General features: G+C 41.3%; 5 protein-coding genes and 2 pseudogenes across 16 annotated transcripts; 3 read left to right on the plus strand and 4 right to left on the minus strand.

Annotated features, from left to right (window-relative positions):
* Window positions 1–33,915: 33,915 nt before the first annotated feature.
* ANKRD16 (ankyrin repeat domain 16) lies at window positions 33,916–46,004 on the minus strand. The gene is made up of 7 exons (XM_037510567.2): window positions 45,365–46,004; window positions 43,480–43,700; window positions 41,755–41,797; window positions 38,988–39,096; window positions 37,001–37,162; window positions 35,544–35,622; window positions 33,916–34,582 (listed from the first exon to the last, which is right to left on the minus strand). The coding sequence occupies exons 1-7, from the start codon at window positions 45,682–45,684 to the stop codon at window positions 34,413–34,415; spliced, it is 1,104 nt and encodes a 367-aa protein (XP_037366464.1). The 5' UTR covers window positions 45,685–46,004; the 3' UTR covers window positions 33,916–34,412.
* Window positions 45,410–90,047, plus strand: FBH1 (F-box DNA helicase 1). 10 transcript variants are annotated; one of them, XM_037510562.2, is made up of 21 exons: window positions 46,366–46,448; window positions 57,709–57,864; window positions 59,651–60,252; window positions 64,357–64,487; window positions 64,591–64,726; window positions 67,255–67,445; window positions 69,502–69,594; window positions 70,153–70,244; window positions 73,733–73,901; window positions 74,586–74,808; window positions 75,295–75,382; window positions 75,469–75,555; window positions 76,613–76,749; window positions 80,599–80,698; window positions 80,793–80,914; window positions 82,968–83,043; window positions 83,640–83,837; window positions 84,331–84,456; window positions 85,944–86,050; window positions 88,924–89,055; window positions 89,565–90,047. In XM_037510562.2, coding segments are annotated over exons 1-21 (3,138 nt in total). In that variant the 5' UTR covers window positions 46,366–46,447; the 3' UTR covers window positions 89,736–90,047. The 10 variants fall into 10 exon arrangements, with proteins under 10 accessions (XP_037366462.1, XP_037366459.1, XP_037366463.1 ...); XM_054695071.1 differs by lacking the exon at window positions 46,366–46,448 and adding an exon at window positions 46,527–46,543; XM_054695066.1 differs by lacking the exon at window positions 46,366–46,448 and adding an exon at window positions 46,722–47,294.
* Window positions 90,048–97,850: 7,803 nt separating this feature from the next.
* Window positions 97,851–145,834, minus strand: IL15RA (interleukin 15 receptor subunit alpha). The gene is made up of 8 exons (XM_054694675.1): window positions 145,324–145,834; window positions 109,540–109,734; window positions 107,723–107,815; window positions 106,033–106,227; window positions 105,443–105,475; window positions 105,114–105,209; window positions 101,600–101,672; window positions 97,851–98,573 (listed from the first exon to the last, which is right to left on the minus strand). Exons 1-8 carry the CDS (start codon window positions 145,832–145,834, stop codon window positions 98,414–98,416), a joined length of 1,356 nt encoding a protein of 451 aa, XP_054550650.1. The 3' UTR covers window positions 97,851–98,413.
* On the plus strand, window positions 127,842–144,832 carry LOC119244170 (UDP-N-acetylhexosamine pyrophosphorylase-like; annotated as a pseudogene).
* A 29,536-nt stretch (window positions 145,835–175,370) lies between the features above and the next one.
* Window positions 175,371–204,529, minus strand: IL2RA (interleukin 2 receptor subunit alpha). The gene is made up of 7 exons (XM_054694677.1): window positions 204,355–204,529; window positions 184,986–185,168; window positions 182,523–182,639; window positions 178,793–179,008; window positions 177,332–177,421; window positions 176,900–176,971; window positions 175,371–175,441 (listed from the first exon to the last, which is right to left on the minus strand). Exons 1-7 carry the CDS (start codon window positions 204,527–204,529, stop codon window positions 175,371–175,373), a joined length of 924 nt encoding a protein of 307 aa, XP_054550652.1.
* A 30,730-nt stretch (window positions 204,530–235,259) lies between these two features.
* LOC119245266 (superoxide dismutase [Mn], mitochondrial-like) lies at window positions 235,260–235,770 on the minus strand (annotated as a pseudogene).
* Window positions 235,771–247,687: 11,917 nt separating this feature from the next.
* Window positions 247,688–282,533, plus strand: RBM17 (RNA binding motif protein 17). 3 transcript variants are annotated; one of them, XM_037510569.2, is made up of 12 exons: window positions 247,688–247,820; window positions 259,521–259,661; window positions 266,040–266,156; window positions 267,821–267,987; window positions 268,833–268,930; window positions 271,888–271,944; window positions 273,146–273,287; window positions 275,069–275,250; window positions 276,795–276,868; window positions 278,604–278,702; window positions 280,337–280,409; window positions 280,540–282,532. In XM_037510569.2, the coding sequence occupies exons 2-12, from the start codon at window positions 259,539–259,541 to the stop codon at window positions 280,641–280,643; spliced, it is 1,236 nt and encodes a 411-aa protein (XP_037366466.1). In that variant the 5' UTR covers window positions 247,688–247,820; window positions 259,521–259,538; the 3' UTR covers window positions 280,644–282,532. The 3 variants fall into 3 exon arrangements, with proteins under 3 accessions (XP_037366466.1, XP_037366467.1, XP_037366465.1); XM_037510570.2 differs by lacking the exon at window positions 247,688–247,820 and adding an exon at window positions 252,435–252,496 and having other exon boundaries at window positions 275,069–275,220; window positions 280,540–282,533; XM_037510568.2 differs by lacking the exon at window positions 247,688–247,820 and adding an exon at window positions 252,435–252,496.
* Window positions 282,534–288,358: the final 5,825 nt, after the last annotated feature.

The raw sequence follows: 288,358 nt of genomic DNA on the forward strand, positions 1-288,358 counted from the left end.
AATTGGTAATTTTCTGTACTCATTTACTGTCTGCTACTACTCATTTACCAATCAGAATGTAAACCCCAAGAGGGCAGGATATTATCTATCTTTTTTTTTAAGATTGATTTATTTATGCATACAAGAGCTGGGGTGCAGGCCAGAGAAGCAGGGGGTGAGAGGACTCACAAGAGACAGAGTGGGGAACAGAACAGGCAGACTGACTGAAATTCACGGCTGAGGGGAGCAGTGGGCAAGACAGGAGAGGGCTGCTTCGCCATGTGGGTTACTCTCTGGCTAGCCAGGAATTGAACTTGTGCTGCAGAGGCACAAGGATTGCTTCATAGTACGGTGCCTATATTATCTATCTTGTGCACAATTATACCCTTAACAGAAGAGTGCTGCTTAACCTGGTAGATGATGAGTAAATAATGATGATAATAAGAGACCTAGAAATTGATCCCTAAGTCAACAAGGACTAAATGTGATGAAATAGGTACCAGTTCCTCCTGATGCTTTTGAGAAGCACAGCTTTTCTTACAGCATAAGATACTAAAATTACTATTTTAGAAGGTCTTAAAGGATAAAGATCTATAATATATAAATTCACTTAAAACGTGAACAGCTAATACTGAAAGAATAAGATGTCTAGAAAAAATTAATGAAACTCCAAAAATATATATTTGCTCATGGTACATTGTTTACCTACACCCTCCCTCCCACAAACTGTATCTGCTCCTAGTCTCCATCTCAGTAGTGACTGACTGCACTCTAGACACCAGAATTCTAGATACCATGCTTGATTCTGCTACTTTCCTTCCACCTCTATTCATGTTTTACTTATATGTAATTTCAAAAGGAAGAGCTATAGATCCCCACCTGTCAATGAAAAGAGTGTCAATAGATTTGTAGTCATCTTTAACCTGCCACCATACCCTGTTATGTTCTAGCCATTTCACCTCATAAAAATCCTTCCAGTCCCTTTTTTCCAACCTCAGTGCCATTACCCTAGCATGACACCATCAAATTTTCTCCTCCATGATTGCAAAGGCTTCCTAATTGGATGCCTGACCTTGAGTTTAGGTATCCAAAATCTGTTCTCTATGTTATAGCCCAAGTGGTAGTTGTAAAAATCTGAAGTGACTGATTTGACCATGTCTTTAAAATCTTTAATGGGTTTCCACTGTTCTTAGAACAAGTCCAAAATCCTAGTCACTTCCTATGACGAATTTGAATGATCTCTCAGTTACTTATTTAACCAGATCTCTCACCCCTCACCACATTTTCTGATTCATTGTTGTATTAGTCAGTGTCCATTCAGAAAAACACTCTAGGTATTTTAAATAGAGACAGTATAATATAGGGAATTGTTTTCAAAATCTGGAAGGGAGATAAAAATAATCAGGTTATCCAGGGTTAGAAAGTGCCTGAAACTCTAGACTGGAGTAAGAGGTCAAAGGGTTCCACCCAGCATACTGGTGCTGCTCATGCTGAGCCACCTCACCCCTCTGCACTAAGCTGCTGTGGCTGTGGCAACCAGAGCCCCACTTGCCAGTTGCTGCTGCTGCCACCATAGAAGATGCTATCAACAGCAGAGGGAGCATGGCTTCTCCCTCACTCCTGTCTTCTGTCTTAAATAATGCTCTCCATTGGCAGAACCTAGCGGAAGCCAGCTGGCAAAGGGATCTGGAGAGTGTGATTTGCTGACTCAGCCCCTGCAATATGGAGAAAAGCAAGAATGGACTAAGAGCCAACAGACATATGACTAGCACAGCAGCTGTAAACATTTTTGCATTCCATGAACTCACCATGCTCTTTCCCTTGTTTACATACTTTTTCCTTTGCCTAGAATGTTCTTCCACTCTTGTTCTCCTAGATCTTGCTTTCTCCTACTTGTTAGATTTCTCAGGGAAGATGTCACTTCTTCCAGGAATCTTTCCTTAATCCCTGAGCTGGAGTAAGCTCCATCATTCCAGGTTACCATAGTGCTATTTCTCTTATCGTAGCACTTGTCACCTGGGGAGCAGTTGGATATTAAAGTTCTGTAGGCTTACTAAATTGTGTTCCTCTCAAAAGGAGAATTCTACATTATTTATCCTTTTTTCTAACCACATAGACCATAATAGGCACTAAATAAATATTCACTGCAGGGGTTCATAACCTGGGGGATAATTATAATGACCGCTAACTGGTGTGTCAAACAGTTTGCATTTGTATGTAAAATATAGTGCACATGTACATTTTTTCAGAGAGAAGGTTCACCATCAAATTCCCAAAAAGGTCAATAACACCTAAATAATTAAGAAACCACGCATATGGATAAAGGAGTGAATTTAGAATATTCTTACAACTTAGACAAAGAAAAATATAACTTCCAGAAAGAAATTGAGTATCAAAGACCATTTCAGAGGCTTGCTTTAGATCATAACTTTTATTGAATTCCTGTATATAGAGAGATAAAATTGTACCAAAACTGACGACGTGCATGGAAATACAAACATAACATGCAAAAGAGAAACCACTAGCAAGTATAATTAGTAGGATCTCTATGGAATGCTTTGTGTACAGTGATTAGTTGTTGGTGGATTTGGGTGGATCTTGGGTATAGTGACAGAGCAGGTGAGCCAGGTGTCATGATTCCCCAAAGACTGACAAGCACGATGTAGGTATATTCTAGCTCCCTTTGCCCTTCAAAAAGCTTCAACTCACTCTATTGCCTAATTGTAAAGTTGTGGGAAAATAACATGGCTGTCATGAAAAAGTAATGATAATTGACTAATTTTATTTATTTCTTCCATTCTAGAAGACTAGAATGATCTCTAAACTGCCCAAATCTTCATGATTTTTACATCACTTTAAAGTCATTCACTTGAGCGTTTCTTGTGTTAAGTTACTTCTGTTTCAACAAACAGAAATATCAGTTTATCTTAAATATAGACAGAGAGTTTTTAGGAAGAATAAAAGTCTCTGGAAAGAACTAGAATTGGGAATTGGAAAATTATCTCTAAGTTCAACTTCTTTCTATATGACCTCTTTATTATTTTCTCTCTACCTAGTTGACTTTGTTCCTTTGACTGTGGCGGGTAGTGACAGCTGGCAGCCCCTCTCAAGGGAGTTATACAATATCTGTTCAGGTGCTACTACAGGAAGGTTTCTCAGCCTCACCCTTATTTTAGGCCAGAAAATTGTGGTGGGTGTGGTGGTCCTGTGCTTTCTAGGATGTTTAGCAGCAGCCCTGGCCTCTACCCACCAGATGCTAACAGCACCAGCTTCTCCCCCTTCCCAATCGTGATAATCAAAATGTCTCCAGACATTGCCAATCACCTTGAGTGAGAGCTACTACCCCAAGCAGTCTGTGTTTTCATAATTCAATATCAGATTTCCAGGACAGAGAATGTGTCCAACTTCACCCAGTTAACTGGAGCCATGGTACAGAGGCACGTGGCAAGATTATGGCTGCCAGGAGTCTACACTTGTGGGAGGGGTAGCCAGTTCCCAGAAAAGCGGGTTGAACAGATCTTCTAGTAGGTATCAATTGCACTTCCTTAACCCTAGAAGTGATGTCTTCTAGTCTGACTGTATATGGTATATTCTGTGTAGTGGTTCAAGGGAACTTTTTCTCAGAGATATATTTATCATATCTATATTCCTTAAATTTTTTAACCCAAAAATCTTCCTACAACACCACTTTGGAAACAAAAGCATCTGATATTTTTCTTTTTCTTTTTTTTTTAAGATTTATTTATTTATGCATACAAGAGCTGGGGTACAGGTCAGAGATGCGGGGGGTGAGAGGATACACCAGAGACAGAGTGGGGAACAGAACAGGCAGACTGACCGAGGTACACTGCTGAGGGCAGCAGTGGGCGAGACAGGAGAGGTCTGCCACACCATGTGGGTTGCTCCCTGGCTGGCTGGAGAATCGAACTTGTGCTGCAGAGGCTGCGGACAGCTTCAATAGATTGCACATCTTAAGCCCTTGTGCCACTAGGGAGGTCCCGCATCTGACATTTTTCATTTGTTTCTTCAGCAATTATTTATTGTATCGCCTCTGAGCTAGATTCTGGGCTAGGTTTTAGTAAACTAAGTAGATGTTTTGTCTACACAGAAGTTATGTTTTAATTCCAGATTGATTTGGTGGTTACAATACTATGGTCCTACTTTGGATTAAGCTTTTTATTTTTTTCCATTTTCAAAGTTTCTTTTACCTTTGAAATCTAATTATTATTTTTTATTGTTTTCAAGTTTTTAAATCAATTCTCTGCTGTGTACTACTGTGGGGTTATCTGCCTGTCAGAACGGAATGTTAGTCTTGGTATTCTTATCAGCATTTTGTGAACACATGCCCCTGTTTTACTGGAATAGTCACAGTTTTGAACACTGAATCTGAAATATTCACAGCCCGGGAGGGGGCGCCGAGGCAGGGGGGCGGGGGTGGAAATCCAAGGTTAGTCTTGATTCCCGCCAGAAATAAATAACAAAGTATTAGAATGGACATCTTTTCTCAGAAAACAGAAAGATAAGTTATGAATTAGCTGACAAGTAAGGATTCACTATCTAGTGAAGGTTATACAGAATGATTATTACTTTAAAAATAAGTGATGTTTACAGCTACCTATCTCCATCACTCCAAACAGTGTGCCTCTCTTCCAGGCCTGCATGTTCCATGTTAGTATCCCCCATGAATTCTGTGGAACCCAGAAATATCAAAACACTTTTCAAGGAAAGAGTTCCATGGTCTTAAAAGTTTGGGAAATGCTACCTATTATGTTCTCCTTTGGGAGAGTCACAAGAATGATATTAAAGGCTATGAGAAGTTTTCACTATCATATCTCTTTTGGAGAGAAATCTGGTAGTATTTAATATGAAATTGAACATGTCTGAATCATATATCCCAACTTTATTCCTGGGCATATATCAAATAGAAATTTTTTGTTGTATAAGAAGATTCGCTAAAGTTCAAATTTTAATATATGATAGCACAGAGTTGTACATAACCTCCATGGAGCAGTCAGAAACATCAAACTACAATGTAGCAAGGTGTATGGAGCTGAAAAACAATTGAGACAAGTGAGAAACAGAATGAGATTTTTAGTAAAAATACCATTACTATAAGATTTACATGAGGCTGTTATGCATTGTTCAAAGTATACTTATGTTTATTTTTTAAGATTTTATTTATTTATGCATACAAGAACTGGGGTACAGGCCAGAGGTGTGGGGAGTAAGAGGATTCACCAGAGACAGAGTGGGGAACAGAACAGGTAGATTATGAAATACACTGCTGAGGGGAGCAGTAGGCGAGTCAGGAGAGGTCAGCTGCACCATATGGGTAGCTCCCTGCGCAGGGATTGAACTCATGCTGCAGTGACTGTGGATAGCTTCATAGGTTGCTTCTTAACCCCTTGCGCCACTAGGGAGGCCCCCAAAGTATACTTATGTTTATTTTTTATTTTTTTCATTTTTTTAAAGATTTATTTATTTTTGCATACAAAAACTGGGATACAGGCCAGGTGGGGGATGAGAGGATTCACTAGAGACAGAGTGGGGAGCAGAACAAGCAGACTGACTGAAATACACTGAGGGAAGCAGTGGGCGAGACAGGAGAGGTCTGCTGTACCATGTGGGTTGCTCCCTAGCTGACCAGGGATTGAACTCATGCTGCAGAGTCTGCAGAGAGCTTCACAGTGCTATGCTTAACCCCTTGCGCCACCAGGGAGGTCCCTATTTTTTTTTAAAGATTTATTTATGCATACAAGAACTGGGGTACAGGGCAGAGGTGTGAAGGATGAGAGGATTCACCAGAGACAGAGTGGGGAACAAAACAGGCAGATCTACTGAAATACACTTCTGAGGTGAGCAGCGGGTGAGACAGAGGTCTGCTGCACCATATGGGTAGCTCCCTGGCCAGGGATCGAACTTGTGCTGCAGTGGCTATGGTGAGCTTCATAGGTTGCATCTTAATCCCTTGCGCCACCAGGGAGACCCTATACTTATGTTTAAATGCACAAGTGGAGGTTGATTTTAATGCATTCATTCAATGAGAGAGTGGATACATGTAAGGGGACAGGAGGGTGGGAAAACAACACTCTTTTAAAACATCAAACTTGAGATGACATTTTGCATATTGAACACATGTCTTTTACTTGATTCCCTCCCCAAAGTCTAATAAAATGGCATTAAAGGAGGGCCTCCCTGGTGGCGTAAGGGGTTAAGACGCAACCTATGAAGCTGTCCGCAGCCACTGCAGCACAAGTTTGATCCCTGACCAGCCAGGGAGCAACCCACATGGCGCAGCAGACCTCTCCTGACTCGCCCACTGCTCCCCTCAGCAGTGTATTTCAGTCATTCTGCCTGTTCTTTTCCCCACTCTGTCTCTGGTGAATCCTCTCACCCCCTGCACCTTTGGCCTGTACCCCAGCTCTTGTATGCATAAATAAATAAATCTTTAAAAAACATAAAATGGCATTAAAAGAATAAAAAAAGGATATAAACCCAAATTCAAAGACAATAGAAAATATCAGTCAAGGCAAGAAGGTGATAGAAAGCAGATGCAGATGATGAAAGACAGAAAGCAGATGATCAAATGTGACTTAACATTCCAGAGAAAATAAAAAAACTGTAGGGTCTACATGGAGGCAAGGCACCCAGAAGCAAACTCATTTAAGCTAGGGTATCCCAGGAAAGACCAGAAGTTAGGGGGAATCAGAACCTCTGAAGGGCAGGCTAGGATCTGGGGAGAAACAGGAGAGTCACTGTAGGTATTACAAGGAATGGTGAGTTCTTGGACCCCCTCTTACCATTACCCCTCCACACAACAAAAGACGTTGGTTGACTCTGGGCGGTTTTAACCAGGAAGGTCCTGGATTCTGGAAAATCAAGCACAGAGAAAACCACCCACATCCAAACAAACAGGATTCTGGTTTGGATGTTGATAGAGGTTTTAGGGGAGCAAAGGGGGATGGTGGAATGTGGGAAATCTCTACCTTCAGTTCCATTTTGCTGTGAACCTGAAATTGCTCTAAAAAATTCAATCTTTATTTTAAAAAATCAACCAAAAGTTTAACAATGCTTTTAAGATAAAAGCCCATTTGAAGATAAATGGCATTTTCACTTTAAAAAAGTAGAAGGAATCCAAAGGGTACTTGGCGGATGAAAAACTAGGTTGTAGGGAAAGTCAGGATCTTCTAAAGACGACCTCGTGCTACAATTAAAAAAAAAAAAAGATGTGCTGCGCTGCTAAGTGGTGGCCTCATCTGGCCTCTTCTCTCCTCCCGCCACCACACCTGCCTATGGGCATCATGGCAGCTGTGGCTCTGCAGCCACTTTCTGGTTCCTCTGGTTTTCTGTGGCCAGAGGGCAATACCTGGCTACTCAGGTGAACACCTGAAAACAACTGGAAAAGAAAGCAACTTCCAAACAGGAACTGGTGGAAGCTGTGTTGATTGCCAAAGCAGTGCTTTCAAGCCGCTCCTGTCATCTGTAAACTAGATGCAGTCATTTTATTCTTGCCATTTTTCACTTGCAGATGAGCGTATTTTGTTTCTTCACAAGACTTTTAGTCTCCCCACACAGTAAAGAAATGGCCTGGTTCCATTTCACCTCTCTACACTTCTCTGCAGTTTAGAGTCATTGGATTCTGGAATGAATGGAAACCATCTGAGAGACTCCCTTAGTGACCCTATCTTATGAATGAGGAAAACCTATGGTTAAGAAAGTTTGAATAGCTGTACCGTCTCTCAGACATTAAGGTAAATTTCTCTTGTGGTGGGTTCCTGTCTACATTGTATGTTTTATTAAATCTTGCTTCATGCTTTAAAGATTTTAATGCAGACCCACAGAGTTTCTTTAACTTCCTCTGACTCTAGATACAATTCCCACCTCAAAGTTGTCAGTGTGCTTCATCTGTGCTTGAGGGGTGACTCCCAAGCTAACAGACTCAGTCCAAATGACTGTGTGATTTGCTTGCTATCCTACAGGTCATGCAACAATAAAAGCAACCAAAATACAGTTTTAAAATGAGTCCTTGGGCCCATATGCTTCTTTTGACAGTATTTCCTTTATTGTTTTAGGTAACACTCTTTTGCGTTGGAGCAGTAACTGGCAAGAACAGATGGCAAAGGGTTTAGAAGATGACCAGTGGGCCATCTGGTTTGCCTGGGTAATTGAAACATATCCTCTGTTCTCCGTCTCCATCTGTCTCACACTTTCTCTTCTCCCTCTTCCCATTTTTTGAAAGGTTTATTTATTTATGCGTACAAGAACTGGGGTACAGACCTGAGGTGTTTGGGCGTGTGTGTGAAAGGATTCACCAGAGACAGAGTGGGGAATAGAACAGGCAGACTGACTGAAATACACTGCTGAGGGGAGCAGTGGGCGAGACAGGAGAGGTCTGCTACGCCACGTGGGTCACCTCCCTGGCCAGGGATCTAACTCATGCTGCAGTGGCTGTGGATAGCGTCATAGTGCTGCTTCTTAACCCCTTGCACCACCAGGGAGGCCCCTAACATTTGATTTTAAAATAACATACATAGTTTAAACAGTCAAGTAACATTTAAGAATAGAATGTCAAGATGCAAGCGTTCCTTCTATCCTAAGCTATAGTCCCCAATGTTCTATCTCTTAGGTGTCTTCCCAGAAATACTCCATGCCTAAATTCCTATGTGCATGTACCTGGCAATTTAAATGGCAGCATATTTAACATTATTCTTCTCTTTCCTTTTTCCACTTAATATATCTTTTTTTTTTTTTTAAATAAAGGCATGTTATTTATTTATTTGTTTGTTTGTTTGTTTTTGTTTATACATGCACTGGGTACAGTCAGAAGCGCGGGAGGGTGAGAGAATTCACCAGAGCCAGAGCAGGGAGCAGAGCAGGCAGAAGGACCGAAGCACACTGCTGAGGGGAGCAGCGGGTGGCAGGAGAGGTTTGCGCGCCATGTAGGACCCTCCTCCGGAGGCCGGGGAGCAGCCGGGGATCGAACCGGCGCCACAGAGGCCATGGGCAGCTTCGCAACCCAGCGCTCAACCAGTGTGCCACCGGGGAGGCCCTCCACTTAATATATCTTACAGATTATTTCATTTCTGCATATACAGATATGACTGTGACATAATATACTATGGTTCAGTCACACTTTTTTTTTTTTAGGGTATGATACAGAGACATTATTAAGGTAGAAAGTGGAACACAGTTTGGAAACACTTAATGTAAACACCCAAATAAAATAGTAAGCTGCATGTTTTTGCCAAAGTACTACATTCATGGCAGGACAAGATGTTTTCCCCACCAAGGATTATAGAGTAGGTTGACTGGTGCCTCCTGAAGTCCCATGACCTAACCCCTGAAACCTGTGAATATGACCTTATTTGTTTTTTTATTTTATTTTTTTAAGATATATCTATTTATGCATACAAGAACTGGGATACAGGCCAGCGGTGTGGGGGGATGAGAGGATTCACCAGAGACAGAGCAGGGAACAGAATGGGCAGATTGACTGCTGTGCCATATGGATATCTCCCTGGCTGGGGATTGAATTCATGCTGCAGTGGCTGCAGATAGCTTCATAGGTTGCATCTTAACCCCATGGCTACCACGGAGGCCCGAATATAACCTTATTTGTAAAAAGATGTAATTAAGGTTAGTTATAATTAAGGATCTCAAGATGAGATCACCCTGGATTAGGATTAGGATGGTCCCTAAATCTAATCAGAACGGCTATACATGAGAGAGAAAAGGACACATACACACAGAAAAAAAAGGCTATAGGAAGATGAATAGAGGGACTGAAGTGAGGAAGCCATAAGCCAAGGAACATGGAGCCAATAGCGCAAGTAATAGACAATCCTTCCAAGAAGCTACAGTGATGGCCAACCAGCCAGGAAAAGCTGTTCAAGGTCATTAGTGACAGGGAAATGCAACTTAAAACCATGAGGTAGCTATCTTATTAAAACAGAACAGCCAAAAACAAGTGTTAGGATGATATGGAGAAATTGCAACCCTATACATTGCTGATAGGAATGTAAAATGGTCCAGACCACCACAAAAACAGCTTGGTAGTTCCTCAGAAAGTTACAGTGGGTCTCCCTGGTGACACAGCGCTATCAAGCTATCGCCAGCCACTGCAGCATGAGTTCGATCCCTGGGCATGGAGCTGACTCACATGGTGCAGCAGACCTCTCCTGTCTCATCCACTGCTTCCCTCAGGAATGTATTTCAGTAGATCTGCTGTTTTGCTCACCACTCTCTATTGAATCCTTTCACGGCCCCCCCACCTCTAGCTTATACCCCAGTTCTTGTATGCAAATATAAATAAATCTTTTAAAAAAAGAAAGTTAAACAGAATTATTATAGATATATGACCCAGCAATTCCATTCCTAGGTATTACCCCAAAGAATTTGCAAGCAGGTACTCAAACCCACATCTGTACACCAGTATTCATGGTAGCATTATTCACAATATTGAAAGGGAAAAAACCCAAATGCTCATCCATAGGTGAATAGATGAACAATTTGGATACACATACACAAACACACACACACATTATATGTAGATATAGATATCTATATTTATATATATCATGTAAAGGAATGAAGTAATGTTTGCACCAAAACTATTTGGGGGCAAAGAAGTCATACACAGAAGGACACGTGGTTATATGATTTTCCATTTATGTGAGAGCTACTGATGGGTAAATCCACAGAAGCAAAGCAGATTGGTGGTTACCTGGGGCTGTGAGCAGGGAAAAATGAGTAACTGCTTTGGGGGTTTTATCTAGAGTGATGAACATATTTTGAGACTAAGTAGAGGTGGTGTTTACATAGCTTTGGCATGTATTAAATGTCTGAATTGTTGCTTTAAATGTTTAATTTCATGTTATATGAATTTCACCTCAAAAAAAAAAAAGAAAAGGGAATAAAAAAGCCTTTGAAGTTACACAAAAGTCACATAAAGCATGTGAAAATAGTTGCTAGAAGAGGAGAGGTGATTAAGTGCATCTTTGGAAAGTCTTTCTGGGTAAATCTGTTTTGTCTGAGTGATTGAGGTAAACCCAACTGCAAGAATCTGAAGTTCCTCTTTACTTTTCAATACAGCCTCCTCCCCAGGGAGGCCAGATTTCTCTCCATGGAGGTGGATCTTCATTTCAAGGTCAGACCTGGAGTCTGGGTTATATTTGCTGCAGTCATTCTTAGTGTGTTTGTTACTTTCATGTAGAGGCCTGGATAAAGGACTATTATCAAAGGACTGCGTGTTCCCTGCCCATCACTGCTGGCCTGCCTGGCCTCCCTGGAGGCAACAAGTTTACCAGGCAGGAACAAAGCGGCCACTGTGTGAGGATAAAGCAGTTAGAAAGTACATTTTTCTTCGGGGGTGAATTGCTGGCCCAGCAAGGCATGAAGATTTCTTTCTATTTCACAGAGCCCCTCATTTTGTGTGTGAGGGGTCATAGACAACAGTGTCACTCAGGTCTAGGCCGCATGCTGCAGAGTGGGGAACAACAGGTCCTTTGCGCTTTGAGTTGCATTGTGTCAAGTGTTCAGGCCACCTGCATTGGTAAAGCTTTCCTGGAAATCCCTGCAGGACTGATGGAGAGAAACAGACAGAACGTGATAGGATGTGGAGTCCCTGGAAGGAGTCTCTGATATTGTTAGCTTGATGGAATTTAAATGGGGTGCCAATTCATCTTCTGCCCTTAGAGCTCCTCTCTGCCTTTTATTTTTGGTGTTTCCTCCCTTGTAAGGCTTTCCATGCTGTTATCACCTCTAAGACAGTTCCCTGGAGACACACCAGACCACTCCTGGCTTCTCATCTTCACGTTACCATTTCACCTGTTGTGGCCCATTATTCTGTTCTCTCAAAGTCTTCTGACAGAAATTCAAAGTACTGTTTTGAGGTTCTTTTTTTTTTTTTTAAGATTTATTTATTTATTTATTTATTTATTTATTTATTTATTTATTTATTTATTTATACAAGCACTGGGTACAGTCAGAAGCACGGGAGGGTGAGAGAATTCACTAGAGACAGAGCCGGGAGCAGAGCAGGCAGAAGGACAGAAGCACACTGCTGAGGGGAGCAGCGGGAAGCAGGAGACGTCTTTGCACCATGTGGGACCCTCCTCGGGTGACCGGGGAGCAGCCGGGGATCAAACTGGCACTGCAGAGGCTGTGGGCAGCTTCGCAACCCAGCGCTCAACCGCTGCGCCACCGGGGAGGCCCTTGAGGTTCTATTTTGACCCGGCATTAGCTTGGTGTTTTTCCATATGCTGATTCAGTTCATTCATGTAATTACCACCCGAAGTAGGTATTACTAAGTCCATTGTACAGAGAAGGAAACAGAGAGCTTGGAATTTGGGACAAAATGAATGGAACTTGAGGCGCTTGTGCTAAGTGAAATAAGTTAGAAAGTGAAAGAGAAGTGCTGGATGGTTTTACTCATTTGTGGAATATCAACAATCGAAGGAAACAAAACAAACAAAACACAACAGAAATAACTGTCAGACTTTGTGAAAACTATCCGGAGACCAGAGCGGGCGAGGGTGTGGAGGAGGGTTTAGGGAAAGAAGATGGAGCACTGGAGCATTGGTGGAGGGTGAGTGAAGCTGTACTCCCAGAATTATAGTTATGTAAATGATGGACAAATCAATACAATTTGAGGAAAACAATTACAATCTCCCCAAATTATCTAGCTCTCATGATGGAAAGAGCAGCTGTTCTATCAAAATAGCTACTCCTTCCTCCCTCAGTAAAAATAAGATCACACCCCAGCTATTTTATCTGCATAGGTAATAATTTCCTCTCTCTTCTCCACCCCCCCCCCGCCCTGTTTATTAAAGAGGGGAGCTTTGCATATTGTGCAGCTATACTTGGCAGTCAGAAAGATAACTAACTGATTTCAGAGGGGATCGTTCAATTGGACTTAGTCTTTATTATGAGGTTTACCTTGAGAAGCTTTTAATGTTTTTGTTTTTTTTTAAAGAGGGCAAACTATGAGTTTTTGGCTGTTCTAGGAATCCCTCAATTTGGAAGCCTGGATGTTGACTCAGGGACTCCTACTGATCTTTTCTCATCCTGTATGTGGGTCAATCCAAGGGCACACTGCCTTAAGGGACCAGCCCTCCCTCTTTCTAATATTTGCTCTGAATGCACATGCTAAATCATAAACCATTTTTTTCAAAGGTAGTTTTAGAGCCTTACTATAGAACTAGATATTTAATTTATCATACAGCCTTGAACATATCCCCTTGCCAGTCTGCTCGGTGGATGATCTGTACTGTAATTTGCCATGGGGAAAGAGCTAGACTAGATAATGGTATTTTGTTACTCACTGAAAATCACTTGTCCAGGAGAAAAGGTTCAGGAATATTCAGTGGGTTAATCGTTGAGGGACATTGTTTCCCTAAGTGTACCACCTCACCTTTGGGTAAGGAAAAAAGGGGAAATGATTATTTCCAACGATCTGGAGAAATTTTTATTTACACTCCTGTCTCATTTTTAGACAGTGGCAGCTGGGCAAGGCCGCCACAATAAACCAGCCAAGGCTGTTACAATAGATCACACAGCTGGGAAACCTGATACATTCATGTCACAGTTGCTTCTCTCTCCCTGACCCCTCTTTTCCTCGTCACTTGGGAAAATATGGTGAAGATAAATTAGCTGAGCGGCGCAGACAGATGCTGACCGGAGAGGATTCACGGGCTCTGCTGTTGGGTCACTGGCGGTTCAGCGTCCTTAGCTGGTTCCTTTAACAAGGCAAACTGAAACCAAGTTGAAAACCAAAAAGCAAAGAAGGGGGAATTGTGGTTAAAGCCAGTTAATCGTCTGTTGTCACTAGCCATCACTTTCAGTTCAGATTGACAGCTAAACAGTAAAAGTGTTCAGTTATTATTGTGGGGGGTGTCATATGTGCTGGAAAACGCGAGTTCAACCTATGGAGGGGAAATTCAGCGCTGCCGAGAAGGTAATTGTAGTGCTGAAGCTGGTCAAGGCAGACACTGTGGTGGGAAACTGAAATTCTAGCCTAGACATAATTCTCACTGATGTTTTAAAAATATTTAAAAGAAAAAGAAGGGGCACTTTCCAACTATTTGGGAGAAGTACCAAGTGCAGCCTGACCCCTTCATGCGGAAATGTCTGGGTGACATTTGGTGATCATTCTACTCGTTTACTAAGAGGGCAGGGTGCCAGCTGCATTCTGAGACCCTTAGCTCCATGAGCTCAGTGGAGTTATTGAGCTTTGCTGAGCCTTCGCTGTTTTGGATGGTTTTTCAACTATAAAAATCTAAGATATGAAAAATGTTGATACTAGTCTTTTGTGTTGCTCTAGGGGAAAACCAACACCACATACAGTAACAGCTTCTCACTTTGTATTCTGACAATACTGCAAGGTGCTTATTGTGACCTTGTTACAAATGAAATAGTTGAGTAACTCAGTCCCAGGTCTTAGAGTGAAAGACAAGGCTGCAATTTAGAGTTCTCAGCTGCCAAAGTCCATCTTCTTTCCATTCATTCTACCCCCCTACTCTGGACTTTACCCATCAAGCTCTGGGGCACATGGCAGGTGACAGTTCCTGACCCTCCTTACGTCTGGTTTTGCTGCTGGAATGTGGCCAGGCTTGCTGCCGGCCATTTACAGGCCTGCCCACAGAAGGGCATGTGACTTTTCATTTGGTCTATCTTCCCAGTTTGAGACCCGAGATACTCACAGGAGGAACGTAGGTCCTTGAGCTCATTGCTTCACCAGAAAGCACCAAAGAGCCCCCCACTAAGAACAGCCCCCGTGGATGTTTTACAAATGAGGAATTAATCTTTACTCGGCTAAGCAACTGAGATTTTGAGATGTTTTATTTCATCAAGGATTGAGATGTTGGACTTCAAACTCATTTTTTTTCTGTGTTTAGCTAACAAATCAAAGAGCAAATGAATTTAGCCTTTTAACAAAAAGAGGCAAAGTTGCTATGTGAATTAGCATCTCCTGTAGCATTGCCAGGCCTAACAAATGGAAATATGAGATGCCTAGTAATATTTGAATTTCAGAAAAACAAAAAAGTACCCTTTTTAGTATAAGTGTGTTCTATGCAGTATTTGGGACATACTTATACTAAAGAGTTACTTATTGTTTATCCACAATTCAAACCTAACTGCGTCTTACCATCTCATTGTATCACATCCTCACTGTTGACTGTGCTCAGAAGGCTCTTTCCTACCACAAAGGAAAATCATTTCCATCCTTCAAGTCCCTGCCCAAATGCCACTTCCTCTGTGTTCTCCCCTACAGTCCTTCCTGTGTAGCTCCTGATGGCCCTTGTCGTGGTGTGCCTGCCAGAAGGGTATGTGGCAATTCTTGCTCTTTTCAGCTTCAGATACTCGAGGGTAGAGGCGGTCTCCTCGCCCCTACCATCATCCCTTCAAAAAATACTTACAGGGGCTTGTGCTAAGGCAAGCACAAAACAGATGTGGACATTGATATTGAAGATTTAAAAGTTTTATAGGAAAGGCAGGCAGTATTCAAACAATCGTGGATAATTATAAGAAGGAGTGTTATAAAGTGCTAGAATTGATCAAGGGAGACTTCTCTGGGGGCGTCACATTAAAGGACCAGAGGATGAATAAGAGTAAACCACACGACAACTCAAGAGGAGAAATTTCCAGGAAGATACTGAGATGGAAAACAATTTGGTCTGTTTGAGGAAGTGAGAGAAGGCGTATGACATGAGGGTGTGGCCTGGAAAGAAGCACTCCACTGGGGGAGGCAGGGTTGGGCTGGCCCAAGTGGACTTGCCAGCAGTCATACCACTTGGCTTTATCCCAGGTGAAGAATTGTGAGCTGGAGAGGGACATGACCATGCCCATCAAAGCTTTTTCAGGCTGTTATATGAGAATTACATGAATGAAGTGTGAAAGTGGAAGTAGTAAAACCAGTTGCCAGTCCACTGTGGTAACTCCCAGCAAGGGAAATGCGACTGAGTCTAAGTTTGAAAAGGGCCCACAAAATACTGCTAGTCCTACCTGTTCTGCCAGAACTTTACAACTTCCCATGAAGAGGCGGAGTCTATTTCCCTTCCCCTTGAAACTAGGTAAGATTTTTTTGGGACAGTCTTGACACTGCCTGGGGTCATTTAATTTAATTAATTCATTTTTTAAAGATTTATTTATGCATACACCAGGCCAGAGGTGTGGGGGTAGGGGCCGGTGAAGAGGATTCCCCAGAGACAGAGTGGTCATTTTAAAGAAAGGTAATGAAATGAAAGCCATCTCGGTTTCCTTTGGCCCAGCCTGCTCACTTGCCTCTCTAGATGCTCATCTACCCCAGACCCCAGCCTCTGTCATGGGAGGAGCTCACACTAGCCATTATGCGGAGAGCTCCAGAAAAAGCCCATGTGAAGAAAGAGGCCACTAAGAGCAGCTGGCATCACAGGGCAGAGAAAGCCATCCCTATGTGCCCATCTGAATTCTTTAGACTGAAATCTTTAGATTTTATCTGGGTAATGTGGGTGGGTGGTATTATTATCTGGGTAATCTGGGAACTTGTGTGGTGACAGTGGACGTGGGAGAAGTGCAGCTATTTAAGATGCTGTACATAAAAATGACAAGACATAGGGCCTCCTTGGTGGTACAAGGGGTTAAGCACAGCACTGTGAAGCTATCCGCTGCCTCTGCAGCATGAGTTCGATCCCTAGCCAGGGAACTACCCACATGGAGCAGCAGACCTCTCCTGCCTCGCCCGCTGCTCCCCTCCACAGTATATTTCAGTCAGTCTGCCTATTCTGTTCCCCACTCTGTCTCTGGTGAATGTTATCACCTCCCACACCTCTGGCCTGTACCCCGGTTCTTATATGCATAAACAAATCTTAAAAAAAAAGGTGACAAGACATAGTCATGGGAGGGACAGAAGACCCATTAGGACTTTCTTTCAGCCCTTCCCCTTGATGCCCAGCTGTCTACCATGATGACTTCCATTCATCATTGACAGAGACAAACTGGGGCTCTTTTATTAACAACAAGGATGCCTAAATTCACTGGGTGCTTCCCTGTGCCAACATTACACATGTTAATTCTTTTAATCCTCACAACAAGCACCGGAAGGACATGTCGTTATTACCTGTGCTCACCAGGAAGAGAGGGCATGGAGTTTAAATAACTGGCAGCAGGTCATGAGGCTGGGAAGTAGCATGGCCTTGCATACCCAGCTCCTTGTGGCTGCAGAGCCTGCTTCTCATCCCAGCACTGACCTTGCAGATCATCTCTAAGCTCCCTTCCAACTGCAAAGTCTATAAAGCTCTAGGGCTTTAAAATCTGAGGTTTAGAAGAAAGTGTGTATGGGGAGGGGAAATAGAGTTGTGGGGATAGGTGATTGTACGAACAGTCTACAAGGAAGAGACCCTCACTGCCTCCCAACTTTAATCATCTTCTAGGGATCACATGGCTAAGTTGTGGCCAGTGAGATATGAGTGAAAGGATAAACATAAATTCTTGAAAAAGGGGTGAGACCTCCCTTTCAACCTATCCCTTTCCACAAATTGGTAAACAATCCTGGACTCCATAGAAGAGGGTCCTGTTCATTGCAGCAAACCAGCAGGAGGAGCCTGGATCACCAACATCAAAATTAGGGGTGTCCCTAACTGACCTAACTCAAGCTAGGTTCCTTTTGCCCAGATCTCTAATAGAGAGGAATAAACTTGTGTGTATGCCACTGTTATTTTGGGTCTTAGCTGTGGAATTTATGTTCTAACACTGGCAACAAGGCAGGTATAAATACTGCTATGAAAGCTCTGAGAAGGAACAGTAATGAATGAAAATATTATTCCTCCCCACCCCCTCTGTGTGTATATGCCTGCCTGTCTATGTGGGTGTGTAAGTTTAAGGAGTTCAGCAAAGAGCAGCAAAATCATCCAGATGACCTACAGATAAGAGAAATAATTAACAGCTCTCTTTTTAAATCACTGAGTTTTGGGACAGTTTATTATGAGGTAGTAGCTACCTGATAGAGCTAAAAGTAGGAAAAAGAGATACAAAGGTCAAAAACAAGTCTAGAGGGTCTTCAGTCTGATTCATAATTTTAAAAAATGCAAATATTGGGCCTCCCTGGTGGTGCAAGGGGTTAAAACCAACACTATGAAGCTATCTGCAGCCTCTACAGTACGAGTTCTATCTCTGGCCAGCCAGGAGCTACCCACATGGTACAGAGACCTCTCCTGCCTTGCCCGCTGCATACCTCAGCAGTGTATTTCAGTCAGTCTGCCTGTTCTGTTCCCCACTCTGTCTCTGTTGAATCCTCTCACCCCCTGAACCTCTGGTCGGTACCCCAGTTCTTGTATGCATAAATAAATAAATCTTTAAAAAATGTAAATTTAAAACATTGAGATACTTGATTACATTAGTAGAAATCAAGAGTATGATAGCAGGCAGCTTTGGTGATGGTGTGGAGAAATCAAGCACCTTTAGACATGGTATATTCTGGAAGGTATCTTGGTGATACCAAATGTGGGGAGGTGTGTGGCACCCAAGATCTGTCTCCATCTCCTTTTATAGTTATTTCCTGGCAGAAGCAGGAAAATTATACACTACATTTCCTGGGGTTTCATAGTACTAGATTCTAGATGTGAGTTGGAGTCTGCTAATTGTTGGAGTTCACAGAGGAAACCATACTGCCATTGTTTTTCACACAGAGACTTCCTGATTGTTCCAGTTTCTCATCTGTGGCCAAGGCAGCAGGATTCCTGTCACTGAAAAGGCAGCAGCTGTTCCTGAAGCCAGTCTGCAGGGTGACTGGAAGGCATTCAGCCCAGCGCTGACAGTGAGCATCCCCAATAGCTCTCTATGCCAGTGGTTACCTGTGACAAGTCTTGTCTCCTCTGTGTCTGCTGGCCAGGATGTGTGCTGCTGTCTAGCTGATACAGCAAGTAACAGGGAACATGACCTAGCCTTTCATCCACTTCTAGGAATCAATCTTCCAGTTGTTCACAGGACACAAAGAGAGGTGTCCACTGCACCACACTTTACAATAATTTAAAAGAAACTTAAAAATATCTTTTATGGGGCCTCCCCGGTGGCGCAGCGGTTGAGCGCTGGGTTGCGAAGCTGCCCGCAGCCTCCGCGGCGCCGGTTCGATCCCCGGCTGCTCCCCGGCCACCGGAGGAGGGTCCCACATGGCGCGCAGACCTCTCCTGCCGCCCGCTGCTCCCCTCAGCAGTGTACTTCGGTCCTTCTGCCTGCTCTGCTCCCCGCTCTGGCTCTGGTGAATTCTCTCACCCTCCCGCGCTTCTGACTGTACCCAGTGCGTGTATAAACAAAACAAACAAATAAAATAAATAAATAAAAGCATGCCTCTATTTTAAAAAAAAAAAAAAATATCTTTTATGTCCACAAAAGGAACCAGTTTAGACAAATTATGGTACACATGAATGACAGAATGTTAAAGACCGTGATGTAGATCAATAAAAACTAAAGAGAGGGGGCCTCCCTGGTGGCGCAGCTGTTGAGCGCTGGGTTGTGAAGCTGCCCGCGGCCTCCGCGGTGCCGGTTCGATCCCCAGCTGCTCCCCGGCCACCAGAGGAGGGTCCCACATGGCGCGCAGACCTCTCCTGCCGCCCACTGCTCCCCTCAGCAGTGTACTTCGGTCCTTCTGCCTGCTCTGCTCCCCGCTCTGGCTCTGGTGAATTCTCTCACCCTCCCGTGCTTCTGACTGTACCCAGTGCATGCATAAACAAACAAACAAACAAATAAATAAATGAATGAAACATGCCTCTTAAAAAAAAAATAAAGAGAAACAATGTCCAAAGTGCATTGTTATATTAAAACGTTGCAGAAGAGTGTTATAGGATCCTATTTAGAATCAAAAAGGAGATGTATCTACATACTTATCCCTCCTTGGAAAGCCCTTCAGGTGGTTACTTTGGGAGAGTGAAGAGGCTATTAAAGGTTTATTTGCACTTTGAATTATGTTTCACCATGGAAAGAATCATTTCTTTTATAATAAAAACATTGAAAATTAAACACTTCATTTTATGGCACTATGCAAACACTGTATTTTTTATAAATTGAAGGTTTGTGGCAGTCCTGCATCAAGCAAGTCCACTAGGGCCACATTTCCAATAGCACACACTCATTTCATGTCTCTGTCACATGTAAGGTATGTATATGTCTTTCAATTATAATGCTATCACACACTTGATAGGCTACAGTCCAGTGTAAACATGACTTTTTTAAAAAAGATTTATTTATTTATGCATACAAGAACTGGGGTACAGGCCAAAGGTGTGGAGGGTGAGAGGATTCACCAGAGACAGAGTGGGGAGCAGAACAAGCATATTGACTGAAGTACACTGCTGAGGGGAGCAGCGGGTGAGACAAGAGAGGTCTGCTGCGCCATGTGGGTTGCTCCCAGGCCGGCTGGGGATCAAACTTGTGCTGCAGAGGATGCAGACCGCTTCACAGGTTGCATCTTAACCCTTTGTGCCACCAGGGAGGCCCTAAACATGACTTTTATATGCACTGGGAAACCAAAATATTTGTGTGATTCACTGAATTGCAAGTTACGCTCTATAGCAGCGGTCTGGAATTGAACCCCCAGTGGGCGTGAGATGCATGAGTGTTACATCACAGAGAAGATAATTTCAAATCCATAAATAATTCTTGTGGTACAATATGGCCCAGGGAGCCTGCACAGTCCTTCTTGGGGTTAGAAGATGAAAAATGATAATAAAACCTGCTGCCCTGCAGGGCTGCAGTTTGGAGAACTTGACTAACTCCTAGATAAATAATTCTAACACAAGGCAAGTCATGTGACCATTGCTAGACTGGAGAGCAGAAATAGGAGAGCAGAAATGACTTCTCACTGTGACTCTGGAAGAGGTTAGCTAGCTCTGTGGCATCCAAAGAACAGACTGTGCCCAGAGCTCATTTGCATTCACTGCCTCAAATAGACAATAGGATTTGTTGATGAACTGGATCCGAGATTTTAGAGGTTCATGTCGTTTTTTGTCACTATGTGCCTGAGACTGCTGGGTGGCTGCAAAGTCTTGAGCGAAGTTCCTAACAACTCTATGAGGTAATGTTTTTATTGTCCCATTTTATGGATGAAGAAATGGAAGCTCAGAGTTAAGGGTCTAGACTCTGGGGCTGTACTCCTGGAACTGGATCTATGACCTTGGGCTAGTGACTTAACATCTCTGAGTTATAGGCCTGAAAGAAGGGGTCCTCTCTGTTGGGAGGTGGGACCCTAAGGGCAGATATTGTTCTGATATTGGATAACAATAACTTAGGTTTGGGGGCATACACCCTGTACTAGTTGTGTGGAATAATCCTTTGCTTGACCCCTGTCTTGATGAAATCTAACGTTCACGATTTGAATGTTAGCAGCCGACCTCAAAGCAGACTCTGGACCAGCAAGCTTCATGTCAGCATCCTCTGGGGCTTTGTTAGAAATGCAGCCTCTCCCCTCACAAACTCCCCACATTTACTGACTTGGCAACTCCATGGGTCAATAGCCATCTTCTACAAGCTCCCCAGGTGAGCCCAAAAATCACTGCCTGGTTCATTCACTCCTGTTCTCCTACGTGTCTCATTTGTACTCTCACCTTTGGTGATACTACCCTGGCACTGAACACTGTGAACTTGAGATCTTGTGCCTCAACATCAGATCCATCCACCTGCCTACTGGACTCCCACTAGATAGTGAGTGGGCAGTGCACAGTCAACAAATACCTAAACCTAAACTCCCGACCTTCCTCCGCAGCCTGTTCCACACTCAGCCTTTCTGGCCCAGTAAATGACAGCTCTGCCTTGGGCCCAAAGTCTTGACTCTATACTCTCCATTCTTGTATCTAATTCTTCAATAAATCCTGTTGTCTATTTGTGAAGCAAACCCTAACCTTCTCATCCCTATGCCCCACCATCCTGGCCCACGCTGCAGCGTGCCTCACATAAATGACTGCATTGTCTTCTCATCACAGTCTTGCTTCACCCCAAAAATTCAGAACAATCCAATTAAAAAATAGGTCAGATTTAATCTTGCCTCTGCTCAAAACCCTCAAATGGCTTCCTCTTCTTACCCAGAGTAAAATGGCCCAAAACGGCTTGTACGACCTGGCTCCCCACCCTGTTCCTTGCTTACTCATTTCTGGCCACATTGGCTGCTTCCCTTCCCTAACATGCACGCACAGCCTCCTCGGCACTCCTGTCATCCTCCCCTGCCCTTCTCGGGCACAGTTCTTTGCTCAGAAGTCCCCACATCCCCACCCAGCTTTGATACTTCCTGCCCCTTTGCTGCTCTATTTTCTCACAGCATTTAGCACCATCTCATATCTTCTGTGTGTGACTAGTTTTTGGTTTATAGTCTGTCTCCCTCAACTGCATTGAGTCCAATTTTTATCTAGGGTGTTCCACGTTGACTGCTAGTAGGTGCTCACAAGTACTTGCTGAATGAACAAACGAGGATTATCTCATTTAATCCTTGTGGTAGGTTCCTTTGTGATAGTACTGGTACTTGTATTCTAGAGCTTCAAGATATTAAATCTTCCATGGTGAGGAAGTAAAAGCTCGGGAAGTCTGATTCTCATCTACTCTGGTAGACAAGCTTTACTGCCTCTCTGTGAAAATATCTGCAACAATGAAGTCCTGTACAGCGTTGACTGCCATTGCTCTATTTTCAATGTTGTTCCATAGGCCCCCAGCACCACTTACCATGAGCCTTTAAACATTGTGAAAGGAGATTTAGCTACCTGATAAGGTTGGGGAAGGCAGCATGCTGGTTGGAATGGCTGCACCCATACTTAGGGGGATGTGTTCAGACCAGAAGATGTTTGTGATGGGAAGCTGATAAACATAATTATTCCCTGGGTTTTTCTCAGGAATGTCTGGACCTGCCCTTATTAAGAAGTTGATTGCCTTTCTCAGTGATGGTGAAGGGAGTTAAGACTGGAAATGCCTTATGAAAAGACCTTGTCATGCAGGTTAAGCAAATCCTTTCTGACCACAGCTACTGGCCAGAGGCCAGACCTCAGCTCACATCTACCTCCTTTTTTAAAAATAAAAATCACATCACCCTTTGATTGGGTTTTGACCTTCTCCACATCCGTGCTGACTTGTGAAAGCAATGTTAAAGTCTAAAGATGATCAGATGTTAATACTATTGCTTCTTGTGGAGAATGTGACATGCATGTTCCACTAGTCCTCGCCCTGCAGACAATGATACTAAATGCGATACAAGCCTGGGCTCCATCTGGAGATTTTCTCCTCATCTTCATCCACCTTCTTTTCATTTTTGAATGTCTCTTCTGCATCTGGGAGCTGAGCCTGCTCAATGGCTTTGGGACCTATATCCCTCAACCTCTCACAGCATCTGCCCCATAAACGAGCCCTTGGCTCTCTGGCTTCATTTCCTCCCCACACCTGACCCATCTCCACCTCTGTGAACACTCTGTGGTCTCACTCTAACAATGAACAGATAGACAGAAGTCCACTTTCTGTCTGAAAACAAGTCTTTTTCTTTACTACTCAGCATATCCAAAAAAGCACAAGCCTCCTCAGATTTCCTCAGACTCCCAAACACTGGCTCAAGTCCTGGTATTAAATCCAAAAGCCTGATAACTTTTTTTTTAGTGCTCATGCCCCTTCCTTTGATTTTACTCAAATTTGAAAAAGTTTCACTGATACACCCTACCTACAATTTATCTTGGAAAAAAAACAAAACAAAACACCAACCACCCCCAAACATGACAACCTAAGCAAATAAATATGGATAATAATAAAATTGACGATTAGATAGCAATTTAAAAAATGTTCAGGGCCTCCCCTGGTGGCGCAGCGGTTGAGAGCTGGGCTGTGAAGCTGCCCGCAGCCTCTGCAGCGCCAGTTCGATCCCCGGCTGCCGGCGAGGCTCCCACATGGTGTGCAGACCTCTCCTGCTGCGCCCGCTGCTCCCCTCAGCAGTGTATTTCGTCGGTCTGCCTCTTCTGTTCCCCACTCTGGCTCTGGCAAATTCTCTCACCCTCCCGCACTTCTGACTGTACCCAGTGCTTGTATAAATAAATAAATAAATAAATCTTAAAAAAAAAAATGTTCACAAAGTTTTGAAGAGCATAGGATATGCTTATGGTATAGAGTCAGGAAAAATATATTGCATCCACAGCATCATCTCAATTATATACATTTAAAAATACAAAGAGGAAATAAAACTGGTTATTTCCGGGTGGTGGAAGGATAGGTTATTTTTGCTTCCTCCTTTACTGTTTTCTGATTTTATGAGTCTGAAATCATCCTGGGAGAATAAAGGCAATTTCTCTGGCCTGCCACCTGCTGGTGAGTTCTAGTGCCATCACAATTAAATTACTCCACTGCCTGCTCCTCCTTTTCTGAGTTCCCTTCATATAGCAATTTTTTGTTTGTTTGTTTGGAGCTTCATAATTTCTTTTTCACCTTGTAATCCCCTTTTCATTACTGTCTTGCAAATACTTTCTTTTATTTTTAAAGATTTTTATTTATTTATGCATGCAATAACTAGGGTACAGGGCAGAGATGTGGGGGGTGAGAGGATTCACCAGAGACAGAGTGGGGAGTAGAACAGGTGGATTGATCGAAATACACTGCTGAGGGGAGCAGCGGGTGAGACAGGAGAGGTCTGCTGCCCCATGTAGGTAGCTCCTTGGCTGGGGATTGAACTCATGCTGAGTGGCTGCGGATAGCTTCATAGGTTGTGTCTTAACCTCTTGCGCCACCAGAGAGGCCCCTAATGTTTTGTTTTTTATCTCTAGAGAACTTATCTTTAAACTGGGCTATGATCTTAGCAGTGGCAATTGCGTCTTTTATGAGCGAACTGGAACATTTGCTTTTCTCTTTTCTCATCCCCAAAAATGTGTAGGCAATATTTGTACTTCTCAGGACAATATCTTTGCATAATCTCAGTAGGGAATTTTATTTCTCCTTAAACTAGAAAATTAGGGAATTTTATTTCTCCTTAAACTAGAAAATTAAAAACCTGTTTTGTTACAAGGCTTTGATTGAGATTCTCCTGGGAGTAAAATTTGAGCTGAGCTGAGAAGAGCAAACCAAGAAGAAAGATTATGCAAATATAGATAAAATTATTTAAAATTAGATTTGGTTTACAATTTTACAGAATTGGGATGAGGATAGAGAAAAATGATGTCTCAGTCACTATTTATAAAAGTCTCTGGTCCTCTTCAGTGAGGGCTGTACCCTCAATGTCATCCTCTCGAGGAAGGGAAAAAGCCATCCCTATTACATTGAGGACTATGATATGTTTTACACCTTATTACAGCCACACCACCACCAAAGCCTTAACATCATGTCATGAACTGTGGCACCAGCAAGTGCCGGCCTTCCATGGTAAAAGCCCCCCCCCCACCACCACCAAGACCCCACTCACCAGAAGATGCCAAGTCCCTTTCTCCCACAGAAATGGAAGGTCATAACAGAGAGGGGGGATCATGATGCAGTTACAAATGAATGGTCTCTCAGATAAGCATGAACCAGTTTGTCTTTCCCATGTTTCTTGCAATTTCCCCCTTGTTTGACAGGTCTGTCTTCTTGCATTCCAAGAATGGCGGTAAACAGCAGAGGTTGTAAAAAAGCAAACTGGCGCTCACCCCTCCCACTCCCCTTTGCAGACCCTTGCCCATCTTCCCCACTCTTTCCATTTGCATAAAGACCCCTGCCCTCTGCCAAAGAGCAGGACGGTGGTCTTTCAGACGTGAGTCTGCTGCACAACCACTTTCCTTTTCCTCAAACTCTGTTTCCTTTTATTGGCTGAGGGAAACTGAGGTTGCCTTTTGGTATCATGGAGAAACCTAAAACCAAATGGAAAAGAATATAAAATTCTACACAAAGTGGAAACACACTATTTGAAAGAGAACCCTATCGTACACTGCAAAATAATTGAGTTAACTGTTCTTTACTTAAGCTGGTAGTCATAACTATATAATCAATGAATCCATCTTTAAACACGAAACATGTCACCTTGGCAGGCAGATCACTATTTTTATTAAGTAAGTAGCTATCATAAAGGTAAACGAAAGAATATATTGGAAACCACATTTGAAAATTTGGGCAGCGTGGATGAGAGACCTGCGGGCCAGATGAGACTACCACTGATGGAATGAGGCCCCAGGGGTCTGTGAACCCCCAGCGGCCTGCTTGGCTGCCATCTTGTGAGCTGCAACTTTGCCTTCCCGTCCCAGGTCAGAGCTGCCAGTTCCTCAGTCAGAACCCAAGCGGTCAGAGCCCAACCTTAGGGAGGTGCCTTTCGAATCCACTCTGAGCTCTGGCCAGGGAACCCCAGGTGTGGCTGGGAACACCCGCCAGGGGGCCAAGGACTGATGCAGGACTAGCCTCCATAGAAGTTGCTGGGGGGCTGAGGGGCCTCAGCACAGTGCCTTGCTGATAAGACGTGGCCACATCTCCATGACTGCTCCCGGGCATCCTGAAGCTGAGAAGCGCCTGGGGGCAGACTCTGTAGCCGCCCTTGATGGAGCAAGTTTTCTAGCTTCACCCCTCCCTTCTCTCTTCGTCCAAAGGGAAACCAAGCAAGTGAGATCCATACAAACTTAAAAAGCGGGCCTCCTTCGTGGCTCAAGGGCTAAAGACAGCGCTGTGAAGCTCTCCCAGCCACTGCAGCGCGATCCCCCGCCAGCCAGGGAGCTACCCACAAGGCACAGCCTGCCTCTCCTGCCTCCCTGCTGCTCCCCTCAGCTGTGTATTTCAGGCAGTCCACCTGTTCTGCTCCCCACTCTGTCTCTGGTGAGTCTTCTCACCCCTGTCCCCATCCCTGCATCTCTGGTCTGCAGTCCAGTTCTGGTATGCATAAAGAAATACATCTTTTTAAAAAAATCACACACACAAAAGGCAACCCCCAGAAAGGGATAAAGTGTTCGCACACCCCGTGTCTGACCAGGGCTTCATCTGCAGCACTGACACAGACACACACACAAGAGCAGTGAAGCCAATGACCCCGATACACGGCAGGCAAAGGAGCCCGGTGGGCACTTCTCAGAGAAGAGACCCCATGGCTGGAGACCTGGGCAGACACTTTGCCATCGTTACCATAGGAAGAATAAGAGGAATGGCAGGAGAGGAGCCTGAGTGCTGTGCGGGTCCGAGAGAGAACACTGCGTGACTCCTGAGATGCAGCAGCGGGCGGGCCCCAGGGACAGCAGCTGAGCAGGATCCACACACCTCCCAGTGCGAATGCAGGGCTTGGAAACAAGGACACCCAGCCCAGAAGCACAGGAGGGGGTGCCGGATCGTGGATGGAGGGACCTCTGCCCCGGGGCCCAGGGTGGGGGGTTCTGGCTCTTTTGGACCCTTTTCTGACTTGGGGCAGCTCTTGGGCTTTAGTGGCCCTGCTTTGGGACAACCCTATTGGGCTGGGCCTTTCCCCACAGGGGCCAGGGAACTCTGGGTGCTGGGTTTGGAAACCGTATTTGTCCCCTTTTCTTTGTTGCACACTAATTGTATTAAAGTTCCTTTCCACGGAAGGCCTCACGCGACAGTGGATGTCTTGTCTCAATGCGCTGGATGGCAGAACCCATTGAGAGCGGCCAGGTTTGGGGGTGCTTGGGTGTCCTCACCCTGCCCTCCAACACTTTGTTGGAAAGCAAATGAGAATGACAAAGACAAATATCCTCCATTGACTTAGCAGGTGAGGGGGGAAAAGTAAAATTCCTAGAAAAAAGAATGGACTCTAAGAAGCAAGCAAGGTTACTGAGCTCAGAGGAAAGGGGAGAGCAGAAAGGCCAAAGGGAAAAATGTCAGGGACTAACAGGTATTTGGAAGGAAAGTTCAGGAAAATAGATTGAGGTTACAGGGGTGCTATTGATACAGTTAACAGATTTGTCTTTCCCCCATTTCTTGCAATTTCCCCTTATTTGGCATTAACAAGATTAATAATTTGTCTTTCCCCATTTGTTGCAGCTTCCCTCTCCCCTTAATGAAAACAAACTGGTGATCACCCGTCTCGGTGAGGTGCTGACCCCTTCTCCCTTCCCTTAAGAAGAAAAATGAGGGCCTCCCTGGTGGCTCAAGGGGTTAAGCACCGCACTATGAAGCAATCTGCAGCCTCTGCAGCACGAGTTCGATCCCCGGGCTGCCAGGAGCGACCCACATGGTGCAGCAGACCTCTCCTGACTCACCTGCTGCTCCCCTCAGCAGTGTATTTCAGTCAATCTGCCTGTTCTGTTCCACACTCTGTCTCTGGTGAATCCTGTCTCACACACACACACACACACATCTTCCCCCTGCACGTCTGGCCTGTACCCAGCTCTTGTATGCATAAATAAATTTTTTTTAAAAAAGAGGGAAAATGAGGGCCTCCCCGGTGGCGCAGCGGTTGAGCGCCGGGCTGCGAAGCTGCCCGCAGCCTCTGCAGCGCCGGTTCGATCCCCAGCCGCTGGGTGAGGGTCCCACATGGCGCGCAGACCTCTCCTGCCGCCCGCTGCTCCCCTCAGCAGTGTATTTTGTCGGTCTGTCTGTTCTTCTCCCTACTCTGGCTCTGGTGAATTCTCTCACCCTCCCGCGCTTCTGACTGTACCCAGTGCTTGTATAAATAAATTAATAAATCTTTAAAAAAAAAAAAAAGGGAAAATGAGACACCCACCTGTCTCTGTGCTGACCCCTCCCCGACTCCTTCGCAGAACCCTGCCCAGATCTCCCCCTTGTATAAATACCCCTGCACTCTGCCGAAGAGCAGGGCTGTGGTCTTTCGGACATGAGTCTGCCGCCCTCCTCGTTTGTCGACAAATAAAACCGCTTTCCTTTTCCTCAAACTCAGTTTCCTTTTATTGGCTGAGGGAAACTGGGACTGGCTCTCAGTAACACTATTACAGAGTGACCTTGGGTGGGGGTTGGGGGGGTCTCTTGACGAGCAATTACTTGACAGTGAATGAAGTGACACAGGGGGCGCTTCAAGCAGAGCGAACCTCCGGTGCCAAAGTCCTACACGGAAAATGTGGTTATTGTCAGCGAAGTTAATAGGGCCTGTGTGTGTATGTGTGGGGTGGGGGGTGCGCAGAGAGTGGAATGAAAGCTGACATACAGCCCTGTTTTTGTCATGGTGATTTGATAACTGCCATAGGAATGGTGATTTGATTTTCCCCTGGGTTGGACACCACCTAGGAAGTCAGCCCTAAGTCTGGGGAAACAAACTGATCAGCAGCCATGAGGGAGATAAATAAATAGATAGATAGATAGATAGATAATTGCACAGACATGAAATCCAAAGGGTAAGAGTCTAGCAGAAAGGACCCTCACGGGGCCTCCCTGGGGGCGCAGGGGTTAAAGAAAGCGCAGTCAAGCTCTCGCCTGCCACTGCTGCAACAGATGGATCCCCCACCGGCCAGAAGCAGCGCATAAAGGGCGCAGCAGACCTCTCCAGTCCCACCCGCTGCTCCCCTCACCAGGGTGTTTCAGCAGATCCGCCTGTTCTGACCTCTGCTCTCACTGGTGCCTCCCCCCCCCCACCTCTGGTCTACATCCCAGTGCTTGCCCCCCGCCCCCAACACACACACACCACAGTGCAGGCAGGGGCACACACTAAACCCAGTTGCCAAAGAGAAAAGTCGATCAGACGGAAGAAGATGCTCTCACCCAGTGGGAGCAGGTGTTGACGGTTGAAATGGGCCGGGAGATTGGATTCCACATGGGAACCGAGATGATTTATTTTGGGGGGCGATGTGCTGGGCCCTGGAATATTTTGGTTAAGTGCAAAGTGGAGGGTTGCGATGAGAACACGCTGAGTCCTGCGTGTGAGGTTAACAACGGTGAGGAGGTGTAGTGGCAGGAAGGACCACCGTGCAGGTTTTCTAGGATCCCATGCAGACCGGGTAAAGGAGGAGTCAGAGTCCTCAGTGGCTTTTTGCAGGTCTTTTATTGGGATTTACCCGGTACACAGCAGACAGGGGTGCTGGGGGGCGGGGAGGCTGGCAGGCCTCCCAGCCCCCAGCAAATCCTCACTCTACCTGGGCTCTCCGGCCTTCTCTGCTTCTCTCTCGGCCTTTCCATCAGCACTGGCGAGCTCCGAATCGCGGTCCTCTCTTCCCTGACAATTCTTGCTGCCTTGGGGGGTCGTTGGGTGGTCTTCTCGGGGGTCGTTGGCTGGTCCTCTCGGGCATCTCCTTCACGCCAGGTCTCGTCCTGTAGCTCCTGGACCTTGTCCATCTCCTGTGTCGCCATGATGCCTCCAGTGTCATCACAGGCAAACACAGTCTGTTACAACTCCTTAGTCCCTCCAGGTCTTCGGATGGCTCCATACCCAATTGCATGGATCATCTTGCTGACTTACACCAATTGTAGGGTCAGGAATGGACATAGTGCAGGTTTTCTAATCTAGCAGACCAGGTAAAGGAGGAGTCAGAATCCTCAGTGGTTTTTTTTGCAGGTCTTTTATTGGGATTACCAGGTACATGGCAGGCAGGGGTGCTGGAGGGCCGGGAGGCTGGCAGGCCTCCCAGCCCCCAGCAAGTCTTCACTCTATCTGGGCTCTCTGGCGTTCTCTGCTTCTCTCTTGGCTTCTGCTACTTCTTTTTCAGTTTCTCTTTCAGCTTCTGCTGCTGCTGGCGTCCCCGTGACGCCGCCCTTAAAAGTCCAGTCTCTCAGCCCAGGTGTACCCACTCCAGGTGCCCCCCATCAGGCATGCATTCAGGACCACAGGGTTCCCTCATCTATCCTGATGGCGGGAAGGCAGAAAAGCCTGATACCTTTTACCTTACCCTACAGGAGGGTTCTGAGAGTGACAGGGGGAGCACCTGAGCACCTGAGACAGTCTCCCGCGCGTGTGCAGTCACTGGAGCGTCAGTTACTTTTCGAGGTGTCTCCCGAAACACAGACAAGACACTGCGATGCTTGGTGGAGCGAAGCCCGGAGCAGGTCCAGGGCGCGCACCGTGGTGGGGCTCAGGGCCTGGGCTGGGGTCTGAGGGTGAGGGGGGAGAGGCAGCCGCTCCGGCTCGCGCGCCAGGGGCTCTGGGGCCACCACCTGGGCCCTGGCCGCGGGGGCGCGGGGGCGGGGAGGGCGCACACCTGCGGAGCCGGGCCGGAGCACAGAAGGCGGCGTCTCGGCGGTTCCCGCGGGCCTGGGCCCCGCAGCGAGGGCGGACGCGACCCCCGGGAGCGCCGGAGAGAGCCCAGAGCGAGTCAAGTCCCCCTGCTCCGCGTTTTCACAACCATGATGGGTGTAGAGAGGCAAGACCCTGCCAGCCCCCCGCTCCTCAGCCCGGGATCCCCGGCCCCTCGGCCCCCCGCCCGCCCGCCGGCGCCCGCCCAGAGAGCCTGGGGAGTCGGGGTTCGCGGGGGCCGGGAGCCTCCCCCCCCCGGCCCGGGCCTCCCGCCCGCCCTGCCCCGGGCGCCCAGCTGCGGTGTCCCGGAGGACGCGAGAGGCCCTCGCCAGCCCCGGAGCCCCGGGACCTCCGCCCGCGAGCCCGCAGCCCTGCGGAGCCGCCCCTGCAGCCGCCGCCTCCCGCCCGGAGGCGGGACCCCGCGCGGCTCCTCGGCGGCCCCCGACCCCGCGCCGGGGGACGGCGCGCACCGCGGGGGCCGCCGAGGACTTGGCCCCGCGCAGGGCGGGACTGGGGTGAGCGTCCCTCGATGCTCTGCCCGGGGGGCGGGTGGACGACCCTGGAGGCGCCGCGGACCCCAGAAGGCGGACGCGGCCCGGGAGCTGCGGGAGGAGACCTGGCGGGGCGGGGGGAGCTGCCGGCGGGACCCCCAGGGCCCCGAGCCCGACGCCCCATCCGGGGCCCCCACGGACGGCGGGGACTCGGCCACGCCAGAGGCTGCGGGCTGGGGCGGGTGATGCCTTCTCCGTGGTGCCCGGGGGTGTGGGAACGAGGGGATCCTCTGCGCCCCCGGAGAGGAGAGTCGAGGCCTGGGGGCGCGGTTCTCCGCAGCAGGCGGGAGAATCTCAAAAAGCCGCTCAGACCAGCCAAAAGCGGGCGCCCAGGGCTGGCGCCCCGACCTTATGGGACGCAGCCCCGGACCCTCACAGCACCTGTGGGCGAGCCCCGTTGGCTTCAGAGCGAGGGTGAGGGAGAAGGAACCTCTGGGGGCAGGTGGGGACGAGGCCTGTGGGGGGCCCCACGGCGGAGAGGGGCCCGGAGCGCCCCCGCGGGGAGCGCGGTCTCCATGACCCGGCATAGGGCTGGCCTGAGCGCAGGGCGCCTGGCAGCGGCGGCATTGAGACCTGGTGCCAGGGGACCGCACTGAGTGCCCCTACGGCTGGGCTGTTTCCCCCCGGGAGAGCTGAGTGTCTCAGACCTCAGAGTGTGCACAGCTGGGATGGGGGGTGGCTGGTGCTGAGACCGCAGCCTGGAGAAGGCCCGCAAGCTGGACGCCCCTGTTGGGAAGATGGAGTCTGCCCTGACTGAGCAGTGGTTGCCCCTGGAGGGAGCAGGGCTGTGGGGGCCAGTCGAGAGCGATCCTGGGGAGTGGGGTTGCAAAGGAGCTGCCTGTGGGTTGCTCCCTGGCCAGCCGGGGATCGAACTTGTGCTGCAGTGGCTGCAGTAAGCTTCATAGGTTGTGTCTTAACCCCTTGAGCCACCTGGTAGGCCTGAGAAAGTGACGTTTAAGGCCTAAAGGAAGTAAGAAAAGTTACTATAATAAGGAAATGAGGGACTAATACTAATATCATTTTTGTCATTAGCATTATTATTACAGTAAATGTTAATATACTATTTTTTAAATGTTAATATACTATTAATATCATTGCTTTCTCTGGCTTTTAAATAGATGGGGCAGCAGTGTCTAGTACCCAGTTTTTATTATAGGGCAAATCACAACGAGAACTCCTGGGAAACTGAAGAGTGACCTGAGACACTATTGCTAGTTTATAAGGGCAGAAGCAAAGCTAAGATGTGAATGGATTGTGCATGGAGTCAGTGCAAACAAAAAAGCAGCACTGAGAGAAAAGGCCAGTCCCAGACTGATCTCTGTCCATGCTGCAAGTCTGGACAATCACATAACATAATCTTCAGACCCAAAGGGCGTCAACAAAAAGACATCTCTGAAACCACAGAAAAATGGCAACTGCCGCTTCAGTCAGGGAACATGTAGTGTGTAACATAGCAGCCACAAGACAGGACATTCTGTGCTCAAGCTGTGTTTCCACCAGAACATTTGTTTTGTTGTTAGGGGTAGGAATGAGCCAGAACCATCTGGGAATAATTAAGGAGACATGGAAATACTTGCTGGTTATCCAGTCTAGCACAAGGCTGAGAATAGGTGGGTGTCTAATAAATTCTTACTGGATTACACTGAATAGGGGGAATCAACACTTTTTCTTTTTTTTTTTTAAAGATTTATTTATTTATACAAGCACTGGGTACAGTCAGAAGTGCGGGAGGGTGAGAGAATCCACCAGAGTGAGAGCGGGGAGCAGAACAGGCAGACTGACGAAGTACACTGCTGATGGGAGCAGTGGGCATAGCATTAGAGGTCTGCACACCATGTGGGACCCTCACAGCTGGGGATCGAACTGGTGCTGCAGAGGCTGTGGGCAGCTTCAGAGCCTAGCACTCAACTGTTGTGCCACCGGGGAGGCCCAAGGGATCAACTCTTGATTGTGATTCATACACAATTTTTTTTTGACTTATTAACTTGGACTAATAATCATTCTTTGTAAGTCAGGGGAAATTATAAAAAAGAATAAAATGAAAAACAGGAAAAGAATCCAAATGCTTGAAGACTCATGATTGTCAATTTGTTTTAGTTGCTACAGTATTTTTTAAGTTACAATGTCAAGTGTTTCATTCCCTAATAGTCACAGGCTTCAGGTGGACTGATGGGCGAGGACAAAAAACAGCATGTGGGTTTAAGAAAAATAAAACAAAGCAAAACACCACATTCTTCAACTGAAGTAATAGCAAAGTTGAAAAAACATCTTTGGTACATTTTTAGGTGTATTTATTACCCAAAGGTAATTTCTAATTTCACTTTAATGGGAGAAAAAAGTGAAATGGAGGTATGGAAAGATTCTGATTGTGCTGTACATCTCTGAATGTGCCACACAGCTCAGAACTCAGTCTCCTAATTGTCTGGGAATTCTCAACTGAAGGGGAGAGGGCAGGGGCAAGAGAAGGGAAATGTGGCTACTGACAGATTTCACTGACTCGGTAATCACATGAGAAGCAAGATATAAATGACCATGCATCTTATTGTCTTTTTTTTTTTAAGATTTATTTATTTATACAAGCACTGGGTACAGTCAGAAGCACGGGAGGGTGAGAGAATTCACCAGAGTCAGAGCGGGAAACAAAACAGTCAGATGGACCGAAATACACTGCTGAGGGGAGCAGCGGGCTGCAGGAGAGGTCTGCGTGCCATGTGGGACCCTTGCCGTGGTTGGGGATCTAACGGGCACTGCAGAGGCTGCAGGCAGCTTAGCAGCCCAGAGCTCCACCGCTGCGCCACCAGAGGAAGCCCTCTTATTGTCTTCTTTTAGAAACACCCTTGTGTCTTTTCACAGTGGGCGAAGCACTGCAGAATGTCTGCTCTCTGGGTGAGTTGCTGGGCCCAGGTCCCTGTACTGTCTGGAGAGTCCTTCAGGCCGGTCCGCAGAAGAAACTCAACACAGGCCCTGTGCTGCCCTGTGCAGGCCAGATGCAGGGCTGGAAACAGAAGCCACAGGAACTAAGCGCATGACCTCCCAGAACAATAATGACCTGGTGAGTGGGTTGCTGCTTATAAAAAGACTGATTTTTTCAATTCTACAGATATCATATGTCCACAATTTATCCTATGACTCCGCCTATATGGGATCAAAACATTTTTCCTTTCTATGGAACTGGGGAGGAAATGTTTTAAAGATAACAAAACCGGTTGGAGAGGATTTAAGAGATTTGTCTAAAGCAACAAAATGAGCTGATGAGAAATAGGAGACTTTAAAGGTATAGAGAACTTTGAAAATTTCAAAGTTTTGTGAATTCTTTATTTAAGTGAAAATGTCACGATGAATAAAAATGACAGGACCAAAAAAAAAAAAAAAAAAACCTACTGCTAAATTTCCCATTCTAGTTAAAGATCAGTAATGAGGGTTTCTGATGTGTGGCAAGCCGGACTGCTCTGAGGTCCTTGTGAAGAAAGTCTGTGATTGTCCCCCCATGCCATTATCTGTGAGTCTTTCAAGCACCACTAATATTCACTAAACCCTTGCAAGAGGGCCATACACACAGTGTTACCAGAGGGTTTATCACAAAATTCAAATCTAAATAATTAACTCTGAAAATACCTTTCTCATCCCTAAACTTAAAAAATTATAGTGAATATAGTTTTTAAATACATTCCAAAGAGATAGGACCTATAAAGAATCTATGTGATAGCTGGTGTCATTGTAGATTAAGAAACATATGGTTTAAAATAATAAAAACAGCAATAATAGCAGCAGTAGTGAGCAGTAGGCATCATTGCTGCTGTGGTAACAGTATAATAGAGCTTTGCAAACAGAGATGTTATTTTAAGGAAAAGTTGCTGAATTACTAGAGAAATAATATTAAAACCAATGCTTTTAATATAAAAGTCCATGCATTATTTACATTCAGTTTACTAGGTAGATGCAAAATGAAGTCATACCTGATCTATTTTTTTCATCTTTAGAGCTGATGTCAGCACCCAAGGATAAGAGCGTCTGGATTGTGCTTATATGTCCTTCCTGAGAGTTCAAATAAACTTGTTATCACTGTGATGATGAGGATAAAAGCAGCCTTTAAACACAAACTCAAATGTATATTAGGTACTTTTTGTAAAATACTCAACTGCTAAAACTGAATTTTCACATCTAAAGGAGGACAGTATTTACATCACTTTTAAGTAAAGATGTTGGTGACATTTAGTTACTAGAATACAGATGATCAACTTTTTAGGCCAAACTATCAACCAATACAATTGGGTGTAAGTACAAGGAGTATAGTTTTGTGACTTATACAGAACACATAGTTCTCAAATCTCTAAAGCAAACATACTCAGCAAAAATCTTTAGGGCGAAATAAACTAGGAAGACTATAACCTCTCTTGGATGGGGTTCTTATCACAGCTAGCACTACTATTTATGAAGTAATTTATATTCTTCTTGTCTAGCCCATTAGCCTATAAGTATGTGGTGAGACAAAATGAAGATTGTAGGTTCCCTCTTCATATGGAGGGACCCACCAGCTTTTTTATCCCTGTGGTTACTGACAATCTTTTTTTTTTTTTTTTTTTTTAAAGATTTATTTATTTATTTATACAAGCACTGGGCACAGTCAGAAGCCCAGGAAGGTGAGAGAATTCACCAGAGCAAGGAACAGAACAGGCAGACTGACGAAACACACTGCTGAGGGGAGCAGCGGGCAGCAGGAGAGGTCTGCACACCTTGCGGGACCCTCGCCCCGTGGCTGGGGATCGAACCGGCGCTGCAGAGGCTGCAGGCAGCTTCGCAAGCAAGCGCTCAACCGCTATGCCACCGGGGAAGCCCACTGATGATCTTCTTAACCTACCCTCATCTATATGCCTGCTTTCTCATAGGGAGAATGTAGGCAGGAGAGCGGAGCTCAGGAAAAACTTTATTCCTGCAACTAGAAAAACAAGTAAAGGCAGATAGCATGTAAGACAGGACATGACCAGATATTATCCTTGTGAAAAGTTGTTTGTGTGTCTTAAATATTTTATACACTGAAGAGCCCAGTAAATGCATTCTTGCTACAGTTAAGGAAAACTTTCTGAAGTTCAGTATAAATATTGAAAGCTAGGAATTTCATGCAATTTTGCAAACAACACTATTCCTGGAAACAAAAAATGGTGCGAAGGAACACAAAGTTCAGGCATTAATAGGGAGTAGAGGTATTTTTTATAGTTTTTACAAAGGAAAAAGAAAAGTCAGGTTTCTATTTAAATGGACACAGGGCTACAGAATCATGAAAATTTCAAGAGTATATCATGGGCAGCTTCTTCTATAGATGGAGCTAAAGAAAACAGCCCTAAGGAGGAAATAAGCAGCAACAGAATAAGGCAAGCCCAGGGAAGCAGGGACACGGCTACAAAAAGAAACAGACCTTAGCTGCATAATGAAGCGCTGTGAAGTGGGTGGCTCTTGCTCTCACATCTATGTCAGTGCCAAGTTCAGAGACCAAGAATCGGATGGCTTCATCCTGCCCAGTGACTGCTGCCCTGTGTATAGCCTGGGCCCCCAGGGAATCTTCAGCAGAAACACAAACCTAACAGATTGGAGAAAGAACAAAATAAGCAGAAGAACCCTGGTCGATGGCTCTTTTTTGACATTCTGGCAAAATTCTGTTGTCTATGAACAGTTTTTTGGGCAGATGATACTGTTTTTGTCAGATCCTTCAAGGATTTTGGCAAAACAAAAAAAAAGGTTCATAGTCAACCATTTAGGCTAAAGTGTCAGAAGCATAGTCAGTAGGGAATTTGTTGTTATTATTAAACTATAAAGTAGCTTGGTAAATGTTAACTTTGCTAACTGCTTTATACATATGATTTAATTATTACAGTAACCTTTTGGTGAAATTTGTCACCATTTTATTTCGTTTATTTTTATTTATTTTCCCATGACCATGCCTTATGTCCCCTTTGATCCTTTCTTTTTTTTTTTCAAGATTTATTTTTATTTATTTCTACAAGCACTGGGTACAGCCAGAAGCACGGGAGGGTGAGAGAATTCACCAGAGCCAGAGCGGGGAGCAGAGCAGGCAGAAGGACCAAGGTACACTGCTGAGGGGAGCAGCAGGCGGCAGGAGAGGTCTGCACGCCATGTGGGACCCTCCTCTGGTGGCCAGGGAGCAGCTGGTGATCGAACCAGTGCTGCAGAGGCTGCGGGCAGCTTTGCAACCCAGTGCTTAACCGCTGCGCCACCGGGGAGGCCCCCCTTTGATCCTTTCTCCCTCCCCCTTCCCTTTCACCTTAAAACCTCACTTTGTTTATTAATGGCCACTAGTTTTATAAGTATTTTACCTTGGCAAATCACCCACTCTGTATTAATAATGTCCAATATTTGTCATTCCGACTTGCTCAAACTGCTACTTTGCTGTAAATGAAAATATTTTGTCTGTCTTTATTATTTTTTAAAGATTATTTATACAAGAACTGGGGTACAGTCAGAGGCATGGGAGGGTGAGAGAATTCACCAGAGACAGAGCAGGGAGCAAAACAGGCAGACGGACTGAAGACACCGCTGAGGGGAGGAGCGGGCGAGAAAGGAGAGGTCTGCTGCACCATGTGGATTTCTCCCTGGCCGGCCGGGAATCAAACCTGCACTGCAGAGGCTGCAGACAGCTTCATAGCGGCGCTCAACCTGCTGCGCCACCAGGGAGGCCCTTGTCTGTCTTTACTGCTGAACAGCATTCCATAGTGTAGAATACCACACCTTAATCTAAACTTCGATTGATGTGCATTTAGGCTGCTTCTATACTCTAACTATTGTAAACAGTGCTGCAACATTGTAGAACAGTTTTTTGAGTCCATAGTTTTACATTCTTTGGATAGATGCCCAGGAGTGGGATTGCTGGGTCATGGGTTATTTCCAGTTGTAATTTTTTTTTTCCATTTGTAATTTGTTAAGGTAATTCCAGATCACTTTCCAAAATAGTTGCATCAGTTGACATTTCCACCAACAGTGTAATAGTGTCTTGTTACTGATCTTAAAAGAGGGAGCTCTCAGTTTCTCACCATTAAGTATTCTGTTGGCTGTAGTTATAAAATATGACCTGCATTATATTAAGGTCCTTCTATTTTTCTCTTGTTCAGAGTTTTTATCATAAATGTTACTGAATATTTCTCTGCATCTATTGGCAGTATTATGATTTTTATCTTTTGCTGATTTTTAGCTTTCCTTTTGTAAAATGCATTATAGTGATTCAGTTTGTCTCCATTTTACAGATGGAAATACTGAGGTCAAAGGGTCCACAGGGGGGATGTGGCAGAGCTGGGTTTAAGCCCAGGATTTGAATAACTATTTTTCCTACTTTTTCTATGACTAAATTTTACAGGAAGACCCAAAGGAGTAGAACCAAACCATTTCTATACCTTTTGTGTTTCGAGGAGCAGCCTGGCTATCGTGATGTGACCACACTGAATTGCATCCATAAATGGTGTGAGACCACACTTGTCTCTGCAGTCTGGTTTGTAATGGCACCTAGATCCCAAACCCAAAATAACAGAACTTAGAAAGTCATTGCTTCAAACTCAATCAAGTGACTCGACCACCTACAGTAAATGACATGCCTTCCAAAATCCTATGAAAATCTGGAGTACTCTTACTTTCTCCCTCTCCACACCCCCACAGACTTCAAGAAGACCTCCAATGGTCAGGATGTTGCACCTGCTTGCCTCTTGCCAGCTTCTTCCTCCCTGTGTTTACTGCAGCCTACCATTTTCCTGGCCTTATCTTCTACCTGGGCTGAATTCTACAAGTCCTTCTGTTCTAACTTCTTTATTGTTCCACCTTTTGTCCCTGTCTTCCTTGTCCTACATCTTCATGTTTCTATCGTCATCATTTTTTCTTGTTTTAATCTTCTTGGCCCTACCTTCCAGGAATACTACCTTTTTCTGTTTCCACCTTGTTTTTGATCCTACATTTCCCCTGTCCTACCTTCTTCTGGTACTTCCTTTTTCCTCTCCCACTTCTAATCCTACCTCCTTCTGGTCCAGCACCCTACTTATCCTATACTCTTCCATTCTATCCTCTTCTGATCCTATATTCTTTCAGTTCTTCTACTGGTCTTAACATCTTGTGGGTCCTACCTTCTAAAAGCCCTACCTTATACACTCTACATTTTCCTACTCCAATCTTGTTTTTGGTTTTATTTTCTTTTTGGTCCTACCTCTTCCCATTTATACCTTTATCATCTTCTACATTCTTCTGTTCCTACTTTCTATGGGTTCTACCATCTTCCTAGTACTACTTTCTTCTCAGACCTATTCTCTAGAATCCTTCCACCCTGTACCTACCTTCTACCTGACCTACATTCTTCTGGTCCTACCTACTTTAGGTCCAATCCTCTACCTGTCTGACTTTCTTCCTCTCCTGTCTTTTACCATTCCTACCATATGCCAGTCCTGCTTAATACCTACCCTACCATCTTGGCCCTGCCTTCTACCAGTCCTATTGTCTTCTTGGTTCTACCTTACTCATTCTCCTATATTTATCAGCTCCTACTTTCTTTATGAGTTCTATTTTATGGTCCTATCTTCCTCAGCTCCCAACTCTTTCCTGGCCTACCTTCTTTTCCTCCAGTTGCCCAGCCCTTTGCTACCTTTGCACTTGCTGATCCCCTCTGCTTAGAACATTATTTCTTCATTCTTTACTTGGCAAACTCTAACTCATCCTTCAAATAAAATCTTCAATGTCATCTCAAGAGGTCTATCTTCTGTGCCTAATCTATAGTAACATCTTATTTTGTACTTTTCCTTGGTAGTATTAGTTTAATTTATAATTTTATATCTATTTGTACATTTGTCTATACTTGGCTTCCATACTAGACTATAGGTAGTTAAAGAAAAGTTTGTTTTGCTTATCACCTAGCACCTGATACATAGGAAATCCTCAAAAAATGTTTGTTGGGTGAATAATGAAAGTATATTTATAAATTTGAAGACAATCAAGAATGTTCTGATTTGTAGGAGGCAAGTCCTACTACATATAGACAATGCTTTCAGGCACTGCATTAAGCCTTCTTCTCTTCTTACTATACATTGTTTCCTCAGGTAATATCTTTTACTCTTATGGAATCAATCATCCTTTCCATGTTGATGAGGTACACATTTCTATCTTAATCCATACTTCTTTGAAATTTAGATCTGTGTCTTCACCTGCTTGACATCTTTGCTTGCATGTACCATTGGCATATGCAATCGACATGTCTAAAAGTGAAATTATTGTATTCTACACCCCCCCCCCAGCTTGTTCCTCCTTGAGTGTTCTCCATCTTAGTAAAAAAAACCAGCACCACTGCCAGCTACTTAAAAAACCCAAAAGTCAACCCAACCCCGCCTTCACCATCTCCCACAGATTTGTTGAGTCTACTCCTTAAGTAGCTCCAAATCTTTCTCTTCATCCCTACAATCAGCTTTAGTCCACCTACTATTACCTTTCCCAATTGGTTTTGCAGCACCTGCTGTTGCTACTCCTCCAAATTATTTTCTATTTTCCAACCACTTAAACAGTTTAAGAATATTCAGTGGCATCTTATATGCATAGAAAAAAACCTCTAAAATCATTCACATGGCTGGAGTTGTAAAATATGCCCAGCATTATAAACCTGCCCTTCCTGCCCAGTTTCATCTCACACCATTCTCCCTATACATACTGAATTTTTTCAGATTCTCCAATGTATTGTGCTTTTTCCACCTTCAGGTCACAGTTTAAATATCACTGGGGTTGAGTCCTTACTCCTAGGCCAAATGAGGTGCTTCTGTCAGACATTCCCACAGGGACTCTCCAATTCCTTGTAATGCTATTCTCACATTGTACAGTGTCTTTTCTGTTAGCATCCTGAGGGGGAAAACAACATTTGAGGTCTCTTTTCTGTTGTAGCCCTTGCACCTGGTATAGTCGCTAGTTTATATTCAGCACGGAATGAATATTTGTTGAATGAACATGTAAATGTATTTTTTTTCACATTGCTTAGCTATTTTTGTTTTGTAAGTCTTTGGGTTATCTGCTTATAGCCTTCGCTTATTTCTCTTTTGGTAGTCTAGTTTCTTTATGAACAATCTGAGCATTGTATGTAGCATCAATATTAACTTTATTATAATTAGCAAATATTTTCCTCAGTTTGCTGTTTTTTCTTACCTCTGAAGAAGCACCTTTACTGCCTCTAAACAGCCATGCATTGCTGGGAGAAGAGAGTTGAGAATGAGAGCTTTTTAGTGTCTATTTTGAATGTTTCTTTCCTCTCCCTGCCCCATCCTTTTAGCTTTGACTTGCAGGAAGAAGTAATTAAATTACATATCCCGCTATTATTCTGGAAATATAATAAAAATTTAGCTGGATAAATGGTAAAGAATGTTTTCATTTTTCAGGCACATAGCCAACATCTGATTATCTTGTCTTTATGAATATTGTCATTGCAAAATTTTTTTTTAAAGACTTATTTATTTTTATATAAGAGCTGGGGTACAGGCCAGAGGCGCCGGAGGGTGAGAAGATCCACCAGAGACAGAGCGGGGAGCAGAACAGGCAGACGACCAAAATACACTGCTGAGGGGAGCAGCAGGTGAGATAGGAGAGGTCTGCCGCACCTTGTGGGATCCTCACCGGCCAGAATTGAACCCACACCGCAGAGGCTGCGGATAGCTTCACAGCACGGTGCCCAATGCGCTGCGCCACTGGGGAGGCCCTCATTGCAAATTTTTAATCCTTACTTTCGGGCTGCAAATCCATAGTGTCAGATTTTGCCCAGAAAATGCAAAAACATTTTAATAGCATCCCATGACAAAATAATCAGGAATTTAATTCTCCTACTAAAAACAAACATAGATAATAATAAAAAAATTTCTTTCGACTCTCTGTTCTCCCTTAGTTTGTATGAATGACTGGGTGCTGATTGCTTCTCCAAAAGAGTAGGGGAGCTAGTCAAACATTTCATAAGCAGAGGAAAGTTCTACTTATAAAGATTTAAAAAGGATTCTTTGGTACCTAACTGCTCACTATAGCTAATAGTATTATCTTTTGCAGGTTTCCTGAACTGTACCATATCACTGGTATTAATTTTCAGAGAAAATAAAAATTCTGTATTATAATTCACTGCACTTACCTAGAAAGTTAAAGATTATTTTCTATATTTATTTTCTATAATTATTTTCTATATTTCTTGATCCAGAGCTCCTTAAGATCTATTTTTATCTAACACCATAGCAATTTTGCTTTTTACTAATATAAAATAATCTACAAATGGATAATTCAAAGAATATACTCCTACTGATGAGCACTATCTCCCAAATTTATATTTGACATTATCACTAGGTAAGATAAATTACAATCAAGCCCAGATATTTAATTATCAGCACTTATAAGGATGTATCACTTCTCCCTCCTGCCTTTAATCATCACTATCACCATCATCATAACAACAGTAACAATAAAGTAAACATAACCAAGAATGTGGCCAGTTGTTCTGTGCCACTGTGCCAAGCACCGTGTTAAGCAATTCACATATGTCTGCTCCTTACACCCTGTGTCACCCCCGTAATACGAATATCCTTATCATTATTTGGTGATAAGGGAAATTGCTCAGAGACAGTTCCTTGTCCCAGGTCAATGACTTGTTAGAAGACAGAGAGGGGATAAACATGAAAAGTGAACTAATACGAGAAACAAGAGTACTTCAAGTACCAAATTACATTAGTTGTAGAAACTAAATGTATGCCAAAGTACATCAAAGCTACTTGTTCCCTGCCCCTATTTTCCAAAACCCTCCATTTTGCCATGGATGACTCAGTCTAGGTGCTGTTTTGCATTAGCAGATGAAGCAGGCTGTACATCCTGCTTGTGTCCCTACAAAGCTGAAGGTCATACCTGCAGTATGAAGAGGTGTTCTTCCAATTCTGCTCTCTGTCTTCCAGGCAGCTGGGCAAGTTGTGAGCAAGTATTGAAGGACCAGAGGATCACCTTCTCGGCTGGCAATGTGGAAACTGTTCCAACCATCCTTGTTTCTCAGGAGTGGATTGGCACCATGGTCTACAAGGTCCTGGATCACCTCGAGATTCTTCTTGGCACAAGCCATCATCAGAGGCGTCCTAAGGCCAATCAAGACAAGCTGTCAGGTGGAAGAGTAGCTGAAACACTAGAAGTGTGCAGCTAGGTTTTTAGAAAAATGCAAATCTTTGGCAGAGATGGAAAACCTAGAGGTATTGGGAATCTGGAAAGCAGGAAAAGAGCTTTCACTGGCAACTTCTCTGCCTGCTGTGAGGACCCTGAGAGAAATAACAAGGGGGAAAATAATTGTAATGTAGAGCATGCCTGCAAAGGAGAATACTGAGGCCAAGCTACTTCTGAAATAGTTTATATTTAGCAGGGTAGTGAACTGGGACAGAGTTGATCAAAATCATAGAGACTCATGAATTTCTGCATAATCTCCAATCAGAAAATGGGTCTGAAAAGAGCACTTGACATAGCATAGCACCTGTTCATAAAGAGCCCCTGCTCATTGGTGAAGCAAATGAAATAGTGTGATCATAATAAATATTTGAACTTAGTTGTCTCCACAATTATCAGAGCATAAACTATATTCATACCAAGCTCTGATCTTCTCCAGGATCAGTGTAAGTCATTTCACTTCTACAAACTTCCAGTTTCTTGTTTGCAAAATGTGTGATTATAATAAATTTCTGAACTTAGTTGTCTCCACAATTATCAGAGCATAAACTATATTCATACCAAGCTCTGATCTTCTCCAGGATCAGTGTAAGTCATTTCACTTCTACAAACTTCCAGTTTCTTGTTTGCAAAATGAGGGAGCTGACATCCTGGAAAGCTGAAGCAAGTCTTGTTTGCCTTAGAATTTGGTGTGTGGCAATTGGCAGGAGTCTATTATATCTACATAGTCTCTAGGTTCTGTCTTCTAGATTGCCATGACATTAATCACCAACACTATAATTACATACATATATACACACATATATTTAATGTAGTAATGAATAGCAAATAAGAAACAGATAAATGAGAGTTGGAATCTTTTGGAAGGGTTTCACATGAGGGAATGAATCGAGCAGGGAAGATATTTCAGAAAGGCAGAGAAGTGGAAATGGACAAAAATAGCTATTGTGTCTATACCTCCCAAAACATTATCAAATGAACCTATCCTTTTAATGTTTCCCCAGCTCCCAAGCTATTTCCTTATCCACAAAACTGTTTTCAGGAGTATATGAAGTAATGTACCTTTTGAACTGTCTTAAAATCAATTTACCGCAGCACCAGTAAGTCAGTGCAGTGCTTAATCACAGCCAAAGTGCAACCCTCAAAATATAACCAGGCCTTCTCCCCAACTCCACGGGGAAAGATGCAGTTTATTTAACTCTTTATGGTTGTGTGCTGTGTTTACATCAGATCAGGAATCACTCACCGGTTGGAACCTGGTTATGTCATAAACCATAAAGAGTTCATACTACATATAGTAGACAATTTATTATTTGATTATGTTCCGTTTGGTTATATTTTATACTAGTCTCTGCTTTACAAAGGAAAGCAACTGCGTGGACCCAACTGTTACCTCCGCGGGGGTAAGAACAACGCAGACCATCTACTCTATCAGAAGACTGGTGCAGGAGCCTAATCAAATAGCCTAATCTTGAGAATCCGTTGAGAAAGGCTATGGTGTGGGAGCGGACGAAGTCCATGGTCATCTACCACTTTGCAGGGAAAGGGAGAGAGCTGCGGTTCTTTCTGAACTCCCCCCACCTACCAGTCGGCCTTCTTCAGGCAGTCGACCGTGGCTCCGCGGCCCAGCAAGTACCGCACGCAGTCCCGGTGGCCCATGGAGGCTGCCTCATGCAGAGGCCGCTTGTAGTCTCGATTGCTGGCCTCGATGTCCATGTCCCAGGCCTCAACCAGGTAGGCCAGGACGTCGCGCTGCCCGTGGCGGGCGGCCAGGTGCAGGAGGGTGTCCCCGGCCGGCCCACTCCCCGCCGGGCCTCGCGAGCTCTGCAGCTCCTCCCGCAGGGCGCACAGCCGGCCCTCCTGAACCAGCCTGCAGAGCCGCCGCGGGTCCCTGGGCGCGGTCATGCGCTCCTAGTCTTGTCCTCCTCGCCGTGGGGGGGGGGGTCTGAAGCTCGGGGACCTCGGTTTCCCGTGGGGGACCCTTCCCCGACTGCCCTGCCCGGCGCGCGCAGAGGTCGCCCTTGCTAACTGGGTAGGGCTGGACCCCAAGCGGACGCGACGCCTTGTGGGCAGCTGGGAACGTGCACCCCCGGGGCTCTGGCGTCCTGCCGCCTACACTGGCTTCATTTGGGGACCAGTGGGCAGTGGGGGTGCTGCCGCGGAACCCGCACCCCTTCTGGGAGCGCCCGGGGGGGAGGAGGCAGGCTCCCGAGCAGCCCGCCCCGCGGCTGGCCGCGCGCCCTCGGAGGCGGGTGGGGCCCGCGCGCCCCTCACCCACAGCCCCCCTCTCCCCGCCGCTGGCACCCCCGCCCCGCCGCGGGCCCCGGGAGCTCGGAGGAACTCTGGGAAAGTTTCCACTCGCCTTCCCGACCCCAGCGGAAACACGGGCGGGGCGGGGCTGGCCCGGCGGCCGCGCCCCCTCCGGGCGCGCGCTCCCATTGGCCGCCCGAACAGTCCGTCCTCGCGCCCCCGCCGCACACGTGCTCCGATTGGCCGCGGGGGCAGTCTGTCCAGTCCGGCGGCGGGCTCTTCCCTGGGCTGTGGCAGGGGCGGAGCCGGCGGAGGAAGTCCGGGGCCTGTTCTGGCTGTCGCTGCCCTGGGGACGCCGGGACGGGGAGGCCGGGCGCCCGGGGCCGGCGGCGGCTGGAGCGCTGGTCTGGAGCGCCATAGTGCGTGAGGCCGCGGACGTGGCAGGGAGCGCGGGCGGGGCCCTGCCTGTGGACACTTAGCCTTTTGGGGTTCCGAGTGGGGAGCCGGCCTCGGGGTCAGCGAGCGGGTCTGCGGGGGAGGTGGGGGGTCCGGCTCCCGGCTGAGCGCCAGTGTGGAGGGGGCGGCCTGCCTGCGGGGGCTCGGCGGGGCGTGCCCGGGGGAGGCCGAGGGGCACCCCCACGCTGCATCCTGCGCCCGGAGGAGAGGGGCGCTCGTGGTTTCTCGGTGATTGTAGGAGTCACGGGGGATGTGGTCTCGGCTGCCCGCAAGGCAGGATTTCCTTTTCTGCTCTAAATTTTGACCTTGGGCGAGTCATTTTATTGTGTCCCCTTTACGTCTTTTCCACTTGGCACCCTTCCTCCCCTATACCTGAATATTAAGAAAATTACTGGGATAGGGGGAGGCCTTGAGCTCGTGGAGGGTATTGAGAGCTGAGCAAACTGTATGGAGTGGTGGGAAAGATACTGGTAAGGTGTTGAATTCTTTACCTGATTGTATTAGGTGCTAGTCATTTAAACCTTGTGGTGTTTTCAGTTCCTTTAGAGAGAAAATGTGTGTTGCTACTACTTGCCAGGCCTATAAGCAATTATGCTTAGATTCCGTATTGTACTCTGGTTTACAGAACACTACATTAATGGTCTAATCTGCAAATAACCTTGTGAGGCATTCAAGGAATGGAAATTGAGGCCTAAAGAAGTTAGTGATTTTCCTACTGGAAGAAAGGACCATGCTACTTAGTGAATGTCTGCTAGTGCCCGCATTGTGGGCACATAAATTAAGGGAGACAAAATGAAAATAGTCTTCTGGTACGTGCCCATGAAAACAAGCCTATTTTACTGATGAGCAGATTGAATTTGTTTAACTTCCTGAAATATATAGTCATTGGGGACAGAACTAGATCCAATATAGGCTTTGCCAAAATGTTCTGTTTCAAAACCAGGAAGGTGTATATGTGCTTTAAACTGAATAAAGTTTTAGAACATGACAAGCATTATTCTGACTGCTGCTGGTGGAGTGAGTGCAAATGGAGGTTGAGACACCTGGTAGGTTCACACTTTTTGCAGCTAATGCTCCCGGCACCCTAATTACATATAACCCCACCTTTTCTTGACATATGTATCCAGTTTCCCTGATTTTTTTTTTTTAAGATTTATTTATGCAAGAACCAGGGTACAGGCCAGATACGCGGGAGGGTGAGAGGATTCATCAGAGACAGAGGGGGAAACAGAACAGGCAAACTTAACGAAATACACTGAGGGGAGCAGCGGGCAAGACAGGTCTGCTTCGCCATGTGGGATTCTCCCCAGCCGGCTGGGATCTAACCCGGGCTGCAGAGGCTGCGGATAGCTTCACAGCTCGGCACTCAACCGCCTGAACTACAAGTGAGGCCCCAGTTTCCCTGATTTTTAAGACAAAAGTGGGACACATGGATGCACAATAACAGAATATTTGAAATCCAGATGATTGTTTACTTCAGTGGTCCAAATGCAGTGCTACCTCTCCCGCCTTCTTTTTATTTTGGTCTGTGTCTCCCCTTTTCATCTATGTGAATCTCTCTACAGCTCCTATGAGTTTCTAGAGCAAAAGTCTGTCTAGAGGGGAGGGATATACACATTAAACTACGGGATGAAGCTGTTTCTGGGTCTTCCTGATTTTCCAGTTGGGCTGCCCATTTCTTTTGTGCAAACTTTGGAGTTGTGGTCTGGCCTTTATGATCTCTTTTCTCATGTAGTCACCATTGGCATTGTGATTTGTTACTTGACTGTTTCCTTTCTCTTGGATTGTATTTCCTGTCATGTGGCATTTAGCGATGGGCACTGAGGTCATGACCATTTGAGTGTGTGTGAATACCAAACATTGGTGTTAGACTTAGTTCTCTCATTTCAGGTGTGATCTCTTCAGCGTTTCTGTTTCTCATATCCCTCCATCTTTCCTAGGCTGATTTTATTTGAAGACTGAATTTGGATTCTGACTTTGCTCTTCTGGCTGTGAAATTTATCACCAAAGCATCTTAGATCTAATGTCTTCAGCTGTCACTTACATGTCTTCTGAGGACCATATTTCAAAGTTCTCCTGAAGCTTCACCTGACATTCCATAAATAACTTTAAAACAAACAAAACAACTATTTTCAAAACTGAAAATTCTCATCTTGCCTTCACTCCAGGAAAATGTGATTAGAACAAAAAATACTGTTTTTCCTTTACAAGGTAATGACATTATTAATTTCTAGCTAGAAATATCAGTTGTTTTTGCTGTTCTTTCTCTTCTAGTCTTTTCAAAAAGGACATTGGTCCTCACTTCCTCTTCTCCCTATTTTTGCTGCAGCAGCTCTCAGGTCTTTACCAATTCTTGTTTCAGTTAATAAAGTGCTTACTCTCTGTTTTGACAATTTCTGTGTCAACTGGTCCTCTACCCAAACTCTGGAGTTTCTGTTATAAAGTGTGCACACTGCTGATAAGGTAGATGATTCCTTGAATTCCCTGCATGATAAAATTCAGTTGACTTATCATAATAACCAAAGACCTTGCAGTCTGTGCCTCCTAATTTCTTTTCCTCAGGAACCTTGCTCTAATGAAACCCAACTTCCTTGTCACACCACTACTGTGTTCTTTCTCTGCATTTTGTACATACCTCTTTTGCCTTACTTGATCCTATTCATCTTTCAAGGCTGAACTCTTGATAAAGCCTTTTGCAGGCTTCCCTAGCTGTTCTCTGTTCTCAGCCATAGCACGTCAGGAACACATTTGTGTAGCTCTCATATTGCCTCTTATGTATGCTAATTTGTGTTTGTTGTGGTAGCTGCCTTATGGGCTGGCTAAGTCTTAGTCATTTTTGTATCCTTGCAGACTAAGATGGCATTTGACTCCAGAGATATTAACAGAGGAAGCTGTCAGTTTTAAAGAATTTGAGACATAGTAGGCACTTAAAAGTGGTTGTGGAATGGGTTAACATTAGAAAAAGTCTTTCAAACATAAAAATACATTCTGGTCTGCAAATAATGATCATTTTCTTTTCTTTCTTTTCACCATTCCCTTTTCCCTGTGAGAAACATGCTTAGAAAAAAGCGTTCTCCCACTTGTTTATTACAGTAAATGAGCGCTGTCTCCAGGGGAGGAATAGGTGTTTGCAAGGAGGTATGAGGCTCCCAGGAACATTGAGCCTGTAGCCTGGATCTTTTGGATTTTTAGAGAAACAGGATGTGGTGCTGGGAGGGACTTGGCTTTGTGAGCAGAGTGAGCTCTCTGGGAAGGAACTAGCACTGTGTTTCTTTCTTTCTGTTTGTTTCTTTTAGAGCTAGTGGGACAAAATATTTTTAAATTTTACTTTTTGATTGTACAGTATATTTCTTCTAGTTACATTTTCTAAGTTACTTGCCTGTTATTAAGTCTGATGATGATATTGCATCTTGATTTTTAAAAAGTGACACAAATGAAACCTGAAGTTTTTAGAAACGGTTTTAAATCTTTCTGGATATGGAAGGGAGAATGTAGAAAGAATGCTGGACTTGGGGACTCAGAAAACCTAAGTTTTGTTACCACAAGTTCTCTTGTGACTTTAAGCAAGTCTTCTTTGAGCCCCAGGTAAGCTGTGGAACAGAGGATAGTGAGATCAAATGAGAACATGGGAAAGAACTTAAAATAATATGACGCACTTAGGAACTTGCAGCTAATTTAGCATTTCAGAGCCAAAGAAGACAACTTCAACTTCTGTAGAGGGAAGCACTGTAGCCATGCATTTGTTCATTTATTCGGCAGTTATTTGTGGAGCATTGGGTGCTGGGGCTGAATGCCTCACTTTTTCTTCCCCACACTAGACCATAAAGCCTTCAGTTCAGGTGTAGAAGACATGTTCATATTTTTAAAGCACACTTTTTTTTTTAAAGATTGATTTATTTATACAAGCACTGGGTACAGTCAGAAGCGCGGGAGGGTGAGAGAATTCACCAGAGCCAGAGCGGGGAGCAGAACAGGCAGACTGATGAAATACAATGCTGAGGGGAGCAGCAGGCACAGCAGGAGAGGTCTGTCGCGCCGTGTGGGACCCACGCTGGCGGCCGGGGATCGAACTGGCGCTGTAGAGGCTGCGGGCAGCTTTGCAGCCCAGCACTCAACGGCTGCGCCACTGGGGAGGCCCCTTAACGCACAATTTTTAATAATATATAATGTAATAATTTGTACACAGGACATACTAAATAGTACTACAAATCATTGCTACAACTATCTCAGACATACTGTTGATTTTATTACTGCAAAGTGCTTCTGGACTTGAATGAATACTTTCTCCAATACTGGAGTTGGGGAATAACATTGTTAACTATGTTTAAATTGGAAGTCTCATTGATTCACTTTACCTTGTAGTTTGACCTGTGAAATACCTGAGTCCTTGTAATAAGGATTGCACTGCAGTATACCTCTCCTTTCTCTGTAGAAATAGAAGAGGGAAAGTGTCTACTTCTTAATCTTCACAGAGCCCCTCAGAGAAAAGTGGGAGACTTGTAGAGAACGAAGAAGATGAGGGTAAGATTTAGTTAGTAAAAGTGCCCTCTGTGGTTCTTAAATGCTGTCTCTCCAGTCAAGCTCCCTGTACTGGAGTGTTACTGTGATTTTTTAGGGGGGCAAAGAAGGTGTGTTTTTTTTTGTTTGTTTGTTTTACTGGACCTATTTTTTTTTTAAATAAATTTTATTTTTATATTCCCCATACGATTGCAACCCCCTTATTTTGACCCCAATCCCTCTCCTCCCCGCCATAGAGTGTCTCTGGTTCATAGTTGTTTGTTGATTTTGATTTTCACTTTCTTATAGTTATTCATTTTCCTGGTCCCTTATTTAAGTTTTCTAGATTCCTGCTATGAGTGAGACCATCCGATATTTTTCTTTTTCTTTCTGGCTTATTTCGCTGAGCATGATCCCTTCCAGCTCCATCCATGTTGCTGCAAATTGCATGAGTTTATCTTTTTTGAATGCTGAGTAATATTCCATGGTATATATGTACCACATCTTCTTGAGCCAGTCATCTATTTTTGGGCATTTGGGTTGTTTCCAAAGCTTAGCTACTGTAAACAGTGCTGCTATAAACATAGGGGTGCAGGTGCTCTTTGGAATTGATGTTTCTGTGTCCTTTGGGTAAATACCTAGGAGTGGAATTGCTAGATCATATGGAAGCTCTATGTTTAGTAGGTCCAGAAATCTCCACACAGCTCTCCATAGTGGTTGGACCAGTTTGCACTCCCACCAGCAGTGCAGGAGAGTTCCTTTTTCTCCACACCCTCGCCAACATTTGTTGTTGCTAGTTTTTTTAATATGTGCCATTCTCACTGGTGTAAGATGGTATCTCATGGTAGTTCTGATTTGCATTTCCCTGATTACAAGTGATGTTGAACATTTTTTCATATGCCTGTTGGCCATTTGTATTTCCTCTTCAGAGATGTTTCTTTTTAGCTCTTCTGCCCATTTTTGACAGGATGATTTTCTTTGAAAGAAGGTGTTTTTTTAATAATAATCTTTCTCTCCAGGAATTGTGGGCTTTTATTATATTCATTTTGTCCATTTAGGTTAACCTGTAAGTTTTGATAGCAGTTTCAAAAGATCCTGAATAATTAGGGTAAGCTTGGCTGTAGGAGCAAATAGAACCAAATGTGTAAGACCTCACAATTGAAGTTTATTTTCCTATCACTTAACAGTCTAAGTTATCCAGGTTGGAGTCTGTGTGTGTGTGTGTGAAAGTGAGAGAGGAGTGGCTCTTTTAAAGCAGTAACAAAAGGACCCAGACTGCCAGGGGCACATTCTTTTTTTTAAGATTTATTTATTTATTTATACAAGCACTGGGTACAGTCACAAGCACGGGATGGTGAGAGAATTCACCAGAGCCAGAGCGGAGAGTAGAACAGGCAGAGTGATGAAATACACTGCTGAGGGGAGCAGCGGGTGGCAGGAGAGGTCTACGTGCCATATGGGACCCTCGCCCAGTGGCCGGGGATCAAACCGGCGCTGCAGAGGCTGCGGGCAGCCTTGCAAACCAGCGTTCAACCACTGTGCCACCTGGGAAGCCCAGGGGCACATTCTTTTTTAGTGTACTTATAAGGATCCCCTGAGGAATCAGTTTTCTGTTATCTCTAAGGGGAAGAGAAATTGGGAAACAAGCATGCAAGATTTTAGGGCCAACCTGGAAGAGATAAACTCCTTTATTCACATTTCATTGATAGGAGCTCAGTCAAGACCAGTCTGCCTGCAAACTAAGACAGATAAATGTAGGTTAGCTGTGCACTGAGGAAGTTGAGGAACCACAGTTTTGTCACAAACATGTAAAAGCATTCTGTTGCACTTCCTATGACTTGTTTAATAAATTGTTTTGTAGTAAAGATTAAGAAAAGAAGCTGGGAAGATTAAAACAGAATAGAGGGATCATATCCAAACAATTCATATTTAACAAATATTTGAATTGCTATTATTTGCAAGGTATTGTGCCAGGCACTTTAAGGAATAGTAATAATAATAACAGCAATAATATTTCTTGTCTCTTTGGGCATTATAGTGATTCTTCGAGGAATAAATGTGGTTCAAGGAAGGCTGATAAGAGACTGTCCCCTTATCAGACGGCCTGACTAGTGCATGGGGTGTGCTAGTAGAGGGGTCTTAGTGGAACAGACATCAAGGTAAAGAGAGTCAGTGATAGGTAAAGGGCCAAAGTTCAGATAATCACCACTTTCAAGTTAGGCAGCAGAGACCAGGATCCTGAGGTGCCAATTTGCTGAATTCTCTTCAGGGACCACTGGATTCGAGAGTCAGGGAGATGGCATATCTAAGAAAGTTATTGCGGAAAAAGCATTGGACTGGACAAGATTCTGTTTAGAAAGATATCTTTCATACACCTCTGAGTTTTTTTTTTTTTCCCCCTCTCCTAACATCTGAGGGCTATGACATTTCTGTGAATCACTGTGATGGAGTCTCCGAGAGGGATGCAAGTACCCTCTTTTGTATAGAGGAAATGCAGTGTATCATCTTTAGGGTGTGTATAGTTTTGAAAGCCCACAAGTGGTTGTCACCTCTCTGCATCCCTTTACCTGTGCACATTCATCACTGAGCTCTTTCTACCTTTGCTTCTTGAAGAATCATGAGCAGCTTTGAACAATAAGTCCCCTTTAACTGTGTTGCAAAAGCAGTGTTACACTGCTAACTCTAAACAGTGTTGCTGCTTAGAGGAGGGAGGGAGGAACACCCCAAGATTTGAGTGACTCATGGAAGGAAGAGGTAGCTCAGCATCTTTATTTAGAGAAAGTTATATTTGAGCTGGTTTAAAAGTATATTCATAAGAATAGAAGGGTGGCTAGGACTTTACATTGGTCTTTTAAAGATAATTTTGAAAGACCATTAATGCCATTAAATAAAACGTAGATAAGTTTTAGGGACATTCAGGATAGTATCACGGGCATGGAATTCATCTATACTGTGGCATTCATCTGTACTGTGGCATTTGAAACATCACCATTCTGTGAATTCAGTGTGGCAGGTTATAACCCCCATTTTTATAAATAAGGGAATCAGAGCTTTTAGTGATTCACACATCTACCAAGTGGAGGAGGTCCGCACTTCCAAATCTGAATACACCATACAGCCTTTTAGTTAAATGACTCATTTAACTCCAGAGTTAGATGCCGGGCTCCTGGTTCCCAGCTCAGTGAATTGCAACACTTCATTTCTCAGTGACCTGAGAGGCAGATGACATACAATGTCATTTTTATGATCTCTAGCTGAAGTCAGAAAGTAATTTTTGATAAGGTAAATCCAATAATGTATTAGCTCTGCCTCCCAGGTAAGCAGTCATGATTCAGGTGACATATTATATATAGGCAACTATGCTAGTACCCAGAAGACAGAGGGTCCTGTCTAGGGGCCCCTCACCCAGCTGTTAACCTTAGCCCTGGAATATATCAGAACACTGGAGGCAGAACACTGTTAGCTCTTTCTTTTCTCCCTGCCTGTGTTAGAATTCCACAAAGTTTTATCTCAACAAGAATTTAAGATTCAGACATACTTTACAAAATAAATATGTAAGTCTACTCCTATCCATGTATACTTTTCCAAAACAATTCTTTTGGGTATTTTTGATGTTCTCTTGTCTGTCTGGTATAACTTGCAGGAAGTACTCCTGTGTGTTCTGCTCTTGCCAACTTCCACATGATGCTGTTCTGCATCAAATTCCTAGTGATCCAGGCTTGGGTTCTTGTACCCTCAGCCTTGACAGCCTTACCTTGCTCTCCTCAACCTCCTTTACCGTTTAAGTGTTTGTTGAACATGTTTTATGTGTCTGCCACCATGCTTCAGGCAGAGGGTACAGCATTGGAAAAGACAGGTTCCTTACCATCATGAAGCACACTGTGGCTCTTAGGTACATTATTAAAAAAAGACATCACTGAGTAGTTGATAGTCATTACCAATGCCTCTGTCTTCAATTATGGCATCATTGTTATATGGCTGGAGAAGGCTGGGTTAGTGATTATTTTTTGATATAGAAAACCCTCACATTCAATTTTTCCCCTTGCAAGTATAAGTAAGTCTAGAATAAGACTTAGTTTATTTTTTAACATAGAAAAATTTAAAAAATTAACAGAAAGCCTCATTCATTTATTTACCTGTCCAGGTGTAAGTTTGAAGTTTTTGTGTAGGGGCCTCCCTGGTGGCGCAAGGGGTTAAACACCGCACTATGAAGCAATCCACAGCCTCTGCTGCAAGGGTTCTATCCCTGGCCTGCCAGGGAGAAACCCACATGGCAAGGCAGGCCTCTCCTGTCTCACCTGCTGCTCCCCTCAGCAGTGTATTTCAGTCAGTCTGCCTATTCTGTTCCCCGCTCTGTCTCTGGTGAATCCTCTCACCCTCTGCATCTCTGGCCTGTGCCCCAGCTCTTGTATGCATAAATAAATATTTAAAAAAAATGTTTTCTGTGTAGAGGAATATGTTTAACAATGAAAGAATAAACTTTATGAGACCATTGCAATAAAGTGGGTGTTTTCTGTGTATAATAAGTAATTAGATGTTTTTGTTTTAAGGTATTTTCAGTGATATATAATTAGCTGTAATTGGACTGCCAGTCTGCTTTTTTTCGTTGCCATTAGATGATATCTTTGGAATTTGAAAGTTATTTCAATGTTTAATTAAAATGATAATATGTAAGCCTTGTTAAGTAGATTAAGCAGATGAGTGTATTTGTGTAGGGCTTGATTGTTTAACAAATGCTTTGGGCTGTATTTCTGATTTAGTAATTATAACACCTCTAAGACTTAGATTAGGCTGAGTGACCTGGGATCCAACAGCTCCAGGCTGGAGGGAGAAATACCACCACCACCTAGTTTCCCTTCTTAAAGTCTGTTGTCCACTTACTATACTGTACTGCTTTTATCCCACAGCACATTTTTAACTCCTGCTCCAAGGCAGATCAGTTTTGTTACTGTATCTTAACTCTAAATTTAGGTGGTTATAAGACCTCCAGCATTTTTTTTAAGATTTATTTATTTATGCATGTAATAACTGGGATCTAGAAGACAGGGTGGGGACCAGAACAGGATAGAGTGGGGAGCAGAACAGGTGAATTTACTGAAAAACAGTAGAATTGGGGAGCAGCAGGTGAGACAGGAGAGGTCTTATGATCCTGGCGGGGGATCATTGTCGAGGTGATAGCACTGAGATTTAATGCCTGGGCCACCAGGGAGGCCCAACCACTGGCATTTTTGAAAGGGGCTTGTAGAATTATTTTTGTGTGTAGAAATAATTGTTAAAAGTCAAAGTGTCCATGAAGTGTTAAAAACTTCTGTTAAACCTTGAGAGAGTAAATGGGAATTTGGAAGGATCAGTATTGAAGAAGCTAAGGACTGGTGTGGATAATGATAAATATAAACTCAGACTTAGAATGTTGGTTTTAGCCATTTTCATGCCTAAAGGAAAATATGAGTGAGATTGTGGCATTTAAGACCACCCTTGACCTTAGTGTTTTTAGGACCTGTGAAAATGTGGTACTGGCAGAAACTGGTCTTATTCTCTCAACCATTTCCTATAAAGGTTAACTTTAGTTCTATTTTATCTGTTCTTGTACTCTCCTGGGGTTTTTTTTTTTTTTTAATGTAACTATTCTATTTTGAAGTAAAACAACTATTCTATTTAATGCCATAGGAGGTAGCTAGACTTTACATGCAATAACAGGTACAGACACATGAAGAGTGTTGGTTTAAAATGAAAATTACCAAACAGAAAATGACTGATATAAACTAAGTATTTCATAATACTCTAGAGACAGAGTTCTAGGTACAATTGCTGCTATAATGTGTTGCTCAGGGACAATATGAGATTTCCTCTTCTGAAGATCCGTGAAGTAGATTTGAGTCACTTCACTCAAAGATTTTTTTTAAAGATTTATTTATTTATGCATACAAGAGCTGGGGTACAGGCGAGAGGTGTGGGGGGTGAGAGGATTCACCAGAGACAGAGTGGGGAACAGAACAGGCAGATGGACCGAAGTGCACTGCTGAGGGGAGCAGCGGGCGAGACAGGAGAGGTCCACTGCACCATGTGGGTTGCTCCCTGGCCAGCCAGGGATTGAACTCGTGTTGTAGTGCCTGTGGACAGCTTCATAGGTTGTGTCATAACCCCCTGTGCCACCAGGGAGGCCCCAATTCTCCCATCCTTTTAAGTCAGCACTCAGTACTAGATATTCTGGAAGCTTAGAGGAACACTGTATGGCCTCCTCATGTAATTGACAGTGACTATTATTAGCTACTGTGTTCTTCTTTAAGACTTGGAGAAGCTGGTTTATGTAGGGAATGATGAATGAGTTTATTTTTGAAAAGTTACAGCCAACTCTTAAATATTTATGGTAATTATGCAAACATAAATGGCCTGGCTGACATCAAGGGAAAGATACCAAATGTCAATTTATTCATTAGTGGCAACTTCTTTTGAATGAGCATTTCATAAGATTAGGGTTCCAGAAAGTATAAGCAAAAAAGTCGTTTTACGGTCTAATTTCAGGATTCCTTCTTAAATTCTAAGGAAGAAATGCAAAGTAACTGTGAAATGACTTAAAGTTGGTGGGGATATAGGATAGGGGGATGGGACTGGCTGGAATGGCCAGTCACTGTATTTTTGAAAACTGAGTATAATTTGCTGGCTAGCTTGTAGAATTGGTAACGACTAATGAGTTTCCCATTTCTTTTGCCTGTTGGTACAAAACAGTGAGACCGTTTAAGCGGAAGCATCTTACAGCCATCGACTGCCAACATTTAGCTCGGAGTCACTTGACTGTGACCCAGCCCTTCATTCAAAGATGGACAAACAGAGACCCAAATCACGGTCTCTATCCTAGATCCAGAACAAAAAGAGGGACTAGGGGTATGTTTTCCAAAAAAGTATCTTGTGTTTCAGAATCTATAATCTGTGTGACCTTTGAATATTTCCCCGTGTTTGTAAATATTGCCACTGTCATTTTGTAGTCCTGTTGTAAAAGTGTTAAACCCTTTTCCATTATTTGTGAGTTTCCTGTGAGAATTCCATTGCATATTATAGCAGTTGGTTAAAGTCCCAGAAAATGTACTTGAATGAATGCCATTAGCTTGCTTAATTATGACATGGTGGAAAACTCATGCTAATGTTACTACTATTCTAATCTAGAAGCATTCTGATTTTTTATCTCTTCAGTATTCCTCTTTGTTGAATCTGCCACTAAGTGATCTGTGTTATTAGTTTTCTCTAAAATGTCCCCTTGTCCACTGCTTTCATGATAGACTCTCCCCTTTGTCAACTCATCCCTGGACTACTGCTATAACCCTCCTGATCAGCTAGAACATCTCATCACATTAATATTCCTTCATGCCATTTTCTCTCATGGAACTGCTGGTCCCAAGAACATAAGTAAATTGTTTCCCTGTTACTATTATGGACCCAGATTCAAACTTGCCAGCACCTGCTATTAATTATTTATTACATACAAATGCTACTTTTATTAGTACCTATGAGTATAACCTGAATTGCCTTATTTCAGAATCCAGTTCAAATCTTATTATCTTTATATTGTAATATGTATTTATCACTATCTGGAACTACTATAACCAATTGAGGCCATGTTAAGGTCAATGGCTTTATGTTGTTTGATATTTTGTTTGTTGTGTGTGTGTGTGCAAGTCATCTTCTATGTGTTGTGAGTTCTTTACTGACAAGGACTTTGTGAGCATGAGGAGTCCTGGCACTGAGCATAAATACTGGAGTGATTGTGTTCCACAACTAGAAAATACCAGGATTTAACCAAGGCCTATTAACTTCAAAATTTTGTTCTATTATTATCCCAGACACAGTAATAATTTCCCCCCTACTTCAGAAAAAATAGTAAACTTCATAAATTTTGTTAAAGGTTAAACCTAGTTTTATTCAGCTCTCTTCAAAAATGAAGATTCTGGCTATAACCATTTAGGAAGGAACCATGTGTTTTGTTGTATATTGATAAGGGATTTGCTTCATTTACTTTTTTTATTGGTTAAATTTAGTGGTGATGTATAAATTTAGCCCATCATTTGGGCTCCTGTACGTGCCTGAAGAGATATTCCATTTGTCTCAGAATTTTAGGTGCTCAGTAAATGCCTACTGAAAAAATATATAGACTAGAGTAGACACCACTTTAGCCATATAAAGAGAATTCTGACTCTATTTGAAAAGAAATCATGTGTCACTTTTATATGAGGAAATGAAAATAAAAGGATTTAAACTCTGTCAGATGAGTAGAGTGGGTTTTGCTGAATCCTAACAACCAAAAGTGGCTTTATTCCGCTTAAGCAAATTTAGATTTTCTACTGTAAGAGCAAGCCAGAAGTGGTGAATGTTTTGTACATGGATGTGTGAATGTGAGCTACTGTTTACTTTCTGTCCCTTCAAGTTATTCGGTTTGTGTATAATGTGGTCATGAGACTAGAAGACCAATCTCTGTTTCTTTCCAAAAATGTGTCTGACTGTATGAAACTGCCAAACATTTTTTGGTTTAGCTGTTTACATGATCAGTTGACCCATAAATTTTTCCTGTCTCTTTCCTCTATTAATATAGATAATTGAAAGTTAGCTTTTCTCATGGGATCCATAGTGGCTCATTTCTGTTCATTTCTTGTGCATTCTGACTGTATTCTTTCCACAGGTCAAGGACATCAAAGACACATCACTGAATTCTTCCTAGCTGGCCAGCAGCGGTGCACCAATGACATGGCCAAAAGCAATTCTGTGGGCCAGGACAGCTCTCAGGACTCGGAAGGGGAAATGATCTTTGCTGCAGACAGCAATTGTGCCCTGCCTGAGGAGGATGATGGAGAGGCAAGACTGGGCTCTTCAGGGTCTGCTGTGCCTGCACGGAAGCGCTCTCGGGCCTTTGAGGATGAGCGGAATCAAGCAACAGGGACCAGTCAGTGGGATGGAGTTCCTAAGAAAATCCCTCGGCATCATTTGTCCCTCTCATGCTCGAGGCCTAGAGAAGCCAGACTTGAAGCAGATAACTCGCTGTTCTGGCTCCCTTCAGAGCCTGGAGAAATCAGCCAGGAAGTGGAGGACATTGGACCTGATCCCATACCTGACTCCTACTATGGGCTTCTTGGGACCTCCTCTTGCCAAGAAGCCCAGAGCCACATCTGTAGCCTGCCCAGTGAAGTTCTGAGGCACATCTTTGCCTTCCTTCCGGTGGAAGATCTCTACTGGAATCTGAGCTTGGTGTGCCACCTGTGGAAGGAGATAATCAGTGATCCACTGGTATGTGAAACGTTGTAGTTGTATGATTTCTTTTACTTAATGTTTACTTCTGATTATCATGTTTCTTCAGAAATGGCAGTTTCTATTTGTCTTCAGAATAATATCCAAACTTCCAGAGGCTTTTCAGGCCTTCCATGTTTGTCCCACTCTTTTATTCCAGCAAAATATTTTATTCCAGCAAAACATGTCAAAACTAATTTGACAATAAGTTAATTGATATCAATGAGACTTAAGTTCCTATGGCAAATCTCTGGTCACAAAAATATCACCAAACTTCTAAATAAAGATCCAAACACTTAAAATATTAAACAGTCATTTGTATTTATTTATTCATTTATTTTTCAACCCACTTATTCCATCCAGTTCAGCATCAAGGAGCCTCTCCTGGCAACTCAAGGGCAAGTCAGGACCCAAGGGCTAGTCAGGACACCCTCCTACTGCAGGGCTCATATCTCTCTCTCTCTCTTTTACTGGAACTATTTAAATCATGCCTATGAACCTCACTTGCATGTCATTGGGATGTGGGAGGAAACTAGAGTCCCCAGGAAGACCCACACAGACATGGGGAGAATACACAAACTCCACACAGTGATCCTGGCCAGTAATTTTTGTCTTTCAACAGTATTATAATGAAATAACGTTCTCCAAGGCCTTACTGTAGTCTTCAGCCTCTGTATATTGGCTTGATCCCCCTGCCTGTCATAGCTCTGTTGACTTCTGATCTCTTCTTCAAGGCTTCGGTCGTTTTTTTATTTATTTATATTTTCCATTTATTTATTTATTTGTTTGTTTATACAAGCACTGGGTACAGTCAGAAGCACGGGAGGGTGAGAGAATTCACCAGAGCCAGAGTAGAGAATAGAACAGGCAGACTGACGAAGTACACTGCTGAGGGGAGTAGTGGGCGGCAGGAGACGTCTGCACGCCATGTGGGACCCTCGTCCGGCAGCCGGGGATCGAACCGGCGCTGCAGAGGCTGCAGGCAGCCTCACAACCTGGCGCTCAACCGCTGCACCACCGGGAGGCCCTCAAGGCTTTGGTCTTACCCTAACTACTCTTTCCCATTTCATTCCATTGAAATCACTCATTTTCTTTTCTTTGTGCTACTATGGCAATTTTTCCTCTATACAGACTTACCACATTCTGTTTTATGGCTTTATCAAGGCTTCCTCCTGTAAATTATTAGTTCTTTGGTAGACAGCTGGGCAACCCATACTCTCGGAAAGACTTTGTGGTGCTACACTTATTCCTATTACTGCCCTGCCTGGTTCCCTGACCATTTCTTGTTTTTTAATTGTATTTCTTTACTTCCCAGGTTCAGATTCTTAGGTAAATCTGAAGGTTGGGAGAATGATTTGCTTAGTTTTTGTATTCCTCAGACTAGCCATTAGGAATAAACCAGATGACTCTCTTAAAATATATTGAAGTTTTGAAAGTTTAGAGGATGAAGTGCAAGATGAAAATATCAAGACTTACATTTTTCTTTTAAGCATTTCTTGGAGGAAATTTCACATCACTCTTTCTTCATTTGTTGCATGGGATCTTGTCTCCTGAATTCTGAGATAAAACTTTTTGGCTTTTAGAGGTGAACTTTGTTTTGTGTCTTGGTGTTTCTACCTGCCGAATTGAGATCTCTGATATGAACTGAATAGTCACAAATAGAAGTAAGTGAGGGTTATCTCCATTCTACTTGCGAATATTTTGGGAAAGATATCCAGTTTATGAAGCTGTTCTCCTGAAATGTTTGAATAATGCTATTTTTGACATGACCAAGTGACATGATGTCTTTATTTTCAGTTAACCTGTGATAGATCTCATTTTCTTTTAAATTTCTTGTAGTGTCTTTGACTGGCTGTGGTGGCAGGGTAATGGTGGCTTCATAGTAAGAGTTTGCAAGATTTTTCCTCTTTAATTTTCAGGCAGATATTAATTATTTTTGAAATGTTCAGTAAAATTCACCAGTGAAGCTGTCTAGTCCTGGGCTTTTCTTTGTTGGGAGGTTTTTGATAGTCTCTTTAGTCATTATTCACCTGTTCAGATTTTCTATTTCTTCATGACCAGTATTGGTAGGTTGTGTGTTTCTAGGAATTTATTCATTTCCTCTAAGTTACCCAATCCATTGGTGCACAGTTATTCACGATTCTTTCATAATGCTTATTATTTCTGCAACATCAGTTGTAATGTTCCTCTTTCATTTTTGATATCAGTTCTTTGAATCTTCTCTTTTTTGTCCTTCATCTACTTAAGGCTTGTCAATTTTGTTGATCTTCAAGAAATACAAACTCTCAGTTTCATTCTTATTTTGGTTTTTCTATTTTCTGTTTCGTTTCTCTGCTCTAGTCTTTCTCATAGTTTATTCTTCTTTTTCTAGTTCTTTTATATATCAAGTTAGGTTGTTACTTTGAGATCTTATTTTTTTCTGAAAAGATTTTATTTATGCAGGGGTGTAGTCTATTTTGGTAGCCACCTTCCTCGTGGCATCCAGACCTCATGCGACTCCTCTTTCTTCCTCTTGGTACAGATGTGTGTCTCCCCCTTGCCCATTCTCACTCTCTTTTTGACGAACTTGAGGGCCCACTTGTCTTTGGAGACTCTGAGCAACTCCATTGGACACTGCTCTTAGGGCATAAAGCCACATAACCTCCTGGATCATGTCCCAAAGGAACTTGGGGCGCTTGGCAAGGCACCTGCAGTGGCTTGTTCTTGGTCAGCTTGTGGCTCTTGTTGTTCCATGGCCATAAGTTGTGCAGAGCCATGGCTGCTGCTCAAAAGTGGCTGCTCTGGAAGGACTGATGGTGCTTGAAATTCTGAGGTATCCTTTTTTAATGCATGTGTTTAGATCTATAAACTTGTCTCAGCATTGCTTTCACATCTTCCCATGAGTTTTGTTATGTTGTGTTTTTATTTTTCTTTGTCTCAAGCCATTTTATATTTTCTTTGTGATTTCTTCTTTTGTCCATTGGTGATTTTAAGAGTGTGCTGTTTAATTTCCACATATTTGTAGGCTTTTCAGCTTTCTTTCTGTTTTTGACTTCTATTATTGATTGAAAAAACACTTCAATCAGTCTTTCAAATTTTTAAGACTTGTTTTGTGGCCTATTCTGTAATCTATCTCAGAGAATATTCCAGGTACACTCAAGAAAGGTATATTCTGTTGTTAGATGGTGGTGTTAAGTCCAATTGGTCTAGTGTTATTCAAGTCCTCTATTTCCTTATTGATTTTCAAGCTGGTTGAAAGGGGAGAGGGGAGTTATTGTCTGTTATGTTGCTGTTATGTTGCTGTCTGTTTCTCCCTTCAATTCTATCGGTGTTTTGATTTTTTTTAAAGATTTATTTATTTATGATTACAAGGACTGGGGTGTAGGCCAGAGGTGCAGGGGTGGTGAGGGGATTCAGCAGAGACAGAGTAGGGAACACAACCTGCAAATCTTCTGAAATATACTTCTGAGGGGAGCAGCGGGCGAGACAGGAGGGATCTGCTGTGCCCTGTGGGTCATCTCCCTAGCTGGGGATCAAACTCATGCCACAGTGGCTGGAGATAGTTTGATAGAGCTGAGACGTTAGCCTCTGCGCCACTGGGAGACCCAATTATATCAGTGTTTGCTTTCTAGATTTAGGAGCTCTGATGTTTGGTGCATATAAACTTAAAATTGATGGTTAAATCATCTTGACAGTTAAATCTTATTGACACTTTCATTATTACATGATCTCTGTCTTTTTTGGTAGTAATTTTAGACTTCAAGTCTGTTTTGTCTGATGTGAATATAGCCGTAGCTCTCATATTATTTAATCCTCATTGAAATTGTAAGCCATTAATATCCTGATATTACAAACAGGGAAATTGAAGTGCTAGCTTTGCCAAATCCAACTTGGGCATCTCTTTTTATCTTCTATAACAAGTTAGTGTTGGGACGACCAAGATCAAGACCTAGTTCTCCTGGTATCCAACCAAAATTTGTATGTTTCTACTTGATTTTCTCAGCTTTTTAATTGTGAGCTGTAATTGCTTTTTAATTGTTGAGAGATATCCTATGTGTTTGTGGCCTAATGTGCTTTCTAATAGCTATTGTCTGTATTTTATTTTGCATTTTTAAAACTGTGTAGTTCATACCTTGGAAAAAACTGTATCATCGATACCTGATGAATGAAGAGCAAGCTGTCAGCAAAGTGGATGGTATCCTGTTGAACTGTGGCATCGAGAAAGAGTCCGACTTGTGTGTGCTGAACCTCATCCGGTGAGATCCTTTTCTTCTGGGAGGAAGTGTTTCTGAAGTCTTTTTCCATTTTTTGCCATGTATGATCATCTTTTTCTTGGGCTCTTTTGTGAATGTCTTACAGATACACAGCCACCACTAAATGCTCCCCTAGTGTGGATCCTGGGAGGGCGTTATGGAGTCTGAGGGACCATCTCCTCCTTCCAGAGGCAAAGGCGTGCGTGCGGCAACACCTTCCAGACCTCTATGCTGCTGCTGCGGTACGGGAAGAGTCTGTGGAGGTTACTGGGAAGGTGACATCTTTTCTCATTGGAAGAAAGTATTTTGGTGACTTAGTTCAGCTGCAGGTTCCTTTAGATTTATTTTCAAAATCTCCCTTTAACCACTGCTTTCAAGCATATTTCCTGTCATTAATTCCATTAGAGAAATAAAAGGTTGCATTGTTATAGATTCCTATATTTGGAAGGAATTTGAAAAAGCATTTAGTCCGATTTCTCAGTCTTACGAGGAATTTTTTAAAATGATTAATAAATATTTTTCTGAAGTCTTTGATTAATAAATATTACGTTACAAGACTGCCCTCTGTCTTGTTGACAAATTGAATTATTTGGAAGGTGCGGAGAACTGAATGGTCTTGCTGCAGACATACAGTGAGTTAATAGAAACTAAAATAGTCCTAAATTTCTGGATTCAGTCTTGTGGTCCTTCATCTAGATCAGAGATGGTTAAATTTTATGTTGGAAATTACATGCAACCTCAGCCTGAATTCTGCAGCCAGCAGAGGGCTGGAAATCCAACTTGGGCATCTCTTTTTATCTTTAGTGAAATGATTACTGGTGATGGTGGGTGCCGAAGGCCAGCTCCGGCAAAATGGCATGTCAGGGGTTCCCGAAAGGATGAGACAGCGTCTGTGAAATGGAGAGGGGAGGGGAAAGGGAATGAGGCAGACACAGACAATCTATCTAGAGCAAGTATCTCCTGCTGAGGGTCTCGGCAGGTCTTTATTTATACATTAAGGCAAGCGGTGAGATTACATCATCATATGCAGAGAAGCAAAACAGAAACAATCAGTACATTCCTTTCCCATGGACATTTGGTGCCTGCGTGTTTTGACCTTTAAAGTTAATAGATAATAAAAACTTAAACTCATTATTTCAGCCTAAACAATTACCTAAGATAGCTGTAGTCCTCAGTACCTTCCTATCTGCCAAGGCTACAATATCAAAAGATTTCTCTATCTATATGGCCAGCAGCTAAAGATCAGCTGCTTCCTGGTTATCAGTTATTAGAACTTTTTCTACCCAGAAACTCCTAGCATAATCAACTTTATGAATCATTAAAAGGCTTCCCTAAGAAACTTCTATAAAAGGAAAATTGCGGCCAGCTCTGGGTTGCTTGTCAGTCATGCTCTTGTACAATTGTGTCCCATTGTCAAGTGGGCCAAATTGTTCAGCATTTAATTTTTAAGCAGGTAATTCTCTGTGCCATGGGCTTACAATATTCTTATACGTATAATTTATTGCCCAATGTATTTTCCGAGAAGTTTTTTCTTGTTATGACCAAGAACAAAAAACAAAGGGATGTTTATTCTTCAGCCCCGCGATGTGAGGCACAAGGAATCTTCAGCCCTACCGTGTGAGGCTCTTTGAAAGTCTTCGACCTAGGGCCTCCCCTGGTGGGGTAGTGGTTGAGCGCTGGGCTGAGAAGCTTCCCGCAGGCTCTGCAGCACTGGTTCGATCCCCGGCCACCAGTGAGGGTCCCACATGGCGCACAGACCTCTCCTGCCGCCCGTTGCTTCCCTCAGCAGTGTACTTCGTCATTCTGCCTGTTCTGCTCTCTGCTCTCATCCTCCCACGCTTCTGACTGTACCCAGTGCTTGTATAAATAAATAAATCAATAAATCTTAAAAAAATTAAAAATTTAAAAATTAAAAAAAAAAAAAAGAAAGTCTTTGGCCCCATGGTGTGAGGCCCTTTTCTTAGCTGCTTGCCAGCGTCTTATCTGGCTGGGGCAGCAAGGCCCCCTGCAGCAGGTGGGGTGAGTTTTATTTCATAGGGTGATTGTAGTGATAGAGTCATAGAAGAATTCCTTTCTTAGAATGCATTTTTTTAAAAACAGGCATTTGAAATAATGTTAAAAATGATAAAGCTATATGTCAGTTTTGACTATTTCTGTGTTAGTGAACATTTTCTTACTAAAATGGAGGCACATACTATATTCATAATAATGAATTTTCAATAATTCATGTAACATTCAACATTTAGTAATTGTTAAGCAATAAAATAAATAGTAAAGTAACATCTTAATGCCAGGGAATTGTCAGTCTTGATTTACTCCCTAAAGACTACTGTCTTCTCTTTTGTATTGCTGTCTTTGTGCCTTCCAGGTTATTACTTACTATTACCTGGTTAACAGTAAGCTTGTTTTGACACTCTGTGCCTGCGCGGACTCACCTGACCTGGAAAGGAGCTGTGGGAGATGAGAGCATCATCTCTGTGCAAAGTCCTGTATGTTAGATATTTTATGCAGTTAATGAGCACTAGGAACTCAACTCCAAAAGTGATGTGAAGAAAGAAATCCAGGGCAAAAGGCAAGGTTCCCTCCTATTAGTTCCCAAACATCATTTGGGAAGTTTGAATTCAGTTCATACAAATACAATCTGTATTGTACAATCTGTGTGTGGCACCTGGACCATGAATGTGATTTACTTCACTGATTGTCTGATAGGATTTTTATTAATGGTAACCAGCGTTATGGGTCTTGTCTCCTGGTCTGCCTCCTTCCACAGGGTGTCAATGTGTGGGCTCTGGTGGCAGCCATCGTCCTGCTGTCCAGCAGTGTGAATGACATCCAGCAGCTGCTCTTCTGCCTCAGGAGACCCAGCTCCACTGTGACTATGCCAGACATCACCGAGACCTTATACTGCATTGCTGTGCTTCTCTATGCCATGAGGGAGAAGGGAATTAACATCAGCAATCGGTAAAGCAGTGGGAGGAAGAGCAAGAGACTGTGATAGAGTAAAAAGTCCTAGACTTGCTGCCACTTACTGACCTTAACATTGGGCTAGTCACACACTCACATTGCTCCGCTCTTTCCTTTATGTGTAAAATGAAGGTATTGTGAGGCTGAAGCGCAGACATGCAGGTCAGAGTGCTTTGTGTATGTAAATTGCTATACAACTGAAGCCTGAGGTGAAGTTCCGTGTCCCCCCCACCCTCGTCCCCCACCTCCTGTCCCTCCCAATTCCCCCCCCCCCCCGTCCCCCAGAAGCCTTCTTTATTCATAGTGACTGTAGTCATCCAGGAATACCTTGGCATCTGGTCCCTCCATTTCTCTCTGTTTGAGGATAGGCTATAAGAATTGTAGTTAAGTGCTATCCACCTTGTGATCTTAGTGTGAAAAAGTTATGGTATGTGGATTACTCAGTCAGAATTCCCTTACTTGTCTCACTTACCAGAGTGATGACGTATTTGTAGTGTGAGAGTGGATATGTACATTCGGCACCACATGTCAGAAAGCTTTCCAGGCACTTGCCACTGTGAGAGAATTAGTATTCTTTCTCTTGTGGACTGTTTTAGTGAGGGAGATGAGTACTACTTAATATGTTTAAACTAGATCCTTTTTGTGAGTGATAAACATTGCAAAGAAAACAAACAGGGTGATGGTGAGGTAAGTGGGGAAACAACCTCAGATTGGATGAGAAAGGACTGTTCTGAGGAAGTAGCATCTTAGTTGAAACCTGAAAGTTGAGGAGGAGCTGGCCATTGTGAGATTTGGGGTGGCGGGGTGGGGGAGCCTTTCAGGAGAAATAATAGATCATCTGAGGGCCTAGAGACAGGAATTAATCAGTGTATACAAAGGATAGAAGAATCTAGTCTGATAAGGATGTCATGAATAAGAGGGAGCTTCGTATTTAAGATTATGACAAGTTAGCAGCAACCAAAGAGGGGAGAAGTTGTAGGCCATCGAAGACATTAGAGTGGAATCCAAATTACAAAGGGTCACTATCGGAAGGGCCCACCCCTGAGCTGGAGGCAGGCAGCATGAGGATGGAGTAGGTCCCGGAGAAGCAGAAGCCCCAGACTCCTTTCTCTGGAACTAGCGAACCCTAGGAGGAGCATGACTGGTGGCATCCTTGATGTGACCCACCCACCCTTGGTGAGGCTCATGGATGGAACATTCTTTCTCCATAAATGTCAGAGTACCTGCTATGTTTCTGAGTTTTATTTCCATCGGTTAAATGTGGTTCACATTGTATCCCATTCTGTCATTGAGATATGGGGCAGGGAGCTTCATAACATAATTGACACAAGTCAAATCAACAACTGATGAATAATGTCCTTGCAACTATGACCCACAAATTATCTGCATGTTTTGTTTACATGGACTTGGATGAGGAATGGGAGATAGGACATGTTTGGTTTTGTTGTGTTTTTAATTACTTCCTATTTTACCTAGGAGATGGTAAGATCAGAGATTGAAATGTGTTCTTAGAAGTACTTGCTGCATCAAAAAGCTTCATGTTTTCTGGTCCCTGGTAATCCTATTTTGTTATCTGTGTGACACCCTACCATTGGGACCTTGAAAGAGAATGTTCTTCCTGTTCTAGACCATTATCACTTTACCAAAAGGCAGGGAACAGAGCCATGGAGGTGCAGAAAGATGAGATGACATGAAGTTGATGTCCGACAAGAATCCTGTGGCAGGAAGCAGAATTTACATTTGTTTTCAACTGATTCCTAGCTATTTTTGTGATTATTTGTCTCTTATGGTCATATCTAATGTCTTATTCCCCAAAGAGCACTTCCTAGCCTCTCCCTTTGTCAGTACACACTAGTGCAAGATATCTTTTCCAGAATAGTGCTCTCCAGAGGATTGTGGTCAACTTTAGATAGATTTGTGTTCTTTTTTTCATAAAAGTGTGGTAGGTGTTTTCTTTTAGCAATGGTAATTGGTCTAAATACATCTGAGGGAAAAATAAGATAGAGATTGTGGCAATTTGAAAATCTCTAAATTTGCTTTTTTTTCTTATTAGGATTCACTACAACATTTTCTATTGCCTGTATCTTCAGGAGAATTCCTGTACTCAGGCCACAGAAGTTAAGGAGGAACCATCAGTTTGGCCAGGGTATGTAGGTAGATGTGTGTGTGTGTATGTAGGTGTACGCCATTTTTGACTCTCCTACTCAGTGAGGAGAGACATTTTAAGTTTTATTGAGGTATAGTTTACATTACATAAAATCGACCCATCAGTGTATTGATTTTTGTTTTGTTTCATTTTTTTTTTAGACATTGCATTTACATTTGTACTACCTGCACTTAGCTGTCAGGGGTTTTTCTTAATTTATTCATAAAACTACAAGTTGGCTTTCCTCAGGTATGGCTAACATTAAAAAAAGAAAATAGCATAAAATTCAGTTGATCGTGCACAAAATCTTTGTGCTTTCTAAATCTAAAGACATTACTTATTGATTAATGATATCTTTTCTTACCCAGTTTTAGAAATCACTTAAAATTATGTCACTTTCTCTCTTTAGTTTGTGAGTGCATTGGGAGCATGGACTGCAAATTTTGAGGTTTAAATTTTCCATTCATGCAATTGTCCTGCTTAGTTTTTAGATAGTTTAGCATCTGGTCTTTTCAGTTTTCTTCTGTTTTTCTAACATCTCTTTTGTAATGTTTATAGCAAGAAAACCATCCAGCTTACACATGAACAACAACTGATTCTGAGCCATAAGATGGAACCTCTTCAGGTGGTAAAAATTATGGCATTTGCAGGTAATGGAACTCCGTATTTTGTAATAGTCAGCTTTGCTCTTATCATAATACCCCTTTCTTGCAACTTATCAGAGTATCTTCACCTTTATTATTAAACTAATGTAACTAATCTGAAAAGGAATACTTGCCTTTTATGTCTCCACGGAATATGCACACTGGTGTTCTGTTGAGACAAATAGTCCATAGAGATCAGTCTGTGGGATGGCTGCCCTGGGATCTTATGGAGAAGCTGGTTATGTTTCAGTAGCTTCCTGACTTCTGTAGGGTGAAGACCCTTTGCCATTTAGTTCTAACCAACATTCCTGACTATTTTGTTTACTATTCTTCTGCCTCAATCAGCTAGTTATACTTACAGTCTCCTAAAGTACTTGGTTATTCTTTTGTCTTAACGTTTGCTTATACTGTATTCTCTACCTGAGTTCCATCTGGCTTTTTTCTTACCTAAACACCCTACTACAAACCACAATAAAATTGATTAAATGTCTCCATGGGCCCGCTATTGTGCTAATCTTTTTTTTTTTAAGCTTTAATGTTACAATAATATTTTATTATTATTATTTTTAATTTTATTTTTATGTTCCCCATACAATTGCAACCCCCTTATTTTGACCCCAATCCCTCCCCCCCCCCACCCCTCATAGAGTGTCTCTGGCTCATAGTTCTTTGTTGATTATGATTTTCACTTTCTTATAGTTATTCATTTTCCTGGTCCCTTATTTAAGTATTCTAGATTCCTGCTATGAGTGAGACCATCTGGTATTTTTCTTTTTCTTTCTGGCTTATTTCGCTGAGCATGATCCCTTCCAGCACCATCCGTGTTGCTGCAAATTGCATGTGTTTATCTTTTTTGAATGCTGAGTAATATTCCATGGTGTGTATGTACCACATCTTCTTGATCCAGTCATCTATTTTTGGGCATTTGGGTTGTTTCCAAAGCTTAGCTATTGTAAATAGTGCTGCTATTAACATAGGGGTGCAGGTGCTCTTTGGAATTGATGTTTCTGTGTCCTTTGGGTAAATACCTAGGAGTTGAATTGCTGGATCATATGGAAGCTCTATGTTTAGTAGGTCAAGAAATCTCCACACAGCTCTCCATAGTGGTTGGACCAGTTTGCACTCCCACCAACAGTGCAGGAGAGTTCCTTTTTCTCCACAACCTCACAAACATTTGTTGTTGCTAGTTTTTTTAATATGTGCCATTCTCACTGGTGTTAGATGGTATCTCATGGTAGTTTTGATTTGCATTTTCCTGATTACAAGTAATGTTGAACATTTTTTCATATGCCTGTTGGCCATTTGTATTTCCTCTTCAGAGAAGTTTCTTTTTAGCTCTTCTGGCCATTTTTTGACAGGATTATTTTCTTTGTTGTTGTTGAGTTTCATCAGCTCTTTGCAAATTTTTGTGATCAGTCCTTTATCATTAGTGTTGTATGCAAAAATGTTCTCCCAGTTGGTGGGGTTTCTCTTAGTTTTTGTTATTGTCTCTTTTGCTGTGCAGAAGCTCTTTAATTTGATGTAGTCCCAGCTGTTGATCTTTGCCTTCACTATCACTGCTTTGGGTGATGTGTCTGTAAAGATGTCTTTGATGTGCATATCCCGTAGTGTTTTGCCTATACTTCCTTCTATCTATTTTATGGTTTCAGGTCTTATGTCTAGTTCTTTAATCCATTTTGAGTTGGTTTTTGTGTATGGTGTGAGGTAGTAGTCAAGCTTCATTCTTTTGCATGTAGCGACCCAGTTTTCCCAGCACCATTTATTGAACAAACTTTCTTTGCTCCAGTGTATATTCTTTGCTACTTTGTCAAATATTAGTTGACCATAAATCTGTGGGTTTATTTCTGGATTTTCTATTCAATTCCATTGGTCTGTGTGTCTGTTCTTATTCCAATACCATGCAGTTTTGATGATTATGGCTTTGTAGTATAGTTTGAAGTCTGGGAGTGTGTGCCTCCATTCCCTTCTTTTTTTTTTCAGGAGAGCTTTGGCTATTCGGGGTTTTTGGTGATTCCATATGAATTTCATCAATAATTGTTCTATTTCTTTGAAGAATGACACTGAAATTTTTATTGGGATAGCATTGAATCTGTATATTGCTTTTGGTAGGATGGCCGTTTTAATAATGTTTATTCTTCCAATCCATGAGCAGGGGATGTCTTTCCATTTCTTTGTATGTTCTTCTATTTCTTTTAACAGTGTTTTATAGTTTTCTTTGTATAGGTCCTTTTCCTCTTTTGTTAGATTTATTCCCAAGTATTTGATTGTGCTAATCTTAATGATATTCTTTGAGATTGATAAGTTATCCCTCTTTCATAAAGACTTGAAGCTTAAACTTACTGACTTTCTTTGGATTAAATAAGCAAATAAGCTTGGAGGTTGAATTCAAAGCTGGGTATATTTCTCTCCTCAAACATACCTATTCTATCCTTATCCCTCACCTTCCCTCAGCCCAGTCTTGGAAGCCTCCTCCCTTCCTCCTGCCCTCTCTTTCTTTGCTATATTGACTCCCATCTTTCTCTCCCTTCCTGATAGAGGCTTAGCTGCAGCCTTTGCATTCTGTATGATATCTGAGCTCTTAATGTAACTAATCATTTGTAATAACTATTTGGTACCTAACTACATGAATAATCAATGCAAGAGTTTTATAAATACTTGCACATTATCTCATTAAACTTTAAAACAGCCCTGTTAGGTAGAGCTAATAGGAAGGTACTGTATTACCTTTTTCATAAGTTAGATTTTTTTTTTGTTTCCACATACCTATTCTTTAATACTATACCAACTTCTCTTTATGCGCTTTTTGTTCTAATTGTTTCCACTTTGTTGGTACTTTATTACTAGCTAGATTGTAATGTAAGAACCTTGCTTTATGTTCTTTATACTCCCAGAACTTAGTATCCAGCTAAACATACATTAGGTGCTTAACAAATACTTGTTAAATAACAGTTGATGCATTTGTAGAAATAACTCCTGAGCTAAAGCAAGCCCCATACTTGTTAAAAGAATGACAGTTAAATAATCAAACGAATGGTGAAGAGATATGACAGACAAAGGCCTGAATGCATCAGAGGAGTTCTTGAGACTCATTTGCATGTTCTTGCTCTGGAAGCATTTAGTGGTTTTGTAAGAGCTACCACTTACTAAGTTCCTCTGTTGGATACCTTGAAGATTGTCTTTATCCTACCAGATCCTGCAAGGTGAGTGTTACCCACGTATGACTAAAGCACAAATTGAAATTCAGTGAGGACAAGTGGATTGCCCTTTAAGACTGTACTACAACCTGCCAGAGCCAAGATCCTAACCCACCCACATTAGTCTGCCTTAGAATTGGCTGCTCTTTTTACTATGTCATTTTTATTGGTGTTGGAAAACCTGTGACTAGCTGGTGTCAAGCAAGAGGTGAGATGAGCTTGGGGAAGACCTGGCTAGGGTATTCTTCGGAACACTTCTCCTGGCCAGAGACTCACCACTCTTGCTCTTGGCTCCCTCAGGTACCGGGAAAACCTCTACCCTGGTCAAGTATGCTGAGAAATGGTCTGAGAGCAGGTTTCTGTATGTGACATTCAACAAGAGCATCGCAAAGCAGGCTGAGCGAGTCTTCCCCAGCAACGTCACCTGCAAGACCTTTCATTCTATGGCCTATGGACACGTCGGGCGGAAGTGAGCATTGCCTTGCCACCATTATTATGTCTAATTACTAGTTTTTACATTGTGGTCATCACATGTGAACTTACACCACAATGCTAAGAAAATTTAGTGCTTTTTCTTTTCTTTTATTTATTACTCTCCCAATATAGAGTTAGTGATTTGTACTTTTATAATGAATGACAAAATCTTACAGAAGGGGGCATTCGCATGTCTCTGGAATTGAGGCATAAAACGTCAGGATGAATTGTCTGAAGTTCAGGATATCACCAATCTGAGCAGTTTTATATTTTTCTTGGTTGGGAGGGGGAGAAGACAGCTGAGGTATGCTGGACCCAGGTCCATTTAGGCTTTTGAGTTAGCATTCCCTTGGTCAGACAACTTCAGGGAACTTCTGGTGCCCTGCTGTCCCCCTCCACCCCCATCCCCACCCTGGGGATCTCTGGTCCACACCTTGGAGTAGTAGTCTAATCTGCCATAAGCTCCTTCATCTTCTGGGTTATTACATGTGAATTCCTGAAAGCCTAAGGAAGCCAATTCAAATCTTATGTGGACCTTGTTCAACTTCTCTGATTTACTCCCCCCATCCCACGTAGAGTAACCTTGCGCTGTCATCAGAGAGAAGGGAGTTGGGTGGTGGGAAACACTATCGAGTTGCCAGTAAAGCCAGATACTCTTCCTTTGGAATATGCATTACAGGTACCAATCAAAGAAGAAATTGAATCTCTTCAAGTTAACACCCTTCATGGTCAATTCTGTCCTTGCTGAAGGGAAAGGTGGATTCATAAGGGCCAAGCTAGTGTGTAAGACTTTAGAAAACTTCTTTGCCTCTGCTGATGAAGAACTGACGATTGATCATGTGCCTATTTGGTGTAAAAACAGCCAAGGACAGAGGGTCATGGTTGAACCGAATGAAAAACTGGTGAGTGTCTAACATCTGTAGTATTAGGGCTCTGGGGATAAATAAGAGTCAGCCTGGTTCAGTGTTAGGTTTGTCTTTAATTTCTTCAGAGCTGCTCACAGGAGGTGGAGGAGGAGGGTGTAGGCCCAGCGTGATAGCTGTGTGTTTTCTGTGAAGAACACTCATGGACATCTCACTTGGTCCTCATGCTGGTCTTCCCGTTAAATAGATGAGGCACAGACACTGAATAACTCACTCAAGGTTTATTGCTTTCTGAATGATGTTCTATCACTGGGCTTGGTATGGCCCCCGCTTCTCACTCACCTTGGCACTTGACCCTATTGGGAGACTGTTGGGCCTCTGGAGGGAGGTTAGGAAGCAGTTGCTGCCTGTCTTGCTGTGATGATGCTTTTGCTCTGACCTCTGTGCGTGTAAACAAAAGTGTGATTTCAGAGTTCTGTCCCTTTCAGGGGCTCATATTGAGTTGCCATGTCACTTGCTTTCTAGAACGGTGTCCTTGAAGCAAGCCGACTTTGGGACAACATGCGGAAGCTGGGGGAGTGCAAAGAAGAGGCTTACCAGATGACTCATGATGGTATGAAGTCCCCAGATCTTGACATCTGTTAAATGTACCTGTTTTTTTAGCTACAAAATCTCACTCTTGCTGCTCCTTTCTTTTAGGCTATTTGAAACTCTGGCAGCTGAGCAAACCTTTGCTTGCCTCTTTTGATGCCATCTTTGTGGATGAGGCTCAGGACTGTACCCCAGGTGATAAACTATTCAGGACATCAGTAGTCTCAAATACATAGAAACAGCATCATGATTATGTAAGAGGACGCGTATGTGAAATAAGTTGATTGTTCTTATTTGTCATAACGAAGAGGAGCAAATGATGTTTATTATTAGACTTGGGATTTCAACAGTTGACCTTCCTCATCCCCTCACCCTTACTCACCCTGCTCCCAAAGCAGATTTATTTTCCTCTAAATGTTTTGCTTAGCTTATTCTTAAAATGTGGACTAATCATAGCAGATCAGATATTAGTGGCCTCGATTCAGGTTGAATCGGAAAAGGGTGTTAATTTAGAGTGAACAATTTGTGTTGAATCTTTTTCAAGTGGCTAGCAGAAAATACAATGACTTTCTAGGTCATTTTGGGGCCTTAAGGTGCAGTATTCAGAGAGAAGACAGTTGCTTTATTTTGTATTAGCTTTTGTGGTTTCTTATACTCAATAATTGACCAGGTCTAAAAATAATATTATTCATTCCTGGGATAGAAATTGTTTCTTTTTGTGCATTATAAAATTGTTTCTTTGGATTGAGTGTGTTCATCCTGCAGGAAAAGATGCATGTTGTCCAGAGTCCCCTAGCTTAGTGTCATGAAATTGTTTCACCCTCTTTTTTCTTTTTTTTTTTTAAATAATAAATTTTATTTTTATATTCCCCATACAATTGCAACCCCCCCATTCTGACCCCAATCCCTCCCCTCCTGCCCCCGAACCCCCAAAAAGTGTCTCTGGTTCATAGTTTTTTGTTGATTTTGATTTTCACTTTCTTATAGTTATTCATTTTCCTGGGCCCTTATTTAAGTTTTCTAGATTCCTGCTATGAGTGAGACCATCCGGTATTTTTCTTTCTGTTTTTGGCTTATTTCGCTGAGCATGATCCCTTCCAGCACCATCCATGTTGCTGCAAATTGCATGTGTTTATCTTTTTTGAATGCTGAGTAATATTCCATTCACCCTCTTTTTTCTTAAATAGGGTTCCTTTTTGCTCGTGGGTCGGTGTTTCTTCAGACTTCTTACATTCCCTCTTTTTGATTGCAGCCATCATGAATATAGTTCTGTCTCAGCCCTGTGGGAAGATCTTTGTAGGGGACCCACACCAGCAGATCTATACCTTTCGTGGTGCAGTCAATGCTCTATTTACAGTCCCTCACACTCACGTCTTCTATCTCACACAGGTAAGAGTTTGCTGCTTCTGAGCCCCCAGAAACATATAGGCAAATATTATCATTCCCCATTTTGTTTATTGTGTGCGACGTTTTGCATCAGGCTTATAGTAAGTAGCAAGTCCTTGCTTTTTAGCAATGATTCTCCTACTATGGCTCTCAAGGAATCTGCAGTCTTAATAGTAGGTTGCCTTTTTCACTATGTTGATATTTGCATGGATGATGCAAAGCATTGATGGGTAACTGCACCAAACAGTACTAGTGGTCTTTGTGCTTTTTACTGGAACACTCTTAGTTTAAAAAAAGCAGTTCATTTCAAAATGTCCTTGATGACACAGCAAAAATGATCAATTTTACTAATTGCTGACCCTTGGATATATCTCGTTAATGATCTGTGTGAGGAAGTAGGAAGTATACATTATGTACTTTTGCAACATATGGAAGTATGATGGTCATCTGACTAAGAGCACAAGAAAAAAAAAATGCTTTTTTCTTGTAGAACCATTTGTACTGGAAAGAACAGCTGTCGGACCAATTCTGGTTATTCAAATTCTTGGGTTAGGCATTTTTTCCAAAAGCTATGAATTCTAGTGTACAACGGGCAAATAGTTGCCAAAGATAAAAAACATTCTGGCTTTTAAGTGAAACCAAAATTTGTGACTGTCACTGTGAGCATGACAGCTCACAGTATTTTTGATTGTCCCAAAAGGTCATTAAACATTCCCCTCCTTTTCATTATGTATTTGTGTGAGGCTGAATTTTCTTCATATACTTCAACCAGAACAATGTATAAACAGATTGAATGCAGCAGAAATATGAGAATCTAACTGTTCTCTATTAAGCTGGGCATTAAAGAGATTTTTTTAAATGACAATAAAACAGCTACTTTTCTTGCTGAGGTTTTTTTTGTTTGTTTTGAAAAATGTATTTTTTATGTTATCATATAGTGAGCTTATTGTAATTTTTAAATGAAAGAGTTTCTTTCATGGGGTAAATATATATAGACACAACTGTATATAGATATAACAACTAGATAAAACTGTTATGAAACACTTCTAATTATAAGGTATGAGAGGCACCACTTTTTATCAGTTTAACCTGAACTCTGTTTTGTTTTGTTATAGTCACCTATTCTGTGACTTTGTTCCTTTAGGTTTCTGTTCTGTGCTACAGTGATTTAGGGTTACCTGAGCTCACAGTAAAGTTTTTTTTTTTTAAAAGATTTATTTATTTATGCATACAAGAGCTGGGGTACAGGCCAGAGATGCAGGGAGTGAGAGGATTCACCAGAGACAGTGGGAAACAGAACAGGCAGATTACACTGCTGAGGGGAGCAGCAGGCGAGTCAGAAGAGGTCTGCTGCACCATGTGGATTGCTCCCTGATCAGTCGGGGATCGAGCTCGTGCTGCAGAGGCTGTGCATTGCTTCATAGTGCAGTGCTTAACCCCTTGTGCCACCAGGGAGGCCCTCACAGTAAAGTTTTTTAAGTGGACATTACTTTTCAGTTTCACAGCTATAGAAAACTAAGATAGAACAGAAAGTTCCCATTTACCCTGCACTCACTTTCCTCTATTACGAACTTCTTATATTAGTGTGGTATTTTTGCACAGTTGATGAACTGGAATGATACATTACTATAAACTAAATTCCATGGTTTATTCAGATTTCCTTAGTTTATATGCAATGTCCTTTTTCTGTTTCAGGATCTTAATTAGTTGGCCACATTATATTTAGTTGTCATTGTCTTCTTGTGATCCTTGTGACAGTGACAGTTTTTCAGACTTTCTTGTTTTTGATGACTTTGAGAATACTGGCGAGGTGTTTTGTAGTATGTCCCTAAACTGGAATTCATCTGATGTTTTCTTCTAATTAGACAGATATAATGGGTTCTTGGGAGGAAGATCTCAGAAGTAAAGTATTATTTTCATCACATTGTATAGAGGACACATATTGTCAACATGATGATGATTTTTGCTGTTGCATTGATCACCTTGCCTCAGTGGTGCTGGATAGGCTTCTCCAAGTTACTCTCTCCCTTACCTTTTATATAGCATGCTTTGGTCGGAAATCATTATCCCAGCCCTCACACAAGGATAGTGTTGGAAAATTTACATAAATTATTTGGAATTCTTTGAAGGAGATTTGTTTTCTCTCATTTAATTAAATTAAATTATATCAGTATAGACATAGGGATATTTATTTTATAATTTGGGTTATGGTTCACTCAGAATGTTTGTTGATAGTATTGTTTTCCTTAGACTGTATTCTCTAAAGTATACCATTTTTTTTTTTTAAAGATTTATTTATTTATACAAGCACTGGGTACAGTCAGAAGCTTGGGAGGGTGAGAGAATTCACCAGAGCGGGGAGCAGAGCAGGCAGAAGGACCGAGGTACACTGCTGAGGGGAGCAGCGGGCGGCAGGAGAGGTCTGCGCACCATGTGGGACCCTCCTCCGGTGGCCGGGGAGCAGCCGGGGATCGAACCGGCGCTGCAGAGGCTGCGGGCAGCTTTGCAACCCAGCGCTCAACCACTGCGCCACCGGGGAGGCCTAAAGTATACCATTTTTTATTGTTATAAATGCATGAGTTTCAGGGAGAAAAGTCTCTTTATATCTCTGTTGTTCCAGAAAGTAGCTTGCTGAACCAGGTTTTGAGAGTAGAAAGTAATTTTGATAGGTGAGAAAGGGTGATAGAAAATAATATGTGCCCAGCCAAGGAGGGTAAGAAATACTGAATAATGCTTAGGAAATGATTATTATACTTGGGGCTGAATATATAGGGCAGTGTTTTTAATTATTTTAAGGGAATCTGAAAAGCAAGGGGAAAGACCCTCCTTCGTCTCCCTTAATCTTTTATATAATTTAAACTTCTTTGTTAGGTTTGATTTGAAAAGAAGGGCAAATTTGCTTAAAAGAAAAGTTTGTTTTTCTCAGAGAACAGTGGGAGGTAAGACTGTCCAAGCTGTGAGGGCTCTTGAACCTGAGCCCATCACTGTTTTCTCTGGTAAAGTAAGTAAATCCTTACTTTTCATCATTCACATGTTCTTAGAAGCTGACTTTAAGCAAAATGACTTTTAACAAGATGATTTTATTTGATGACCTGCTGTGTTATTCTTCTGTTTTTGTAGCAAGGACATGTCTTGATGAAAGTGTGGGAAAGATTCATCTAACAGAATTTATAGAGACTCATTTGTCAGTGGGAGGAGACTTGAGGGGAAGAGATCGAATAGGTGAGGTTTGGTTGTCTGAGCCGAGCAGGTAGCAACAATACGAAAAACAGCAGAAAGGATGCTGGAAGAATTGTCAAGATTTGGATTTGGGGGGAAGGGGCAAAGAAAAATAGGTGATTAATGTTTTAAGATAGAAAATGCTATTCTGAAAATGTAGAAATAAAGTCAGTAATTCTTTGAGCGTGAAGCTTCTGCTTAGGTACAAAGGATTTGCAGTGGGAATTTCCAAATGCCTTTTCCAGGTAGGATGAGCCGAGCATATTCAGTTGGATTTTGCAAGGCTGGACTTGACAATGATAAAAATGTGCTAACATGGGCCTTCCCTGGTGGCGCAGCGGTTGAGCACTGGGCTGCAAAGCTGCCTGCAGCCTCTGCAGTGCTGGTTCAATTCCCGGCCACCGGCGAGGGTCCCACATGGCACGCAGACCTCTCCTGCCACCCACTGCTCCCCTCAGCCGTGTACTTCCTCAGTCTGCCTGCTCTGCTCCCCACTCTGGCTCTGGTAAATTCTCTCACCCTCCTGTGCTTCTGACTGTACCCAGTGCTTGTATAAATTAAAAAAAAAAATTTAAAAAAATGTGCTAACATACTTCTTGGAGCAATTACTAACTCGTTTTTGTTTTCCAACAGAGTTTTAGATTTGGTGTAGAAATAGCGTATGTGGGAGCCACTATCTTGGATGTCTGCAAGAGAGTCAGGAAAAAGACTTTGGTTGGAGGAAACCATCAGAGTAAGGCTTTCGGTTACTCTTCTTTCGTTTGCTACAAAAACTAGTTTCCTCTTTTTTTTGGACTTGCCATAGAGTTTTTGTTCTCTTCCAAAAGGTGGCATTAGAGGCGATGTAAAGGGGCAGGTGGCTTTGTTGTCCCGGACCAATGCCAATGTGTTTGATGAGGCTGTACGGGTGACTGATGGAGAAGTACCTGCAAGGATCCATTTGATTGGGGTAAGAGTACATTTCTGTTGACTGCTTCATGCCCAGAAACATAGCAGACACACATAGTTGATAAAAATGTTCAATTTAACTAGGATTATTATACAAGTGGACATGTGGGTTTTTGACTCTTGACCAGGCAGCATCATGACGCAGACCTCACCCCTGCCATTGTGATTATACTAGCCATAGATTCCTATAAAATCAGACCCAATTATGACAGAGGAACTTTTTTTTCCCATTATAAAAGATATAAATGCCCTTCTCATCTTCGATTAAACAAATGAGGGTGCTGGCTACCTGCGAGCATTCTTGTGTATGTTGTTCATTAGTGTAAGAGCAAGTGAGATGACAGCATGGCTGGGAAGTGCTGGTGGGCTCAAATGGATAGAGTTTGAACACCTGGGTTCTAGCTCTGGTTCTGTCACTAGCTTTGTGTGGCTTGTGGCAAGTCACAACTTCTGTGTGCCTCATTCTCTCCATCTCTAAGATAAAACTAATGCCTTTCCTTTACCTGTTTCACGGGGAAGTTAGGATTGACATGTCTATGGGATTTTTAACTCTTCAAAGCAAAGTCATAGAACTAAAAGATATTTATTCATTTATGGAAAAAAAAACCCTTTCAAGAGCCTGCTATGTGTTCGCACCCAATATGAATCGTAGTAAAAGATGTTCTCTTTTTTTTCTTCATTTATAAAGCTTATATAATCAAGTTAGAGAAATTTTGGAAATTGAAAGGAAAAAAAAATCACCCATAATTTCCATGTTTCATATAATAAATCTCACTTTTGCTAATTTCTTATGTCTTTGTCCTGATAGATAGGTAGATTACATAATTGCAGTTATAGTGCACATAAAAATATCTGCTGTTTTCCATTGGACACATAGGCATGTTTTCTTTCATGTTGCTGCTTTAAGGACCTTACAATATTTTATCTAGTAGATGTAGCATAATTTAGTCATTTTCATTATTGTAAGAAAACAGTGCTTTTGGAATATCATCCGTGCTGGACTTGATATAAAGTAAGTTGCTCTCTTCCCCTCTCTTACATCTACTAATTGCCTGTAGCACACACCATTGTACTTGACCACATCTGGTTTCGAATTATAATGTATATTGTCTCATTTTGGTCTTTTTTTTTTTAAAGACTTATTTATTTATGTATACAAGAACTGGGGTACAGACCACAAGTGTTGGGGGTGAGAGGATTCACCAGAGACAGAGTGGGGAACAGAACAGACTGACTGAAATACACTGCTGAGGGGAGCAGCGGGCGAGACAGGAGAGGTCTGCTGCGCCATGTGGCTTGCTCCCTGGCCGGGGATTGAACCCATACTGCAGTGGCTGCGGATAGCTTCATAGGTTGCGTCCTAACCCCTTGCGCCACCAGGGAGGCCCTCATTTTGGTCTGTTTTACGTTAGTGTTTTATGTGACCCTTCCCCAATAGAAGATAAATTCTTTAAATGTGGAGCCCTTATTATCTTTCTTCTGTAAGGGCACCCACATCCATGCTCAGCACATGCTTCTAGGTAGAATTAGGCTGAATGGTGACAAAATCAGGCACTCTTCTCCAGAAATTAACCTTTAAACATAAAAAAGTCTGAACCTATAGAAAGCCTTTAGTTCTTTCTTCAAAAGAAACAATGGTAAGTTATTCATACTCCATACTTTATATTTAGGTGCCATTTATATTTTCCATTGCAATCATTTTATATTCCTGTTAGGTAGATGATTTAAATTGCCCTTTTTGAAAGAAAGTAGTGGGCAACTAGCTTTTGCCCCTTTAAAAAAAAAAACATAAGGAGAGTTTAAGTAGCAGCCCAAACTTGTTAATCCTGTTTTCAGGCTGTGGGAATAGCCTAGTGCTAGTGCTTGTGCTTGAAGAAGTTCTCCATAAATTGCCTTTATGCTTTGGGTGTAATATGATCTGTTTTAAAGATATCATCTCATCCCAAAATCCCATCTCTATGTTTGCTTTACTTTGTTTTGTAAAAATAACAACAAAAACAACACAAAATGAACAACAACAAAAAACCAAAAATCCCACCAAAAAACTTTTTCAGGGGATTAAATCATTTGGATTGGACAGAATCATTGATATTTGGATCCTTCTTCAGCCAGAGGAAGAACGGAAAAAACGTGAGTACCCTCCTGGCTGTGATGCAGTGGACAGAAGCACTCCCGTGACAAGGGATGGGAGAAGGAGGGGCTGGTTCTGAGTCAGTGTTCTTATTTTCTTCTGGAAATGGGTGAAGCTAGCTTTTGTGAAATGCCTGAGACCTGTTTTCAGAGGTACTGACAGTTCTTTCCAGATCCTTCTCTCAAGACGTCTAAATTTCTTTCTGATGTTAGTCCCTTAGGCTTGTCTTTCCCACCATCTGTCTGCTTTGGCAACTTTACACATGGAACCTTCTGCATGAGTCCCACATGGTCATTTCTGACACTTTGATCGCACATTTGTGTTATTGTGCTATTTCAAATCCCTGTGAAGTAGGTAAGGATCTCAAGGGTAGGGCTCTTTAACCTCAGTTTGGAGACGGAGAGGCTAAAGCACAGGCATTTCACTGACTTGCCCAGGAACACACAGCAGATTAGTGATGTAGTTGGGACTAGAACCCGGATCTCCCAGCTTGAAGACCATTTATTGATTACACTGTTGGTTAGGAATGTGGAGCTACTGCCACTGCCTGTCAATGTCATCTGTGTCATGTTAACCTGTGTGTGTATCCCCGTAGAAAACCTCTTCATTAAGGACAAGTTTATTAGAAGATGGGTGCACAAAGAAGGCTTTAGTGGCTTCAAGAGGTATGTGACTGCAGCCGAGGACAAGGAGCTTGAAGCAAAGATTGCCGTTGTTGAGAAGTATAATATCAGGATTCCAGAACTGGTGGAGAGGATAGAAAAGTGCCATATAGAAGACCGGGACTTTGCAGGTAAAGGAAACAGTTCACGTCCCCCAAGGGGAAAGGACGTGTCTTCTGATGCTTCCTTTCTGCCTGCATGACTGCCGTGTGTACCCAGGGGCAGCTCTGCTGCCTTCTTGGCCTTGCCTAAGAGAAGGGAGCAGACCTGCAGTGTTTCCTGAGGGCCCTTTCTTTCTGTTGCTTTTCAGCCACTGTCACTTTGGGCAGGCCATTCACCCCTCTTCTGAGCCTGGGTGTGTAAAATAGCAGGATTAACAAGTCACTGAGATATTCATTGTGATCCTGAGATATGCTAACTGCAACTAAGTTTTTACTTCCCCCTTTCTCTCTCACTCTCTCTCATCTAATTTAGGTTCTTCTTTGCTCCTTTTCCCACAAAGCTGCACATAGGCAAGAAAATTGTGGTTTGAATTTCAACAGTATAGGAAGAAATGTCTACTTCCCCCATTTTGTTTCCTTCCCTGTTACTCCCTCATCTAACTATGCTGTATTTTTATTCCAGAGTACATTTTGGGCACTGTGCACAAAGCCAAAGGCTTGGAGTTTGACACTGTGCATGTGCTGGATGATTTTGTTAAGGTGCCTTGTGCCAGACACAACCTCGCACAACTGCCCCACTTCAGAGTCGGTAAGGCTGCACTGAGGGCCTCTCTGAGAATTGATTGTGGGTTGCCTTTGGATTGCCTGGATGTTTGTTACACAGTATAGCACCTTTGGAAGGATCCTTCTAGAAGCAGAAAAACCTTCTACTTCTAAACTTCCTTCTAGTCCTAAACTTGTGACTCCTGTACTGTGGATTTTTACGAAAAACCAAACTTCACAAGGTCCACCTCTCTGCAGGTGGTTATGTTTAGAGTAGCCCAACTTAACCTTCATTAACTCTGCAGCTTTGGATTTTTGTCGTCAGACATTGGGTGCTCCAGCCTCATAAAAGCTTTAAAATGTGCTATTTTCTGCTCACAAGCTGTTTTTTTTTTTTTTTTTTCATTATTCTCCTTTTTATTAAAGAGGCCAGAAAATCATATGAGTGGACTAGTAAGCACTCTCATTTATTTGCATCTATATAAACTTATACTCAATGCTAGTTGTTAAACTAACATCAGTGCTATTGTTTTGGTTCATATTAGGATAAAATGGTTTGAAGTTTTCCTACAAACAGTTTTCCTAATAACTCTTTGTTAACCATGGGTTCAAAATTTGGATAGCATACATTGGAGAGCTTAAAATACAAGTACTGAAAATTCCTTATCTGATGAATATCTTCATAAGTGAGGGGAAGACATGGTATTGGAGTGGAGTGGGGAATGAAATGGTTGTAGAGCGAGAACAGTTGCTTTTTATTGGGGAGGAGGGGTGTATTTAATATACTGCTACTTTTTTTCCCCCTGCTGGTCATTACATGTACTTGTTTGGGATTAACATCTTTATTGAGATATAATTCACATTCCATACAATCCACCCATGTAAAATATACAATTTAATGGCTTTTAGTATATTCACAGATCAACTGCTTTTTATTGAGTTCTTTCCATCGTGCTGGGGTATTGTGAATGAGAGAAGAGAGGCGTAAGGTAGGCAGGAAAGACTTGTAAATGTGTTTTTCTTCTCTGGTTGTCCTGTCACAACATAAGACAATTCTAGAACATACTGTCAGACACACAGTACAGGAAATGGAGAAAAGATGGGCATTGGAGATGAGCAGGCTTGGGTTTGGCTCCTGGGCCCTTGACTAGATGGGGCCTGTTTTGTCTAAGTGAGTTAAGCTTCATAAGCTTCAGTTTCTCCATCAGCCACACAGGGTTGTGGTGAGAGCTGGGAGGATTACCATAAGCACATACCTAGCACCTCTCAGGAGTTGAAGAGCCAATGGCCAGATTCCTGGAATTTACCTGTAGCAGCATGAAATAAAACTCAGTATTTTGTGCCACTAGTCTGTTAGGTTTTTGTTCATTTTTGGATATGGTGTTTGTAGGAAAATTTTGTATATATAGCCAACAGGTCTTGAATGGTTTCTTGGGGTGAGTGGATGAGGGATGGTAAACATTTACATAAGAACATGTTATTTTATAAGTAGGCTTTGGAGTTGATCTGTATTTTTTTCTTTACTTTCTTTAGAGTCATTTTCTGAGGATGAATGGAATTTACTGTATGTTGCAGTAACTCGTGCCAAGAAGCGTCTTATTATGACTAAATCATTGGAGAACATTTTGACTTTGGCTGGGGTAAGAGGAACTGGAGTACAAGTTAATTTAATTATGGTCAGGTTTTATTAGGTTTGAATAAACAATCAACCTGCAGGCTTATGAAGACCTTTGACTCGGTGTCTGGTTTGAAGAGAAGACTTCTCTTTCGTGAGAGTCCATGGCCCATGGTACAGGAAGTGCTCTTACCAAAGAAAGAAAAATTGGTTCTTTTCTAATTGAATTTTAAAAGTTCTTTTTAAAATACCAACTGGATTCAGCAATATCTTCTCCCATGCTCAATCAGTTCTCAAAACTATTAGGTAAAAAACAGCAAAAATTGTTTTCTGTGTCTAAACTTCCCCTCCCTCCCACTCCCTAGTCTTTTATGAACTTGCAGCTGCTGTTACTAATAGACTTCCCTGAAAGAATATGTCCTTGCCAGGGGAGAATGAGCATGGAGCCATCTGGCCTCCTGTCATCTGGCTGAGATGCAATAAAGCATCAGCAGTCACTCAACACTTGGCACACTAGCCTTCTCCTCCACTCGCTTATTTCTATTTCTTTTCTGCCTTCCATGGGCTGTAGTATAAGCCACTTAGTCTTTTTCAAGGCTGTTGGGAACTTGAACAGAAATTTGAGCAAACAGTTACTACTTAGTGCATCTTTCCTTAAAGCAAAGATACTTAAGCCTGAAACTTGAAATTCAAAGTGTAAAAATTAATATACTCTTTCTTGGCTCTCGCCAAAATATATAAGATTTTGTAAAACAGGATGATTTAGTTGAAGTTCCAGATTGCATGTTTCTCAAGGAGGTAAGAATATTTGTAGCTGTAGAATCTAAGTGTTGCAACTACTAATGACTTGGAACTTAGGGGCAGGCAGATGTGTGGGGCAGGAATCATTTTTTTAGTAAATGGTGTATTGTCACAGAGTTGTTCAGTGGTAGGAAAACAGAACGCTAAAGCTCATAATTGATTATTTTGGGGGCTGCCTGCTATGTGCCAAGCATATCTCTAGGCAGTGAGGTTATAATTTTGGACAAAAATTCTCGACCTCATAGAATGGAGCCCATATTTTAGATGAAGAGACAGACAACAAACAAAAAAATAGGATTTTTCTTTACATTTTGAGGAAGATAATACCAGAGCTTAAGGAGGAGGAACTTTGCAGATAAAACCCTGTGTGACTGCGCAGATCTGTCTTGCCCTGGCTAATTGCCTTTCGTCTTCATCACGCTTTGTTCTCTTAGATCTCCCTTGTCATTTTTCTTCACACCTCTTTGGGACAGGTTTATTTGACTGTAAGAATATTTTTGGAGTTTGAAATCAGATGCATCTTCCCTGAAGTAATTTTGACTCACCTGAGTCTCACCTTCCTTGACAGTTTGACTAGAGTCATTTGAAACCACTAAAACCTTCTTTGTGCCTTTGTCCCCCTGTGCCTAGAGAGATGAGCAATTTTTGTCTCCTCTATGACCAAGAGTGCATCTGGCTGTCTCCTTTTTCTTTAATCCCCGTAAAAATGCAGCTAATCACCAGAAGCCTTTCTTGTCCCTGTGTTTATTTCTTTAAGTTTTGGAGAAATGAAGAGAATCATCACAGTAATTCTCATTTGCCCAAATGGAATCCCTCCTTATCGCAAAAATCCTATGAGTGGATAGGAAATGTATGCTTTTCTTTTTAAGAAAGGATTTCACATAGTTAATTGTCAGTACTCATTGGTTTGCCACTACTATTTCTGTTGTTTCTGTAGCAGATAGGCACATTTTATAAGAGAGAAAAAAAAAAAACAAAACAGACGTTATTACACATAGACTATAAAAAAAAGCACATAGGGCCTCCCCGGTGGCGCAGCGGTTGAGCACTGGGTTGCAAAGCTGCCCGCAGCCTCTGCAGAGCCAGTTCGATCCCCGGCTGCTTCCCGGCCACCAGAGGAGGGTCCCACATGGCACGCAGACCTCTCTTGCCGCCCTCTGCTCCCCTCAGCAGTGTACTTCGGTCCTTCTGCCTGCTCTGCTCCCCACTCTGGCTCTGGTGAATTCTCTCACCCTCCCGCGCTTCTGACTGTACCCAGTGCATGTATAAACAAAACAAACAAACAAACAAATAAAGAAAGAAAGAAAGAAAACATGCCTCTATAAAAATAAAATAAAATAAAATAAAAAAGCACATAGCCAGTTGTAATTCAGAAAATAAGACATCATAATTATTTTGTAAGCAGTTATTTGTGGTCCTTCTGGTATACCAGAACTGTGTAGACTCCCCCAGGGACATGGTCTCTGTGCTTGTGACATTTCTGGTCTGGGAGGTAACATTTGAATGGGTGCTCACTGCAGGTACTGGGCGCTTAGCATGTTCTGTTGTATTTCTTCCTCACAACAGCCATGTGATGTGTAGGTGCCGTGTGATCTGCCCTTAGAGCTGAAGAACTGAAGCTGAAAATGGTTAATTGTTTGCCACTACTATAGCCAGAGATTTGGAGGATAGAAATGTTGTGTAGTGCTGATGTGGGTAGATCTTTTAAGGTCCTCTGTGTCAGCTTATCTGGGTTGTAAAATGAATATACAAAGACTTTTTAATGATTCAGGGACAGGTAGCGTAAGATAAAATTCAGAAATATCCCAAATTATGATGAGAACCAATAGTTTCACATGTTTTGCCATTAAGCCTTTTTTTCTTTTAAAAAAGCACTTTCACTAAGAAGCCATTTGAACTGCTTTGAGTGTTCTTTCTTGGGGATACCTTATAGGCAGGGGAAAAAGGTAGAAACTCAAGGAAATGGACATTCAGTGCTTTTCTCTCCAGTATGTATACAACATTTAACTTGTGTTTATAGCTCCTTAACTACTGGAGTTTCCCGGCAAGGTGGCAGAAATATTGCTGTTATCCTCTTTCTCACTCTTTTCCTCTCAGGAGTACTTCTTGCAAGCAGAACTGACAAGTGATGTCTTAAAAACAGGAGTAGTCCGCTGCTGCGTGGGACAGTGCAACAACGCCATCCCCGTGGACACTGTGCTTACCATGAAGAAGCTGCCCATCACTTACGTACGTGGTCTTGGTGGCAGCATTCGCTTTCTGCAGAATTGAATCCATTTGTTTGCCTTTTATTGCACTTGCTTATTTTATTGCTTGTCTGGGCTGTGGGTGAGGGAGATAAAAGAGAAATTTGTGCAATCCTTACTAGGGGCTTTCTGTATGGAAGGCATGAGCAGTGTGGTGTATGAAAGACAGTGCAACCACAAGTCCAGAGTGTGGGCCATAATCTGGGAGACTGGGTTGTGGCTGGCACTCAGAGGAGAGCTCTTTACCCTGGAGGGTCCCATTATGTTCCTCTGGGCTTTTTTTCCCCTGCCTTGATAAATTTTGGCTTCTACTCAAAGAGAATTTGGTAGAGTTGAGTCTTCCCAAGATGGACCATACTGTGGGAAGTATTACTCAGGGGTTCACCCAGGTCTGAAAACATCAGAATCATAGCAGCAGATCAGTGCTTCTTGGTGGAAAATCCTTGTTCTTTGAGTGTTCCCCTTACTTCCTTTTCTTATCACTCACTGCAGAGCAACAGGAAGGAAAACAAGGGTGGCCACCTCTGCCACTCCTGTGCAGAGCAGCGCATCGGGCCTCTGGCCTTCTTGACAGCCTCCCCTGAGCAGGTGCGTGCCATGGAACGCACCGTTGAGAACATAGTGCTGCCCAGACATGAAGCCCTGCTCTTCCTGGTCTTTTGAAAGCCCAGCGGTGCATTCTCCACAGCACAGAATTCCTGGTGTGGACTCCAGTTACTTGAAGAAAGCCAGTGTGGGGCCGAGGGCTCATTCACCTGAGACTCTGAATTCACTCATGGAGCATTTTTTGAGGAAGATGCCAATGAGAGTTGGACCTGTCATTTCTGCGTTCCCTGTAGGTAGCCAGTTTCCACTGCCCCTCCTCCATGTGCATCAGGCTGGGGACCTGGGGGGGGTGTTCTTTTGATAAAAAAATTTTATGTATTTAAACTTTTATTATAAGATTTCAATTAAACAGGCACTGTAGCACTGGCAGACCACTGTGCAACACCTGGCTTCAGCACTCTTGTTTTTGAACTTTCTCCAACTTTCTTTTTGCTTACTTTATTCCATATCTCTGTCACTATTCACTTGATACACCAAGCAGAGTCTAACACTTAATGTCTAGGGCCATAACTGGTGTATCAAAAATGAGATTTTCCTGACAAAATGAGTCACACACATTTAAGATATAACCTGTGCCTTTGTCATTTTGGGATTCACAATGTAAACGGGGAGGCAACCTAATAAAAGGTCAAGTACAAAGTGACAATAGCTAGAGTTCACATATTTCCCACAGGTAGAACTGAGGATCAGAAAGAGTTGAGGGAGAAGTGGAGTTGAACAGCCACCAGGGCATGGAGAGGGAAGTTGGTAGAGATGGAAAGTTGGTACCTGGTTCAGTGCCTGGGGATGCTGGGTGGATGTTGTAATAAGGTATTCTTATAGAAACTACCGATGAAAAAGCTCATATCACTTTGATGTACATGGATCTGGTATTTTTACATTTTTGCTATACAGCACTTCAGGGATGCAGATGGCAGGTGGGGGAGTTGGCAAAAGCCTTGCCCAGAGAGTTCACCACATCTAGTCTCTGAGTCCAATCAAGCGGAGTTCAAGAGCAGACAGACCTCATAGCTTCATTTGTTGCAGACTCCCCTTAACCTCTCCTACATCAGGCTTCTAGTGGAGCTTAGCATGCAGGCTGGTGAGTAAAGCAAGGGCACTGTGGGATTGGGCCAGGGGTGCGTGGAAAGGGTGAGTGCCAAGCTAATGTTTGTCTATTGAGAAAAATTCAGAGAATTGACCCTACAGACGGAGTTGGATTATGTGATGAGAATGGGTTGGGGCTGTTTCATATACTTTGCCAGTATGCCGGGCAAACCTTATTTGATGCCCATGAATAACATAGAATAAAAGGGCAAGAGGAAGGAAGTTATTTGAATGTGGATTGGTCACAGTATTGTGTGTCCTTCAAATGAGGGATTTGGGGGCGGGATGGCAAAAGATGGCTCATTAGAATGTTTCTGGAAATCTAGTTTTCCATCCAGAGAGGAAGCTACTTCATTATTGGAAGACAAGTCACTAAATGAGTGAACAGTCACTAGGTACATTTTGTGTGGCATTTGCCTTATTAGAGAATATGCAGAATGGAAATGTTCTGATGTACAGAGATCACAGAAGCATGATTGTAGTTAGAGGTGAAGAGTGTTTGCAGAAAGTGCTCTGGGATAGGAGGGGCATCCATCAGAACACAGACTAAAGGTTATTCAAAGGGGCACTGCTGGAACTGTGTTTATACTCTAAGGAGGATATCAGGAAAGTTAAAAAGATTGTGTGTGGTAATAGCACTCTCAAAGCAAAATGTCAGTACTAGTATGCTTACTTTGAAAGCTAACTGAACCTGGGAACTAATATTAGAATTTCCTTTTTTAAGTGTTGTTTTTTTTTTATTTTAAAGATTTATTTATTGATGCATACAAGAACTGGGGTATAGGTCAGAGGTGTGGGGGGTGAGAGAATTCACCAGAGACAGAGTGGGGAGCAGAACAGGCAGATCGACCAAAATATACTGCTGAGGGGAGCAGTGGGCGAGTCAAGAGAGGTCTGCTGCACCATGTGGGTAGCTCCTTGGCCGGGTATTGAACTCGTGCTGCAGTGGCTGCAGATAGCTTCATAGGTTGCGTCTTAACCCCTTGCACCACCAGGGAGGACCTAAGTGTTAAGATTTTAAAAACAATATCTGGTGTGTTTCAAACAGAAAAACAATGTTTAAATATCCGGTAAAAATATAAATTTTTAAAATAAGTATTAAACATACCCTATTATTTTAACATAGGTGAGTAGATGAGACAAATAAAAGCATTACTAAAAAATATAAACTGAACTCTACATGAAAATGAAGTATCTATTCCTTTTAAAAGTGTAATCTCTAAGAGGCTTCCATGATTTCATTAGTTGTGAATATATTTTTGTATAAAATTTTCTGCTTTTCTTAACCATGATAGTGAGAAGAAAAACAATTATGAACTAATTACAACTATTTTTCTTTGATTCATAGTTTTTAAATACACCTTTTTGATAAGTTAGAGATCTTTTTGAATTCTAATAAGAATCAGTAATACATTTATAGGAAGCTCTAGTTATTTGTTTCAAAGAGAGCATTTCAAATTTGTCTCCATCTTCTTTCATTTTATCCTCTATAGAGAGATTTTGACAGTTACCCATATAAAAATAAATGTTATGTTATATTGCGTTTGTTTAAATGGTATTTGAAATAAAATAATATTCTTACAATAGGTGTGTTAAAACACCATAGTGTGTTGGAGACTATGCATTAGTTTGTCTTCTCACAAAATTATTCTCAAGATATATTTCAGATTTAAGATTTGTAAAAAAATAACGAGGTGATGATACTAGACCAACCTAAGATATTCATCTATAGATATTTTAAAATATCACCAAGGGCAGGGGCCATATTAAAAAAAGGCCATTGTCTTAGTATGCTGGGGCTGCTATGAGGGAACGCCACAGACTGGGTGGCTCATAACCAGCTTGGAGGCTGAGAGTCCAAGTGCAGGTATTTTTGGTGTTTGGTGAGAAGCCCATTTCCTGGGTCATAGGTGTTTGTCTTCTCTATGTTCTCACAAGGGCCTAGGTGTAAGGGGCCTCTATGGAGTTTTGTACAAGGGTACTAACTCCATGCATGAGGTTCCACTCTTATGACCTCATCACTCCCCAAAGGGGGTTGATACTCTTCCCTTGGAGGCTAGGATTGCAACATATAACTTTTATATACACAAACACACATGCACACACACCTGTGCACACACACATTCCCTAGGTATGAGACTCAGTTTCGACTCTAGGAAGTATAACCAACTTCAGTAAAAACACTGACAGTGATGCTGGAGGTCCCTAAGGAAATTGACCAGCCAACTTACTCAGTGTAGGGGGCCTACAATCTTCAAACCCCACACAAGTGCTTAAAAGTTTCAAATTTGTTAAGAGGAAGTAATCAAGGATTGCTGAATACCTGAAAAGAGCTTCTGAAATGAACACTGGGTATCAAAAGAAACAAAAGAATCAATTGTGAGGAAATAGTGTGTGGGGAGATGAAAACAGCTAAATATCTTAAATGTATTCAGAGAATAAGAGAAGATACTGCAGTTGTGAAAAAACCGGATCTAGTAAGTCCTCAATGACGTTAACAGGCTATTGGCAACTTTGACTTGAGCACAATGACATGTTGAAAGCAGATTCTGAAATACTTTTTTTTTTTTCTTTTTTTGCTTTGGTAATTTTTTTTTTTTAAATAATAAATTTTATTTTTATATTCCCCATACAATTGCAACCCCCCCATTCTGACCCCAATCCCTCCCCTCCCGCCCCTCACCCCCCAAAAAGTGTCTCTGGTTCATAGTTTTTTGTTGATTTTGATTTTCACTTTCTTATAGTTATTCATTTTCCTGGTCCCTTATTTAAGTTTTCTAGATTCCTGCTATGAGTGAGACCATCCGGTATTTTTCTTTTTGTTTTTGGCTTATTTCGCTGAGCATAGATCCTGAAATACTTTAACATAAACTGGCATTGTTTACTTTTCATCAACATTATAACAAAGGAACATTATTGTAACACCTACTGTATACAAATATTTGTAGATAAAAGTATTATAGAAATCAAAAAGCCCTAAAAAACTGTTGGAAGGATCCATTGAGAAAAATATGCAGAAAGTAGAGCCAAAACAAAGGTTGAAAAAGGAAATAATCAGAACCAATATAAGAATTGAACATCTACATAATAAAGAGTTTCAGGAGAAAACCGACTGGGAATTTTTTTTTTAATCATGAAAATTAACCATAATAGGGTATATGAGTTTCCAGATAGAAATGCTTAGCATATTTGTAATAGTGTACATTTTATGGACCATTTTTAAGAAACTTAAATTTTCAAGTATATTCAACAATTATATTATTTGCTTTAGCATTTTAAAGGCACTTAAACTACTTCTTGAAGGTTTTGCTACTAGGTGGCTATTTAAAAACCTCTTCCCTATCATTCTGTAACCTTGAAGTCATGAAGCTATTTGTGCCCTATGCTTGTATCTTCTCCACTTCTAATCACAGTATCAGGCTTACTATCAAATTCACCCAGCAATTCTTGTCACTCTAGTTCTTCAAATTCGCCCCACAGATCCTTATCAGCAAGCAAATCCTTGAATTTTTACATCTTTTGCAAAAATCTGCTTCAAAAATACCTGAATTTTTTGGTTCGGAGCAAAGTTTATGAGTGAGGTTTATGAAGCTTTGCTTTAAATTCAAAATCACTGTTAATTTCCTCTCATATCATCAATTTCACTTTGATGGAGGCTTCGAGTAGAAAATTTGGGATGGAGGCATCACAAAGCAGACACTAAAGATGGGGGGTGGAAATGATTAAACCAGCTGTAGAAATGAAAAGTCCTTAAGTGAGACCCAGAGAGAGGGATATGGGAATTGTCAGTCATTACAACGGACTCCTATAGGAAATACCAGTAGGTGCAAGCAGATAGCTCCTGTCTCGCCTGCTGCTCCCCTCAGCAGTATATTTCAGTGAATCTGCCTGTTCTGCTCCCCACTCTGTCTCTGGTGAAACCGCCCTCCTTTCTTCTCCCCCCTTCCCCAACCTCTGGCCTACATCCCAGGTCTTCTATGCAACCAATAAATAAATAAATCAGTAGGCTCAAACCAAAGGTGGGGATATGCTGAGGGACAGCACAGAGAATCACAGGTCCTGACAAATTAACCCAGTGACACTCTAGAAGTGATAAAACTACAGATAAAAATTTCACAAAGGAATGTACTCCTCCATAAAAAAGGAACACTCTGTAAGAACAACTCCACCCCGCTCTGCCTATGGTGAATCCTTTCACCCTCCCGCATCTCTGGCCTGTACCCCAGCTCTTGTATAAATAAAATAAATCTTAAAAAAAAAAAAAAGAACAACTCCAGCCCTGGCAAAATTCAGCTTTCCTCCCAAGACTGCCTGCCTGTGTCTATGCAGGCGTCTCTTGTGACAAACTCATCCCCTCAAATCCAGCTCTTTCTGCCCACTTGTAACTGTGCAAGTGTCTTCTTTCCTTTTTTTCCCCTAATAAACCTGCCCTTTTGGGATCTAACCTTCACCGACCAGTGTCTGTGCAAGCCTCTTCTGGCAAACTCACCATCGGCCACTTAAAGGGGCACTCTGCAGAAACTTCTCAGTGGTAACCCAAAGATCCCACTTATCTGAACCCTACCTCTCATCAGAACCCATCAACCTGCAGCATCACTCATCTTCTGCATATCTATGAATTCCAGTCTGGATTAGAAATTTTTCATCACTCTTTTTATGTCATGTATTGTTTTTCTTACATGTTCTTTACTGTGGTGGATTAAGCCCACAGCCTGCTTTGCTGAGCACTTTGTCAGCCATCTGTCCCCAAATAAACAATGACTTCATTGGTATGGACAAGTTTTCCTGGCATGAAGGCAAAGGGGCTATATGGTACCATGATAGTATAAGATAATTTATCAAAATACTGAGTCTTATTCAAGGACTTTGTAGTCATCTACCTTCTTCCAATGCTGGATTTTTTTCTCTCTGCCTTTAGCGAACACCTTTTCTGATCCTCCCTGGCCTGGCCTTTCATGGTGGGGTCGCTGGAGCGAATGACCTCTAAACAAGTGGTTATACCGAAGCAGTGTGGCCTGCAGCTCGCCCTCATGCTCTGTGCACCCTGCACAGAGGATGCAGTGCCTGCTCTCTCCACAGCCAGTCACAGCAGCAGCTACTCCCCTCCTCACCCACTGCATGCATCACACACCCACCTCTGGCCTGGAGCAGCAGATCTCCGTGAGAGCGGGAGGCTCACCTGTCAGTGCTCAGGCCCAGCCAGGACTGGGCTGGCAGCCATGCGGCCTTTGCGCCTCCCCTGCAGGCTCCACTCCATACTTAAACATTACTTAAACATTTCTACAGAAGGACTACATCATCTGATAAAAACTCACTTTACCCCTTTAGTCCTCTAACAAAAAAGTCCTTATTCTCCACTCCCACCCTCTGGTCTGTTCAGACCTCATCTCCACTTTACTTTGTTAACTTCCATCACTAGACCTAATTTTTATGAGATTTACTCAGCTTGATGCTTTACAGGCTTTCCCAGAGCTCATTTTTTCTGTCACTCTTCCAGAGACAATGGTGAATTTGAGCCACTCTCTGAACTAACCACACCTAATGGAAATCTTGCAGAAGTCTAGTTTCAGTAAACATCCGCCCAATTTTGGCTTGTGTTTTCTGTGAAATCAGAGTTTTAAAATAATAAGGATCACACTCATAAAACTCCTTAACCAAAAACAATCTGGATCCAATTAATAGCAAACTCTGAAAACTTAGGGGCAAGCAGCTGAAGAGACGGAAAAAGTTTCCTCAATCAGGTTCTGGGTAATCAGGTAATTTAAGCCAGAATACAGTAGCCCAGGTCCAGTGTTAACTGTGAGTTTTTCTACTTGTTGAAAAAGATACTTGCAGAAGTGAAAATGGTGTGGCTCTAAAATTCCCAACACCAGCAATTTTAAATCCCTGCCTGCCTTCAGTTTAGCGAAAACATCTGAATTGAGATATAAACGTCAGTAAGCAATGGCACTTGCTATGCCTATGCCCCACCTCCTAAATACCTGCCATGGCCACCCGGGTGCCCTTGGCTGGCTGGTGGGGCAGGTGGGTGTGATTTATAGTAGAGATTGCTGCCCCTGCCCCCCAACCCTGGCCTCATTCCTAGCATTAATTGAGTCCCTTTTCTTTGGGCAAGTAAACTCTAGGCTCAAGTTTTCTCATCTATAAAATGAAGAGGTGCATTAAGCTCCTGATTTTATAAGTGTCATAAACAGTAAAGAAAAGCAAAGCAATGCACGATAGTGTGCGGACAGCTGTGCCTGGGCCATAGCCTACCACTTGTTGCTTCTCACATGGAAATCCTATTAAGAATTCACCAAAACTAGGGCCTCCCTGGTGGCGCAGCGGTTGAGCGCTGGGTTGCGAAGCTGCCCGCAGCCTCTGCAGCGCCAGTTCCATCCCCGGCTGCTCCCCGGCCACCAGAGGAGGGTCCCACATGGCGCGCAGACCTCTCCTGCCGCCCGCTGCTCCCCTCAGCAGTGTACTTCGGTCCTTCTGCCTGCTCTGCTCCCCGCTCTGGCTCTGGTGAATTCTCTCACCCTCCCGCGCTTCTGACTGTACCCAGTGCTTGTATAAACAAACAAATAAATAAATAAATAAAACATGCCTCTATTAAAAAAAAAAAAAAAAAAAAGAATTCACCAAAACTCATCTGGTCCAGTTCTAGGCTGCACCTTCTTTCTTTTCTTTTTTTTGGGGGGTGGTATTTAAATACAAGTTTATTTTATACACACACACACACACACACACACATATATATATTTTACATCGTTCTTGTACAATGTATACTTTCTCCTCTCAGGTGTAGTCCCCATGGAATCCCCACCACCAATTCACCCATGCACCATCACCATAGTCCCTTGTGCTCTTCTCTCCCCTGTTTTGATCCTTCTCCCTCTTCTTCCCATTTGGAACTCTATAATCTGCTCTTTTTCTCTTTTTGTTTTTGTGATACATTTCTGCTTAGTGATTGTTATATTCTTAGCACTTTTTCGTATTGAAAATAGATGTTTTATTTCGTTTATACAAGGTACAATTTCAAAATACAAATAATATATAACATTTGGATATACTAGACAAAGAAGTATAAATATAGATGCATGTCTGTAAAATGTCACTCAGTTCTTTTTTTTTATTCTGAAAAACACTTCAATTAAGAGGATCCATTGGGCACTGATAATCTCTCTATTCCTTTTCTTTATTGGCTCTCAATGCATGCAGAGCACCTGAATGGAGAGTTTTTAGGAGCTGAAATGCTGGTGTCATGCTTGTAGACGCCTCTCAAGTCAGGAGAAAAGACTTGGAATTAACTAAGAGTCTCAGGTATATTTCTTTTCTTTGTAAACTGCAAGTCAGGATGAGGGAAGGAAGATAGTCGAGTAGAAAAGCTGTCCTGAATAAATGTCACAGTGAAATAAAAAACCTGGATAGGAGGTCTGGAGGCTTTCAGCAACTTCCAGGAGAGCTGAGACACTCCACTTTCTGCCTTAGACAGGGCAATGCAAGGCAGTGCGGCAACACAGACAGCTTCCATCCTATGCCTGGAGAACCTATCATCCAGGCAGTTCCTAGGCTGGGCACAGACAATAAAATGATACTGCACATTTCCTCATCCTGGAGGGCTTTACCCTGGAGTCCAACTCCTTGAGTCTTATCTGGGTCCTCTTCAGTTAGAGCAGTGTTGGCGCCCTTGCTGGCCTCTGGTTTTCCATGGAGTGACGTTCGTTGTAAGCGTAGCTTTCTGTGTCTTCCTCTCTGTAGTTGATTTCCCTCGTCATTGGTATATCTTCTGTGTTTTCCGTTTCAGCACTGGGTATCTGAAAAGTTTGCCTATAAAGCATGTAAGTCACAGGTTTTGAAAAGAGGCGATGGGCACCCTTAAGTCAAATGAACAGATAGTCCCCATGGAATTCTCCGAGGGAGAAAACCTAGATTGCCTCCATTCTTAGAGAATATTGAAATCTTTTTTTTTTTTTTACATCCCTCATTTGCCAAAGATTTACTGATGTTGTTGGAGCAAATTCCTGGACTTTGTCAATTCTCTGTTCAAAAACAATAGTTCAAATGGTAGGAATAAGAAAAGGACAGAATAATGAGGGGCCTGGCTAGATGTGATCAGCTTGATAAAAAATGGTATAATATTTATAAGCTTTTAAAATAGTACTTGGCATCTAGTGTTAAGCAAAGAAAGTACATGAATCAGTTCTTGAATAACTAGGAACAGGAGAGGCAGAACATCTTATTTCCACGTTGACCTGTGTGGTTGAATGATACATTTGGGTCAGCAATTATGTCCATGGATTATATAATCTCCCTCCTGAGGGGAAGCAGCTTTTTAGGACATTTGCAAATAAGCACTATGAACTCCTTGAAACTATATATCTGAGCCAAATTACCAAAATAATTCTCTAAAAGCCAACTTAATTGAATGAGAAACCTAGGAAACAATTTGCAAAAAAATCAGTTTATGGAAAGAATTGTCACCAAATGACCAAGTGGCCACATTTATCAGATTTACCAATTCTTCTTAATGATATATATGCATGAATATATTTTTTTAAAGATTTATTTATTTATGTATACAAGAACTGGGGTACAGGCCAGATGCACAGAGGGTGAGAGGATTCACCAGAGACAGAGCGGGGAACAGAATAGGCAGATTGATTGAAATACACTGCTGAAGGGAGCAGCAGGCAAGACAGGAGAGGTCTGCCACGCCATGTAGGACCCTTGCCAGCCTGCCAGGATTGAACTGGCGCTACAGAGGCTGCGGACAACTTCACAGCACTGTGCTCAACTGCCTGTGCCACCAGGGGAGGCCCTGTACATGAATATTTTTTTAGTGTAGTCAGCGAATATTGTTATTTTCCTCTTATAAGAATATTTATTGGCCATAAATAACACATTTATAAATTCTTTTTAAGAATATATCTTCAGCAAAAGCAAACTAATTTGAAGGGACATCTGCACTTTTGTGTTCATTGCAGCTGAGTTTATAATCGCCAAGTAAGTAATGGAAACAACCTAAGTGCCCAAGGACAGAGTAGTGGATTAGAAAGATGTGGTATATATACATAATGGAATACTACTCAGTTATTAAAAAACAATGTACTTTCGCAATTTGTGACAACATAAATGGAACTAGAGTGGAGAATGCTAAGTTAAATAGGTCAGAAGGTAAAAGACAAATATTGATGGTTTCATTTATATATGGAGTCTAGTGAATGAAGCAAAAGGTCGGACAAAACCAAACCAATTACAAGCCCTAGAAAACTGACTGGAATCAAGGTTATGGGGGAAGGGTAATACCATGGGGAGGGGCACAATGGATGAGAGGGTGTGGTTCTCTGCCTCTGAATCACATGCAGTGTTGTTAACCAACATTACCTCAAAAAATATTTTTTAATTTATTTTTTAAATAATTTAAAAAATTAAAAAACTTTTAAAATTATTCCTAAAAAAGAAAATGTATTCCTTTATAATATATTAAATAAATAGATTTAGTTGCTATAATCTGTTAAGAATATAACTCTAGGGCCTCCCTGGTGGCGCAGCAGGTTGAGCTCCGCACTGTGAAGCTGTCTGCAGCCTCTACAGCGTGGATTCGAGTGCCGGCCAGCCAGGGAGATACCCACATGGTGAGGCAGACCTCTTCTGCCACGCCCTCTGCTCCCCTCAGCAGTGTCTTTGGTCCGTCTGCCTGTTCTGCTCCCCGCTCTGTTTCTGGTGAATTCTCTCACCCTCCCATGCCTCTGACTGTATGTACCTCAGTTCTTGTATAAATAAATAAATCTTAAAAAAAAAATGTAACTCCAACATTTTTATGTGGAAATTGTTTTTATAATGACATTTTGAAAATCCTTTTAAAAGTCATTTTCTATTTTGCCAACATTGTAGCATCTTTTGGATTGCTTTGACAAATTTTTGAGTAGTTTATCAATCTTAGCTTGCTGCTTTCTATTACATTTATGATTTATGAGGTTTGTGACATTACTTATTGCTTGGGGTGGTATTGACAGTCCTTGAAGAATTTAAGTGAATTTTTAGATTGTTTTTTCATTTTGTCCTTAGAGTAGCATTTCATGGACTTCCTGTGGCAATATTAGGCTAAACAATATATTGTTATGCTATTCTTAACAGAATATTTTATAACTAGTAACCGAAAGTTTCGTTTCAACAAATCTAATAATCATGTATGTGTATTGCTGATAGATCCAGAGCAGTCTTATCACTGTGGAATGCTGAAATGCTGCTCATTAATGATAGAAGTATGAAATTAAGACCAGTAGGCCATTTGAGGTCTTATGAAAGAATGACAAAAATGCCTAAAGAAAATAAAAAGAAAGAAAAACTGAAATTTCAGCAAGTGTCAGAAACAAATCTTGTCCCAAATGCTGAAATGGAGAATTCCAACTATTATAAATACAAAAAATCAGGTCAAAGTGAATGAGTATATTATATTACCAGAAACTTTATCCATATTTAATGAGTACATTCAAGTAGAATATATTCATGACTATATCATAAGAACTGATGCAAATTGCGTTATCTACCAACTCTGTCATTTGGTGCATTCTTTCTGCATTGGATTTTGGTAAACTGACCCCGTCACCAGTTAGCTCTCACAGCTCCATTTCCCACTGGTGACCTGAAACTTGCTTGTGAAGGAAAGAGCTCTCTAGATCTGGCTCAGTGACATGTCTTTTGGCCAACAGAGAAAGGGGTGAGAGTGCGAGCTGGAGTCAGGAACAGGAAAGGTATGTTCCTTTGAGAGGGCGCCCACAGTCATAATGCATAATGCAATTCTCATAGGATTGGAGGAATCTTGCCCACTGTGACTCTCCTGTGCTACTTACCTTGGGTTTTTGTGACATGCCAGGAAAGATGCAACTGCACCACACAATATGATGACAGGTACGGAGATTGCCACTATGAAAGAACAGAACTCAGCTGTTGTCGTGCTGAAAGTCCTCACAGCAGATTCATTTCTAAGAATCTAAAAATCCTTTGCAATTTACATTCCTGAAGATCCAAATGCCTTCCCAACCAGTTCACTGTTACTAACATTTCTTGAGGTCTGTGCAATTCAATCAATTCTACATCTGAACAAGAAGTGCACTTCTTTCCTAATAGCACTGCCCCTTCACACTATTCCTGTTCTCCTCCTCCTAGACCTTGTACCTCTTGAGCAAAGTGACGCAGATGACAAGGGTGATGGGGCAAGGATGGAGTAAGTCAGGAGGGGAGAGGAGGGGCCTCAGAGACCAGAAGCTAGGGTGGAGGTATGAAGACGAGGAGGCCAGAAATATGACTGTTAATCCCAAGTTAAGAAAATAGGGCAGAATTCCTCCTTAGGTGTCCCCTGGTACAACATCCCCCTTCAACTTCACAGAATCCTGACTTAGAAACAACACCATGCAGTGCTTTCCCCTCCCCTTCCATTTTCATTATTGTTCTTTGTACCTTTTTATGGCAGAGGAAGAGTGGGAAGGAGAAAGAAGTAGTATTATAGGTGAGAGGAGAATAAGAGAGCTTAGGAAAAGGAAGAAACTTGTTTTGACTGAGTTGAAAAGAACTTCAGGGTGGAAGGCCAGTGGTGGTGACAGCCTTTGAAATTTATTAGACAATCTAGGAAGAGTGTGATGTTTCTGTAGAAGAGGACTTAGTCCCAGGGCAGGGTAAGTGAAACTGTTTTTGTTTTTTTAAAGAGGAAGTTTTATTTACTTTTTCTTCCCCAAAAGATTTATTTATTTATGCATACAAGAGCTGAGGTACAGAACAGAGATGTGGGGGTGAGAGGATTCACCAGAGACAGAGTGGGGAACAGAACAGGCAGACTGACTGAAACACACTGCTGAGGGGAGCAGCCGGGGAGACAGGGGAGATCTGCTTCACCACATGGGTTTCTCTCTGGCCGGCTGGGGATTTCACTCGCGCTGCAGAGGCTGCGTTTTGCTTCATAGTGCGGTGCTTAACCCCTTGAGCCACCAGTGAGGCCTCTTTATTTACTTTTAAGGTCACGCTAATTTGTTTTACTTTTTATTTGTTTGTTTAATTCCCCGCATAGAGCAACCATAAAACCAAATTCCTTTTTCCCCACCACCATCCATGTAATAAAAAAAAAAAACAAGCAGTAAAATTATAAAAGCAAGTAACTACCCAAGTAAATAAAAACAAGCATTGAAAAATGTTAGAAAAGAAGTAACGGTAAACATGGGAAATTAGTGAAAGATGATTTGAGTTTCCAGATTTAACATTAATCATTAGTATAACTAAGAAAAAGAAATAGTTTTTTTTTAGCAGAGATGTTAGATCCAATTGTAAGCTATTTCTACATATTGACTAATGAACTTGGTATGCATTTACTCTTCGTGGAGAGATTTATTGGAAAAGGCAAGTTAATAAATCTGTAGTTCCACTTTCACAATGCTCCTTCCTGTTTCTTTTAGTGTGAATAGAAACTGAGTCGAGAAGACCACTTCTGGAACAAAGCAATTTGAGTTCAGTGATTTAACCCTGATCCTTGGCTTCTTCACCAGTTACATCCTGGGGAAGTTTAGTAAAGAAGCTGAAATAGTGTCACTAAGCTTCCAGGTTCTGCACGCATTTCCTTCCTGGGAAGGTGCATGGATTGAAGAGAAAGAGATTTGGTGAGACAGAAGAGGAGAGAGGGAGGAGGAGAAGATGATGACTGCATGGGAAGTACCGTAGCTTCCCAGCTGGACTTCAGCCTCAGCGTGTGAGATCTAAGGCAGGGATGGTGACCCAGATAGCACAGACCTCTGTTAGATGTGGGCGATGAAAATGTCCTTTGTGAATATACAGGGACTCTCAGCACAACCCTGCAAACTAGGCAGTCGGGATGCAGTATTTCTGATATTGCTAGGACCAGAGTCCTTGGATCCCACGGAGGCAACTTTAAAGTAAGGTTGTGAACTCATTATTCCTGGTCAGGGGCTCTTCTCTATCACTTACTGGACTGAGTTCAGAGTAGGTTCTCGATACATTATTGAGATATTTTATAATCTAACATAGATAATAATAATTTAACACTAAATAGATTAAAGTGTCCTTTGCTTTTTAATGGGAATTTGCATTTCACTGTGGTGAATGGGAGTTCCTAGCACAGACTAGGAACTCAGTTTATACTGAATAAACAGATGAAAGATATAATGCAGAGGTAGCTCCTGTAAAGCCTGAGCAAACCGACTGGAGTGTATCTATTTCATGTCTGAAAGACTAGTAGTATAATGCATTTTGAAAAACAAACTTGTCACTACTATGTATTAAATGAATCGACAGTGTAATAAACACTGTGATTGGTGACATTCTAACCCTTTATTTTATAAAAGGATCTTTCAAAATAGCCTAGCAAGGATCAGAGATTAGATATTGGAATAAAGTTATTGGTAAAAAGGCCAGCTACATAAGCCCGTAGATATTAAAGACAATGAAATGACATATATCCAGACTATCCTAAAGATGTTAGAATCTTCATATTCACTTATTTATTTACTCACTCATTCAGTATTTATCAATTATCTACTGTTTATCATTTTCTGTTGAATTAAAATATCAACTTTTAAGAGTGTGATAATCACTTATATAGCTTATCTACGAAAATAAAATATCATATCACTAGTATCAATGGGCTGATTAAAACATTCGGTTAACAATCACCGAGCAGTTCCGGTGGCAGAGCATCGCTTATAGCTTCTCACAAAGCTGAGCTCAATACTAAAATAATTGTTTGAAAATCTATGTAGAAAAGAAGGTCTCAAATTTTATTTATTTATTTATTTTTTTAATTTTGCTTTTTTTTTAAGATTTTTTTTATTTATTTATACAAGCACTGGGTACAGTCAGAAGCGCGGGAGGGTGAGAGAATTCACCAGAGCCAGAGCGGGGAGCAGAGCAGGCAGAAGGACCGAAGCACACTTCTGAGGGGAGCAGCGGGCGGCAGGAGAGGTCTGCGCGCCATGTGGGACCCTTCTCCAGGGCCGGGGAGCAGCTGGGGATCGAACCGGCCCTGCAGAGGCTGCGGGCAGCTTCGCAACCCAGCGCTCAACCGCTGCGCCACCGGGGAGGCCCAAAAATTTTATCTGTAGATTTTTATCCTACAGATGTACTTGCTCATATGCAAAATGATAATTAATCCAATCAATCATTGTTTAATCCAATTAATCAGTCAAAGAATGTAAGCAATCACTTGCCCCAAATAAGGGGGTGGCCAACTAATTGAGGCAAGTCCATACAAAGGAAGATTTTTGTAGCTGTTAAAAAGATGAGGTGGTTTTGTGTACTGAAATGAAGGCTGTCTAAGATATACCATTATGTGAAACACGTTGCGGAGTGGTCAAAGTGGAATACCTATCCATCCTGATTCAGGCATCATCAGTGTGCTGTCTGCACGCCCACTTTCTCTGGAAGGTTGCACAGAAACCTGGTAGCAGCAGTCCTTCCTCCCTGCAAGGGGATTTTTCAGTCAGAGATGGAACTTACTTTTACTCTACCTCCTTTTGTGTCATGTCATATAAAGAGTTGCATAAATAGAGCAATCAAGATTTCTCAATCAAGATTTCAAGCATTGAAGCGGTGCTGTTAGTGATTATGCAGGGAGCATGCACACACCAGGACTGTTCAGCGCCGGGCTGAGGACCCCTGAACACAGACACCGTGGTGACAGAGGAAACACTTACCCGTGATGCTTGTGGCGCTGTGTGTGTGTGCACCTGCAGAGAAGAGATTGCAGCTCAGTTATGGCTATCATTTAAAGGAACTCATTTTTCATTAAGCAGGAGAAATTATGCACAGTTTGACTCTCATCTTACACTCTGAGAGATATATGACTGGCAGAACCAAACTTGCTTTAGCAAGAACAAGCAGAGTAATTCATTTAGATGCTGGGTCATGCATGAGGATCAGATGTGCCCTCACAGAAGATTCTAGTTAGCAAGAGCTCCTCCATCTCCTAGATTGTGCCTCTATGCTGCAGAAGGCACCTCTGTCTCCCATATTGGGAAGATAATAGAGATTCAGAATCTTGGCAGAGGCAGTTTAGTGCCATTAGTCTTGTCATATCTGGGAGATGGACTTCTTTTATGGCAGGATGGAACAGGGGGGACAGAGAGCAGAGCAAGGTGGCTGCAGCAGAAGGCAGCAGCAGAGAGTCTCCTGACTTGGACTGGATGTTGGGAGGAAATGCTGTTGGCCCGCTCCAGAGCCCACCCTCATCTCAGCAGCAGTACTCAGGGAGTTGCCTCCTAAATTGTGCAAAGCCAGTGCTAACCTGGCGTCTCGGGCAAAGTGGAGGTAGTGTGTTCCATACTCTTTGTTGTTGTCTGAGATGGGGCTTGGGAGTGCTTGTTACTGACTACTTCTGTGGTTCCTGCAGAAGGAGGTTTGGATGGCGTCAGCTTGGAGCCTGGTACGGTAGCTGGCTTTGTGGCCACTGTGGTGTCTGACTTGAAAGTGAAAGATGGCTCTGTAGAAAGTTCAAGACATGGAGAACATACATATTTAGAATAGTCTCTTTTCTCAGTTCCAGAAGAAAGTGGACTTAATACTTAGGAGTGTCTTGTGGTGTCTTTTGAGCCTGCCCTGGGCCAACCCTCCCCGCAGGAACAGAGCCCCGGGGCTCTTTAGGAAAATCACTTAAATGGGTAGCATCTTTACCCATCTGGAATAACCACAGGATTTTTGAGAACGCTAAAGGATTCATAGTTATTTATCATGGTGCACATAATTTAAAGACTCCAAAGAATTGAGTAGATCCAGGCTTTTTTTTTTTTTTTTTTTTTTTTTAATTAGAGGAGGCTTCTAAGAGCCATCAAACTTGATTTGCTGATAATTGGGGTTGACGGGAGGTGAATCTCATGGTTCTCGCAGATTTCTGTACATCTCTCCTAGAGGACTGATCGCCCTTCCTCCACTCTCTTCAAGGATGACTTGTTTCACTGAGTTCCACAGATATGTGTTTCTTATAAAACCTTCCACCTGCTAAAGGCTCAGATGATGGTATGACTTTTAAGCAATACATTACTTTTTAATTAAGTATGTGTACTTTTTAAAAAGACATCATGCTGTTGCACACTGACTAGACTACAGTATCATGTAAACGTAACTTTCAAAGGCACTGGGAAACCAGAACATTAGCGGACTTGCTTTGTGTGATATTGGCTTTATTGTGTTGGCTGGAACTGAACCCACAATATCTCTGAGGTGTGCCTATATAGTTTTATTTTATTTTTTTTTAATTTTTAAACAACATTTGCTTCCCCCCACCCCCTCAGGTTGAGTTCCCATAGAATTTCCTTCCCCAAGGCACCCATGTTGCTGTGAATGGCATGAGTTTATCTTTTTTGATTGCTGAATAATATTCTATTGCGTATATATACCACATTTTCTGGATCCAGTCATCTATTTTATGCCTATATTGTTTTTGAAGATGGAGACAGCATCTCTCGAGAGCAAGGGCATACTTGTTCGTCCCCATTAGAAAAGGCTCAGGTTCCTTGAGCTCAGGTTTCCTCTCCCAGGTCTGCATTGCCCCTGAGTGGCTGGGATGAGAGGCTGGTGCAGGTATGCTGCCTGCTCTAAGAAACTTCTTTGTCAGATCCAGGAGTGTTGTATTTTTGGTGGCGCCCCTGAAACTGTGGCTAACATGAGGTAGGAATAACCTCTGACCCTCTCCAGTTCTTGACAAGAATGTGCATCCATAACTAAGTTCAAACCAACATATAAAGAGTGAGTTTTAAATTGTTATTAATGATGCACATATGAAACCTGGATATCAAGCAACTTTGATTTAAGAAAAATTTAAGCTGACATAAATTTTTACTCTTGATTTTAATAATAAGTATGTTCTATTATATAAGTTTGCAGTGGAATCCCAGTAGAGGTCCATGAATCAGAGGGATTTGTGGGATCTGAGTGGTAGCAGGGAATGGGAATCCTTACAAAGTTTCCCACATTCCTACCTGTTCCAGAAGGGGAAGGGCTCTCTTGCTCTGGGGTCACCCTTGGTGGTGCTACGATGGTGGGTGACTTTTGATGACTCAAGGAGGGGTCTCCTAGAGAGAGGATAACCACATGGCATTTATGATTCTGAGATGGAGCCTGAGGTGGCTTCAGAACTGGATATAATTAAAAATAAATATCTAAATTGAAAGTGAATGTCTCTGGATTCTGAAATAAGTCAGATGCACAAGAAATAACACTATCTCCCAACCTGCAGTCACAATGCAAGTGCAAACATAGGCTGCACACTACTTTTCTAGCCTTTCAAAAGTCAGCACAAGATAAGTATCACATTTGTTTTTTATTGGAGTGATGTCAGTATCAACTCAGCCTTTTCATGCTAGCTTTTGCATGGGAAAATACATTATTGCTCAATAGAGTCAGCCTGTTTGGCAGAAGAAAGAGCATTCAAAGCATAAGAAGTAGGAAAAATAATGGAGGCAGTTGTTAGTGGTAAAAGGTGGGGAAACTTTGGGCAAAATGAAACCTAAAGATTCCTGTAATCTTTAGGTTCTAAAATGTTATGATTCCAGGTCTCTCTTCTCTCCCTCTTCAGAGCCTACAACTCTTCTTCATCACCAAGTCATTCATCCAAACTTTTAAGAAACAGTAACTTTTCCTACAGTGAAAAGCCCTGATTTTTTGCCGCTGGCTTAGAGGTTCTCATGTGTCCCTGGACCAGATAGGGTAAGAGTTCCAAGTTCTCACCACACCCAGCTCATCACTTCAATTGCGCTTGATGTCACAAGACACTATGTTCCCCAGCCCAGTAATTCCTCTGCAACAAGGAGAAGATTTTGTCTTTGCTTCTGATGTCTGTATCAGGTCAGGCAGGGGAAGGGAATGGGGCAGAGGGTTATGTAACCCCTAAAAATTCAATAAGAAAGCCCTGCTCTCCAAGTGCATTGTCTGTAGAATAGCCCTTGTTGTCCCCTGTCCTTCAGAGAGGAGTTGAGAATTCTCACAAATGTTATATGAGAAAGTATCTTGCTTGCAGCTGAGTGTGCACTAAGTGCTCAATCATGTTTATTCCATCAAAATTCTCTTGTCAAATCAGAATCAACCATGGATTAGTTTGTATTTTTCTAGAATAAAAGGCTTAGTATTTCTGGAATGGCACTAAGTTGCTTCTACCCCAAAGATGCTGGCATGGTTTTGCAGTTTTGTTTAGTTAAAAAAAAAAAAAAAGATTCTGGTGACCTTCCCTCTCACTTGCTCCTGAGCGCTGATGGCTCCTAGACATGGTTGACCAAGCTAAGGGATTCTCTGCTCCATGCTTCTCCCCAGATTCCTGGGTGGGTATCAATGGAGAAGAATGACAAAAATTTCCCTGCAGGCTATTCCCTAGGGAGAAATAAGGAAACTCTATTGGAAGCAGGCATGCTGTGAGCACCCACTCTGTCTGTCACCAAATCCTTGCTACTATAATCTTAAAGCATTGGTGCAAGAATAGTTACCACTTGCCAAGTTTCACTTCATCCTCCTACAACCCACAGTATTGACATCAGGTCCATTTTCTAAATAAGGAACTAAGCACTTCAAGATGTTAAGACGATTGCCCAAGGTCTCACAGATAGTAAGTAGCAGAACCAGGATTTGAGCCTAGAATTTGAACCCCCAAACTGTAAATTTCTATCTCCAGGAACTGTTGTTTAGAGGCCCATTGGTTTATTTAACCTCAAACCACAATCCAACTCTCTTGGTTCCTGAGATGGGCTTCCTCTACAGCCCTATACCCTCGAGAAGGATGGAGAGATAGTGTAGGAGAGTTACTTACTGATGCACTTGAGATTGGGAGTCGTCCAGTGGGCAGTGTTTATTGTTTTGTTAAACACACACTCAATCAGGTTGGATGTTCCAGCTTTTCGCTTGAAGCCAGAGTTACAAATATATCTCTCCCTGGAGTTCAGGCTATAACTCTTGACCCTGATGTCTGCATGTTCAATGGAAGTAGGAGTAGGGCATATGAGGTCTGCAAAAGGAGATAAGGAGAGAGGTAAATAAATTTCAACTTGTTAAGACCCATTTGCCAGGGTAGTGGTCCTTAAATTAATAGCCAGGGCCTGGCTTATTATAGGAGCCTCTTAGGATAAACCCCAGATTCCAAAGCACAGCAAAGAAGTCCCATAAGGGAAGCATCATCTAGAAGCTTTCTTGAGCTTTGCCTTTAAGTTTTGCCAAAATAGCTAGAGACTGGGAGTCATCAATGGAAAACACCTATACCACACCTCCCTTTCCAACCATTTCCAAACTCAACCTCTCTCAAAGGTATTTATCTCTCTCATGTCCCATCCTGGCCACATCTCTCTGCTCTCTTGCCTAAACATAGCAATAGCCCCGATTGGTTTCCCTGCCTACTCTCCCTGCAACCTTTCTCCCATTTCCAAAAGGCAGTTAGAATTGCATTTTTGAGGGGGCGGAGCAACATGGCGGCGAGGAGACGCTGCGAGTAAGATCTCCCATTAAAAAAAGTTAATAGGGAGGAAAAGCAGCAGGTCCCAGTGAGAACTGGGACACGGAAGATAAACGGGTGACGCCAGCGAACTGCCCGAAGAAGAAACTGGCCATAAAAGAGGACTAGAAGGGAGGGAAGCGCAGAACCCTGCTCCCCTCCCCCGCCCACAGAGGCTGCACTCTCCGACCGGCAGAGAGGAGGGAAACAAGGGAAACAACAAACCAAAACGACCCACAAGAACAAACGACCCAGCAAGCGGGACTGTGAGTGGAAAGGAACTATTGCAGCCACCACACCCCGTGAACGGGAGCTGAGGCGAACCCTGCAGGATCCGCCGCAGCGGTGAGCGAACGGCTCCGGGCGCCATTAGAGAAGAACAAAGACCCCAGGAGACCCGCACACAGCCCGGGCTGCCGGTAAGCTTGCGCGGAGAGCGGCAGAGCAGCGCGCTCGGCGCGCTTGAAAAGCAAGTGCAGACCGGGATCGCGGCTGCCCAGGTACCCGCGCCTGCGACCTAGGCTTGCGGGGAGACGACCTAGGCTTGCGGGGAGACGCGCGGAGGTCCTCACTGAGGTGAAGGTCCCTCCCTGAGTGAGCAGGAACCAGGCGCCCAGGCACGGGAGCTGTGCAAAAGGCGCCATTCCCGCGCCACTGATCTGGGCTACAGCCCGCGTCCTGGAACTGAGGGCTTTGAACTGAGACCCGGGGCACGAAAATTCGGGGCGTGGTTTCTCCACGACGGTGGGGCACAAGGCAGACACAGCACCCCAAAGCTGTTGAGGTGTACCCTACCATTCCCGCTCTGTTCTCTGTCCCACGGGGTGGGGGGAGGCGAAAAACAGCCCCCAAGGACAATAGGAGAGATCTCTGGCGCCACCTAGCGACCAGGGAAAAAAAAGTCACTAACACCCTATAAAACAGGATATTTCTTAAGACTGCTTGAAAAGGGCAGAAGGTTTCTGGAGGACCCAGTGGCCAGCCGGGAAGTTATTCCACGCCAGGCCCCTTCCGACCAGCAGTCTGAGCCCACAGAGGGAGCAGGCACCCACGTCCGGGGCAGACCGGGTGCGCAGAAGAGTGTGCCTGAAACCGGAGGCGCAGGGACTGCATCCCGCTTCGCCATTTGAGAACAGGGACATTTCTTAAGTAAAAACTGCCTAAAACCAGCAGAAAGCTCCCCCAGAAGACAGAGATGGCTCCTGGAAGAGCCAGAGGGGAGCGGAGAAGTTCACCCAAGATGTCAGTCAGTCCGAGCAACACAGTGTCCCAACGCATACGACAAATTAGAAAACAGACAGTAGGGAGTAGAAGAACCACACGCAACCTAAAAACTCCTCAGGAAAGAAGCACACCACAAAAAGAAAACCACTCCCCAGATTGCAACGACAGCAACTTGGAAGAACTTCTGAGCCTTCCAGAAAGAGAATTTAAAATTGCCATGATTAAAAAAGTGATAGATCAGAAGAAGGAAATTGAGTCCCTAAAGAGGGAAGTAAGAGAAATGCAGGAGATCAAAGAATTAATGGAGGAACTAAAGAACTCTGGGAAAAGCAATGAAAGCAGAATAGATGAAATGGAAGAACGAATAAGTAATCTTGAAGACACAGAAATAAAAAGAACCAAAACAGAAAAGGAAAGAGAAGTACGAAGGAAAAAGAATGAAGAAAGACTTCGGGAACTATCTGACTCCATGAGGAAAGGAAATATAAGAGTTATAGGAATTCCAGAAGGAGAGGAGAGAGATGTAGGAACAGAGAAAATATTCATGGATATAATTGAAGAGAACTTCCCAAATGAGAAGAAGGAGCTGAAAATTGATATACAAGAAGCAAGAAGAACACCAAACTTCCACGACGAAAGGAAAAACACAGCAAGACACATAATAGTAAAGCTCCCAAGAATCCAGGACAAGGAAAAAATAATGAAGCTGACAAGAGGGAAGAAACAGATAACATTCAAAGGAAAACCAATCAGGCTGACATCAGACTTCTCTGAAGAAACACTACGGGCAAGGAGAGAGTGGAGGGACATAGTCAACAGACTCCAAGAAAACAGATGCCAACCAAGAATACTCTATCCCGCAAAGCTCTCTTTCCTCCATGAAGAAAGAATATGGACCTTCCCAGACAAAGAGAAACTCCGGAATTTCATTGCGACTAAACCCCCACTCCAAAAAATACTACAAGGAATCCTAAAGCCAGAACCTCAGAGGGACGAATAACAACGAAAGAAGACCAAAAAAAAAAAAAAAAGTTATTAAAAGAATAAATAAATAAAATCAAAGGAAAGACAAACATAATGGCAAATACAGATACTAACATATCAATATTAACTCTAAATGTAAATGGACTAAACTCTTCAATAAAAAGACACAGAGTTGCAGCCTGGATTAAGAAACAAAACCCAACCTTTGCTGTCTCCAGGAAACACATTTAGCTACAAAAGATAAAAATAGGCTCAAAGTCAAAGGATGGAAAACAATCCTACAAGCAAATGGGCCAAAAAAGAAAGCAGGAACAGCTATACTTATATCAGATAAAACAGACTTCAAACTCAAAAAAATAAAAAGAGACCCCAATGGTCACTACATTATGATTAAGGGGACAATACTTCAAGAAGAAATAACACTCATTAACATATATTCACCAAACGAAAGAGCACCAAAATATATCAGACAACTGTTGTCCTCTCTGAAAACAGACATCAGAGAAACACATATGTAGTGGGAGACTTCAACACACCACTATCAACAATGGATAGATCAACAAGACAAAAAATAAGTAAAGAAACTAAAGCTCTAAATAAGGACCTAGAGCATTTGGGCTTAACAGACATCTATAGAACACTAAACCCCAAAAAAAACGGAGTACACATTTTTCTCAAGCGCACACGGATCATTCTCCAGGATCGATCACATACTGGGGCACAAGACAAACATCAACAGATACACCAAGATTGAAATCATACCAACCATCTTTTCTGACCACGAAGGCATCAAACTAGAAATAAATCATAAAAAGAAGGCAAGGAACTATCCTACCTCATGGAGATTAAAAGCCACACTACTGGAAGACCACTGGACTAACGAGGAGATCAAAGAAGAAATTAAAAAATTCTTTGAATTGAATGACAAGGAGGACACCAATATCCTAAATGTATGGGATGCAGCAAAAGCAGTAATAAGAGGAAAATATATAGCAATAGAAGCTCACATCAAAAAACAAGAAAGAACTCAAAGAAACAACCTAATCTCGAAGCTCAAAGATCTAGAAAAAGAACAACAAAAAAACCCCAGAACCAGTAGAAGAAAAGAAATAATAAAAACCAAAGCAGAAATAAATGAAATTGAAACTAAAAAAACAATCCAAAAGATCAATGAAACCAAGAGCTGGTTCTTTGAAAAAATAAATAAAATAGACAAACCCCTAGCCAGGCTCACAAAGGAAAAAAGGGAGAAAGCACAAATACACAGAATCATAAATGAAAGAGGAGAAATCACAATGGACACAGCAGAAATCAAAAGAATAATCAGTAACTACTATGAACATTTATATGGAAACAAGTTCAACAATCTAGAGGAGATGGACAAATTCCTACAACTCTACAATCACCCAAAGCTAGATAAAGAAGAAATAGAACACCTAAACAGACCAATTACAAGCAGCGAAATTGAAATGGTAATTAAAAACCTCCCCAAAAACAAAAGCCCAGGACCTGATGGATTTACAAATGAATTCTACCAAACATTCAGAGACGAATTAGTGCCTATCCTTCACAAACTCTTCCAAAAAATTGAGAAGGAAGGGACAATACCAAACACGTTCTATGAAGCCAATATTACACTAATACCAAAACCGAATAAGGACAACACAAAAAAGGAAAACTATAGGCCAATCTCCCTAATGAACACTGATGCAAAAATCCTCAATAAAATTTTAGCTATCAGAATCCAACAATGTATCCATAAGATAATTCACCACGACCAAGTTGGATTCATTCCAGGGGCACAAGGATGGTTTAACATCCGAAAATCAATCAACGTTATCCAACACATCAACAAAAGGAAATATAAAAACCATATGATAATATCAATAGATGCTGAGAAAGCTTTCAACAAAGTGCAACACCCATTCATGATAAAAGCCCTTGAAATTCTTGGGATACAAGGAACATACCTCAACATCATAAAGGCCATCTATGAGAAGCAACAGCCAGTATCATTCTCAATGGTGAAAAGCTGAAAGCAATTCCATTAAGATCTGGAACAAGACAAGGATGTCCACTCTCACCACTGCTTTTCAATATAATACTGGAAGTCCTAGCCAGAGCAATAAGACAAGAGAAGACATCCAAGGAATCCAAATAGGAAAAGAAGAAGTCAAACTATCACTATTTGCAGATGATATGATAATATATATAGAGAACCCCAAAATCTCCACAGAAAAACTAATTCAACTCATCAATCAATTCAGTAAAGTGGCAGGATACAAAATCAACACGCAAAAGTCAGTAGCCTTCCTATACACAAACAATAAATCTGAAGAAGAAGAAATCAAAAAAACCACCCCTTTTATTATCGAAACAAAAAAAATCAAATATTTGGGAATAAATCTAACAAAAGAGGTAAAGGACCTATACAAAGAAAACTATAAAACACTGTTAAAAGAAATAGAAGAAGACACAAAGAAATGGAAAGACATCCCCTGCTCATGGATTGGAAGAATAAACATTATTAAAATGGCCATCCTACCAAAAGCAATATACAGATTCAATGCTATTCCAATCAAAATCTCAATGGCATTCTTCAAAGAAATAGAACAATTATTGATGAAATTCATATGGAATCACCAAAACCCCGAATAGCCAAAGCTCTACTGAAAAAAAAAGAAGGAAATGGAGGCATCACACTCCCAGACTTCAAACTATACTACAAAGCCATAATCATCAAAACTGCATGGTATTGGAACAAGAACAGACATACAGACCAATGGAATCGAATAGAAAATCCAGAAATAAACCCACAGATTTATGGTCAGCTAATCTTTGACAAAGGAGCAAAGACTATGCATTGGAGCAAAGAAAGTTTGTTCAATAAATGGTGCTGGGAAAACTGGGTCGCTACATGCAAAAGAATGAAGCTTGACCACTACCTCACACCATACACAAAAATCAACTCAAAATGGATTAAAGAACTAGACATAAGACCTGAAACCATAAAATACATAGAAGGAAATATAGGCGAAACACTACGGGATTTGCACATCAAAGACATCTTTACAGACACATCACCCAAAGCAGTGATAGTGAAGAGAAAGATAAACAGCTGGGACTACATCAAATTAAAGAGCTTCTGCACAGCAAAAGAGACAATAACAAAAACAAAGAGAAACCCCACCAACTGGGAGAACATTTTTGCACCCAACACTAATGATAAAGGACTGATCACAAAAATCTGCAAAGAGCTGATGAGACTCAGCAACAACAAAGAAAATAATCCAGTCAAAAAATGGGCAGAAGAGCTAAAAAGAAACTTCTCTGAAGAGGAAATGCAAATGGCTAACAGACATATGAGAAAATGTTCAACATCACTTGTCATCAGGGAAATGCAAATCAAAACTACCATGAGATACCATCTCACACCAGTGAGAATGGCACATATTAAAAAAACTAGCAACAACAAATGTTGGCGAGGATGTGGAGAAAAAGGAACTCTTGTGCACTGTTGGTGGGAGTGCAAACTGGTCCAACCACTATGGAGAGCTGTGTGGAGATTTCTGGACCTACTAAACATAGAGCTTCCATATGATCCAGCAATTCCACTCCTAGGTATTTACCCAAAGGACACAGAAACATCAATTCCAAAGAGCACCTGCACTCCTATGTTTATAGCAGCACTGTTTACAATAGCTAAGCTTTGGAAACAACCCAAATGCCCAAAAATAGATGACTGGATCAAGAAGATGTGGTACATATATACCATGGAATATTACTCAGCATTCAAAAAAGATAAACACATGCAATTTGCAGCAACATGGATGGCACTGGAAGGGATCATGCTCAGTGAAATAAGCCAAAAAGAAAAAGAAAAATACCGGATGGTCTCACTCATAGCAGGAATCTAGAAAACTTAAATAAGGGACCAGGAAAATGAATATAAGAAAGTGAAAATCAAAATCAACAAAAAACTATGAACCAGAGACACTTTTTGGGGGGGGGGGGGGGAAAGGATTGGGGTCAGAATTGGGCATTTGCAATTGTATGGGGGAATATAAAAATAAAATTTAATATTTTTAAAAAAAAAAAAAAAACAAAAAAAAAACAAAACAAAAAAAAAAAAGAATTGCATTTTTGATGACTTCAATCTTTCCTGGCTGTCCACTGCTTTTATAATGAAAACCAAAATCCTTCGGAATTCTTCAAGACTCTGCCCAACCTGTTTCTGCCTTCCTCGCCACATACACTTCTCCCTGGTCACACTGGCCTTCAGTCCACCATGCCACTCGCCAGGGCTACCTACCCTCTCCCCAGCCCACTCTAAGCTGGCCATCTTCTGCCATCCTTCCTAGCAGCATCACTTTTTCAGAAAACCTTCTCTCACCTCTAGTCAACCAGGCCCCATAGTTCTGGGTTCTTTCCACACGCAGTTGTTTTCAGGCATCTATTTAAGACATTGAAATAATGTAATGAAGGGGCGTCCCTGGTGGCGCAAGGGGTTAAGACGCAACCTATGAAGCTCTCCGCAGCCACTGCAGCAAGAGTTCGATCCCCAGCCAGCCAGGGAGCAAACCACTTGGCGCAGCAGACCTCTCCTGTCTCGCCTGCTGCTCCCCTCAGCAGTGTACTTTGGTCAATCTGCCTGTTCTGTTCCCCGCTCTGTCTCTGGTGAATCCTCTCACCCCCCAAGCCTCTGGCCTGTACCCCAGCTCTTATATGCATAAAGAAATCTTTAAAAAGAAAAAAATAATGTAATGAAATGTTATGTCTTATCAGCTGCACTGTGGGCTCTGTGAGCAAAGGGCCACGTCTGTTTTGCCCAATACTGTATATCCCCTGAGCTCAGCCAAGTACCTGGATATAGGGTGCTTGAGTACTTATTCAAAGAATGATTAGGTGAAATCTCATCCTCAATAACAGGTTCAAGACTGACCTTCTCAGTAAGTGAGTTAATTTATTTCATTTCCATATATGTAAGCAGCTTATCTGTTTATTCTCACTTTTAGGGGAAGAAATTGGGGGTGAATTGCATTAGTGATAAGTGGACTCAGACTCCAAAACTTTAGCTAGAAATCTTGGCGATGGTGCCCTAGCTCTGTTCCGTGGAGAGGAGTTTCACAAGCCAATATCTAAGAGTAAAGGACTAAGAAGAAAAGGAGGGACTGAAATGTTGGCCATTTTCATTTTGAAGATACCATATTTGTGACTGACTTTCTGTTGATTATTTATAGTTAGTTGATACTTTTGGATCCTTTAAAAAATCCTTTCCCATGTAAAAGCATGTAAAAACAAATGGTAAAGAAAATTTTACATAAGTGAGTTGTAGGCGTGCTTCAGACTTTTTTCCTACATTACATAACAACAACAAAACTTGGAAGAAAGAAAAACTAACTTTTTTTTTTCACTAGGCAAAAATGAATGAAATTAGTATTATTTATATCATGTAGTAAATTAAAATACTAGGGATCCCAGGCATAGGGTCTTGATCAGTTAAAATATCCTCTTCGGCACCAATTTTGTAGATTGGGGCTCTGTAAAAAAGCATCAAAAGGGTAACTTTATTCCTAAAAGGTGAGAAGCTAGCCAGTATATTTACTGTGCTTCCTCCAGGCCAACATTGCTGGCTTCGTCCTGTTTAAGACAAGGTTTGGTCCAATGTCCTGTACCAGAAAGAGTCTATAGCAGCTAAAGTTAAAAAGTAAGATTTTACTTTAGACACTCAAAACAACTATTTTTATACTCTCCTAGTAATTCAATACACTACTAGATTCTCTCGCATGCAGAGGAGATGAGCACGAATTGGTTTCTGAGGCCAAATCTTGTCTGGGGCAGTAGAGCTAACTGACAGTGGACTGGGTAGGTGAGAGAGTCCCATAAAGGAAAATTCCTCTGCAGCTTTTTCTGTTCTGGAGTGTGTAAGAACTCCCCCCAAGAACCTCCCTCACTAAAATGTGTATGTGTGTACATGCTGAGTGGGTCACTGGCTGAGGTGCTTGCATGGGGAAGCAACCAAAAGTACCAGGTCAGCTCTAAAGTGTAAAAATAGGTGGCTGTCTACTGCTTCTACAGTTGGTTTTTGGGTTTTGTTTGGAAATAGGAATAAGTCTGCTGAGCAGCTGGGACATTAGCAGGTAAGAAGGCTGGGACTTGGGCAAGAAAACGGCCTCTTTTCTACCAGGGAGGGAGGCTGAGTGGGAGAATATAGTGGCAGGCAGACTCACAGAATGGAGTGGGAAGCTCCCTCTAATGCATCAGTGCTAAGGGTCAGCAAAGTATAGCCCATGGGCCAAATCAAATATGCCACCTATTTTATTTAATACATTTTTAATGGAAAACTTATTTATGAATTGCTCATAGCTGATTTCAAACTATAGTGACAGGGTTGAATCATTTCACCAGAAACTGGATGGCTACTAAAGCTTAAAATATTTACTCTCTGATCCTTCACAGGATAAGTTTGCCAACCTCTTCTCTGTGTAGCCTTTAAACAAACTTTTGCCCTTGTTATAAAGACCAGTTGCCTAGTGAGTAAGCACAGAATTGGTGCAGTTCTCAGGGTAATGATGCTGACAAAGGTAATACAGCATACATAAAATAAAAACACTGCATGGCAAGTCAAAAGGCAAATGATGAAATAAAAAAAATTGCATCTCATATCAGAGAGTGCTAATTTCTCTCACATGTTAAGAGCTCCTGGAAATCAATAAAAAGATCAACCCTATGGAAAACCAGGAAAAGGATATCGTACTAAAGTGGAAAGATCTCGAAAGCACACTGTTAGGTTAAGAAGAAAAGGAACAGGGCCTCCCCGGTGGCACAGTGCTTGAGCGCTGGGTTGCAAAGCTGCCCGCAGCCTCTGCAGCGCCAGTTCCATCCCCGGCTGCTCCCCGGCCACCAGAGGAGGGTCCCACATGGTGCGCAGACCTCTCCTGCCGCCCGCTGCTCCCCTCAGCAGTGTACTTCGGTCCTTCTGCCTACTCTGCTCCCCGCTCTGGCTCTGGTGAATTCTCTCGCCCTCCCGCGTTTCTGACTGTACCCAGTGCTTGTATAAATAAATAAAAATAAATCTTAAAAAAAAAAAAAAGAAGAAAAGAAACAGAACAGAGAAAAACTATCTTTTCTTATACACAGACTCTCTGAAAGGTTACACAAGAAACTATTAACACTAGGAATGAGGCAACTGAGAGATGACAGGAGAGACTATCAGTGGATGCCTTTAAACTTTTTGAGTTTTTAATGGTGCAGTGTTTTACATATTAAAAGTTTTGGAAAGTTTTTAGAATGCTGTTACTTAATCTGTGATGTACATAGGTGTTTTCTATTCTTTTTCACATATGATGTACATGCTGGGATGAAAATTAAAATATGTAACAACTAGTGGCAGTCAGGAATCTGGAATTTTCAAGAAGATTCTGGGCATCTGGGCAATCTGGAAGATTTCCCCCTACCCCCTTGGGGGACAAGTTGCGCCTTGCTGACTGAAAGAAAAAATACTTTTTAACTAATTTCTGTACCCAAAGTTGATAGAAAAGAGAAGAAATCTGGTTTACCACCTTCACCTTTTTGTCTCTCCTCTCTTGTTTTTGGATTACATCCTGTGTGCCTGAATCCCTTCCAAAACACTTTAATTGTCCTCAAGTTCCATTTGACTAGCTGATTTTAATTTCAGATGATGTTCTGCATCTCTTGATCTTTCCTCATTTGCCTTTGCTCAGTCTTTACTGCTTTCTGGTGTTGTCTTCAGATTTGGGAATTTTGTCAGAAAATTGTTCTACATGTTTTATGTCTTGAAACATCCTCCTCCAATTAAAATGGTGATTTTGAATTCATTGTTTGTGGCACACTTTGAAATCAAACATTTGTGATCTGTCACTCAAGGCATCTATAAAGGCAAGGCAACGATGACTGTCAGCAAGAGTGCTAAAGACTCAGCAGCAGAGAATGATGCTAATGTCGCCTCACGTGCTCACCCTTCTGTGCTTCTATGTGGGTGCGACCATTTATAGTGTACATAAATACCTATCCTTATCACATATCGAAATACAAAAGTTTATTGCACATCTAAGTGCACATCGAATTTATTATTCATATAAGAACTCAGAGTTCTTACAGGTTTCAATAAATATGCAATCTTCATTGAAAGCCTGCATATTTGCCATCTTTGGTTCTGGCTTGACTTCTTCCTCTGACCTTAGATTCGTGAGGTAGTGCCCTCCCTCAGCTCAGGGTACCTTCTGCCAAACTTTTATTGCAGATATACTTTTATTGCAGATATACTTAGCAACAACAAATTTTACACACTAGACAGGAAAGAGTTTACAGGAAATGTGATGTACACATGGTTGAAACCCCTGTTTTAAAGGAAACAAACTTGGCTAGATGTTGAATAAATACTGATTGCTTGTAGTTTCTGTAGGTTTTCCTCCCAGACCATCATCTCTGCTGTTAAACCTGAGGGCGAAGTCCTAAGCATTTGCAGTCATTGCTCCTTTTTTTTTTTCTTTTTTTGATAATCTTGCAGGTACCCATAGTATTCAATGAGAAAAACAAACTCAGCCCATGTTTCTCACCATTGGAGGGAGAAGTTACAACCATGCAAGGAGGAGGGGATGGCTAGAATGTCCCCTATGGTTGTGGAATAGAGTTGAATCTGGAGATATTAATATGTAATCATAGATATCATGTGTGTGCATGTGCATGCACATGGGTATATGCATGTGTGTGTGAGTGGATGCTCATGTGTGTGTATATACTGCCTATTTCCTCTGCAAAGCCTGGGAACAATGACATCTTAGCAGTGAGAATACTGGGTGCCCAGACCTTGGTCTTCATTAAAAGAAATCACAGTTCCTTGGAGAAAAGGCTGATTCCAAGGTTAGGATCATAAAGTATAAGCCTGGGATATCTTCTTGTGTCAGAAAGTAAGGAAATGCTCGAAGAATGACAGGGACATGACAAAAGTGGCCAGGTTGAACCAGACCTTGCTGGCCAAATCTGGGACAATTTGAGTATCAAAACAAAGATTGTTAACAGACTATGGAACAATGTAAACCAAAACCCCCTAAGTCTTTACTATTACAAATGAATGAATGAAAGAATGACTGAACAGAGAAGGAAAGTCCTTACATTATTTTTTTTTCTTATATTCAATTTTTTTTAAATTAATTTATTTATTTATACAAGCACTGGGTACAGTCAGAAGCGTGGGAGGGTGAGAGAATTCACCAGAGCCAGAATGGGGAGCAGAACAGGCAGAATGACGAAGAAGTACACTGCTGAGGGGAGCAGCGGGCGGCAGGAGATGTCTGTGCGCCATGTGGGACCCTCCTCCGGTGGCCGGGGAGCAGCCGGGGATCGAACCGACACTGCAGAGGCTGCAGGCGGCTTCGCAGCCCAGCGCTCAACTGCTGCGCCACCAGGGGAGACCCGGAAAGTCCTTACATTATAATGATAATTAATAAGAGATATAAAATACTGAACGCTCAGTAGGTGGGTTAAATTTTGATGAGAAACAAAATATTTATATAGTATGGAGAATTTGTACTGTGTCATTTTAGCCACTGTGGACACATGCTTCCCAAATCCCCTTTCTGCATGATGCTGTTAGCCTGTGACATGAGGCTATGATCTGGAAGGTAGTGAAGGAACAGCCCTATTTGTTACGCTGGGAGACAGTGTTGTTGTAGCTCATGCACTGCCACTTACTGTTGGCTCACTTGGGTGCCATGTTCCATGAGTCTTTGCTACAGCTTCTCACTCTTGGGCCAAGTGTGAAATCAGCTCAATAGTGAGGAACGCCAGCTTCCTCTGCAGGACCCACCGATCATGGAGATTGTAGTCTTTGTGGTGAAGATGAAGAACCAACATAAGTTCCAACTTAGCATCACAGGTTTTGGTAGATTTTTGCTTCCCCATCCCACGTACACCTTCCCATCCAGACTGCCCATCCCGTGGACTTGAGACTCCATCACCAGACAGGGAAAGAGCAACTCTTTAGGAAAGTGCAACGAGCTCCCACAGCTGCAGATGGTGGTTCTGCTCCTCTTATATTTCTAGGACCACGACCTTGATGGTTACATTCAACTAAAAATATTGTCCCACAATTTAGTTACTAGTTACAATAGGGAAAGTGAACAGGCACAGCAAACAAGTTAGCAAGCAACCCCGTTTGCTAACCTTTTATTGGCGAAAGCTGGCAAACACTACCTGAACCAAGCTGACATCTCCAATATAGGAAAAAATCAGCATTATATGCCTCCTGAGATGACTTACTGAGGAGCCACAGCATCCCATATGTGGTATCCTACCCCCCAAACCCACAAACTATATCTAATCATGAGAAATACCAGATGAACCTAAATTGAGGAACAGTCTAAAACTATTTGACCTATGTATAAGATCAAGAAAGAGGCAGAGGGAGTGTTCCTGATTGAAAGAGGCCAAAGAGATGACAGCTAAATGCAATATGTGGATCTGAATTAGATCCAGAATTCAGAAGGAAATAGCTAAAAAGGACATTATTGAGACAACTGAAAAATTTGAATCTGGATTGAGTATTAGGTAATAATTTTGTGTCAAAGTTAAACTTCCTATTTCTAATCATTGTACTGTTACTAGTATTTTTTTTTTTTTAGGAAAGCATGTAAGAGAATGCTGTTCTTAGGAAATATATTTTGAAATATTTAGGCATAAAAGGGAATAATATCTCAAACTTACTTTTAAATGCTTTAGAAGAAAATGCAGATGTCTAATAAATGCATATGGACAGGGAGAGAGAATGATAAAGCAAATGGGGTGGGGGAAAATGTAGACAGTTGGTGAACCTGGGTGAAGGGTATTCAGAAGGTCTTTGTACTATTCTTGCAAGTTTATTGTAGGTTTGAGATCACATATAAATATGGTAATCACATATAAGTAAAGTAAAAAATAAGCAAAGTATGTAACCAAATTAAAACCACTTGACGAATGGTGTTTGGGCTATTTTTAAAGAATTCTTCTTGAAGGAAACTCTTTTTTTTATTAATTAATTTTTTTCTTACATCATTGCAGTCTCCACAGTTCTCCCACCACCTTGTCACCCATGGGCCATCACCATATTTGTGTTCTTTCCTCACCTGTTTTGCCCCCCTCACCCCGTTTTTTGTGATGCCTCACCTCTATGGTCAGCTTGCTAATTTTCACTCCTTGACCTTTTGCTTGGTTTCTCTATATTCCAAATATGAACAAGATCACCCAATGTTTATCTTTTTCCTTCTGACTAATATTGGCTAGCATAATCCTGGAAGAAAACTCTTAAGAGCTCTTGGCAACTCAGGCCAAGATTATCTTTTAGTGAGAAAATTTTTCTTTAATTATTTCGTTTATTGTAGTTTTCATAGTACTGACTTTTTTTCTTTTCTCTTTGTCCCTTTTTTCATTTCTAGGGTCCAACAATAGTGTTTCTATTCTTTATACATTTGGTATTTTGGCAGTAGTTTTGGTTTGCTATGCCTGCTCATCATTGCTGTATTGAAACCTTTACTCTGCTCCTTACTGCTCTTTAGTCCCTTCATTTTCATTTTGTGTCCTCTGTGTCATTGGTTCTCAAATGTGAGAATATATCAGAACCACTTGGAGGAACTTGTTCAAACCCAGAGTGCTGGAGCTTCCTTAGCCCTCCTGTGTTAGGAGGTCTGGGGTAGGGGTTAAACATTTCCAATTTGACAAGTTCCAGGTCTGGGGGATGCTGCTGGTCCAGGAACCATATCTATGGTATTTACAGGTGCGGAAGAGTCTCTTGGCATCACAACAAGTTATTTATGGGATGCAATAAAATTTCCTTTTGGGTCTGGCAAGATGACAGTGGCTTGAAGACACTGAGCTTGGCTTCTCCGTATATTAACAACGAAATTATAGCAGAACAAAGTCAATAACATCTGAAAGTTAAATGGATGACTGTAGTATACATTGGAAGCAATAGTGTGGCAGAAAGGGGTAGGAAAATCTTTAACTGAAGTTGTCTATAGTAATATTGGGTCAGTACCACTCATGAGAGGGGGGACAGGTGCTGAATGCAACCCCCCTACAGCTGTTAACTCAGGGGTACATACCTACATCAGGGATTTTGGAGACCTAGCATTGCACTGGATCAGGGGATGCACAGAGTTGTGTCCGGGACAGAGTGCACTACTGGAGAACCACAGGAGCTGGGAGAAGGAGTGATAATTATTGGCTTGAACCTGAGGCTCCCAATATAGAAGAGCTGGAACCTCAACTGGTGGGGAGAACCAGGTGAAATCATCTGTCTCCTCATAGACAAGGTTATTGTCTGTAGATAAGGCTGTGGTATTTGAAATAATTGCCACCACCCCCAATCCAAGGCCAAAACCGAGTCCTAGACAACTGAATACTCTCACTAACCAGAGTTTAAACACCTGGATCTGAACAACAGGAGGTAGCACCCCAGGCAAAGTTTCTGTATTGGGAAAGCAAAGAGAACAACCCTGGTATGTAGCCCTGTCTCAACTAGAATCTTTGCCTAGCGCTGAATCTAGTGCTCCAATGTAGCCTGGAGGAAGCCTGGCCCAAGACTATATGGGAAACCTAGGCCAAAGAGTTTCTGGGAGGTGGGGATTACTGTAGATCCCCACCATGTAATGCTGGTGTCCATAGCAGCGCAGAAAGCTTGAATCCCTGAGCATATTAGCAGCGATCCTTCCCGGCCCTACTGCTATGGTACTTCCTGCCTAGTACCCTTTGCCAGGACCAGTTCTTCAGCCCTGAACAAATGCAAAGGCAGCAATTGGAAAGTTTATTACAACCTATTAAAAACTGAAAAAGAAGAGACAGAAAAACATCACAAATGCTGGAGAAAAATACCCCAGAGATGTCTCAATCCTGCAGAATTAAGGATCATGCCTGAAGAATTGTTCAGAGAGAGTAACAGTTATAACAATGCCTGCTGAATTAAAAAGCAAACAAACAACAAGCCACTGAATGAAGTAAAACAAGAATAGAAAACAGACAGAGGAGGGCCTCCCCAGTGGCGCAGCGGTTGAGTGCTGGGTTGCGAAGCTGCCCGCAGCCTCTGCAGCGCTGGTTCGATTCCCGGCTGCTCCCCGGCCACCAGAGGAGGGACCCACATGGCGCACAGACCTCTCCTGTCGCCCGCTGCTCCCCTCAGCAGTGTACCTCGGTCCTTCTGCCTGCTCTGCTCCCCGCTCTGGCTCTGGTGAATTCTCTCACCCTCCCGCGCTTCTGACTGTACCCAGTGCATGTATAAACAAAAAATGAACAAACAAATAAATAAATAAAATAAAAACAAAACATGCCTCTATATAAAAAAAAAATTTAAAAAAAAAAAAAAAAAAGAAAACAGACAGAGGAAATATGAGATTGTTATAATTAGAACTAATGGACTTAAAACTTACTATGGAGGTAGAGGAGAGTAACAATGTGGTCCATCAGAACAAATTTGAGACTAGACCTAACAATGGGATCATACAAATATATGATCATATACTAACCTCAGCAGAAACTTCAAAAATCAATAGCAATAACACATAAGATAATGGAAGTGGAATGCAAACTAAAAAAAAAAAAAATTAAAAAATAACAAAATGACAATGAGAACTTTGTCTCAGTAATCCCCTCATTTATAAGTGGACTAAATTTGCCAGTCAAAATGAATAGAGTGGGTGAATGTACTTCAAAATAAATAAAGTCCAACCTTCTGCTGTCTACAGGAAACCTATCTTACCAAAAAAGACAAGCACAGACTTAAAGACTGAAAGACGATCTTACAAACAAATGGTAATTTAAAAAAGGGAAAAGTTGGTACTTTGAGAAGATAACAAAATAATAAACCTCTAGCTAGGCTAACAGAAAACACTAATAAATAGAAGCAGAATGAAAGAGGAAAAAAGACCACATATGGCATACATATACAAAGGCTAATCAGAGATTACTATGAACAATGATAGCAATGAATCAGATAACCTTGAAAAAATAGACAAATTTCTAGATGAATGTAGACTAAACCAAGAAGAAATAGATGAGCTGAATAAACCAACCACAAGCATGAAAATTGAAAAAGGCAAACAATCTTCCCCCAAACAATAGTCCAGGGTCAGATGGCTTTACAAACAAATTCTATCAAACATAGAAGAGAGAATATATGCCCATTGTGTTCAAACTGTTTCTAAAAATTCAAGAAGAGGGAACATTCCCTAATATATTTTACAATGCAAAACATTCCCTTCATACCAAAATCAAATACAGCATAAGAAAAAGAAAATTATAGACCAATATCCCTAATGAACATTGATGCAAAAATCTTCAAAATACTAGCAAATTGAACTCAATAACATATCCCAATAATCAGATGGAATTTATCACAGGGATACAAGGATGTTTGAACAAATCAACCAATGTAATACATATCAACAAAAGTAACAATAAAAATTCTATGATAATAACAATTATGGAGAGAAAGCATTTGCTAAGATTCAGAACCTAATAATGATTAAAAACCCTCTAAATAAGGAGGAAATAGATTACAAAGAAATTACAAACCTACAGTCAATATACTACTTAATGGTGAAAAATTGGAAGCTTTCCCTTTAAGATTATGAACAAGACAAGATACTTACTGCCACCACTTCTGTTTAATTTATTATTGGATATTTTGTGTAGCATAATAGACAACAACAGGAAACACAGGCAAACCACGTCAGAAAAGAAGTGAAATGATCATTATTCACAGACAATATATTATATGTAGAAACCCTAAAGACTCCATCAAAAAGCTATTAGAAATACTAAATTAATATAGCAAATTGGCAGTTTAAAAATCAACATACAAAAGTCTGTTGTATTTTTATATATAAACAACAAATGAGAAGAAAAAGAAATTAAGAAAAGAATTCTCTTCACAATCAATTCAAAAAGAATCAAATACCTTGGAATTAGCCTAATCATAGAGGTGAAGGACCTCTGCAGGGAGAACTGTAAGATGATACTAGACTACTTAGATAGTGAAATGAGATGGAAAGACATCCCAGGTTCATGGATGGGAGATCAATAAAATCAAAATGACTATCCTACCAAAAGTGATATATAAATTTAATGCAATCCCTATCAAAATACCAAAAATATTCCTGAAGGAAATTGAACAAAAACATTGAAATATATATAGAGTCATAAAGTGCCTCATGTAGCAAAAGCAATCCTGAGAAAAATGGGAAGAAATAGCGGCATCATGTTACCTGACTTTATAGTAAAAGCAGTAGTAATAAAAACAATACGGCACTGGCACAAAAATATATACATGGATCTATGGAACAAAATCAAAACCCAGAAATAAATCCATGTACATATCAATATTTAATTTATGATAAAGCAGCCATGACCATACATATATGTCCTGAGGCATGGAGCAGGAGAGGCTAAACCCAGATGAGGAAATGAGTGTATGTTGAGAAGCAAGAAAAGATGGAAGACCAAGGTATTAGTAACAAGAAAGCACTTTCTGGGTCCAGGGACCTGCTGACCTAATGCACCCATCTCTCCAATTCTCGAGCAGGCACAGAAGTGGGATCCAGAAAAGGAAGAGGGATGCATAGCTCTCTTCTCTTTCCCTCCTCTTGTAATAACAGGGACGTAAGAAATTTCTACTCCCAGGCTGTCTGGTAACATTTGGAATGAGCACCATCTGAGTCTCCCCGTGCCCCATGCAGGAGCAGCCTGGACTGTATTCAAGCACATGTGGGCAAGGGTGAGAGAGCAGGACGCCTCTTGGCTTCTAGCTTGTTTGTCAATGTCCTTTGCCCTCTTTCTGCAACCAGAAGCTCTTCAAATAATTAACTTTAACAAAGAAGAGGCTCAGTGGTGCTCCACATGGGCACAAATTTATATCATTTGGGGGCAATTAAAAAAAAGTCAGTTCATCTAGGTAGAGCTCAGATATAGTTGTTTTTTTTTTTTTTTAAGTATGCCAGGTGTTATCAGATAAAAAGAAATAAAATTTCTCTTGAGGTTATTAGTATCCACCTTGTACCTTTCTCAGATGGTGGTCAACGATGTGCTCTTCCGAATTTCTGTTCTAATACTTTTTAATCTGACCTCATTCCTTATTCTTCCATTTCAATCTCAAAGACCTCTCTATTTTAGTGTGTATGTGATAGAGAGAAAGAGAGACAGATTGGGGTGGGTAGATGAGGGGGGGCTTGGTAGTACATGGGTTTAGCTCCATGTTACCAGATTTTAAAGTCTGCATCCATGGTTCTTTCTGTATATTAACTGGGAAAATTGAGGCAGAGAGGTGGGATGGAGTGGGCTGGAAGGACCATAAAAATCAACTCTTGAAACATTTTGGAACCGAGACTAACTGGTTAAATTGCTTTCAGACAGCACAAAAGGAAAAACAAACAAACAAACTTATCTAACTTTCTCTTTGGGGTTTACTTTTCAGGTATGGCTGAGGTAGGCGGCTTATCGACAATCTTGAGCACCAAGTTGGACTGGAAACTGAGAACTCAGAAAGAAAGGGTGGGGATGTCCTGCCTCTGAGCTGCCCCCACCCTTTCTGCAGAAATAGAGGTTCCAGATAGTAGTCACTTAGCTTGTTTTTCTTGGCTCCTCCTCGCAGCTAGGGAAGCTGTGGAAATGATTAGCTGTACCAAATGCTGGTCTACTAGATCCTTTTCATCAGAACCAAAGTAACAAAAGTGTTTTAGAGGTTTTTAGTCACAGACCTCCAGACACCCTGATCACCCAGACAGTGAAAATTTGCAAGGTTGCAATCCTGAGAACTGGAGTCTGAGTGCCCAGAGATAACTCCCAGGGAAAGAAATACCATGCAACTCAGCAGAAGTGCATTCCTCAAGGCTTTTAAAATATCCTTCGCCCTCACTCTAAGTGTGAGGTGGTTCATTAGGACGGAGGTAGGCCATCTCTCAGAATGCCAGTATCTGAATAAACCTTTGCTTTCCTGACCCAGCCCTGTCTTTCATGTTTGGCGGGCAAGCAACAAGTAGCCAAACCTGGATCTGGCTTCAAAATGATACCAGACTAGAATGGATAGTCCCATAAAAATACTAGACTCTGCTCTATGATAAAATGTTCCCTTCTTCTAAGGGAACCTCAATCAACCTTAGACCTTTGTACTGCTCAGGTGATAATTATGTCATCAGGATAATCTCCATCCAGCCAGAGGTTAATGACTCCAAATAGCAGGAGAGACATGGGATTCCTATGGGAAAAGGCTAGGCAAAGCTGATTTAGTTGGTTATAGTATATCTGGTTTTTTCATCATTGTTGCTGTTGTTCTTTTTTTTTTTTTTCACCTACCCTTTCTTTCTTTACATCAAGTTTGCTCCTTGAAGTTGACAACATTGTTTCTTGAACATGCAGGAACTTGAGATCTCAGAGTCAAGCTCTTGGCCTGTAGAAGACTGGTGGACCCTACCATGGGTTACTATGGAACCCCAGAAGGGAGAGAGACCTGATTTACCCTAAACATCACAAACAGTTACTCTAAGAGCTGCCTGTCCATTTCTTTGAGATTGCTTTGTTCAAAACTGTTTTTCTCATTTTGTGACTGGCTTATTTCACTTAGCATAATGTCCTTATTATATATCCATATTGAAGCATATTTAAAATTCTCCTTTTTAAAATATGAATAATATTCCATTATATGTATAAACCACATTTCAATTATTCATTCGTCTGTTGATGGACACTTGAATAATTTCCACATTTTAGCTGTTGTAAATAAAGTTGCTGTGAACATATGTGTACAGATATCTCTTTCTACTCTTTTCAATTATTTGATGAACTTCCATACTGTTTTCCATGTGACTGTTCACTTTACATTCCCACAAACAGAGCACATCGGTTAATTTTCTACATCTTCAATAACACTTTGTTTGACATCATCCTAAAGGATGTGAGGTATATCTGATTGAAGTTTTGCTTTGCATTTCCCTAATGATTAGTGGTATTGAGAATCTTTTCAAGTGTTTATTAACTATTTTTATATATCTTCTTTGGAGAAATATCTATTCAAGTCCATTACTCATTTTTGAATATGATTGTTTTTTGTTGTTAAGTTTTAGGAGTTCTCAATATATTGTGGTTACTAATAATTCCTTGTCAGATATGTGATTTTCAAATATTTTTTCACATTTGGTGGGTTGATTTTTACTGTGTTGACAGAGCCTTTTGTGGGCAAAGTTTTAAAATTTTCATGAAGCCCAATTTGTGTATTTTTTCTTTTGTTACCTGTGCCTTTTGCATCATATGCAAGAAATCACTGCCAAATCCAATGTCATGAAACTTTTGTCCAATGTTTTCTTCTAAAATATTAGTGTTTCAGGTTTTACACTTAGGTCTTTGATTCATTTTTTGAATTAATTTATGTATATGGTGTTAGGTAAGGTTCCAACCTCATTCTTTTGCAGGTGGCCGTCCAGTTTTACCAGCACTCTGTAGAAAAGACTGTCCTTTCCCATTTGAATGGTCTTGGTATGCTTATAAAAAATCATTTGGGGCCCTCCCTGGTGGCGCAGTGGTTTGAGCGCTAGGTTGCGAAGCTGCCTGCAGCCTCTGCCTGCAGCCTCTGCAGCGCCGGTTTGATCCCCGGTCACCAGCGAGGGTACCACATGGCGCGCAGACCTCTCCTGATGCCCGCTGCTCCCCTCAGCAGTGTACTTCATCAGTCTGCCTGTTCTGCTCCCCGCTCTGGCTCTGGTGAATTCTCTCACCCTCCTGCACTTCTGACTGTACCCAGTGCTTGTATAAATAAATAAATATATCTTTAAAAAAATCATTTGGTCATATATGTAATGGTTTATTTCTGAATTTTCTATTTTAGTCCATTGATCTATATGTGTTTTAAATTTTTTAAACATCTTGTTTATTTTTTCACAATATAGGATTTATCCCCTCAGTTGTGGTCAACATAGTTTTCCTACCACTGAAGCACACATAATCCTCCACCATAGTCCACTGTGCCCTACTCCCTCTATATGTCTGTTTTCAGCCATTATCTTCCTGTTTTGAGTACTGTTGCTTTTCAGTATGTTTTGAAATCAGGAAGAACAAGTCCTCTACTTTTTCTTTTTAAATGTGGGGTAGAGGCCAGAGTCACGGGGGGGCGAAAAGACTCACCAGAGAGAGCGGGTAACAGAACAGGCAAATGTCCCGAAATACACTGCTGAGGGGAGCAGCAGACAAGACAGGATTGGTCTGCTGCATCTTGTGGGTTGCTTCCCAGGCAGCCGGGGTCAAACTTGCACCACAAAGGCCACAGACAGCCTCACAATGCTGAGCTCAACCCCCTGCGCCACCAGGGAGGCCCTCCTCTGCTTTTCTTATTTTCAAGATTAGTTAAGCTATTTGGGGCCACTTGAGCATCTATATGAATTTTAGGGTGGGTTTTTCTATGTCTGAAAAACATATCATTGGGATTTTGATAAAGATTCCATTGAGTCTGTTGTTCACATTGATAGTGTCAGCATTTTTAACAGTATTAACTTTTCCATGAACATAAAGTGTGTATTTATTTATGTCTTTAATATTTTCAGTGATATCTTTTAGTTTGCATTGTATAAGACTTTAACCTCGTTGGTTTAATTCTTTTCAGTGCTATTGAAAATTGAATTGTTTTTGTATTTTTCTTTGTCTGATTGTTCATTGTTAGTATAAAAAAACGCAACTGATTTTTGTGTGTTGAGTTTGTATCCTGCTGCTTCTTCAAATTCATGTATTAGTTCTAACAAGTTTTTTTGTTTTATCATTTTTTTTTTGGGGGGGGTTATGGAATCTTGAGTGTTTTCTATACATAAGAGCTTACAGTCCGCAACCAGAGGTAATTTTACTTCTTTCCCTCCAATTCCGATGCCTTTTCTTACTTTCCTTGTTCAAACTTTGAATGTGTTGAATAGTGCTAAAGCCAAGTATGTTTACCTTGTTCCTGACTTTAGAAGAAAAGCTTTCAGTCTTTTACAGTATCATTTTAACTGTAGGTTTCCATATATGGCCATTATATTGAAGTAGTTTCCTTCTATCTATCCCCAGTATTTTAATTTTTTTTTTATCATGAAAGGTTGTTGGATTTTTGCCAAATGGATTTTCTTGCACCAAATGAGATGATCTTGTTTTTCCCCCTTCATTCTATTAATGTGGTATGTAACATTGAACACTTTGTATATATTGAACCATCCTTATACTCCAGGAGTAAATCCTACTTGGTCATTGTGTATAATGCTTTTAAAATACTCCCAAATTCAGTTTGCTAGTTTTTCTTAAGGATTTTTGCATTATTGTTCATAAGGAACATTGGACTGTTGTTTTCTGGTGTCTGACTTTGGTATCAGGGAAATCTGGCCTCATAAAATTAGTTAGAAAATATTTTATCCTTTAATCTTTATCTTTTGGTAAAACTTAAGAAGATTTGTAATAGGTATTCTTTAAATGTTCAGTAGACTTCATGAACTAAGCCATTGGGTCCAGGGTTTTTCTTTATCAAGAGATTTTTGATTACTGATTTAATTTTTTAATTACTAATTATAGGTCTATCAGATGTTGTGTTTCTTCATGATTTACTCTTGGTGTTTCTATGAATTTGATCATTTTATCTAGGTTATCCAATTTATTGATGTGCATCTGTTCATAGTACTCTCTTAAAATCCTTTTTATTTTTGTAGAATTGGTAGTAATAGCCCCACTTCATTACTAATTTTAGTAACTTGAGACTCCTTTTTTTTGTAGTTCATATTGCTAAAGTTTGTCAATTTGTTGATCTTTTCAAAGAACCAACTTTTGTTTTAATTGATTTTTTTCCTATTCTCCATTTTGTTTATCCCTGCTATTATTTCCTTTATTCTGCTAGTTTTAGAATGTGTTTGTTCTTTTTTCTCTTTCCTTTAGGTATAAAGTTACATTATTAATTTGAGATTTATTTTTTTATATAAGCATTTATAGCTATAAATTTTCCTCTTGGCACTACTTCACTGTGACCCATGCATTATTTGGTATTATGTGTTTGTTTTGTGACTTTTATGGTCTTGCAGTATTTTGTAATTTCACTGTGTGCCTTCTTCTTTGATCCATTGGTATTTAAAAGTGTGTTACTACTTATCACAGAGAACGGTGGCCCCCTTGTCCCTGCTCCCTGCCAGACAAGCCTTACCCGCCTTGTGCCAGATAAGGGCATATTATTTGGAGCAGGTGCAGTATACTGATGAGTTGTCAGACTGAGGGAGCTCAGCAGAGGCCTTGTCCTTTGAGGGAGGTTTACTGATACAACAATGACACCTCAGCTTTCACAAAACTTGGCTACCAGAGCATTATGAATGTTAATGGCTTCAAATTCAGGTTATCCAGTGCTGGGAAAGTATCCCTGCTACAATTCTGGAATGAGCTAGTGAAAGAGGTAGAATTTTATTCAGAGCTCTAGGTCATGACCTTTTTGGAGCTGAACTTTTTTTTTTTTTTTGAAAGGCCATTAAAGGATATAACCAATCCTCTCAGCAAAAGAAAGTGGATTCATGAAAGGAACTTGTTCCTCAAGCAGTTCCTCAGGCCTGGGAAAATGAAGGCATTTTCTAGATTTATTTATTTATTTATTTTCTAGATCTATCTATCTATCTATCTATCTATCTATCTATCTATCTATTTATTTATTTATTTATTTATACAAGCACTGGGTACAGTCAGAAGCACGGGAGGGTGAGAGAATTCACCAGAGCCAGAGCAGGGAACAGAACAGGCAGAGTGATGAAATACACTGCTGAGGGGAGCAGTGGGCACAGCAGGAGAGGTCTGCCGCACCATGTGGGACCCTTGCCGGTGACCGGGGATCGAACCGGCGCTGCAGATGCTGCGGGCAGCTTCGCAGCCCAGCGCTCAACCACTGCGCCACCAGGGGAGGCCCATTTTCTAGATTTCTTAGAGCAATGTGGGCAGGTCTAGTTGGTGGGCAGTGGACAAGACTTGGTATAGCATATCCCAAGGGAATATCTGCCATGGGTTTTCCATCCCACAGAACACTTTTTCACATCCAGGCAGAGGGTACACTGAAGTTATAACAGTTAACTGAAAGATATGACAACAAATGCATCATGCCTTGGTATATAAAGATCAGTAACAGAACAATGCAACCTACAAAGGAATACTTCACAAGGTACAAAAGGAGAATGGAATGTTTTTTTAAACCAGGAATGCTGCAGGCATATGAGCTTTGATGGGAAAATTATTTTGGAAGAGAAGAACAAGGTTTCTATGGTTCCAATTCGGAACACTGACTTTATTGGGTCCTTACAGCCCACAATATTGTGGAAGATATAGAGCAGAGAGTTGCTGGAGCATTCATCTCTATACTCATGGTTTGCTGGGTTTTGTATTCAGAAAGGATCCAAATGTGGAGAAAGGTAGTAGAGAAAACAAATCCTATAGAACAATTGAAGTGGTTTGTTGAGTGGACAGAGTATACCAGGCGATAGAATATAGTGTTATTTTCCCATAAACTATTCAGAAATGAAGCTCAGATAGATGACTGTTGTTCAATGTCAGGCACATTGCCAACCACTTCTTCACTGTAACATTTCTGAAAGATCTTGTCAATGTTTATAAACCTCAATTGCAGCACCATGTGGTTCAAAAGGAGATTCCATATGTGGATTCCAAGGACTAGTTAATTAAGCCAGACAAAACAAATGGAATAAATATGGAAAATCTATTAAAAAGCCAATTGCAACTTAATTTTGACCTCCCATATGGTCTATCCTGGACATGTCCCTTGAAATTGAGAAAAAATGTGTATATTGTTAGGCCTCCCCTGGTGGCGCAGCAGTTGAGCGCTGAGTTGCGAGGCTGCCTGCAGCCTCTGCAGTGCCAGTTTGATACTTGGCCATTGGCAAGGGTCCCACAAAAAAAAAAAAAAGTGTATGTTGTTATAGTTGGTAGAATGTTCTATATATGTTTGCAAGATTTATTTGGTCTATTGTGTTGTTTCTGTCCACTAATTCCTTGCTTATCTCTTGTGTTTAGCCAATTTTGTGTCATAAAATGTTTAAATTCTATTCTCATATTCATTTGTGTATATTCTGTAGCTATTTTCTTTGTAATTATTGTGGAGATTACATTTAACATCCTAAAGTTATAGCACTCTGATATGAATTTTTACCAGCTTAACCTCAATAATTAACAAAAACTCTGCTTCACACAACGCTGTCACTGCTGATGTCACACAATTACATCTTTTATACATGTGTGCTCTGAAACATAAAATAATAGTTCCTTTAAATGCATTAGTCTCTTAAATGATGTAGAAAACAACACCTGGAATTACAAACCCAAATTACAATAATACCACCTTTTATTTATTTTTTTTAATTTTTATTTTTTAATTTAAATTTTATTTTTATATTCCCCATACAATTACAACCCCCTTATTTTGACTCCAAACTCTCCTTTCCCCACCCCCCACCCCCCATAGAGTGTCTCTGGCTCATAGTTGTTTGTTGATTTTGATATTTTATTTTGTACAGTTATTCTTTTTCCTGGTTCCTTATTTAAGTTTCTAGATTCCTGCTATGAGTGAGACCATCCAGTATTTTTCTTTTTCTTTCTGGCTTATTTCGCTGAGCATGATGCCTTCCAGCACCATCCATGTTGCTGCAAATTGCATGTGTTTGTCTTTTTTGAATGCTGAGTAATATTCCATGGTGTATATGTACCACATCTTCTTGATCCAGTCATCTATTTTTGGGCTTTTGGGTTGTTTCCAAAGCTTAGCTATTGTAAATAGTGCTGCTATAAACATAGGGGTGCAGGTGCTCTTTGGAATTGATGTTTCTGTGTCCTTTGGTAAATTAATACCACCTTTTAGACCAGTAAGTTTTTCTTTAAGTATACTAAATCTTAAATCATGCAGAAAACAAAAAGTGCAGTTATAAACCATTGTTACAATAATACTAGCTTTTTTTTTTAAGTTTTTTTTTTTTAAGATTTATTTATTTATTTATACAAGCACTGGGTACAGTCAGAAGTGCAGGAGGGTGAGAGAATTCACCAGAGCCAGAGCGGTAAGCAGAGCAGGCAAAAGGACCGAAGTACACTGCTGAAGGGAGCGGCGGGCGGCAGGAGAGGTCTGCGCGCCATGTGGGACCCTCCTCTGGTGGCCGGGGAGCAGCCGGGGATCGAACTGGGGCTGCAGAGGCTGAGGGCAGCTTCGCAACCCAGAGCTCAACTACTGCACCACCGGGGAGGCCCACAATAATACTAGCTTTTATAATTGTCCATGTTTTTATCTGTATCAAGATCCTTCTCCGTGTAGCTTCAAGTTATGGCCTAGTGCTTCTCTGTTTCACCTTATAGAACTCCCTTGAGCATTTCTAGCATATTAGGTCCTATGGTAATGAATTCCAATGGCTTTTGTTTATTGGGAATGTCTTAGTATCTTCTTGACTGTTGAAAAGAGTTTGATGAACATAGGATTCTTGGCTGGCCTTTCCTTTAGTCTTTTGGATATATTGGCCACTGCCTTCTGGCTCCCAAAGAAATCCATTGATAATCATATTGGGGATCCCTTGTGTAGGATACTATGTTTCTCTCATGGTACTTTCAAGATTCTCTCTTTTTCTCTTGAAGTTTGAGTACAATGTGTCTTCATGTGGGTTTCTTAAGTTCATCTTGGAGTTCACTGAGCTTCTTGAATATTTATATTCATGTCTTTTCTCAAATTTGGCAAGTTTAAGTCATTATTTCTTCAAATATTCTTTCTGCTCCTTTATCTCCTATGTTTTCTGAGATTCCCACAATGCATACGTTAGTCCTCTTGTTGGTATCTGACAGGTTCTTAGGTTTTGTTAATTTTTTTCTCAGTCTTTTTTCTTTTTATCTCTGAGACTTGATAATTTCTGTGGTCCTACCTTCAAGTTTTCTAGTTCTTTCTTCTGCTGATAAAATCTGCCTTTGAATCTCTGTAGTGAAATTTTCACTTGAGTTATTGTACTTTTCAACACCAGAATTTCTTTTCAGTTTCTAGCTGTTTATTGATATTTCCATTTTGCTCATACATTGTTTTTTTTATGTTCTCCATATTCTCTTTTAGTTCTTTGAGCATCTTTAAGATTACTGTTTTAAGGTCTTTGCTTTTATACCTGCCAGCATTTCTTTTTCACAGACAATTTCTGTTGATTTACTTTTTTTCTTTTGAATGGGTTGTACTTTTTTTTTTCTTTCTATGACTTGTAATTTTTTTTTTGTTGAAAACTAGATATTTAATGTAGTACCTCTAAAAAATCAAGTTTACTTTATACCTCAGACTTTAATGTTTGTAATATCTTTTTATTGTTGTAGACTGTCTTTGTGCCTAATGTATAAACTTCAAGTCTTCTCAGGTGTTTCCTGAATGTTCCATGGGCTTGTGTGATCTCTTTCCAATATTTCCTATACATTCAGTTGTTTTTGAATGTCTGAGTCTTTAATGTCTGGCTCCCAAGAGGCAGAGGGGAAGGAAAAATGAATAGGGGAAAAGGATGCCAGTACTTTTAATCCCCTGGACTCAGACTTCAGCCAGTCTGAGAAAGACTTGCAACAACAGGGAGGGTGCAGAAATGCCCACCTCTTTGGTGGCACCTTTGTGCAACAATCACAGTTCAGGTCCATGATATTTGAAGGGTCCTTTTGCTTACTCTCGCTCCTACAAGCTGTGAGTTGCAGAAACATGTGCGCAGCTGGCTGCCACATGGCTGGGTTGGGATTGTGGCTATTGTTCTGAGGACTGAAATTGACTGCCATGAACTCTAATTTACTGTCCAAGTCTTCCCTTGGAAGTTGCAAGTCTTCAATAGATTCCAGAGTTCCAAAATAGTTATGTCTGGCAAATTATGGCAATTCTTGTCCAATTATAGAAACAGATATCTGTTACTTTCAACTCCACCATTTTCCTGGTCTCCTCTCCATTCACCCTTCTTGGTGAATGAACACTCTTATTATAATATAATGTCCTTCTTTATCCCTGGTAATATTTTTTGTATAGATGTTTGCTTCTTTTATTTTGTATTAATACATTTACTTCATAGTTGTTCTGATGATTGTTTGCATGATATATTTTTGCCCATCCTTTTTGTAGTTCCAAATTTCTGTTTATGATTATATTTCTGTTGCCTAAAGAACTTCCTTTAAGGTTTCTTGTTGCACCTTTTGTTTGTAGACAAAGTTTTTGTTTTTCTTTCATTTTTGAAAAATACCCTAACTGGTTATATAATTCTGTTCTGGCAGGTTTTCCTCTACCTTTTGTTTTACTTTTGCACATTAAAGATGTCATTCCATTTGCTTATGACTTTTTTTTATTTTACCTTCTATTTTTTAAAATTTTATTTTATTTTTTAAGATTTATTTATTCATTTACAGAAGAACTGGGGTACAGGCCAGATGCTCAGGAGAGTGAGAGGATTCACCAGAGACAGAGCAGGGAACAGAACAGGCAGACTGACGGAAACACACTGCTGAGGGGAGCAGAGGGCGAGACAAGAGAGGTCTGCTCACCATGTGGGACCCTTGCTGGCTGGCCGGGATTGAACCGGCAGGGATTGAACTGAGAGGCTGCGGACAGCTTCACAGCGCCGCCATCAACCACCTGCACCACCAGGGGAGGCCCTGACTTGGATACCTTCTAAGGAGAATTCTGTAATTCTTTGTTGCTGTGTGTAATATATCTTATTTCTCTTTATCAAGCTTTTCTCTTTATTTTTGCTCTTCAGCAGTTTGGATATGATGTATTTAGGCATTTTTTTGAGGGAAGGAGGAGGAATTCATATTGAGTTTTGTTCTCTGAGCTTCCTGGATCTGTGATTTAATGTCTTTTATAAATTTGGGGGGAATGTCTTAACTATTACTCTTCAAATATTTCTTCTTCTTCATTCTCTCTTGCTTCTGGAATTCTAATTATACACGTTAGATTATTTTCTATTGCTTCTACATATATTATAAACCCCACAACACATTGTTACTATTTTTGCTTAATGTATTTGCTTACATATTTTATGAGCTATGGATTTTAATAAATCTTTGTTCAATATTATTAATCATTCCTGGTTTTGTTGCAGGATGGTTTTCCAGAATATTTGTCATTTTGCTGAAATAAGATATCTACTAGTGGCCTTTCCATTTAAAAATAAATTCATAAATTATATATATATGTATGTACATATGTGTGTGTGTCTATGCACAGGCTATTATTATACTACAGTCAATCAATCAGCCCCCTACTGGCCCACTGCTTACTTTACAAAGTTGAAATGCTAGCCAAGTGAACATATTTCCTTTTGGCACTTAGTGTAGTACACACTGTACATTCATCAATTCTAGTCTTCTCTCTTAGACTTATTAACTGAGCCTCCCAACCTATCTTGCGTGATAAGTGCTTAAATATTGATTTTTGAAGTCTTCAAGAAGTTGAGAGTGGCTTTACGTTAAAGAGCTAACAATAGGGAAAGTGAAATCCATACTCACAGAATTCAAGAGGAAGTTTGTTGTTTCCTTTCTCTCTACTGACATTGCCTTGGTTTAGGATTTCATCATCGCTAATTGCAAAACCCTCCAGCTTAGCTACTTGCCTCCAGACCCTGTTGACTACAGTTTATTTTTCATACTCTTTATAAGAGTAACCCTTCCACTATGTATCCTGTCTCAAAACCTTCAAAGTGCAGAAGAAAATCCAATTTTTCTAAGTAGAAAACAGTCAAATAACATCAACTACATGTGATAAGTAACAATAGTGTGACTCCAGGAATATATATAGGGAATCTTACTTTTATTCACATAGTAGTTACAAATAATTTGATAAAATTAACTTTGTAAAAGCCCCAAACAACTTAGCTGCAATGGTGATTTGATCAAAAAAGAATATTCCCTTTAGCATTTTGCCATTTTTTTAGACATTGAGGGGTTTCTTTCTGCTTTATATAGCCAGTATTCATATAGTTATTCCAACTCTGTACTGTTTAGAGCATCAAAAATTTTGAAATAACCTAAATGTACAGCCATTGAGAGGTCATTAAAACTTACACACAGGTCAAACATTAGGGAGTTGTTTAAATAAACACTTAATATAATTAAAAATGTAATTATAATATGTATGCTTAGTAGCACAAATGCTACATGCAGTGACTACACAGACTTTATTTTGAGCAACTGCAAAATTTATAGCCAGGAGAACAATGCAAAACTAGGACATCAGCTATAATTAATTAAAAATCAATTATAAACAAACACCGCAAATTCTAAACCTTTATTGTCAATTATTTTGTAGCTTTATTTTGCTTTACTTATTATAAAAACAATTCAAATTATGACAAAATAAAAAAATGTAGCCAATAATACACACACACACACACACACACACTCACTCCATCATTTCTCTCTGATGAATGACAACTATTTTTAGATCTTTTAATAAAAATTGAATCGTATGATGCTTACTATTTGAAAGCAACTCCATTTTACTCATGAAGTTCTCTCCTCTGTTGAAATTTAGGTTGATTTCAACCAATCTTATATTTTCTACATTTAAATTTTTATCACATGTTTTTGCTCTCAGTAGCAGCACAAAACAATAATATGGAATAAAATTGATTTGAAATAAAAAATGAAAGATTTGGGAAAAATTCACTAGAGTTCTGAAAAATTGTTTAAAAATATCTAGAGACATGTAAGTTGTAAAACCCCCAGTGCCCTAATACTCTATATATTCAAATCAAATCAGAACTGGTGAGCAGGGGATATTTATCTTCAAAGAGATCACTGTCTTCTCCAGTTGCTTTTGGCAAATCACCTGCGGCCACCAATAAGCCTTTTGAATAAGTGCAGACTTATAGCAACTTGCTTTGTCTAGTAGCAATATAAACCATCAGGGAAAAATCTGAGACTATATTATTTATCCAGCTAGTGATAAAGAATGGGCTTTTCTCTATAATTTCTGACCAAGATTATACTCCAGAGTAATAAATGTAATAACTTGGATCCAAACCCTTCTGAACCCACTCAAAAACATTGGGCAGCCCCTATTTTACTGACCTTTTGTCTATCTTTACACCAATACCAGATGGCCCTGATTACTATAACTTTATAATTTGTTTCAAAATCAGAAGTGTTGTTTCCCTGACTCAGTTCTTTTTCAGATTTCTTTTGGCTATACTAGGTCTTTGGTATTTCAATGTAAATTTTGGAATTAGTTTGTCAATTTCTGGGGACATGGACATCTTAATGAGATTGATTATCGAATCCATGAACATGGCACATCTATCCACTTGTTTAGATCTTTAATTTCTCTTAGCAATGGTTTGTGGTTTTCAGTGTATAGGTAGCTCTAATTTTTTGGTCAGATTTATCCCTGTTTCCTATTTTTTGATCTTATTGCAAATGATATTTATTTTAAAATTTCCATTTTTTTTTTTTTTGCATAGAAGAACTGGGGTATAGGCCAGATGTGTGGGGGATGAGAGGACTCACCAGAGACAGAGTGGGGAGCAGAACAGGCAGACTGACTGAAATACACTGCTGAGGGGAGCAGCGGGTGAGACAGGAGAGGTCTGCTGCACCATGTGGGTTAGCTCCCTGGCCCAGGGATCAAACTGAGGCTGCAGCTGTGATAGCGCTGAGACTTAACCCCTAGGCCAACCAGGGAGGCCCCAAAATTTCAATTTCTAATTGCTAATTACAGAAATAGAAATGATTTCTGTATATTGATTTTTTGATATATAACACATGTTTGGGCAGCTAATGTTCATGAAAGATCTGAGCAATTCAGCAGAGATAACCTTTGCAACCAAAAGTGCTGGAGCAACTGGATGTCCATTCAAAAAAAACCCTGGAACCAAACCAATGCAAAAACTTTAATCCATACTTCACCTCTTTTAAAAAAACTAACTCAAGGGCCTCCCCGGTGGCGCAGCGGTTGAACTCTGGGCTGCGAAGCTGCCCCAGCCTCTGAAGCGCGGGTTGGATCCTGCCGCACCCACTGCTCCCCTCAGCAGAGTACTTCGGTCCTTCTGCCTGTTCTGCTCCCCGTTCTGGCTCTGGTGAATTCTCTCACCCTTACGCACTTCTGACTGTACCCAGCGCTTGTATAAATAAATAAATAAATAAATAAATAAATCTTTTTAAAGAAAATAAATAGGGCCTCCCCTGGTGGCGCAGCGGTTGAGTGCTGGGCTGCAAAGCTGCCCACAGCCTCTACAGTGCCATTTCAATCCCCGGCCGCTGGTTGAGGGTCCCACATGGCACGCAGACCTCTCCTGCCACCCGCTGCTCCCCTCAGCAGCATATTTCGTCACTCTGCCTGCTCTGCTCTTCCCTCTGACTCTGGTGAATCCTCTCACCCTCCCACACCTCTGACTGTATCCAGTTGTTGTAGAAATAAATAAATAAATAAATCTTTTAAAAAAGAAAAAGAAAAAGAAATGTCAATACAAGTTATAATGCAGATGGATGATATCTCAAAATAATTACTATGAGTAAAAGAAGCCAGGCAAGAAAGAGTATATACTGTATGACCCCATCTATATAAAATTTTAGAAAATGCAACAAATCAATAGTGACAGAAAGCACATAGTGTTTGCCAGGGCAGCGGGTGCAGAGCAAGCTAGGAGGTAAGGAGTATGCGGAGCATGAGGAAACTTTCTAAATGATAATTACTTTCTACATCGTGGTGGTAGTTTCACAAGTGAATTTACATTTACCTCTAAACTTACCAAATTGTGTGTATACTGCTAATATCTGTCCACGATAACTCAATAAAGCTGCCTTTATTTTTTTAATTTATATATATTTTACATCACTGTTCGTTTTTAAACAATGTTTGCTTCCCCCCCTGCCCCCTAAGTGTAGTCTCCATAGAATTTCCTTCACCGATTCATCCTTGCAACATGGATGGAGCTAGAAGGAATTATGCTCAGTGATATAAGTCAGAAGGAAAAAGAAAAATATCACATGGTTTCACTTATAGGAGGAATATAGGGGAACCAAATAAGACATGGGGGGGCAATAATAACAATACAAAAAACAACAAAACCAAACCAAACAGGCAATTAAAAACTAAAGCTGCCTTTAAAAAACTAAAAAACATCAGGAGCTACAGGATGGCAGCAATATCTCTATAAGAACAAGTGTGATTGATAAGTTGAAGATCTTGCCTGCCATGCTGTGCTCCCTGTCTGCACTTTGAAGCAAACAGCTCATCCTTGCTGGGTTCTCACTAAAGCTGGGCTTCACTTTCACATTCTAAGACAGAGTTGTCCTGGTACACAGGCTTTCTCTGGAATAGCCTCTGAGTCAAGCCTGAGGCTGGCTAGCCAGTTAGGAGGAACTGACCAGGTTACCAACATAAGTCAGCTTTTCAGATGTGGGGGGGGCTTGGGGGGGAAATCCAAACATTATAGTCTCTTGAAAATAAAACTTCATGAGAGCCCACAGAACTATGAGGTTCAACTGCAGCTGTGCCTGGGATGGCTTTCATCAAGTACTGGGTAGACTGGCCTGACTGGATGTAAGTTACTGGGTGACTTGCCTTTCACACACACACACACAAACGCACATACACACAGAGTACTGGGTAGACTGGCATGACTGGATGTAAGTTACTGGGTCACTTGCCTTACATACACACACACACACACACACACACACACACACACACACATATCCTGGGGTTACTGACTTCTGAAAAGTCAATGACTCTTCTGAAGTCAGGTGGTCCTCAGTGTGCCCTTGATTCCAAAATTACACGCGAGTTTTGTAAATATGTGCATTTATTAATTTTTTAAAGATTTATTTATTTATTTATTTATTTATTTATTTATTTATTCAAGCACTGGGTACAGTCAGAAGTGCGGGAGGGTGAGAGAATTCACCAGAGCCAGAGCGGGGAGCAGAGCAGGCAGAAGGACCAAAGTACACTGCTGAGGGGAGCAGCGGGCGCCAGGAGACGTCTGCGCGCCATGTGGGACCCTCCTCCGGTGGCCGGGGAGCAGCCGGGGATCGAACAGGTGCTGCAGAGGCTGCGGGCAGCTTTGCAACCCAGCGCTCAACCGCTGCGCCACCGGGGTGACCCGCATTTATGCATTTTTATGGGAGAGGCTTTGGAGCGTTTATCAAGGAGCTTCAAGATCAACCTCACTTAAAAAAAAAAAAAATTATGAAGCGCCAACAGGGATAAAGTTAGACCCAACTATCTTTCTTCTCCCTCCTCTTCTCTCTCCAGGGCCAAAACTCACTCATTTTCTTCTCCCTGCTAGATAACATCTGTGAGCTCTACCTTCCTAAATCCACCAAAGCCGTCATCAGCTTCATTTCTGCTCCTTTGCCCAAGAGCGCGCACCACGCCCGCGCCCTGGCAAGGCTTTCTGCAGCTTAAGAATTTGGAGTGGGTTCCAGGTTCCCAAGGTGTGCAACCTGCCCGGCCCTACCACTTACCCAACCCAGACTCAGGTCGAGCCACTCGCGCGGCTTTCCTGGGGGGCTCTGGAGACTGCACTCACGCATTTTTCCAAACTGTTGTAAAACTCTAGTGGAATTACAAACTGGCTACGCGGCTCCCTCCACTACCCAGTGGAGACATGCCCGGGTGGGTGCGAGCGCGGGGACCAGCGCAGCCTCTCCCCACGGCTCCCTCCACGTGTCCCTGCGCGCGGGCGCAACGCCCCCTCCCTTCCTCCAGTGCTGCGCACACCCCTGCTTTCCCGGCGCACACCCCTGCTTTCCCGGCGCACACCCCGGCTTTCCCGGCGCACACCCCGGCTTTCCCGGCGCACTCCCCGCGACCGTAGGTGCGGCGCTCGGTGCAGTCTGCCGCGGCCGCCCCAGCCCCTCTCCGCCTCCCCACCCGGGACACACGCCTCTCCCTACCCGGAGTCACCGGCGGCCCGAGCAGCAACAGCAGCAGCGCAAGGAGGGCGCTGACCCCGCAGCCTTGGAGCCGCCGCCGGGCCATGGCTGAACTTTCAGCCGCGTCCCAGCGGGCCACCTCGGGTGTTGGCACCGGTCGGGATGCCCAGCCACCCCGCGCGTGCGGATGCCCGACGGTCCGGGAGAGGTGGCGGGTGCAGCTCCCGGTGCTCGCCGCCCCGCGAGTCGCATTTGCTTTCGCTTTTGCTTTAGCCCCCGGAGGGCTGGGGAGAGGTGAGAAGCAGTGACAGATCCATGACTCAGCAGCCCCAACCCCTCCTCTAGAAAAAGCCCCGGCGGCCGCGCGGACCCCCCGCACGCCGCCCGGGTCCCCTGAGCATCGCTGCGCCCGCGGAGCCTGGATCCGGCTTTTCAACTGCGGAGGCCCAGGGTCCTGCCTCTTTTCTTCTCTACTCGCCCCTGGTGATCCCAGAAATTCTTTCGATCTAATGTCATCCGAAAGCAAAGTCATCCGAAACAAATTCTTTCCAGCAAACGCTGTTGGTCGGCATTCATACCTGGCTTCTGCTGCGCTTGGGCACGTCCCCTTGTCTCATTCAGTCGCTCTGACTTCAACTTTTTCGAGTTTCCCTGCGCTCCTGGGCCATGAGCTGGCGACCGAGTGACCCTGCTCTCGCTCCGCCTTTCGGACCCGGTGGCCAAGGGTGATCGTGCAGGTGTCGCCGTGGCGCGGCTGGCCAGGTCATTTGCCCCGTGTGCCCTGGTCTGGCAGCGGGGGCTTTGCTCAGGCCGTCTGCTCACTCTCCTCCCGGCTTCGCGCACCGCCACTTGGCCTCCTCCCTGCTGCATCTGCTTCCCCAATAACATTTCAAATGATTGAGGGGCTCCGGGAGGGAGCAGACATGGGGAGGGGATCTGACGGTTTTCGTCTCTGTGCTTAGTTCTACCAGTCTGCCAGCCTGCCCTTTTGCGGTGTTGTTTCGTTTGTGTGTTTGCTTTTGTTTTTGCTTCTTTCCTGGGAATGCAAGTTCCCTGACCGTAGTGAAATCCCAGGTCTGTAATGAAACAGCTCTAGACACACTCGCGGAAAATCCCAGTTCTGGGAGTGAAATTGGGAAATAGGAGACATCTCTGGTCTTCCAGCTGGTCCCCTAGCGGTAGCGTCGTAAATAAGTGTAGTGGAATGTAATCTTGATACTAGCCTTAGACACTATTCACATTTTGCCAGTTTTCATTGCATTCATAGTTGCAAGTGTGTGCATTTAGCTTTGTGCAAGCTTGTCACATATGTAGACATCTGTGACCCCCCACCACTGGCAAGACAGGGAGAGCTCCCCTACAAGGATGTCTCTCTCTCTCTCTTTCTCTCTCTCTCTCTTTAAAGATTTATTTATTTTTACAAGAACCGGGGTACAGGCCAGATATGCGGGAGGGTGAGAGGATTCACCAGAGACAGAGTGGGGAACAGAACAGGAAGACTGACTGAAATACACTGCTGAGGGGAGCAGCGGGCGAAACAGGAGAGGTTTGCTGCACGGTGTGGGACCCTCGCCGGCTGGCCGGGATGAACCGGTGCTGCAGAGGCTGTGGACAGCTTCGCAGTGTGGTGCTCAACCGCCTGCTCACCAGGGTGACCCACTCCTGCTTCTCTCTTATAGCCATATTTACCTTTCCTCCTACCCTTGTACCCTGCCCTCCCCCATCTCCTTTCACCAAGGATTTTATTAGATAGTCCACCAACCTTTTCTTCATCTTTAAAATTTTGTCTTTGACAAATATTATATAAATGGAATCATGCACTATGTAAGCTGTAGAGATTGACTTTTTTCCAACGGTATAATTCCCTTGAGATACACTCTAGTTGTTGTTCTTTGTTATGAATAGTATTGATGGTTTCATTTTTTTTAAAAAAAAAAAGATTTCTTTATTTATTTAAACAAGCACTGGGTACAGTCAGAAGCACGGGAGGGTGAGAGAATTCACCAGAGCCAGAGCGGGGAGCAGAGCAGGCAGAAGGACCGAAGTACACTGCTGAGGGGAGCAGCGGGCGGCAGGAGAGGTCTGCGCGCCACGTGGGACCCTCACCCCGTGGTCGGGGATCGAATCGGCGCTGCAGAGGCTGCGAGCAGCTTCACAACCCAGCTCTCAACCGCTGCGCCACCAGGAGAGGCCCAGTTTCTTTTTTTTTTAATGTATGAATCCCTCTCATCCACATACGAAAACACTACGCTTTTATATGTGAATTATTTTCCTAGAGCCCTCTTAACAAAGTATCAAAAACAAGGTGGCTTAACAGGAGTTGATCCTCTCACAATTCTGGAGAGGATCAATGTATAAAGACAGGGCCTTGGGCCTCCCCAGTGGCGCAGCGGTTGAGCGCTGGGTTGCGAAGCTGCCCGCAGCCTCTGCAGCACAGGTTCGATCCCTGGCTGCTCCCTGGGCCTCCAGAGGAGGGTCCCACATGGCACGCAGACCTCTCCTGCCGCCTGCTGCTCCCCTCAGCAGTGTACTTCGGTCCTTCTGCCTGTTCTGGCTCTGGTGAATTCTCTCACCCTCCCGCGCTTCTGACTGTACCCAGTGCTTGTATAAATAAATAAAAATAAATCTTTAAAAACAAAAAATAAAGACTTGGCGGAGGGATGTTTACAGGCTTTAAAATAAATAAATAAATAAATAAATAAATAAATAAATAAATAAATAAATAAATAAATAAAGACAGGGTCTTGTTTTCTGGAAAGACTCCAATGGAGGATCTTTCCTTATCTCTTCTAGTTTCTAGTTCAAGGTTGCCAGCAATCGTTGGTATTCTGGGGCTTGTAGATGCATTACTATCAATATGTAGCCATCTATTGTGTGTCTCCATGATACCTTCTTTCTGTATGTGTTGCTGTGTTCAAATTTTTCTTTTTTAATAAGGACACGATTCATGTTGGATTAGGGTCCACCCTAATGACCTCGTTTTAACTTGGTGTCCTCTGTAAAGACCTTATTACCAAATAAGATCACATTTTGAGGTATTGAGGAATTAGGATTTCAATATATGATTTTGGGGGTGCACTTTCTCCCATAACAATATATCTTTATTTCTGAGGACAAAGTCCAAGATCCATTTTCTCAAGTCAAAGGAAATGATTTGGCTTTAGGAAGACTGGATTCCTGAGGTATGGTGTCCACACTCCAGGGGTGATTCATTGGGGGACTCCAAGTCGGAGGACCTATATTAGGGTGGGGACTTTGGTCAGCAACATCCCCCAGAGCAAGCTGGAGTTAAAAACAAGGCTGTGGGGTCAGGAAAGACAACATGTAGTAGCAGAATCTTCAGCCATCAGCTGTCATTTGGAGGGGGTAGACAGTGGATCCTTGACCTGAGGACAGGAAGATGTCACACTTGGCCACCAAGGAGAGAGCTGTGACTCGGGGTTAATGAGTTTTCTTTCTTGCTTTACAATCTTCACTTTCAAAAATTGAGAAATAATTCATATAACATGAATTTCACCATGAAAAATATGTAATTCAGTGTTTTAAAAAGTATCTTCACAATATTGTATAATTATCACCCTTATCAAATTCCAAAATATTTTCTTCACCCCCAAAAGAAACCCAGTACCTGTTAAGAGTGACTCCTAATTTTCCTTCTCCTAGCCTCTAATTACCGCTGATCTATTTTGTTTCTGTGGATTTACCTATTCTGAATATTTCACACAAAGTAAATCATGCAATATGCATGTATATAGTTTCTTTCACTCAGCATAATTTTCCAAGGTTCATCCACAGTGGAACATAGATCCATACTTCAGTCCTTTTTATTAGCAAATAGATATTCTACCTTTTGTTTATTCACTCAGCGGTTCATGGATGTTTGCGTTGTTGTTACTTTCTGGTTATCATGAACAATCCTCTATGAACATTCATGCACAAGCTTTTGTGTGAACATATGTTTTCCGTTTTCTTGGGTATATACCTAGGGGTGGAATTGTTGAGTCATATGGTAATTCTAACATTCTTGAAGGACAAAAAGAAAACTCAGGAAGCCATTTAGGGCCAAGTGCACTGGGGACTGACTCATATCTAATGTTCACCAAAAGATGTGCACTTGGCTTTGGGAGATATTAACTTAGGAACTAAGGCGACATAAGTCTGTAGATACGCTATCCATCAACACAAGGGAATTTAATTGAGGTAAACTTAAAGAAATCAGTTAACTTAAGAAACAAAGGCAGTGAAAATGAGGTGGAGGGAATGAAAGAAAATTGTTTCACTCACAAAAGGAGTTTTACTTAAGAGCAGGAGAAAAAAACTGATGCCATTGCTTCTCAATATTCAAATAATTAAGCAATCATATTTTTTCATTTTCATAAATCCTATCATATCTGGCTCCAAACTTCCACTTGCTAAGATCAACAAAAATCTGATATCATTTTCTCTGAATGCAAATAGCCTCTCTTCCCTTCCCTTGGGTTTTACCAGGACCCATAAAAATAGTGTGGGGCCTATGACCTATATTTTCTTGGTTATTCCTGATGGTTAATGTTCTCTGGTCTCAACAAACCCAACTGATTTCCTTTAAGTAGTCCGCTGCTTTTCTCTTCAAAACACTCAGTTATCCTAGGTATACAGGATATAGCCTATATCCGAGGTTATACAGGTAACATATGCAGATTATCTCAATGAGCATATGTCTTTCTCTGGCTATTTGGGGTGTATTCCTCTCTCTAGCTAGGTCACCTTCTTGCAATCACTAAATAAGTAAGCAATCTGTAAATTATATCCATGGAGCAAATTCTAGGACACAAAAGCTTACCTGCTGTTGGGGAAAGTCATCCTTTACTTTTTTCCCCTTTGATGAGTCTTGGTAGCAAAAATCTCCAAGACAACAGTTCATATCTTGATAACTTGCTCAATAATATTAATTCTGAACTTCATAACTCCCCACATCTGTAGTTGAAAACTTAAGCTTTGAATTTTGAATTTTGAATATTTAAACATGTCAAAGTAGATTAAGTCTAAAACTATTTAACATTTCATTGTTTTCCAACTCAGAGTTATTTTGGAATGTTCTTTTGAATTAAGGTTGAAACCACATCCCCTCCAGTTCTTCATATATGGATGGGGATAATAGGACTTACACCATAGGGTTGTTGTGAGTTTAAGTAAATTTATAAAAGCATTTTGAACAGTGCCTGACATACAATAAATGCTCAGTCAGTATTAGAAATATAATACACAGTATGTAATATGTTATCCTGTGTAACCTACCTATGATGATGGTAAAGTTGTTAGTAAATAATGTTAAGTACAACTGAGAGACTCTCCAGAGAAATATTATCTATGATACAAGATCAGAGTCATATGTCAAGGTAGGATGCCAGAGCACCAAGAAGATGGATGGATGAACAGATGGTGAAGATAGAAACTCTGCTCTGGCTGGAAGTTCCCACAGCTAGAACCAGTGTTCCCACTTTCGCTGTCACTTCTACAGTAAGACTACACTTGACTAAGATGATAAACACATTAAAGCAAACTGACCCAAAGAAGAAATGGCTTCATGTATGGCTCCCTATTACATCATGAGCGCCCCTACTGATCCTCACCTCCCCTGGGACTCTGATTTGGCTTGTCACCTTTGGGATTTTTCCTTCATTTTCACAAAATATATCTGCTCTTTCTCTTCCATCACCAACCATCTCTACCTTCCCTGTTTTACCTCCTGGTAAGAAGAAAGAAAACTTAAAAACCTCCTGCTTTCACCATTTTTTGTTGTTGTTTGTTTATCATTAAATAACTCCGGATAGGGGCCTCCCTGGTGGAGCTGCGGTTTGAGTGCAGCGCTGTGAAGGGGTCTGTAGCTTTTGCAGTGCCGCTTGGACCCCCGCAGGCTGCAAAGCAACCCACATGGCGGGGCAGACCTCTCCTGCCTCGCCTGCTGCTCCCCTCAGCAGTGTTTCTGTCAGTCTGCCTGTTCTGCTCCCTGCTCTCTCTTGTGAATTCTCTCACCCTCCCCGTACCTCTGACCTGTGCAGCGGTTCTTGTATAAATAAATAAATATTAAAAAAAAACACAAAAAAACACCTCCGGATAAAACTGAAGAAGAAAGTGACAAATACTTAGAGTTTTAAAAATACACATCCAAGATTTGTCCAGCTATCACAAACCCAACTGTCTGGGTCAGACAAAAGGGGTGATGGAAATGAGATCCAAGGAAGTGGGCTGAAAGCACAGGGGACTCATGTGGAGCAATGTGTGTCCAGGGCCACCAGGTTTTTAATTTTTTTAAAAGATTTATCTATTTATACATACAAGAACTGGGGTACAGGCCAGAAGTGTGGGGGGTGAGAGGATTCACCAGAGACAAAGTAGGGAGCAGAACAGCTGGATTGACTGACATACACTATTGAGGGGAACAGCAGGCGAGACAGGAGAGGTCTGCTGCGCCATATGGGTTAGCTCCCCGGCCAGGGATCGAACTCATGTTGCAGTGGCTGTGGATAACCTCGCAGTGCTGCGTCTCGAACCTTTGCGCCACCAGGGAGGCCCCTAGATTTTTAATTTTTGAAGAAACTTTGAAAATATAGATCCTTACATGAAACCTCCCAGTTTATAAATAATGATTATTATTTTATGAAAAAAGATCAAAATACCACGCAAAACAAACAAAACCAATCTATGGGCTTTGCAACATCTAATATATAGCATTAGAGTATTTTTATTTCTCAATTATATTAGAAATCAGAAGTATTAAATGCAATGAAATGAGTTTGTAACCAAGTTAAATGGTTAAATTGGTTTCAAACCCAAAGAGCACAAAAGAGAAAGAAACATTTTAACCTTTTCTTTGAGACTTGCCTCTAGGCTCTGGGCTCTAAACTGTAGGCCTCCAGGCTAATGGGTTCCTGGGTCCTAGGGTTAGAGTCGAGAAAGGTATTACCAGAGTCCATGAACACTCATTTGCTACTACTGCTGTGCTCTATTAGAGCCAATACTGCTGCTCAGATGTGGGCAGCTACTGATGCTGGAGGAGCCTGGAATTCTACACTCCTGAATCTATTGCCAGGAGCAAGCTGACTTGTGCATTCTTCCTACTTATCCTCTGTGCAAGTGCCTCCCATTGGGCAAAACCTAACTAGACTCAGCTGGCATGGGAGATTAAGAAATGTAGCTTTCAGGCTCCTAATCTGAGTAGTTCAGGAGGATGCGTGGAAGGACCACTATGCTGTTTAGTTCCAAGTCAACACCCTGCACCTAATGTTACCCTCATTGTTGTGTAACCTTCCACCTTTTGTCCTGTTAATCATTCTAAAACTTTTGCACCTGACTCCTTGTCTTAAATCCCTTTTTTCAAAAAAGATTTATTTATTTATTTATACAGTCAGAAGCGCGGGAGGGTGAGAGAATTCACCAGAGCCAGAGCAGGGAGCAGAACAGGCAGAAGGACTGAAGTACACTGCTGAGGGGAGCAGCGGGGGCAGGAGAGGTCTGCGCGCCATGTGGGACCTCGCCAGGGGGCAACCGGGGATCCAACCGGTGCTGAAAAGGCTGCGGGCAGCTTCTCAATCCAGCGCTCAACCGCTGCGCCACTGGGGAGACCCTGAAATCCCTTTTTGTTTGATTTCCTGTCTTAAAACACTTTTTGTTTGACGCAAGTAGGAAGCTTTCTATTCTCCTGGCTGGGTGCAGGCTGAAACAATCCACAGTGCATTTTTACCAAACTAGGCTTCGTCATGTGTTGTGGTAGTGTAACAGGGTGGTCCCCAGGAAAGGGGGAGGTTCCCTGCCCCACCCAAGGGAGGGTGGAGCTGAGCAGGAAGAGAAGAGGATGCAGAGGGGACTGAGGACGGAAGCAGGATGGAGCCAGGAGACCTGGAGGAGGTGCATGGAGCCTAGAGACACATGAAGAAACTGCGCTTGTCTTTTGTTCGTGGACTGGGTGACACAGATGTGGGTGAGACCCGTGGGGAGGTGACAATGGCAGCTTTTATCTTGATGTTGATTTTGCTCTTTTCCTTCTGGGCTTGTCTGGTTGTTTCTGACCCTTTGCTGTGGGTCCCCACTGGAAGATGCTTTAGACTTGTGGCAGGCTTTGGGGCCTTGCTCTGGGCCATTCCCATATGGATGGACTTTTACCCACGAGGGGACGGGTAACTTTGGGTGCTTCATTTAGAAACTAGACTCTTTGCCTTTCCTGTATTGTTTCCTAGTTTTATTAAAGTTCCTTCCCATTAAAGTCTCATGTTTTGTGTTGATGCAGCGGATGGCAGAACCCATTTAGAGTAGGCAGGTTTGCGGGGTTTGGGCTGCCCCTCTCTTTGTCCTATAACAGTAGGACTAGCTCCATAAATATTTAATGCCTGATTTGGGGCGTAGATACCTGATACAAATCCCTTGCTCCCTTATGATGTGTTGGAGTTTGTGATGTCTTTTTTCATCTGTATATCTCTTTGTGGTTATCATAGTATATTAGAGAAGCTTTACATACACTGATCCTCAAAAAGGTAGGAGTCAGGAGAGCTCCTTTGGAAATTGACTTATTGCATATCAGATGTTCTGCAAGCTCAAGGGATTGCAAGGATTGGAAGGATAGCATTCCCCTGTTAATTGGAGGTCTGATTATGTTTTTTCCTAGGGCTGGAGTTGCTTCCTAGCTTCCAATTTTCTTAACAAAAGAGCAAATACTCAAACCAGAGAAAAGAAACTGTTCTAAAGCAACCAGCAAGATTCATCTAGACAGAGAAGAGATTGGGACTCGTGCTTAAATAAATTTATATTCCACCTTCCCAGACACACTGCTAAATATGGGGGGAATGAATTTTGAGTCTCAAACACTTGTTTCCTTCCAGATAAACTTCTGATTCATAACCACAAACTTCTGTTCTGGAAAGATTTCCACAATCTGAGTCGAAATGTTATAAGCATGGAGTTTAGTTTGCTGTGCAATGAACTAACATTAAGACTAAAATATGTCCTTGCCACTTCAGTAACCAAATAAAACTATCATTCAATCATTAACCTAAAGACTGAACTTAGACAAGTTAATTAAGAATGGTGGGTCAAAAGTCCTATTTGATAAAAATTACATATATATATTAAAGATTTATTTATTTATGCATACAAGAACTGAGGTACAGGCCAGAGGTGCAGGGGCGTGAGAGGATTCACCAGAGACAGAGTGAGGAACAGCACAGGCGGATTGACTGAAATACACTGCTGAGGGGAGCAGCGGGTAAGGCAGAAGAGGTCTGCTGCACCATGAGGGTTAGATCCCTAGCCAGGGATTGAACTCATGGATAACCTATAGCGCTGTGACTTAACCCCTTGTGTCACCAGGGAGGCCCTTGATAAGAATTATACTTAGAAAATAATATTCTTTTCTTTTTTTGTCTCTTTGAGGCCACAATCTTTGTTTTTTTTTTTGAACTGGGTCATCTACCTTTTCAGCGGGAACTAAGAAGATGGGGGTTTAGGATTGTTATAGAAGATATGTAAGGTACGCAGCAATGTAGATGGAGCTAGAAGGAATTATGCTCAGTGAAATAAGCCAGAAGAAAAAAGAAAAATATCGGATGGTTTCACTTATAATAGGAAAATAGGGGAACCAAATAGGACATCAGTGTAAAAAAATAATAATTACAGGGCCTCCCCTGGTGGTGCAGCGGTTGAGCGCTGGGTTGCAAAGCTGCCCACAACGCCAGTTCGATCCCCGGCCACCAGTGAGGGTCCCACATGGCGCCCAGACCTCTCCTGCCGCTTCCACTGCTCCCCTCAGCAGTGTATTTAGTCAGTCTGCCTGTTCTGTTTCCCGCTCTGGCTCTGGTGAATTCTCTCACCCTCCTGTGCTTCTGACTGTATCCAGTGCTTGTATAAATAAATAAATAATTCTTTAAAAAAATTTCAAAAAATAATAATTACAGTACAAACCACAACAAAGCAAAAACAGACAATTGTAAACCAGAGACATACTGCAGGGGAGGAGGAGGGATTGGGATCAGAGGGAGGGAGTGAGGAGCACAGGGGACTGTGGTGATGGTACATGGGTGCCTTGGGGAAGGAAATTCTATGGGACTCAATCTGAGAGGGTGGGGGGAAGCAAATATTGTCTAAAAATGTAAAAAAAAGGATAAATGTTAAAATTAAAAAAAAAATTTGTTTTACCTAAAAAAAAAAGAAGATATGCAAGGTAGCACTAAATTAACAAAGATCATTGATTTGTTTTTCCCCAAAATTATGTTTATTGGGGTAAAATAGAGTTCTATCTTTGAATCTGTTCTGGGGGTTGTAAGTTCAAATGTGTACAAATGTACACTTTTAAACCCTGCTCACCACCATTACCGCAACAACTCTCTAATATGTTCCACTGGGTCCCATCCCTCCTCTACTTCCAATCCCCTCCCCCTGCCCCAGGTTGCTTCAGTTTTGCAATCAAATATTATTGGTTTGATTTTGACTGACACTTTGTTTTGTTTCTCTATATTCCACATGTAAATGAAACCATATGGTGTTTGTTTTTCTCTTTCTGAATTATTTCACTTCGCATTATTCTCTCTGATTCCTTCCAGGTTGCAAATGGCTGGAGTTCATCCTTTTTTATAACTGAGTAGTATTTCATGTTATAGATAGAGAAAGAGAGAGCGAGATCACATTTTTCTGAGCCACTCCTCTGTCCTTGGGCACTTAGTCTTTTTCCATAACTTATTTATTGTAAAAAGGGCTGCAGTGAATATACAAGTACATATATCCCTTTGAAATAGTGTTTTTGTATTCTTCAGATAGATACCTCAGAGTGGAATTGCTGGGTCATATAGTAGATCCATTTTTAATATTTTGAGGAATTTCTATACTGTTTCTATATGGGCTTGATCAGTTTACATTCCCATCAATAGTATATGAGGGTTCCTTTTTCTCCACATCCTTGCCAACACTTATTGTTTCTGGTCTTTTTGATGTGGGCCATTCTCACAGATGTGAGATTGTATCTCACTGTGGTTTTGATTTGCATTTCCCTGCTGATGAGTGATGATGAGCATTTTTTCATGTGCCTAATGGCCATCTATATGTCTTCTTTGGAGAAGTGACTATTTAGTGCTTGCACTTTTTGATTAGGTTTTTTTCCTTTTGTTGAGTTGCATAGGCTCTTTACATATTTTGAATATCAACCCTTTGTCAAATGTGTTATGGGCAAATATTTTCTCCCATTCAGTAGGCTATCTTTTTGTTTCACTAATAGTGTCTTTTGCTGTGCAGAAGCTTTTTAGTTTGATGTAATCCCAGTTGTTTATATTTGCTTTTGCTTCTCTTGCCATTGGATATGAGTCCACAAATATGTTTCTGTAGCCAATATCATAGAGTGGTTTACCTATTTTTTCTTCAATGTATTTTATAGCTTTAGGCCTTGTATCTATGTCTTTAATCCATTTTGAGTTAAATTTTGCATAAGGCATGAGATGGTGATCTAGTTTCATTCATTTGTGTGTGGCTATCTAGTTTTCCCAACACCATTTGTTGAGGAGTCTCTCCTTTTTCCAGTGTATACTCTTTTTTTTTTTTTTATAGAGGCATGTTTTATTTATTTATTTATTTATTTGCTTGTTTGTTTGTTTTGTTTATACATGCACTGGGTACAGTCAGAAGTGCGGGAGGGTGAGAGAATTCACCAGAGCCAGAGCAGGGAGCAGAGCAGGCAGAAGGACCGAAGTACACTGCTGGGGGGAGCAGCGGGCGGCAGGAGAGGTCTGCGCGCCATGTGGGACCCTCCTCCGGTGGCCGGGGATCGAACCGGCGCCGCAGAGGCTGCGGGCAGCTTTGCAACCCAGCGCTCAACCGCTGCGCCACTGGGGAGGCCCTCCAGTGTATACTCTTTATTCCTTTATGACAGATTAATGCATGCATGTGTGGGTTTATTTCTGGGCTTTCAATTCTATTCCATCTGTCTGTGAGAATGTTTTTGTTCTAGTACCATAGTATTTTAATCACTATAGCTTTGTAGTATAGCTTGAAGTCTGAGAGTGTGAGTCAAAGGTCTTTGATTCTAAAAAATACATTTTGCCCCATATTTTTTAACTTTTTAAAATCAAATGCATTTATAGCCTATAGTATATCATAGTGTTAGTGGTACTGCTTTTCTCTCTCTCTCTCTGACTCCCTCTCTTCCCTTCCTTCCTCCCTTCCTTCTTTTAGGGGTACATAAAATAATGGTGAATCTTATGATTGATAAAGTCTTAGATATAATGAAATACAGTGATAGCATCTGATAGTCAAAATAGGAGTACCATTAGTAATTGAGATATACCTCACATAATGAATTTTGACATATGCAGACACCCATACCTCTATCAAGTCATAGGACAGTACCATCACCTCAGAACGGTCCGTAGTGTGCCTTCCCAGTCAGTCCCCACATTATCCACTGTCTCTGGCACCCATTGTTTTGATTTCCTTTATCATAGGTTAGTTTTCCCATTCTACAATCATACCTGTATAGAATCATACCATACATGGTCTTTTGTGTCTGGCTTCTTTTGCTCAACATAATGTTTTTTGAGATTTATCTTGTTATGTACTTAGTGTTTTTTTCCCTTTCATTGTGTTGTAATATTCCATTGTTGTGATATACAATTTGTTCATCTTTCTTCTGTTTGATGGACATTTGAGTTGTTTCCAGTTTTAATTTTTTCTGTTGACTTGTGGGTGGTGCCTGATTGTTACAGATTAAATATAGAAGCTATGATTTCTGTGTACCTCCCAAGTAGTGTATCAGTCAGAATCAGCCAAGTGGGCCTGCAGGGACAAAAAACTCCCAAATATTAGTGACATATAACATCATGAATTTGTTTCGTATTCAAACTACAGTTCATTGCAGTTTGGCTAAGATTCTGCTGCATGCCAACTTCACACCAGGCTGACTGAGAAGCTTCTATTTGGAAATTATTATGGCGAGGCTAAGTGCAGAGGTGAGGTGACACGCAATGCTTGTCACATTTATGGGACAAAACAAGTCACACAACAAGGCCTGGGTTTGGGAGGGTGGTTGATTGAATTATATGGAGAGACAACGAGTGTTTGTGAACAATTTTACCCATTCAAGGTATAATGCGACTCACTGTTATGGGGAGAACCTGAAGGGAAAAGGGATGACCCACTCACATGTGTAAGAATACAAGACCTCAAAGCAGATATACACAGAGAAAAAAGAAAAAAATGATTTAAAATGATTGTTTACATAGGGCATGAGGAAAGGGAGAGGTAAGAGAGAGTAGGAGAAGCCAATTTATTGGTTGGCACAGAGCTGGATGCTGTCTGACCTACTTGCAAATGGTGTCAACTGAGCAGAGACCAGGGTGCAATCAGCAGCTCGATAAAAGAGAGTGACCTGCCTGTAATCTGTGTTTTTAAAGTCCCTATGGTTGCTCTGCTGGGCCTGGAGTTCCCAACAGTTCCCATTCAGGAAGTAAGCGGTTGGAGTCCAGAAAGCTCCACCTTTTACTGTGAGTTAGTTCTGAGCATCACTCACTGGCTTGGGGGGTTTTCTTCTGACGTCATTGTATTTGCAGCTTACTTATCTCAAGTATCAACTGGTAGGATTCCTTTGAACTGCAGCAAATTGTTTGCCAATTTAAAATGACTAAGTGTGCACCATCACCTCATGTGCAGGTGCACTGGTGAAGGAAACTCTATGGGGACTACACCTGAGGGGGTGGGGGGTGTACATATTGTTTAAAAATGAACAATGATGTAAAAAATTAAAAAAACTAATATAAAAAAATAAAATAAAATGACCAACTGTGAGCCATCTCTGGGTAGGAAACTATTGGAGAAGAGGAAAGTTAAAGGCCATGATACCCAGATGGATAATTTGGAGAGCAAAGGTACCTTTTGATTCTTCCAAGTAGAGTGAGCAGTCACGCTTACACGACAAGGGTGGCAGAGCCATATTTTAGAGTCTTAGCAATCAATTTCTGATTCTACAGCACTGATTCTACAGGTGCCTTCAATTAAATCTAACCCATTGCATGTTTTTCCTTTTTCCACTTCAGTTTTTTCTCAGGTCAATTATTAATTCAGTCAGAGTTTAGTTTAAAATTCTACCTCAGGATTCCATTGCCTTCTTTCTTCCTCCCATAGGATTGTCAGGGCTCAGGTAGCTGAGACTCAGAAAGGAGGGGGTGATATGGTTAAAATTGGCCACACAGTTGGAGGAGGAATTCTCTTTTCCATTTTGAACCCAAATGTCTCTAGGTGCTGAGGATTTCCTGGTGCAGGCCCTAACAGGTGGCACCTGTGGCTTTGTGGGTGATATTCTGTTCCTGGCATGGAGATGCACTGAACTTTTTGGTTTCATTTACCTGTGGATCCATAGAAGACATCAAGGCTCATTCCATGTTGATCCCCTGAAAAGTGTGCTCATCAGTTACCCTCTCATCCCCATAAGGGGACCGGGCACAACTGGATCTAGATAAGCTATTTTTGGCCCAGGGTAGACTACAAGGCCTGTCTCTCTCTTGCTTTTACCACTTTGAATGGTCCAGGATTTGTATTGCGGGCCGCTGCTCTCAAAACAGCTCAGCTCCCCTAGGATTTTCTCCCTTTTAACAGCATTATTGAACCATCTTTGACACATTAAAATAATATTTGTTAAGGCATACAGATTGTTATTTTCATTCATGTTTACAAAAAAGGTTACCACAAACGGCTAATTAAAATCTCCATCGCTCTGCCTAGTGGCTACTAGGCTCTCTCAGTTACCTTCGCGGGTACCAGGTGTCAGAACCTGCCTCACCACACAGATTGTAGAGCAGGGCCTGGCAGAGACGGTGTGCAGAGGCTTCACAATCTCGATTCTTCTGTTCCTGTTCTTGTCCTAGAGGCAGGCAGCCAGGGTGGGAGAAGAGAAGAAACCAGTTCTCCTGGTTGTATCTTCCGCCTTCCCTCCCAACCCTCCGTACCCAAAGGAGTGTTCTTTGAACCCGGAAGATTAGCATCTGGTGATTTTGTTTTCCTAAGTTCAAGCATAGGTGGTTGCAGGGGTGCTAATCATACAATTCAGTGTCTTAACTTATAACTCTGCCAAAACATGAACTTTATATATCATCCAGTCTCACCAGTTATGGAAACTTCTGTGTGCAGGATTCCCCTAGGGAGTGGTGCTATAAATCTGTAAAATAAATACATCCAGAGGGCCTACCAAGTGGTGTTCCAACGTTGTCATCTTGATAGATGTGGACAGGAAATCTCACCCACTGGAATTCCCCTCTGAAATTCTGATTTCTCTACATATGTGATAATCCTACAGGGCAGGACAGGAATCTATTTGCAGTTTGGCAGGGATGGGGAGTGGGAAGAGATGGGGGAGTAGGGGAAAATTGAGGAGGGGAACAAGGAGGAGGAAGAGGACATCCTGGTGTCTGTTTGAGATTGTCCTGTTCATCTGGCCCTTTGGCATGTATCAGAACCTGAAGGAAAGAAAGTTATAGGTATAAACAGAGGATGAAGGTTGCATAATGGAGTCATGAGATTCTGGAGCACAAGTAACTTGCTTTAGTGCAAAGGCAGTCCTATCAGCTGGATCCTGGGGACTCCCAAAGGCATATGGATGTATATGTGTGTGTGTGAGTAAGAGTTTTTGAATGTGAGTGTATGAAAATATATGAGTGTGTGAATGAGTGTGAATATGTGGGTGTGAGTGCATGAATATGGGTGTGAGAGTGTGAAGGTGTAAATGTGTGTTATCTGTGAGTGTTTGGATGTGTGTATGTGAATATATGTGAATGTGTGACTGAGTTTATGAATGTGTGTGACTGTATGACTATGAGTGAGTGTGAGAATGCGTGTGTATGACCACATGAATGAGCATATGAATGTGTGTGAATATAATATGTATGTATGAGTGTGTGTGTGTGTGTGTGTGTGTGTCGGGCTAAAGTTCTACCCTCGTAAAGGGAGTAAAAATCAAGGAATTATAGGTACTTACCAATAGTATGGCCACATCTAAAACTACTGGCTGGGTAGGCCAGGAGATATTTCAGTGAGAACAGTCCAAAACATTGAACTCAGCCAGGAATTTCAAACACAGGAGATTTTTCTAAGGAAAAGTTTTATTGGGGGTTCATTTGTCATACAAAAACTTCATATAGTTGAGGTGTACAATTTGATAGGTTTTGACATATGTTACATATGTTACATATCTATAAAGCCACCCTCAAGACAACATCCCTTTGTAATCTGTACTCCTGCCCCTCCAATCTGCTTTCTATCGCTGAAGCTTAGTTTGTATTTTCTAGTAATTTATATGAAATAAGTGGAATCAAATGAATATAGTGTTTTGAAAAAATGTAATAAAATATATGGCATAATGTTTCACATTCAAGCCATTTTTATGTATAGACCAGTAGCATTAAGTACACTCATAGCACTGTGTAACCATCACCACTATCCATCTTCATAATTCTTTTTGTTTTCCAAAATGTAACTCTGTACCCATAAATCAATAACTGCATTTCAACTTTCTGTCCCTATGATTGTGGCTACTTTAGGTACTTTATATACGTGGATTCATACAGTTTTTGTCATTTTGTGACTCATTTCACTTAGTATAATGTCCTTAAATTTCCTCCAAGTTGTGACATATTGCAATATTTCCATCCATTTTAAGACTGAATAATATCCCATTGTATGGATAGACTACATCTTGCTTATTTGCTTGTTGGTAAACATTTGGGTTGCTTCAACATTTTACCTATTGTGAATAATGCTGCTATGAACATGGATGTACAAATATCTCTTCAAGACTCTGCTTTCAGTTCATTGGGATATAAATTCAGAAGAGGGGTTGCTGAATCATGTGATAATCTATTTTTAATTTTCTGAAACACCATACTACTTTCCATTATGGCTGCATTATTTCACCGGCATTCCCACCAATGTTCAGTGCACAGGGGTTCCTGTTTCTTCACATTTTTGTCAGCACTTATAATTATCTGTTTTTTTTTTAAAGATTTATTTTATTTTTCTGCATATAAAAACTGGGGTACAGGCCAGAGGTGCCAGGGATGAGAGGATTCACCAGAAACAGAGTAGGGGACACAACAGGCAGATTGACTGAAATACACTGCTGAGGGGAGCAGCGGGCGAGACAGGAGAGGTCTGCTGCATTATGTGGGTTGCTCCCTGGCCTGGGATCGAACTCATGCTGCAATGGCTGCAGTTAGCTTCATAGGTTGCGTCTTAACCCCTTGCACCACCAGGGAGGCCCTCTGTTTTTCTTTTTGATAGTAACCATTCTAATGGGTGTGAGGAGGTATCTCATTACAGTATTGATTTGCATTTCCCTAAACATTAGTGACATTGAGACTCCTCATGTGCTACAATTTAATTTTTAAAATCTTTTTCCCTCTATATTTTATATTGTGTTTTTTTTTTTCAGTTTGCCCAGAGCCCACTTTATTTTTTAAAGTATTTTTCCATCTCTATCTTCTATTGCTATGTTCACTAATCTTTTCTTCTGCAAGGTCTAATCTGTCACTAATCCCATTGAACCTATTTTTAATCTGAGATATTTCAGATTTATGTGTAAAAGTTAAATTTAGGTCTTTTAAAAATATCTTCCATTAACATGTATAATTTTTCCTTTAGTTTCTTTTTTTTTTATCTATGCTTCTTTATTTACATTGAATCTTCCCATTGCCAAAACATCACCATTTGCATAAAGTAGTGGTTGCAGGTGGGCGGCCTTGAGGAGTGCTTTCTTCTGATGAGTTTGGAAACTTTTGAGCCTGTTGTCATTTTAGAGTCTGTGGGTTTGGAGTGTGGGGTCCTTGGGTTCACTCTGGGAAAGGTTTCAGCAGAGCTCCTGTTTCAGTGACACGCAGTGTGTTTCCCAGGTGAGTTTCTCCACAAGACAGAGACGGTAGTTATATTTAAAGAACAGGTCTATTAGGGAAAGGTACAGAAGAATGAAGGACACTTGCATAGACACAAGCAGGCAGGAAGAGTTGCCCCAATGGGACAGGTTTGTTAAGAGAGGCCTGCATGGTTGCAGGCGGGCGGCCTTGAGGAGAGCTGCCCTGCTGAGGAAGGTCAGTCAGGAAAAGCCCCGGCATGGTACAGGTCACGGGCAGAAGGCTGCTGCCCTGCAGAGAAGAGGGTTGGTGAAAAGAAGCACCTGCATAGGCACAGGTGGGCAGAGGGAGTGCTGCTCCTTTAGTTTCTTAATGAATGAACAAAGTTATCATTCCTGTTTTGATGTCCGCCTGCCTGCTCATTCTAACATCTCTGAAAGTTCTGCTTTGGTTATGATTGATTGTTCTCGTGCTCATTCTGAATCATATTTCCCTGCTTGTTTGCATAGCTAGTAATTCTTGCTGGTTGCTACAGAGTTTTGCACTCCTGTCAGCCTTCTTGAGTTTTGTCCTGGGATGTAGACATACACGATGACTAGATGCCCCTTGTGTTTTTACTCTCAGACTTGACCACACTGAGTTTCCAGCAATTCATTAGTTCAGGTTTTTCTGCTTGAGCACTGGCCCCAGTAACAATGTTAGCTCCCAGGTTCTGCTCTGGGAAGTTGTGATTCTTTTTATGTACTTGTTTGTCTTATCAGTGTTGGGGCAGATGTTATCTGCACCAATTCTCTGATGGATCTGTGTTTTCAGGTTGTTGTTGTTATTATTATTATTATTACTATTATTAGGAGGGGAGTGATGGCTTCCAAATATCTATATGCTAGACTGGAACCTGGAATTCATAATGATTGATTTTGAAGCTAACACATTCATATCTTAAAGCCTAGTTATTTGAAAATTATAAGTTGAAAACAAAATTGATGGCATAAAAATTTGTCACCCCAAAATAATGACTTTTTGACAAAAGAATAGTTTATTGGGAAAGGCTCTGAAGGATGACTAGAGGTTACTTTTGAAAAATATATTTATATGTAAACCTCTCTCTCAAAGTGCCTTTCCTAGGAAGACCTGATTTCCTTATCTCTTTTTAATAGAGAAGGCAAACTTAAAATACGCATGCCTTTTGTTGCTGTGCTACCCTTGGTAAACTCCCTAATGAACTTTCCCTTTCATTCCCCACCTCCTTTGTCTTAGCTAAGCTATTTAAGATGGTATTTGAAGCCACATGGGCTAGCTACTCAGTCATGCTGAGACTTTCCCATGTGTACAGGAGGTATGCATGCTGTTATTAAGCTTCTTTATTTGACATTTTATCTTACCAATCCACCTGGTGTTTGTTTCATAATTGTAGGGGCAGCATGGGCCACTGAGTAGGTTATCTAAGATCTGGCAGACCCGGGTAAAGGAGGAGTCTTGGAGCCCTCGGTGGCTTTCTCAGGCTTTTATTGAGCTTTACATGTATGTGGCAAATAGATACATGGCAGGTAGAGGTGCCTGGGGGCCAGGAGGCCTCTGGGCCCCCTGCAAGTCTTCACTCTGGGCTTCTCTGGCCTCTTTTCTCCCCCTTTCTCTCCTGCCTCCCTCCTACTTCTGCTTCTCTGGTGACTACCTCAATGCCCATCCCATGGCCCACAGAAGTAAATAAGACAGCTTACAACAATGTAACAACTGCAGGTGCCCCATCAGGCAGGGCAATCCTAATGATGGGAGGGCAGAAAAGCCTGAAAACCATTACCCTACCATAATTTACCAGGCTAGAAGAACCCAGAGGAGTTCAGGATGATTTTCTTTGCACCATGACAATGCAAAGATGTATTGCAAATGTAATTGTAACTGTCAGGAAATCCACACCAAATTAATTCGCCCTATGAAAGTATTTTGGAAGACATCAAACACAACACCTGTATGAAAAATACTAACAGTAATTTATAATTTAGCTGAGAAAATGCCACCAATTAAAAACCAAAACCAGGGCCTCCCTGGTGGCGCAAGGGGTTAAGACACAAGTTATGCAGCTATTCGGAGCCACTGCAGCACTAGTTCGATCCCCTGCCAGGGAGCTACCCACATGGCACAGCAGACCTCTCTTGCCTCACCTGCTACTACCCTCAGCAGTGTATTCCAGTCAATCCGTCTGTTCTGTTCCCCACGCTGTCTCTGGTGAATCCTCTCACCCCCCACACGTCTGTCCTGTACCCCAGTTCTTGTATGTATAAATAAATAAATCTTTAAAAAAACAAAAAATAAAAATAAAACCAATTCTGTATATTTCTAATAATTCATCAATAACATTCTTCCTTGAAGTAAAGAAAATTTCATGTTCTCAGTTGATACTGAATCAATCTTCAGTAAAGTTTTGTAATTTATGCTAATTTTAATTTTTGAAAACAAAATTTTAGAGTCTCATAATAACTCACTTAATAGAATACTAAGTGACCATAAAACTTCAGGAATACTCTGCCCCTCCACTGTTAGCCAAGGAGCCTTTGAGAATCATGAATGAAACTGTTAAGTTTCGGTGAGTGAGGTCTTTAGTTCTCTGAAAAAGATTTTAGCAGTTTCCCCCAGACACATTATACGTTTATTTATTTTTTTTTAAGATTTATTTATTTATACAAGACCTGGGGTACAATCAGAGGCACAGGAGGGTGAGAGAATTCACCAGAGACAAAGCGGGGAGCAGAATAGGCAGATGGACTGAAGACACTGCGAGGGGAGTAGCAGGCGAGGCAGGAGAGGTCTGCCGCACCATGTGGGTTTCTCCCTGGCTGGCCAGGAATCGAACCCGCACTGCAGAGGCTGTGGACAGCTTCACAGCGCTGCTCTCAACCACCGTGCCACCAGGGAGGCCCCACATTGCACGTTTATTAAGGAAAATGTTTGCATAGACACAAATGGGCAAAGGCTGCATTTTAAAGGCTTCTTAGGAAAAAGAGACACCTGCATAGATACAGGGCAGGTAGGCTGTCTTCAAATATGATCTGCATTTTGCGAGAGCAAGAGGTACCCTTATATCATGTTCTTTGGAGGGATTCATGCGTTTGTGGAATTTTATCTCTCTGGGGCCAGATTGGATTGGCTTTCTGAAACAGATAATCCTTTCTGGTCCCACCTTCGATTCCAGGAAATTTCCAAAGCTGTGATACCGGAATTTTCAGGCCTAGTCTCTCAGCCAGTCTCTCCCAGGCTGCAGGGGCAGTGCTGAGTCCCAGCCACTAGACCCCCACGGGTTGGTGTCTCACGAAGCCGCAGCAGGAACTTCGCAGACGCACAGGCAAGCAAGTGAGAAGAGGCAGGTTTGTTTAGAGAAAGAAAAAGTTTTTTGAGGAGAAAAAGAGCAGAAATAAAGTGGGACACCCAGGCCAGGAAACCAGGCCTGGGAGGGGCAAGGAAGCCCAAGTGGAGTCGTGTCTCAGGGAATATAGACCTTCTTTCCCTCATTATTCTAAAGCTCCACCAGCCTCTTTGTGATTGGTTAGTTCTCAGCTGTCTCACTTAATCTGCTACTGAGTGGGGGATCTTCACATTCCTTATCTAACAGCTTTCTCTTTCTCCATTTGTTGCATCTTCATCTTTATGGCCCAGTCCTCCGGATGGGCATCCCTGCATTGAAGTTAAACAGCTGCCCTTCTAAGTTGTCCATAAATTAAACCACTCTCCATTTCCCCAAACTCTCCCTCCCTTTATCACCTGAAGGAAACCAAGGCCAGCGTTAACAATGTTGTCCTTGGTCCTGGGATGTTTGTTTTTCCAGGTGGAATTAGTTACACTCCTCTTGCTGCCCTTATCTCTGAAGGCTTCCTCAGTTCTCCGAGGTCCCCTCCTGCAGTGTCCCTAAAATTGCCTAATTCCTAGCTTGCCCTGTGTCTCAAGGGGACGGGTAACTTTGGGTGCTTGATTTAGAAACTAGATTCTTTGCCTTTCCTGTATTGTTTACTAGTTGTATTAAAGTTCCTTCCCATTAAAGTCTCATATTTTGTGTTGATGCGGCGGATGGCAGAACCCATTTAGAATAGGCAGGTTTGCGGGGTTTGGGCTGCCCCTCTCCCTGCCCTGTATCACAGAATTCTGCCTGTTCTGCTCTGTCTCTGGTGAATTCTCTCACCCTCCCATGCCTCTTGTCTGTACCCCAGTGCTTGTATAAATAAATCTTAAAAAAAAAAAATCTTAGTAGGCATGAAGTGGTGTCTTGTGGTTTTGCTTTGCATTTCTGAAGTGGCCCACACTGCTTGTTGGCCATGTGATAGCGTTGCAGAAATAAATTCTTCCCCAGGCAGGGGAAGAACAAACGGTACTTCAGGAATGGTGAGTCAGGAGCAGCTTTATTACTCATGCATGAGGTCCCAGACCTAGGTAGTCCAGTAAGGTCTAAGCACCAGTCTAGGGACGAAGGGTTTCATTTATACATAACCATCTTACATTGATAACACCGGTCAGTAAGCACAAAAATTTGTGACAAAAGACAGGTATTCAAGGATGCCCTGGGAGATCAATCTACCTGGCGGCTGTCTGGACTTGTTAAAATGTAACCTCCTTTAGGCATTCTCATCTAGATAGGCTTTAGAGAGGCAAATTTACTTTGCATTATTTACTGCACCAGACCTGTGACTCTTTTAACTGGAAGCAGGAAAGATTTCGTTTGATTAAGCGGTTCCCTTTCAGTAGGACTTATACAAATTATTAAAAAGGACTGAGGGGCCTCCCTGGTGGCGCAAGGGGTTAAACACCGTACTATGCAGCCTTTGCAGCACGAGTTAGATCTATTGGCCAGGGAGCAACCCACAAGGCACAGCAGACCTCTCCTGACTTGCCCACTGCTCCCCTCAGCAGCTTACCTTCCTCAGTCTGCCTGTTCTGTTCCCTACTCTGTCTCTGGTGAATCCTCTCACTCCCCTCCATCTCTGGCCTGTACCCCAGCTCTTGTATGCATAAATAAATCTTTAAAAAAAAAAAGTACTGAGGATCCAAAGAGATTTTTCTAAATGTAGTTACACCAACAAATACTTATCACATTTAGAAACTAAACCAAAAAAATTTAAAAGTGATTTATTAATTCTTTTATAGACAATAGTAATAAACACATTGTATAATAACATCAGAGCAATGACATCATAACATATCATGTAGCTTCTACAAAACTCCACCTATTCGTGTGAGAAAATGTGAGTGAAAAAAGTAAATAATATCTTTATTATTATGGAGAAAATGTGTTCTCACAGATCTTCCTCTCCCAAGTGAGTAATGATAATTCGAATTTTCTCAGGTAAGATACATTAAAAAAAAAATCTGGCTTGAGAGTCCTCTCAACTTCTGGTGACTCAGAGTACGTCTACTTCAGGGCAGGGTATGGGGACTATGGAAATGGATTATATTTCGTGAGTCACAGAGAGGACTGAAAAATTATCTTTAACCTAGATATGGCTGGTGCTGACACTTGCCCACTTTTTTTTTCTTGCTCATCATAACTTTATTGAAAAATTGACCCAGGAGATCACTGTTGTCTATCTTACAAAATTAAACACAATTAAACACAGTTACTTTATCTTGGTAGATTAACTAGAATCACTGAACTGATAAGACTGTGATGTGATACAAACTGGGGACATTGTGTAGGTCATTAGTGTTGCTTTCTTCTAAATGAACTCCCTTCTGTGAGTCTGGCCTTACCTTCTAGAGCTGCAGGACATTGTTGAACAACCCACAAAGAGAATCATCACTGAGCATGGCTGGAAACCGTGGTCAACTTTAGCAGCTGGACATGTTATGTCCATAAAATCAGAATATAGTCTTTGAACTAGTTGATTCCTTTGATGCATTTTGTCTTCCTCTTCCAAGATTGGATGTAGCAAAGATCCAGCCAGAGGCACGTTGTTCCATTCACTGGGTGACGCACAAGTCAGCTGCATGTGAGTAGGTGCTAGATGACAAATTCCCTGCACATTTTTTCTTATAACACTTGTAGGGTCAGGAAAGGACAGAGTGCAGGTTTTCTAATCCAGCAGACCAGGTAAAGGAGTCAAAATCCTCAGTGGCTTTTTTGCATGTCTTTTATTAGGATTACCAGGTACTGGCAGGCAGGGGTGTTAGGGGGCTGGGAGGCTGGCAGGCCTCCCAGCCCCCAGCAAGTCTTCACTCTATCTGGGCTCTCCGGTGTTCTCTGCTTCTCTCTCGTCTTCTGCTACTTCTTTCTTGGCTTCTTTTTCGGCTTCTGCTGCTGCTGGTGTCCTTAAAAATCTAGTCTCTCAGCCCAGGTGTACCCACTTCAGGTGCCGGCCATCAAGCATGCATTCAGGATCACAGGGTTCCCTCATCTATCCTGATGGGGGGAGGGCAAAAAAGCCTGATACCTTTTACCTTACCCTACAGTCCACCCCCTCAGGGTTTTCTGCCATACAATCTACATATATACAATTTTCTTGGCAAACATAAACAATGCAGCCATGGTCCACAAAAGCAAATACATCACAATATAACAAAATACAACAGAACACAAATAAGTCCAGGCAGTGCATCAACCTAGTGGCAAAAGACAATTATTGGTACCAACAGATGATCCACCACTTCTGCTGCCAAAGGCACTGCTCATACGAGGGAGGGGAAATCACTCAGACATCTCTGTCACATGCCAGGAGCCATCTGGCTTCCTGAACTTCTCAGGCTATAGTCTCGGCTACAAGCCACACACCGCACTCACTCTGGGATTGGCGATTCTATTCTTTTGGGGGTAATCACCAACCCTCAGGGTTTCTGTCTGCAGTCGCTCCAACACTCGGCCTTCATAGCCACCCATGCGACTCGCAGACCCCTGCACTCAGGCCAACCCACTGCACAAGCACATGGGTCGGGGATCCAAACTCTACATGCGGCTTGGGCTCCACCCCAAGCCACGTTCCCCACCTGTCCCCCAAGGACGGGTTCCTCAGCTCCTCACCCTCACTTGACAACGAGCAGGGCATCACCCACAGGTGATTTTACGAGACTCACAGGTCTTCAGCATACTCAGGCTGCTTAACAGCCGCTCAGGGCTTCTCAACTTAGCATCAGCATCAGCTTTTGCCTTCTCAGTTGGCTTTTCTCCTCCACCTGGCTGCTGGGCATGCACAGGCTGCTTTTGGCCATCCAGGCCCACTGGCCACCCCCAGATTCCCAAAAAAACATAACCTGCCAAGGTCCTCCACCTTCTGGCCAGACTGTCAGTCCAAGTTCATCAGTCCAAGTCCATTAGGCCTTTCCATCAGCACTGGCGAGCTCCGAATCGCGGTCCTCTCTTCCCTGACAATTCTTGCTGCCTTGGGGGGTCGTTGGGTGGTCTTCTCGGGGGTCGTTGGCTGGTCCTCTCGGGCATCTCCTTCACGCCAGGTCTCGTCCTGTAGCTCCTGGACCTTGTCCATCTCCTGTGTCGCCATGATGCCTCCAGTGTCATCACAGGCAAACACAGTCTGTTACAACTCCTTAGTCCCTCCAGGTCTTCGGATGGCTCCGTACCCAATTGTATGGATCATCTTGCCGACTTACACCAATTGTAGGGTCAGGAATGGACACAGTGCAGGTTTTCTAATCTAGCAGACCAGGTAAAGGAGGAGTCAGAATCCTCAGTGGTTTTTTTTGCAGGTCTTTTATTGGGATTACCAGGTACATGGCAGGCAGGGGTGCTGGAGGGCCGGGAGGCTGGCAGGCCTCCCAGCCCCCAGCAAGTCTTCACTCTATCTGGGCTCTCTGGCGTTCTCTGCTTCTCTCTTGGCTTCTGCTACTTCTTTTTCAGTTTCTCTTTCAGCTTCTGCTGCTGCTGGCGTCCCCGTGACGCCGCCCTTAAAAGTCCAGTCTCTCAGCCCAGGTGTACCCACTTCAGGTGCCCGCCATCAGGCATGCATTCAGGACCACAGGGTTCCCTCATCTATCCTGATGGCGGGAAGGCAGAAAAGCCTGATACCTTTTACCTTACCCTACAACACTTTCCAAAATGAAAACTCACAGCTGACTTAAATTTTTCATTAATCTTCTTAATCAAATGATTTTATTAAACTGGGGCAATGGTGTCTATTTAATTGAGAATTGAAATCTAATGTAAGACTAAACAAGAAGGTTCACTGAAATCTCACTATCTGAAGCTGACTTTTCCAGGAGGATTTGAGGGGTAGTGGGCACAGAGAGGTAAAATCCAGTGGTTCTGAATGTGTGGTCCTGGGACTAGCATCGTCAGCATCCCCTGGAACTTGTTGGAAATGTAAATTCTTCGTCCTCAACCTGGGCGGGTAGATTCAGGAATCTAGAGGCGGCCCCAGCCAGCTGTGCTTTAACAAGGCCTCCAGATGATTTTGATTTGCTGTATTTGGCTAACCAGTTTGAGGGCCATAGTTACATTCTGTAAGCATGATCTCCCTGGCCCCTCCTCACTACCTTCCTTCTTCTCTTCCATAAATATTGAATGTAAATTGCTCGCTTATCAGTGTTTGTTTGTATCACGTCTATTTAGAAATGTACACATTTCCAATGTACAAAATCTATGTCTGCCAAATGCAGAGTATCATTTATAGAAAACCCTCTTGAAGTCTATGAGTAATGGCTAGGTAAAGCTTTTTGATGGAACCTAGTTCTTTTCCCAACATCAATTCCAGTAAAATCCTTCCAGATATTGAAGTTCTACAATTCCAAGGGATGGTTGCCCTGTTTTGGTGCTACCCCAGGGGAAAATGCTAAAAAGTGGGGTGGAGCAACTGATACAAGATATAAGTGACTGCAGAAGGGGGCGTGGATTCATTCAGCATTTCAGGTTTCAGAATGAGGGGTCAGCACATTTTGGCCCCCACGCCCATCTTTCAGAAGGCTGTTGTGGGCCCCTGAATGGGAAGGCTTCCAGCAGCCAACCTCAGAGAGGAAAATCTTGGAGGCTTTACAAGTAGTCGAGTGACTAAAACTGCTTTGCTGTTGTTGCTTGGTGGAGAAGGCGAAGTCTCGAAGCCAAGCATCTCACTGAGATGCATGAATTGTGGGTGGCCATTTGTCTGGTTATTCAACTGCTGTAGCTGCTATTTTCAGTATTGCTTGTCTGGTGCTGTGCTGGGGCATCTCCTGTTGTATCTTCTGTTGTCTTCACGAGTTGGAACCTGGTTTGTAGTCTGGTTGCTGCATGTCCTAAGTGGCAGGAAAACACCATCTTGGAAACGTGGCCTATGTTCGGCAGAAGAGCTCTGCATCCTTGGTGGTGGGAAGACACCATTTCACTTGCTTTTGTTTAGGACTGAAAAACACTGGACACAGCTTTGGGTGAGGTAAACAACCACTTTTGGCCTCAGTAACTCTTTGTTTTCCCCTGGTTTGTTAAATAAATCCCTTTGTTGTTGTTCTCTGAGCCTGAGTAGTCTTGCAATTGTGCACATGGGTAAAGAACTCAGACAGTGACTGGTAAACAGTGACTGGTAAACAGTGTCCTTGGCCAGTTTTAGTGCCCCTTGCTGCCCTGTATCAATACTACAGAGTTGGCTTCATGACAGGGATGCAGTCACCTGATGATCTGTGATGACCTCAGAGCTTTCTAAAACCCAACGACTCACAGGAAAGGCTCTTGGATAAGTGTTTAACTTCTTTGATTTTTCTTGTTCTCCATGACTGCTGTGGGCTGTTCTTAGCTTCTTTACCACCATAGGTTTTCTAGATTGTTCTTCTCATTTTCCTCCTGTAGTGATATAATAAGTCATAGTCATAGGTGTCATATTGCACCTAGAAAAATGTGGTCCCCAGCCTAAACCAGCGTAGGTAGAGCATTCAACATTAGTTCCCCTTGGTCTACTAATTTTAAATCTACCTTCCTACAAGCTGAAATCTGACCCCTCCATTCCTTCTGAAGCCAGGACTCACTGCTCTATTGTTCTCACAATGCGATGTCCAAAGAAAGTAGTATAGTAAAATCATTAGAAAGTGATTAATTTTATGTATTATTAGCTTTGTTTTTAATATAACTTATTTAAATTTAAATTGATATACTTAATCATGACTATACTTAAAAACAGTTTATAAAATTCCTGAAAAAATATTGGCTCTCAGGAGTACTGGCTCTTAAGCATTACTCCAAAAAGCAAAAACAAAACAAATGTAGAGTTTAGTTTGACCACAAGAGGGCGACCATCAGATGTAATTCATTTCTAGGAAGGATTTGGAACTGATTGAGGCGTCATTTCATGAGATTTATGTTTGTGTCTCTGGGAAGTTTGGGAGATTTCATACAGTTTCAGAAATATTTTTTTTGTTTCACAAAATAAAGCCTAAATCATAACCCCTCCCAAACTGTTTTGTCCCTTTGGATCTGAAGGCTTTTATTCTTTAAGCTACTAAATGAAGAGTCCTTAATAAATATTAAACCTTGTCAGCAAGGGAAGGAGACAGTCCAACCAGTATTGAGTTTCTATAATGTATTGGGCAGTTTACATACTTCATCTCATTTAACCCCAAAGTAACACCTTAGGGTTAATTAACACTGTAGGTGAATTTATAGACCACCAGGTACATGAGTAAGTCTTAATAACCACAGAGGTGGATCATTTGCATTGCAATAATTTGTACCTTTTAGTCCACATGAGGAAAACCAGATATATATATATATATATATATATATATATATATATGGAGGGCCTGATGACCAATATCAGGTGGTCATTGTTCAGTGGGATGATGTCTCTCTGGCTGGATTATGTCTGATCTAAGAGCTTTGATTTGGGGGAATTAGAGCTGTGTCTTCTTAGGGTCTTACTGGGGAGTTTATATCAGGCTGGCCAAGGTGAATCATGGTGGGGGTAAGGGATGCCCTGGAGAGCCCAGACAGACAGAGGAGATCTCTATAGTGCACTGTCTAAAGGGAGGGAGAAATTGATTGACTGACTGACTGTGTTTGTGTGTTGTGAAGTGGCTTTATTCTCTTGATTCTTTTTTTTTAAAGATTTATTTATTTATGCATATAAGAGCTGGGGTACAGGCCAGAGAAGCAGGGGGTTGAGAGGATTCACCAGAGACAGAGTGGGAAACAGAACAGGCAGACTGACTGAAATACACTCCTGAGGGGGAGCAGCGGGCGAGACAGGAGAGGTCTGCCTCGCCATGTGGGTTGCTCCCTGGCTGGCCGGGGATCGAACTCTTGCTGCAGAGGCTGTGGACAGCTTCATAGTGAGTTGCTTAACCCCTTGAGCCACCAGGGAGGCCCTTCTCTTAATTCTTTTTTTTTTTTTTTAAAGATTTATTTATTTATTTGTTTTTTAAAGATTTATTTATTTATTTATACAAGCACTGGGTACAGTCAGAAGCATGGGAGGGCAAGAGAATTCACCAGAGCCAGAGTGGGGAGCAGAGCAGGCAGAAGGACCAAAGTACACTGCTGAGGGGAGCAGCGGGCGGCAGGAGAGGTCTGCACGCCATGTGGGGCCCTCCTCTGGTGGCCGGGGAGCAGCGGGGGATCGAGCTGGCTGTGCATAGGCTGCAGGCAACTTCACAACCCAGCGCTCAACTGCTGAGCCACAGGGGAGGCCCCCTTCTCTTAATTCTTAATACTGTTGGTCTCATGCAGTAGTTCTCAATGATTGGTCCCTAAATAGGCAACATCAGTATCACCTGGGAATTTGTTAGAAATGTAAATTCTCAGACCTCACCCCAGATCTGCCCAGAGTTGGAGCTGGAAGTCTGTGTTCTAACAAGCCCACAGAGGGGATTCTGAATCTCACATTAATTTGAGAACCATGGACCCAGTGCTGAGTTGTCAAAATTGGAGATGTGTTAGATGAATTTGAAGAGCTTTAAAAAAAGTATTAATGTCCCAGACACAAAAGGTCATGTATTGTACATTCAATTTAAATGAAATGTCCAGAACAGACAAATTAAGAGTGACTGAAGGTGGAATCATGGTTGTCAGGGACTAGGGAAAATGAGTAACTGGGAAGATGGTGGTAAAGTATGTCAGATCAGTATTGAGCCTGGCATACAGTAGGTGCTCAACCAATGTTGGTTTCCTTTGATCTCCCAATCCCTGTGGTTTTAATCTTGTTGATCAACTCTTTGGGGATACATGGATTGGCAGATTCTCCACCTCTTCTCCTCTAACTGCCTGTGACTAGTAGGTGAGGGGGTTGGGGCTGGGCCACTAGTTTGGGCAAGTGCTTCCTTGATGATACTATGGACTCACCATCTCCACTGCCATGTGAGCCCACTCAGAAAGAGGATGCTGACGAGCAGGAGGATGCAGCCGGCCACTGTCAACAGAGAAGAGATTCAGCAAAGGTACCCTAGCTAGACTCCAAGCAGGTTGAGAAAGTCCCCCCAGAGTAAGGGTTTCCTGAGGGGACATTGCAGTCTCTGCATTCCATTGTCAGAATGCTGGTCCATCCCCACCCAGGATTTCTTAGGAGGCTCAAGGAACTAGGACAAGGGCCTGGCAAGTGTTACAGAAATGACATGGTGCCTTTCCTTAAGACTAGATTCTCTCTGCTGAAACCAACTGACAGGCATGCTCTTCAGAAAGGTTCCAAGGCCAGACCTCAGTTAAGGAGGCCATGAATGAGGCCTGTGATAAGTAAAAGAAATGCTTAAATATAAAGACAAATGAGAAACCCATTAGCATATTTTAAAAGTGTTCTTATTTCCCAACTGCTGCTTTTGTTTGGTACTGAAATCTATCTATCTATCTATCATCTATCATCTGTTATCTATTATAAATGTACCTATCATCTATGTACCTATTATCTATCATTTTCTTGTCTATCATCTATATATGCATGTGTCTATTCTTTATCTACTTCATGTATCGATTTAGATGTCGCCTCAAAATCTGTGTTTTTCTTTCTTTTTCCCTCAGTTTTATTGTTTAAAGTGTTGCTTTGATATACTTGTATATTGTAAAACAGTTACCACCAGAGTGTTAACTAGCATCTTCATCACATCACATAATTGCCATTTCCTTTTTGAGGTGGGAAAATGTAAGATCTACTGCTTAGAAATTTCCAAATACATAAACATCACTGTTACCTATAGGCACCAGGCTGTGCTTTGCCTTTCAGAAGAACCCATTCATCTTATAACTGGAACTTTGGGCCCTTTGATCGTATCACCCCATTTCCTAGGCCCCTGACCCCACCACTGGCCCTCGTCAACAGCACTCTCTGTTTCTAAAAGCAGAGGTTTATGGAGTGCTTTTCTTTCCCTGGCTCTTCCATCTCCCTCCCCCTCACACACTGGCATGGATGATTTGTCATTTAGGATCCATCAGGAGGAGCTGTTGTTCTTGGTTTGCGATTTCACTGCAGTGTACTTTAACTGGTTAGTATATTTTGAGTTATGTTTACTGTCTGGATTAATCTTTTATTCTCACGAGCATTATATGGTCTGAGGGGTCATTGAAAATTACCCAGCTGATTAATTAATTTCTTTATAGTTAAGACTAGCTAATATAAAACTGGGGCCAACTTTTACTTATATTATATCCCCTATTAATATTACTCTGTATATATGTCATAATATATAAAATTATTATAAAATACAAATATATTTATATATTTCAATTTCCTACAGCTGCATTAAAAGTCATGCTAAACAAAAAAATAAATAAAAAAAATAAAATTATCCAGCTGTTCCCCATGGTCTGTTCTTTTTTTTTTTTGTATGGTTTGTCCATCAAAGAGCACCCTGTTAGCTGATACTCAGCTGAGACCCACCTGCTAGCTGATACTCAGTCGTATAGATGAAGGTCTCCATGGTTGTAGCCACTTCTGTGTGTTTTTGAAAATCTGTACAAAAGAGGAAGCAGAAGATGTTCAGCGTATGCTAATTATCAACCACACAAAGTGGAGAGGGTTAGCACTTCTTCAGTGTTGGAAGGGATGATGGAGCCTGATGGAAGCATGTGAAAGACCAGGGCTGGCCTGGGCAAATATCTCATTCTTTTTGTCTTATACTATCCTTAGTCTTCTTCCCCCTCTTTCTACCACAAGCTTTAGTGATTGGGAGATAGATCTGGGATTATCTTTAACACCAACTGGGTGACCTTAACCCATCTGCTAGAGGGCTGCTCCTCTCAAACTGTCTTTCTTTTCTTGCATTATGATTTAATGGCCAAGATTTTATATTTCTAGAAACTCTAGCCATACCTGTCATGCTTGTAGTATGTGTTGTTGATAAGGGACAGGCAATTTCAATCTTAGGAGGATCATCAGTGCTGACTTGAGGCTCTTTGTCACCTGGAGGAGAGAAGTGATATTTGTGGAACTCAAAGTTGGGGGGGGGGTCGCACAGGCACCCCCACCTGCCCACCTCAGCTGGCCCTGGACAATAGCTGAGGCATGAATCTTGGTTCTCATCCTTATCTGTGGACACCATGTCATGTGACTCTATATTCAGGTCTCTGGAAAGCGGAACAGGCTGAGAGGGTATTCAAATCCTGACCCTGGCTTTCCACGGAATTCTGAGCAACTCTGTGGTTTCCATGTGTGCCTTTGAAAGTGGGTCATGATGAACTATGAAATGAAGTAGACATGCACAGAAAGATGGCTTTTCCCTGTGACAGGTTCTCCTTTCCTCCTGTCTTATTAACCTCTTATGAAGCTTGCCCTGACCATCAGGGATCATGGGGCGGGGGGGAGGGGGCCTTTGGGAAAGAAACAGCAATCCCAAAGAAGACGTGGGAAATGGGAAATGGTGATCAAAGAAACCAAAAACAATTATAGTTAAATGTAAGTGGTTTTTGATTGTGGAAATAGTAATAAGATTTTGGCATGAAAATAGCAGAAGACCTTAATATAGGTGGGCTGTATGTATGTGTGAATGAGTGTGGTCTGTGCATACATGAATGCTTCAGTAAAACCCTTTCCTGCACATTTGCACTTTTTAATCAAATCTCAAGTGGCATATTAGAAAAGGGCAGGGGGCCCCCCTAGTAGTGCAGATGGTTGGGCACAGAGCTATGAAGTTGTTCACAGCCTCTGCAGTGTGGGTTCGATCCCAGCCAGCTGGGGAGATACCCACATGGTGCAGCAGGCCTCTCCTGTCTCACCCACTGCTCCCCTCAGCAGTGTATTTCAGTCAGTCTGCCTGTTCTGCTCCCCACTCTGTCTCTGGTGAATCCTCTCACCCTCCCGCACATCTGGCCTGTACCCTGGTTCTTGTATGCATAAATAAATCTTTTTAAAAAAGAAAAAGAAATGGGCAGGGGGCAGGCTAACAGTGTAGCATTGTACCAATAATGGATTTTCAAATGTAAATTACAAATGTGTGGATGGCAGACTGGACCTCCGCCTTGAAACAAGAGGAAGTCTTGGTATCTTAGAGGGAAAAATGAAATTCCAGGATCAGCTAGAAAAGGGGCAGCATTTTCTCCAGTGAGATAGCATTTGAGCTATTTTGGAACACTGGAAAGATCTTTCCTCCTTGTCTTCCGCTGTTTATCCCCATGCAGGGTAGTTTATCTAGTCTATTTTCTGGAATGAGAAAAAACAGAGATCCAAAGAGATTAAGTGGCTTGCTCAAGGTCGCATGGCTGGTGGGTTAGGAATTCCACCCTGGTCAGCTTAGTGGGCAAGCAGGGTTATGGATACAAGAAGGCACCAACCTACCTGAAATCACACCGTTCGTCTTTTCCCTTGTGCAGGTGAGCTTGGGCTGTGTCCACATTGTGCTCCCACAGGCCTCTAAGCAGACACTCGTGGCATGACCTCTCTGTAAGGCCCTGAATCCCTGGACACAATGGTAGTCAACTCTCTGCCCCACCACAAAATGGTAAGTTCTTTGGGAGGGTTCGTGTTCCCATGCTGGAGGCTCCCCACAGTAACCTGGGGGAGGGAAGCAGAATGCTGAAGGCAAGTTCCTACTCTTTCACTCACTTGCTCATTTGTTCATTCTTTCTTTCTTTCACTTAACCAATATGTATTGCGAATGTCTACATGTCAGGAATTTTGCTAGGTAGTTTGTGGGAAGATATAAAGACTCAGTCACTCTTACAAGGAGGGATAGTCAATTAGGTGAGAGACATAATGTGGTGAGGAGTCTAGTTGAAGAACAGAGGCTTGCTATGAGAATGTAGAGGAAATGGATAATTGATTCTGATGCTGAAGCATTTTTGAGAAATGGACAGGAGTGGAAGGGCTGTCTTGGCTGAAGGGTAAGGGCAGGTTCAAGACCGTTTGGGCCCATGAAAGATGAAGACCACTCTGGCATCTCCACCAGATAAGGGAGGAAGAATATCCTTGAGTTGCAGCTGATAGGCCTCTTGGGACCATGGCAGAAAAACTGGGGACAAAACCAGAGCTGGGAGGTGGAGAGGAAACAGAGAATCTTGGATAAATGAAGGCTGATCTCTGATCCAACCATGCCTGAAGCTTGACTCATGTGAACCCTTTCAAGTCTCTGCAAATTCTTCAAACTCATAACTTGCTACGTACTCAGTGAAAACCCAAGCCTAACTCATCTTTAACCCCAGAGATCATGTCCTGATCTGATTTAATCTCAGAATTCTCCCATCTGGACATAGAGAACCACTGTCCCCCTAACTCCAGATGTGTGGAGCTGCACATGTACCCTGCCCTTCCAGTTTTCTACAACCCTGAGCAGCCAGTCTAAACTCTACGCGTGCCCTACCTCATTTATCTATCCCAGCAGGAGTCTGAGAAGGCCCATCCCCACTCATCTGCACCAGTTAGCACCTTGCAAATCATGACTGAACTTCTGTTTTAGTCTCAGAAAAAAACTTTCTTTTATAGCAAATGAGATTTACAACTGTCCGAGCCTGTTTCCTTTCAAGTGAAAACATCCAGATTAAGACAATCTGTGAAATCTCTTTTAGCCAGAACCAGCTGGTTATCTCTTGAATAAGGACAGCAAACACTGACCTCTTGAGAGACCTTTCAGTAATTGTGGAGGGTAATGTGAGAGAATTAGAGAATAACAAGCAAATATTTTGAAAAACCATTTCAGTAAACAGCTAAAGTGGTAAAGAGATAAAAACACATTCCAGAAGGCCAAAAGACAGTGAGATGCAGTTTAAAATTATAATGAGATACTGTCTGTAGGGTAAATGGACGTTATAATGTTTTTTCTGCCCTCCCACCATGAGCATCTATGAATGACACCTGTGGTCTCGTGCGCATGTCTGATGGCAGGCACCTGGAGTATGGCGTGGGCATACATAAGTGGGCACACCTGAGCTGAGAGACTGAGCATATAAGGACAGGTTGGCAGAGGACCGTGAGACAGAGTAGCCCAGAAAGAGTGAAGATTCCTAGCGCTCAGGCCTCCCTGCCTCCCCTGCACCTGGTTGCCTCACACTACAAATGGTGTAGAAAGATCATTAAAAGCCTGAAAAAGTTACTGAGGGTTCCAGGACTCTCCTTTACCTGTCTGCCCCGATCCACAGGGAATCTGTACCATGCTTTGCTGGCACTACACTGTCTCATACCGGTGAGACTAGCACATATTAAAAAGAACCTCAGCAACAAGTTTTGGAGAGGATGCAGAGGAAAAGGAGAAAATGGAATCCTATTACACTGTTGGGAGTATAAACTGGTGCAATGATTATGGAAAGCATTATAGGTTTACCTTAAAAAACTAAAAATGGAAATACCAAATGACCCAGAAATCCCACCCTTGGACATATATCCACAGAACATGAAACATCAACAGAAAAACCTCATGTATTTCATTATTTCGTAGCAGCATAATTTACAATAGCTAGGACATGGAAGAAACCTAAATGTCCAGCAGGGATGACTAAATCAAGAAGATATGGTATATATACACCAAGGAGTAGTAAATAGTCATAAGAAAGGATGAAATGCAGCATTTCCAACTAGATGGAGAATTGAGGGAATTACACGCAGCAAAGTAAGCCAGTGTGATAAAAACTAATACTGGACACGTACACAGCAGACAATTTGATAACATAAAACATTTTCAAAAATGAACATCCTGAGGGCCCTGAGGATAAGATGGAGGGGAAGGGAAAAGAACAAGGGAACACAAGGGATGGTGTGATCTTTAGAAATCTAAGGGTACTCTTAGAACTTTAATTAATTAATTAATTATTTTTAAAAGGGGGAAAGCTTTCAGGCAGAAAAAGAGTTCATGCAAACTCTACGAGAACTGAGGAGGAGAATTGGAAGAACTGTCAAAGATTAGGCTATCTGTGGACTTTGGGAAAACCTTGAAATTTTACAAAATACATAAAGTGGAGAGATTGTTAGTAGAACAGTTAGCAGGTGGAAAGAAAAGCAAGAAGGAGCAGACTGCACAAGTGAAAAAGGAGAGATTAAAAACAAGTGTCAGAAATGTTCCTGAGAGCAAAGTCAGAATGATAAAAACTAATACTGGACACTTGCACAGCAGTCAATGTGACAACATAAAATACTTTCAAAAGCCAGCAGACATTAATAAACATTCTGAGGGCTGTGAGGTTAGAGGGAGGAAGCTGCAAATGATCCCAAAATTGAGTAAAAGAAGTAAATCAGCAGAAAGGTTCCTAGTCTCCTTTAGGAAACCTGAAATCTTATTCCAGTCTTGTTACATATCTGTGTCTCAATTCCTTCAGTCAATTGAAGTCCTGTTCCCTGGCTCAGGGTTGTGAGGGTTCAAAAGAGATTTTATATAAGATAATGTTCTTGCAAAGGTTCTAAATTGATCACATGACTATAGGGACTTGCAAAGTCAGCTGGTTTCCCCAGGCTGAGATTTTTCTAAAGGACTCTATTTCTTTCTGACATCATAACTTGACTTCAACATTAGTCATTTTTGACAGTTGTGGCATCAGCTGGGTAGTAGCCGCAGCGCTCACTTATCCACAGCCCATTACCCGGGAGGTGCAGTTTCCACGCTCACCAATTACCAATGCATGATCTATGCCTCTGTCCTGTAAGAAACATCTTGAAATAAATGCTTTGCTTGCAGTTCATTGGTTAGTACTTAAGGGGAAAACATAACATTTGCGGGGGGTGGGGGGCAGGGACTGGTGTCTACTCATGTTTGCATCATCTGTCAGTCCTGTATAGTTATTGCCAACACATGGGTTTTGAATTGACTTGAATTGAATTGAGTTGAGTTGAATTGAATTCTTTTTGGCCAGTTCATCAAACAGGAAGTGACCCAGAGGCCGGGTTGGCTGCTTTAAGTAAGAATGGCTTATTTCAAGCCGAGTCAACAGCCTGCAAATGCTCTGCAATTGTTTCTATCCACATAATGTTCTCAGAGGAGAGGATGATGGGACAGAAATTCCTCCTTTGGCAACACTGTCTTTCACCTGCAAGTGAAGGGCTGGCTTCTGTGACCAGGTAAGCATCATTCAGATTCACCTCTTACCTGGGCGATTTACTTGATCTGTGAGCTGTATTTGACTTGGCATTTCTGTGGTTTTTCTTTCCTTCTGTTCTTCAGGGTTAGGTACAAATTGTTTTTCTGTGTTCTCGTTCTCAGGGGCTAGAGTGCATAGGAAAAATAAAGCAAATAACTTCACAGATGCTTAAAATAAAGCAAATAATTTTCACAAATGCTTAAAATAGAAAAATTCTCCACGCATACATCCCCTCAAAGAGGATCTTTCTAGTGCCTGTGACATGCCAGGCAACATCAGGGTCCTGGGTATAAGATGAGCTGCACACAAGCCTCGGGATGCTTAGAGGGGCCTGCTCTGGCCTGGTCCAGCACTGGCCTCTCAGTGTTCATGTGCACAGTGACAACAGCCCACAACGTCTCTGAAAGAACTGAGAGATTTTTTTCTTTGGTGGAATTTTTTTGTGTATGTGTGTCTTCACTCTGTTCCAGCATCAACCCTGTCAACATGGTACACAGGGTATGTGTGTTGGCAATGGGGATGATTGAGTTCAGCAACTCACGGACTCTTGTTTCTGTAGAGTAGTTCATTTAAAGTTAGAGGCAGTTTTAAAGCAGTGATAAGAAAATCCTCCCCCATAGCACTCCTGCTGTGAAGAGTTGGGGTAAAGAGTTGAGTGTGGATATAGCAATGAGTGGGGACAGAATTTTGGCATAGAGTCAGCGAAGCGATCTACTGGGCAAAAAGACAATGCAATGCTTCAGCAGAGCAGTGATCCCCAGACTGTGCCATACGTACAATGGACAAAAGACAGATGTAAGGTAGGTAAAAGTATCAGGTTTTTTTGCCCTCCCGCCATTAGGATAGATGACGGAACCCTGCGGTCCTGAATGCATGCCTGATGGCGGGCACCTGGAGTAGGGTGTGGGCATATGTAGATGGGATTCACCTGGGCTAAGACTGGGCTTTTAAGGGCGGTGTTATGGGGATGCCAGCAGAAGAAGAAACATAGAAGCAGAGAATCACGACAGTTTGCGAAAGAACCCTGGAGAGCCCAGATAGAATGAAGATAGAATGGAGGTCCCCAGATAGAATGGGGGGCCTACCAGCCTCCCAGCACCCCTGCCTGCTGAGTGCCTGGTAAATCCCAATTAAAGCTTGCAAAAGCCACTGAGGGCTCCAAGACTCACTCTCTTCCTCCTTTACCCGGTCTGCTGGATCAGAAAACCTGCTTAGTGCCCATTCCTGCTTTTACAATAGATGACCCACCAGTCAGCCAACTCCTAATAACAGAGTGGATGAGAGACCTGGTTAAGAAAGGGGCTCATGTGAGCCCCATTTCTTGTTATTAAAGAAGAAAGTTCAGTGGCAAAATCATGGCATCAGATCAGCCTATGTTTAGAGAGTTCTTGAGAGCCATTCCTTCTAAATTCCATTCCAGGGAGGTGATCCACCTCCAGTATCCAAGCCTGTGCTCTGCCATCTGCCTGTCCTCACCAGCAGGCATGAGGCTTGGGACCTGATTCTGCTGGGGATTCCAGTCCTGTCTGGCAATGAGGGTCTCCTGGCCCTCCAGCTACATTTTGAAGTCAAGAAATTCAAACTGAACAATTCCCTCTGTCTCCCTGCTTCTCTCCTGCTGGCTTGGAACCTCAGCACACTCCAGTGTGGCATGCCTGTGGGTTTATTATTCTCTTCACACCCACAGCCCAGAAGGGATTTGGAATTTGAAATAAAAGCCAACAACCTTTATCCTGTCAAGGGAAGAAGTGCCTCTCCAACTGCCTCCATTTTTCTGTTCAGAACTTTTTCCTCAGCGTTGCAGAGATCACCTCTGAAGAGGAGGGGGGTTAAAGGGCAATGGTAATGGGGTGTTCTTAGGAATCCACACTGGCGTATTACTAGAAATGGAAGTAGGATAAGTATATTTCTTTAACCAGGATATGAATATTCTGAAGTGTTATCTTTGGAAACCAAAGACTAAAGTGTTCATTCACCCTTACAGGGGAATGATGTTGCCCACTAGAATTATTATTCTTTTTTATATTTTTATGTAGATAGACTCATTCTACATATTCTTTCTTTATTTTTAAAATTGTGATAAATTATACATATTGTAGAATTTACCATGTTGACCATTTTTAAAAGCACAGTTCAGTGGCATTCAGTATATTTTGATTATGGTGAACAAGAATTATGTTTTAATTATTTAGTAATTATTAGTGTCATGTCTGTGTTCCCCTTCCAACACCAAGCATATACTCCTTGAGAGTCAGGCATCCTCTGTGCCTAGACTACTTCTTGGAAATAGGAGACATTCATCAAATATTTTTTAGTAAATGAATATTCCAGGAACCACTAAAATTCAGTATCATATAGGTGGAACTGGCCAATTTTTGTCTGTAGGGCTGAGTGAACAAAAGCAGCAGCTCTGTTTCTCTTTTTTCGGCAGTTCTTCCTGCCCCCTGGTAGTTATAAAAGCAAGTACTTACAAATGCTTTCACATTGACATTTCTTGTCCCAGGAAGTTTGGCTAAAGTTTCCCACACAGGTTATCATGCCCGTCTTTCTACGGAAGCCGACCTTGCATTCACAGTTTAATGAGGTGCCGATCTTGTATGCAGAGACTTTCAATATGGCATTTCTGAGTGTAGGTGGGTCATCATTACATATTTCTGCAAAGAAAAAGAAGCATATTAGGAGTCCAGGAGGTTCTGGTCAAGCACATGTTCAACTATGTGATGATTTAATCATGCACGCCTTAGCTTTATTTATAGAATATCTATCTCTATAGATATATGTCTCCCACTTATTCCTAGGATGAAACTAAGGCTGCTACCATTATTATTTAGAAAACTTTATATCAGAGACAGTTCAAAATATAACTTCAAATTCCTCTCCAAACATAGGGTATTTCAAACTAATGAACAGAAATGTTGAAGTTTTATTCTGAATTTGCCTTATGCCAAGTAAGTATAGAAAGAACAGGAAGGACCAAAGAATATGAGGAAAGGAGTGGAAGAAAGCCATGTAAATTTAATTAGGGGAAGGGAATTTATTTGTGAGAAATATTTTTCAGGAACTAAGGATTGTTAGATTTTTCAACAATGAATGATTCTGTACCATTATTATTTTTTAATAATTAATTTTTTATTTTTTACATCATTGCTCATTTTTAAGCAATGTTTGCTTCCCCCCACCCCCTCAGGTGTAGTCCCCGTAGAATTTCCTTCACCAATGCACCTGTGCACCATCACCTCAGCCCCCTGTGCTCCTCCCTCCCTTCTTCCCTCCCTCCCTCTGTTCCCTCTCCCTCCCTCTGATCCCTCTCCCTCCTTCTCCCCTGCAGGATGTCTCTGATTTATAATTGTCTGTTTTTTCTTTGTTGTGTTTTGTACTGTTATTATTTTTTTACACTGATGTCTTCTTTGGTTCCCCTGCATTCCTGCTACAAGTGAAGCCATCCGATATTTTTCTTTTTCCTTCTGACTTATTTCACTGAGCATAATTCCTTCTAGCTCCATCCACGTTGCTGTGAATGGCATGAGTTTATCTTTTTGATTGCCAAATAATATTCCATTATATATATATATATATATATATATATATATATATATATATATATACCACATCTTCCTGATCCAGTCATCTATTTTGGGGCATTTGGGTTGTTTCCAGGTTTTGCCTGGAAATAGTGCTGCAGTAAATATAGGGTCTGTACCATTACTTTGAAAATGTAATATGGGGCCTCCCCAGTGGCGCAGCGGTTGAGCACTGGGTTGCGAAGCTGCCCGCAGCCTCTGCTGCGCTGGTTCAATCCCCGGCTGCTCCCCGGCCACTGGAGCAGGGTCCCACATGGCGCGCAGACCTCTCCTGCCGCCCGCTGCTCCCCTCAGCAGTGTGCTTCGGTCCTTCTGCCTGCTCTGCTCCCCGCTCTGGCTCTGGTGAATTCTCTCACCCTCCTGCGCTTCTGACTGTACCCAGTGCTTGTATAAACAAACAAACAAATAAATAAAAAACTTTAAAAAAAAAAAAAAATTAAAAAAAAAATGTAATATGGACCCACAAGCTAGATAAAGAAAATGTATAAGAAAGTCCACAAGAACAGGACAAGCACTAATCATAAAGGTAAATGAAAGAAATTCTGTTATCTAAAAACATTAAGAAAATGACTATCGATTCTCAATATGCCCTCGAAAGATTTTGCCACATCTTTATACATCAAAAGAAAGCAAATTAGAAACCACCATAAAATAGTCAATAGAATGAGTAAAATAGATAAAAATGAAAAACATCAAATGTTGAAGAGGACAACAATGTTGTGACTAGCTGGTGAGAATGTAAAATTGTAGTTACTTTGGAAATGTTTTTTGAAATAAATATATTCCTACCCTATGATGGCCATTTTGTTCTCAGGTATTCATCTAAGAGGAATGAAAGTATACTATAAAAAAAGTAGTGCACAAAATATTTAAAGTAACTTATTAATAATAGCCAACTCAAATATCTATCATTATAAGAAGAGACAAAAAGCTTATGATCAACTAATACAGTAGAATACTAATCAAAAATAAAAAGAATGAAAGACTGATAAATATAACATAGATACATCTCAAAAAAAGTGATGTTAAACAAAAGAAGATAGGTATAGAATCGTACATACGATTTGACTATGTTTATATGAAGCTCGGAAAAGACAAAGCTAGTACACGGGAAAAAGTCAGAGTACTTGCTTGTGGTGGCTGGGAGTGACTAACAGGAGAGAGTGGGGTGATAGAAATATTGATTATATGGTGGTACATATTTGCCAAAACTCATCAAATTGTACATTTAAGATATGTGCATTTTACTATAGATAGTTTTCTCTAAAAAATTTAATAAGAAACACTTAGCAAATCTTGTAATTATTATTCATGAGCATAGACAATCAAGGATTGGCCTCACTTGCATTTGGAATCTGATAGCCACAAACCAAGAAGATTTCTAAACACACAAATTTGAAAAAAAGCAAATTTGTCTTTGAGGTGATTTTGTGTCTTTTTTTTTTTTTTTTAACATCTACCACCTTTGCTTCTTCAAACTAGGAGATTGATTGCCCCATCACCCTAGTAATAAGTGATTTAGTAGCACACAGAATAATACTGATAGGGACAAGGATTTTATGGATGATTTTCAATAATGAGAAACTTTCAGAATTCACTGATAAAATAGTTTTCATCAAAGAGAACTTTGCAGTGACTCACAAATCAGATCACAGAATACTTAACCTTATTTTCTTTACTTTTTCATACTTTACAATATTCTCACAAACCCAAACTTTAAATTGGCAATGGGCTTGCTCTACCATTTTGTGAAACCACAACTGGCCACTACACTCAGGTGTGAATAGATAATATGAAGCAATCGATGTTTGGAGGTCCTTTATTAATGCAACAAGTAGGAAATTTGACTTAACTTACTCTCATTAGTTAAGTGTGGATATTATACGGGTAATGACGAACCTATGTCACAGAAGTTTGATTTCTGACCTGATATTTTTATCATAATTCATTAAAATCTCTCTCTGTTGAATTAATTTCTTGATATATAACTAAACTTAAAAAGCTCTTTAATCGGGCCTCCCCTGGTGGCGCCGCGGTTGGGCGCTGGGCCGTGAAGCTGCCCGCAGCCCCTGCAGCGCCCGGTTCGATCCCCGGGCACCGGCCAGGGTCCCACATGGCGCGACAGACCTCTCCTGCCCCCCGCTGCTCCCCTCAGCAGTGTACCTCGTCGTTCTGCCTGTTCTGCTCCCCGCTCTGGTGAATTCTCTCACCCTCCCACGCTTCTGACTGTACCCAATGCTTGTATAAATAAATTAATTAATTAAAAAAACCCCTGTATTTAAAAAAAAAAGCTCTTTGATCATGTGATGATATGCCTTTCAAAATAAGGTCATAGTAATGTCCAGAGTCATAATAAATCAGCCTGGGGAGTGGTGGCAATCACGTGGGGACAAGGGAAAGTTCCAGAACTTCTTACTCACATGGAGTTGGCTTTAAAGAAAATACCTCCCTGGAATTTAAAGACACTGAAATTTCTCTGAGCTGTAGCTAAAAACCAGTAAAGAGCTTGTAAAGCAGTAATCCCTTCCCTGGAATGCTTTGTCCAGGGTGTCCCAGATATCATCTGAAGAAAGCAGAAGACAGGTAAGTGTGTGGGAGAGGCAGCCCCGGATGTTTGTTTCACTTTAATGTGATGGTATTAAATCTTTTTTTAAAATCTTTTCTCAGCCTGGTGTCGTAGAAGAAATATCAGCACACACAAAAAATTAGTCTCTCCTGATATCTTGCAGAGAATTACATTTCTATGACTCAGCAAAATGTCTTTAAATTCTCATTCCCTGTATTTTCACTGAACATTTTCCCCCCACACCACATGGCAGCTGCCCTTATTCACTAGCTTTATTATTTTTTCATCAAATTACACTGATTTATTTTTAAAGATTAATTTATTGTGTGTGTGTATATATATATATATATATATATATATAAGAACTGGGGTGTAGGCCAGAGGTGTGGGGGGAGGCTGAGAGGATTTACCAGAGCCAGAGCGGGGAGCAGAACAGGCAGAAGGACCGAAGTACACTGCTGAGGGGAGCAGCGGGCGGCAGGAGAGGTCTGCATGCCATGTGGGACCCTCAGCCACCCCTCACCCGGTGGCCGGGGATCGAACCGGCGCTGCAGAGGCTGCAGGCAGCTTGGCAACCCAGCGCTCAACCGCTGCGCCACCGGGGAGGCCCCCAAATTGCATTGATTTTTAAGTAACTCATCCATTTTCTGCTGAATATATAGTTAAACTTCGGGTATTTAGTTTAGCAACCTAATCCCATTGGCAAGACGATACACATTCAAATAAATCCTGGTGGACTTGTACCGAGTGTAATTGCTTCATCACAGCTTATTTTCCCCATGTGTTGTTCTATTACCAATTTCAACTCTCCTTTAAATAATGTAAACATCATATTGAAATCATCATACTGATGATTACTTTTATAATATAATTTGTATAGTGTAGACTTCCCAGCATGTGTTTAATAGAAGCAAGAAAACAAGATCTTCTACCATTCTTTTCAAATAATGTTGGTAAATACTGTTTACATTTCTTTATCTTGGAAATTTATACTGTATATTGGCATGTTACTGAAGTCTCCAGCTAAAACTAAAAATAAAAAAATTAAATTGCTCAGCACTCTCTTGGCCACGTTTTTTCCCCAATCTACCATTCCAAGGACACCCCATGTCTTTCCTCACCACACATTAGTTGCCCTGGCACACATGTAATAAATGCTGCTTTAGAGTCATAGATCTAATAGGAGGTTGAAGTCAGAAAACATTTTTTTTTAATTTTTAAAGAGATTTTTTAAAGATTTATCTATTTTTATTTTATTTTTTAATATTTTATATAATTCTTACATCATTTTTCATTTTTGCACAATGTATGTAGTTTCATTTTGGTTATATTCCCCATAACAATTGCACCCCCCCTTATTTTGACCCTAGTCTTTCCTCTCCCCTTCCCTCCCTCCACCCCCATTGTGTGTCTCTGGTTTATAGTTGTTTGTTGATTTTGATTTTTACTTTGTATTCATTAGTCTTTTTCCTGGTCCCTTATTTAGGTTTTCTAAATTCCTGCTATGAATGAGACCATCTGGTATTTTTCTTTTTCTTTTCTGACTTGTTTCGCTGAGCATGATCCCTTCTAGTTCCATCCATGTTGCTGCAAACTGCATGTGTTTATCTTTTTTGAATGCTGAGTAATATTCCATGGTGTGTATGTACCACATCTTCTTGATCCAGTCATCTATTTTTGGGCATTTGGGTTGTTTCCATAGTTTAGCTATTGTAAATAGTGCTGCTATAAACGTAGGGGTGCAGGTGCCCTTTTGATTTAATGTTTCTGTGTCCTTTGGGTAAATACCTAGGAGTGGAATTGCTGGATCATACAGAAGCTCTATGTTTAGTAGGTCAAGAAATCTCCACACAGCTTTCCACAGTGGTTGGACCAGTTTGCACTCCCACCAGCAGTGCAGGAGAGTTCCTTTTTCTCCACATCCTCGCCAACATTTGTTGTTGCTAGTTTTTTTAATATGTGCCATTCTCACTGGTGTAAGATGGTATCTCATGGTAGTTTTGATTTGCATTTCCCTGATTACAAGTTATTCACTAGCTTTATTCACACACACCCTAAAAAAAAAAAAAAAACTTTGAAAATTCTTTCTCAAAATTCAGCTAATAGGCCTTTCTGTACCTTTACTCTTGCATTTCTCTTTCCAGATCTAGTTCTTGCTTATAGTAGTGGTGTTGACTTTTTATTTATTTATTTATTTTTATTTTTATAGAGGCATGTTTTTTTATTTATTTATTTGTTTGTTTGTTTGTTTATATAAGCACTGGGTACAGTCAGAAGCGCGGGAGGCTGAGAGAATTCACCAGAGCCAGAGCAGGGAGCAGAGCAGGCAGAAGGACCGAAGTACACTGCTGAGGGTTGCAGCGGGCGGCAGGAGAGGTCTGCGCGCCTTGTGGGACCCTCCTCCGGTGGCCGGGGAGCAGCCGGGAACGAACCAGCGCTGCAGAGGCCGCTGGCAGCTTCGCAACCCAGCGCTCAACCGCTGCGCCACCGGGGAGGCCCGGTGTTGACTTTTTAAAGGAAATTGTTCTATGCTCTCAGCTCCACCCATTCCCTCAGTCACACCACAAGAGGCTTGACTACTCAGGAAGCAGCAAAGAATTTTTGTTAGAAGGTAGGAAGGGAAATCTTGCTCTCCCTGTAATTTTTCAATATAAGCACTATTCTGGATTTAGATGTCCTTTTCTCTTCTGAGAATATTTAAAGCATCTGCTGCCAATGCAGTGCAGGAAAAAAACCTTTAGATTACTAACTCTGTGTTGGGAGAGGAGGGTAAATGCTCAGAGCTTGGAAAGAAAATCTTCCAGGAGGAGAGTCCTACCACAGGCTCCCAAGGACCTGCTGAGCTCCTGCTGTAGGAAGAGAGACAGCCAGCATTTATTGCTCACCCTGAAAATCCCAAAGGCTTTGCCATATACTCAGAGAGTTAAATGCACATTTCTGACATTGAAAATGTTGTGCATCTGATTTGGGATTTTTGCTATGAACAGAGAATTGAAAGACACAGACAGAATACAGCACATTCCACCCCGTCACTGTCCCTGAAATACTATCTGGGGCACATTCCACCCCGTCACTGTCCCTGAAATACTATTTGGGGCAAATCTTCCCTTGGGATATAGGTAGATTTGTTGCCTCTAGGGATTCTACCAACTAGAGTGTGATACCCCCATGGGCTCTTGGCTTATTCGGATGACTCCAGTGAGGTAACTGAGAGCTGCCCTCCTCTGACAGACCCATGTCACCTAACAGTTCTGGGGAGATTGGTGCATGAGGAATGTAGAACACTCTTTTCACTGTTGTTTTATTTTCCCTCCAACAGATTGCTTAACTCTCAACTCTTTGATCTTACCATGCCCACGCTATGTAGGAAAAGATTAGGTATTTGTCATCCTCATGTCAAGAATGATGAGACTGACTCAGTCAAGGACACACAGCAACAGACTTAGGGATTCAACCCAGCTTTTCTGTCTCCTGGGCCTCTGCTCTCCTTTTAAGTAACAGAGCATACATCAAACACCTGCCACTAGTTCCAAAAGGACAAATGTGCAGCTTCTGCCTTTTGGGGTTCAAATAAAAGATGAGAAACTGGTGAAACTGGGTGTTCTTTTCTCCTCCTATAAGTGACTCATGCAGTAAGAAGAGTAAGTGATGCAAAGTGGGGGTTCTTAATTAGAGTTGGAATCCTGACAATCCTTATTTCATTTGATCATCTGCCCTCAATTCTACTTCCCCTTTATTTTTTACTCGTTTGTTTATAGAAAGGAACTAGAACTAAAAAGAGTTGTGTCCTGAGTAATTTTGTGTCCCTTGAGTTAACCAGAACCCTTGGATGGCAGCAGGTCATCAGAGCTGGGAGAATTGTCATCTGAGTCTGTTTCTCCACCACCAGTAGCACTAGGCTTAGGTGGTTCACATCAACGGCTCTCAAATTTTTTAAAAAATATTTTTATTTTTTACATCATTGTTCATTTTTAAACAATATTTGCTTCTCCCCCACCCCCTCAGGTGTAGTCCCCATAGAGTTTCCTTCCCCAAGGCACCCGTGCACCATCACCTCAGTCCCCTGTGCTCCTCCCTCCCTCCCTCTGATCCCTCTCCCTCCTCCTCCCCTGCAGGATGGCTCTGCTTTATAATTGTCTGGTTTTGCTTTGTTGTGTTTTATACTGTTATTATTTTTTTACACTGATGTCTTCTATGGTTCCCCTACATTCCTGCTGTAAGTGAAACCATCCGATATTTTTCTTTTTCCTTCTGACTTATTTCACTGAGCATAATTCCTTCTAGCTCCATCCACGTTGCTGCGAATGGCCATGCCTCTCAAATTTTAATGTAAATACAACTTACGTGGGGGGTTTGTTAACGTGTACATTAGATTCTGCAGAGTCAGCATAGAGACAATTGTTAACAAGATCCCAGGTGCTACTGGTGCCGCGGCCGTACTTAAGTAGCAGTGGTTGCTGCATCTGCCCTCTCTTCCACCCCCTTCCTAGACCTGCCGCTCCGGACAGAACAGGGGCCCTTGCCAGTTAAAGCTGAAACTACTTGCTTTCTTCCCTGTGCTTTACTTAATATCTAAGAGAAAATGTCCTTGGCTGCAGAAAAGGTGGGTGGTAAAAAAGTTATGGGCTTGGTCTCCCCCACCCGCCAGCCTCTGATATTCAAAACAAGAGAGAATCATCTGGCTCTTGTGGCCTGGGTGAACAACATGAAAGATGAAGAAAAGAAAGGGGCTTCCAAAGGATGTGGACAGAGCCGGAGATAAGGTGCTTTGTTCCGTAGTGGAACCAGGTCAAGTTAACCACAGCCCATTTAGCAGTGAGAAGAAGACCTCATCTTTGTCCTCTTCACCATCCTATAATAGAGATTGGACTATAACAGACATACTAGCTCACTAGGCACAGAAACTGAGACTTGCTGAGCTTTACACAAGGGACACAGGGGTAGATCCAAATCTTGGGGCACCTGTTAAAGAAATGATCTGGTTTTGGGCCTAAAGCTGTTCATCTTCCATGTCAGATCCAAGAAGAAACATGAAGCTAAGCCCAATATCAAAGACAGTACCCAACTTTCTTGGGAAACCGAAACAGCAGTTTGGCCATATAGAAAGTCAGTGTTTTTGGTGCAAATAAAATACCATGGAACATGTTGATTATTGCTGTTAATTGGATCCTAGGATCTGAGAGCTGGGAGAGACCCCAAATATTGTTCAGGTCAGTCACCACATTTTGTAGATAAGGAAACTAAGTCTGTGGTCATTCCCTGAGCTGTGGTAAACCTGGGAATAGAGCCAAAAACCCTCGTTCCCTGTTCAGTGCTTTCCTGTCACATAGAATTAGAATTTCGAGGAAGAGTGTGAGGTATAGCTATGTCTAAACTATCTGGGTCACTATGAGGTGGTTGTAAAATGTTGTGGTTTAAGTCAGATTGTTATCTCTAAAACAGTCAGAGCACTCAGGCCCTCCATTTGAGGCTATTTGTATGATAGTAACTATGATACCTGAGCCCTGCCTGTGAATATCAATGCTCGCCACCATCGTGAAGGGGAGATGCTGTCATCGTGGCTTTACATGGCAGGAGGCTGAGGTACATCACTCAGCTCGATGTGGTGGGACAGAAATCACAAGAAAGCCTACTATTGCTGACTTTTAAATAACCTCACTTTTACTCTCAGGAAATTATTTCAAATAAACTTTAATGTGTCAAGAAGAAGCAAGGCTAAAGAGGGCAAAGTATAGAGAAAATGTTTACATTGACCACAAAAATTCACACGGTGATAAAATTGGTTTCTCTGCAGAAATGAGGTTTAAAATGTGGAACAGGGCCTCCCTAGTGGCGCAAGGGGTTGAGCACTGCACTTGAAGCTGTCCACAGCCTCTGCAGCACAAGTTCGATCCCCGCCAGCCAGGGAGCTACCCACATGGCATAGCAGACCCTGGCAGCCCGCTGCCTCTGCAGCGCTGGTTCATTCCCCGGCCGCGGGTGAGTGTCCCACAAAAAAAATAAAATAAAATAAAATAAAAATAAATAAATCTTTAAAAACATAAAATGTGAACAACCACAAATTGCAGGGTCAAGGACCAAGGTGAAGGGATGCTAATGTGGGATGAAGAAGTTGGTCCTGGAGCCCCTCTGAGCCACCCATTAACCTTTTAATTGCTCATCTGTAGGGTGTTGGAGGTTACGACAGTAGAAGGGGTCATGAGAGAGTAGCTAGTTACTGGAATATTTCAGTTTTTTAACAACTCATATGGCTAGTGTAGTGTTTCTCAAGCCTTTCAATTTCAGAATTACTTTATACTCTTAAAAATTATCGATGACCCCCCCCACCCTGCCAAGCCTCTTATTTTTCTGTTTTCAGTCATTGCTTATAATATCGGAAATTGAAAAGTGAGAAAGTTTGAAAATATGTACTTAGCAATTCATTTAAACACAATAAACCATTGCACTGCCAACCCAAATAATTTTTATGAAAAATAAATTTTCCAAAATAAAAAAATTCAGTGAGAAAAGTGGCATTGTTTAACATTTTTGCAAACTTTAAAAATGCCCGGTAAGTAGGTGGCTTCTCACATTTGTCTCTGCATCAAGCTACTGAAAATGTTTCAACTGAAGTACATGAAGAAAATCCAGCCTTTTACTGTTAGAGAAGGAAAAAGAATTTTAATTACTTTTTCAGGATTATGAGTGCTTTTTTCAAAAATTGCACTACTTTTTATTGAGGTAATGTTAGTTTACAAATGCCAAAAGATCATATTTGTTAATGTCCTCTCTTATCTCACCAAGAAAAAAAATTAAGTTTTGGGAAATGATTAAGTTCACAGTGGCAATACAAGTTTTCCAAAATTCTAATTTTTGCTTTAAAGCTCCACTTTCTTTATATTTATCATTATCAAAGCTAAAATTTATCACAATAAATAGAGTCATTTTCCCTGAAGTGACAGACTCATTGTTCAATTTCAAGAAATGTCTGAAAACTTTGAGAAACTCTTTACTAGGGTATACCAGATGACTATTAGTACTGATCCCTGGCTTCCAGAATGTTTCATCCTTCTGTATTTTTTTTTGTAAATGGCATAAGACTAGAAGTAGTTCTAAGATTATGGCTATTATTTGTTGTTGTTGTGTTCTATTATATGTCTGGTTCAGTTGACTTATTTAAAATCTATGTGTATGACATATAAACACAACTCTGACCCTTTCAAGGGGATCTATGCTCCCTGACAAGGTAACAAACCCAACCTGGAGTATTACAGAATGTCTGTTTAGTGATCTGAGAAACCAGCATAGATATGATAGAAGGTGGTTGGGTCCTTCTCTCTCTCTCCCTCCCCTTCTCTCCTCCTTTTTTTTCTCTTTTTCTCTCTGTCTCTCTGTCTTTGTCTCTCTCTCCCCCTAATCCCTGTTCTTCTACTTTTTTCTGTATAGGAGATATGAGGCTGTCAACATTGAGAGACTGGGGATGGGATGGATGGATGGTAGGTCACACTTTGAGGGTCAGAGTTTTGAATTGCATCCTTATCTCTCCCTTACATTTCCTTCCCTAACACAGCTGTAAAGCAGAAAATCAGCAACCATCCCAGCACCAGAAGGAACTTATGAGTTTACCCCGGGGCAATTCATAGCATATTTGGGTAGAATGAGGGACAGCAACAGAGATTGGGATTGGCTGACCCCTGGGAAATCTGTCCTCCTGCTACTCTCCTCTTTGCCACCAATGCTCAGTGACTACCAGGAGAGAGATAGCTCTTGAAGAAGAGAATACTTTTCTCTTCAGAGACAGTTGCCTGCAGGTGAAAGTGATGTTGGGACAATGGGGAAGGGGAAGACACAGATGATAACAGTAGACCTCTCTGGCCTGAATACTTCCTGCCTCCTCCCAACCCCAGACTCAACAGCTGGACACATCTGGGGTCCAGTCTTTGCCAGGTGTCTTAGGACATTTGGGTTGATATTCCAAGAAGAATGATCTCAAAGGGGAGGAAACCAAGCAAGGAATATCACCATTAGGATAGAAAGAACAGCAAACTAAAAAGCCTACACCCTGCAAAAGCAGAATCACAAGAAAAAAAAATAAGAATGTTCAATAGTGTTTAATATAGAAAACATGAGTCAGGTACAAGAAAACCTAGAGATTGGTTAAAATAACTAAAATATAAAGTATTCAACAAATGAGTTGGACATGGATATAGCAGAAAGTCAGCAGACCAGATGGAGAAACTTTCAAAAAGCATCAAGGATGGGTAACAATAAATTGAGTTTTATGGAGAGTAGATTTAGATGTTTCAGGTTCTTTGGATTTGTTGACTTATCCTTCTTTGTCAATTTTGTTTTATGTATTTTAAAGTCATGTTGTTAAATGCATGTAAGTGTAGAATTTTTATATCTTCCTGGTAGATTGAACATTTATCAATATCAACTGACCGTTGTATTTCTACTATTTTTTTTAAATTGCAGTGTTTGCTCCCTTTACATTTATTATAACTACTAAAGCAGTTGGACTGATCCCAACCATTATATTTTGTTCCAACACTGTATTTCAAAAAGAAAGACAATGAGCTCGGAAGAAGGGTAATGCATTCCAAAAAATGGTGAGTGAGGTGAAAGCAAACTTGTGACAGAATCTAAACTGATATTCACACTATAAAATAATCAAAATGTTTATTCTGTGGGGTTAAAAGACATCAAGGTATAACTGAAATCCTGGAATTCAGGAATGGGTGTTAAGTTAAAGCATTTTCAGGTGATTTATTATTTGAGAGGAGAGTTATGATTTTGATTAAATTTTGTTAAACCTGGGTTCAAGTTAGAAATTTGAAAATGACAGAGTAAAATGACTACCTTACAATCTAGTACAGAAAAAAGAATGAAATTGAATTTAAAAACTTATTTTAAATCAAAGCAAAGTAGAAAATGCATAAAAGGGGGAGCAAAAATAAAGAAAATAAGAGTGGGAATGAATCCAAATATGTCAGCAATGAGAATCTATGTAAATGCAATGAAAGAAAAAAGAACATTAAAATAAGGTCATATGATGTGTGTAAGACATGCTTAAAACATAAGGGCTCTGAAAGTTTGAAATGAAAAGAATGGGTAATTATACTCCAAAATAATGTTGTATGCATTAATATCAGGATTTAAGGCAAAAAAGATGAATAGAAATCCAAAAGTCAGTACAAACTGAAGGGTTCAATTAACCAGGAAAATATAAAAATTCTTCACTTGTATTTACCAATTATGTAACTTCAAAATATACAAACGAATGTTGGCAGAACAAGGATAAACTTACAAGTTTACCATCAGAGTGGGAGGATTTAATAAAGCTTTCCTTTGTGAGTGAATAAGCAGACAAAAAACATCACTAGAATATATAAAATTAATAAACTTAAGTAAGAAATTTGACAGTGTGGGCAACTGTAGACAACTACTCCAACAGCAGAATTCACTTTTTTTCCAAATACACACGAGACCTTTGTATGGTAGTAGAAGAATTGAAGGCAGCCTTGGACATAAAAAAGGGCATCTATGGGAAAATTGAAAGATGAGATGAAGAATAAAAAGAAGGACAATAACAAAGAGAGGCATGTTGTATAGACCATGAGCAGATCTAACACTTGATCCAAATGTAAAATGTGAAATGAATGTATGCACAAATAATTAAAATGAAAACCAAAAGGAAGGTTTAATATAAGAACCACAGGTCTTCAGAGCATAGTAAGAGCAGCTCAAAAAAACAAGAATTTCTTTCCGTTCTAACATGGAAGGATTATTTTCGCTAGTGATTTGCTCTGGTTCTAAGAAAGACAATGCAAGTCTTACTTTTTCCTGGGAGAAACGATAAACAGAAATCATGATAGAAAAATGTCAACAAGCAACTATAAACCAGAGAGGGGGGGGAGGGAAGGAGGGGCGGGGAGAGGAAGAACTAGAGTCAAAATAAGGTGTGTGGGGGGGGTGCAATTGTATGGGGAATATAACCAAAATGAAAATGCATACATTGTGCAAATATGAAAAATGATGTAAGAATTATATAAAATAAAATATTAAAAAAAAGAAGAAAAACAGGGAAAGAAGACTTTTTTTTCCTTCTGAAAAGTGAATTGCTTCTAGTTGTATACAAATGAAATGCAAATTACTTTGAAACAGAGGAAAAAGGAGATACCATCTAGGTATCACCTAGGTGATGACACTGCAAGGCATTATTAATATGACTTGACTGTTAACACCTGACAGTGGGCTAGCCAGTGAAATAGACTGAAGATAGCCCCTGCTGGTGTCAGATTCTTACTAGGTTCCCGGAAAGAGAGTGAACGACAAAGATGGGGCCCTGTCTCATGGAATTTATACTTTAGACAAGAAAGTCAGTATTAAATAAATATTTACAAATAAGCAAATAGTCACAAAGATGCAAAATGCTACCAAAATGTACCATAAGCTACTACTTGAGTGTATTTATAATTTGACTTTTTGTCCCTTTTGCTTTGACATAAGCATTCTGACATAAGCATTTGATGACATTCTGACATAAGATGGATTGTGATAGTTAATTTGGTCCCTTATGGATTATTCATCCCAAGATTATTTTCTAACTATTTATGACCTGAGAGGCTAGCTTAAAAAAAAAACAAAAAACCCTACACACACAAAGTTGTAGTCCCTGTATAATTCAGTGAAGGAGATAGGACTTGTATGATCTTAATGTGAAGCAGAAAATGATACAGGTAGGAAAAGAACAAATTCAGTGTGATGGGAGTCCCAGAAGGAAGCAATTACTTGTGTTTGGTAAGTAGCATGGTGGAAAGAATGTCAGGGAAAAGAACGTCTCTTTACTTGAGCAAAATCTGGAAGGATGAGAGGCCTTTTCCCAGGCACCGAATATTAGAGGGGTAAAAGTGCACAGCATGGGGTGGGCAGGAGGCAAGGAGGCACGTTGGGGAAATATTGTACCTGTATGAGGAACCGAGAGCAAACCCATCCTGTTGAGGTCAGCATTGAGTGTCAGCACTCAGTATATTTAGAAGAGAAACTAGAAGGTCAGTAGCTAGGAAGGCATTGGGGAGGATTCAGGTGAACTTCACTTATCACACCCTAAGTTGCCCTTTGAAGGTTTATGGCTGCCAGATGCTGTGCTCAGACCCGTTCATTCTTCAGGAAGGATGTTTGTCGGCAGCCATGTTTAAATGGCTAGCTGGGGGCAGCAGTGGGGCAGACGGAGGGGGGCGGCGAGTTCTCCTCAAACTTTTGTGTCCCCAAGAGAAACAAGGTGGAATTTATTAGTATGCAAATTCTGATGCAGCAGGTCTGGAGAGTTTGCATTTCTCCCAGGGGTTGCTGATGTTTGAAATCATACTTTATGGGCAATGAGGACTACCATTTGCAGATGGGAGCAAAGGAAGAGGAGAGCTGGAGAAGACACTGAGGAGTCCAGCGGGGCAAGGAGAATTGCTGAGGCCTTCCATAGATGTAGATGATGGTAAGGTAAGAAATGTGAAAATCTTGCAGAGAAAACTTTGTCCTCATTTTTAAAAAAAAAAAAAAAGATATATTTATTTATGCATATAAGAACTGCAGCGTAAACCAGAGGTGCGGGGCGGGGGGCAGTGTGGTGAGAGGATTCACCAGAGAGAGTGGGGAGCAGAACAGGCAGATCTACTGAAGTACACTGCTGAGGGGAATTTGTCAGTTTAATTGTCAATATATTTAATTTAATTTGTCAATATAATTCTCCTGCGAGGCAGGAGAGGTCTGCTGTGCCATGTGGGTTGCTCCCTGGTTGGGGATAGAATTCATGCTGCAGTGGCTGGCCATAGCTTGATAGAGCTGTCTTTAACCCCTGTGCCACCAGGGAGGCCCCAAACTTTGTCCTCATTTTAAAATGTTGGGCGGTTAGCATGTTCACGTATGTTCAAGAGCCTGTTGGTTGACCTGGGTGTGCCACCTAAATGTTGAATGTCAGGGGCCTGAGTGATCTTGTTCCACTGTTTCACCTCACCTCCAGTGCCCTGTCTGTAAAATGAAAAAGGAAGAATTCCTCCAAGATCCCTGGCCAAATTTCACAATGCCTTAAGCCCATCTCTTCCCTTGAGGAAATCCCAGTGGCAGGCTAGAATGAGGACACAAAACCACTGTCTTTGATACTGGGATGGAATTTCCTATTATGAAAGTTTAAGGATCTTTAGATTTAGATTTACCAGCTTGAATTTGGTCATACTATCTCTGTAATATTGTCTTTTGGTGCACTAGTTTTTAAAAGGCTTACCCAAGATTCTGCATAATATTCCTTTGAAAGGAATTACAATCTCATTCAGAGATGAGGAAATGTAGGTTGAATCTAACTAGTTCTGATGCAGACCTGCTGCATCAGAATTTGCACACTAATAAATTCCATCTTGTTTCTCATGTGCACACAAATGCACAGCTAAGAGTTCAGAGCCAGTGCTCCAAAACAAAAGATCAGGCACTAACTCCATAGATCTGCTGCCACTCAACCCTTAGTAATACTGAGATTTTGATGGGAGAAGTATTTGCTTGATTGCCCATTCTTGCTTACTTCAACTTCCTCCCTTATTTCTGAACTTCCTCAACTTTCCTTTTTAATACCTCAAAATTTTCCCACCTTTATAATTTCCTCTTTTTTTTTTTGTCTTTTATCATAAACTGTATTCTTGATCTCTCTAAGGCTGACCCCACTGTGCCTTAGATCACTTCCTCCTCAGATCACTTAGATCACTGCCTCTGGCACTGTGCTGCTGTCCCTTCTCCAGAACGCTCCTTAGGTATAAGCACGCCAGGTACTTTTAGTTCCCCCCAACAACTTATCTTTTTTCCACAGAATTCAGTGACCTCCCTACCCACTCACTCTGTCACTGTTCAGCTTGTCTCTGCTTCTATTAGAACTATTTTTTTCAGAGGAGCCAAGAAACTCCTAATTGCCAAGACTAGTGACACTCACTGTCCTCTGTTTAGCACCTGGTTCCTTTAACTCTTTCTTCTTGAAATTTCACTTTTGAAAACAGTAAAAAAAAATTCCACTTTTGGAGTAGTAAGAACTCATGACTGATTTCTGATTCCCCATCTCTTTGACTTTCTTTCTCCAATAATCATTTTACTTTCACCTTAAATCCTCTAGTCCAAGGTTCCCCTATTATCAATATCTTATATTCATAGGGTATATTTCTCACAACTAAAGAACCAATAAATTGATATGTTACTACTAACTAAAGTTTATACTTCATTCAGATTTCCTCTTTTCACCCTTAATGTCCCTTTCCTGTCCAGAAACCCATCCAGGGCTCCAAATTACACTTAGTTATTATTTCTCTTTAGTATCCTCTTGACCCTGACACTTTCTCAGACTTCCCTTGTTTCTTGATGGCCTTGACAGTTTTGAGGAGTACTGGTCAAGTGTTTTGTGGGATGTCCCTTTATTGAAATCTGTCGGATGTTTTCCTCATGATTAGAATGGGATTACAAGGACAACTTTTTAAAAAGATTTTATTCATGCATACAAGAACTGGGGTACAGGCCAGATGTGCAGGAGGGTGAGAGGATTCACCAGACAGAGTGGGGAACAGAACAGGCAGATGGACTGAAATACACTGCTGAGGGGAGTAACAGGCGAGAGAGGAGAGGTCTGGCATGCCATGTGGGTACCTCCCCAGCTGGCAGGGATCGAATCCACGCTGCAGAGGCTGCAGACAGCTTCACCTCCTGTGCCACCAGGGAGGCCCACAAGGACAATTTTTTAGCATCATCTATTTCTTTTTTTTTTTTTTTTTTAAAGATTTGTTTATTTATTTATACAAGCACTGGGTACAGTCAGAAGCGCGGGAGGGTGAGAGAATTCACCAGAGCCAGAACGGGGAGCAGAGCAGGCAGAAGGACAGAAGTACACTGCTGAGGGGAGCAGCGGGCGGCAGGAGAGGTCTGCGCGCCATGTGGGACCCTCCTCAGGTGGCCGGGGAGCAGCCGGGGATGGAACCGGCACCGCAGAGGCTGACGGGCAGCTTCGCAACCCAGCGCTCAACCGCTGCGCCACCAGGGAGGCCCACAAGGACAATTTTTAATAAGATTTTCAAAGTAGTACTTGGCCAAAAAAAAAAAAAAAAGGTTAAGAAGGGTTCAACATAGGAGTTCCCTAATGATCTGATCTAGGCTCGTGGCATTTTCTTCAGTCTTTCAGGGGTCTAATCACTTCATTTGTTAGGTCTCTGCAGATGGCTTTCAAATGATAAAAGAATCTAAAACTTATTCAGTTCTTACCATTATCTAAAATCTGTTCTGAGTCTTTTGCATATATTAACTAATTTAATTCTAACACCAATACAATGAAGTAAATGCCATAATTATTACTGGGATTTTATGAATGAGACTTTGAGGCTCAGACACGTTTAATAAGTTGGCTGAGGTCACCTACCAAGATTGCAGGGGTTAAAAAAAAAAAAAAAAGATTGCAGATCACAGGGGTAGAAAACTCACAGAAATGAAGCTGCAATTCTCACACAGGCTTCTTAATAGTGATTCTGTTGCCTCTTCCAGATCTACATTACTCCGCCTAGGTTCTAGCCTAGACATAACAGTGAACCCTTCTACCCACCTGGCTATCCTCTGAGTACTAAAATTTTGTTTCTAGGTAAAGGATACTTACTATTTCTTCTTTTATTTACCACTGTAATGGAAGTTTGAGCCAACGTAATCAGAGAAGAAAATATAGAGGCTTAAGAATTCAAACTAAAGTAAATGAAACCTCTATTCTATGACAGTGTTCCTATCTAGTAAATGCAAGAGAATCAATGATGAAATTAATAAAATAAAGAAATAATTTTAAAAGAGAGCAATCCACAGTGAATCCACATTACAAGATAATGCCAGCTAAGGAATGAAGAAAGCAGATCTCAAGGGATTGAGGTACAGAAAGACGGAACTCAAGGGAATTAGGTTTAATGAAAAATTCAGTTTTAAAGCCTATGTATTATTTGATTCTATTTATATAGCATGCTTAAAATTATAGAGATTGAGAAAAACTTAGTGGTTGCAGAGGATTTCGGAGGAAGGAGGTAGGTGGATGTGGCTACAAGCAGGTAACAGGAAGGATCGTCGTCATGGGAAATGCTGTGTATGTCAGCTGTGGTGGTGCTCACGTGAACCTCACATGTGATAAAGTTGCACAGAACTAAATGTACATGCAGTAATGAGTTCTTGTAAAATTGGTGAAATATGAATCTCAATGGATAGCATCAATGTCAACTTCCTAGATCTGATGCTAGTCTATAGTGATGGGAGAAAACAAATGAAGGAAATATTGCATATCACTATATTGTTAGTTACAACTGCATGTGAATCTACAGTTATCTCAAAATAAAAAGTTAAAAGTTAACAAATATATAAACAAACCTCTGTGCTTTTTCCTGTTCTTGTTTCTCTTAATGACCTTTACAATCCCATCATCCGAGTCACCCAAGCTTAAACTTCAGCATCCTTTTCATTTTTTTTTAGACGAACTAATTTATTTGACACATTAAATTAAGCAAAGAAAAATATATGTAACTGCATAAAAAGAATCACATTCTCATACTACTTGAACATACTAGCAGTGGTCAAAATAATGAATTGTGGAATGGATCCCAGGATTTAATGCAAAAATACCCTGTACAGAAAAATTTCATGCTTCTAACTTCACTGAGTCCAGTACTGAACGTGCTTCTTTATATTCCTCAGCCTCTTCCAAGTCTTTTTCATTCTCTAGTATCTGCAGAAGATCGGTATATGCAGCTTCCAACCTGCGCTGGCAATCTGGGATCATCATTCGGGACTCTTGCAGGATCTCTGCCTGCTTTTTAATGGCATAATTTTCACCATCTTCAGCTTTCATTTTTTAATCTTTTCTTCTTGTTGTTTTGCTTCTTTTTCATACATCACTTTTTCTTTTACCAATCGCTTCACCACACCGGTTTTGATCTTTTTTTTTTAAATAATTTTATTTTTATATTCCCCATACAATTGCAACCCCCTTATTTTGACCCCAATCCCTCCCCTCCCGCCCCCTACCCCCCATAGAGTGTCTCTGGTTCATAGTTTTTTGTTGATTTTGATTTTCACTTTCTTATAGTTATTCATTTTCCTGGTCCCTTATTTAAGTTTTCTAGATTCCTGCTATGAGTGAGACCATCCGGTATTTTTCTTTTTCTTTCTGACTTATTTCGCGGAGCATGATCCTTCCAGCGCCATCCATGTTGCTGCAAATTGCATGTGTTTATCTTTTTTGTTTATAGCAGCACTATTTACAATAGCTAAGTTTTGGAAACAGCCCAAATGCCCAAAAATAGATGACTGGATCAAGAAGATGTGGTACATATACACCATGGAATATTACTCAGCATTCACCACCCGGTTTTGATCTTGATCTGCCTCACACGGGGATCCGCCATGGTCTCTTGAGCTCTGCGGGATGGAGCGGCGGAGAACTGAGGAACCCGGGAGCGAGGCGCCCCGGTGGAGGAGGTTTTGTTCGCATAGCTGCCGCACCCCACGCATCTTCAGCATCCTTTTTAAATTCCACCTAGTCTTTGCCCTTTTGTGAGATCACATCCCCAGAGTCTTTATTTCTGCCCACGCATTACGCTTGCATACTTCTTCTCTCATTTCTACTATTTTCACGACTCTACAACAGCCCTCCCAACTGCTCACCTGCCAAAGCAGTGGCACCTATCGTTTCTGTCTACCTCTCATTTTTCCACCCTTCCAATATATCCTTAACATACTGTCAAATGGAGCATCCAAACGCACAGAATGGATTGCAGTAGTAGCACAGTAAACGGTCTGGAAGGCTCATGCGTTCTGCATGGCATGTGTGATTCACCTCGGTTGTGCTGCCAAGGCCTCTCTCTTTATCTTTTGATCTAGGAAATGAGTTTGTCTAAAATGGAAAAGGTTTTTGTTGGGAGGCTTGACTGACTGCATTATGCTGCTTTACTTTGAGGATCAAATTTACTAATTAACTAGCAGATGGGGGCCTTCCTGGTGGCGCAAGGGGTTAAGACGCAACCTATGAAGCTGTCTGCAGCCATTGCAGCACGAGTTGATCCCCAGTCAGGGAGGTGACCCACATGGCACAGCAGACCTCTCCTGATTTGCCTGCTGCTCCCCTCAGCAGTGTATTTCAGTACAGCTGCCTCTTCTGCTCCCCACTCTGTCTCTGGTGAACCCTCTCACCCCTCAGACCTCTGGCCTGTACCCCAGTTCTTATATACATAAATAAATAAATCTTTTTAAAAATTTAGAATATTGTGCTGATATGTGAATTTCAGGGGTATGAGTGACAAAAATGTATCAGTGAAAATAATGTAAGTGAAAGAATCTTGAAATCCATAAGACTCCACAAATCCTGATTGTTGCTATTATTACCCTCTGAACAGTGTTTTTAGAGACAAATAATAAAGTTACTTTGTTTTAGTTTTTGCTTAGCAAAGTATTTTTTAATATTACAAAATGCAATATAAGTAAGATATAAATTCAGTTCTAAATATTACTGTAATGTAGATGAAAATAATAATAGTTTATAGGCATAAGATATGTGCCAGGTACATGCTTATATTATGCCCAATTATCATAAAATTCCACTGTATTACATCCATACATTTTTCAGATGCTAAAATTTTGGAATAGTCCATTTGAATTTCACACATAGTAAGACAAGATTTAAATTTAAATTTTTTTTTAAATTTTTTTTATTTATTTGTTTGTTTTGTTTATACAAGCACTGGGTACAGTCAGAAGCGCGGGAGGGTGAGAGAATTCACCAGAGCCAGAGCGGGGAACAGAGCAGGCAGAAGGACCGAAGCACACTGCTGAGGGGAGCAGCGGGCGGCAGGAGAGGTCTGCGCGCCATGTGGGACCCTCCTCCAGTGGCCGGGGAGCAGCCGGGGATCGAACCGGCGCCGCAGAGGCCGCGGGCAGCTTCGCAACCCAGCGCTCAACCGCTGCGCCACCGGGGAGGCCCTAAATTTAAATTTAAGGCAAGATTTAAAGAGAAATTTAAATTCATGTCTCTCTAACATGATCTTTTACAGAAAATCAAGAGCTAATAAACATCCAGTTTATGTTACTATTGGTTTTAAATAATAAGCTACTTGGTTCTAGTTTTCTCACTTGTTTATACTATTAGAAAAAAAAGGAATCTTTAAAATTACGTGACTTGGGAATAGCACTGTTTAATTGGTTTTATTTAACATCTCCAAAAATCTTCGTTAAAGTTACCTTGTGAGTTGGAAATAAGTTGTTTTAAAATGTTAGTTACTTAAAACTCGATTATGTCAGAACAAGGAAATGGAGCTTCTTCTGAATTCATCTTCTAAGAATTATTTATGAAAATTCTATATTAGTTTCCGTCCCCTCACCTATATTCACATGAATAGTTTATAATGGATTTCAAATCTAGTAAAATATGGTCAATTTCCAAATCACTGCCAACTAGATCATCAAAGTTTAGTTTCAGTACTTCCAGGTGTTTGTGATTGTTGTTTGCTGTCCAAATTGCCAATTATTTATTTTAACTATTTCATCAACATGGTCAGCTGTAGGCACTGAATAAATGCTTTGGCTTATTGGCACTGAATTGTTAATGTCCATTCATTCACTGCTTCAAACACATATCCATTTTGTTCTGTCAGCAAACACAAATGCCGAGGGACATGTGGCAGAAGCAAAGTTTGGTGATAGAGAGGTGGAATGATGGTGTTAGGGCAAATTCATGTTACCAAAGATTCCCTGGGGGACAAGATACTTTGAGAAAGCCCACTGCAGTGCTGTTGGGAATGTTTTGCTGTAATTATTATCAGTGGCCTGTGGATTATATGTAATTATTATCAGTGGCCTGTGGACCTATAGTCTCTGAGGCTTGGTTGGGGCAGGAAAGCCAAACAGTCAGTTTCCACAACCCCAGAAAGAATGAGTGACATATGAGGTAAGACACTTTTGGAGAATAAATTGTGTCTTAACGTGTATTACCAAGAAAAAGAAGGGAGGGAAGTACAGGGTTGGGAATTCAATCATTTTCTTTTTACCTTGGATGGGGAAAAGAAGGCAGGGGGCCAAAAAATTCTTCCCAGAAGCAGTCTCTAAATTGAAACTGTCAAGTTTGGGAATCTCAAATGCTTCTGCAAATGAAATGGAGAGGGTGCTGTGAAAAACTGGTTATGCTCTACTCGTGGGAGTCTTCATCAGTTAATAACAAATTTCTGTACATAAAAAGTTAACCACAGATTTACCACAGAATGTCAACCTGATGAAAATTAATGGGTTATCAGATAAGAAAAACAAGGGAAGTAGAAATAGACCTTGTTCTCTCTCTGAACTCTCAAGCAGTTTTCCCTCAAATCTTTGAAACCTATTTCTTGGGACAGAATAATATCTTTAGTAGAAATATGCTACATTAGTGAATTCCACCCACAATCTGCTATAAGGAGAGTCTTTTGTGAAATTAGAACATATAGCAGAGGAGATTTTCAACTAGATAGCAATGGAATTTAACTACTATCTTAAGGAATACCAGATGGGTCTGTCTGATGCCAGATAGAAACTTAAGGTCAGAAGGGAAATAAAAAAAGAAGAGACAAGGAAAAAAATTCATTGGAACAATGGAGATTGAGGGAGCAAAGTATTTCTCTTCAGAACTATCACCCAGTCGTGGTGTCAGACAAGGGGCAGCCATGTTGACATGGGCCTAAAATGTGTCAGGCAGAGCAAATCCACGTGTACAGCACCTGCGTGCCGGGTCCATCGTTTCTAGCAGCCACACCCTCCTGGCATCTCCGCACCCCTCTCCCAGGAGTGCTTGTTCCCTCACTCTGAGGTACTCTTCCTTCCTGCTCCCAAGAATTCTCACTCAATTTTATTTTATTTTTTATTTATTTATAGATTTATTTATTTATGCATACAAGAGCTGGGATGTACGGGTCAGAGGTGTGGGGGGTGAGAGGATTCACCAAAGACAGAGTGAGGAGCACAACAGGCAGATCTACTGAAATACACTGCTGAGGGGAGCAGGGGGTGAGTCAGGAGAGGTCTGCTGCACCATGGGGTCAGCAGGCTGGGGATTGAACTCATGTTGCAGTGGCTGTGGATAGCTTCATAGTGCTGGGTCTTAACTCCTTGCGCCACCAGGGAGGCCCCTCACTCAATTTTAAATAAGATGCTAGTTGTATACTGTTTGCAGGAATGTTTGTATCTCCCCCCAAGTTCTTAAGCCCAGCCCTTATGCCCAATGTGATGATGTTGGAAGGTGGAGGCTTTAGGGTTAGATGAGATCATAGGGGTGAAGCCTCATGAATGGGGTTCATGACCTTATGAGAGAGAAGTTACTTTCTGTGTCTATGCTCCTTCATCTGCAACCCTGAAGCGGGTCCTCACCAGAACCTGACCATGCTGAACTGCTGATATCAGACTTCCAGTCCCCAGAATGGTGAGAAATAAAACTCTGTTGTCAAGGAAACACCAGACTATGGCTTCCGTTAGAGCAGCCTGAATGCACTAAGCCAGACATGCTATGCATTTTTGGCAGGGAGCAAACCCTTTCTTGAAAAGTGACAATCCAAACATAGAGATGTAGGCATAAAACCAGCTGAAGGAGAACACTGATTTAGGCTCCATGTTCCTGATCTGCTTGTCTGCTGTGACTTTCTTACTGGGATCTGTGTAGTGCAACAGCAACCTTAAAGTATCCCCCAAATCCATGTCTTGACAGGTGCTACCCTCCAGACAGATGAAGGATAGGCATTTCAGTTTGGGTGGGTTGATGGGGTGAGTAATACAGGGTAGGGAGGTGGTTATATTAATCAGTTAAGTGATACCAAAAGCTCTCGCCTGAACTCTAGGGACAGGTTCTGCTTAAAGGCTTTCACTGCATTTAGTTAAGCGACTCAGGGTTCGCAGCTCTTCTCAGTCAGCATTGAAGGAAATACAATCTTTCTCCTCTCCTCCCCTTACCCCCAATGTTTTTGAAGTAAGGGCTCCACACTATCCAGCCTCACAAAAATTTATTTATTTATTTATTTATTTATTTATTTATTTATTTATTTATATAAGAACTGGGGTGTAGGCCAGAGGTGCAGGTGGTGGGGGTGAGAGGATTCACCAGAGACAGAGTGGGGAGCAGAACAGGCAGATCTATTGAAATACACTGCTGAGGGTGGCAGCGGGTCAGACAGGAGAGGTGTGCTGCACCATGTGGGTTAACTGCCTAGCTGGTGATGGAACTCATGTGCAGTGGCTGGTGATAGCTTGATAGTGCTAAAACTTAACCCCTTGCACCACCAGGGAGGCCCTCACATAAATTTTTGTTAACACACAAAATCATAGTCTCTGATCATTTCAGTAAGTGTTGTTGTCAATGGTCACCTCAAAGTAGGTATTGACCACAGGGAAGATCCTACAATGTGCATTAATATTGAACTTCCAGAATTTACATCCAAGGTACTGAATTTTCCAAGGACATGAGAGCTTAAGATCTGTTGCCATGATTCACTAGGAATTGCTTTGTACTAAAAAGCGACAATGGAACTCAAGGATGTGGTAATTATAGCGTGAACTAGATCTACTTCCTTCTTTGGCTTGAACCAACACTTTCAGTCTTGTGTACAAACCCACAGGATGCAGGTAGGGAACTTGCTGTCCACCAGGTGGGAGGTTATATGGTTTAGTCAGCATGGTGTTGAAGAGATGTTTTCCCCTCTGCCATTGGGCAAGTGTTTATTAAACCATAGAATGTCAGGACTGACGGGCTTAGAGGTCCTCTCCATCAATCTGCTGACATATAATTTTAAATAAGAATGATTTAATAATTACTTATTAGATAAGTAATCCTGGCATCTCTATTTTATAGATGACAGAAGTGTGGCTCCAAAAGGGCTGGCAACCTTCCCAGAGTCATTGCTAATAGGTGGTGAAGCCAGGACTTGGATCTGGCAGCCTAATGATGAGCCTGAGCAAACCAGGGGGGAATGGCCCAGTTGGTGTGTTCTCACCTGTGTGCTTATGACTCCAGGTCATGACCCAAAATAAGACACAGTGTGAAACAACAATAACAGGATTTATTTACACACAGAGTGAGAAACAGGAGGGGTGGGGGAATTTACAGGCAGGCACATGGCCAGACGCCGCCTGACATTGTAAGAGGAGCAATGAGGAGCAACCATGCCAGTGGGTGAAGCTCATAGCCAACTTGATGGTAGAAGGTGAACCTGTCGAAGACCTGAGATATTTGTTTCAGAAAAAGATGAAAACTTAATTTTTTTTTTCTCTTTCAGCTTCTGTTGCAGATAAACTCAGAATTAACTTCCTGGTGGAAACCCTGAGATAATGAATAAGTCTTCCTTGGTAATTTCGCTAACAATGTTTTTTTCCTCCTTCCATAATCTAAGGTATATAGGGTGGCATTGAAAACACATGGCATCTGCTGTCATCACTCCCCAGCTTTGGGAATTTGATTTTGACTTCATGGAACAAACTTAGTGATGAATTTAGCTTTTAATTTTTACAGCAATTTGTGCAGATTTTTAAAATATGGGTCCGTGTTTGATTTTTCCTTTTTGTCTCTTTGCAGACTGGTTTTGGAGGGTACATGTGTGATTCAGGTGAATAGCCTGACTACAATGTGAATAGAGCTGCCTGTCCATCAGGCGGTGATTTAAAAATATCTAGCCTTAGAAATCTAAGGTTTGTCTTTTTTTTTTTATAAAGATTTATTTATTTATGCATACAAGAGCTGGGGTACAGGCCAGAGATGCAGGGGGTGAGAGAATTCACCAGAGACAGAGTGGGAAACAGAACAGGCAGACTGACTGAAACACACTGCTGAGGGGAGCAGCAGGCGAGACAGGAGAGGTCTGCCTCACCATGTGGGTTTCTCCCTGGCTGGCTGGGGATCAAACTTGCACTACAGAGGTTGCAGATTGCTTCATAGTGCAGTGCTTAACCCCTTGCCCCACCAGGGAGGCCCCCAGGTTTGTCTTCTTTTTTTTTTTTTTTTTTTTTTTTTTTTAATTTGTTTATTTATACATGCACTGGGTACAGTCAGAAGCGCGGGAGGGTGAGAGAATTCACCAGAGCTGGAGCGGGGAGCAGAGCAGGCAGAAGGACCGAAGTACACTGCTGAGGGGAGCAGCGGGCGGCAGGAGACGTCTGCGCGCCATGTGGGACCCTCCTCCGGTGGCCGGGGAGCAGCCGGGGATTGAACCGGCGTTGCAGAGGCTGCGGGCAGCTTTGCAACCCAGCGCTCAACCGCTGCGCTACCGGGGAGGCCCAGGTTTGTCTTCTTAAGGAAGCAGGGAGAAAGTGATTTGTCTTTGCAGAGATGAGAAAAACTGCAGTTACACAAGATATTCCTTGTAGGTTAAATGAAATAAATAAATAAAAACAAAAAAAGGGATTGTCTCTGTGTCCATATGTTATATGTCTCTATGTCTTTCCCTTTGTGTCTAATTGTTCTGGCCTCTGGAGAATACAGAAATACAGATGGTTCTTTTAAAAATTATGAGCATAAATATTGGAAGCAGAGGAACTGTAAGAGGAACAGTGAGGAGCAATCTCCAAGCCAGTGGATGGAGCTCATAGCCACCTTGATGGCAGAAGGTGGAGCTTACCAGACTCCACCCCCTGAGCAGGGGTTGACGGAAAACAGGGGTGTGGGTGAGATTTTTGGGCAGTTAAACTCCTGGGGCTTTTAAGCAGTTAAGCTGCTGGGACTTTTGGCAGTTAGACCACTGGTGAGGCGGAGTGTCTGTGGAGAAGTCACCAGGTTGCCACATGTGGCTTTCACTTGGACTTGGGTCTCTGCTAAGTGGATGCTGTCCAGGGTATAGGACAGATGGCATCTGGCCACATGCCTGCCTGCAAATTCTTTTTTTCTCTCGTCTCTGTTTTTCTCACTTCCTGTGTAAATAAATCCTGTTATTTTTGTTTCATTGTGTGGGCCATTTTTGGGATCATGTCCTGCAGTCATAAGTGCATGGGTAAGTACCTACTAACTGGGTCATCCCCCTTAGTTTGCTCGGCTTCATTGGGGGTAGATGCTTACCACAACCACAAGCCATCTTCCCTCCCTGTGTGCCTTGCTGGCATCCTGTTCTGGTAGCCACTGTAAGCCTCTGACCGCCCACTGCCCTTATCCCGAGTCTCCCGTGGTGTGGGAGGCTTTCTTGGGCATTTCAATGGGGGTGATAAGAGAAATTAGGGAGTGAAGTTGCTAATGTTAAGATATTATAAACAATGGAATGTCCAGATATGGACACTTGTTTGGATGCATGGGAAGAGTGAAAGGAAAAGAATGAGGATTTTGCCCAGGTTTTCCAAGTAGCTGGCTGGATGGTTCGTCCAGTCATTGAAACAAGAAATAGAGGAGAAAGCACAGGCACCATGGGGACAATTATGGATATTTCAAATTTGAGGAATCTGTGAGATTTCTAAGTGGAAGGGTCTATTGGGCCTTTGGCTATGTGAGTTAGAAACCTGCCAAGACCCATTTATTGAGCACCTACTGTATCCTGATTACTTTAGGTAATTTGTCTTATGTAGATTTATAGCCACCTTGTGGAGTATTTTATTCCTATTTTAAATTGATAGCAACTGAGCCCCATGCAGGGCCTACCATCAACCCTCGCCTAGGTTATCAGTCCCTTTGGGGTCTGACCCTCCCACCCTCCTACCCAATGTTCATATTGCAGCCAGTGCTGACTCTCATGACATTATGTTCTTCCCTTACTAAAGACCCATCTGTATTCTGTTCCCCTCAAGATACAGAACCTGGTGTGTGGCAAGGTTCTACGACAACGCTTATGCCCACCCTGAAATCTCCCTCTCACAGCACGACTGAACTCTCACCCTGGTGGGATCTGTACAGCTGTTGCAACTCACTTGTCTTTTTCTTCAGACTCACTCATGCTGTCTCACATCCTTTTGACTCCTGTTTGTCCTGCAGGCCTACCTTATCATTTCTCCCTAGGAAATCTTCTGGAACTTTCTCTTTGTTGTTTTGTGGCATTCCTCTGCAATCCCAGACAGTATTTTTACACACTGGCTCCATTAGATTCATATCACCTTGCAGAGCAGAGCACTCAATGTTTGCTTGAAAGGAGAGTCACACAAGTCCAAGCTAGGATCTGAATCCAAATCTGTAGACTCCCTAATTCCTCAGGTCTTTTTGCTCTCCCAAGATTCTTCCACTTGGAGAGACTTCCAAGTAGGCAGGTGATACATAGAAGATTCTTCCAGTAAAGCTGGAGGAAGTTGCCTTTGCAAGATAGGAAACGTGAAGGCTGGGGTGCATGGAGCTGGGGGTGTCCTACATGCAGAGGACATGTGGACTGTCCAGGTTAAAAAGAATTTTGGATGCCAGGTGAGAAAAGGGTGATATGTTTCATGAGGCAATGGGAAAAGACTTGAGCTCTTTGATGAGAGAAAAGGCATCATGAAACTTGCTTCCAGGGGAGATTAACTTGGGGATGGATCAAAGGATGACAAAATGAAAGGTTGTGGTTTGCCTGAAAAGCCCATGGGAATCAACGATACCTGCCACAGCTTGCTCCCCCATATAAGAATGGAGCTGATAGAACCCTCTGTCACTTACTTGGGCACATGAATTACTGCAGTCTGCTCATCTGTAAAATGGAATGGGGATGCTTGTGAGGATTCCATGAGCTAATAGTGTAGACAGCTCGGTGCCTGCTGGACCCATGAAACGTTTCCACAGCTGCAATTACTGTCCAGTGAGGAGGGCAAGATGCTGAGGTGGCAGGGCCGTTGTCACCCCCTGCTCCTCTGGCCCACTGTCAACTCGGGTCAGGGGAGAAAAACTCAAGAAACTCTGGGAGAGGGAAAGTGAAACTAATGGCATACTGAGTGAAAAGCAGTGAAAGCCAAAAGTGAAATAAATGACAAATGATTGAACACTGAGAACTGAAATACTAACCCTTTGTGGTCTCTCTGTTCTCCTGGGTGTTAGCAGGATGTCTGAGGAAACTGCCCTTTTATTTTAAGAAGGGTTTTATTTTGGTAGTTGTTTGTTTTGCTTTCCACTTAAAATAAGGACTTTTCTCTTCATAAAGAGACTTTTATTCTAATTTAGGCTCTGAACAGAGGTGTCACCACAGGGGCCGGAAGCAGATACCACAGGGTGATGCACTGGGTTTGGCGACTGCCCGGTTTCAGCAGAGGGGAAGCCACCGCAGCGTGGCCACAGCCGGGAGAGCTGTCAGGTGTGCAGCTTCGTGTAAAGTCATTACCCCCAAAACTCCCGGGAAAATCTCAGAGCTCCAAAACAGGAAGGAGCTGACGTCAGCTTATGTTTGGGGGACTTCAGATACAACCCTTAGAAATGATGCCTTTGACCTTTACTTGGTATCACAATAAACTCATCTTTCTATGGGGAGATGGGCCAAATTGCTGCACAGGGCACTTTTCATGAAAGTGTATATGCGTAATATAGATATTTTTTAAGAAACAGTGTTGCCAAAAAAAAAAGAAAAAAAAAAGAAACAGTGTTGCTTTCCTTTTAGGTACATAATATAATGAAAACTGGACTAAGTTCCTTCCCTAGAGAGGTCCTGAACGCTTGAGACTGAGGCATGCCCCCTCCCCCACCCACGCATGCTTGGGCGAGCACACAGTAGGGATGTGGCCATTGGTCAGCACTGTCTGTAAATGGTGCTTCTCAGGGGGCTGTGTGAGCAACCAAACAGCTTTGATACTGAAATGTTCCCATTTTCTCTATGAAGGAATTTCTTCAGTAAAAGAATTCAGAAAAGAAAAGAGCTTCTGTACACCTACTGTCTATATTATTCTAATTTAAAATCAGTGGTGTTTGGCTTTAATAATTTTAGTAATTAAGTAATTAATAAAGATAAAACAATGCTCTCTAGCGCAAACGTTCATGTAAATATAACACAGACACTGACTGAAGATGAGCAGGCTCTTGCAGTAAGAAGGAACACCTAGCCGTGTGTACCATCCTGTCTTTCTTTAGATTTCCATCTTAGTATTTGTCTTGTTTGTCATTACTTGTGCGAACTATTTTTCTCTTGCTGGTTGGTCAGCTCTCAGAAGCCACAGGCTGGGTTGCAGTCCTGCCTAACCATGTATGTGACATAGTAGTTGCTCAATTAACATTTGCTGAATGAATGAATAAACACAGGCATGAATGAATCTGTGAGTGTCCTGCCACAAGCAAGATGGTCCCCTACTGCCCCATCGCTCCCCTCTGCTACTAGCTACACCTATACTCTGTGCGCTTCACCTTAACAGAAACATCTTCATCCCAAAAAACTTCATACCATCACGCCTTAGAGGCACACACCCATCCCTGGCTTTGTTTTTTGTTGCTGAGAGTTCAGAGAATAGTGAGGCTTCTGAAGGAGTATCTATTTTGGTTCCAAATAGAAACGAGTGGGTGATTCTGTGGGCAGATGGCAATTCCTGAACATGGTGGGGTTGACTCATACCCTGGGGTGCTCAGAATTTCCTCTGTTTTGTGGGCGGCTGGGGCAGACGCAGCCGACCAAAGTGTTATCCTTGAATCAGAGGAAAGATACACCAAGAAAGAAAGGTACACCAAGCTGCTCTTGGGGGAAGGAGGGAGTGGTGAGGGAGTGCTGGGGGTTGGGGGCAGGGAACAGTAGGATTCAGAGAAATTGTCTCCAAGGACTGAAGGGGCCCTATGAGATATGTCCCTCAAGTAAATGAAGGGGCTACCACGGGGCATTGGGGTTTGCCTTCTGGAGGCAAAGGCACATTCACTGAAACACAGCACGGCTACTGCGGCCACACTTCATAGCATGCTTACTTCAGTGCAAATATAAACTTTGTGATTAACCTGGCAGCAGTTTAGAAGAACAGTAAAGAAGGCAAGTCAGGAATGAGACTTCTTAAACCTTAGCTCCTTCCTGCTGATTTTATCTTGGGCAACTGATTTCACCCCTGGGATCCTCCCTTTGCAGGGTGTAAAATGGATATTTTATTAAGCCTCATTTTAGGTTCTGAGGATTAACCAAGTAACACTATGTTTTCACAAAACACCTGAAAGGTAGCGTGTCAGTCACGAATATTAGCCCTTCTTATTGTCATTGGTCTTTAGAATGCTTCTTGGAACAAGGCTGAAAGCTGATGAACCTGAGTGGAAAAAATGGGTATTGGTATCAGTGTTCACACACGGGCCTGCCTTAACCAGCTGTCTGTTTTCCAGTTTCTGGCTTCACCTATAACTCGTCTTTTTTACTATAGGAGATCAGAGCCTACTGGAGACTAGTTTCACTCTAGGGTAAAAGAAATAATCACCTCCTTAGAACTTCCTTTTCATTCTGCAGAACAAATACTCTGCGGAAGCATACTGCGTTTTATCTTTTGGGAAAAAGTATTCAACTGCTATTAGTGTCCTAATAGACACTCCCTCTTTCACTGCTTTTGGCATGAGGAGGATAGAGAACCTCAGAAAAAAAACGGAAGCACCCAGAAAGCACACCTGCTTTCACACCTTCAAGTGTGGGGCAGATCTGCTGGACGCTCAGAGCTGTGCTCATACCGTCACCCAACCTCCATTTCCTCCTGGCCTGGTGACCTTCTGGTCTCTTCCCATCCGTGCCACCCACACTTTGGTGTCAGAGTTTTTCTGCTGCATGAAATCCTCTTGTGGGCAGGAAGCTGGCCATGGTTCAGCGCTGCGGGCATAGCTGCTGAACAAAAGTCCCACGAAGTGAGCGGGAAGGGGCATAGATGAGGCTATTGGAAGGAAAGCCCAGGACTCCAGTCGGGTGGTATGTTGTCAGCTGGGGCTAAGTCAGAGACAAAATTTGGATGTAGACGTTGGACTTCTTTATTACCTAGAGGTGTCAAGTGGGACTGGTGATGGTAATCCAGCAATCCATCATTTGAAGGAAGTTTACCAGACACCAGTGACATTTGTAGACACCAGAGGATTGAAGTGAGATAACGAGCACTGAGATATTTATTGTCTGAGTGGAAGTATTAGTTTGTATCAAAAAACCACAGCTATTTAAGCTTTATTTCACTCAGCACCCATGCAAAAATACTTATATATTTCATGTATATCGTAATGATGTATGTTGTTATCACATATATATAGCATACATGTGATATCATATATAATGTATAGCATATCATATCTATTTATAATATAAATAATATTTATAATATATTTATATATGATATGAAATACATATGAAATATGGATCACTAATTCATTGGCCTGGTAAGCTCCTCAGCTTTCAGTTACTCGTGGAGAATGACCCATATATCATTATTAGCAAAATCATGAGAAAATACTCTCCTCCAACCCATTACCTATTAGTCTGAAGCACAAGTTCCAAGTCAGTTTGTCCCAGGGTTACCTTCTCTGAGAGTCTTTCCAAACACTACAGGAAGCATAATACTCTCTGGATTCTGGTGACCATGGCATGCATCAACTTTGCCATGTACTACCTTGCAATGTTTGGTCTTGTGTCTTTCCCAGATATTTCCCCATTTTAGTTGTAAGATCTGTGTGGTTAGATGTAGCTTGTGTTCTTCTCTCACAAGATAGCCTTGCTACTCAGAATGGGGTCCATGCACAACAAGATGGGTCTTCTAGAAGGGTCCGTTTAACCCAGAATCTCAGCTCCCACCCTGGACATCCTGAATCAGAATCTGCTTCATAACAAGATCCCCAGGTGATTTGTAGACACACGAGTGTTTGGATGGTCTGTGCTAGAGCACCTATTCTCAGTGAATAAAAAAAGAAACCATGGAATCAGACCAACTATGGGAATCATTATCCTGGCTTTCCAAAGTGGTGAATTCAGTCCTAACTGCAGCTTGAATCATTTGAGGAACTTAAAAAAGAAAATTTATTATTATGTCTGGCTCTCGTCCCCAAAATATCTGACTTAATTAGTCTTAAATGATCTTGGATGGGGCTTGGACATCATTTTGTAAAGCACCCCCATTGGTGCTGGGAGCCAGTACTCTAAATAGATTTCCCAGTGGGACAGTGTGTTCTCTTATTGATAGATGCAAATCCTAGAGTAACCTTAAAACCACACAAATGGCCAAAAATTATCTGAGTAACTTTAGAGTGGAAAATACCTAAAATACTTAGGGATGATTATATTATTGCTTTCCCCTAAATGCATGATTTACTTGAAGCCCTGGTGGGGGATTTGGTTTTGGGTAGTTGACTCATTGGCAAACACTGTTGTCTTCCTTGGCAGTGTTCAAGATAGGAATTGCTCAGCAGCTGTTTCATCTCCACTAATGAACCGTGAGTGGTTTGAGGGCAAGGACTGTCACCTTTTTCATCTCAGTAATACTAACACATGGACAGATGGGTGAATATATGTCACCCAGAAGCCATGTGAAGACATACAGGAACTATTGGACTGGAATTTAAGAGGCCTGGATTCTAGTCCTGGCTCTGCTATTTTTCCTTGATTTGTCTTCAGTCCTTTTTCTTGCTCTCTAAAGAAAGTCTCCTCTAGACATTCAGGCTTTTTGGGTGCCCTTGCCAAGCCAACTATAGCTTCCTCATGTGGGAGAATACTTACTGTGTTTCATTCTCACTTTTCATGAATATGGGTATTAAAATATTAGAGAACATAGTAAGGGGTTATATCAGGACCCCTGGTTTTCTGGGAGGCAATAACCATGGGAATTATACTCAAAATATTGTGTGTATATATTTTTCCAAGGAGACAGCAGATCTCATCAAGTTTTCTCAAAGATTCACCATTCAAAAAAAATTAAGAACCCCCAAACTCAGTGGCTTCTTGGTAGCACACTGTTCTTCCTGGTGAGAAACTCAGGCTTTGTGTATAGGAATGATAAATGGGGTTTAAAGATAGTGAGGTTCTTTAGGACATTTCTTCTGCTACCCCCAGTGCTATCTTGGGTGGTGACTTCACCTCAGCAGAACTTCCTGAAGAAATTATTAGAAAGGATGACCAAAGAGGAAGACACAGAGGTGAAGGCATGCTATGTGCACCGGATACTTGCCTAGACAAAGATCTGAATGAGCGAGGGGCGTCTCAGAGAGTTTAGAGCTATCAAGAAGGATGAGTGTGTCTCTGGGTGGGTCAAAACTATGGTGCCAGGGTGCATGGATTGTCAGCCCAGAGAGAAGGGATCATAGAGTCTAAGTTCAGAGGGATTAGAGGTGAGCACTGCAGTCTCCGGCCTGGTTTGGAAAATCTTTGCACCACTTTTGACAAATTTTCATTTAGGCTCTACTTAAACCCTTCCAGAGAAAGAATCCATGGCTGTGCAGAGGAAAGGGTGGAGTAATTCTTCACTACAAATGTTTGGCTATTGGAAGCTCCCCAAACACATACAAACCCACGGTTCATGTTTTATCTTTCCACTGATTTCTCCTCTCCCAGTCTCAGTCAACTTCCCACTCAAATGCTCCTTGCTTTTCTGTTTCTCACTGTTACCCAGAGTTTGAGGAAAGGGAGCAGACTTCGGGCAGGATCTTGCTTTCTCTCCTCAACCTGAGAATCCACATGGTATCAGATCTGGCTGCTCGTTGGATTTGAAAAGTATGACAATTACATATCCCCAATTTCATTTTCTGGGGAGGGAAATAAATAGAGGTTGGAAGGCAGGAGTGGAAAATCAGAAGGGATAAGTTAGAAGGAGCCCAGAATGCCACCTGTCCCTCTTCCCAGCCAGGATGGGCACCCTCTCTTGCACCCCTGAAAAATAACCAGATAGTTTCTACTTGAACATATTCAGGGATGGAGGGTTTATAACTCTTTGAAGCAATTAATTGAATTAAGAGCTCTTTTCCTTTTCTCACAGGGAAGAACTTGGGATAAAAAAGAGAGAGAATCTTATTTAAGACCTCTCTGCAAAAAATAAGTAACTCCTTTGAGGGCAAAAAAATCCCTATGCTAGCAGGCAGCAGAGCCTCACTAATAGATAGTGATGTTTTTGCCTTGACATTTAAAACTGCAACAATCATGACAACAGCAGGCTATGTGTGAGTGCGTGGAGTACCTTGTAAGAGTGGAAATAACCAACAGTGAGATGTCAGCCTTTGGTACTTAAACACTCAAAGGTCTCTCAGCCCAGGCCCTGTTGTGTATGTCTGCAATTTGGAAACCTTTTCATCCTGAAGTACTCTATCTTGAAAGTGATTTTTAAAGCAGAACTTCTTTTCAGAATTCTTAACGTGGAGAGAACTGGAAGGGGATCTCCAATAATGCTCAATAGGAGGTGGCTTGACCCACTTTCCGCTCCCTGCAAAGTTCAATTTTTTCCCTAATTCTTCTCTCCATTGACTTCAGGTGACCTGTCCTACTTCCCTGGGGTGACTCTGTTTTTGACATTTCTATTGAGCACTGTGTAATAGAGAAACAGGGAAATGAATTCGAATGGCTGCTATGTGAAGGGACATCCGGACCTAAGGTGATTCTAGCAATTATAGGACTGACTTCAACAACAACTTCCACAAAAGTATCCAGAATATTCAAAGCGTTGGCCAAAAACCTCCCTGAGATGGGTTCACATGGAGGCTTTGTGGGGCACATTAACAACTCTTTGTAAGTGTCTCAAATGGATACACTAATGAAGTCACTTCTTTTTGTGCCTCAGCTTTCTCAAATCTGAAATTGAGCACCACCTATTTAGGACATGTTATAGCAGCCACTTTCATGTGACTGTATTATAGTAGTTCCTTTTTGTTTGGTAAACTCCCTATATTGACTAAAGCCCTATCTCTCCAAAATATATCCTGAAGATAAGGAAGGTAACAGTAGTAATAATAGTTTGGGACCCAGAGAAATTCAGTGATTAAATGTGGAGAGTTAAACATTTTGTGTTTTAGTGACAAATATGAAGATGGGAAATTCCCGTGTGGGTAGTAGTCTTTACAAGAAGGGATAATAAGACAAAAATATCATCTTAATGGGTTTCCACTTTTTTTTAGTCTAGGGGATGAAGATTTGATCACAGAATTCCTAGAATGAAAGAAAGATGATCAAGGCACAGATAAACTCTCAGAATTTCCACAATTCTGAGGAAGGTAACTTTAATAACCTGCTTTGTTGGTAACATCAGGAGAATTCTCTTTTTAACCACATCCCAGAACCTAGTAATATAGAGTGTTGACACGCCCAAGTTGACTAATATATCTCCTCTAGCCCATCATAATTTTAAATGGTGGCTTTGGAAATTTTCAGAATGAAAATCTGCATTATGAGTCAGCTAGAAATTGTATCTGTTGACAATTTGCTTGACTTCATTAGAGACCTCTCACACCCAAGAAATAGTGTCGTTTAAAGACTGAACTCCTTCTGAAGGAAAAGAATCTATGATGAGATTATTTCTTACCTTGAAGTGTCTCCTTTGCCATATTTTGATCCCAGAAACTTATTCCATTCTCTTTGGCCACTAGATCCTCATTTGCTTTTTTTTCTTTTTTTTTTTAAAGATTTATTTATGCATACAAGGGGTACAGGCCAGAGGTGTGGAGGAGTGAGAGAATTCACCAGAGACAGAGACAGAGTGGGGAACAGAACAGGCAGACTGACTGAAATTCACTGCTGAGGAGAGCAGCAGGCGCAACAGGAGAGGTCTGCTGCGCCATGTGGGTAGCTCCCTGGCTGGGGATCGAACTAGTGCTGCAGTGGCTGCGGATAGCTTAATAGGTTGCGTCTTAACCCCTTGCACCACCAGGGAGGCCCCTCATTTGCTTTTTGAATGAGCTATTCACATGTTTTCTCTGTGCACCCAACCTCTCTCCACTCTATGTCAGTCATCTCCATAGAGCTCTGACCCTATCTGCAATGATCAGAAAGAGCATGAGCCACAGAGACAAGAGTGTGAATTCCAGCAATGTCACTGCCTGGGAGACTTCTGAGTTTGGTTCTTCATTGCAAAGCAGTTATGAAAATTAAGACGTGTATTTGGCACATAGAAGATACTCTAAATGATATTCTTTACTGTCTAGTAGTCTTTTATTGACTACCAAGTGAAATTAAAATTTTTAAACTGACTATCTGAGGCCTTGCGTCATTTATTTGACTCCCATCTGCTCTTCATATCCCCATCTAGGGCAGGGCCACTGTGGTCTTGTGGACCTGATGCTCTGCTGTGTCTTTGATCCTATGATTCTCTCGATTCAGAATCTCAACTTAAGGAAATTTTCCTCTCCCTGGGGGCTCTGTGTGCATGTGGCTTTAATGAAATCTATAGCCCCATGCTCCCATAAAGCTTACCACATTTCAATTTACATTATGATTATTATAGCTATGCCTTTCTCCCCCTTACTACATTATAAATCTCTTAAGGATCTAAATTATGTCTTGTTCATTTTTGTATTTGTTACTGTGTTGAAAAAAGGAATACAGGTATTGTAGTTTGTTTTTTTTGTAAGGTTTTTTTTTAACATGGAAGAACTGGATGTAGGCCAGAGGTGTGTGTGTGGGGGGGGGGGGTGGTGGTGAAAGGATTCACCAGAGACAGAGTGGGAAGCAGAACAGGTGGATTTACTGAAATAAACTGCTAAGGGGAGCAGCAGGCAAGACAGGATAGGTCTGCTGCACCACACGTGGGTTAGCTCCCTGACTGGGCATTGAACGCAGACCCTTGTGATGATAGCCCTGAGACTTAACTCCTAGGCCACTAGGAGGCCTCTGTAGAGTTTTTTTGAGTACTGAGTGAAAGAAAGAATCCACATGATATTTTCACGTGTCTAACTGTCAGCAAGACCAATCATATCCTCAGATAAATCACCAATGGCAAGTCATTACTCAAGGGTACTTGAAATGTGCTTCCCAGTGATAGCACATGGTGAACTATAAAGACATGACTGTTCTGGCTGGAACTGACCTTCCACTGGGCAAAGACCCTGATGAGGCAAAAATCACATAGACACTTTCTAAAAATCATGCCCATTTTAATTCCAAAAAAGTTCCTGCACTTGGATCAGTTCACAGCCCAACCTATCTTGTCCACTTCCCCCAAACAAGCAAAAAGACTATAAGCATCATCATGTTTCACTTCATAAGCCATCTTTCTGCAGCTAGTTAGCATTATTATATATCCAGAAATTAATGATATGATGTGATACACTGCTATCTTATCTGTCTTCCTGGGTAAGCAAGGGAAGAAATTATTAGAAAATTCACACTTGATAGAAAGGGTGGTTTGAGGTAGCAGTTGGTGGTTTCTTATTTCTTAAAAAAAAATCTTTGACTAAACTCACTTGAAAGGATGAATGAAATTCAAAATTTGCATATGTGTATAAATACTTATACACATATATATATAAGCATATGGACCATCAGGACATAAGAAGTAGTGTTTTCAAAGTGAATGTGCTTATATTTTCTAAAATTTCTATAACATTGTACATGTAAGGAGCTTCCTATGTATTATTTACTGAGGTAGTAAAAAACAAATCATATAACTTATGTGAAATCTTAAATTATCCCAAGGTAACATATATACATTACTGACACCTCAAGCATGTTATCCTGGTCTTAGATTCCAAGTAGCTTTTTTGTATTCTCCAACAGGTGAGTGGAAAAGTAAATCCATTGGGTAATAAAAGAAAATTTCTTGAGAAATCTGCTCATTAGCATCCTGCTAACATCCAAATATCACACTCTGTTCTTCCCAGAATTAATTGTCAAAAGACTTTGAATTAATTGTCAAAGACCGGAGAGCCCACAACTCCAAGCTCTGTTTTATAGATTATATATAGGGACAATTGAGGCATTAAATTGGGCCCCAGGGGGCCATGAACAAAGGATGGAACCCAGGATTCATCTCCTCTGAATTTTTTGACTTGGCTGTCCCCTCGAATTCTGTGACCAGGAAAGGTAACATCCTCTAGTCTTCCTCAGACTCAAGAGCCCCCCCATGTCGTCTTACCTGTCACGCAGCCAGACACCATGATCAATGTGAAGAATCCCCACATCAGCAAACATGGCACCATCTTCCTGGCACCTGGGATCAGCTTCTGACGAGGTGGCAGTGAAGAGGTAGCTCTCTGTCCAATGCTGTCAGCGTCGTATTTGCATCCCACTGGGAGGATGGGGGAATGAAAGGATCAGTCCATCTGAGTTGTCACCCCTGCCCGTCCATCAGTACTGTGACAGTCAGGAGCTGTTCTTGATGTTAAGCTGATTTGTTCAGCCAGGAAATCGTGCCTTACACTCTGGGCTCAAATATAGGAAGTGGTTTTAACCAGTTGTTTTTTTTTTCAAGTTTAATTGCTGGGAGGTGTGGGCAGGGTTTGTGAGAAGAAGGATTAGGTTTTGTTTATAAATTCTCTCAGCACCCCCAGGAAAGGAAAGGGAGATTCCCTCGCTGTTGAAGGAGGGTGAGCAAGCACTTCTTGCCAGTGGTCTCATTTAACGTTTTATAAACTGATGTCATGGAGAAACTCCCCCAACCTTGTAACTTGCTGAGATAGAGACGCAGGGCTATGCCCAAGTGCAGTTGAGCATTTCTGACCGTAGAAGAGCAAGTCAAGTGGGCACAGGATTGGGTCTCCAATATTCAGGTAATTGAAAAGGAAGCAGCAGATTGACCTATACTTGAAATTCATGAGTAATCTGAATTACTCTTGGTAATATAATCAGTAGTAGCCATAATTACTTGGCCATAATGTCCCGTGTTCTGAAAGTGAGTTGTTAATTAATAAGATATTTTGCCTCCAGATTTGTCTTTCTCTTAAAGGGCCATTCTATGGTGGACTTTGTTTGATACTCTGAACTTTTTGGGTAACATTAAATCTCACTTACCTATTTAACATCTGAACTATTTTCTCATTTTCACGAAATATTAGATGATGTGCCATTTGGAAATTCACGCCCCATAGCAATCCTCTAGTTATAGTAAAACATGTGTTTAAAAATATGAGACAACAAGCAAAGACACGGACAAAAGGAAGACTTCTAAGCCAGCCAGAGCAGATTCTGGCTCCAATGTCTATCACCCCCACTGCTGGCATTCTGGTAGAGGGGCCACTCCTAGAAAGAGCCCTGGAGTCCTGCAAATGAACTAGGAGTAGTATCCAGGCTAAGGACCAGAGTTTGCAGGAAAACTAGTGAACCAATTCCTTTCTGAAAGTGGTGTACTTTCCAAAAAATGAAAATATTTTCTCTTAAGATGGCAAGGTGGGCATAACCTCATTGCTAGAAACATTTTCAGCTATCTGGATGAATATGGCAGTTCCTGTTAACCTCAGTTCTCAAGCTGGAAGATTTGCTAGCTATAGTTACTATCATATAATTTTTAAAAATATATTTATTTTATTTATTTATGCATACAAGAGCTGGGATGCAGTGAGAGGATTCACCACAGACACAGTGGGGTGCAGAACAGACAGACTGACTGAAATACACTGCTGAGGGGAGCAGCAGGCAAGACAGGAGAGGTCTGCTGCACCATGTGGGTAGGTCCCTGGCTGGGAATCTAACTCAGGCTGCAGTGGCAATAGCACTGAAATTTAACCCCTGTGCCACCAGAGAGGTCCCCACCATCATGTAATTTTAAAAACCTATAGAAAAATTGAAAGTATAATACAATTAACGCCCCCCAAAACATGTTGACATATGTTGCTCCATCACCACCAAATACTCTAGCATGCATTTCCTATGAATGAGGACTTTCTGCAACATCTTTACAAGCATCAAGATGAGGGATTAACAGTGACACTTTATTACCACTCTGTCCTCAGACCCACATTTCTCTAGTTACCACAACAGCAGTAGGATTAGGTTTGGAATTGCTTGTTGCATTTAGATGTCTGTGACTTTAGCGGGTCCCTTAGTTTTTCTTGTTTTTTTATGATGTGACATTTTTGAGGACTATAAGCAAGATGTTTTGTAGCTTATCCCTCAATTTGGATTTATTTATTATTTCCTCATAATTAGATTTCAGTGTTACCTCTTTGGCAGGAATAATACAGAAGTGGCAAGGTCTTATCGTCACACCTTTTTATGCCATTACTGACAATGTTCACTTGATCACTTGACTACAGGAGTGTCTCTCAGGTACTTCTGCATTAAACTCACCATTTTCCCCTTTGTAAGTATTTAGTGATAAGATGTAAATATCTCATGATACATCAGAATTTCAGTGTGTTCATTTACTTTCTCATATCTATATGGACTCACTTTCTATTTTATTTTGTGGATTATTATAATCTCTTGCTACCATTTATTCCAGTGCCCAGATTGTCACCTGTTTGTCCTTTGGGAGTCCATTCATGCTGATGTCTGTGTTTTTTGACAGGTCCCTATCATTCTTTCAATACTTCCTTACTTTGGGGACATAAAAAGATTTTCCAAGTTCATCTGATGCTTTTTCTGTCTCTGTCACAAAATCAGCACTTTTCCCAAAGAACCCTGATTCCTTCATTTATTTATTTTGAGGTTTTAAAATTCATTTTAGTGAAGTATCATTAGTTTACATCCTTATTAGTATTTTGACAGTACTGGATTTTCCCCCCTCAGATGTGGTCACCATAGCACTCCCCCCATGTAGCCCTCTGTGCTTACCCCACCCCATTCCTCTTCCTCAGCCTTCCCCTCCCCTCCTGGGTGCCTCAGATCTATGGTCAGCTTCCAAGGGTTGGTTTTTGTTTTTGTTTTTGTTTTTTTAAGATTTATTTATTTATTTATACAAGCACTGGGTACAGTCAGAAACGTGGGAGGGTGAGAGAATTCACCAGAGCCAGAGCAGGGAACAGAACAGGCAGACTGATGAAGTACACTGCTGAGGGGAGCAGTGGGCACGGCAGGAGAGGTCTGCGCACCATGTGGGACGCTCACCGGAGGCAGGGGATCAAGGGTTGGTTTTAATGTTTATCTTTGTCTGACTCTTTGTTTGGTTTCTCCACATTCCACATATAAATGACTTCATCCGGTATTTATCTTTCTTCTTCTGGATTAATTTGCTTAGCATAAGCCTGCTTCTTTCGTAGAAAATGATCTTTAGAAATCAAGATGTGCTCATTGCAGTTGTGGTGGCACTACTCCCAGGCTCTCCCAATGGTCAGAGCTATGTATGCATATATGTGTGCACACACACACTCACCTTTGCATCTAGATTTATTTCTATATCCATCTATACATACTGAAAACCATAGGGTCACACTGATACATTCCAGCATTCCAATTTCAACCTAGCACCACAGGTTGACATTCTAGTTTTTTCTTTTCTATATTTGTAACTATCTTCCCTGACAGTAGGAAATTTGGTTTATTTTCTCTAGTTTATTTGCTTTTAGCTCAATCTCCTGTATGGTACTAATCTAGCATGCCTTTCCCCACATGGTACCCTCTTCTTGCTGTATAGGTTGTGAACCCCTATTCTAGCCCAACCCCAGTCTCTGAACAAATGGTCTCCTCACCCTGATCACACTCTGACAGCCCTTATCAGGCTGAAACAGCCCCTCCCCCCAACCCCCTCTATGGGTCTCCTTCTGAACCTGTTTAGGTGATAAGCCTTCTGGACCATTCTCCTGAGATGATGTTTTCCAGTTGTTTGCTTTCTCATGCCCCTGGAGTCAGACCCCTGCAGAACCCTTTCCTCATACACTCAGGCCCAATAGCCCTCACATCTCTGCCCCCTTGGGCCCTAATCTGTTTCTGATGTCCCTATTCTAGAAGATCTTCCCATGGCCACACCCTCCTGATGCCTTTGGGCTGGGAACCCAGCTCTGATTATTGTCCCGCTTATATCAGAGCACCACAGATGCCTCTCTTGTTTTGCTCCACCTCATGGCTATAAGACTGAATTGTTCATAAAGAGAAGGAAAAGAGGAAGGTAAAGAAGGCCACCATTCAAGACAAAGACCATAAAAGGAAATGAGGCCAACACTTGGAATCCCGACAAGCTCAGAGCATGAGCACATTTGTATAGAAAGAGCAAACAAAACTGAAATGACCTCTGAGCTTCCTATTTTTTTTGCACTTTAGAGGATCTTAGGAATTAATATTTCTTATTGGAAAGTTCACGAATACCTTCAGTGTTATATCATTTTTTCATTTTTTCCATGAATTAAATGACATGATAGTCATTTACACATTTTCTGAGATCAAAGAAGTATGGACAAGGACTCAGAAGGTACATGTGGATTAAAGTAGACAACAAAGGGCCTCCCCAGTGGCGCAGTGGTTGAGCGCTGGGTTGCGAAGCTGCCTGCAGCCTCTGCAGTGCCGGTTCAATCCCCGACCGCAGGGCGAGGGTCCCACATGGCGCGCAGACCTCTCCTGCCGCCCGCTGCTCCCCTCAGCAGTGTACTTTGTCACTCTGCCTGTTCTGCTCTCCGCTCTGGCTCTGGTGAATTCTCTCACCCTTCCGCACCTCTGACTGTACCCAGTGCTTATATAAATAAAAAAAAAAAAGTAGACAACAAAAATTAAGCTCAGAAATTAATTGTTGCTATATAAAATAACCAAATTTTGAATCATGATTTTATTTTGCTTTATAACAGAACCTCACCTTTATTCCTCATAACTAATTAGAAGAGCAAACTCCATTTTATTTTATTAGTAACAAAATAGTGAAATATTAACAAAACATTAAATATATTTTATATTTTATTAATTGAAAATTATGTAAAATTATTAAAGTAGAAATAGTGATGGGGTGTCAATAACAATTTAGTGATTAATTAAATTATTCATTATTAATCAACTCACTGATTTTTATGATTGTTGTTGCTGAGTTAGCGCCTCGTATTAGAGGCCATATTTGATAATCCTCACATCCTATTCTGCATATATGTTGGGGAAATGGGAGGAACATAGATATTGCATGCTACTTAAAAAAAATTGTGAGATGATTTACCTTGAGAAGAGTACTTCTTAACTTTTTTTTAGTTTTTCTTCCTTATTTTTATTTTTTAATAATGTTAGTGTATTGTGTATTTCTTTATTATTATAATTTTTAAATTTTATATATTTTTTACATCATTTTCATATTTGCACAATGTATGCTTTTTCATCTTGGTTATAGTCCCCATACAATTCCCACCCCACCTTGTTTTGATCCTAGAGGGAGTAGGACTTCCTAGCTTTAAAGAAATTACAAGTTGGATTTCATTTTGTTTGTTTTCACTTTGAAATGTTAAGGTTTGCTACTGGTTCAAATCAGTCCTGGTTGGAATAAACCATGTAAAATTATTCTTGTCTCAGAGCCAAGTCAACATGATTATGTGGTATAAAGGCTGGGTATTCATTAAACTGAATAATAATATAAACACATAATGAAGCTAAAAATCAAGTCACATCACATAAACTAGAGACCAATAAATCAGCAACCACAACATAACTGTTGATGTGGTAGAGCCTGTCCACCAAAATCATTCTTCCTTCTTTTTAGGAAAATAAATAGAATACATTTCTGAGGCTCCCCTTGCTAAGTGTGGTTAGTGATGAAGCTCTGGCCAAGAAATGTTAATGGAAGTGATACTCAGCACCTCAGCCTGATTTGTTTAACTGGGAAACCTGGCTTCTTCTCTCTTGCTGGCTGGAATGACTGTAGCCAGCATCATATTGGAAGTGGAGGTTGAAAGGGCAGCACTGTGCTCCACCTGGGAGCAGCTACCCGTGTCTGAACACGTACCCCGAGTTGCTGTGTAAGAAAGCAGTAAACATTTTTATGTTAGCTGTATATTATGTTGAGTTTCTTACCCTAATACAGCTGGTCTAACGGACAGACATCACATATTCCTGGAGGTGATTTCTCTTGGGGCATCAGGCCTGCTTATGGAAGGCTCAGCAGTTCTCAAATCAAACTGTTATAGCTTCAGTTTGTTTCATCATAAGTGGAGGGGAAAAAACCCAGCATTTTGTAATCTTCTAACCACAAACTGTTTTACCTTATCTTTTAATATTATGGGGCCTCGGCCATTTTACCGTAAACAACAAATCTATTTAAAGAGTCAGTTGCTATTCATTGTTATTCTCATATACCTATTGTGATTCAAATTTCTTTCTAACATTAAAGTTTTGCATAAACATATCTTGACATTTTCACCAAGAAGTTACTAATTTTTAAGTAGCTATGCAATACCTAGGTAGGTTTGCTACTTAAAAAACTGAAATAGGGGCCTCCCTGGTGGCCTAGGGTTTGAGTCTCAGTGCTATCACCATGGCCTGAGCTCGATCCCTGGCCAGGGAGCTAACCTACATAGAGAGCAGAGCTCTCCTGTTTTCATCCTCTGTTCCCCTTAGCAGTGTATTTCAGTGGATTTGCCTGTTCTACTTCCCACTGTGTCTCTAGTGGGTCCTCTCATCATACCCCCTCTTCCCCTGCACCTCTGGCCTGCATCCCAGTTCTTCTATGAATGGGTAAATAAATAAATCTTAAAAAAAGAAAATAATAATATTTTAAAGATGGATACAGCAAAACAAATATCTTTAAGCATTTGATTGTAATTACAAGATATCTAAATTCATATTAGGGCCTCCCTGGTGGCACAGCGGTTGAGCGCTGGGTTGTGAAGCTGCCCCCAGCCTCTGCCTCCGCTGGTTCGATCCCCAGCTGCTCCCCAGCCACCGGAGGAGGGTCCCACATGGCGCACAGACCTCTCCTGCTGCCCGCTGCTCCCCTCAGCAGTGTACTTTGGTCCTTCTGCCTCCTCTGCTCCTCGCTCTGACTCTGGTGAATTCTCTCACCCTCCCCCTCTTCTGACTGTACCCAGTGCTTGTATAAATAAATAAATTAAAAAAAAAAACATAATACAAACCTTCATAATTTTTCTCATAAAATAAGAGGACCAACTATTGGTGTTAAGATGGGCTAATATAAAACAAACAAATTAGTTGAGTTTTATAGTTTGCACTGAGCTAACCTTTCAGTCTTGAGCTTTCTAGTTGATGTTTGGCTGCATGATGCAGAGACAGAAGATGGAGGGCAAGGAAAAGAAAGATATTCATTGTGGCAGGAATTGTAGATTTTCTCATTGCTGAGGATCCATATATCAAAGCTGCTGCCCTTAAGAAATGTACAGCTAAGATGGAAATATACGAGTATCACTTCCTCCCAGAGACCTTTTCTTATCCTTTATACTCACTTTCACAGCCTTTGCCATGCTGCGTTATAACCTACTATTTATATGCTGTTTCTTCCTCTGGCCTGGTGGTTAATCTTTTTAGGGGTTAGAACTACCTTTTGAGAATCTGATGATTATTTGGTTCTTCTCTTGGAAAAATTTAGTCAGCATATAGCCAGTAATTTGGCAGGTGTTTCAGGAAAGCCATGGTGTTTTGAACTTCAGGTCCAAAAAGTTGCAGATTAAGGGCCTCCCTGGTGGTGCAGGCGGTTGAGTGCAGTGCTGTGAAGCTGTCCGCAGCCTCTGCAGAGCGGATTTGATCCTGGCTGGCCGGCGGTCCCCCGTGGTGTGACAGACCTCTCCTGTCTCGCCCACTGCTCCCCTCAGCAGTGTATTTCGTCGGTTTGCCTGTTCTGTTCCCCACTCTGGCTCTGGTGAATTCTCTCACCCTCCCGTGCTTCTGACTGTACCCCGGTTCTTGTATAAATAAATAAAAAAAATCCTTAAAAAAATAATAAAGTGTGTAATATATATGGGAATCCAACTGCAAGGACACATGTATTTTGAAAAATATGACTAGCAGATGTTAAAACAATTTCAGACTAATTTTTTTTGTGTGTGAAAACCTCTCAAAGTTTTGTAAAAGTCTTCTAAAAGAGGAATTTTTAATAAGTGTGGGTCCAAAATTTCAGTAGAGGTCTTTTTGCTTGTTTATTCGTATTTGCAAGAAAGAGTAGCTAGATAACCTTGATAGATTATGTCAAAGAAAAGGACACTGGTTAAAAGTTAACTAAGTTCCTTTTACAGGCAGGTGGTCAACTACCTACGTTAAATCTCAGTTTATCGGGAAATTACTTAGCTATACCACTAGAAATGCTTGGTACTTTCTAGACCACACTGTTCATCACATTGTGTAACACATTTTCTGACACAAACTGCCTTATCTTAGGTTGGAGACAATTTTCTATAGTAAAAAGTGACATTAGTACATCATAATAAGAGCAATATAATTTCAGGAAGAGAGTAGCTACTAGGTTGATATGATTGGCAAATGCCTAAAAATTGTCCTTGTAGGAGAGCCTTGGTAAGTGGAAACTGAAGTAGCAAAGCATAGTCTGTGGCTTTCCAGAAGTAGAATTGGGTAGAGAGGTAGAAAGATTAGTTGGGTTCAGAATGGAATGGATCTTGTAAGATAAAAATAATATGTTTCGAATTTAGCCACTATAGATGTCCAAACATAACCTAAGTGAGGTCATAATTAGCCTGAGATGGTATGGTGTGCAGGAGAGAGTAAAGGCACAGAGGAAATTGGAGACTTAGAGCCACTGAGATGCTCTCCAGGCTTGAATAATAAGGAGCTGAATGAAATGATGCAAGTTGGAAGAGCAGAGGGGATTGATGTCAGAATGTTTTGCAAAGGAAAAATGCAGTTTTTAATACCTGGTGTATGGTTGATGAGAGGCAGAGAATAGGACTTGCCAGCTTTCAGAGTGATAAAATTCACTCATTTGAATTTCATCTTTTCCTTGAACACTCCCTGGTAAAAATGCTAGTAAAGATGAAATGAAGGCAGCATGGGGAAAAGGGAAAAGATGACAGATGATTAAACCAGATATGTGAGGGTGAGGTTAGGTGAGTGTCAGAAAGCTGATACCATTAATGGACAAACAAGAGTGAGTTATTCACTTTTGGGTGTTCTCTCATTCCCACTATATTAGATGATCCTTGAAGGTAGAGACTTTGTTTTTGACATTTATTGTCCAGGCTACCCTAAACCTTGGCTCTCCAGTGTCACACACACCCCCCCCATATAAATGATAATTTATGACAGGAATTGTTTCTACTGATCAGAATCTAGGTCAGGGAGGAGGGGTGAAAGAGTAGCAGATGAAAAGAGGAACAGGTGGTCAGAAATCAGTGATCTTTCACTTCTTTACCATTACGGTTTGTTGTGGTCATTTTAACAGCACCGCTTTGGGAATGGCACATAGTCTCATATGAAAAGAACACAAAGGAGATAAAACACAAATGATTGAATACAGAGATAAAAAGCAGGGAGAAAACAAGGGAAAAGGAAGGAAAAAAGGAAGTAAGGAACACAGAGACAGATGGTGAGTCTGGGATGGTGATTGTCAAATCATAGTTTGCTTTTTTTTTTTATTTTGTGGGACCCTCGCCAGCGGCCAGGGAATGAATCGGCACTGCAGAGGCTGCGGGCAGTCTCGCAGCCCAGCGTTCAACCACTGCACCACCAGGGAAGGCTCAGTTTGCTAATTTTTTTTAAGATTTATTTATTTATGCATACAAGAACTGGGGTACAGGCCAGAGGTGTGGGGGGTGAGGGCACTCAGCAGAGACAGAGTGGGGAACAGAACAGCAGACTGACTGAAATACTCTGCTGAAGGGAGCAGAGAGCAAGACAGGAGAGGACTGCTGCACCATGTGGGTAGCTCCCTGGCTGGCAAGGGGATGGAACTCGTGCTGCAGAGGATGCAGATAGCTTCACGGTGCTGTGCTTAACCCCCTGTGCCACTAAGGAGGCTCAGTTTGCTAATTCTTGATGGGAAGTCTACACTAAAATGCTGAGCACAGTTTTCTTTGTGAGATAGGGACCAGAGGAAAGCCTATTTAGCTGAGAAATTACATGATTTCCCTCTTTCCTGCTGCTGGCCTCTTTACCATTTCATTATTTACTGGTACCTTCACCAGGGAAGTCTAAGGAAGGGGAAAAGTGAAACTCAGATAAAAAAAATTTCACTTCTGTCGAGTAGTCCATTAACAAATATTGTCCAACCACCTACAATTAAAGCATTCTGCTCAGATCTGGGGAAGACACAAGAAATTAAGACATGACCCTGTTCTGAGGATGCTTATGATCTAATCAAAGAGGAAAAGAGATGGGGCCTTGACAAGGGAAGTGATTGGTGGATTCTGCAAGGATCCTTTAAGCACTCAGGCCTGCCTGCCTCACCCAGTTCACCACATAAAAGCAGCCTTGCTCTCTCATCTCACACTCTCCTTTCTCTAGTGCAGCTATATGCTGGGCTGTGACATCAGAGCCAGAATTCAAAGCAAGGAGTAATATGCTTTCTTGGATAGTGGCAGCACAATGCCCAGGACTGGTGCAGAGAACCTGTTATTTACATAGTTGATGTGCTTTTTTTGGTTCAATAGGAGATATTTTCCCAGGTCTGTGGTGAACCAGGACTTTTTGTCCTCTATCTTTCAGACAGGGACCTGAAATCTCCACTTGAGGTCCCACAATTTGCTCTTTTCTTTTTTTTAATCATGAAAGTATTTACTATTTCTAAACAGTTTCCTGAAAACAACATTTAAATACAAGAAATTATTTACAGCATTCAATTATATTTATCAAAAATTGAATGAGCCACATTAAGAAGTCTACTGGTACATAATGGTATTCTGCACTACTGCAAAGATGTGTATGTATTCAGTGTAATGATAATGTTTTACTTTTTTACAAGCCTTGTATCTTTTAGCTACATTTTCCAGTTGATCACATCCAAATATCTTTTAGATAACCAAGTCAGACATTTTTATACTGCAGGAAATAAACATGTCCCACACATTGTTCCTCAACAGTGGAATAAGATGTGTTGCTCCTGCCAGGAGGTTTTGATTAGAACAAACAAGTGATATGTAAGAGTCCCTGTTCCTCCTTGAGACCAAGCCAGGCCCAGCCTGAGCCTTGCACACCAATTGGATACAGCCATTCAACTTCTCCCAAAATTTGTCAAAATCCCTTTTGATGGCTTCTACTAATTCCCCTTTGGGTTCTCCACCACTCTTAGGGTTCAGCTTTATCCAGAAAAATAGCATGATCCTATGATCTACACCACTGAACTTTAGTGCAGGCTGAAGAGCTACCTGAGTTGTAAAGTCAGCTTGGCCAGCGCCTCCTGGTACTTCTCCATGGTGTTCACAGGATTGACAAATGTTGGGTGGTGCTTAACATGGTGCAGCCTCATGGTGTGGACATTGATGTGCAGCTCTAGGGCACACTAATCATAGGGCAGGTACAGGAAACTGTGCTTCTGCCGGGAGCCGAGAGACTTCAGAGCCTGCACCAATGTCCTGCTCACATTGCTCGCACTCCTGACAGCATGAGATGGTGTCCTTTCACCGCGCTTTAACCTTCACCCAGTTCCAACCTCCACACCAGCTTCTCTTGCTATTTTTTTTCATAGTTTATAGACTGCTGGGTGCATTCTTCAGTCTCACTCAATTCAATAAACATCATAAAAAATTTTTTTTAAAGGAATATCAACTGAAGATCCAGGAGCAAGCCACTTCACTGAGTAAGCGGGAGGTGTAAAGACAAATTAGACAAGTCCTGTTCCAGAGAGTCCACAATATAATTATGGAGGCCAGGGAGCAGACAACCCCCAAGTACCTGAAAATTCATCTGTCAAATTGCTATTCCCCCAAATAGCAAATAAACTAATGCAAGAGAAACTGGAGCATGTAAGTCTTTGATCCATGTTTAGTTGGGTGGATGGACAGTGTCTGTCCTGATCAAATGCCTCCCCTTCATTGAGTATGCAATAATACTTCAGATTTTGCCCTAGTTGGTGCTACGCAAATAGCCTTATTTCTCTCAAACTGGTGCTGAAAGAACACTGCTGCTAATTCTACGAATTCTACAGGTGCATCCTGTTGTTGCGACAGTGAACAGAATTTCTGCAGTTTGTAATTTTCATCATATTTTACCAGATGGGGCTCAGGGGTACCGTGGAAAGCCAGAATCCACCATGAATCAAAAATTGTTTCCTACTCACATGTCTAGTTCCCAAGGAACTATTTGGCTGTTGTGATTTGCCCTCCCCATAAAATACTGGAAGAAGAGGTTAGTTTGTATGGAGCATAAATTGAGCCCTCTGGCTCTAACAGTTACAAATTGACATTATTGAGCTGCTCATGATGGCCATTCCTGTTGAGAGATTGTCAAAAAGTCATATTCCTTTACCCTCTTTTTCTTTGAGAGCAGAATGTATTTCCTAGATGGATATCAGTAAAATCTCCCTCACCATTTCCACTGTGGCTCTAGTTTGGGATGATTAATTACCAGCGGTTGCCTGAAGCAAAAATTCTGGGGCTCTATCTGAGTTCAGCTGGCCATGAGACTTTGGAGTGGGTGTGAAAATGGCAGTGTCAATGTTTTGGTTTTGGTCTGGATTTCTATTTAGCTTTCTAAGTGGCTTCCCTGAATTCTTATCCACTGCTTCCACTTTAACCTTCTTGAAGAACAATGTAATTCCTGCCTTCTTACCTGAAAACTTAGAGTCTTAGGAATGTCCCTCATGCCTTTGAAATCAAGTCCAGATTCCACAGCCTGGCATTCAGATCGCTCATAATCTGTCCTATATTTCTTCAATATGAATTCTTTACTATTCTTTATACTGTCTTTTGGTACAAAAAAAAAAATCACCAACTGCTCTCTAATCCCCCAATATGGCCTCCTCTTTTCTGGGATCTCTCTTCCAAATCCCTAGATCCATATGTAACTTTCGTCTTTAAGATCCAGTTCAAATGCTGCCCCTAAAAGAAATCTCACTGTATCCCTTCATGCAGAAGTGCCCTCACTCCTGGAAGACTCAGGAATATCAATAATCATCACTAGCCCTGATAAACTTACTACATGGCAGGTACTGTGCTAAGCATTTCATGTGTGTTACCTCATTCACTTATCACAGTAGTGGGGTGAGGCTTGCTTACTATCACAATTTCCATTTTACAAATGAAGGCATTGAGTCTCCTTGTGGTTACGAAACGCCCATGCACAAAACTAATTCAGGGTGATTTCATGTCTAGACCCTTAGTTCTGTCTCCTTCCTGTAGACCACTCTTCTATCACATTCAGAGTATTTTCCAATTGAGAGCTGTCTGATAACTCCCTGGAGACACATTTGATTGTTCTAACTAGACTCTGCATGCTTTCAGAAGCAGGACATACCTCTAAGTCACCTTTTTCTTTCCAATGTCTCCTACAGTACCCTCGCACATAATACTCAATAAGTATCTATTGAATGAATAATTGCTTGGGAACCCTCTCCCCCTTAGAGCTCTGGTTTGGGGAGACAAGTTAATATATCAGCACTAACTGGTTTCCATCAGGTTTTCACTTTATGTAAAAAGGATTTGAGGTAATATCACTTGACTATGGTGTATCAGTCCATAATAATGCAATATCTTACAAAGGATCTTAGAAAAAATTAATTTGGTCAGTTGGAGGTATTGTTAATACCTCATCTGACCATAACTGATGAGACAGATATTTTGTCTGATTTTACGCAGTTTCAGATGGACAGTGTTTTTGACCATGAATCCACAGAACCAGGCACAATTAACCTGCTGATTAAGTTTCTTTCTTTAGGGAGCAGAGAGTGTTCTCAGGCACTCAGCTGGGTAGCCTGTCTTCTGAAGACGAGGGCCAAAGGCAGGGAGGAAGGGGGAGTATGACATTTTGCTTAGTTGGATTTTGAGCAATTTTATCCCCTCCATAAAAAAAAAAACAAAACACAATTCTTTCTAGCAACTTTTAATTTCAGAGTTTAAGAAAACAAAATAAAACAAAAATAAAAACAACAAAATGGGTTTTCTGGGTAATGAGGCCAAAAAATTATTTCATAATAGGCAACCTTTTTAATACGATACCTAGAAGATTCAAATAAAAGAAAGGGGCCTGTCTGAGAAACCTGAAGTGACATTAGCAAGTGGTTAAATTCTTGGAACCCAAATATCTGTCTCATCAGTCATGGTCAGATGGGGTATTAACAATACCTCGAATTGACCAAATTAATTTTTTCTAAGAAGTTCAAAACTTTTTGAGTAACCTCACTTTTTTTCCTCCCCAAACTACTGTGACTGTTTCTTGTTTGATAAAGAGATTGAGATCTGTTAAGACTAGGTTAATTTCATGCATAGAGGAGACAGACTAATTTCTAATCTTCTTACCTGCCTACTCCTTAAAACCTCATCTTTCCTATTATTATCCATATTTCCCAGTGTTGGTGACTCCTCTATTTTATACAAAGAATGGAATTTTTCATTTCCTGCTGGACTCATTTGTGGTGCTATTTATTAAGTACCTACTATGTGCTAGGCATGTCACATTGTCATTATAGTGAGAACAAAACAAACTCCTGGTCATTAACATTGTTCATGTTCTTGTGTGGTAGACAAACAATAAGCAAATAAACAGATGAAAGGTAATAGGTGTTACAAAGAGAAATAATGCTGGTAAGTAAAGCATGCCAGGAATGGGGATAGAGAGGATGCATTTTTTAGGAAGAGAAGTCAAGAAAAGCCCCTTTGAGGAGGTGACACTTGGCCAGAAAGTGTCAAGTGAGATACAGCCGTGTACTTCTGGGAGTGGAGGCAAACACACCTGCAGACAGAGCTGGATGTCCTAGGATCAGCCAACAGGCTGGTGTGAGTGGATGAGCCAGCGGACAGAGGCAAGATGTGCAGGCCAAATCATATAAGCAATCATAGACCAGGTTGGGAGTTTGGGATTTTATTCTGAGTTGATGGGAAGCCACAAGAAGGTTGTGCACAGAGGAGCAAGACAGTTTTCTACAGTTGTCTGTGTGAAATGAGGATGGTTTGGTCTGAGGTGGAAGTGGTGAGAAGTGCCACAGTGGGGGTCGATTTTAAAAGTAAAGAGCACAAAAAATCAAGTTTGACTCAGATCTTTGAATGCTCAGTGAAAGTGGACACCATTTTGAGAAGGAAAGTTGAGTCGAAGTTGCTTGAGAGTTGTGAGGGAAAGGTGGAATCAGGAGATATATTTTGGGCAGCTAATTGGCATCTAAGTGGACATATTATGTAGGTGATGGATAAAATCATTTGAGAATTTGTGCTCTGAAGGCGGTGGGGGCAGAGGGGCAGAGAATATAAAGCAGTAGCTGGAGAGAATTGTAGACTAGTGAGGTGTTTTTTTTTTTTTTTTTTTTTTTTTTAGTAGATTTTTAAGTGACTTTAGGTTTAGGTTTACAGAAAATTTGAGGAGCAGGTATAGAGATTTTCCTGATATTCTTTTCCCCTTAGAGTGCACAGCCTCCCCCAACCCCCCATCATCCCTGCCTGGAGTGGTACTTTGTTACAATTGATGAACCTACATTGACACATTATTATTGCCCAAAGTTCATAATTTATGTTAGTGTTTATTCTAGTGTTATACATTCTGTGCTTTTTGACAAATGTGTAATGTCATGCATCTACCATTATAATATACGGAATATTTTCACTGCCCTAAAAATCATCTGTGCTCCTCCTAGTCATTCCTCCCTCCTGAATTTCTGGGAAGTGTTTTTTTTAAAAAAAAGTTTATTGTGTTTGTTTTCTAAGAAGGGGGTTATTGTAGCAGGGGGGTATGCTGTTGAAAATGCTGGGAAGAAAGAGAGAGAGAGAGAGACAGAGAGAGAGAGAGAAGGAGAGAATTGCAGCAAAAAGTTTTTGAGTAAGACAAAGTGTCTGATGCACAGACAAAGGAACACTCTAGTGGGTGGAAGATAGTGAATAATGGGTCAGACGCAGGTCTGCCAGTAATTGTAATGGTTGGAGGCGAGATGAATTTCTTCTGATAGCTTAATTTTCTCAGTGAAATGCGAAGCAACATTGTCACCCGAAAGAGAGGGAAATACAAGGTGTTAGAAGAGAGTTTTGATTCATTTTTTTTAAGCAACTACTATATGACAGTCACCAATTCTGGACTTAGGGAAACAGCAGTGAACAAAATCATGTCCCTACTTCCATGTGCTTCTAGTGTATTTGTATAGTGTATGTGTGTGTGTATGTATGTATATATTATATATAAATTTATTTATAAATATATTTATATTTAAATATATATTGTATGTATTTTATATATTTATATATATATTTCTAGTATATTTGACAAGATGTGAGAGGTGAGAGTAGGTATTAGACAGTTTTGCTGTGCCAAAGTTTCAATGGCTTATAACAAAAAAGGTTAATTCTCAATCATACTGTAGGTCATCTACAGCTCTGCCATAGATTGTGGTTCTGCTCCAGGTGAGCAGACTAAAACTCTGGTGAGTCTGTCATCTTCATTCTTGGATTTTAGCTAGAACATCAGCCCATTTGATATGTACCAGTCTTGTGATGCAAGAAATTATGCAAGTGAGCTTGCAAAAACATGCTATAGTTCTTAGACATTGTTTAATGCAATACATCACATTTGATTGGCCAAAGCAAGTCATCTAGGCCAACTTGACACTAATGGGATGGTGAGGCAAACTCCTACAGGAGGCTTTGCAACTCACAAGGAAGAGGACAGGCCAGTAGAGATGTAGTATCCTCCAAAAAGGGGAGAATATGCTAACTGTTTGGGCACAGCTTTACTTACTTTGATCACTTACAGTCTATACACTCAGCCCACATTTTTTCTCCTGTTTCAAAGTGATGACTACCTCTGAGAGATTTACCTAGATATCCCATAAATCTCTCAAACTCAACGTTTCACAAATTGAACTCATTCTTTTCCAAATCGTTCTGGATTCCCCATCTCCTTCAAAGACATTTCAGCCATCCTGTCATCCACATTAGAAGTTAGCCTCTTCCTGTGCCCTTCATTGCCTCCTTGAATTCCTCCACATTCATTTGGTGGTTGAGTTCTTCAGATTTATAGCTCTTTCATGTTTATCATCTACTTTTTCAACTTAATGGATTTATTTCAGGGTTTCCTTACCCTGAACTCCAGACTTACCCTCCACCATCAATGTCACCACCTAAAATATGAAGTTGATTATATGACTATATTTCATGGACGATAAATTCCAAAATTGTGAGCATGGTCTACAAGGGAATTTATATGCTAGCCTCATTTCTTGATACATTCTTCTGAGCAACTATCTAGGCCATCCAGCTGCTCCCCAAGTTCTCTTAGTATGTCAGACTATTTTGTACCTTCCTGTTTTTGCTCATCTTCACTCTTCTTGGGAAGTCCCTCTACCGATTCATCTTTCTCCTTTGTAAAATCTTTCTGATCTTCAGTCCAGGTAGGGCTGACCATTGTCTTCTTTGCCAGTTGTGGATTTATTATTTACAAAACACTTGGCATTAATTTGTTCATATGTCTGTCTCCCCTGATTTGGGGCTTCATTTATACCACCTTCCCCTAGCTTTATCTTTTTGATGTGGAGCCCCATCAGCTAGAGCACACAGCCAACCTGACTTACTCCTCTCCGTGAAGGAGTCCTGACCTGCCTGATTGCCAGGTGACACCCACTGTTTTTCCACTACTTGGAGCTGATCTATTGAAATTTAAAAGCACTAAGGATTCACTCTTATTTTTTTCTATTACCATTCCCTGGGGCAGAATTCTTAGGAACTGGGTCTACTCTGCCAAAATTTTGAGAAACTGGTCATCTTACCCCCCACCCAGCTTTACTGAGGTATAATTGACATATACATTCTATAAATAATGCATATAATATGTTGATTTGATGTACTTACATATTGTGAACAATTACGAGTGTAATTGCAAACACGTCCATCATGTCACATACTATGATTTCTTTTTTTTCGGTAGAGAGAACATCTAAAATCTACTCATTTAGCAACTTTCAAGTACATCACATGGTATTATTATCTATAATCACCATGCTGTGCACTAGATCCCCGGAACTTATTCATCTTGTAACTGGAAGTTTGTACTCTTTGACCAACATCTCCTCATTTCCCCTACTCTCCAGTTCTTGGTAACCGCCACTCTGCTATTTCTATGAGATCAGCTTTTTTAGTTTCCACATATAAATGAGATCGAGCAGTATTTGCCTTACCGTAATAACCTCAAGGTTCATCGTGTCACAAATGGCAGGATGGGAAGCCAGCCATCTTGGAAAATGGGTCTAGTCTACATACTTGAACTTCTCCTACAGGGGCCCTGGGGAGTCCAAGGACTGATTGCCAAGTCAAATCTAGATCTGGGGATAAATTTAAGGATGTTCTCCAATCCATTTGTCAATAATACCACTGACATTCTGATACCTATAAGTCCCTTTGCTTTTTTCTTTTAATTATTATTGGTGAACCCAGGAGGGAAATAAATAATTACCTCCAGACTAGATTGCCTACAATTTCAAATCCCCTTCTAGACCAAATATACTTGCAATACTATTCATCTTTGATTCCTAAATACCTAGCATAGGTCCTGGCATGTAAGAAAAGGTCAGTGAATATTTATTAAGTACATTTTCCTGAAGGATAATATATATACAGTAAAATGCATAAATGTTAAAGGTAAAGTCTATTGCATTTTTAAAAAAGATTTTATTTATTTATTTTTGCATGGAGCTGGGGTGCAGGTCAGAGGTGTGGGGAGGTGAGAAGAGTCACCAGAGACAAAGTGGAGAACAGAACAGGCAGGTTTACTGAAATACACTGCTGAGGGGAGCAGTGGGTTAGCTCTCTGGCTGGGCATCAAACTCAGGCCATTGCAGTAGTAGTGCTAAAACTTAACCAAGTCTATTGAATTTTAACTCAAATATGCACCTTTGTAACCACTATCCCATTCAAGTTACAGACTATTGCTATCCTAGAAAATTTTCTCTTGCTTCTTCCAATCAATATCCCCTTTTTGCCAGAGATTACCATTTTTCTGATTTTTATTACCATAAACTAGTTTTTTTTTACTTCATATAATTGGAATCATATGGTGTTTATTTTCCAATTTGCATTTTCATATAATACAATGTTTTTGAGATTTAGTCAGGTCACTCCACCTATTACTATTTTTTTCTCTTTTTCTGCTTTTGTATGGTATTCCATCTGAATATACCAAAATTGTATGACTTATTTATCCATCCACTGTTTATAGACATTTGGGTTATTTCCAGTTTTGACTATTCCAAATAGATCTGCTGTGAATATTCTCGTACAGTTATTTTTGTATACACATATTTAATTCTCTTGCATATGCAAGGAGGAGTCGAATTCCTGGGTTGTATGGTAGCTCTATGCAGACTGTATAAAACTGACAAACTCCTCACCAACACTTGCTACTCTCTTGTCTTTTTAATGTTAGGTATTCTGGATATGTAGCAATATCTCATGGTGGTTTGAATTTGCATTTTCCTAATGGAATAAAAATGACGATCTATTTGCATATTTATAGGCTATTTCCTATCTTTGTCAGGAGGTTTTCGACTTTGGCTGATTCTTAGAGTTACCTGGGCCTGCACCTGAGGTTTCAGACTCAATAAGTGTGAGACAGAGTTGGGTCATTAGCAGGTTTTGTAAAATTTCCACCTAACGTTTAATTATAGCTTGTGGTAAGAAGCATGTATTTACATATTTTTAAAAATTGGGTGTTTTTCTTTTGAAAATTCACTACTAGGAATTCTTCATATGTTGTGACTCCTTTATATGTAAGTGAACCTTTTGTCAGATAGATCTATTGCAAATATTTTTCCCATTCTGTAGTTTGACCTTTCACTTTCTTAGTGGCTGCTGAATAAATGGAAACTTTTTTTTTAATCAACAGGGAATGATTATTTAATAAGGCAGTAAAAAAATATCATTTGGAAAGTGAAAAAATCTTCTTAGAAAGAGAAGAATTACTTGTTAATTTACCTGTTTTGGAAAAAATGGATTTTCTATGCCTGATTTTCTTAAAGTAGAAAGTATCACTAGATGGGGTTTATGGGTAGTGTAAACTTTGCTACAGGCTAGATATGGTGGGGAAATGAGAGATTATTGCTACAGATCAGTGGTTTGCAGCACTGGCTGATTCTCAGAATTACCTGGGAACCTTAAAGGCCCTGCACCTCGAGTTTCAGACTTAATCAGCATGGGAAGTGACTTGGGCATCAGCAAATTTCACAAAATTTCCAGATAATTTTCCATTGTAGTCTGGGTTGAGAAGCATGGCTTAAGTGGTTACTAAGATTTGAGGTTAAGAGTCTGGAAGTAGGGTAGGAAAACAGTATGATTTTTCAGAGAAATAGTAGGAGTTTATGCATAAATCCTCTCAAAGATAGAGTGTCTTAAGGAACGTTTAGTTTCCTTTAACAGAAATCCACTCAGGTAAAACAAAAGCGGGCAGAAAAAGAGGTTAAGGGCCTCCCTGGTGGCGCAAGGGGTTAAGCACAGCACTGTGAAGCTAGCTACAGCCTCTGCAACATGAGTTTGATCCCTGGAGGGCCAATGCTCTAACCCACACCCCCCGCCCCCCCCCCCCCCCCCCGCACCTCTGGCCTGTACGCCAATTCTGGTATGCATAAATAAATAAATCTTTAAAAAAAAAAAGAGGTTAGGGCCTCCCCTGGTGGCACAGCGGTTGAGAGCTGGGTTGCAAAGCTGTCCGCAGCCTCTGCAGCGCTGGTTCCATTCCTGGCCACCGGGGGAGGGTCCCACATGGCGCGCAAACCTCTCCTGCTTCCCGCTGCTCCCCTCAGCAGTGTACTTCAGGGTCCTTCTGCCTGCTCTGCTCCCTGCTCTGGCTCTGGTGAATTCTCTCACCCTCCCGCGCTTCTGACTGTACCCAGTGCATGTATAAACAAAACAAACAAATGAATAAATAAATAAATCTTAAAAAAAAAAAAGAGGTTAAGCATTTGTGGAAGGATCTAGGGGGTATATATCATAGCATCTAAGGAGAGTAGAACTAGTATGTCTCAAGAAATCATCATCTAGGGCCTCCCCTGGTGGTGCAGCGGTTGAGCGCCATGCTGTGTGCAGCTGTCTGCAGCCTCTGCAGCATCGGTTCAATCCCAGCCCACCTGCGAGGGTCCCAAATGGTGCGGCAGACCTCTCCTGTCTTTCCCACTGCTTCCCTCAGCAGTGTATTTCGTCAGTCTGCCTGTTCTGTTCCCTGCTCTGTCTCTGGTGAATCCTCACACCCTCCCACGAATCTGGCCTGTACCCCAGTTCTTGTATAAATAAATAAATAAATATTTTTTAAAAATTAAAAAAAAAAAAAAGAAATCATCGTCTAAGGCAGCTTTGGTGGTTTTTATCCACTTAATGAACCAGCCTTAGATGAAGACCCATGACTCTCAGTCTTCTTATCCATCAATCCACATCCTCCAGAGTGCATTCTAACTGGCCAGAAGTGATGAGTGAATTGAATTTCCCAGAGGTTAAGTGTTCACCTGGTCTAGTCAACTGTGTCAGAATGCCACAGATACATAATCATTATCACTACAGGAACCCACTTCTCTCTCTGTGTTTCAGGGGGGAGGCAGGAGGGAAGAGTTCTCAAAGCTAGTGAGTGTGGGCTGAGTAGGCACCCAACAAAGAATAGGCTAATTCAGAAATATAAAAAAGAAGGATATGGTGCTCGCTTCGGCAGCACATATACTAAAAAAAGAAGGATATGTTAGAATATGTGGCATTATCAAGAACTTTTTTTTTAAAGATTTATTTATGCATACCAGCACTGGGGCACAGACCAGAGGTGTGAGGGGTGAGAGGATTCACCAGAGACAGAGTAAGGAACAGAACAGGCAGATTGACTAAGGGGAGCAGTGGGCAGGAGAGACAGGAGAGGTCTGCTGTGTCATGTGGGTATCTCCCTGGCTGGGGATAGAACTCATGCTGCAGGGCTGTGGATAGCTTCATAGGTTGCATCTTAACCCCTTGTGCCACCAGGGAGGCCCCTTATCAACAACCTTTCAATTCTCCATTCATCCATTTTGTTATCTCAACTTGGCTTTCCCTTCTGTCCTTAGCCACAGTCCTTTAGATTGTCTTTCTTGCAGCCCATTATTTTGAACAAAGAAAATTTAAACTGACTCAACATTTATTTTTTATTTTTTTTTAAAGATTTATTTATCTATTTATACAAGCACTGGGTATAGTCAAATGCAGGGGAGGGTGAGAGAATTCACCAGAGCCAGAGTGGGGAGCAGAACAGGAAGAATGATGAAATACACTGCTGAGGGGAGCAGCGGGCATGGCAGGAGAGGTCTGCGCGCCACGTGGGACCCTCGCCTGCCAGCCGGGGATCAAATCGTCGGTGCAGAGGCTGCGGGCAGCTTTGCAGCCCAGCGCTAAACCTCTGCGCCACCAGGGAGGCCCAGACTCAACATTTATAACAAAAAAAGGAAAAAAAACACAGCTGAGGATTAAAACTCCTGCAAAGTAATATATTCATACATACATATTGAAAACCTACTATCATGATTTGGCTATTTCCTATTTTGTATTATTTGTTCCCCTATTCATTTACATGTACTTTGCGGGGGGTCCTTGCTGCCCCTGCCAGATAAGACACTGGCAAGCAGCTAAGAAAAAGGGCCTCACACCATGGGGCTGAAGATTCCTTGTGCCTCACACCATGGGGCTGAAGAATAAACATCCTTTTGTTTTTTGTTCTTGGTCATATAAGAAAAAACTTCTCAGAAAGTACATTGGGCAATAAATCATACATATAGAATACTGTAAGTAGATGGCACAAAAAAATACCTGCTTGAAAATTAAACACTGTAAATTGGTCTGCCTGATAATGGGAAAGAAATTGTTATACATGAACATGCCTGACAAGCAACCCAGGACAACCATTATAGTAAGTCCTTCTTTTGCTTTTTTTAGAAGTTTCTTAGGAAAGTTTTTAAATGAAGTTAACTGTGTTTAGAAGTTTTTAGGTAGAAAACTCTGTTAGCTGACAACCAGAAAGCAGCTGGTCTCTGGCTGAAGGCCATAGAATAGAAGAGTCTTTTGATGCTTAGTCTTTAGCTGATAGGAGTGTACTGACAGCTATCAACTGTGTTAGGTAATTGTCTAGCTGCAATAATGAGTTTTAGTGTAAGGCTTAGTTTTTTTGCTATTAACCTTGAAGGCTGCCTTCTTGGTGAGAGCACATAGCAGCCAAAAGTCTATGGAAAAAGAATGCACTGATTGCTTCTGCTTTGCTTCCATATGATGACGTAATCTCACTACTTGCCTTAGTGTATAAATAAAGACCCCCTGAAACCCTCAGGAGGAGATACTAACACAAGGCATTTTGTGTGTCTGCCTCACTCCTCAATTGCGCCGATGCCGTCCCATCCTTCAGGAACCCTGACACCCAGTTTGCTGAGGCTGGTCTTTGGCAAGTGGCGCCTGAACAAGGACCTGACAGGTAAGTAATTTTTTGTACTGAGAATTTTGGAGATTTCAGGGTACAGCTAGGATCTGCTCAAAGGTACTGGGACCCCTCCATAGAGATAGACGGAGTGAGAGGAGCAGTAATTCAGAACTAATAAGACAAGTGGGTGTCTTATTTTGAGAAGTTATGTGCCATAAAGAGTTTAAGGAAATGAGGCTTTTTATAGATATTATTAAACACATGCTTGTTAAAAGAGGAATAAAAACCTCACATGTACAATTGGCTAATTTCCTAAATTTTGTTGAAATGTGTTGTCCCTGGTTTCCCAGGGAAGGGAGTTTGGATGAAAAAACATGGAGCAAGGTGGTGACTGCCTCTGGTCTCAGCAAGCAGCTGCCTGGACTTTTTCTCCAGTGTTGAGATCACTGGCCAGTCTCTATTGCCTTCCTGCTGTGGGGGACTGAACTCTTCTATTATCCACCTTAAAAAACTATTTTGGTTCATTCTAGGAAAAAAGTTCTATTTCCCTGTGTTTTTCTGATTTTAAAGTCTAGATTGTCTAAGGTAAAAACTGCTGAGTTACTTTGGACTTGCTAACAAGCTATCCAGAATGCTTACTGGTGAAATAAAAGCTTTTAAATTTACTTATTAGACCTGTAAAAGGTTAAGTTTCTTGTTAAAACTAACTAAACTGGTAAAATATAAAGTGGTAATACAGACATTTTTGAGCTAAATACTAAGCCTCAGGTTTTTATAAAAGCCTAAAAACAAGCAGACTGACTGAAATTTACCTCTTCTCCTGTTCTCAAGATAACAGTGTTCTTCTTTGTTTTAAAATATGCTCATTCTCAATGAGATAAAGTGCTGACAACCTAAAGCCAAAGAATCATTTCTTTAAAATATAAACTCAAAAAATATTTTCTTATCTAAAAAAGTTAGTAAAAACTGCCGTGAGTGTTGTGGTCTCGAGCCCAAGGTCTTTGGTAATAATTAAGATTAGACACTTATTCTCAGTACAGATTTTAGCTTTTAACTCATTACAAACCTCAGTATCTTCACACATATTGGTAAAATAACTATCTGTTAAAATATATACACATGGCCAAAATTTTAAATGTATATCAAGAGATCTCTTTGTCTGTTTGTGTCTGTTTTTGTTTTTTACCTCTAGAGGACTAATTATAAATGGCGCCTATATAAGTTCTTATAAAAACAAATTTTGAGATCATGATCCAAAATTTTTAATAAACAAGAACTAGTTCAAATTTTATGATATCATTCAAAGCATATATGCCTTAAGGTTATAATGTTAAATATTAATAATCTACTATATAATAATTTACTTATATATGTAAATTTTTTTGTCATATTAACTTTACCAAGAGGAACCAAGCCATACTGTTTTTAAGTCAATTTTAAAAACTGCAATGTTTAAAGTAGCATTTTGGGGTGGCAAACACACAAAGCACCTCCTGTGTTCTGGACTACTGAAAGGAAACCACCATCATGATTTGTTGAAAGTTTTAGTGGTGTCTGAAGAAAAGAGGGAGAGCAATTGATGACTGATAGTAAGTAAAATAAGAAGGAAAGGGAGAGTAGTTTTGTCTTAAAATTAAAATGTCTGGTTGTGCCAGAATGTGGAAGAATAGAGAAAAAGCTAAAATTGAGGGTATGTAGTAAGTTGTAGAAGGTTTGAGGGGAAGTGAATTTTATTTACCTTGGTTTATAAAACCTGCAAATAATGGGTTTGAAGAGAAACAATGATATGTGTTGGAAATTTGACTGTATTGCATTATTTGATCAATTTATTCATATGATGGAAAAAAGACTAATTAATACTGCAGCCTGCTTTCATGCAACCACACAGGCCATTTCAGTAAAAATTACCCTCAGGAATCAGAAATTGCTTCAAGAGAAACTAATTCTCCTAATGCTGCAGCTCCTCCTAAAACCTTATGTTCCCAGCTTTAAAAAAATTAAGTTATGTACATATCTCTGTAGACACCTTTTCTCATTCAATTATGGCTACAGCTTGGATGGGAAAAGCCTTTAAAGACGTGTCTCAACATTTAATGTTTTGCTTTACTTATACAGAAAAGCCTAAGGCTATTAAGACAGATAATGTACCTGCTTACACCTGCTCTGCCTTCAAAAAATTTTTTAATTCATTTAATTTTTGGGAAAGGCTATGCTTGTATTTTTCTACAGGACACTGATTCACCCATCTGCATCCCCATAGACTAATCCAATGCTTTGGTTTCTCCTTTCGCCGATTGTGTCTTGAGGAGTCACAGACCAGTCCGACTTCATCACCAACTTCTGCCACGCTGTGCAACAACCCACCTCCCTCTGCTCCCTTATGTGAAACCTTGCTTTTTGATTTAAATAGTGCTTGGGATCATGTAGACAAATTGTTTATCAACCTCCTTATTTTATACTGCCTGTAGATCTAGAGAAATATTGGTATAATAATTTTGGTATTTATGCTCTTAGATAAAAAATTTAAGATTCGCTTAAATGTTCTAGAAGAGACACTTTTGTATATTGGTAATCAAATTCAGCATATCAAAACTCGCTTGACCACTACATGTCACTCTGATTACAAATGGATTTGTGTTACTCCACTTGTTTATAATTCTTCCTCTGTTTCATGAAATAATGTTAAAAATCATCTGCTAGGAGTTTGGAATAATACAAATACTTCCTTAGATCTTACTAATCTTCAAAATGATATTAAAGCAATTAGTTTAGCTTATGTATCCTCTTTAACTCCTGCCGAGATGGCTGATTCCTTCTTGGCCTCCTTACAACATTATACCACTTAGGCCGCCTGGTTCCCATCATTTATTGCTATAGGTATTATTTTGCTTGTCACCATGATTATTTTGTTTCTTTTCCCATTGTTTACCAAATTACTTTTTTGTGCCATCAACCAAACACGTATTGAATTAAAAACTATACAGATGTTGGCCAAAAACAAAAAAAGGGGGGAATTGTGGGGGTCCTTGCTGTCCCAGCCAGATAAGACACTGGCAAGCAGCTATTGTCTTCAGCAATACTCCTTCCTCACTCCAGGCCATCTGTGTGAAATGTAAAGCCTTATACTTTTGTTGAAGGAAAGAGAGATCCATATATATAACCTACTTAAGAACTACACTGTACATAGGAAGTTCATAAGAGGGGAATGGGTGGTTATTACATCCCTATTAATAGAAAAGTGGAGTTCAATCTGGAGTCAATTTCTGAAGTGGTTTATAGTTTCTATTCTTATATTTAAAAACTTTCAGAATAATTTTTTAGCATTTCCTCATATACAACATACAGTTTTTAAACTGCTTTTTGCTCTCCTCTGAGGATGTATTTTTTTATATAGGTATTAAAAAGACAATAATAAATTTAGAGATCTAATTGACTTTATTATATGATTCATGAATTGATCAACATTCTTTCTAGTTCCTGCAAGGGATTATACAAAATGGCATTTATAGACAGAAAGAGACAATGTATTTAGCAAAAGAAGAGATTATTTCAAGTAAAGCAACCTTCCTCTGGGGGAAAGAAGTAGCTTTGTCTTATGTAGATTACATCTCTGGTGTTCTTTGGGAAACTCCAAATTGATTGGTTTAGGATATACTGTTGGCAGAGGTTGAAACTGCAGTGAAATTAAGTATTAAGTTTTGGTAGGGGTCTACCTGTCATTTGATCTTTGCTGTCATATTGTTATGCTATGCTTTTTATTTTGTAACTTTTCAAATATTTTACTGTGGATTTTTGTTTGGTTTTTTGTAGTCGTGTCTCTGTGTTGACATGAAAAGTTTGTAGTTTCATTCTGAGTGACAGTAATGATTATAATATTACATAATGTCATTAATCATTTTTTTTTAGATGGCTTCTTGACTCCCTATTGTGTCTCCTTTCCCCTCTTTCCTCCTTTTATTAATCATTAGGTTTTAGTGGTTAATATGTTCTTTTGTACTAAGATACACATTTAAATTTCTATTTATTAGCTTGAAATATTTTATGCCCAATTATACATATGAAAAATCATATTTATACAAAGTCCATTCGTCTTTCCTCCAAACTTCTGTTTGCATCATTTTTAATTGTTGTACTTTATAACATTTTCGTTTTCTGGAGCCCTAATCTCTTTATCTGTTGTTCCCCTAGTTGTGCACTTGATCCAAAGCTTGTGGTCAATACTTCTGCAGAGCGTCCCTATTCATCCTGTCCATGGTGATTTATTATCAGTTCTTTGCACATAGATGAATGGTATTGAATGAATAAAAACAAAGGATTAGGGGGGATTCTCCTTATCTTTCCTACCAGAAAGGAGTTGGCTCCCCAAAAAAGTATCCTTCCACGGGTTCTCCTTCACACCACGTTCTCCAAACATGCAGAAATTTCACAAACTTGAGCCGCTGCGACACCTTCTGGTGGAAGCGGAAGGGCGCTGCAGTGCGATCCTCCTACCGGCAGAGGGCGCTGCGGCCAGAAGCCCACAGAGCAGGCTCAGGCTTCCCCGCTCTCTCGGCCGCACGCGCGTCTGACCCTGCGCCGGCGCGCGCCCTGCGGCCTCAGCGTAAGGGTTGGCGCCGGCTGCGGGTCTGGCCCTCGCGGCTACTCCGAGCGCGCCCAGCCCGCCGTCTCCGCGGCGCCTCGGCCCGGGAGCGCCGCCGCGGCCCATGGGGAGAGTCGGCCGGGCGGGCCGGGTAAGTGGCGGCGGAAGCGGTCGGCCTGGCGGGGGAACGGGGCGAAGCGCCCCCGGGGGCGGCGCTAGACGCGAGGCCGCGGCTTTAGGCCGCGTCGCGAGGGGCAGGAGGTCCCGGACCGACCCCCTCGAGTCGCCGGTGCCCGCATCTCCGGGCGGCCCCTGACCCGGCGCCGCGCCGGAGCTTTCGGGTTTCCTTTATTGGCTTGGGATCATCAGCTCCTCGGAGTCGTCCCCTCTTCTCCCGGATCCCCCTTTTCCCGTGTGTTCCGTCTCTTGCTCCCGAGAATGTGTTTCTCCTTCCCTGGGATGGCCTTGGTTTGAAAAAGTTGCTCGGTCTCGAGAGTCCGAGCTCCAGGCCTGCGTCACCTGTGGCCCAGCCCGCTCGCCCCCCTCGGTGCCTGTGAGTAGAGGGAAGAAGCCGCAGAGCCGGGACTGCAGAGGTTGACATTTGTCAGAGATCCTGGGGTTTACCTGCATAGGTGAAGGAAGACCTGACTTTGGCCCTTGCTCTTTTAAAGCGCTGTTTTGGCCCCGATGTCCAAACCCCAAACGTTTCTTTTGTCTGTTGTCCAGACCGGATGTGTTGAACAGTGGATGCGAGAGAAATAAGATTCAGTGCCTACTCTCAAGGGGCTTGGCCTCCAGGGAAACAAGCATGAAAACCTGCATCTGAGTTGACCCAAGAGGATGGGGAGGGAGGGGGTGTCCAGAAAGACTTCCACGAGGGGTGATGCTTCCAAGTGAGTCTTGGAGGTCTTGAGGAGCCAAGTGGGAAAAAGGTACCCTGCAGAGGAGTTGAGTGGATGAAAGTAGCAGAGGTGAAGCGTCGAAGTACGTTCTGGAAACTACATAAAGCGGAGAGAGTTTGGAGGGGTGGTCTGGTCACATCCAGTATGTTTTCTGAAAGTTGGGGAAGGAGAGCCCTTGAAGGTATTTAGTGTTAGAGTTATATGGGTGGAAAGTAGAATATTCTAGCGAAGGGCAAGATTCAGGTAGAAAATAACTGGAGAGAGTTGTATGCATTCCCAAATGTAATTTTATTTAAAATGGATTTCTTTTTACCTGACTTGTTTTAAATAGTGTTCAGGGAACAGATGCTCCAGGCTAGTCGCCCTTTAAGTCTTTCTTAGTAGTGAACAGTGAAGACTGTTCTGTCCACACCTAAATTAGGGACTTGGTTTGCAATGCACTGTCCAACCTGTGGTATTTTGGTAATAGTAGAGCCTGTAAGAATGGTGGAAATATTAAATTGTTACTAAACTCCACCTCCTAGGTGGAAGTCTAGGAAAAATTTTTATTTAATTATTTTAAATGTCAAATATGATGAGGCTGATGCTTTTTATTTATATTTTTTGTGGCCATGGAAATGCACTATCCTTTGTAATTCCCTTCTTCTGTATTTTTACACTTGGTGTGTTCTTTAGGCTTCATTTGTGCTTTATGATACATGAAATCTATTTAGTGATTTCTTAAAAGTCTTTTCTTACCGAGCCTGCTGCTACTTGAGATGCTCAGAACTCAGACCTTCACTTACATATAAAATCCTACTTACAATAAGGTACGTCCTTAGAAAACAGATCTGCAGATCTTATTGTTTCATAATAGTGTAGTTTAAGTAAGTAGGTACATTAATATTTTCCATCCACTCACTGATACATTTAGAAAATGTAAAGCACTTGTTCTGAGCCTGGTGTTCAGCTTGGTGTTCATACAAAGATGAAGACAACAGAACAACTGTTGTCTTTAAGGGGCTTATGATAGAGTAAGAGACAGATGTGCCAATCTAGTATGCAACATAAATGTAAAAGTTGCTCAGATCCAAGTATTTCAGGAAAGCACATTGAGGCTATCTGGTTTTATGTGGGAGTAGTAGTTACCAAAATCTTCGAAGATACACTTGAAAGATGAGTAGGTGGCATGCTTCTGGGAGACTTCTTCCATGTTCTTTTTCTGCCAGTTGCACATGTTTTTAAAAACTACTTCTTCAGTTTAAGGGGAATCTTGAAAAGCCACCTTCTTTCTGGTAGAACCACAGTTGTTGTGTTTCCTTAAGAGTAAGTTGGGTGAATATGAAAGATGTGCTGGTCGCAGGATGATAGTAACATTAAAAGAAGTAATAGTAAACAGTTACTTTAAAGAAGTTGTAAAAATCGGTTGTTTTTGTTTTGATCCTGGCTTTTTATGGCTCGTCCAAATGTTAGAAAGTGCTAGTTTTCCTGGCACCAACTTCATGAAATAAATGTGTTATGTCATCTAAGTAACATCTAGCATTAATTAGGTTAAGGAGTGTCCTGGGTCCTGATAGAGTCTTGTCAATGTACTTGGCTGCATTTCATTTATGGCATATTCATAAATGCTTAAAACCATTAAAAACATGCACATCTTTTGAGGAACAGATGTGATGATGCTTTGTAAATATAATTATATAGAGGAAGGCAGGAATGGAATGGGATTAAGTTTGCTGCCCCCCCCCCCCCCCCCCCAGACAGGAGAGGTCACTTGAATTGGTAGGAGAGCATGCTTCCTTGTCCCAGATCCTGTCTCTTGTTTTGGCTGGTGAATTCACTGATACTTGTAATGTTATGATAATTATTGAAAAGCACACCATACTTAATGTAGCTAGATGGCGAATATGCTGTTGCTGTGATTAATCCTATTTTGTAAATTTGAAGTTCAATAAAAATGAGAAAAACAAAAGCTCTTTGACATTGTGATGTTCAGAATGGATTTTTTAAACTATGTGTGGTCAAAAAATTAGCAGATGCTACTGGTAAGATGATATCAGTGTCTAATATTTAAAGTGTGTTTTTGAGGGTTTGAGAACAAGCCAGGGAACTTTAAATGAACATAAGATTTTGCCCATTATGCTTTCCAAAGCTTGCAGAGCAAAGTAAATCAATTGCAATGCAATGAAATTGAAATTGAATCTGAGGAAAGTGTGATTTTCTAATACTTTTTTAATTCAGCGGTGAAATCTTTGTTAAGTATTGGATTCTCAGGTGGTAGAACTCTTATTAGAACACTCAAAGTATGGTTTGGGAAAATATTTCTGTCAATTTACTCTTCCAGGCAGGGAGATGTAGTCGTGTTAATTAAACAGTAGCTTTTTATCTCATTCCCCCACCCACCCATGCTGCTTCTCCCCTGCTTTTCACTTAGGTTTTTGATTGTGGTAAGATAATTTGCTATTTCAACCTTTTTAAAATGTATACCACATTTACACAGTGCCACCATCACCACCACCCCTCTGCAGAACCTTTTACCTGCTCTTTAGCATCGTAGTGGAAACTTGAACACTGCTTAGTTTCACTGCTCATTCATGTGCAGTGAATGCGTAGACTTTACTGTTAATCTTTCAACACATGTTTGTTAAATGCCTATTCTATTCCAGAAAATGGAAATGAGTAAACTCTCTTATTTTCCTCTTCATAATTTAGTGGGTGTTTGGTTATCCTGTTGGCTGATATATGTGTAAATAATTTCTTTGATCAATTTCTCAGGTTTCTTATGAAGAAATATTTGGAGAGGTAAAGTGGAGTTTGGTTTGAGTTGCAAACAAATTTTGATAATTTATGTGTGTGATTTCCCACAGTTTCCTTTTATGTGTGTTTTCCACAGTCATGTTAGTCTTCCCTTTACTTAACAAGAATAAAGACAGAGCAAATGGATCCCAAGTTTACTGGGCTTTGATTTGGTAACTAATTGAATGACGATTACATTAAATTAGATGAAGGATTTGGTCATTTGTGATGTAATTTTGGGTATATAGTATCATGTCTTTGCTGTTGCTGTTTGAATTTTTCAGATTAAATTTAAAACTTGGGGATCTGTAAATTGGTAAGACTGACAAATTATAAATCTTGGGTAGACTGGGAGAATTGTGCCTCTGAAACTTTTTGGGAAGTGCTGTTCCTTCTGGCCAGTCATTTTTAACCAGAAATTTCTGTAAAGATGAGTTGAGAAGGGTTTACTAATAGAATATTAACTGTGTGTTAGGCCTGACTTTCCATTCATCTCTGGGTCAAACACAGACCTTGTCTGGGGATAGTGCAGTGAGCTCACCAAACTAGATCTAGGTTTTCATGGAGTTTACAACAGAGTAATTTAAAATAGGTTCTGAAGTGGACTCCAGGAGGATTCCCTATAAAACGTGAAGACATGGTTGTATTTCAGCCATACTTAGTTAAGAAATCAAGTTCATTACTTCTTGATTAACCCTCAGTGGCTGAAGCCACTGTGACAAGACAGTGCCAAGTTCCTGAATAAAGCATGCACTTTGTCTGGCACTGAAGGGAATGGCTGTATCCCTGTTGGATGTACAGTGTGCTCTAGGAAACGCTTTGTCCATGTAGGTGTCAACTGAGAGGGTGAATTTTCACAGCCCTAATGAAGATGTCAACTTATAGACATTCCTCAGTGTTCAGGTGATTTATTAGAGCACTCAGCCACCAGTAGGACCCTGGCTCTGCTTTGCTCATCCTGCTTCTGTGCACTCCTTGGGGCCCTTTCATTCAGAAACCAAATCTGAAAACTTTCAGGGCAAATGTTAAGGAATGGAAAAAACTATGAAAAACTTACCTACAGTAGGGCATGGGCTTCCAGATAAGTACTCTGCTTAAAACCAAGACAGTTATTCTCTGGGAAGAAAGTTGGTATCCCCCCCTGTCACCTCACGCAAGTTCAGCCAAGATGTTGCAATAGCAGGGTCTTAAAATACTGGTCAGACACAGAAACATCAATTCCAAAGAGCACCTGCACCCCTATGTTTATAGCAGCACTATTTACAATAGCTAAGCTTTGGAAACAATCCAAATGCCCAAAAATAGATGACTGGATCAAGAAGATGTGGTACATATACACCATGGAATATTACTCAGCATTCAAAAAAGATAATCACATGCAATTTGCAGCAACATGGATGGCACTGGAAGGGATCATGCTCAGCGAAATAAGCCAGAAAGAAAAAGAAAAATACCGGATGGTCTCACTCATAGCAGGAATCTAGAAAACTTAAATAAGGGACCAGGAAAATGAATAACTATAAGAAAGTGAAAATCAAAATCAACAAAAAACTATGAACCAGAGACACTCTAAGGGGTGTGGGGGGCGGGAGGGGAGGGATTGGGGTCAAAATAAGGGGGTTGCAATTGTATGGGGAATAGAAAAATAAAATTTATTAAAAAAAATAAAAAAATTTAAATACAGTTTAATGATTAAAAAAAAAATACTGGTCAGAGAAGGCTGGAGAAATAAGCATCTCTGAGTCAGCTCTAATCAAGGGAGGAGGGGAATGGGAGGATTGGCTGTTTTCCTTCTCGCCTGTGTCGCCTCTTCCTGAGACACATCTCAGGCTAGACAGGATTTTGTGTGGTGCTTTTCTGTGGCAGAATGCTGTCTGGGCCTGGGAACAGACTTGGAATGCCCCAGAAAGTTGGAAGCTTCTGTGCTAGGCATTTATTTGCAATTCAGGGATTTCAGTCAAACTTTTTTTCTCTCTAGGTCTGTGAGAACAAGATTGATTTCTTTTTTTGAGAAGTGGGCCATGTTGATGGGTCTCAGAACATTTGGGTTTCTTTAAAGGTGGCAGGAAGGATTTGTAAATGGGCTGTAGAGCTAGCCTAACAGGGTTTGAAATGGGCCTTCCCACTGAGACATTGGGCACATTCATTACCTGAAGTCCAGTTTTCCTGTCTGTGAACGGTGCTAGGCTTTATTTTTTTTTTTTTAAGATTTTATTTATTTATGTATATAAGAGCTGGGGTACAGGCCAGACGTGTGGGGGTGAGAAGACTCACCAGAGACAGAGTGGGGAACAGAACAGGCAGATTGACCAAAGTACACTGTCGAGGGGAGCAGCAGGCAAGTCAGGAGAGGTCTGCTGTGCTATGTGGGTTGCTTCTTGGCCGGGAATAGAACTGGTGCTGCATAGGTTGTGGACAGCTTCATAGATTGCGTCTTAACCCCTTGCACCACCAGGGATACCCATCAGTGCTAGGCTTTAAGGATAGCTATGGCAGATACTGCATTTAACACCTAACCTGGCCTGATGAAACATCATAATTTTTAGTAAGTATTGTTTTTCTTGTTGTCTTCTATTCCTGTATTCCTTAGAGGTATTATATTTTGAATATTCACAGGTCTACTGTTGATTATCTCTTTGTAATCGATGTCATTAAACATTACAAATTTCTGTTTAGTGGGATAAGAGAGACTCACAGTATTTAAGATCCATCCCTCTGCCTTCCCCTTCAGCAATCATAATTCAAGAAAACAACATCTGTGACATCATTTGGTTTTTTTTTTCCCCTAGGGAGATATTTAAACTTTTTAAGAGGGCTGCTAATTGTACTAAATGAACCTCATAATTGATGCTTTTGTAAGACTTCTTTTTCTATTTAGACACATTGTATTTTTTAATTGGATGTAAGTAATTAATAATTCTCTGGATCTAGAACTTCCATCTTATCTCATATATGCTGTAGAACAGAACAGTGTCACTCACAAATCACTTAACCACTTGTAGATCTTGTAGATAGGAAAATTCTAGAGGTTTATTTATTTTTTTAAAGATTTATTTATACGAGAGCTGGCGTACAGACCAGAGTTGCTGGAGGGTGAGAGTGTTCACCAGAGTCAGAGCAGGGAGCAGAACAGGCAGACCGAGCAGTGGGCGCTTCAGGAGAGGTCTGTCACGCCATGTGGGAATCTCCCTGGCCAGCCGGGAATCGAACCTGCGCTGCAGAGGCTGCGGACAGCTTCTTAGCCCTGTGCTCAACCTGCTGCGCCACCGGGTGGCCCTAGAGGTTTATTTTTAAAATAATAATGTGGATTTAATTTCATGTACCAGACAAAGCACTGATTGATAACATCAGACATCTTGGTGTCTGTTGCTGAAGGTTTCAGCATGATATGATCTCTTCAAATACCCTTTACATGATGTTGAGTTATTTTAACAGGAGAAGATTGGCATCTGTATTTCGCATTCTTTAAATCCTGCCCTCCTCTCCCCCCTTGCCTTTCAGCATTAAACTGAAAAGAAGATGTCCCTGTATGACGACCTGGGGGTGGAGACCAGTGACTCCAAAACAGAGGGCTGGTCCAAAAATTTCAAGCTTCTGCAATCTCAGCTCCAGGTGAAGAAGGCAGCTCTCACTCAGGCAAAAGTAAGTTAAGCCCATACTGAAAGTAGAATTTTGCAGAGCAGTTACCTCATTAAGATTAGTTTGGTTTAGGTTAAACATTTGTAGTAAAACCCTGCTTTATGATTGGCCCACTGTACAATCAGATCACTTTATGATGAGTCCTTCATTTTAAAATACAAATCACTTTACAATTGAATATTCATATTATGATTGCATTCGACTTGAACCAGTTAGGTGGGGCATTTGAATTAGCTGTCAGCCTTTGAGCTAATCATGGCGTATTTATTGGTTTGGCAATCTTTTTTCACATGGAGCCATCTTTTTTTTTTTTTTTTTTTTTTAAAGAAAGTATGGGATAGGAATTTTTTTTTAGTCTTTATCATTTTGTACAAGTGATTATTGTTGAATTGTGTAAAAATACTGTGCTATATTATAACCATGGGTGCTAAAGTGTGTTTATTATACCTTTTCCAAATCAAGTTACTTATTACTAATTTAATGTTTCTAGTATCAATAAAAATGAAATTTCCTAAGTGTTTAAGTTGTTTTGTTGTATAAATCACAGTTTATATCAGCTTAGTTATATGCCAAAATGTTCCAATTATGCTGTCTTAGAATGAATTATGCAATATCAGGGTATTACTGGATTCATGTTAAGATACAATCACTATACAATCGCATCTGTTGCAGAGCATATTATCAATATATCGTTAAGTAGGGGTCCACTGTGTAGCAGAAGAGACTCTGGCTAGAAGGAATGAAAGACTTTATGGTTATTTTCCTTCCATTCATTCCTGCTACTAAAACGGTTTCTGGAAATTAAAATGAAAAAAAGCAGTGTTCTCAACTTCCAGCTAGATACTGATTTTCAAACTTCATTTATCTAAGACTGACTGAGAACTTGGTTTAAATGCTGCTTCTGGGCATTTTAGGGAGTATTCCTGCTTGTTTATTGCAGATCATTTGGGACAATATTGCTAGTAATTGCCAAGCTATGATAATGTGTATGCTTTGAGGGCTCATATTGGTTGTGAATGTGCCAGGTATATGGAGATAATTGTTTTTGTTCCTATGGTATACATGTTGGATTATTAGCAACACTTTTATTATAGCTATATATAAAATATTAAAAAGTAGTTGTCAATATTTGATATTAAAATTTAACTGTCAAATATTTTTAGGAATAAGGTGGTATTATGGATTGCTTATTTTTCTAAGGGTCCTTATATTTTAGAGTGCATCCCCAGTGGAGGCTGCATGTCTCTAAGTGGGGCAAATATTGGTCCGGGGGGGGGGGGGCATGTGAAAAAACCTTACTCTTTTTTTTTTTTTTTTTTTTTTTTTTTCCTAAAGATTGATTTATTTATGCATACAAGAACTGGGGTACAGACCAGAGCTTTGGGGGATGAGAGGATTCACCAGAAACAGAGCGGGGAACAGAACAGGCATATGTACTGAAATACACTACTGAGGGGAGCAGCGAGCGAGTCAGGAGAGGTCTCCTGTGCCATGTGGGTTGTTCCCTGGCTCGGAATGCAACTCGTGCTGCAGTGGCTGCTGACAGCTTCATAGGTTGCGTTTTTAACCCTTTGTGCCACCAGGGAGGCCCAAACCTTACTCTTTTTCTGTAAAAGTAACAGATACATATAAAGCACATAAACAGATATATGGTGTCTCTGTGGAATTAAAGTTACATGAGTGGGAAAAATGTATTAAGAGATTCTTTTGGGGTTGGAAGTAATCATGAAAAAAGAGGTTGTAGAAAAACTGCTATAGATAGGTGCAGAAATATTTACTGATAAAATAATTTTATTTCTAGGGTTTACTTTAAAATAATCCAGTCTGGTTTGGGGGAGGTAGGGAAGTACATGAAACAGATTGGCCATAAGTTTTACAGTTGTTGAGACTGGAGATCAGAAATTCAGTAATCCTTAATTTTATGTTTAAAATTTTCCATAATAGTTTTTTTTACAGTTCAGATTCTTTGTCCTTTGTACTTTACTACATCATCAGAAACTTAGAAGCACATTTGATTGCTTAGTCAGTAGAAGGTCTTTAGGATTAGGATATCTGCAGATGGAACAATACTGTCTTAAAACTTATATTTGCTCTGTCAGTTCTTTTGATTGGGATTCTATCTTTTTTAAATTTATCAATAGCAGATTTAAATTTTTTGATGTCAGTATTTCTTTTTAAAGAGAATTTTTTCTTTTTAAAAAAGCATTCATCCCACATGAAAGATTAACAAAACAAGTCTTCTTTAAATTTTGCTTTTTAAAACTGGATTATTTTGATCTTTGTGAGTTTCATGTAACTTTTGCTTTGCATATAAGGTGCATAAATTAGGTTTTGTAATTTACCAGTAGTTTTTTCATGTATTTTTCTCTTAAATGCCTAATCTCTCATAAAATGACTTGTTCAAAGCAACAGTTCTCATACTTAACTCAGTTAGTGGACAATGTTAATTCAATGGTATACAATAAAAATAGAAAGTCAGAAGTCAAAATATCCCAGAAACAGGATTACATCAAACTGAAAAGCTTCTGTACAGCCAAAGAGACATTAACCAAAACAGAAGAGACACCCCACTGATTGGGAAAAAATCTTTGCACTCCAGTCAATTGATAAGGGACTGATCACACAGCTTTACAAAGAACTCACACGGCTCAACAAAAACAAAATAAACAAGCCAGTCAAGAAATGGGCAGAAGACCTTAAAAGACATTTCTCCAAAGAGGAAATGCAAATGGCCAACAGGCATATGAAAAAATGTTCAGTATCCTTTATAATCAGGGAAATGCAAATCAAAACCACACTGAGATACCACCTTACACCAGTGAGAATGACACATATCAAAACAACAAGCATCAATGTTGGCGAGGATGTGGTGAAAAAGGAACTCTCCTACATTGCTGATGGGAGTGCAAACTCATCCAACCACCATGGAAAGCTGTCTGGAGGTTCCTCAGTCTAGTAAAAATGGAGCTACCATATGACCCGGCAATTCCACTCCTAGGGATCTATCCAACGGACACAAAAACATTGATTCAGAAGAACACCTGTACCCCTATGTTCATTGCAGCACTATTTACAATAGGTAAAACCTGGAAACAACCCAAATGCCCCAAAAATAGATGACTGGATCAAGAAGATGTGATATATATACACAGTGGAATATTAATCAGCAATCAAAAAAGATAGACTCATGCGATTCACAGCAACATGGATGGAGCTAGAAGGAATTATGCTCAGTGAAATAAGCCAGAAGGAAAAAGAAAAATATCGATGGTTTCACTTACAACAGGAATATAGGGGAACCAAATAAGACATCAGTGTAAAAAAAATAACAGTACAAAACACAACAAAGCAAGAACAGACAATTATAAATCAGAGACATGCTGCAGAAGAGGAGGGAGAGGGATGAGAGGGAGGGAGGGAGGGGGAGCATAGAGGACTGTGGTGATGGTGCATGAGTGCCTTGGGGAAGGAAATTCTATGAGGACTCAATCTCAGGGGGTGGGGGGAAGCAAATATTGTTTAAAAATAAAAGAAAATAAATGAAAAAAAAGAAGAAAAAAATCCCAATTTACAATTGTTTGGGATTCTCCCTTACTCGTAGTTTAAAAATCATTATCTCCATGGATTACTTGCAGCCAATTTCTAACTATTAAATAATTTGTTTGTTTCTGCCCAGTGTGCTCCTGTCTGTTTTCTTTTTGGCCCGTGCACATTTATATTGGTGGGTTAAAAGCAGCTCATACAAAATACAATTAAGAAAGTAGATTTTTCCAAAAATAAATAAATTAAAAAATCAAATATAGATCACCTGTTGATTTTTCTCCACAATTATTATATTCACATGAAAAGTAGAGTTAGATGTTGAGCAAGGAATTCTGGGTTTAGCTATAATCTAGACTCAGACATCTTCAATATATGCTTCAGTCTTTTTTATTTATCTTTGTTTTACTCACATTAGTTTCAGCTACTAGCAAATCTCTTGAGATTTTGAAGATTTCTTTAATTGATTGAATAATTACTTGAAATTATTTCTGTTAACTTTCTAACATGTGTTTAGATTGCAATGTAGGATTAGTGCAGTAAATCCTCAGTTAACATTGTCAGTAGGTTCTTGGATATATGACTTTAAACAAGATGACCTAACAAAAGTAGGTGGTTAAATAAGATCATTTTGAGAATGTGGGCTGGTATTGTTTATGTTCTCATCAGCATAATGAAATGATTTGAGTGAAACATTATTATTCAAGTACATGTGGTATTATGATTTTTCAAGGGAAGTAAAGATATATAGATGCCTTTAGGCTATTTAATTACTCAGAGCACTAAGTTCACCTAACCAAATCTGTAGAGGTATTTGATAGAGAAAAGTTTACCAATAACTGAAGAAAGAGTTACAGTTTCATTTTTACCTCTTTTAAAAATGATTATTGAATTTCAAAAAGTAATTGAAAATATTGTTTTGAAAATTTCCCCTTTGCCATTGCTTTGTAAACCTTTATATTAGCTATATGAGTTGTATATTTGATGATTATATTTTGTTTGCTTAAATTTATTAGCTGTTAAATTTAGTGGCAGTGTTGACTAATTTTGAGTTTTTTGTAGTGGTAACAATGAAAATTTATAAGACTGTAAATTGCAAGAGGGAGAAATTAAGCCTGTGCAACAGAAGTTCTAACAGTCACCACCACACCCATGTAACCCAGTTTAGCATTATTAGACAGCTTGACTTATGTGCCTGCTGGGAAAATGCAGGATAAGCACACCACCTCACTCTTACCAAAAAAGCATCACCCTAATGTAATCTAGCCTTTAATTTAGTTTACAGGAATTACAGGGCGTGGAGGAGTAAGTAAGTGAAACTAGACCACCAGGAAGTTATCAGACAGATGGAGAATATGCAGCATTTTATCAAAGTGCCTGAGGAAAAAAGGAAATGATAGTGGTGATGGTGAGGAAAGGTGACTGTTCTAAATCAAGTGATTTAAAAACTAAAGGCATTGCAGGAACTTTTGTAGCCTCCTGGCCTCCTCTTCCCTTTTCTGCCTCCCCCCCCCAAAAAAAAAAAAACCGCTAAACAACTCTTCAAATGGCATTTTGGGGATAGCTTGGAAAATCTGAATATGAATTGGGTAAGAAATGATACAGGGGAATTGCTGATTTTATTAGGTATGGTAATAGTATTGTGTTTCTATAAGAGAATGTCTGAAGTTTTAGGAGATTAAGGATAAAGTTTTGTGGTATTTCCAACTTTCAAATGGTTCAAAAAATATAGGTGGTGGGTAAACCATCATAGTAAATTTCACAATGTTTGATGATAGAAGATCATAGTTTCCTCTTAAAAATTGTTTTTTATAGGGTCATTATTAAAGGAGTAGGTGAATTTTATATCCTAATGGAAGAAAAAATGCCTAATCCATAAATATCTTTTCCCCAGGATATAAAAATATACCTATTACTTGTGAAAGATTCAAGTCAAAGTAACATACCACAGTTTGTTCTTCTGTGGTCAAGGGAAGAGTCTTAGTTATTTCACATGAAAAAATTTTAAAAAATAACCAAGTTTATTGTAAACCTTTTTAAAAATGGAGGAAATTTGTGGGTTTTTTTTTTTTTTTTAAGCTAAAAATACTAGTGTGTAGTTATGTTATAGGACAGGGAGAGGGGCAGCCCAAACCCCCGCAAACCTGCCTATTCTACATGGGTTCTGCCATCCGCCGCATCAACACAAAACATAGGAGACTTTAATGGGAAGGAACTTTAATAAAACTAGGAAACAATACAGGTAAGGCAAAGAGTCTAGTTTCTAAATGAAGCATCCAGAGTTACCCGTCCCCTCGTGGGTAAAAGTCCATCCATATGGGATTGGCCCAGAACAAGGCCCCAAAGCCTGCTACAAGTCTAAGGCATCTTCCAGTGGGGACCCACAGAAAAGGGTCACAAACGGAAGGAAAAGAGCAAAATCAACATCAAGATAAAAGCTGCCATTGTCACCTCCCCATGGGTCTCACCCACATCTGTGTCACCCAGTCCACGACCAAAAGACAAGCGCAGTTTCTTTACCTGTCTCTAGGCTCCATGCGCCTCCTCCAGGTCTCCTTGCTCCATCCTGCTTCCTTCCTCAGTCTCTTCTCCAGCTTCTCCTCTTCCTGCTCAGCTCCACCCTCCCTTGGGTGGGGCAGGGAACCTGGAACTTCCCCCTTTCCTGGGGACCACCCTGTTACAGTTATGGTAATAATAGGAACAAAAAGCTGTTGAAAGTTACCATTTTCTCATAATCAGAAGGGTTTGTTATAGTATCTACAAAGCAGACACCTTTGTTGCAAGCAGTATAAATTTTAATCTGAGACTTGGTATGCTTTTCTTGTTTTCTAATGATTTTAGAGCCAGAGGACAAAACAAAGTACAGTCCTTGCCCCCGTAATCGACCTGAAGAGAGGCGGCTCTTCAGATGACCGGCAGATTGTGGACACCCCGCCACATGTAGCAGCTGGCCTCAAGGTGAGCCCCACCCAGTCCTCTGTAGGCTATTCTGCTTTCTTATTTGAAATGTGTTGTCCCTTTGAACATACACACTCTCCTCAATGGCTGTGGCAATCTAGACAATACCATTTTCAATTTAATTTTCCCTTTTGTTTTATCACGTTTAAACATTCATTTAAAATAGTTCATATAGAAAGAACAGAAACTGGCACTATGCCAAATGAAAAACAAATGTTCTTTTGTACCCTTCACATTAGAAACTTTATAATATCTTTATATTCTGTGTCTCCTCTATATTCTATTCACTAACCTGCTTTTCTCACTTAATATATTGTGCCTGTCTGTGTCGCAAAATATAGAACCTCCTGATTGTGTTAATGATTTCAGTGTTCCCTTGTATGATTATACTCTATTTAATTCACTTAATGCTGGATATGAGTAATTTCTAATTTTTGCTCTCATAAAAAATGCTAGCACTTGCTGTTTTAGTTGGAATAAAATTGAAAGGGGATTAAAAAAAATCTAACCTTTAACTTTTATGGTCCCAGTGATTTTACCTGTATTTAGAAATAAATAGCGCATGGTAACTCTGAATAGGCGAGAAAAAGATCTGGAGATCTTCCAGATGTCAAGATCTGGAAAAGAATAACAAAAAATCATAGTTAAAACTATACTTAAAGAGAGACAAATGAATTTAACTTGATCTAGTGTTAAAATTATACCTGTCTTTATGTTTTTGCTTCTGCAGTTGGCATTCACATAAATAGTGTGACCACAGTAGTATAAGCAGCAGCACATATGTGCATTGTTTGGATATAGGGCTAGGTCTGAGGGTTTCCAGTGGAAGAGCTGCTGTCCCTGTAGATTTGGGGTGTGTCACTCTCCCAGTTCACAGATGTTTTTGCCAACCTGGAAGTACTCCAGAACCCCTTGCTATTGGGATTTTTAAGGAGCCTCCCTCACATAGACTTGGTCTAATATTAACTCTTATTTCTAGCCCCTCTCCCTTCTCTAGAGAAGTGGGGAGCAGTAAGAACTGAAAAAGCCTTACTCATCACTTTTTTCCCTGATGACCAGTCCCTATCCATGGTCCATCTAGGAACACACCCAGAGTCCTCTCAAGAGAATGAAAGATGCTCTTAGTGCTCTTATCATTTAGGAAGTCACAAGAGTTTTAGGAAGCTTCTGGCAGGGTCAAAGATAAATATTAGAACAAAGATGGGCCTAATGTTCCTAGGCTTTTAGGAGCTCTGGGCCATGAACCAGGAACAGAGACTTATTATCTCATAACTAAGAAAACAAAGGGTGGAGATGTAGGAAAGTTAGATCATGCAGTGGATGAGGGCTTATCAGAACCACGTACAGATGGACAGCCAACCTAATTTGCTCTTATCTTCCAATAGGTTGTGCTCTGTCTCCTTTTGTTTTTCTTTCTTTGTTTAGGCTATCTCTTGTCTGTCAGAGTTGAAAACTACGTGAAGGTACTAGCATCCAGCTTTGCCATATTTAAAGGCCTAAAATGCAGCCTGCTGGGAAGGGCTGTGTGTAAACAGGAGGGGAGTAGGCAGAGGAATGGTGTCTGCAACACCCCTTTTAACCTTTGCATTCTTTGACCTTAATTCTGTGAATAGAATTCTAAGGCATGAGGATAACATTTATGTTGACTTTTTTGCCTTCCCCAGGATCCTGTTCCCAGTGGGTTTTCTGCAGGAGAAGTTTTGATTCCCTTAGCTGATGAATATGATCCTATGTTTCCTAATGATTATGAGAAAGTAGTAAAGCGCCAAAGAGAGGAACGACAGAGACAGCGGGAGCTGGAAAGACAAAAAGAAATAGAAGAGAGAGAGAAGTATATCTTCATTTGGATTTGGGGATATGTTATGTTTGAAACACTTATTAGGATATTAATAAATCAACTGTAGTGTTATCTGTAAGACTGAAGTTAGTTGTCATGGTTGATCTGAACAATTATCAGAACAATGCAAGTTGTTTTTTAAATTGTAATTAGTTATATTTCCAGTATGGACATAAACGCCCGATAATATTTCATGTGTGATTACAGAAAACCTGAAATTTACATTTTGGATAAAGTGTTAGAAAAAGTCACTTAGGTACCTAATATTAAATAATATTGGTAATTTGGTTTTTTCCTCCTCATGCCATGTCTGTATTTGAATTATAATTATTTAAATACTTAAAATGTTACTCTTTACTGGTTTTGAGTCAGATAAATTTGAAAATTTATATGTATTATTTGTTTTCCAGAAGTATAGCTAACAAGCATTTATTTGACTATTTTAAGTATTTAATAGTTATATAAAATAATTTACTATTTCTCACTTACTGAATCATTTCATGAACTCAAAGCGCATTCTAAAGAATGGAAATTATTTTGCTGTTACTTATGTTGATATGTTTTAAAGTTGAAAAAGATAAATAATTAGGAGAACTTTTTCCTTGCTACTTATACTCACGTACATATTAAATTTGCTCATTTTACCTTCTGGATTTTTCTCACTTCTCATATTTTGTTATTTTAGACTTTTAACAGTTGTTTGTATCCTCTTCCCCCAAATCAGTTTATTACAAAGGGAAACAATTTAGATATTTCTTAACCAAGGAAAGTCAAGGTATCCTTGGTATCACATCTCTAAATTGGTTTGCCATGAATAGTTGGTGTCTCTGTTATTACAGGAGGCGTAAAGACAGACATGAAGCTAGCGGGTTTTCAAGGCGACCAGATCCAGATTCTGATGAAGATGAAGATTATGAACGAGAGAGGAGAAAAAGAAGTAAGATGTGAATATAAATCTTATGTTGTTCAAACGATGCAATTCCACTATTTGCAATTTATATTTAATTTGATAAATAATTCTGTTGATACTGATTTGAATAATTTTTTTCTCGGGAATGCCAGCAATGCATATGTGTCTGGCAGTTTTAATTTACATTGTGCTTCCACATGTATTGTTTTCTGAGCTTCTTAACTACTTTCTCACATTTATTTATTATATACTTTGACACCTTAAAATATATACACCCACTTTTCTAGACTTGCAGCTCAGTCACTTGTTCTCTGTATTCAGCTGCATTTTTGTTAAGCTTTGAATGAGAGTCAAGGCACTCTTTTCCTGAACACTTGTCACTGACATGTCTGAATTTTAGGTAATCACATAACTTCCCTGGATATTGGTTTCTTTCATTGTCATACGGAGAATGGGGAGACAAGAATTTGAATTAGGTACTTCGTAAGGCCCCTTCCAACTTTAAAATGTTGTGAGCAGAATTATAATCTAGTGATCACTAGATAGATAAGCAGCATTCGTTTTTGAGTGAAGGGAATACTTATTTTAGCTTTGTGTTTTGATTGCTGATGCATCCTTGATTTAGTTGACCGATTTGGTTGACAGATTGAGATTTTTGAATGAGAAATTTAAATATTCTACTTGTCTGTTCAATCCAGGCACTGTTCTAAGCACTTTCATAGATTATCTCCTTTACACCTCACAATAACTTGAGATGATCTGCGATTATCCCCATTTTCAGGGTGAGAAATCTGAGACATGGGATGCAAGCTTTATATGTGACCATGATGTTGCCTGACGACAAGAATACCTTCTGAGAAATGGGTCCTTAGGCCATTTTATTGTTAAAACAATAATATAGCGTGTGTTACACAACGGTATGACCTCAACTATATATAGAGACTACCATCATATTTGTGGTCCATCTGAAATATTAGGTGGCACATGACTATACACTGCATTTGTCCTATCCCAAATCTTGATTTGCCTGAAAATTTTGTAATAACATGGTGGTCTTTAACCTGAGATGTGTGAATGGTGTTTTGAAGCTGGAGTCTATTTCTACTTACATGACCTCTGTTTTATGACTGGCCGTTTGGCAAGCCTGATCTTCCCCAAGTGTACAACCAAGACTGACTGGGGTTTAATTTAAATTTTAAAATCCTAATTGAGCTGGAAAGGAGTAAGCAAGACTACAATAATTTAAAATTCTTTATCTTTAAACACAAATCTGAATTAAATATCATTTTGGATACCTACTATAGTATACTGAGCACTGTCAGGCACTGCGTTTTTTCTAATTAATAGGAGAATTAACATTTACCAAGTGCACTCTGTGTGTCAGGCTTAATGTTGAACATTTCATACCCATCATATTGTTAATCAACACGTTTTTTTATTAACTTGTTTTAGAATCCAGTATATCGGTTGAGTATTTGTTGGTCTCGTCTTTCCAGCTTATAGATCAGCTGCCCTTATTGTAAAAAGGTCTATTCTAAGTACATTTACTTTTTTTCTGAATATTAGCAGGAGTTATCTAATCTAATAGAAAATTTGTGACATTATATCCATTATGTGTACTGCTGTTAACAGATTGGTGTTTCTATTTTAGCCTGATTCGCAGCACGTTTCCAGTAATCACCTTGAATTTTTTATACTGACCTCATTGAAGCTAATCTCACTTTTCAGAATGAATAATCACTTAGTGGCAAGGTTAAAATATAATCGGAGGTATAGTAAAGGAAATACAGGAAGTTTTTAGTCAGTTTATTTCTCCTTAAGTGTGTCTAGTCCAGGCCTGTTAATAACAATGCAAATGCTGTATCTTCAGAGGAATTTAATTTGTGAAGCATTTCATGCTGATGTACTGTGCTTTTATAATCAATTTTTTTGAAATTTACATTTTATTGTTTTTTGGATTGTTTCACTGATGATTAAGTTATAATGCCTGTGTTAGGGCTTATACCTAATGAAAAATTCCTACATAAGGAATCTGTAGTTGTCAGCAAATAAAATCTATTTTGGTTCATTTGTATACACCATTCTGTGTCCCGGAAATATGAGGAGTGTTGATAACATAAAACAGATTCTCCAGGACCCAGAAGTACCAAATAGGTGCTTAGGTCTAGTTGCTTGCACTCTAAGAAGGAGGAATGTCTTGTTGGGGAAAGCTTTGACATCACAAGTAGCTGGATTTTAGTCTGTCTCTTCCAGTTGACTCTCCTCTGCTCATTTTATCACCTGGAAAATGTTTTTTTAAGTCTAAATGAGGTAATGCTTATGATAATGCCCATGTGTCACATGTTCTCAGTGAGCAGTTATGTTACTGTTTTTCAAGTAACTGATAGTTCTCTGAGTTGCCACCTTTTGTCTTAAAATTAATTTATTAATATCCTCTGGGATTCTTGAATACCTGCTATGAAAAAAAAATTTATCTGGGATTTGCCAATTTTTTAAATTTTTTTTTTTTTTTTTTTTTTTTTTTTAAAGATTTATTTATTTATTTATACAAACACTGAGTAGAGTCAGAAGCGCGGGAGGGTGAGAGAATTCACCAGAGCCAGAGGGGAGGGCAGAGCAGGCAGACTGACAAAGTACACTGCTGAGGGGAGCAGCGGGCATGGCAGGAGAGGTCTGCGCGCCATGTGGGACCCTCCTCACCTGGGGGCTGGGGATCAAACCGGTGCTGCAGAGGCTGCGGGCAGCTTTGAAACCCAGCACTCAACCGCTGCGCCACCAGGGGAGGCCCAATTTTTTAAATTTCTAATCATAAATTCAGGTAGTGAATTCCTTAGATGTTAGCAGGAAGAAGGAGCAGCTTTTTTCCTTTCTCTTACTTTCTTGGGGTGGGGGCAGGTATGATATGACAGATGGCATGGTCCTTGTGTGTCTAGGATCTGAAATGTTTTCCCTTCTTTAATCAATGGAATTTATGTTTTTTGCAGGTATGGGCGGAGCTGCCATCGCACCTCCAACTTCTCTTGTAGAGAAAGACAAAGAGTGTACGTAGACCTGTTTCTTCCCTTTTTTTATTCTGGTACAATCTTTAACACAGTCGTGGGGAGTATTAGCTTGTAACGGGCAGATTTTCTGAGTGTAAAGGGAAATGTCCTGAAAATCCCTCTTCAGGCTCTTGGGGGAACTTTTAAGGTTCTCAGGACTGTCACTCCCTTCCATCCCTTATACTTGAGTTTTTATGCCAGACTCTGAGTCTTGGATTTTTGTACAGTAAGTAATAAAAGTTTCTTAATTTTTTAAAGGTAATTTTTCATCTCTCCAACATTTTGTATTTGAAGTTCATTTAAAACAAATAGTGGCTCAGTTGGTAATTTTTAGTATTCCGTGGTGTGGAGGCAGTTAAATTCATGACCTTCCACCAGGTGGCAGTACCTTCCTTGATTTAAATTTTTTGCCATTAGTGTCTTATCACACATAATGTCTACACTTACATTGCCAAAGCAAGGCCACCTAGTAATCTATTCTAGAATTTTGGGGTTGGAATTAGATTTTGATATGCCATCTAGGTCATTTTCCTATCTTCTGGGTTGGACCATTTCTAACTATCCAAAAGTATTCTGTAGTACTTTTTGTAGTGTTTAATGCTGTTTAATTAAAGAAGGTCGTTCAAAAAATACTAAGTACCTATTTTGTGACAACACTGGATAAATCATAAATTCCAGCTGAAACAGTTTGTGGGAGTGGGCCCTGAGCATCTGGATCTTCATGAAGAATCTTACTGACTTTAATATGAGCTGTAGTCAGAAATCAACTGCTCTGGTATGTGGTCTCTAACCTCGAGGACCTACAGAGGCTTTTGGCTCGTGAGATGGTAAACTTAAGAGTCTTGTGTCAAGTACACAGATATAAGGGAATCAAAAATGTTTGATTAGAACATACAGAAAATCTTAGGAATTCATGAAAATCTTAGTCATTTAAACTATCAAGGGGATATTTTAGTAAGATGTAAGAAAGGACATGTGAGGAAGTATAAACAGCAGGAGCAAAGCTAGAATTAGAAAAGTAGTTTTCTACGTTTGTTATTTTTAAAGTCATTTAAAGGTTGTAAAGATAGATTTTGTTTTTCCCCTTGTAGTAAGTCAAAAATGTCACTTAAATTATTCAAGATCACAGATTTGTATAAAAGCAGTTCAGAATGTTTTTTTGTGGTAATTTGGTTAAACCTGTTTTATTTTTATTCAACAGTACCCCGAGATTTTCCTTATGAAGAGGATTCAAGACCTCGTTCACAGTCTTCCAAAGCTGCTATCCCTCCCCCTGTATATGAGGAACCAGACAGACCCAGATCTCCCACCGGGCCGGGCAACTCCTTCCTTGCCAACATGGGGTAAGGGTTCCCAGTGCTCTTACCTCACAAGTATGAGAAGGACAAAGATTTGCCAGTCCTTTCAGTGGATGCAACTTGTTTGAAAATGAGGTTATTTCCAACTTTATAGGGAGACACTGATGTGTTCAGTCACACAATGTCCTTCACGAAGTCAGTGCTTCAGTCACGAGGAGGGTGTTCAAGCTTGATGTTTTCTACAAAACATAAAACCTACTGATACAAGTTTTAAAAGATTTAAATGCTTAATACCATATTCTTTAACAGTTTCTGACAGTTCTTTACATTTCTGCAAATACAGTAGCTCATGTGTATTAGAGCTGACTTAAGCTGCTTCCAAAGGGTGCATGGCATTTTTTCCTTCGAGATAAAACAGTCCTTAGCTTTAAGGTCATGGTTCTATTCCTTTAGCCTGAAAACTCTTAATCATTGTGACTCTAATTAGGAACTGGCTTGCTGGCATATAAAAATCAGTTTTAAGGTTGACTGGCAGGTGGGAATAGTGGATTTTTTTAAAACCCAAACTGGATCTGGCTTGCATTTTGGTTAAGAGAATGCTTCATGTTTACTGTCTCCCTCTGATGCTGCATGAGGCTGTCAAAGGCAGCAGCATTTCTTGGAGGTCTTTGTGATGTGGCTTTTAAAAGAAATGCCAAGAGTATAGTAATCACACTGATCTGCCCTCACGTGTGTGCATGCACTTTGGTTTTTGAGCTCTTGGAGAGGTGCTGGGGTTTATGCAGTAAAAGAGGATTTTGAGTTTCTGACCTTGGTATCAGTCTTTTAGACCTGCACTGTTCTCTGTGCTAGCTACTAGCCACAGGTAGTTATTAAATTAATTTAAAATGAATACAATTTAAGATGTAGTTTCTCAGTCATACTAATCTCAAATACTTAATTATAGAGGGCTAACAGCTACCATATTGGGCAGGGCAGAAAGAACATTTTGATCATCACATTTCAATCATCTGCCCAAGATAATTGCTAGAGGGTAGACAGACAAGCTTTTTTTCCCTTGTCAATGATAAAAATTGATGTTTTACTAAATCTCCATTTAAACAGGAATTTAAAGTTTTGTTGTTCGAGCCTTATGTAGCAGTGGTTGCTGAGGCCACTCTTGAGACTTGTGAGCACTCTGCAGTTTGAAAGCTATCATGGTATTAGAAAAGGCATTGGACTAAGAACCAAGAGTTATGGGTTCTAGTTTCAATTCCACCATTACCACATACAGAAATAATTTAAAAATATGCTGTTTTCCTGTGGCTAGTCCATTTTAGGCTAACCAGCTAATCTGGGCTTCAGTTTCTTATATCCCTGTCTATAAAGTAGATGACCTTTAGCAGTTCATTCATTTATAAAATCTTTCTTTGAAAACTGTTGTACTATTTAGAGGAAATGCAGTTATTTTCATTATATGAAACATTTTTTTTTTTTAACAGACATACTAAACTGTGGTTGTAAGCAATATAGCATTGCAGATACTGGAACACAAAAGTCCAGTGTTTTCCAACAGGGATACTTGGGACATTTCATTATTCCCTAATATCAAAGGTAGCATCAGCATATCCAGGATTTCTTACTGTAGGTTTTTCTATTTCTTTCATTCTGATCACCCCCCATAACTTATTTCTGTGTCATTAGGCTAAACGTTAATTATATCTGACTTCGTTGAAACCCTTGTGGAATTTACACTCTATCCAGTAGGAGAGTGTTGTGATGTAAAACTCAGTTTATGCCCTTGCTGATAACTTCAAGTTCAAGGGATCTTTCTTTACTCTTCCCAGTGGCACGGTTGCACATAAAATCATGCAGAAGTACGGCTTCCGGGAAGGCCAGGGTCTTGGGAAGCATGAGCAAGGATTGAGCACGGCGTTATCAGTGGAAAAGACAAGTAAGAGAGGAGGCAAGATTATAGTGGGCGATGCCACGGAGAAAGGTGGGTCTCCCCCACGAGCAGGGTTTCCAGGTATCATTGTATTTTTTAATTTTCTTATTTATTGATTGCTTTATGTATGAAATGTAATGCCTTTTGCACTTTATTTTTGATGGTGCATAGTTGGTGTTTTGTTTTTATGGTGAGAGCATGTTGGAATGAGTTCTGTGATGAGAGCATGTGGGAATGAGTCAAATGTATCTTAGCATTTTATGAGGAGACTAGTTCATTTTGAGTTACCTTAGCTTAACCCTTTTCCAAAGAAAGAACGCTTTCCTGGCAGCTGTGTCAACACAGCTTTAGAAAGCAGCTGTCCTGACAGGCTAGTACCAAAAACCAGTAATTGCCCTGATTTGTTGGAGTTTCTGGAGTTACTCAATGGCTGGCTAATTAACTGCTTATTACACTGGATAGTGACTTTGGCCACTGCTCAAACCAAGGCACTCACCTTTACCAGTTGTGATCAGTATACTCTGTCAACCCTTTAGCAAAAAGGGAACTAAGCAAAAATTGCAGGTAATCATGAAAGCAAAACCTTCCAGAAATTTGTGGTAAAAACTACCACAGCAAAGCAGATGCTTTCATCAGAGATAAGCCTACAGTTTTTCTCATAGAGTAATTGACTAGATGCTTAAAAATGACCCTAAGTTGCAAATACTTGAACAATTTGGAGGTTAGGGGCACCAACCCCTGTGCAATCTGAAAATATATGTATAACTTTTGACTCTGAAAAACTTTACAAATGACCTGCTATTAATTGGAAGCCTTATCAACAACATAAACGTGTGATTAACACATATTTTATATGTTATGTGTTCTCTTTGCTGTATCTTACCATGAAATAAGCTAGAGAAAAGACTGTTACTTAAAACAATCGTAAGGGTTACTCAAAATAATGAAACAATAAGGAAGAGAATTTATTTGCAATATTTTACTGTATTTTAACTATACTGTAAGTTTACATTCTGTGTACAAGATGCACCATCTGTACACAGAAGGCATCTATCAATGCCTTCATCAGTATTGTCATATGACACAAACCACTGTATGATAGTGTATCTATTACTAACACTGGATATCAAAAATGAAAAGATAATGTGAAAAGGAAGTTCATATTTATTAACAGTTTTAACCATTCATGCAGAAATGAAGTAGCAGAAATGTGATTACTTTGTGGTAGCCTCCTATTAATTGCTAAGATTGCTTAATCTGAGAAACCTCGCTTGTACACTGAAATTTCTGTGGCCTGAATGGTAGTATAGTCATTAGATTTGTGTATACTTTATGTTAATAAATGGTCAAAGAGATTATTATCTACATATGCATTTGTGACCAGGCCAACTTAATTTTTTCAGTATTTCTAGACCATGCAGTGTGTGAGCTTTTTAAATTGTGCCAAATCTCAAAAAATTTTTCAACTATTTAAAATCCTCATTTACGTGGATTCATTCAGTTCAAGGCCATGCGATTCAAGAATCAGCTGTAGTAGGGATTGTTACTGAAATTGTTGTAGCTTAGACTCAAGCTCCTTTTCCGTGCTCTAACACATCTACAACTGATGATGTATTTTCCTGCAGATGCATCCAAGAAGTCAGATTCAAATCCATTAACTGAAATACTTAAGTGTCCTACTAAAGTGGTCCTACTAAGGGTAAGAAACAGAAGGAAGAAACCTATCTCCCTATTTGATTTTATTTTCCAGGTGACATTGATTTACAACAGTGTATAAGTTTCAGGTTTCAGCTTCTCACCTTGACATCTGTATATACCACACCATACCTGTCACCAGAGGTTTAGTTTTCATCCACCACCATCTAGTTGAATCCCTCTGCTGGTTCAACCCACTTCCACCCTTTTTGCCCTCTGGTAGCTACCATTCTGTAGTCCTTATCTAATGACCTTATGTTGTTGTTTGTTTGCTTTGATTCTTTATCTTCCACATACAAGTGAAATCATGTGGAATTTGTCTTTCTCTATTTCACTTGGCATAATTGCTTCAGGTTCCATCCTTGTTACTGCAAATGGCAGAATTTCATTCTTTTTATAGCTGAGTAATAGTGCTTTTTATACATGCTACATCTATATCCATTTTCTGTCCATGGGCATTTAGATTGTTTCCTTGCAGTTGTGAGTAAACAGAGTTGTATGTATTTTTTCAAATTAGTGGTCTTTGTATTCTTTGGATAAATGCTGGGAGTTGCTGGACCATGTAGTAGATCTAGTTTCCAATTTTTTGAGGAACCTCCATATTGATTTCCATAGTGACTGCACCAAGTTACATTCCCACCAACATTGTATAAGGGTTTCCTTTTCTTCACATCCTTCCCAACACTTGCTGCTTTCTTATTTTTTTGATAATAACCATTCTAACAGGTGTGAGATGATAGTTCAGGTGACTTTGGTTTGCAATTTCCTAATGAAAAGCAACAAAATATCTTTTCATGTCTGTTATCATATTGTCTCTGAGGAAATGGCTATTTAGATCCTCTGCTCATTTTTGAGTGGGCTTCTTGTTACTCAGTTGTATGAGTTGTTTCATTATTTTGGATATTAACCCCTTGTGTCTGATATATGATTTGCAGATGTCTCCCATTCACTGGGTTGCCTTTTTGTCTTTGAACAATGATTTTTTTCACTGTGTGGAAATTTTTTAGTTTGGTATAGTCCCATTTATTTCAGTTGCTTTTGTTTGCTGGGCCATTGGAGAGAAATCCGCAGGCTAATGTCAAAGAGCTAATTACCTGTTTCCTTCCAGATATTTTTTGGTTTCAAGTTTTATATTCAAATCTTTAATTCATTTTGAATTAATTTTCGTGTATGGTGTGAGGTAGTGTCTCCTCTCATTCTTCTGCAAGTAGTTGCCCATTTTTCTCAACACCGTCTATTAAATAGACTTTTTTCACTCTATTGTCTTGGCTTTTTGTCATAAATTAGCTGTCCTTATATATTTAAGTTTATTTCTGAACTCTGTTTTATTGATTGGTGTGTCTGTCTTAATTCCAGTACTATATTGTTTTGTTTACAAAACAAAAAGACAGTAAACAGTTATCCTGTTTACTGAGAGTATCCTACCTCCATTTCTCCGCCCTTCCCCCAGGATTGTTTTGATTATTGAAGGTTTTTTTGTAGTTAAAGTTTTGCTACTAAACACAGAACTTAAGAGTACAGTGAGTAATTAAAATATTTGAAATTACCAGAAGTTCAGCTTAATTTACACACTTTAACACTTGATCCTTTTAACTGCAAAACTTTTAGCTACTTTTAGCTACTGTGGAGATATGAAAATTTTCATTGTATCACCTGTGTTTGAGAACATTTGCCATCATGAAGCAAAGTAATTTCTGTATTTATACTTGATACTTGAATTTATTTATTTTTGTTTTTAGAACATGGTTGGTGCAGGAGAGGTAGATGAAGACTTGGAAGTTGAAACCAAGGAAGAATGTGAAAAATATGGCAAAGTTGGAAAATGTGTGATATTTGAAGTAAGAGGGTTTTCTTTTAATGTTTGTAACCCAAGTTATAATTAACAGATTATGGACCATTTCCTACAAATAGAGACAGGGTGCTGTAAGTTACATATTGTCTTATTGCAGAAGATGACACACGTTGGGTAGTTGTACTTTTATTACTCATTTAAAACAATTTTGAACTTAAAGGCAATGCTTCATATTTTGTTTGGTGACATAAAAATGTTTCATTTTATGATTAAGGTTTAATTTGGTGATCAAAAACATTGATTTATAGAGTGCTTAATACCTTTGGCTTAACCATACCTCGGGCTTCATTCATTTGGCAAGTGGATATTTAATGCCTCCCATGTACTCAATATAGTGTATAGAGAGCACTGGAGATACAGAAATGTCTGTTCTCGGTGAAATTCAGTTGAAGAGAACAAAAAAAGCTTAACATTAAAAATAGAGGATATTCAGTTGCTAGACTGAGTAGTATTGGCTTTTAAGTATAGGGTTTAAGAAAAGATTTAGATCAAATAAGCCAGTAAGAAAAAGAAAAATACCAGTGATGGTCTCACTCATAGCAGGAATCTAGAAAACTTAAATAAAGGACCAGGAAAATGAATAACTATAAGAAAGTGAAAATCAAAATCAACAAAAAACAATGAACCAGAGAGACTCTATGGGGGGTGGGGGGCGGGGAGGGGAGGGATTGGGGTCAAAATAAGGGGATTGCAATTATATGGGGAATATAAAAATAAAATGTATTTAAAAAAAAAAAAGAAAAGATTTAGGGCCTCCCCAGTGGCGCAGCGGTTGAGCGCTGGGTTGCGAAGCTGCCCGCAGCCTCTGCAGCACCGGTTCGATCCCCGGCTGCTCCCCGGCCACCGGAGGAGGGTCCCACATGGCGCGCAGACCTCTCCTGCCGCCCGCTGCTCCCCTCAGCAGTGTACTTCGGTCCTTCTGCCTGCTCTGCTCCCCGCTCTGGCTCTGGTGAATTCTCTCACCCTCCCGTGCTTCTGACTGTACCCAGTGCATGTATAAACGAAACAAACAAATAAATAAATTAAAAAAAAGCATGCCTCTATAAAAAAAAAAAAAGAAAAGAAAAGATTTAGATCAACAAAAGAAAAGGTGAAAACTTGGTGAGCAGTGTCAAAGTGAAATGAATGGATAGGATTTGGATAGGAGTAACAAGGTATTCAGATTAGGTCACAGCTTCTGGGAGACCAAAGCAGAGTGGAATGGTTGGGCATGTTGGGAATTAGCTGCAGACATGGCTTATATATATGGAATGGGGCCATATTATATGAGAGAATACAAGTTCTATCTTAAGCTTCTACTCCCACCTCCACTTTTCTTCTGTATACCATGTTGCTGTATGATAACCACATAATTCTGCATAATTATTTGTTTACATATCAGTCACAAAGGGTCTCTGTAAGGTCAAAGATTGCCTAGCTTAATTTTGTGTTCCTTGTCCTTAACACAGTGCTGTCAAAAACAGACCTTCAACAACTCTGTGATGGCCCACGAAATATACTTATTTTTTTGGTATTTGACTACTTACTTGTGTATGATGGTAAAAGGAATACTTACTCTGATAAACTCATTCATTGCTATATCAGATGATAACTTTCCCTATTCTTTCATTTTTTTTCCAGATTCCTGGTGCCCCTGATGATGAAGCAGTACGAATATTTTTAGAATTTGAGAGGGTTGAATCTGCAATTAAAGGTAAGTCATACAGCTAAATATAAAGAATAAAAACGTTGAATTTGTAGTCTTAGGCATTATAATTAAAACATGTTCTTGTAACGTTTTACAGGATAACTGTTTACTAACTGTCTTTTTGTTTGCCTTTTAGCTGTTGTTGATCTGAATGGGAGGTATTTTGGTGGACGGGTGGTAAAAGCATGTTTCTACAATTTGGATAAATTCAGGGTCTTGGATTTGGCGGAACAAGTTTGATTTTAAAACCTAGAACACGAGTCACCTCCAGTGATCCTTAAATGAACTGCAAGCTGAGCAAAGAAGAAAAATCCAGCCTGCGTGGCTGTTGGGTACAGAGATTCTTGGAAAGACTTCTAAGATATATGTTGATTGATCCCTTTTTTATTTTGTGGTTTTTTAATATAGTATAAAAATCCTTTAAAAAAAAAATCTGTGTGCCTCTCTAGTGGTTTCTCTTTTTTGTTATCACTTCTGAGTTGATTGCATTTTTGCTTGGAATTCATAATTCAGTGAAACAGCATTTCTTGCACTAGAAAACCTAGAAAATTTTGGAACTTGGGGTTGTATTAAGTTATCCTTTGCTTTTGTTTTTTTGATTCCTTTTAATAAAGCCTACAAGTTACTAAACTGTAGCTTCCTAAATTCTATAATAAAGTTATCATTTTGGCAGTCTGCCAAAAATGTCTGCTTTCTCTAACAGAGAAATTATTATTGATGCCAGTCATAGAAAAAAATCTTTACGACCTGAATTAAGGTTGAAGAATTATGAACCTACCATGACCTGTTTGGATGAAGCATTTTTGGTAAAATGCAGACTATAGGGCTTATGATGGTTTTAGAGGTATGTAGGTATAGAAATCATGAATCTAGCATTTGTTTTCAGAGATTCAAGCATAGTCTTTAGAGCAGAAATGACCAAGTTAATTCAAAACTTTGCAGTATATTGTAAATGTGTGCCCAGTTATGTTTTGAAAGTGATGATTCTTTGGGAGTCACATTTCTACTAGCAAAATTTGCAATAGTGTTAGTTTTCATAAGTAATTTTTAAATTTCTAATAATTCTGGAATTATGGAAAATTGTACTACTGACGTACAGTGGTATTTGTGGCTTAAAAAATTTAGAAGGACCACAAAAACCAAAATAGAAATATTCAGTACTGAGGTTCATTATCAAAACAGGAAGTATTTCCAGAATATACTTGTGCCTGTGTTCTGTTCTTTACTTGCCAGAATATTGCATGTGACTTTCCTGAAGTGGCAACTGAGGGACATGCACCTAAGTTGTCTCTTCAGGTTATTATGACATGAAAGTGTGTTGTCACCCTTTGGGGGAAGAAAGCACTGAACATTTCTTTGCATCCATGGACTTGGTTTGGAGACATAAGGAATATTCTGACCCTTTTTAAAAAAGGATTTTCTCATGTTTTTATTTAACATAAATAAAAGAATAACATTTTCTCTTTTGTGGTATTATTTTACTGAATAAAATTTAATTGACTCGGTTTCTGTGAAAAAAGTGCACAATGTTCTATGAAAGACATTTGAATTACAGAATATAAGACAAAAAACTGCCTAAATGAGCATTTTGCAGGACATAAAAATCAACAGCATCCCTGAAACTTGAGTGGCTCTGTCAGTGAATTGAGCTGCTGATATTTCTGGACATTATGCTCTATGCCTGAATATCTCAGTTTGCTGGTACTGAGTATATATTTTGACAGCTTAGTTTAACTTGTATAAATGTTAACTTGTATAAACTTAACTTAAAGCTTAAGTTCCAAAATGCCAATAATGCTTGCATTATTGTTATGCTTTACAATAACCTCATTTTTTGTTCACATTTAGATGGCTTTTCCAGACGTTTTCTTGAGCAGCAATGAGAGAAATGCAAATGACTTGCACAACTTTGACTTTTATTAGCATGGGTACAACTTAATATCTATCTTCCTCGTTCCTCTAATTACTACTTTTTAAATATCCATGATTGCATTAATCATTACTGCAGTATTTATAATTAATTTCTGATAATGGAATAATTTCTAAACCTCCTCCAAAATAGTATTTAAGAAATCTGAAATTTTTATTGACCATACTAACATCGTATTAACATCAATGTAAAAATGTCAATATAAATTAAAAATGAAGTTATAACTAGAAAGGTTCACTGTAATAGACTTTTGTCACTCTTGGTGGCCCATCTGTGGCCTGCGAGTCCTTCCTGTCGTGGAGTTTCCCACATGCCATCCCCTGCATAAGGTAGAGTAGGAGCCAAGGCAAGGGCACGGCCCTGGACTCTTCCAGACAGAGGTGTCCCCCAAGGCATCTGTGCGGAGCAGAGCTGTGAAGACTCTGCTCTTGTCCTTGCAAGGGTACCCTGTGCTGAGCGCTAGGGGAAGTACTGTGTGTGTGTGGTGTCTGTGGCGGAACGCTCTGGGGAGGAGTGTTTAGGTTTGGTTTGGGAGTTCTCTTTATGAAGCCACCGAAGTCTGTTAATACTCAGTTATTATGACACGGTATTTGCTCAATGAAGAGCAACACGTAGATCCTGTTCTGTGAAATACTGTTAAGTTTTCCTTTGTTTCGGTTTTCAGTTAGACATTCACAAAACTTTTTTTTTTTTTAGATTTATTTATTTATACAATCACTGGGTGCAGTCAGAAGCGTGGGAGGACGAGAGAATTCAGAGCCAGAGCGGGGAGAAGAACAAGCAGAGGGACCAAAGTACACTGCTGAGGGGAGCAGCGGGCGGCAGGAGAGGTCCGCGCGCCATGTGGGACCCTCGCTGGTGGCTGGAGATCAAACCGGCGCTGCAGAGGCTGCAGGCAGCTTCGCAGCCCATCGCTCAAGTGCTGCGCCACCTGGGGAGTCCCACAAAACTTTTTTTTTTAAAGTAACCTAAAACTTTTTTAAGTTTGAGAAAGGGAAAGATTGGAGAAATGTTTTACATGTAGATTGCTTTGAGTTCATACAACTATGATAACAGAGAAAGACAGTTGTATGGCCTACTGATAGAAAATGTACTGTTACAGTGCTAGGAACTTACGGATTTGGTAGCAACTCTACAAGTCCACATCAAGGTATCCAGGGCTGTGCTTGCTGAAGGCTCTAGCGGAGGATCCTTCTTTGCCTCTTCCTACCTTCTGGTGGTTGCCAACCACATCACGCGAATCGTCATCCCATGGCATTCTACTTGTTTCTTATGAGGGCACCAGTCATACTGCATTTAGGGCTTATCCTACTCCAGTACAACCTTATCTTAACTGATATATCTTCAAGGTCCTATTTTCATGTAAGATCAGACTGAAGTTCCATGAAAGAAACAGGAAGGACACATTCAACTCGGCTTGAGTATATTTGTCCCTCACCAAAAAATTCTAAGATAAGCAGTCTAGAGGTGACCAGTGAATGTATGGGAAACCCAGATGCTACCTGTCCTCTGTCATTCTTAACTATGTGTGTTCACTTTGGTCTGTGGAGGCAGCCTTCCACCTGCAAGTGAGAGAGATGGAGGAAGTTCTTTAATATTACAATACAGTATATCTGCTTTTATCACATGGGACAAAACTTAGTCACATGCATAGCTAGCTACAAAAAAAAAAAAAAAACTAGGAATATAGCCTTTGGGAACATAGCTTTGTGATCCGCTAAAACTGGGAAGTTCTGAGGAAAAATGGTGAATGGATACGAGGTAGCACCAGCAATCTTACACAGTCAGAGTGACTGACTTCCCCACAACGTGTAAAAAATAATTCCCTAAATGAATACAAAAGTTAACTGTTTGTTAAATTTTCTACATGTCTTAAAAGTATGTAGGAATCAGAGATGGCTAAGGAACTCCTAAACTGCCATTTTTTTTCCCCCCAAATGAAAGTCAGACCTACAGCATTGCTACAGAAGCTCAAAGGGAGTTTTGATGCTTAATGTCTAGAATCTTGCAAGAATAACTCAGTCCCAGACTCCCAAATCCTGCCCCAAGGCTCTCTGGTGCAGAGAAATTGGTGTTCCTTAATGTCCTGCATCTGGATATCACAATCCTCTAGGCTACTCTCTTCCAAATGTGATCGCTCCCTTGCCCCTTCCTACAAGGTGTTCATTAAGCTTCCAGAGACTTGGAAAGATCTGTGCAACAATCTAAGAAATCTGGACTCTACCGAAGAAAACAAAAGGGAAGAAGGTCTTTTTGATAAAGATACATTCACACACAAACACACAAAATTCCCTTTAGCTCTATAGGAAGTTTTAAGGAGACTGGGACAAGGATGGAGGAGAATTTTTTCATTTCCTGTCGCCTCATATCTTCCCTGGCCTGGTGAGTCATCATGTTCACTTGGACTCACGGTCTCTGACGCATATAGCTTATTTTTCTGTCAGACTATTAATGTTGAGGTGAGCTTCCTGTCTGCAAAGATCATGTTCCTCACTTCCTTCACAATGCTATCTTCACTTTAGCCTTTATAGGACAAACAGTTGTCACTGCCTTATCAATTAACAGATTTCAACATACTTAGTCAAGGAGACTTCCCAGTGGAAAGAAAGGGCTTAGTCATCTCTCAGCCCAAATTTATAACGATGTGCGGGGGAGGGTTAGGAACAGGACAAAGTACAAGGAAACAGTGTAAGAGGCACATGACACCTGCAAACGTGTGTCCTTGGCCTGAGTTTATTCTTGCACATCTCCATCTTTTCATAGCTTCCTTATCTTGAAACAGGATATGCCCCAAATGGCAGGGCACTGTGGCTTCCGCTTGAGAGTTTCTAACCAAAGAATCTCATCCTTTCCCTTGAGGAAATAAAAACAAACACATTTCACTACAATAATGATGCTCAGATTCTCTATAGACTTAAAAATGAAAAATTGCTTATAAAACTCATGAATGCATTTACCTCAGCAATAAGAGTAGATATAATTTCCACATTTTGCTGCATTTCACCAACTATTTTCATAACAATGACTATGCAGGAATAAAGGCAGTGCATTTTCCTCCAAATGCATATTTTATAAAAATAAACCCTCCTCCTCACATGTCCTTTTAGGTTTCCCACCAATCACCCACACACCCCTCATTCTGAACAGCTAGTCCCTTCCTACTAGTTACAAGCCTTTTGGGAAGACCCAGAAGGTGTTTCTAAAGACTGAACAGTTCCAACTGAGGGGTACCAACACTGCCCTTTGATGGCCAATAGCAAGTTTGTGTTGAAATGTTTCATCATCCCAGGGCATAAAGGGAACTAGGCTGGAGTAAGATGTTGAACTTTGTGAAATAACTTATAAATTTATAATTTATAAATACTAAGCAGAAAGTAGTAATATAAACTTGCTTCTTCCAACATTAAGACACCATCTCTCTGCTTAGCTACATAAAGTAACCACTGAAGCCAAATTACATAATTTGTTGACTGGAGCAGGTTGAAATACAGTTTAGGAGAATTATATATTTGTATACTGGTTAGACATTAAATAAGTACTTTTAACTGCTATTGTACCGTTAGGTATTATGAAAATTAATAATATAACTACCAAAATCATACCGGAAATGGCATAAACATGGTTCTCAAATATTTAAAAATGCTATGAAAAAAAGATGAAGGTATAATTGGCCTGAAGAACACATTTAAGACTTAGAGAAAATATATTAATATTTTTTCTTTTTTTCTTAGAGTCATATTAAAACAAAAAATTCCAAAGCATAAACCCTTTACTGAAGTTACTGAACATTCATCTGTACTAGAACCTCAGATTTTAACTGGCTCATGTGGTTTTGCTGATTGTTGAAAGGTAAATAGACTCCTTCTACCTGGCCAGAGAGAGACAAAACTTTTGTTCTAAGCCCTCACCAATTTTCAGTTCTCAGTCCAGGCAGCCAACCAAAGATGGCTGATAATATCCTATCCAGATGGCAAAGCTGTACATCAGACTAACCTACAAAGACAGGCAATGGTGAACTTCAATTTAATCGTGGGAATCTGAAATAGTTCCTTTTAGTAAAATGCTTTAAAATCTTTAGTCAAAGATTGGTGTTTGTCTAAAACTTTGAGTTTTAAGGAAGGATATGAAGAACATTAAACATCCCAAAGAGAATTCTCTCAGCCAACACTGGGTTACTTTGCACAAGACTTGAGAGGCCTCCAGACCCCCACCTCTCTGAACAGGGCACTGTGGGCTCATGTCCTCTCCACCCTTTATTTTCCTACCTACCCCAATTCTAGGAAACATATCTTCTGCTTCCCACCATCCGTGTTACAATTCTGTCTGTAAAGGCAGGAATGGACATGGTGCAGGTTTTCTGATCCCATGCAGACCGGGTGAAGGAGGAGTCAGAGTCCTCAGAGGTTTTTTGCAGGTCTTTTATTGGGGTTTACCAGACATATGGCAGGCAGAGGTGTTGGGGGGCCAGGAGGCAGGCAGGCCTCCCAGCCCCCAGCATGTCTTCACTCTATCTGGGCTCTCTGGCATTCTCTGCTTCTGCTTCTGCTGGCATCCCCGTGACGCCGCCCTTAAAAGCACAGTCTTAGCCCAGGTGAATCCCATCTACCTAGGCCCACACCCTATTCCAGGTGCCCGCCATCAGGCATGCATTCAGGACTGCAAGGATCCATCATCTATCCTGATGGCGGGAGGGAAGAAAAGCCTGATACTTTTCCTTACCCTACACTGTCTAATAAAACAAAAGGGGAAATATCTGGGGTCTCTGGAGGAAAGCTTTTGCTTTTTGGTGAAAGGGAAAGATGCAGCTGGTGATACTCATTTGTCCTATGCAAACTTGAGTGATGTGGGCCCAGTGCCTGGGGAAGCTGCCATGATCAAACTGAGCAACAAGCCTACTTGCTCCAGACTGTGATCAGAGCACCACAGAGTTATTACACCTGCCAGAAAAAAAAACCTTATTTAAGTCACAATAGGCCCCATTTCTGTCTCTTTCTGTTAGGGATGAGCAGAACCATCCCTAACTGATAAAGAATTTGGTGACTCTCCAGGAACAGCGACTAAAATGATGAATTGGTTAAGTGGAGGAATTGGTTAAGTTAGGGTGGCAAGCAGTGAGCACCTGGCTACTTCAGGCTGGAATATTAGTCACCCTTGTCATTTGATAATAGTTATATGGTCACCTGCTGTGACACCCAGAGATTAAGGCTATAGCATAAAGAGAAAGAGCAGAAAAAAAAATAGGATTGTTGATTATTAAGTGAAGTCTTTCTGCCGTTGGACTGCAATCTAAATTAACACAGGTCCATAATCTAGGAACTTGCAAGGAGAGAAAAGACCACTGTAGGGTAAATGGAAGTTATCAGGCTTTTCCCACCCTCCCGCCATTAACATCTATGATCAGCACCTGTGGTCTTGTACGCATGCCTGATGATGGACACCTGGAGTGGGGTATGGGTGTGCGTGAGTGTGCATACTTGTGCCTAGGAGGGCATGGATATAAGGGCGGCGTCACGCAGAGGATGTGCAGTGGAGAGTGATGGAGAACGGCTACGAGAGATTTGGCGGGTGCTGGGAGACCTGCCAGCTTCCTATCTCCCCCTAGCCCTGCTCCCTGCACCTGGTTGCCTCGCTACAAATGGTATCTTTCTATAGAAAGATCATTAAAAGCTTGAAAAAGCCACTGAGGGCTCCAGGACTCCCCTTTACCCATCTGCCTTGATCCATAGAGAACCTGCCTCGTGCCTTACTTCTACTATAGCCAGTTAATGTGTCTTGATCTGGAGTCAAATGACAAGGTCAGGAGTTAAAATTCGCATCTAGGATGGTAAAGATCTATTAAATATGCTGCTTTCCCTCTCCATTACTATTGTTTTGATTTGCCTCAAGGTGATAGTCATTAGGCTAAATAAGAGGGAGACAGTCAAAAACACTAAGGCCAGCCTCGGAGAAACAAGAATTATTAGGAAAAATGACTACAGCCTAACAAGGCCTTTGCAATGGTTGCTTGAGCATGTTGCTGAACAGA

The sequence above is a fragment of the Talpa occidentalis genome, unplaced genomic scaffold (genome assembly GCF_014898055.3).
Source record: "Talpa occidentalis isolate TD23 unplaced genomic scaffold, MPIMG_talOcc4v2.1 talOcc4.14, whole genome shotgun sequence".
Classification (NCBI taxonomy): Eukaryota; Metazoa; Chordata; class Mammalia; order Eulipotyphla; family Talpidae; genus Talpa; species Talpa occidentalis.

What these genes read in the sequence shown, in the direction of transcription:
- IL2RA (XM_054694677.1), bottom strand. Translation starts at nt 204,529, where the DNA reads ATGAAAGCTGAAGATGGTGAAAATTATGCCATTAAAAAGCAGGCAGAG. An exon ending in TGAGGAATATAAAGAAGCAC is followed by an intron (nt 185,169 to 204,354) that starts GTTCAGTACTGG and finishes TTTTCTTTGCAG; the next exon opens with AAATATGTAATGATGACCCA. An exon ending in ATGTCAATGTGAAAGCATTT is followed by an intron (nt 182,640 to 184,985) that starts GTAAGTACTTGC and finishes TATGCACTCTAG; the next exon opens with CCCCTGAGAACGAGAACACA.
- ANKRD16 (XM_037510567.2), bottom strand. Translation starts at nt 45,684, where the DNA reads ATGACCGCGCCCAGGGACCCGCGGCGGCTCTGCAGGCTGGTTCAGGAG. An exon ending in TGCCTGAAGAAGGCCGACTG is followed by an intron (nt 43,701 to 45,364) that starts GTAGGTGGGGGG and finishes GATTGGCCTTAG; the next exon opens with GACGCCTCTGATGATGGCTT. An exon ending in TGCTCCTCGAAACACAAAAG is followed by an intron (nt 37,163 to 38,987) that starts GTATAGAAATGG and finishes CCAATCTGTTAG; the next exon opens with GTTTGTGTTTCTGCTGAAGA.
- RBM17 (XM_037510569.2), top strand. Translation starts at nt 259,539, where the DNA reads ATGTCCCTGTATGACGACCTGGGGGTGGAGACCAGTGACTCCAAAACA. An exon ending in GAAATAGAAGAGAGAGAGAA is followed by an intron (nt 267,988 to 268,832) that starts GTATATCTTCAT and finishes CTGTTATTACAG; the next exon opens with GAGGCGTAAAGACAGACATG. An exon ending in CCCACGAGCAGGGTTTCCAG is followed by an intron (nt 275,251 to 276,794) that starts GTATCATTGTAT and finishes ATTTTCCTGCAG; the next exon opens with ATGCATCCAAGAAGTCAGAT.
- IL15RA (XM_054694675.1), bottom strand. Translation starts at nt 145,834, where the DNA reads ATGACTTTGCTTTCGGATGACATTAGATCGAAAGAATTTCTGGGATCA. An exon ending in CGGGCCGCCGGTGACTCCGG is followed by an intron (nt 109,735 to 145,323) that starts GTAGGGAGAGGC and finishes CTCCTTTTGCAG; the next exon opens with ACCTCATATGCCCTACTCCT. An exon ending in TCCCAATCTCAAGTGCATCA is followed by an intron (nt 107,816 to 109,539) that starts GTAAGTAACTCT and finishes TCCTCTCTCTAG; the next exon opens with GAGACCCCTCCTTGAGTCAT.
- FBH1 (XM_054695065.1), top strand. An exon ending in GGAATTAACATCAGCAATCG is followed by an intron (nt 67,446 to 69,501) that starts GTAAAGCAGTGG and finishes TTTTCTTATTAG; the next exon opens with GATTCACTACAACATTTTCT. An exon ending in GAACCATCAGTTTGGCCAGG is followed by an intron (nt 69,595 to 70,152) that starts GTATGTAGGTAG and finishes TAATGTTTATAG; the next exon opens with CAAGAAAACCATCCAGCTTA.